The sequence below is a fragment of the Harpia harpyja genome, chromosome 10, assembly GCF_026419915.1.
Source record: "Harpia harpyja isolate bHarHar1 chromosome 10, bHarHar1 primary haplotype, whole genome shotgun sequence".
Taxonomy (NCBI): domain Eukaryota; kingdom Metazoa; phylum Chordata; class Aves; order Accipitriformes; family Accipitridae; genus Harpia; species Harpia harpyja.
The window spans coordinates 23,996,358-24,278,775 of NC_068949.1; the positions used below are offsets into that span (position 1 = coordinate 23,996,358).

At 47.8% G+C, this 282,418-nt stretch overlaps 6 protein-coding genes across 20 annotated transcripts; 4 read left to right on the plus strand and 2 right to left on the minus strand.

Annotated features, from left to right (window-relative positions):
- The first annotated feature begins 4,508 nt into the window (after window positions 1–4,508).
- Window positions 4,509–115,229, plus strand: GBF1 (golgi brefeldin A resistant guanine nucleotide exchange factor 1). Its single transcript, XM_052798612.1, is given in 44 exon segments — window positions 4,509–4,742; window positions 10,561–10,666; window positions 11,940–12,006; window positions 67,504–67,635; window positions 72,786–72,904; window positions 73,533–73,641; window positions 74,009–74,069; window positions 75,824–75,878; window positions 77,336–77,434; window positions 83,790–83,925; window positions 86,249–86,478; window positions 87,429–87,597; window positions 87,781–87,992; window positions 88,636–88,734; window positions 89,155–89,349; window positions 89,710–89,896; window positions 90,375–90,515; window positions 91,054–91,142; window positions 94,316–94,518; window positions 94,975–95,098; window positions 95,405–95,530; window positions 96,132–96,214; window positions 98,398–98,634; window positions 99,576–99,669; window positions 102,554–102,730; window positions 103,234–103,298; window positions 103,400–103,523; window positions 104,115–104,186; window positions 105,566–105,660; window positions 106,112–106,265; window positions 106,482–106,704; window positions 108,366–108,529; window positions 108,837–109,083; window positions 109,480–109,679; window positions 110,652–110,802; window positions 111,168–111,298; window positions 111,653–111,709; window positions 111,711–111,755; window positions 112,339–112,452; window positions 112,686–112,863; window positions 113,071–113,129; window positions 113,131–113,209; window positions 113,559–113,647; window positions 113,649–115,229. Coding segments are annotated over 44 exon segments (5,703 nt in total). The 5' UTR covers window positions 4,509–4,734; the 3' UTR covers window positions 113,847–115,229.
- A 3,962-nt stretch (window positions 115,230–119,191) lies between these two features.
- On the plus strand, window positions 119,192–129,151 carry TMEM150A (transmembrane protein 150A). Of its 4 annotated transcripts, none has more exons than XM_052798638.1 (7): window positions 119,192–119,382; window positions 121,630–121,677; window positions 124,001–124,072; window positions 124,210–124,277; window positions 124,362–124,489; window positions 125,420–125,597; window positions 127,398–129,151. In XM_052798638.1, exons 1-7 carry the CDS (start codon window positions 119,303–119,305, stop codon window positions 127,640–127,642), a joined length of 819 nt encoding a protein of 272 aa, XP_052654598.1. In that variant the 5' UTR covers window positions 119,192–119,302; the 3' UTR covers window positions 127,643–129,151. The 4 variants fall into 4 exon arrangements, with proteins under 4 accessions (XP_052654598.1, XP_052654599.1, XP_052654600.1 ...); XM_052798639.1 differs by lacking the exon at window positions 124,210–124,277 and adding an exon at window positions 121,124–121,507 and having other exon boundaries at window positions 119,320–119,382; XM_052798640.1 differs by lacking the exon at window positions 119,192–119,382 and adding an exon at window positions 121,124–121,507.
- A 275-nt stretch (window positions 129,152–129,426) lies between these two features.
- On the plus strand, window positions 129,427–141,546 carry NFKB2 (nuclear factor kappa B subunit 2). Of its 2 annotated transcripts, none has more exons than XM_052798620.1 (24): window positions 129,427–129,518; window positions 132,729–132,924; window positions 133,983–134,027; window positions 134,561–134,639; window positions 135,115–135,155; window positions 135,258–135,356; window positions 135,601–135,752; window positions 136,382–136,488; window positions 136,639–136,797; window positions 136,904–137,008; window positions 137,153–137,238; window positions 137,364–137,502; window positions 137,582–137,701; window positions 137,808–137,990; window positions 138,160–138,301; window positions 138,438–138,552; window positions 138,749–138,956; window positions 139,047–139,216; window positions 139,380–139,482; window positions 139,620–139,849; window positions 140,046–140,115; window positions 140,219–140,391; window positions 140,468–140,579; window positions 140,663–141,546. In XM_052798620.1, exons 2-24 carry the CDS (start codon window positions 132,880–132,882, stop codon window positions 140,782–140,784), a joined length of 2,805 nt encoding a protein of 934 aa, XP_052654580.1. In that variant the 5' UTR covers window positions 129,427–129,518; window positions 132,729–132,879; the 3' UTR covers window positions 140,785–141,546. The 2 variants fall into 2 exon arrangements, with proteins under 2 accessions (XP_052654580.1, XP_052654579.1); XM_052798619.1 differs by lacking the exon at window positions 129,427–129,518 and adding an exon at window positions 130,070–131,746.
- Window positions 141,547–142,691: 1,145 nt separating this feature from the next.
- PSD (pleckstrin and Sec7 domain containing) lies at window positions 142,692–191,020 on the minus strand. 5 transcript variants are annotated; one of them, XM_052798615.1, is made up of 18 exons: window positions 190,980–191,020; window positions 188,206–188,327; window positions 177,344–178,253; window positions 177,162–177,264; window positions 176,164–176,698; window positions 170,004–170,450; window positions 160,247–160,447; window positions 159,655–159,735; window positions 159,002–159,114; window positions 158,145–158,203; window positions 157,518–157,607; window positions 147,665–147,708; window positions 146,198–146,376; window positions 145,268–145,338; window positions 144,585–144,742; window positions 144,096–144,240; window positions 143,311–143,454; window positions 142,692–143,048 (listed from the first exon to the last, which is right to left on the minus strand). In XM_052798615.1, the coding sequence occupies exons 3-18, from the start codon at window positions 178,124–178,126 to the stop codon at window positions 142,809–142,811; spliced, it is 3,393 nt and encodes a 1,130-aa protein (XP_052654575.1). In that variant the 5' UTR covers window positions 178,127–178,253; window positions 188,206–188,327; window positions 190,980–191,020; the 3' UTR covers window positions 142,692–142,808. The 5 variants fall into 5 exon arrangements, with proteins under 5 accessions (XP_052654575.1, XP_052654578.1, XP_052654577.1 ...); XM_052798618.1 differs by lacking the exons at window positions 188,206–188,327; window positions 190,980–191,020 and adding an exon at window positions 181,252–181,316 and having other exon boundaries at window positions 160,253–160,447; window positions 176,164–176,632; XM_052798617.1 differs by lacking the exons at window positions 188,206–188,327; window positions 190,980–191,020 and adding an exon at window positions 181,252–181,316 and having other exon boundaries at window positions 176,164–176,632.
- Window positions 191,021–191,094: 74 nt separating this feature from the next.
- Window positions 191,095–195,057, plus strand: FBXL15 (F-box and leucine rich repeat protein 15). Of its 4 annotated transcripts, none has more exons than XM_052798632.1 (4): window positions 191,095–191,262; window positions 192,450–192,700; window positions 193,452–193,954; window positions 194,326–195,057. In XM_052798632.1, exons 2-4 carry the CDS (start codon window positions 192,518–192,520, stop codon window positions 194,513–194,515), a joined length of 876 nt encoding a protein of 291 aa, XP_052654592.1. In that variant the 5' UTR covers window positions 191,095–191,262; window positions 192,450–192,517; the 3' UTR covers window positions 194,516–195,057. The 4 variants fall into 4 exon arrangements, with proteins under 4 accessions (XP_052654592.1, XP_052654591.1, XP_052654589.1 ...); XM_052798631.1 differs by lacking the exon at window positions 191,095–191,262 and adding an exon at window positions 191,590–191,675; XM_052798629.1 differs by lacking the exon at window positions 191,095–191,262 and adding an exon at window positions 191,614–191,675 and having other exon boundaries at window positions 192,541–192,700.
- A 653-nt stretch (window positions 195,058–195,710) lies between these two features.
- Window positions 195,711–210,125, minus strand: CUEDC2 (CUE domain containing 2). 4 transcript variants are annotated; one of them, XM_052798636.1, is made up of 11 exons: window positions 210,011–210,124; window positions 208,755–208,883; window positions 205,908–206,048; window positions 202,975–203,068; window positions 201,983–202,126; window positions 201,598–201,659; window positions 200,019–200,152; window positions 198,745–198,915; window positions 198,336–198,397; window positions 196,628–196,688; window positions 195,711–196,237 (listed from the first exon to the last, which is right to left on the minus strand). In XM_052798636.1, the coding sequence occupies exons 4-11, from the start codon at window positions 203,046–203,048 to the stop codon at window positions 196,091–196,093; spliced, it is 855 nt and encodes a 284-aa protein (XP_052654596.1). In that variant the 5' UTR covers window positions 203,049–203,068; window positions 205,908–206,048; window positions 208,755–208,883; window positions 210,011–210,124; the 3' UTR covers window positions 195,711–196,090. The 4 variants fall into 4 exon arrangements, with proteins under 4 accessions (XP_052654596.1, XP_052654594.1, XP_052654595.1 ...); XM_052798634.1 differs by lacking the exon at window positions 205,908–206,048; XM_052798635.1 differs by lacking the exons at window positions 205,908–206,048; window positions 210,011–210,124 and adding an exon at window positions 209,678–209,843.
- Between the last annotated feature and the right edge of the window lie 72,293 nt (window positions 210,126–282,418).

Sequence of the window (282,418 nt, forward strand, 5' to 3'; positions counted from 1 at the left end):
GGGAAGAGACCAAGAACTTCACCTGGGTTCAGGAGGAGACAGATGTTACTGTTTTATATAACATAAAAAAGAAAAGAGAAAAAAAAAAAAGCACAATCAAACTCAACCCAAAGTGAACCTGACTCACGCCTTGGCAGAGAGGTGGGATATGCAAAAGGAGGGAATTACTCAGCATCTTAGACATACTTCATTTTCACCAGCCGAGAAGAGCTTGTCCTCAGAGAAAACCCCATCTCTGTCACAGGCAAACCCGGTCCTCATTCTGGATGGGTCCACTGCTCTTGGAGAGTAGTGAAGTTGTTGATTGTTGATCATGGTTTCCATCTTTGTGTCTTAAATGACCTTTTAGCCACGCTGGGTCCATGCCATCAAATGCCTTGAAGATCAGGACTTGAATTTGGCTTAGCTTCCGAGCCAAAAGGTGGCCTAGGGAGCAGAGGGTAGGTTTGATGCGTTTGTGGTAGCCAGGGCTCCCACTGCAGCATGCTCTTCTGGTTGGCATTTGCCAACTGCTGTGGGCTTCATGCCCAGGTGTATCACATAGCTGTAGTCTAGCCAAGAGGTGACGAAGATATGACTAACTGAGCCCGGGTTGCTCCTGCCAAAAAGGCGTGGCTTGCCTCGGCCAAGAAGAGACAATGGAAAACACTACATTGCGATGTTCGTCGGGAGAGTTTCATGTCACTGGGAAGTGCAGGAGTGTTCCTGAGACATGGGCTAAGTAGAACAGCTGGCAGGGTATTTTAGCCTGAGGAGGCTGCTCTGCAGCTTCGATATTGTACTTTGTGTAGTTTCCAGAGAAGGGTTTTAATATTTTTGAGTGTCTCAACTGTCGCTTCAGTTGTAGCTCCTGGCCTGAGTGCAGGTTGCACCAGATGCAGCACATCAGTTCTCCTTTGGAGAGCCTTCAGCTGGCTTTGGGCTAGCCTTTACCTGAGCTTGCTCTGGAAAGGAGCAGCTGCTTAGAGCCACTGTGTTCAGCATTCAGCAGCATTTTGGGAATGCTCAGCTTTGGGGAGAGTAGCTGCAAGTAGTTTCTAGCCGTGACAACTGCTTGTACCTTCTAGGTCAAGTACCTCTTCCTGCCCTTTTTCTGGAGACCTTACTAAGCCTCTGGGAAACAGCAAAAGCCTCCAAGAGGAGGGGATGGAAGTTCAACCTCTCTCAGACTATTTAACCTGCTGGAAAATTTCTGTGTTGCATGTGCCCATGGGTCTGATATCTGGGCTCTGCGGATGACCGTGAACTGGCAGGGGCTGAGCAAGAGTAATGGACCGTGAAAAGTCAGTCCTGTCCATCGGTGCAGATTGCAGAGGCGGAGGTGGTTGGCAATGCGGATTTGTGACAGTCTCATCAAAGGCTTGTGGGGAGTCCACTGGCAGTCTGGACCCAAATGAAGGCAGTTGGTGTGCCCTGTGGAGACACTGCTCTTTGCAAGGAGTTGGCTGCTCAGGTGTCTCAGATGAAAGCAGGTGAGCTGACCAGGTAGCCGGGCAAGGCCTGGGGGATGATTGTCAGTGAGTATGCAGCTCCTCCATATGCTTTTTGTCAGCTGAGGAGGAATACTCACGACAGAAACTCCGCTGAAAAGCTGCATCTTTGCAGTGAGGATAAAGCCCAGCTTTCCTGTCCAGACAGCAGGAACCTGAGGGATTTGCAGAGACTGTGCTTGTCTGATCTTTGGTTTCATTGTGCCTCGCTGTGTGTAAGAACTAGTGCATTATCTTGGGAATAAAGCGACAAGGGACTGTCCTGTGTCCTGGTCCTACACCTGGATCCTTTGGTGCAAACAGAGTGTTCCAACTTGCCCACACGTGATCCGTACACAGCTGTGCACTGCTGCTGGATCAGGCAGTCCACGCAACCCAGGTTTCCCTGCTGCTGCGGAGCTGGGGGCGTTGGTGCCGCACTGTCACATCAGCAGGATTTTCTGTGCAGCCAGGGCGGTGCTGGGCTGTCTGAGGGCTGACTAACGCAGTGCCGTAGTGCGTGCAAGTAAACTCTCTTCTCCCCAGGCAGCGCGGGGCCGTACCGTATTGTTTTTCTCTCCAGACAATGCAGTGCTGGATTGTAAGTAAAAATGCAAAGCACATTGCAATGTTTGCTCTTTATTAATGCACTAAGATGCATTCGGGTGAAGCAGAAGGCTCCTGGCTGGCTCGGTTTCAAGCTCCGTGACAAGCTTCCATAAATAACACCTTAGCTGGGTCCGATTCACCAGATTGGACTGGGTGGGAGCCTGAGCTGCGCAGCTGCCACTGGAAGGGGCAAGAAGGCATAGAGAGGGCTCTAGCCCCTTCCCTGGGAGGGCAGGCAGGCTTGGCTGACCTGGACTGAGCTGTGTTGTGTGCAACGGCCAAGCCAGCACCTGAAACCCCCTTCCCTGAGCAAGGAGCAGATGGACAGAGTGGCAAGGACAAACTCCTGTGAATTTCCAAATGCCTGGCAGATACCCCAGGGGCTTTAGCGGCTGTTGGAGCAGGGCAGAAGGAAAGGAGAAAGCACTAGCAACTAATCTGCTTGTTCTGCAAACCTTCACTCATTGCTTAGGTGGCTTTTGCAGTCTCTGTGTGCTGGGTGAGTATTTGACCGCCTGTTTTATAGCTGAGGAACTCAAGCTAAAAACTGCATGTACCATGGCTGCAGCAGAGGCTGGGGTGATACGTTTTAGCTTCCAAGCCCATGGTTAGGCCACTGCAACATGCTGTTTCTTGTTCCACTTTTGGGAAATCAATGCAATTACAGCTTAAACTTCCAACTCCAAAGAGTTCCTACATATTATCGGGTAAAGCCCAGCTGAAGCAGGTCCCCTGGCCTCCAGCTGTCAGAGGTGGGAGATAACAGCAGTTTCAGAAGAAGATACATTGATTCTTGATCAGGCAATATTCGGGCAGCTATTCATGTGGAGAGGGAAGGATATGGTGACCACCATTTCTAGAGTGCCCCATCCCACAACACCCTCTCTGGAGGTTGTGCCCTCAAGAGAGGGACATGATGATATCTGGCCATCTTTTAGGGTGGTGTTGGAGGCAGCCTCAGATTTCGGTTTGGGTGGCCAGGGAAGAGGCCTGTTGCCCATTCCCTTGGGCCTTTGTCTGAGAACTTTCCTCCTTCAGCCATGCTGCAGCAGATGAAGTTGTGATTAGGACAGTGAATGAATACTTTTTGACCCCTTCACCTTTCCTTCACCTTCAGTTTGATTTGTGTTTGCCCTACAGACAGAGTGTAAGATTTTGGGGTAGCTGCTGCTTTGACCACTCTAACGCCTGCCACAACAGATCCCCAGGCTGACCTGGCTGCAGATGCTAGTGCTATGAACTGTTAGGTAACTGCAAGGACCTTCTGTCCTCTGCCCCAAGTTCAATGGGCAGAGGCTTGAACAAGCAGAGCGACCCCTGCAACTTACTGCTATTAAAGTACACTGCTTCAACACTGGGGCATAGACACAGAAGGTGGCTGAGAAGGTTGGACCAGCGCCAAGAATTCATTGTGCTAGGTGCTGCACGGTTGCAAAGCTGTGATTGCTCTTGCCACAAAGAGTTGGCCAATAAACCGGTTTCGAAGAGCAGTTAAACCAAATTGTGGTTTCTGGCTGCCAGGCTAGCTGGGAGAATGAACTGAGGCTGTAGCACACGGCTTGTAGCCCAACTTGAGCAAAGCATCAGTTGTGTTCAGGTTTGAGGAAAGTTACCAGGCGAGCAGGACTGCAGAGGAAGAAAAAGCAACATGTGCCCCTCTGGGCGCTGTTGTGTCTACTCTCCTAAGAGCTGCATGCCGTGTTTCATCCATTTGAATTTTCCTGGGGAGGTGTCCAGGAGGAAACAAGCTGCTTACTGGGCACGACCTGCCAACTGGCTCCAGAGAAGGTGGTGGGAGGGGCTGTAGGGGCAAGTTGGGAAATACTTGCAAAGCACGGAGGAGGGCCACTGCTCCACCTTGCCAACAAGGGGCGGCTGGTCCAAGCATTGCTTTACAGGCCCTGGGTCCCTGGCGACCCTTCGCTCGCTGTGTTTCTCCCCCAGAAGACCCACCGGCACGCGCCCGAAGGGCCCTTTCGCGCTCAGCCGCCCCGCCCAGGTGTCCAGGCGGGCTGGCGAGGAGCCGCAGCCCCAGGCACTCGGCGGCCAGGCCCGGGGGCGGCCCGGCGCGGGCCCCGGGGGGCGGCGCGGGCAGGCGGCCCGGCCCATAATGCTTTGCGAGGGCAGCCCTTCCTCCGGCTTCCGCTCAACCACCCTTGCTGCGCCCGCTCAGGCGAGGCCGCGCCCCGCGGCGGCAGGGCTCCTTCGCGATTGGCCAGTGGTTCCGCTAGTTCTACCCTCTCTCCTCCCATTGGCTCTCTTCCTCTTGTCACTGGAGGGTCCGCCTCCTCCGGTTGCAGACCGCGACTCCATTGGGCACCTTAGGGAGCTGCCCGCCGCGTCGCGCGCGGGTTGGCTCTCCGGGCTGTCCGTCGGCGCAGTAACCAGGCAGCGGGTTAGGGTGCGCCTGTTTCCACGTCAGTGAGAGCGGTGCGGAGCCGGTTTCGCTTGCCCGTGCCCGGGAGGACCCCGCGCTCGGCGGCCTCGCCGGGACTGCCGCCGCCTCCCCCCGCCGCCGCCGGGAGGGAGGGAGGGAGGGAGGGAGGGGCGGACAGGGGGAGGGCCGAGCCCTCCCGCTCGCGGCGTCGCCCGCCTGACCGATATGTGAAGCGGCCGTCGCCGCCGCCGCCGCGGGGAGCAGGCGCCGCCATTTTGGATGCGGGGGTCAGTGCCGGGCGGCGAGTGCCTGTCGCGATACTGTCGCGACGCGGGGGCGGGCAGGAGGGAGGCTGCGGCAGGGGAACCGTGCGGTGCCGACGGGGGGCGTGGACGGAGTCGAGGCAGCCCCGGGGGCGGGCAGGGGGCCGGGAGAAGGCTGCTGCGGGGGGTGCAGCGGCCCAGGGCGGGGGCACGGGGGACGAGGGACCGCGGCGGGGGTTGGCAGCCGCCCCCTCCGCCCCCGGGCCGTGACGTGACGGGCGCGACGTCCTGCCCAGGGTGCCGCACGGGGCGGGGGGCGGCCGGGCAGGGCCAGGGGGGTTGGGGGGGGGGGGCGGCTGCCCGGCTCTGGGCAACCACCGGCCGCGGGCCGGAGGCGTAAGAGAAGAGCCCGGTCAGGGCTCGGAGCCGCACCGGGGTGGCCGAGCGGGGCCGGGGAGGGAGGTGCCGGCTGTGCCCGCGCCTGCACGGGCACCCGCTGGCCGTGCGCGAAGTTGGCTGGCTTAAAAATCGGTGGAAACAGAGACTTCTCCCAGCGTATGGCCAGCTTCTTAGCTGTTGCAGGAGGAAGGCTCAGAGCGAACTTAGGGCGTACATTGTGAGTTCAGCTGGTGCCATGTTTCTTAGTTTCAACAGTATGAAGTAATTGGAAGAAAGAAAATACCCCTATCCATATTTACCTTAGGTTTCATTTTTACTCTGCAGTTTTGACAGGTAAACGTGAGTTGCCTTATCATCTTGATTCCCAGGTGCCTTCCACCTTCCCTTCTGATGTGCCACCACTGTCACATTACTGCTGCTTATCTTTTAAAGGGTGTTCTTAATTACCCAGAATTTTGGCATCACTGGACTGCACAGTTCCTTGCCATAGTTATAAATTAATACTCTTCTATTATTTTTGTCCAGACATTAGGAGCTAGCCTTTGGAGATACATCCTGACTTCTCTGAACTTTTACTGTCTGTGATGTTTATTGCAGAGTAGTTACCACGTGAAAAACCCAAGCAAGTTAAATTTACTGATGGAGATCCATGTACCTTCCGTGTGTAGTTTAGAAGGAAGGAAAGGAGCTTTTTCATTGTCAGCTGGGCTTCTGGGTAACCTAGCTATCTCTGAGTTAGGCAGGAATTGTTTGTGATTCAGGGACTGAAGGGTGTTGTGTGTTCTGTTTTGGTAGAAGTGTATTGTATCAGGACTGAAGTGGCCAAATCTAGGTCAGAGACTACATAGATTATTCATGCATTATCATAAACACTGCAAATTTAGGTCAGGGGAGCTTACTTTGAAATACTACTTTTCTTGCATATGTAGTGATTATGTTGTTGTTTATTTTGCTATTTATTGGAGTAGTTTCACTGGGTTTGAGTTGGTTGCCATAGCTGAAGGCTCAAGTTTGTGCTAGCAAGAAGTGACTTGATGGAAATCTGCCAGACTTCATCCCTTCTGATGCTAACTCTTGCTTGTTTCCAGAAGAGTTGCAGACATTTCTCTGCAGGGGAGGGAGCGTTTCCTAAAAGTGTACCTGAGACTTCTTGTGGTATTACCCAGGAAAAGTTCGTGTTCCTATGCACTGGGATGTTTTGGGGTAGTGTGTTCCAAGGTTGAGCAGTGGAGTGTTCGGTGCACGTGTGAGATAACATCTGCAGATGTAAATCTTGTCAGTGTTTTTATATGAAGATTTCATGTCTGATACTATTTCAAGAGCCTCAGAATAGTGATAATTACTGCTTACAGAACATTGCTGAAGGCTTTGAGAAGCATGTGAATGTTAGATTTTGTTCTTTTATGACATGGTCAGGCATCTACCTTTTTCCACTCACAGTGTTCCTAACCTTGTTAGCAGTGAGGCTGTGAATGCTAACAGCTTCCCGGTTTCTCACGGTGGGCTGGGCAGCTGTGTTGCCTTCGTTTGGAGATGTCATTTTCACTGTGCTGCCTGTTGAAGTTCTGCACAGGAGTGAAATCTGAGGACTGGTCTGCAGATTTTAAGCAGATGTATGAACCTATCATGAGAAAGAAACAGGAGTTTATGTAGGATTAACTGAAGACATAAGGAGCTAAAAAAGCATTTGGAATTTAATAGGTACCTTTCCTGTTTTTTCTGCATAACTCAAGACCACGGAACTTAATCCATGTGTTTCTCTACTGAGTCCACTATCTTGTGTTTGATTAAAGATTGCTTTCAAGAAAGGTATGCAGTCTTGATCTGAAGACAGCAAGAGATGTCGGAACCATGGCTTTGCTAGGGAGGTTGTTTCAACGTTTTTTAATGATCTTCAGCATTACTAGTTCTGTTAACCTGTCCAACCAACAGTTATACAATATCCCACTCTTCAGACCATACTTTTGTAACATTAAGCCTGAATTCGTGTTAGCAATTTTTTTTTGTATGTTGAACAAACATTTAATGGTTTTGCTTGACTACTACCATGCTCTTGTAAACCCAACTGATCATTCAGTGCTGGTCTGGTAAATCTTGTAACTGTTTCTCTGCAGCTTCAGAGCATTAATTTCAATCTTAAAACTTCTTTTGATATAATACATCTATACTGAGCTCTAAAGTGTGAGCAGTTGTTGTTTGTGATGAGGTTATACTTGAAGGAATGCATACTGAAATTATCTGATAGTTTAAAAGGGGTAGGCTTTGGGAAGTGCAGAGTTTAGAGAAGCTATTTCCATTGCTTGAAATAAACTTTTAAACTTTTACAGGGATGGATGGTGCTTTTGGTGGGTTTAGCTTACAAGGTACATCTCTCTGAAAATAGTTGTCTGGCTTTCTCCCCCCCCCCCCGTAATTGTTTTCTCTTTCCTTCTCCAGCACACAGTAGCAAAGGTTCTTTGCATGAATGAAGATAGTTGGCTGTGGTTTACTTTGGAATGTGTGTGTGCTATTGCTTGGTTAACTGCAAGCTTAAATATAAAGCAGGATTTTCCCCCATCTTTACCCAGTGTTTGTGGCGAAGTGGGCTGTATGGGTGATGTTCAGAGATCTGAGAGTGAATTTGTGTCTCCAGCATGACAGGTTATTTCAGTTGCATTGGGCCAGTAAGGTTTTTGGCATGTGTAAAGTGAATTTTTGTACTTTTGAATAAAGTTACATTTAATGGAATCTGCAGTGAGGAAAGGAGTGCATTCTTATCAAGTCTTCTCAAATAGCTAGCAATGAAACGATATAATTGCAAAAAAAACCCCGTAAGTTTTGCGGGATTTTAATATGTCAGGAGAGCCCTGCCAAGCAACAGGGATTTTTTTGCACCCTTGCTTGAAAGGATCAGCACATTCAGTTTCCCGGCAGGTTGAGAGGAAGAGGTATGTGTTGGAGGTTTGTGTCTATCTTCTCTTCATGTTTTGCTGCTTGGAGATAGCACCAGGTTTAGGAACAGCTGAGCATTCTAAGTCTCCTACATTCACGAAGGACTGAGTTTAACAAACTTTTCCATCTTGATTCTTTTAGGTTAGAAGTAGAGGAGAAGAAATAGGAAGAGTCCTACAGGCAGATTCAGTAGTATGCAGAATAGCATTTAAGCTTTAGCATCACTTAAATATTGGCAGAACTATTAAGTATCTGTGTATGTGCAAGGCACGTGATACATATGTCTGGTATTTCTTTATATGGTTTTCCAAATCAGGTTGGGGGAGCCTTTGTTTCCATGTCAGTTTGCTAAACGCCTAGCATGGCACTACAAAGTTTACGGGCTCAATGTTGTTTTGTAACAGTGAAGACAGGAAAAACTTGAATTTTGACAAATTTGAATGTATAAAGTATTTCCCCAAAAGTATTTCTGGTCTGTGGACCAGAGTTTTGATCCGTGAAACTGCCTATGTAGAAATATGGAAAATATTGGAATTACTGAAAGAAGAAATAAATAAGCGAGGAATTTTACGTGGAGGAGAAAGTCTCCTGTTAGTGCCTTGTACTAAAACAAAGACAACATACTGAAGTAAAAAAAATTGAGATCAAGGATATTTTTATACAATATTTTAATGCAGTCATATAAATAATATGTGGAATAAGTTACTATTGAGGATGGGAACATCTCTCGAGCATTAGACACATGAATAGGAAGAATATCTGTGGTTCTGTTATATACAGCTGTGGAGGGAGGATATGAACCTTCGTTCTTTAGGGCACAAGCAAACTACTTGGCAGAACTATTTGGTTGTTTTTTTTTTGAATCATCTAGTAGTGAATGAGATAAACTATTGATCTGGTCTGTCACAGCAGCGCCTATATTATAAAATACTTTTGTCTTTGCCCCTCATTTATTGTGTAACACTTAGGAATACCATTATGTATAATTAATCTAATGAAGTAAGAAACAGTTTTGCCATTAGATTGTTCATCCTATTGCAAACGTATAAAAAAAATAAGAAACAACAAATCTGATGTTCTCCCTTGATAAGGTATCTTTTTATAATATTTTGCTTTCTTTCTATTATTTATAGAGTCCTGAAGCAAATTAGTCTCTTTCACTCAGAGAGTATTTGTATACTTGAAGTGTTGTTGATAATTCAAACATGTTAGTTAATGTGAAGCCTGACAGATCCAGGATGTATGTTCTGAAATTTCTGTGGTAGTGTTTCTGACCTCTGGAGTAATACGCCAAAACTGCTCGCTTCCAGCTTTGCTTTTGCTACATGGGTAAAAATCATTCTCATATTCTCTGTGTTTTATTACCCCCCACCATCCCTCCCCAATTGAGTCCTTTAAATGAGCCTGTCTGATTTGAAGTGTTATGATCAATGTTTCATCTGTTTTCAGTCTTTTGCTGCCCTGTGGATGGCCTGTTGTGATTTCAAGCTGGATTCCTCATTTTCCTTTCATATCTTCTGAAAAAATCTCATTATTTGGCTACTATTTCACTAAATCCTTCTCATTTGCAGACATGGTATCATCTGACTCTGGCCGCTTTATAAGTCCTGTTTATTCTTTATAAACAGTTGTGTCTGTTCTTTCCCCTCCATTCTTATTTCTTTATGCTTGGCTGTATCTGGGCTACAGCTAGTATAGAGAGAACAATCCTGTAGTAATCCACTCTTTGTTGCTTTTTCTCAGACTGTTAAAAATATTTCTTGCTTGTAAAATTTTTTCCCCTCTTCTGTCTTTCTGGGTACATCAGTTTAAGTTTTTCCCTCTAAGACCTCATGCTACATGAGAGTAAGTGTCTGCCTGTAGCTTTCTCACTTTTCTTCCTGTTTTCCATCCAATTTTGTCTCTAGTTTTGCTCATTTCTTTGTGGGGTCTTACCCATGACTTTTTTACTTGACCGCTTTCTTGAAAGCTTTTTTCAAGAAGCAAGTGTGAAATCAACATCTGTTATAAATTACTTCATTTTGTCAAAGTTTAAAATCCCGTACAGTTTTGCTCCAGCCAGCTTATTCAAGTCACTGATGCTTATTTAACAGAGTACAAGATTGGCTTTGTGTTCTGTGTAGAGCTGCGGGACTTTGCATAAAGTGCTGGAGATGCATGTGTTATTGTGTTGTCATGGATGTCTGTCCTGGTACCCTAACACTTCATCTTTTGGTGAACTTACATAGACTGGAAAAAAAACAAGGAATATGCCTTGGCAAAGTTGTCTCTTGCTTCACAGATGCCCTGTTATAACTGTCTGCTCTCATGGTCTTGAAAATGCACTCTGTGGAAAAGCATCTTCCTTTTGACAAAGTAACTGTATTTGTCTGCATGCACAAAACAAAGATCTGAAAGAGTTTCTTGCATCTCTGCAGGCCTCCTGCTTGACTAGGGCCAACATGATGTTTCATCTGAGGACGAGAATAATTCTGAGGGGCTGGGGATTAATTTGAATTACCTTTATTTTCAGGATTGTCAGGATGGTGGATAAGAACATTTACATTGTACAAGGTGAAATCAACGCGGTGGTGGGAGCCATAAAGCGTAATGCCCGATGGAGCACTCACACACATCTGGTAAGTTACCTTGAATTGTTACTACCTGTTCATGCTATGGCAGAAACTACCTGGTTTTAGAAAAGTACCTCCATTTTTTTTTTAGCACTCGTTATAGTACTTCTGTAAGTAAAGTTGGAGTAACTTTCTACATTGTTTCATGCTTAGCAGTTTTGGCTTCTTGTGTGCCAGCGACTGTAAGAGGTACAAAGCTGGAAATCTTCTACCTATATACCCTGTAAACAAACAAAAAATCCCACATTGTATTCCACATGGGAGTCATCTCCCTTAGACTTTTATCACCTGGTATGTCAGGGATTTTGAATATATGGTATTATTTTATTTAGCACAACATTTTTGTATATTTTTTGTGCCCTCTTAGAGAAGACAGTCTTCATCATGAAAGCCATGAAATGAAGATTGGGGAAGTCATTATGTATAGGGTATTTTTAAATTTTTCATAGGCATAGTATCTTTTAGCTCTGTTTTGTGACTGCTAGCTGTATTCCTGACTGAAACCTGTTAATAGCTTCAAACCTGTTTTGTTAAAAGTCATTAATACAATGTTTCCAAGACTAATGATGCATTGGTCAGTTTACGGCTTCCACAGTGTAAATGTGTGCATGTGTCCTACTGTATCTGTGGTGTGCTTCAGAATGTCACATGAATAGCAGATGGCTGTCATCCAGCACAAGGGGTTTCAGTTTGTCAAAGGGCAGGGCCCTTTTTCTTTCTAACAGGCATTTCTTCATTGCAGGTCACTACCACCCAGTAAAGGGTGTGGCTGCAGATGTACACAGCTTGGAGAAACTGCTGTTCCTCCTTATTTTAATACTGTAAAGATAGACTAAGGCTAAAGGATGCGGCTATTCATATAAATTTTGCACTGTGATTCTTTCTTCAGTTATTTTAATGGCACCAAATGTCATTGTATTTCTGTGCCCATTACAATCTGCATAGATTAACATTATAGCAAATCCAGATGATCTATTTCAATATGGTATGAGGTAGACTTGCTCTGAAATTTATTGAACAGCGGAAGGCTGTTCAGAAATACTTCTGAGGACAATGAAACCAAACCAGAATGCTCAGTCTTGAACCTATGCTTTGACATTTGAGCTGTATTACATTGGGGAGCACTGGCAGGAAAATAAAAATGCTTCTCAAGATTTTAATGGAGTAAATGCGCTGAAAGTGATAAACTCAACCCACAGTACTTCTGTGAATTATTAAGATTTGTCTTCAGGAATATGTCTGCCTCATTATTGACTTCCTTCTTATATATAACCTATAGGATGAAGAAAGGGATCCCCTGCTGCATAGCTTTAGCCTCTTAAAAGAAGTGCTGAATAATATAACAGGTAAGCTTATACAGAAATAAGCAGGTATGTGTACCTGCTAGGGTATATGCAAATAAATGTGCAGGTGTACTTGTTTGTCTTATTTACTATCCAGAGGTCATATGTTGAGTAAGAAGAAAAGAGCAAATATGTATATACTTTTAGACAAATAATACCAATGTAAACTATTACACAAATGCCACTGCTGCCACTGTCTGGAGAGATATATATATGTGTGTGTATATATTTTTTTGTGTGTGTGTATACACACACACACACATTTTTATATATAAATATGCATGTTTCTTCAGTATACCAAAGCTGTAGTAATATGTGAAATCTGGTATATTATTACACATAGTCTTTCTGTGCTTTGTTTATGCTTTCTGATCTGTGAATGATGGGAAAAATCTGCTTAGAAAGTAGCCTCCCATTACCTGTTTTCTCCTCACATTCTTCGATTTGTTGGTTTTCATCATCTCTTACCAGTAATAAGTAAAGCACAGACCTCACTTTCCCTTTGGGTCTCTTGAATATTGAAGTGAAAGGCTTACTTTGTGACCAGTTGCACTGAAAGGAACTGGAAGTCTATATTGATGACAGAAGTAGAACACAAGGCTGTGATGTGCATTCTGAGCATGTTTTTTCTCCCAGCCCATCTTTCTCTCCTTTCCCCCACATTTTCTCTTTTTGTAGTTTCAAGGAGTGATTGTTTAAGTGTAACCTAAGTATGTGTTGAGAGCCTGGAAGTGAGGCTGATCCTGAGCTGCGTGTGGCATTCTGCTGGTTCTTCCCGGGATTTGTCTTACTGATTGCAATATTTGAAAGTAAGGTTTATTTCTGGTCCCTTTATTACAGTGAGTATTCAGAACCTAAGTTTGAGATGGACTTTTTGCATTTCTAATTGTGAAGCATGCCTATTATTGTGTCAGCGCTGAGCCTGGAATCCCATAAAAAGTATGTTCCCTAGAAGTACAGTCGTGCCACTTCCAGGTGCTGATGAGAGGTGCTGAGGACACGTGCCAGTTCTAAGCCCTTATTCCTTCCTTTTTTGTGGCTGCCTGTAAGTGTAATGCTTTACTTTTCTTTCCCAGGTGAACTTTCCTTGGCTGTGAGCAGGATTCTTCTGTCAGATCATGACATCTTAGGGTACTCCTGCACAGCTTGCATTTCTGGGTAGTATTTTTGTTCTGGATGTTATGCTTGTACCCAGACTACATGATAGTCTGGATTTGTGGGTTTTTTGGTAAGCTCACTCATCTTCTGTAGGACATGCATACCGTCACCAAAAGTGTTTTGGGAGGAAATTTTCCTTCTCTCCCTTCTATGAGATAAAAATTTCTTTAAAATAAGACTCCTGAAGTTCTTTGCCATTATTGCAAATATCTCTTCTCGTCAACAAGAGCAGGGAATGTCAGGATGCTCAAATAAATGCAGTATGAGTAAATGTCAGGGACTGGCCATTTATCTAGAGTAGCTAGATACAATGTGCTGTTGACTTGTTGGGGAAAAAATGCAAGCCAACTATCTGCTTGTGTTAGAGAAAGCAAAGTTTAATGTACTGAGAGATTCAGAGACTCCCTGGGAGTATTAGTCATCATGCAAGTGTGGTTCATGCTGAGATAATAATTGCTTATATATGGTGATGATAGTGTGTTGGTTTGACTACATGGGGTTCTTTTAAACCGGTAATTTCAGCTTCAGTGACTGCTATTTGCCAACTAGTGTCTTGAGATAGGACATCATTGCGATGCTCCATTTTTTTTTTTTTTCAGTTTTAGGCATGGACCAGTTCCCAAGCAATACCTTCAACAATATAGAGTCTCCTGCCTCATCTTCCAGGCAATGAAAAGTCCAAGCTTAGGGGGTTTTTTGGGTGGGTTTGTGTTTTGGTTTTTTTTTTTTTTTTTTTGCCTAGACCTTCCTTTCATGTCTCTTTCATTAGCTCATGGAAACACATTGCTTTTATATTTAAATTTATTCAAGCTGTAATCTTTGACATTTGAGTTAGCTTTTAGTACAATTTTGCATTTATAGTAATATATATTATGTATTTTCTCAATCCCCCAAGAACCCATTTTAATCTGTTCCGGATGCAAATTTCAGGCTGCCTTGTCCCATCTCCCCTCTCGCTCTCGCCCTCCCTTCCCCTCCCCCATGGAGCATGTTTGATCAGGTGTGGCAGGAATATCCACTGTCAAGCTGCGCCCTTTATATTAGTCAATATTATCCTTCCTTCCCTCCCACTCCCTTCATTCTCCTCTGGGCTTTACCAGTTGATTTATAATTTTGGAATTCTCATCGGAGTCTGTAATACAGTTTGTTCATTATTTAACCAAAACCTGTTTAATGAGCAAAGAGAGGCAATGTAAATGTTAGGCATGTTGCAGTGGAGTACCTTTTGTTCTCCTCTGAGCTAGTGGGTATTAACTCTGTCATGACTGTGGTGCTGAAATACCCTGGTCAAGGGTATAAAGATGCACCATATGCCTCCAGCAGCTAAAGATTCCCATTTCAAAGCTTGCCTGCAACTAAATAGTGGTATCCCATCCCATTGTAATGTCTAAATGGGCTCTTGAAAGAAGCATCTAGAGAAGATGCTGTTGCTCAGCACAAACAATCCCATGATTATGGTAAGAGTAACTTCACTTCTACAGTTCAGCATACCTAGCTAAGGGCCTTGGACCTGAATTATGTTGCTCTTTAAAATTCTGACAGAGAAACTTAATTTCTGTGGCCATTTTATGTAGATTTATAAAAACAGTTTAATAATTTGAAAATTAACCGCATGGCTGCTCTGATCCACTATCATTTGGTTTATTGTATGCGATTTTTACACTTTTATGGGCTGCATATATTTTAATTGCTATTGATACTAGTTGCCTGAAAAACAGAAAGGAAAAATAGGCGTTCTGTCATCTTGGGTGATGCATAAGTTACTCCAAGATAAATTTAATAGTTGAATGCTTGTTGTACTAAGATAAGCACCATAAGCCTAAGTTTGATGTGGCATCTCATATTTCCAGTGCTTAGAAAAAGCAAAAATCTGTGTCCTGAGTTATGATCATATGGAAGCAGTGACTATCAAGCTTTGTCCATGCATGCAAAATTAAAGTACAACTACATCTTCAAAGGTTATTTTAAAACTGATGGAAGCCTTAGTATTGATACAAGTTTGGATCTAGGGTCACTGTCACCACAACTTCCATTTGACTGCTTTTTAAAGTAAGCTGACTATCTAGAAAATGTGTCTGAATGTTGAAATATTTGTTCATTTCATCAGTTTTGTTATGGATTTAGGTCAACAAAAGGAAGTTTCTTTTTGACATCCAGTGATAACTGAGCATCTTCTCTTTCATGAGTGTTTCCAACTTAGGATGCTCTTGAGCTCACTAGGGAGAGGTTTTATAACCACAAATGGCTGGAAATACGAATTAATTATAAGCTTGCTTTTCCATGATCAGATGAGGATTGGGTTTCCTTAAATCTTGCCATGGCTGTTGAAGTCTTCAGACCATTCCAGTATGATGTAGAGGTAAGAGCAGGTACTTCTGTAGTCATTTTCCTCATTGCAGAATTTTGTTTTGCTCTGACTGGGGGGATGAGTCAGTAACCAGGATTTTCGTGACTGAAGTACAGCTTACTGGTGTGTAGGATGGCTTTAGGACAGAAAATGACTGAATGCAACTGCCTTGTACAAGTCAGCACTGCAGTGGGAGAAGCAGGTGTTTGTGGAAAGTGTGTGCATCGAGAGTCTATTTAAATAAGGTTTAAACTAGGTAAACACACCTGTGAAGAGGTGCTTGTGTATATTTTAGGTCCATGAGTGCCAGACTGGAAGGTTTGAGTCCTTTTATCCTCTGGTGGTTCAGAGTTAGTGCATTTAAACAGAAGCTGCAAAGTAAGCTGTTAGAAGCACTCTGATTTCATGCACATTCATGACATTTTAAATGAATGCTTGTACAGTGGGTTCAGAAGAATCTTTTCATGGCTTATTTCAGACAAGAAGCTGCTGCAAATCTCCATCTTTAGAGGGTTGGCTGGGGCATTAAGAGCTGGCTAAAGGTCAAATGACTGTAACCGTAAGAGAACCTTTGCCCAGTGTACTGACTTAATATACTTGTTACTGTAGCCATCAGTTTTCTGGTACATTGATTTGATTGCACATTCGTTGTCTCATGTCCAAGCTCTGGAAACTCAGTTTTTAGGGAAAATCTGACGTTTGTATAAAACAATACAGGAATTTTATCCCGATTTGGGATTAACGTCTGAACTTTTTCTGAAAGATCTAGTTTTAAGAAGTGGTAAATCGGTAGTAAATATAAATGTGTGGCCTATTCTCAATGCTATTGTGGTGCTACTGAATAGAATCTGAGATATTCACTATGGTCTAGTCAAGTTAAGAAATCAGAAAAAAATAATGTTTTTTTTTTAAAGAAGTGTAGGAAGTAGATAATGTGGATGTGTGATATGTATAGTGCGTCAATGCTTGTTACTTTGCTCTTTGCAGGTAAGAGCAATGCCATATTATATCTTGAGTTTCTTCAGGAAGTGCCTGGACTTACTAGCAAATAACAAATACTGTTGAACTGTAAGCTGTGATACTTCTCCGTTCATTTGCATTGAAGGATTGCAATGTTATCTAGAGCAGACACTAAAAAAAAGCCCACAACAACCTAAGCTTTTTTCGGTTGTATATCAGCTTCATATAAACAATCTACAAGACTCACTGGTCTCCTAGATTATGCCTGTTCCTGTGATAACTTCTAAAAAAATTTTTTTTTAAATAACAGGTATCCATACATGTTAACTTGGTATTTTGGAAGACCAAGCAACTCAGGCTAACATTTAGCTTTTGTGGAATTCTGTATAAAATTTTTAAGAAGAGTGGAAAGGGTGTAATAAAGGTTAGGAAACTGATAGAGTAAGTTTTCTTCCATAACTTTAACTCAGCCTCACTCTAATTAGTGGATGGCAATACACTTTTAGTCCATATCAAATGACCTGACACAGTGTACAGAAGTGGTAATTAATTTATCTTAATATTTTCTGTTCACCTTCTCACTATAAGAAATATGAAGGTGACAGCCCTAATTGGATGCTTTGCTTGCAGGCTGAATCCAGACTTGATTTTTGCTAATTGTGTTCAGACAATGCAGTAAAAGTTGTCATTTTAAAAGCAAGTTCCTGGTCTTCATGAATGAAAGTGTCCTTCCAAGTGCACAGACAATGTAAACCAATGCAGTATTTTTGCTTTGAAGCTGCAGGTAGTTACAAATACTCTCTTTGAGAGAGATTAATCTTCTTTTTAATCTCATTGTAGCATCAAATGAATCAAATGACTGTCTTATGGCTGAGGTCTTTGAATTTCCCTCAGATAATAGGTTTCTATTGATGTTTTTGGCGTAGATTTTCTTGGTGTTACTGGAGAAATACTAAATCAGACTTTTCCCAGGTGGTTGCTAATTTTTTGCTTTACTTTCTAAGCCATTTTCCTGGAGTGACACTACTGTGCCCTAAGAATGGTAGCTGCACTGGGAGACCTGGGATGTGAACTCAAGCCCAAAACTAACACCAAAATTGTTATAATTTCACTTAAGATTTAGTTTATTTTCTGTATAAAGGAAGAAAGAGGAGGAATATGCTTGATGAAGAATAACTTAGTATTTGTGAAGCTTATAGATGCACTGAGGCAAGCACCATAACCTTTTCCAAGGCTTTTCTGTTGTGTGCGCGACAGCACTTATACAGAGTGTGTGAGGAGTCAGGTATGGGTGGGGTCACTCTGAACTCTAATTGATTCTGTTTATTTGTTCACTGAGCCTTTCAGCATAGGTTACTGAATGAAATGGGGACTCCTGAGAAGGTGAAGCTTATAACTGAGAGATTGTATAACTAAGACTGAACAGGCAGAAAGGGCTAAACTGTGCTTGTGTAGCATCCTTAAATTGATAACTTTTTAGCTCTTGTGTTCATCTTCTATTTTGTGTTTCTGAGTAGTAAGACACTGAATAAAATCAAAAGAAGTGGAGTGACTCTGGGAATATCTAGAGCAGAAAACCCCAACCAACCCAGTAAGATGGTCTTCACACAAGGTACTTCTGCATTTCTCTTAAAGTCAGGACATCTGAACTGTCTCTTCTGCAGTCCTGCACCACCACCCTTGTGATACCACCTAAGCATCCTTTTAATACAGCTCTTTGGGTGCAATTTAAGACTGGAGTTTGGAGCTTAATGGTATTCCATCTGTGCATGGCTAATGACTGGCAGGTACAGGCAGGGGGTGGTGCTATTGGAAGGAATTGTTTCCTGACCCCTAATCCTTAAGGAACCAAGGATTTAGATGGACAAGCACTCCTGGCTGTTGCTTGGCAGAGTTCCCACAGTGGGCTTGTTCTATAACACCAGCCTTCTGTTACCACTGCAGGGCTGGGCTCTGAAGAGCTGCCACATGTGCACGGTGCGCAACTGACTCTCTCTTGTTCCACGCTTGTTGAGCAATTACTTTCCCACTTGTTGGGCACTCCATTATTTCCTTCAGTTACTGCTTCTGTGTGAAGTGGAGCCATAAAGGAAATGGCCTAATGTACATACATTAGAGGCAGTAATTGCAGTTTGATTTGGTAGAAAGGCAGTACCAGATGCTCTGTTGAAGTTAAGGTTCCTCTTAAGTCATCCATGGAGGTTTTATTCCAGTTATTTTTGATGATGATGCCTTTGTTTTGGTCAAGGCTAGTTAAAAGGAATTGTGGCCAATTAAGAGATGTTAAGGCATTATAGTAAAAACCCTCTGGAAGTAGGAGTGTACATGAAATTGCTGAATTCCAGTAGAAGTTTATTAAGTATATAGCTCTTCTGTTCTGTCACCTTTTCTTCTTTTGACTGTCTTCTCACTAAACTTCTGCCATCTAACCTGTTAAAAATGTCTCAAAGGTGATTTACTTAAAAGAAGGAATAACTTGTGTCAGAAAGAGCCTGCACATATTTATATAGTTGCATAATATGTAATAGGACTGCCAAGAAGCATTGGGCATACATACACAACAAGCATACTGAAGCATTCCTCACCTCTAAGAGTTTGTAGCTTAAGAGGGTAGGAGCAGAGAGGAGTCATTAAGTATACAAAGTTGTCAAACACTTTGAGGGTTTTTCTTAATGACTACCTCCATTTGTCCTTCAAAGACACCATCGTTGGCTGATCCCTATATGGTTTATAGCAAGATATGAGTTTGAAGGAGAGGTTTGAAAGAAGATTCAATTGGGCAAAATGCCATTTTTTCAGGAATAGTGCAGGGATGTGTGACAAAGTGCTTCTCAATAATTAGTGTGGAAGAGAAAAGCCAGCAAGAAGAGAAGTAGAACGGGAGGGATTTAAAGGTAAATATAAAAGTAGCAGAGTAATGGAGAACACTGTTATTAAAATAGCAAGTTGATAGGTTAGGGAATGTTAATAGTGAGGGATGTGCAGTTGGTGGCTTGCCCGTTTGAGGTAAACTTGCAAGAGCTTTTTTCTTTTTAAGGTAACTGTACCTAGCTTGTCTTCTATCTGAGTGTTGTGTAATAAAGTATTGCTGAAGGTTTTCGTTTTTGGTTTTTTTTTTCTTTTGCAATCAGGAAAAAAAAAATCTTCCAACATGTTATGGACCTCCTCATTGTAAGTTCTTAAAAAAAAATTTCAGATGTATAGTCAAGATCTTGCTTTTGTAACTTGCCTTTAGAAAATGATACAAGACAGCAAATTTGTCCAGGAAAGAGCTATAAAACTTACAGCTGCATGCAGTCCTATGAAAACTCCTATCATCTTTTAGATGACATAATTTTAACTTGCTTTACAGCACCTCTAAAAGCTACAAAGAAAAGAAATTTTGGTATATATTGCCTATAATAGAATGGCTTAAAGGTAGGGTGTGAGGTCTTGTTATATGATGTTTTCTAAGGTGAAAGAGATGGAAATGTCATATCATGGATGAGTTTTGGAAGTGCATTCATTCCAGTGTTGGTGGCATCAACAGATACTTTCTGGGGAAGAACATTGGGAGTGAATGGAAACCTGTGAATTCATTGAGTGAGGAAGGCTAAACCGTGAGTGAGTTAAATATATGTAAATCTTCTAGGGACAGTGAATCAATACATGTCATCACAAAATTGTAGGAAATAAAGCCCATCTTGAGAAGGAACAAGTAGTCATATCAAGTAGTCATAGTTACTGTGGAAAATTGATAGATCTACATTAGTAGTGTGTGATGTACTGTATCCATGTGACTTGGACATGCCATTGGAAGTGCTAAAGCAGCCTGCTCTTGCTTTGAACTCCTAATTATATTTGGACATTCCTTGCTTAGTTTAAGGGCATGGATAGACATAGACCCCTCATCACTTGAACTTCATGAAATGAATGTGTCCGTGCTCTTTGCATGGTGCAATTGTGAAGTTAAAACTTGTCAGTTCAAACTACTTTTGTATTCAAGCACATTGTGAAAGAAATAGGAGGTGTGTAGTTATGTGACGATTGAGGAACAGGGCGAGACATTATGACCAAAAAAAAGACAATGTGAGTTGGATAGAAATGTAAAAGTAAAACATGTTATATGAGAGCTTGCACATATATGCAATGTAAGTAAAGTTTGGGGTGATACTGGCTTTAGCTATCCCGTTAAAATGAATAGATTGATAAACTGTTTCCATGACAGCTTATGCTAGTGTATTTTGCACTGTAATCACAATTACACAATTGTAATACTCAAGGGGTGCACTTGATTAATGCTTGTTAGCTGAATATATTAAATTCTTCAGTGATGGTGGTACTTTGATTGTTTGATCCTCTATCTATACCCTAATATAAGCACTTCAGAAGTTCTGATTTCCAGTTCTGTCCTTGCAGCAGTAAGCTGAAACTTATTCCTAGGCATATTAAAACAGTAAGTTATAAACAGAGTAGTCTTTCAGAAAGTGTATGCTGCCCCTGCTTGGTGCAGGAGTCTGAATGCTTGCATGACTCTAAATAATTCTTGACGTGTGTGCTACTTAAATGAGATGAGAGGCTTCAAAACAATGCTGTTCACTTTTGATCATGTTTAACTTAATCCTTGGAGGAAGTTTTTTATTAAAATGTGTCTTTGCGCCTCATTACTTTTCAGGAAATTGTAATTTTTCTTGATACGGTGATGAAGTCTGCCAAGTGGCTGTTGAATTAGATTCCATTTACCTCTTGATTAACTGCTTAAATAATTTAGATAGCAAATTGTAAATATGAGGTATTGTTGAAATAAATCAAGATGCGATTGTTATCTTGATGATGGTATATTGAAGGAGGTCTATTAGATCTGGATATAGCCTAGGGGAGGGGCTTTATTCTAAAAATAAAATGAGTGGCAGTGGTAAAATATGGTTGCTTATGTAAGCATCTTTAGTAACTGCACTTAGGAACCTGGATGTTCTTCAAAGCGGGATTAGACCGTTTATAGTGGCCTGTAATAGTTCTGTAATAACTAAGATGGCTGTCACGGCAGCATGGGAGGAGACATCATTAGCTGGTTTTCACTTCAGTCTGAGTTTTTCACATTTGTCGTTCAGAAATACTATGGGTTTTTTTGTGTACTCAGCTCTCAGTTAAAACATTTGTTTTTTCAGTGTCTGAAGTGCAAATATATTCAGACAGACTTAAGATCTAACAAGCACTATCAAATTTTACTTCTGTGCTTCCCCTCTCTCAAATACAGTCTGCCTCAGTATGAAATTAGCACTTCAGATGTGAAGTGATCAGGCTGGTACAGGGAGTGGGGAGAACGCAGTCCTGGGAATATTTACTTTGGTGGCATTGTTGATGATGAACACAAAGATGTAGGAAATATGTTTGCTCAATTATTTTCCAGTCTGTTAAAATACAGTCATCAGGAAGAGGCTTTTTCAGTTGAAACAGGAATACTGTAATATTGTAGGAAAACTAGATTTTGGTTTGGCAAAGAGATAAGTTCTAAACAACAAGCTTTTCTGAAAGTGTATGACTTCTTTGCATGATACAGGAGTCTGAACACTTTCATTATGCAGGCTTCTGCTTCATTAAGAACATAAGGGAAGAAATATCCATGTTTGGCAAATAAAAAAGTAACATTTTCTTGGGGAAAAGGCTTTGCCAAGAGTGTTGGAAACATAGGAGAGGAAGAAATTAAAAGATTCAGACATTGTAGAAAGCAATAGAGCAACTCTAACAGAGTAGCTGAATGGTAGTTCAGTAATTGAAAAAAAATAATGTTTTCTTCAGAGAAAAAGAAGTTGCTGAAGAAATATATTATTAAATAATGGGGGGGTGGGGGGGGGAGATAATTATAGGCATCCTGGAATGCTTAATTTAATGGTTGTTTGGTAACTGACTATTAAAGCTTTGTGTCAGAGGCAACATCAACTTAAATTTTGCAAACTATTTTCTCCCTTCCACTTTTACTAACAATCCATTAAAAATTTGAAATTGAAGTTCATTCTCATTCAGCTGCCTTTAAATTGTAGTTTCTTTTTGGATGGCAGTTCTTAATGCTATTGAGTTTCGCAGCCCATACTGGTACTTGTTCACATGCACAAGACCCATGTGCTGCAGCGGAAGGTCACACACTCCCTTTCACTCTGCAGGAACAGCAGGTGATGGTACCAGCTGTTCACATCCCCGTATTAGATGCCTGAATTTGAGCAGCTGTATGAGGCTGCTAATAAACTTGAACATGTAATGCAGTTCATATTTTGCCCACATTTCACTTGATCCTGCTCAGCACTGGCCAGTATTTTTTTTAACGTCTTTCAATGCCACCCATAAGATGCCCATTTTCTTTCTCGTTGTGCTGGTTTCCACTCCTCTCGTGTGATGCACTAGTTGGATGCCGAAAAGTGTTCCAGTGTTACAGCTTTGAAAAGGAAAGGGTACCAGAAAATGTGCAAATGTACAGGATTTAAGGAAGCGGGAATAGTCTCCTAGCAAAAACATTTTACAATTTTGAAGTTTTAATGCTGTAGTGAAAATAATCTAGACTGTTCTAAAGGATGTACTTGTTCTTAAGCAATACTAGTTTTGGATACAAACCTAGGTGGTTTTTTTGTTTGTTTTAGAAGAATGGGTCAAAAGTGCTTTTGTTCTGAGGAACCTCTACCTGCATTCAGCTAGCCGAAGAGGTCGTCTTGTGTGAATCTGCTATTAAAAGAAGGCTGCAGTGGTTTTTAATTCCACCTCGAGTAATAAAATTGGCCTGGCCATGAGTTTTGATATATCCAGAGTTGATTGCAACTTGTGCTTTTTATTTAAAAAGCTTATTTGTGACCTGTTAGGACCCTCTGTTAAGCCAGTTAAATAAATAGTGGAAAGGTTGAAACTGCCTGCCTGCGCTTTCCAGAAAAGGGGAGGAGGGAGCCAAAGGAAGGATATTTACAATTTTAAACCCCTTTAGCTTTTTTGTTCATGTCTTCCTCTTGCATCACTGCTTTAGCTCCCATCTCCTTCTCTGGAAGACTCGTACCTAGAACTGAGAAATACCTTGGTTCCGCTGACTGGCCAGCAATGCGATGACAAAGTCTTTGTGCTAATAAGATCCTGAGAGATGACTTTGGTGTTTTCTGTTTTTTGAGGTGGTTTTTTTTTTCCCATTGCTGTAGTCTCAAAAAATACACTTTGGAATCGAAGCCATATTGAGGTATGAGCTGTGAAGAGCATCTTTTAAAAATATGGAGGCGGGGAAGAGAGTTTGTTTGGCCTTTTGCTCAAAGGATCTCAGGAAACTTAGAAATTCAGCAAGAGCCAAGATAATTTTCAGAAGTCAGGTGTTAAGTATTTTATAAAATTATGAAAATAAAAGAACCTAGCTGTGCAGTTAGGGTTGGAAGAGATAGCATGAGGTCAGGAGTATATGGTAGAATATGGGAAGAATATAACTGTTAAAATAGTAAAGTGGCTTAGCTCAGAAGAAATAAAGCTAGCTTTTCATTAGATCCTATTCTTATTGCTCCACAACTCAACTCGTTTTAGCTGGTCTGCATTCTTAAATTGAACTATCTGAAATCTAGAACTGATTTTTGTTGCTTGATATGTTGATATGTGTTGCTTTTCTCCAGTGAAGATGGCACCTTTTTTTTTTTTTTTTTTTTTTTTTGGTGGGTGAGGAATTGGCTCTCCCATGGCTGGTTAGAGCTGTAAGCTCCTTGTTTAGCATCTAGCCTTTTTTCAGACAGCCTTACGATTTCTTTCTAGACACCCAGTATTAATTGGTTGAAACAGCCAGTTATTTTTAACTGCATGTTTCAGATTTTTAACTTTTTTTACTGTTCAGGTGTCTCTGTCAGCCATAAAGCAAGCACTTGAAGTAAATAGCTGTATCAAATGAAGTACCTCTTGTCCCCACAACTGCTTCCAAAATAAACCGAGAATAATGCTTTACACATTTTGTCTCCTTTAACACTAAAGGCAAGCAAGAGAGGAAGCATGGATTAACATGTAGTGATTTCTAGGAGCTGTTTGTTCTCTGCTCAGATTCCTCTGTGCTTGGGCTGACTGACAGGGACATGTGGCTCAAGTGCATCTGGAAATATATCACTGGCAAAATTTGGTTGGGTAAATATAGCAGGACCGGGTTGTCAGGGCAGGAGACAGATTGTTCTGGGAAAGGAAGTGCTGTCTGTCTGTTGTCTGAATAACAATTTCCTATATTTCTGACTTACCTATTTCTTTCATTGTAGTTAAGGTACCAGCAGGCTCTGACATATTTGCTGTGTTCTGTTGTCGTATGTTCTTACGGTGAGAGTGTTACCAGAAATGGTAAAATCAGTAGGAGTAGCTATAGAGAACTGATACCAATATATCCTGTGGTGTTAAATAGTAGTGGCGCACACTTTGTTCTAGTTTAAGCTCTTTTTGAAAATAGGGACATAAAACGTGAAAAGTAACTCCCAGAGTTTCAGGACATGGTAATACTGAAGAATCTCGACTTTTGCTTAGGTGCAAAATTGTTTGTAGCCCACATGGCTTCAGAAAACAAACAAACAAAAAACCACCAAAGCCCCCTTGAAAATGGGCTAAAAGCCCATATTCTAATGTTCTTTTGTTGTCAGTTGATGTGTAGAAGATGAGCAGGGATAGAAAAAGCCAATTACAAGGCTTTCCTCCAGCAAAAGCTGATTGGCAAAGGCATGAAGTTTCTTGAACCATTGTGATATTGATTCAGGTCTCAACACAAATTATACTGTTCATGGAAAAAATTGAACCAAGGGCGTTAGAGAGTGGCCTACAGAAATCCAAGCATAGGAGGGTGTAGGCTATGCTTTAAACACAAAGGCATAATCATGGGCAATGACAATTAAAATCTTAACAGATGCAAGCAGTAGAAAATAGAACAGTAAATTACAGACTTTCTGACATATATCAAGGAAAGTTGGACATGACTACAGATTGCAGAGAAAAAAACCAAACAAACCCTACTTAAACATCAGCAATAGCTGACGATGCTTTCTCCCTCTCCATAAAGCACTGAATAACTTCATCTATACAATTTGCAGCATATTCTTGATTCAGTGAGCTGGTTTTTTCATCTGCTTGCTCAAGAATTTATGGAAGGTGGAACCCTTGACAATTTTGTTCGTGGTAGCTGCCTGTGGTTAGTTACTGACTCTGTAGCTTGTCCTGAGAGGTTGCACACTGCTTCACACCGTAGTGAGCTCTCAGTCTGCTGCCCTGTGATGTGGCTGTGTCTGGGGTGGGGTTAGCAACCAACAGGTGCACAGCATACCACACGAATGTGGAGGCAGAGAATTTGTGTCCAAGGGCATTGGGGGTAAATAACTGTAGTTGTAAAAAGTGTTACATGAATGCTAACATTTTCACTGAGCAATGAGTCTGTTCTAAAATCTGTCCCACAAATTTCAATATAATAAGCTTCAATTTTTATCCTTTGAAGTCTGAAGAGCTAAACTGATGTTGGAATTTTCTTTGGCATATAGGAAAAAATCAGTAGTTTGCTGGAGGATGCAAATGATTCAGACTAGAGGCTGTCCAAAAACTTTCTGTAGTTACAAGCAGTAGGGTAAGATATGGGATTCTGTGCTTTTTGAGTAAAACCTGCATGACTAAGTAGAGAAAACTGTTTTGTCAATGTACAATGTTCTTCAAAAATATTTGTAAGCCCTCAGGATTACTTCATTATTTCTTCTTATTGCACCAGCTGCAAATACTGTGTTGCTTGTCATGACTTACACAGGGATAAAACCTCACAATTTCTCGTTTGCAGGGCCGACTGAAGACTTGTTACTCCCTTTACTAGCTGTGTTACATAGCACACCTGACTTGCGTAGGCCTTTTGCAATGTAAACCTCAGCAGAAGGGACAGTACATTAAAAAAAAAAAGTCTGTGTTCATCTTATTGTTGCACTGTTGCCAGCATACATGCCTCTTATCCCAGGTGTTCCAGCTTCTAGCAATTGAGATTTGAAGTCTACCCCTTACAAGTGTCTGTTTCTCTTCAGACTGCCCAGATGCTGTTCCTTGAAGCCCTTTTAATCTAGTTCTTTATCCATTTTGTTTTTCCTTTGCCTGGCTCACCCTGGAATAAAACTGAAAGGGCTGAACTTCATGTTGCAGGTGAAATTTCACATCAAAGGACACCTGTGTTGTCTGATCATCTGGTACTGGTAAACTGTTGTTTGTTTTTCTGTCTATCAACTGTCAGTATGTATGGCAACTACTTTTTAATCAGGTACCTAGCAACAGAAATTAAATCAAGCATAATGTATAGTCAGAATATATTATCTTTGCTTATGTGTATACTAGCATTTTAGTAAAAGGATGTTGTTCCTTTCCCCAACATTTTTATTTTGTTTTAAAATGGCAGAGTTCTGCTGCGAACTAAAGGCAAGAAGCTGAGATGGTCTACAGTGCATTAAAAGTGTATTAAAAGAATCAGACTGTGATATTAAAAAGAATTGTAGTTACTTAAATTTGAAAGAAATCTAGGACCAAAGCACAAGGAGATTATTTGTAAAGGGCTTTGAAATTGTAAAGTATTATGTGCAATGAAATATGGAGTAGTATTGGGAAGCATACAAGAGGGGTGTTAGTTTGAATAAGCATAAGAAATGGGGTGTCAGCGTATTAGCAGAGTTTAAATTTCCCACAAACACTTAATGTTTCTGAACATGAAGAGATGTGAACAGAAAGCCCAAGTATTTGTAGTCCATGAAAAGTAATCTGTCTTCTTTGACTTGTTAATGAGCAAGATGACTAAATGTCTTTAAAGCAGTAGAAAATGTACAGATTTCTGTTGCTTATTTTTAGTCATTACCTACCTCTTGCATGGAGTGCTCTGCAACATTGTAAGAGAACCACATGTGGATTAGAAGTGCTAGATTAAGTTGGAAGGAAAGGAAAGAGAAAGATTTGGTAATAAGTGAAAACCAGAAAAATGCTCAAGAGACTGCAAGTTTTTGGACCTGCTGCTGTGAGGAAAATGACTAGAATAGTTAAAACTTACAAGAGCTTTTTCTGCAGGGTTTTCTTCTGGGACCACTGTTCCACAATAAGAATGGCTTTGCTCTGGATGTGTCTGCATGGTGATTTATTCAGGATGGCTGTAGAATTTCATGTAACTCTGATCTGGCTGTGTTGATAGGTGTTGTCATGTAAATAGGAAGCATTTAATCTCTGTAAGTGTAACTATTTTGCATTCTACAACTGTCACTTGCAACTGTCTAGGTAATACTGAAAGCTTATGGTATTTAAACGTTATTTACTGGCAGTAAATGCTGAATTGTTGACCTGTTCTGATAATCTCAGCTGTTTAATTGTATGAAGAAGATAGTTGTTTCATGTGAAACCTTTAAACTGTTTTAACTACTAATTCTGGTACAAGAATGCACATGATAAGGTGATGAAAGGAGCAAACAGGGACACATAAGTATATAGAATCTAAGTGGCAGCAGAGTTACTTTGTTCTTGACCTCCTCTTGAACACCTTCTAGGTGGTAAGCTGTATGGGAATGGAGATGATCATTGCCTTTGTGAGATACCTTAGTGCCTGGTATTTTCTGAGCTGAAGTTCTACTCTGTGAAAACCACCCGAAGTATTGGCTTAATTTAATCTTTCAGTCTGAGCCCACAAACTTAAACTGCACAGAACTTTATTAGCTACAACAGGCTGTTGTAAAATATTTATGCTGCAACCTTATTTTTGGTTTTGAGAGAAGAATCACTTATGCTTAGAGATAGAAAAAGCAGTGAAAGCAAGGCAAAACTTGGGACCAGGACATAGACCTTTCAAGCGTACCCTGTGCAAGCACGGCTGAAGCTTTATATGTGCAAAAGCTGCCTGAGTTTCTTGTAGTGCACAAACAGCACTTAGGGCCAAATGTAAATGCCACAGAAGCTGCTTTGCAAAAAGAGCATGCTTTTCCAAAATTTTTTTAGTTTTGTCTTCCATAACTTGTGTTTCCTCTTTCTCTTCTGTTACTTTCTGTTTATGCTTTTTTTGCTGTCTGTTCCCATGTAAGCCCATTAAGACTCTAATCTTTTTGTGTCAAACTTAGAACTAATGTAACTTTTCAATAGGAAAATCCTGGTATTTTTCTGACACAGTTCTTCTCACTTCCCGTTCTTTACGTCCCTTTGCACAGTCAGCACTGAGTTTTTGTCGGGCTTAATATAAAGGGGCTTAGGAAGGCAGGTGCTTCTGGATTTGAATTTATGAGAGTTCCAGACATGGAGTGTCATATGTGCTTCTTCCCCCCCTGCCCCGGTCTTCTTCTGTAATGCTCTGTAGTCTGTAATAGGTTGAGTTGTAACATTCATTAAACCATTCCTCACATTCCCTGCTTTGAAAGCTTATCAGGACTGCTTTGATTTAGTTATCTGGAACAAAAAAAGCCATTTGTGAAGGTTGGAATGAAGCTCTGGAGCAATAATATATTGGAGATCAGATTCAGGTCCCAGTTGTATTATTCCTAGGGATTTGTTTGCCTGTGTACACACAGGAGCAGAGTGGTGTGTATGGAAGGCTTGCAGGAATGCAAATTGGACACATTTTGTTGGGACCTGTAGGGGATTTTCACTGCTTCATAATTTTTCAAAGGTTTGTTATACATCAGGCAGCCACTGCCTCTTCTTTAAATCTTTAAATCCCCCCTCTTTTTCCTGTTCTAAAGGTCAGATTTTTTGACAACTGTGTGCAGGAACAAGATTTGTTAAATCCCTTCATTTTTATTCATACAAATATCGGCGTTTAGCAAGCAAGAGTCACCCCAGGATTCAGAGGCACATAAAGCTCTGTGCAAGCCTTCTGAACCTAAATTTAATTCAGAGATGCATCTCTTCAGGACTGAACCCGCCATCTGAATATTAACCCTTGGTACTGCATAGGGAATGCATGGTAGAAATTGCATCTCTTTTTGTCTTTGAGTGGGCTGGCTTTGCAGGGTGGCTAGTGTCCTCATAGCTGCAGAGCCATGTCCTGAATCTTGTCCTGTGTGCTTCCTTAGGCGTAGGGCTCAAGGCTGAAGAGCTGTCATATCTGGACATACCACATTTATTCATCTAGCACTAGTCCTTTCTGGTGAGACAGCGAAATACTTCATTTTGAGCCTTTCCTGTTCTGATCCAGTCAATGAAGTTACAGAGTCCCCAGTATTAAATCCTCTTGAAGCTATTTTAGTTTGGTTTTATACAGTTATATGCAACTCTGCTTTGAAAAAGCTATGTGATGTGCTGCTGATCTTTGCAATGTGAATGAAGACTAGGTATCCCAATTCTTTAGGGATGACTGACAGTGATTTGCTCCCCGGAGAGCTAGTCATAGGCATCGTTCAGTAGCTGTGAACATCCTTGCCTTTCTTCAACGTGGGTGAAGGGAAAAGGTTTAGGAGAGGGAAGTTCCTTTTCTTACTCAGAATAGCTTCTGTTGACTAAGGCAGTTGATAGATGAGATCTGGCAAGTGATACTGTGGTGTTTTATACAATATTGTAAACCATTCCATTGAGCAAAATGCTATGCTGGCAGGGTGGAGTTTTTGTTGTGTAATTATCAGAAAAAAATTTGTGTCAACATAGGTATAATGGTCAGGGGTTGTGCCTTTTTATCATCTGCTGGACTTCATACTGAGGTGGCTGTGGAGTGGCCATATGTTTCCTTTGTTTAAGTCTTATGTAGGGGTTATAATTTTGGAGGGAGGTGCAGCAGACAGCTGCAAAGGCTGTGCTGGGCAGAATCTTGAGTGCTTATTTCATCACAGCAGGATTCTGCAGAGCTAGTCTATCTACTCCTCAAGCTTACCTGTGCTGTTTACGTCTGTCAGCCCATCTGTGCTAGTTATGAATAAGAACTGTGTTCCCTAACCACTGTCACTGTGTTTATATAAATTTATGATACGGATTGTTAGATGTGCAGAAGTCATTCTGCTCACATAGCATGTTTTGTGTAGAGTTATGTACAAAGCAGTTTTGTTAACTTTCATCATGCTAAATTTTGCCAGTATAATACACATCCTCAGACAGTGCAGATATGCCATATATTCAGAACCTGGATCTTACAGTTCCTTTCCATCACAGCTAGTAACACAGTGTAGATAACTTGAAGGATGCTTTTCCTGTGGGCTTTTCGTGTATTGATGCAAAAGTATGGGGCAGGGAGGAGGGCTGTCGGAGCCGTTTTCATGACTTGGCATGTTTACTGGATTTAACACACCTGAGATACCAGAAATGGTTAGGCTGTGATCTGGTGTTAGGAAAAATAAAGAAAAATGTTAAATATTTTAGCACAGATCACTGTCAGCTTGCTTTAATATTAATGTCTTATTTATTTATTTTTTAGCTATTGCAAAGATGCTTCTCTGGGGATGTTCTGCAGCTAGCCAAGAGTTTCTGCACTGCTTTAGATGTAAATTGGCTAAGTAGGTACAGACAGCTGGTTGCTTCTTGCAAAGTTCTTAGCCTCATGATGAGTGGCGAACAGTTGTTCTGGAGCCCTAGGGACTGACCTCTGAGGCTGTGCCTACTCGTTCCTGTTTAGAAAAAGGTCTTGGTTCTGACTGGCCTCAATGCTGGAATAGTATTTCATTCTTGAGCTTGGTGTTCTGAAGCAGAAAGGTGATGGTCCAAAGTATTTTACTACGCTGTCTCCTAGCCAAGTGAGGTCCCCTTAAAGGTTGGCTAATGAAGAACTATTGTGGCAACCACTTACAATAACGTGTTAACTCATCACCTCTCCTATGCCAATGGCTTTTGGCTGCTAAGTGAAAAAATGTGGTGGGCCAGTATGACTTGAGCTTGACACCAGCAAAAAGAAGCCTGCTTGTCACTGTGCTTAGTGACTGTACTGCTGTGTTTATTATACCCCTCATTCTTGGAGTGAGTAAAGCCTGTGTTGGGTTCCATATTGTCCAGGATGAGAAGCCTTGGGTATGGGGGCTGAAGAAAAGGACATAGTTTGCTTTCTCAAAATGAGACAGCTAACACCACCTTGGAAAAAGACCTGTTCTGTGGAGGAAGAGTGTTCAAACAATGTTGCTAGAATAGCTGAATGGACTGTAATGGAATCTGTTGAAGATTGACCTTGGTGCTTTATAGATGAACCAGGCCTTCAGAAGGGTTTGACCCAAGTAGCAATTTTAAACATAAGGTTGTGGTTAATCAGAACGAGAGGGAAGGGAAGTGCATAAAGCTTGTCCTTTTTGGTGTTTGCATTAAGAGACTTTGGTATCTCAGAGGTTTTTCTTTTTTTCTTTTCAATGATCAATTTAAATGTGTTCCATGCAACTTTCTGGAGCCTCAGCAAACTGGTGGGGAAGGCCATTTGGGGGCATTAAGTAACAGCTAACTAAAAAGGCGTGAATAAAATTAAAACAAAACAAGAGGTAATTGCCTTTTGTGTAGATAACCTGGCCTGCAGGGTCTTGATTGTGCTGATAATATAGGCCAGATGTGACTTGAAATAAGCCATGAGAGAGAAAGAGATTTCTACATGGATAATGAGCTCTCTGGAAGCATAAAGGATTAATCTGTTAATCTGTTAGAAAGTGGGATGCAATTTATTTCAATGAGGTGCGTATTTAATTTATCTCTTTTGAGTAACTTTTTCCTGTTGTCTTTGTTGGAAAAGGTTTGGATGACACCCCCACCCATTGCCCCTTGAAAGACTGGTGGGAAGGTTTCCTTGGTGTTCAAGTAGTGAAGGAGGCTGATTGCAGCCGCCTGACCTGACTCATCTCCAGCTTCATCCTGGTCACTTCTCTTACCTGTTTGCAGGTGACTTGTGCCTGTTGAAGGTGTTTGAAGGACATCTTGTAATTTTCTCTTCCTTTTTGAAATGTCAATCAACATTGATGGATCCTTTCTATTCTTAGTAATACATGTCTGTAAAGAAGCATGTAGTGTGCGGTTACTGTGTAAATTGCTGCTTAAAGGATGATGTTCCAGGATTCATGGACCGGTAAATGACCAGGTGTAGAAAGGATAGTAGTGAATTTTCTTTTAAGCCACCCATGTAACACTGAAGGTCATATTTTTAAAGGTTTGGGGTTTGGTTTGTGGTTTGTTGTTTTTGGTTGGGTTGGTTGGTTTGTTTGTTTGTTAGTTTAGGCTGTTAAATATCTGAAAATTTGATTTCTATACATAAATTATTGGAATGATAGCATAATTCCTGCTGCTGCTCATGTTATCAGAAACAGAGACAAATGTGCAATTCTGTTGCCTGCGTGGACTTTGAAGTGACTTGTGGCTGAGAGCAGAGAGGTAGTCTTTTGGGATGAAATGTTGTTATCTGTGTAGCCTGGACTGGAAGGAGCAAAAGACTGCAAGTGTCCACGTGATGTGGGACAGATTGTAGTGATTAATAGAAGTCATTACAACGAGCTGCCTTGGAGTAGCTGGTTAGGAGCTGTAAATCTGGCCAGTTAATGGCACTTTAAACAGGAAATGACAAGTTTGGCTTGTGCCTGGTGTGAAGGAGGGTGCAACTTGTCCTGCTTCAACAGCTTTCAGCAATATGCTGGGTGGATGGACGGTTCCACACAAATGTAATTAATCGGGTTTGGGGTCTCTGAAGTGTTGACAGAAGCATTGTGTAGGATACAAAACCAGCTTCTGAACTGCAGCCACTGTATTGCTAGATTAACTTTGACCAGTAAGGTTTGCAAGAGGCTGAATGGCAATGCTTGGCAATTGGTTTGCTGCATGGGTTTTTGGTGGTAGTATAAATTAGAATGGTAGTAATTCTGATTGTGGCTGATGAAGCAGTGGTGAAACAGTGTGTCTGTTCTTCTGTAGCACATTTTAACCTTAGCTGGCTACTTCCCTGTATTAGAAAGTAGATGTGGCTGTTTGCTGTGTTGTGCATCCCCTGATTCTGGATGGCGCTTGCATTTCTTCTGCTGTTAGTTATAGCAAACAAAAATTCCAGCATGCGCGGAGGCTAATAATTTCTAGAGTAAGCAAATCTGGCTTCATAATTTTTTGTCTTTGTTCATGTTGAGAGTCTTGTCTCACAATTTTTAGTTTAATCCCTTTGTTTTAGAATGGTTGGTGGTATCTGTTTGAGCAGTCAGTATTTGGAATAGCAAGCATGGAATTTCTCAGGCAGATTACTTGGTGATGAGTTTTGTGTTTTACCTTGATATGATGGAGTTAGACCTGGTGGTAAGGAGAAGCACTCAAACAGCTACCTGGAAAATTACCTTTTTTACAGAACAGGGGCAGTTTCCTGTTTAAAATTTGGCATTTGCTTATGTATGAACCGCCTTGGGGAGGGGGGGAGTGAGGGGAGGGACTTTCCTTATAGGAAAATCCGGTTTAAAGACTGAAGTATGGGACCAGTTTGTGTCAGAAAAGTACTTATTTTACTACCTTACCATTGCAAGTAAAAATTTGTCTGATATACTATTGCTGCCTTCCCCTTTAACCCCAAATAATTATAGCATGTCAGCTTTGTCTGGATAAATACTAGCTTTGGTTTCCTACTTAAGACGAAGTTTTAAACAGAAGGCTAGGATTTAGTTGGTTTCCTCTGTGACAAGAAATTCAGAATGTCCTCTGTGAATGTGTAGGGTATCGAGTATAGGGTGGATTTCTGAGAATTTGTTAGTAAGCTTCTTTACACTGAAAATAATTAAAAATGGAGATGTAGGGGTTTTGTCTTGAGCTGAGTGGGGTTTTAGTGGAAGATGACTTTTTCAAACTTGGGAATAGGGAATCTAGCTAGCCTAGGCACAAATGGCAAATGTAGCTTTTAATAAAGAAATTGTCCTTTAGTGTCCTGAAACTTCTGCAGCCTGAGATGTGGACAGTTACAACAGTGGAGGTAACCTGTTACAACACTGGAAGTAAGCGTCGCTCTTCCTGTGCAGCTGACTTCTATGCAGAAGTTTCAAGTTGGTGTAAAGGACTTTGGATATACCCACCAACAAGATACTTAGCTGAATTGATATTTAGATGAATGGGAACTAGAAAAATCAGCTTGGCAGTCTGCATCTTAAATTTCACATTTGAGAAAATTAGGCTAAAGACACCAACATGTAACACATTGAGAGATACAAAGTTGAAAAATACAGTATTTTTGTGTAACTGGTTGTAACTCATACTTAGTTCTGAGATTTTTTTTTTTTTGTGAACAGTAAAAATTTCCCTAATATTGCAATATAGCAAATTGTTCTGCTCTTGGCTCTGCCTCTAATTAACCTTTTCTAATCCAGGAAATTATCATAGTATACAAAAGTTGATTAAACTAACCTTCAGGAACTGCCAATAATGCAGTCATGTGATGTGGTGAATGGAATGTGGCAAATAGCTGATGGGCTGCTGTGAGGGGCATTGGATATGGGCCCTGTGCCTCCAAAAATTAGACAGCCCTATTAAAACAGTCATGCGTTAAATAACACATCACCAGGTCCCTTTGTGTATCTTTATTCTCATCAGGTGTCGGAAACCATTAGGATCAAAGTTTTCCTTTTCAGTTAGATAATAGGCATTATGAAGTGGAGGAGAGAATGGAGAGGCTGAGGCCAGCAGTCCTGGTACTGATTAAGGGTACCTTCCTAATTTCTTTTTTTTTTTTTTTTTTTTTTTCCTAGACAGAATCGGTGGTTTGCCTATGTGCAGCCTGCAGGCAGTAGAATTAAGTTTTCATTCTAGTCTTGTAGTGTCCATAAGTTGTTTTCTAGCACTGAACATGTATCGGTAGGCAAACTAAGTAAATGAAGGGTAAAGTGTGAGATGAAGGACAATATGTAAAAGTAAAGATGAGTATGTACTTTTGCCCCCAAATTAGAATTCTACAGGTGTTTTTTCCACTCTTCCTTGAGTTTTTAAAGATTATTGTTAAATTAGATGTTCAGATGCAAGTCATGCAGAGGGTACTACAATAATATGTTTATTTATGCATGAAAATACTCAGTTTTCTGTTATCTTTGCACTATTGTTGTATTGTGTGCAAGTAATTCCTCCCACCCTGAACCCCTTCTGTAAGCAATCACTTTACTCCCTGGTAAAAATTTATCTATACTTTAAATGTTAATTTGTTTTAAGGGAGAAGGTGAATTTAAAGCACAACAGCTTTTCTGCATAATACCATGTATAGATTACCTTTCTCCTGTTTGTCATAGTCCATTTTGAAAGTTAGTATTGAATAATAATGTGTAAACAAAACCCTAATGAATGTCTCATTCTTATTCATTAGGTTGCATCGCTTCCTCTCCCTTAGAGAAGAGGTGATGCAGTAGGTATTGGTGGGTCATCAAATTGTACGTTAATGCTTTCCTCTGACGTCTACTTTGTTTGCGAAAAGGACTGAATGCCTCCTCTTCTTGAATATGTAGAGGGATTTAACTAGAACTGGGAAATGGATATTCTTCTACTTCTTCCCCACACATCCAAGCAGTAGTTCTTCTGTATCATGAAGTATTATTGCTCTGATGTTTAGGACTAGTTATTGCTCATACCATGGTTCAGCTGCAGATTTTCCTGGGCTAATGGGAGCAGAGTAATTGGGGACCAATTTGACAGTCCCTATTTTCTGTTACTGGGGGATGTACTTGGATAAAAGTAATGCATATGGAGTAGATAGGGGATTTTTTTTTTTTTGCTAGCTTTTATGTTTTAAGTAATTACTTAAACTATGAAGCACTTGTTTTCCTTATGAAAACAGTTATTCCTCTGTATATGCTCTTGGAGGGAGTGACTACACAGCAAAGGAGTTAATCTCCTGGGAAAAAGTCCTCATATCCCACTCAAGTTATGGAGTTGTGATCAGTCTCCAATATAGTGGAGTCCGTTTGTTCTCAAACTGTTGATTATAGCACATTGGGAGTCTGCAAAGCCACAGTTACTGGTTTGCAATGGATGCAGAATGGTATTCAACACTGATTTCAATGAAAATAGTTCACAGGAATCTGGTGACTAATTGAACTCTACTGATTAAATCAGAGTGTGAGCTGCTGCTTTAATGTATTTATTTTAATAATATTATTTGTACTTTGGTAGTTCTCAGAAGCTTCAAGTATGGTTAGGCCAGTTGTTTTTAAGTGTTGAGCATGCATAAATGTTTCAGTTAAAAGTGGCACAGAGCAGGAGAGAGGAAGCATTGCTGCCACTTCACAGATGGGGAATTGAAGCACAGAATTAACCTTCTCGGGTTCCTTAGGAACTCTGTTGTACACATCCTGAGGAATTATACCCGTGTTGCTTGTGGATCTAATCAGGTGTCAAACTGCAAAGCTAGCTTTTTGTGTGTGGCATGTTGAAGGAAATTGAAATGAGAAGGGATTTCTTTACTGGCAGTTTTTGCTTTTCACTTTCATTTTATGCTTTAACTTAGACAAATAAAGAGCTAAGAATGGGAGATTAAAATGAAATTCAGACATATGTGCTTCTCCACTCCCCTCTTTCCCTCAGATTGTAATTTGTTCCTTGTAGAGAAAGGAACTGGAAGACAGTTGTGGGCAGAGGAATTTAGTACCTTTTTTTGGAATATTGGCTAGAAAGCTTTTAATAATCTTATTACTCCCAGTGGCATCAAGTCTTGATGGCAGTGTGGATTTGCAGTCAGTCACTTCTATCCTAAAATATTTCTGTTGTAAGGAATGGTTTTTATTCTGTATTATATTGTATATGTACTGAATTTTTCTGAGCCTTTTGGACTGGTGAACATGATTTGTTGGTACAGCTCTGTGACTGCATGATGCTAGAGCAGCAAGCCTCTAAGGACTTGAGCTCCTAAGCAGATGGATAGTGAAATAACAGTTCTTTCATAGACTTTATATGCCTTTGAAGTGGTGATGTGAATGGTGGAAATTTCTTTATTATTAGCAGGTTTGGGGTACCATCCTTTTTTAGTCATTGGCCATGTTGATCAAAGAAGGAAATGAAGTAGTTCTCATGGCTGGAAGATGAAGACTGGACTCTGCAACAGCTGTGGCTTCTGGAGTCATTTCCTGCTCTCTGGCTCGTGCTCTGTATTAGAAGATGACAGCACTGGGCAAACTTGACTCATGAGCTAAAAAAAATCTAAGGTCATCCTGGCATAGGCTTTTTGCACTTGTGGTGGGAAGAAAAGTTTTGTGGAGCTTTGACATTATTAGTGATAAACTTAGTACTGGAATGGCTGGACTTGTTTTATTGGGGCCATGTTGCTTGTTTTGAAGTGATTGGTGTGAGCTAGAAATAGCACAGTGTAATACTTCCTTGCCTGCATTTGCTCAGTGCTGCCTTGGGGCTGCGGACTTACTGAAGGAACAGTGTCTTGATAAGATGGCTGTGTTTTCTTCCCACTAGATGAGCATGCTAGATGACTTGTATGGAGTCCTACCTGGCAAAGAAAAAACCAGTACACAGCACAAGATGCTGGAAGCATCTAAAATTCTAAATGACTTTTCATTCATTGATTCATATGCAGCCAACACCAGGGAAGAGTTGACTTAAAAAAAAAAATAATAAAATAAAAAAAATGCATATGCAAGATTTAAATTTCAGGTCTACCTTCTGAACCTCCAAAAACATAGGTATAAATTAAAATTCTTTCTCAGCTACTCAGTAGCCTCTATAAGGTGAAGGATACCATTTTGTTTCTACTATCATTTTTCAGTTGGTATATTGCACTTGGTGTAAAAATTTAAGTGCATTTGGAGAGAGACCAGTCTTATTTCAAGAATGACTCCTTTCTTCATCTCTGGATTTAGACCTTGTAGTGGGAATTCAGGCTCAAGCTGGTCATTCTTTCCTTGTTTTTTTTACTTCCTCTGTGAGTCTGCAGAGGACTTTGGATCCTTGGACTGGTTGTTTAGCTTTTTCTACTTTAATCACCTACATATAGAAAAGGAGGAGGGGGTTGTTTTTTGCAGCTATTGCTGTTCTCACTGGCCTTTTCTTACCAAGTGTTTGCAATGGTAGCAGCTTTGTCATAAACAGTAAAGCTGCCTTCTGCTAACGTGGGCATGCATTTGTTAGGCTTTGGAGACTGAGGTGTAGCTTGGACTCTAATCATATCTGGTTGTCAAGAGAAAGCTCTGTCTGATTTCTGCGCCTGATCAGTCACTGACTGATATGACAGCCCATGTGTCTGAAGTGTTGAGCAGCAGGTAAGTGCTGACACTTTGATTGGACAGGCCACAGTTTGGGGATTGACAGCAATGTCTGCAATGACGTTGGAAGAGCAGCCAAGAATTTACTTTCAGTGGACGAATGGGATTAGTTACTATGTTTAGCTGACATTAAGCTGTAAATTATCTGAAAGGTGGAAAGAGATTCCACTCAGAGTTTATGTAGAATTTCCATTTATTAATCTGGTTGCACTGGGTCTGAATGTTTACAAGGTGTCTTCCTGTACCATGTTGTGTGTGTGTGTGTTTGATGGATGTTCTTAGTACTTAATTTGTTACACCATTCAAAGAACCCAGTTAGAAATTAGGCTTGGTCATGTCAGGTGCTGTGTAAAGCCATACATTCAAGCCCTGAGGAACTTACGTTATATTACCTTTGTTCTGAAAGCAGTTGGGTATTTGCTTAAAATTAGGCTGATGAGTATTTGTGTTGAGGGTGGTGGAGTTTCCATTTATTGATAATTTAATGTTTAATCACCATCTCATCTAATTCTTCTGTCTTCAAGGTACTTGCACCCACACATTTATTACAGTAATTCTTCAGTTCTTTTCAGAAGTGGAAAACAGTCTGCCTTGCTCAACTCTGTTGAGAAGATGGGTGGCCATTGGCGCTGTGTAGGCCTCTCTGGTGTTAGATACCTGCTTGTAAGAAATTCTCAGCACTGAGTCACTCTTTATCTATTAGTACAATTACCAGCTTCAGCAGTCCTCAGCTCGAGTTTTAGGGTTTTTTATACCTAATACTCAGCCTCCTTCCTCAGCAAAAGTAATTAATTATCTATTCTTTTAAGATAAAGTATGTAAAGCAAGTATAGCAGAGCTAACACCTTGTAGGTTTCACAAGAGCTAGCCTTCAGGGAGATGTTTATCACAATCCCTAGATGGCAACAACTTTCTTTTTCAGGTCATAAATAGACTTTCACCTCTTAATTCACCTTTATGCAGTTCACAAGTGTAGGGTTTTTTTTTTTTTCTTGTCTAATAGGTTATATTTTATTCTTTTTAGTGACCTCAGTCAATGAAGTTTGCTGGTATTGCTTTTTAAATTTTGTTTATTTGTCCATAACTAGCTCTGATAGAAAACAGAGGGAAGATACTCCAGTCTCTGAAGAATAAGCAGTAAATATAAAATAACTGTTAGCTTTAATAAAAAAGGTGTTTTGTTAATTCATTTCTACCTATTGCTGTTTGTGGCAGGAAGCTGCCAAGTGGTTTGGTGCATTAAAATGTCATACAAATTTTGCTTTAAGCTGTTGTGTATTGCTACTTTGTCAATTGTCTAGTAGTTGTGCAGCCACAATTCCTGTTTGAAGTGAACCTTAGGAGAAGGAATTCAATGTACTGCTCTATAAGCTTTGCTGGCTGGCCTTTTCTGTTGCAAATGTTTTGCAGCTCAACAGGGACAAGTTTCAATGGTCGCTGTCTTACAGCTACCAACTACTTTGCACTTATGATGTTTTTGGGGTGGTTGGACAGCTGGTTTTCTCTTATAGTGTTCTCTTTTGCTGCAACTTTATTGCACTTTTTCTTACTGTTTGTCATACAGATTTAATTTTGTGTGTGCATTATGAAGGATGCCCCTTGGTTTGAGTGAGCATCCTTGAGGAGAATTCTCATGGAACAACTGAGCAGGAGAGAAAGGAAAAGAGGCTGTGCACAGGTGGCACTTCCATGCTGTATGCTTTTTGATGTATCTGTACGTGTAGTGCTGGTGAAAATTTATTTCAGGAAGAGTCTGATAATGAACTAATTTAAAAATTGGCATGTTTCAGGGTGCAACAATTGTAATTCTGGTGTTGGTGTACCAAATTTTGTAGAGATTTTTGATACATTTTCTGACTAACTGTTGAGAAAGACTGGAATTTTTCATTTAGTTCTTTTCAGTTATTGGTTACCTAAACCTTTAGTTATTCAGGCAGACTTGAAATTAGAAATGACCAGCATGTATATTCCCTTTATATTTTTCCTGTGCAGAACCTAGTGATTCCATCTACAGAGAGGTAAAACCTCACATCCCAGAGCTTGGCTTTATGCTAGACTAATTGTTCACGCTCTAGAGTTAGTTGCACGCAGATGTTAGCTGTATCAAGGGTATTCAATACTTTGACTCGGTCACTTCCTGATTTCTTGAAGTGGGCTTCCTTTTCCATATGACAAGCTTTGAATTACTATTTTTCTTAGTTCCACATGTAACTTGCCATCTATCATAAAGGGTGCTAACAATATACTGCAGTCCGTTAGCTGTTTGAGTTTTGTATCTATGTTCCTTTTCCGGTTGGTGATGTCTTCTGTTTCTTTTGAGAGAAGTTGATATTGTTAATTTATTTTGCAAAAACAGGAGCGAGAACCCTTCTCTATGAGGTAATGTTTCAGCAGGGAGGTGAAACAGACTACATCTTAATTTGTATTCTTTTTTAAGCTCTAGCGCTCGAGCGATACTGCATAAGAATAATCATTTATGCAAATGCAGTCATTTCATGCATGACCATTTAAAAGGCTTCTGAAATTTAGACAATTGCAGGTGTAAGAGGCAAGTATTTTCACTGAGTCAGCTTTTCTCTGAAAACATTTTTCACTTATCAGCTCGAGGCAGTAGATGAGACTTAATGTGGAAGTGGTAAATTAATGTTCCCTTTTGTCCCTCTCCTTAGGGATCACTTGATCTTTTTTTTTTTTTTTTAAATGGATGAAGGCTTCCCCGTGCACTTCCAGTTTCACCCACTACCTCCTGTTGGCAGTAAATAGCCTGCAAAAAATGTCATTTGCTGGGGGATTGTTTTTCTGTTTATTGGAGGTGACATGAGCAGTGGGGCAGTGGCAAAGAGGCCATGTTGCCATTGCTAAATATACATCCCTGACAGTCTGATAATAGGTTCCAGGAAGTTCAGTGGAAAATTAAAACAAAGCAACATTTATAGCTGATTGAACTTGAAAAGCAGTTTTCATGTTGAATGGCAAATATGTGGACTTCAGCATTCCAGGAGACTGATGCAGCTCCACTGGATGGGCCTGACCTTGTGTGCAGAATGGACTGTGGACACAGCAGCAGGCAGAATGGCTTCATCTATAGAGGACTTCATGGGGAGGAAAAATTTGCTATCGTGCACAGAAATAGTTCTCACATACGCCTATATTTATACAGTGTCCACAGGTCTGAATAGCATCTTTCGTATGAGGGTTTTGCAGCCTGTTAGCACTACAAGAATGTCTGGTACTGGGACTGTCTTTGTCCTTGCCAAAGGGCTAAAAATACCCTGCCATCTACCCCCCCCTTTCTGAAGCTGTAAGCAGAATTTGCTTTTATTGGTTTTATAAAATAAGGTGAAAGTTACAGATTGTGCTCTTGGCAGGGGTAGGGGAATTAGAGGGCTCTATTTTCAATGTCTTGCTTTCTGCATTTAAAAGACACACTGCCACCCCCCACCCCCAAAACCCTAAAAACACAGAAAACAAACAACTTAGAAGGTGTTTAATGTGTAATAGTATTTTGGTATTTTTGGTTTACAAAGACCAAACACTTCTAGAAATGAAACTTAGTAGCTGGAAGAAAACTAGTTTCTTGCTTACAACATTGTGTCAGCTAGTTTACCAGAGTTACAGCTTTTCACAGCTCAAAAAGTAAACTGCAAGCTGGATGGCTATCTTTCACTGAAACCTGTCTTTTAAAAGTAGATTTCATGAAGACTGCCTTGTTTAAGAGAACCCAGAAATAGAATTAAGTGAGCTACTACAGTTTTTGAGTATGTATTTCAGATTGGACTAAAGTAAATGTGAAAAGACAACTAATGACTAATGACTCCCATTTGGTCACAAGTGTATAAGGTTTACTACTTTGTTTATTTTGGCTGGTACTCTGCCTTAGAGTCTGCACATTAAATATTAAGGGCGTGCATAGATGAAAACAGGTGAAGTGCTCTAGCCTCTTGCGGTCCTAGAATTTTGGCGGGTGTTACTTTGCTGTTGGACTAACCATAATGGTGTTTGAGGATAGCTTAATATGAACTTAAAACCTTCAAACCTGGGGGCAGATATTTAATATTTCTGAGACTTTTTTGCCTTTTTTAAAATAATAATAATTTTGAATCATGAGATTGAGAGTTCAGTTTTGCGGGGTTTTAAGTATCAAACTCAATATATGTAAGTTTTTAAGTCAGCCATTCTATAGTAAAAACCATTAAACATTTACGTGGCTATATTGGCTATCTGGTTACTTGTCCTGAAAAATATATTCAAGAGTCTGTCTATATCTGAATGTGTGTTTGGAATGCAAAATGTTCCATCTGTTCCAAAATAGCATGGCCCTACACAAAATCCTTCCTCGAGCATCTGAAGTGGTTTTAGCTGCATGGCCCATAGCATACCTTTGCCTTTTAAAAGGTGCATTGGGACTTGAGTTCTTTGATCGCTGAGGACTAATGGAGTATAAAACCTGTGCACATTGCATCTTGTTGAATCTTGAATTTTCCTCCTTCATCCTTTCCTCAAACAAACAACTCGCAAAACCAAACAAGGCAAACAGGTGTAAGAGTGTGAGCTGTGCACTTCCTTGCTGCCAGGTATTTCTCATGTGAAAGAACAGCAGATTGTTTACAAATACAGAAAATGTCAACTTCATTTCTGCTCCATTCTGCCTCTGGAAGGGTTGTGCAGTGCACTTAATGGATCCCTTCCAATCTGCTCCGCTGCATGTGATGCAGTTCCACTTTAAGTCTGTTTGCTGGCATTTAGTTTATAAACTTGGATAAACTGGCACCATTCCCTCACATCACTTACATGTTAGTGTAACACAAGTTCAAGACTTTGTCATATTTAATGCAGTGGTCCTTTCCTGTTCCGTCAGTTGTGAGCCACTTGCTTCCAAGCGGGTGTACTGTGTTCAGCTCTGCCCTGTATCTACACTGAGTTTTTGAGGCTGTTGTTGCGCCTGGAGGACCTGCTGAGCTGTTAATAGCTTGTGACGGGTCTATACTCCAGTTTAACCTGATCTCTGACTTTTTTTTGAGGGTCTAGAGTTTTTCAGTGAAGGCAGAGAATATTGCTGACTCAACTCCCCCTTTTCCATCTGATGTTTTTTCCAGCTAGTCTCCAGGATGCAGCTGTTTGACTCTTGTAGCTTCTGTGGCACTCTGAATTAACTGTGAGCTCCTTTCTCAGCACTCAACTACATCTAAATTTGCAGTAGACCAAGACTGACTTCTGGAATTTTTGAGCTAATGATTATGGTTGATATTCTTATATGTCAGTGAAGGTGAGGCCAGACCCTCACTTTGGGATCTTTGCCAGTGCTGTGATGAAATGCAGCACTCTATCAGAAAATCGGTTTGTTTAGTTGTATCAGTCCATTTTTATGTTTTAGTTTAACACAAACACTGTAGAAAGGGCTTTCTCTCTGTTTTTAAGAATTCCTTCTGCTTGTAATAATCATTCTTGCCAAGAATAAAGCAAGTCAGATCTGTTGGAGTCTGACATCCTTTTTAACCTCAGTGCAATGAGTTACCCTTTCAGATTTCCCTGCTGCTCTCATCCTCTCTGAACACAGCTCATTTTAGCTGTTAGTTTCACAAACTCATTTAAAATGAGTAATTTATTATGAGTAATGAGGTGTGTGCTTTTACGTGGAAAAAACCCCCAACAAGTCGGCCGCTGTGCAAGCCTTTCAAATTCCTGAGTGTGCTTGGAGGTGTGGGTTACAGGAGAAGCAGATAGCGAGTGAAAACAACTACGCCAGGCTCAGCTGCTCAAAGTATTTGTGGTGGTGTGTATTTATGAGCCTGTCTTTGCTGGGGATTCGCTGCCCTGTATCCTGGTAGAGAAGACTCACAGGCAGAATGAGGAAGCCCTCATTAATCTTCATGCTCTTGTTTAGAATTTCTTGCGCTGTCTGCTTTGGCTCCTATTGGAGCACGGACTGGCCTCTCGCAGTGAATTGAAATGGCTAAGATTAATATTAATCCCTTTAATACTGCAGCTCATGATATAGTCATTAGGTGACTTGGAACTAATCCTGCCCACCTAACTAGTGTGATTTATTAAATACACATGGAGGATTTAGTGTGAATACAGCTTGGTGGAATAGGCATCAAATAAATACCGCTGTGTATCTGTGTTAATGCTGGCAGATTGGGACACAATTGCAGGACAGGCTAGGAAGAAACAGGAGTGCAAGGGATACTTATCATACAGCTCAATGGAGTTTACCTTTTTCGGATTAGTAGTAATGATTTTTCTAGCTGGACACAGTATGTGCCAAGAGGTAACCGCAACCTAAATGAGGCTTAAAAAATAGAATTAAGAAACTGGGGGAAGCATGGATACATCTATACGCTGCACTCAACAGCAGAAATTGCTTGGCTTCCTTGCTGTACTGTGAAGAGACAGCAGATCCTATTCGTTGTCTACTCTGATCCTCCCAATGCAGTGTGCCAATTAACATCGTATCTGCAAACATTCAAGGTATAGAATAGGAAGACAGTTAATTAGTACTAAGCTAATGAGCATTAACCTGCTATTTCAAAATAACAGAGGCTCCTGTTACAACAGTTTGGGAAAATAGCTGGCTTTTTTCCTTATGTGCATTTCCTTATGTGCAATTCTCTGTGGAATTGTTTTTGATGGGTTATTTACTGGTTTTGATGAAGCAAGGGTTGTTTAAACTGAACAGAAAACAGTGGTCTGGGCAAGGAGTGTCTGTGTATATAGCTTTGAAGAGATGACTTCCTGGCCACAGCCCTGCTGACATGCCCATTTTGACATGGTAGGGAAGAGAGATCAAAGATAAAGTTGATCAGTTTCTAGATGTTGGAGGTAGAAGATTGTGAGAGTTTAGGAAATGATCTAAGTTCAATCTGATCAGTGCCTGTTAGAGCTGACAGCAAGATGCTGCATTGTGACCAGTACAGGTTTTCGTGCTTATCCTAGAAGAAACCTTAGTGTGAGCTGAAGAGGCCATGCAAAAACTGGCAAGGAAAGATTAAGATCTGTATGCAAAGATTTTAAGCTCTTTATGCCCATCATTTGCTTTTTGCACTTTAAATCTTTTTCATTAAAAACATGACATGTGAAGCTTTTCTTGAGACTGCTTCTTCTGAGATGCTTTCAGTAGCTCAGTCACGGAGAAAGGGTGAAAATACGGACCCAACATGACTGGACCAGTAGTGTTTGACAGGGTGGGAAGTAAACTGGGTTGTGGCCAGATTAATCCTTCCCAGAGTGTGGTGCAAAGGGGCAGATTGTTAAATCAGAGCTGCAGGCTGAAGATGCAGAGCCAGGTGTGAGGGACAGAGCTTGCTGAGCTGTACCTGACACAAATTCAGATATGATTTATTAGTAGATTTTATTTTTCACTTACATTTTCAGAAAAAGAAATGGAGTCCTATATCTAAAGAGTACTTGAACTGAAGAGGGATTATCTCTGTGGAAGGAGGACTTGCAGTTTGTCCTACTGACTTCTTTAATATTAATAAGAACAGGAAGTTGCATTTCAAGTTGAAATGCTTACCTAAGCAGAGATTTGAAAGACGTCTGTTTAGTATCGCACTAGTATTTAACAAACTAGTCTTTCTGTGCAATGGGACGGATATTATTGACCACTTGGTAACTGTGGGCCAGTCTGTTGCTCAAAGTATCAGTCTGATACATCAGTCATGTTAACCATAAGTTCTTCGAACAATTTTTTTTTTCCATTCCTGCTGCTCCAGAGCTTTATTAACCATACTTTTTCTAACCAGCTGTTCTGCTTCCACAACTCCTATATCTTCTTACCTTTCTTTTGTTTTTTAATTTCTATACCTGACATTTCTTCCCAACTTCAAAGACTTTTGGTTTTGGACTGAATCTTCTTTGAGACCTAACCCAATTGTGACCATACTAAGATCTGTGTTGCTAGGACGTTAGCCTTTAAAAGGGGATGGATGAGACCTCATGGTATTTTTCTTGCCTTTTGTCACTTGGGATCAGATTATGAAGTTGTCTGGCACTTTATGTGATCTGTTTTGTTTTGAACCATGTAATAGAAAGACAGAAATGCTTAATTGTGATGGCAGCAAATAATTTTTCAGTGAGATGAGTTAAAATGTCTGGCCTGTTTCAAAGAGGGGATGGGACTCTGCTTGCCTGTTCAGTTGTCTTTATCAGTCAATGTGGGAATACAGCTGTGACTTCTCATAAGAGATGCAAGGTCATGCACTAGTTCTTCAGAGACCATATACAATTTCTGATAGAATAAATCTGGTTGTAGCTAAGGAAATCCAAAGTATGCTAAATATGAAGCTTGCTGAAATGTATGTTTTGGTCTTGTACATTGGGGTTTTTTTGTTGTATATTGTCATTTTTTCTGAAATAAGATTGCCCAATACAAAATTATAAGATTGTCAAAATAATTGCTGTGCTGTTAATGATTATCAAATCAGTTTATGTTGTTTTATTTTATCTAGATTTTGGATTTTACTGAGTAATAGTAATAGATCCCTGACATTCCTGTTTTTTCCTCTTTGACTTTGAGGTACCTTCTCCCCAGCCTCACCCCAAGCTCCCTCCCTAGCGCTGCTACTGCTCTTCAGTGGCTAATAGGACAGTGCAAAAGATTTGTTTGGAAGACAGTGAAATTCCAGTATGTATAGGAGGATCCATGTATCCTCTGAAGTCTCGTGTCTTCTGGATTGCTGAGTTGATTGTTACTCTGAAAACATACTAGAAAGCTAAGAAGCTGCTAGGACTTATTCCAGGAAATTAAAATTTTAATGTAGAGCAGGGTAAGATACATCATTGTTGCTTCTAAAAAGCCTAATAATGAGGAGAGGGAGGGTTTTTTGCTAGTGTCCTGGTTTCAGCTAGCTTACCTGGTAGCTGTTCATGTGTTAGTCAAATTATTTCTGATAATTGCTTAACTGAGAAAAATGTATTAAATTATTAAAGCTGCAGTTGTGGTTTCTGTTAGTCTGTGAAAAGTGCTTTGTTTTGTCCTAGTTGCTTGCTGTCCAAATAGTGCACATGTTTGTTCAGTGGTTGCAGGAACTATTTAGAATACAGTGAAGCAGAAGTTTGGTTTGGGTTGTTTTTGGTTTTTTGTGTGTATGAAATGCAGCATTGACTATGCAATAGGTAACAGCATAGCTTAGTGACTGATGATCCCCTATTATTACAGTTAGGGCAGATATAAGTCTCAGCTGAATTCTGTTAGAATGTCATCATACATTAATTTGTATAGTAACAAGTAAAAGGTAAGGGTCTGATATTTCTTAAATGCTCCCCACCAATGACTTTATAAAGTAAATAAATGCCTGTAAATTCAGTTAATAAATGATATATAACATTTTGAATAAAAGGATTTAGAATTGAGCAAAGTCTAAAAATACAAATTTTTGGTTTGTTTTAATAGTCTGAAGAACTTGACTTCTTTGTAAGCAAGGCAGCTGCTTACACTTTCAAGGAGAACTACAAAATATAAAGGACTGCTTCCCACAAGATAATAGTTATTGAAGGAGGAAAATGTTAAGGTGGTACAAAAGCTAATTTCAAAGTTAAGATAACTTCCATCTTCTCCTTTCTAAGAGTTATCTTTAGTGCCTGAAATTCCTGAAATTAAAAGAACCACACCCCAAATCAAACACACTTTAGGAGCTTTCCCAGATGGCATAGTTAATAATAAATATTGATATCTTGAATTATAGGTCAGTTTCTAATCTCTTCTGAAGTCTGTCTTGCTAAGCAGCCACGCCAATCATCATTCATGCATGTAAGTGAAAGAATAAAGACTGTGGAGTCTGATAGGCTATTAAGTAATTTGCCCCCTCCCCTTTGCATGTTATATGAGGTACCTTAAAAAGAACACCTGAATAAGCTCTCCAGTCTTTTTCTGGTTTTGATGGCCTCAAGCATTGGAAGCCATGAGTAAAACCTTTAAGTCATGAGATCTTTGATAATTAATTTTAGAGTTATTTAAAATAGTTTGAGCTTCACATTGTTGAGGTTTCATTTTTTTCAAGTGGCCCTCTGTAAAACTAAAAGTTAGAAATCCTTAGCAGAAAACTAAGCCCCTGGTAATCACAGGATTCTCTTTGGAGCTGAGCCCTTAGGAAACATTTTCAGTAGCATAGCTGTCAAGGTAGAATTGTAAGAATTGCAGAATGGCTGAGGTTGTAAGGGACCTCTGCAGGTCATCTGGTCCAACTCCCCTGCTTAAGCAGGGCCACCCAGAGCTGGTTGCTCAGCACCATGTCCAGGCAGCTTTTTAGTATCTCCAGGGATGGGGACTGCACAACAACATACTTTGAATTATTGGAAGTTACCGACCCACACCCCTGAATCTGAACTACTATTGTGTCCTGGTTATAATAGTTATAATCAAGTTTGTGACTGGCACTTAGTGATCTTTTAAGGGGTTTAGTTTTCATGGTGTGTGCAAACGATTTTATTTTGTTTTTAAGAAATCTTTTTATCAGTTTCTTAACCAATATCTAACAACATCCAATACAGAACAATGCCAGATTCAAGGTGGCCCTTCTCTCTAAGCCAGAGAGGAATGTCTCATTAGGGTCTGTAGCTAACTACAGTTCTGTAATCTTTGAAATTCAAAGATTAGGTGCAAGTATATATTGCTTGTGTGAGCACTGTGGTAGATAGTTGGGACACGAAGTACAAGTCACTGTCAGTATATGTAAAAGAATATAAATGAACACTTGACTGCAATTCAGCTAAAGAAAATAAACTCACAAAGTACTTTTATTTTCATGTGATATGACTTAAGGATGAATCATGTCTGTTTTACTTGGAGTCTGTTAGTTTTGTTGGAAGAGGACACTGGGGAAAGAGGGATGTTGTTTGGAGATTTTTTTGTTGTTTGGTTTTTGGTTGGTTTGTTTGTTTGTTTTAAGTTGGTGTGTCCATTCATGAAGACAATTTGGAGTGTAAAAGTAGGCACTTAAGGTCAGCTAGGGAGTCCATTAAGTAGCCATGGTGAGAGCAAGACCTTTCTATCAGGGTCTTTTGTAACACTTTAAGTTTGTTTATGTAGTGAAATGGATAGTGAAAACTGAAGCAGTGATTTGCTCTAATCTGCTCACCCTGCATTTACTAGTTCCTGTCCAGGAGGCAGGGGTAGAAAACGGTCCTTAAGTACTTGAACAGAACTTTGTGGGCATTTGGGAAATAGAGGGAATAAAACAGATAAAGACTGGTATAGTTAATCAAGGTATTCCCCACCTGCATTCTTTTTAAATATGGACACATAATAATCCCCTTTTGAAAAAGGCAGAGCAGAAGTTTCCTGTTGCTACCTGACACAGTTTTGGGCATCCTGGAGAAAACAGTAATCATACGTATACTTCTACTTTAGATATTTTGTCTGCCAGCTTCTGCTTCTCCCTGTGTAGTTGGTGAAAAATGCTTTGAGGAAAACAAAGTATTATTGTATATTTAATCTACTGTTATTTACTGATTATCTAGGGAAGATAAGTATAAGTGGTAGCCTCTCTGTGCCTGTCTTTTGGCATTGATAACTTCTCTCGAGATCTCTCCTTTGAATGAAGATACATCTTTTATTTTTTCCTTTTTCCTTTTTTAAACACTTTTCTGCCATTCTGTGACAGAACAGTCTTCAGTTAGAATAAAAACTGCTATTACATGTACATATATTGTTGATTTTGTCCATGCAGTCTGACAGACTTTCTCCAGACATTGAAGTATTCACTAAAACACTGATCTGGCTCTCGAGTAGAATAGTTCTCAATTTCCTAATCTTCATAGCAATGTGGATGAAAACAGTATGCCATTTCCCCCCCCCCCATCTTTCTTTATGAACAAGCAAAATAGATCATAATCTATCATTTCTAAAGCTTAAAAAGTGGTTTTCTAACTGTAGTGTGCTTAACCAATTAAAACTTCTGTGAGAATCATCCACATCATGAAATACTGTATTCTTTCCACTGTTGACTCCAGAGGATCGCAGTCTGCTTTGCTTGTTCCTTTTGCAGTCCACTGCTTTCAAACACTTTCTTTATCGCACAGCCCCATAGCTGTAGTCTAAAAATATGTAGGTTTATTTAGTCTGGAAAAGACTGAGGGGGACCTAACTGCAGTCTTCCTAAAGGAAGACAGAGCCACTTCTTCTGAGAGAGGCCAAGAGATCCATAGTCACGAATTTTTAACAGGAGAAATTCCAGTTGGGCATAGGGGCAAATTCTTTCTGGAGAGGGTTAAATACTGGGACATCGGAAGAGAGAGTTGAATCTCCATCCATGGAGAGTTTTAAAGTTTGATTGAACAAGGCCTTGAGCAACCTGATACAACTCCAGGACAGTCCTTTGCGTGAGCAGGAGGTTAGAGTAGGTGACCGCCAGAGACTTCTTCCCATCCAAACCTTTCTGTGGTTCTGTGCTGGTTGATCTTGGTAATTGTTAGTCTCCACTGTGTAGTTACCTCTGACCAGCTAAGTGCTGCCTGTTTGTTTAACACATAATCAGCTGATCTTTAAAATCTCTGTGTGTGCGCGTGCGTGCACACATTCTTCCCTGTTCATTTTGTACAATTTCTCTTTTTATGTACTCATATAGGACAGATGTCTTCAGTGTCAGCTCAGGTGACTTCTGTGCTGACACGTCCAGTCTGAAACAGTGGAATCAACTCTGCCAGACCATAGGCTTGGCTTTCCAGTATGTTCCAAAAAAAAATGTGGGAGCAGGGAAGGACTACTTCCTTCCACCGCCCCCACCCCGCCTTTGGCACCTCATCTCTGCTTGAAATGTGAAGTGAATCTGAAGGATTCTGCTGTTCCCTAGAGCATGTCATTATCCATTTGAAGGAACCTAGCAGGTGAAGCTAATATATAAGGAGCATTTCTTTTTCTCCTGCTCTCTGAAATGCACACAGTTGTGGATGTTTGTACTCAACAGAACCAGTGTGAAATTTAGTCACAGCCACAGCATGTGTTCCAATTTTCCAGGGAAACTTTCTCCCAGCTGTGGGTTAACCCTTTCTCTACTCTTCTTTCTGCCCCTTCAGCATTTTAGGATATTTCAGTGAGCAGTTTCTGTGAACAAGGAAGCCTTGAGAGCTGGAGGAAGAATTAGCTCTCAATGGTCATATTGGGGAAGAGAATAAGATTAAGTAAGGTTGGGTGTTGATGGAATGTAGGTAGGAGGGTTTTTTTTTAGTTTCTGTAAAACAGTTGAGACACTTGTATTTTTGAAAATTTGTTATACAATCCTTGCACACCTCCATTTTTGCCCTATGCTAGTGAGAAATCCAAACTGAAGTTAAACTGCTGCCAGTAGTTGTAGGTGCAGCTTACCTACTGTGAGCGCTGCCATACTGTACAAGCAGACTGTTGTGCGAAGAGTGAGGGTTTCTTTCCTGTTTGTGGAAGGAATCTGCTTGTAGGTATATTCTTGTTTCAGTTTTGCAATCACTTGTTAAGACACCTATTATAATGAGGAATAAATGTGTTTGACTTTATTTCTCTGCATGAGAAAAGCATGTCTTGAATTATATTTTTGAGTTAGCAGTGTGTCCTGATGTAAAAGAAGGAAGCTTCCCAGCAGCATGCTGGTATAAAATGAACCTGCTGACTTTTCTCTCAAGAAGGAATGTGTTTTCTCTTTCTAGAATTAAAATCCTAATGTTACTGTGGTAAACAACCCTAGTCTATAATGTCTAGTAATAAAGTGATTCCAAATCACACAACAGTGTTGAGTCATATTTTACGCCATTCTTTGAAAGAGCTTTGTCACAAATGTGGAAAATAATGCATACTTAGCACTGCCTGTAGTAATCATCATGAGGCACAGGGTGAATAAGAGAGTTGTAGAGGGGACATGGTACTTCGTAGCACACAGTCTTCAGCTGCTCTTTCTCTTTGGCCATATTAAGTTATGTTGTGGCTTCCTTTGCCTGCTGCTGCTCTTTTCACTCATTTCTCTATTTGGATTCTTTTTGTACTGTGATTCAGTCCTTCACAGAGCAGAAAAATGACATCTTCAGACTGCCTGCTGCCAGATCGTAGCAGTTTCAATTGGAAACTTAAAAGCCGAAGCAGGTGCTGGAAATTCTGTTCTCCCTTTGGTCCGATTCATTGAGTGCCAGCCTTCAGCTGAGGAATGGGGAGGGGAGGAGAATTGATTTTGTGACTAAAATCTTGGACTGATTAATATTTGCAGTGCTTCGAACAGTAGTGTGAAGGCTCCATAAATTAACTCTGAACTTAGTGGAGCTTGAGGTGGTTGCATTGTGACTGGGGGAGTTGTTCTAGATCTGAAGTTGTGACTGAGGACCAAGGTGCTGTTTGATGACCTTAATATCTGCAGCCAATGCCATATCTTTTTAAGAGAAGACAGGAGCAACATGCTCTATTTCTGCTAGTTTTCTGGAAGTCCCCAAATTTGGAGAACTGTTTTTTTCGGGGGTGGGGGGTTGGGAGGGTGTGTGTTCAGTTCAGTCACAGCCTGAGTCTGCAGCTTCTGTTTAGAAGACTGATTTAGAAAATCAGGAATGTTTTCTAGGGATAGTTCTGGAATGAGCTCCTGCTTTGTATTTAATTATTGCTGCTACTGACCAGTAGGAGATCTGGGAAAGGAAACTCTTCACTCAGTGAATGTTAGAATGCCTACATTCGTAATGTACAATGTCAGGGGTTTTTTTGCTTCTGGTAAGCACAAGTCAGAATTGGAATAATTTAGGTAGGAAGAGACCTCTGGAGGTCATCTGCTCCAATCCCCTGCTGAAAGCAGGACCAGCTTGGAAGTGAGATTGTGTTCAGGGTTAGAGCTAGCCGAATTCTGAGTATCTCCAGGGATAGAGCTCCCACAACTTCTCTGAGCAAACTGTTCTGGTGTTTGACCACCCTTCTTTAGAAAATGTCTTTCACAATATCGAATTGGCATTTCCCTTGTCACAGCTTGTGCCCACCACATCTCAACTCTTCTGCATTCTTCCATTGCTTTCTTCCTGTTAGAGAAGACTCTTTTCCTGAAAGTGTAAGGTAATAGGAGAAAGAAGAGACATTCTGGCATGTTTGGACTAGATTAGAGACTTTTTCATGTGCTATTTGGGAAAAAAGGCACAATGAGTGCTTCTGCTGTGGGTTTTTTCAAGGGCTAGTGTTGATTCAAATATGGTCCTGTAAGCTCTGGGATTTCTTGACCTGTAGGGTGTAATAACAATAACAGTTGTGGTATAACAGCACGCACTGAGTCTTGAATAAGATTCAGTTGAATTTGGATGTTTAGTTCCAAACCTTGATCTAGAAATTGCAGTAGTCTTTGAAGGCAGGGCATTTACTTCTCTGGTTTATCATTCAGCATTGACAGGTGGAAGCAGTGCTAGGAGGAGAAGACCCCACAGCTGATTAAGGGGTGTCTGAGGAATGACTTTTGTAATGCTGAATGGGCGTGAGAGATTAAAGTATTTTGAAAGGTTTATCTTCAGACAGTGCTTAGTTATTAGCCTTAGCTTTTTGGAAACCTAACGGAGACATTACGGTCCAAAACCTTTTTGTAGAAGCCTTATATTCTCATGTCTCAATAGTCTGGACCAGGACTTACATGTAAGTGTTTTCAGAGCAAATAATAGCTCATGCATCATTTCCACTTGTTACTGGAGAGCAGTGAAAGAGTTAAAGTGAAACATCAGTTGGATTTTTTTAACCACCCTTAACAGGAATAACTTTTGCTTCTACTCATCACTGATCCTCTTGTCTGTTGCTTTTTTTTTTTTCTTTTTGTTAAAAACATTCTTTTTAATTCACTGTGATAAAACATCCGTTATTTGTAAGTTGATTGAGCATAAAGTATTTCATTATAAAATGGTCATCCATCACTGGAGGCTGGAGGCTGCAAAAAACATTAACTGTGCACTTTTGGCTGGAATGCAGCTTCTCCAGAATAATGCAGCTTCTGTGTAAAGTATGCAGCATAAAAAAAATCGACTGTTCAGGAAAACAGGTGCTTGCCTTGCTCTCCCAGAGCTTTGGGATTTCATCCCAAGTTTTTGGAAGGGCCCTCGAAGTCCTTCTGTTACCTAGAGTCACTTTCTGGTTTTAAGCACCGGCCTCAAAGCTGAACAAAATGCTGCTCTGTGTCAAGTGGTTTCATTCTGACAAGGCCGTGAGAATTTACTAGCTGTTTAACTGCTGCTTTTTAGAAAATGATGTACGTTTTCTTCCTCTCATTCATTAGCTCCTCTGAAAGTTAGGTTGCTTTTTTTTTTTTTTTTTTTTTTTTTTTTTTTTTTTTTTTTTAAGTTTTTCTTAACACTGACATCCCAAAAGTGAGTGGCCAAGCACTGCCAAGTTGTTTCTGGACGTGACTCCAGTATGTCCCTGTTCACTTTGTAAAGTATCAACAAAATTAACTACTGGTTTTCTGTGTGATAGATTATAAAGATTATTTTGATCTTAACTTGTGTTATACAGTGCTTGTCATATTTCCCTAACTTAAATATGAGCTTGAAAAATAGCTTCCTTCACCAAGAGTCTTAGTTAACTTTTGGTTTTGGGGAGACATGGGATGGTAGGGCAGGAAGCCTTTATTGGATTGCTGTTACTGTGAGCTGCTTTTTTGAGATTATTGCCAGGTAATCTAATGGCACAGCGCTTAAAAAGGTCAAATATGTCCCCTTTTCATATGACGAATTGAAGCAGAGATGAAGTGACTTGCTGTCGTGGTTTAACCCCAGCCAGCAACTAAGCACCATGCAGCCGCTTGCTCACTCCCCCCACCCAGTGGGATGGGGGAGAGAATCGGGGAAAAAAAAGTAAAACTTCTGGGTTGAGTTAAAAACAGTTTAATAGGACAGAAAGATGATGATGATAATAATAATAATAGAACTGGAATATACAAAACAAGTGATGCACAATGCAGTGGCTCACCATTCGCTGACCAATGCCCAGTTAGTTCCTAGGCATTGATCTGCACCCCCCAGGCCAACTCCCCCCAGTTTATATACTGGGCATGACATCACATGGTATGGAATATCCCTTTGGCCAGTTTGGGTCAGCTGTCCTGGCTGTGTCCCCTCCCAACATCTTGCGCCCCCCCAGCCTTCTTTCTGGCTGGGCATGAGAAGCTGAAAAATCCTTCACTTGTTGCTACACAGTGTTTATACTAACTGAAAACACCAGTGTGTTGTCAACATTCTTCTCATACTAAATCCAAAACATAACACTATACCAGCTACTAGAAAGAAAATTAACTCTATCCCAGCCAAGGCCAGGACACTTGCCCAAGAGCACGAAGGGGAGATGGGTGGCAGAGGCTGAGAGTAGACTGATTTACCTATCTGTGATCAAGGACCTTGCTACTGTCTGATGCTCACTTTATTTGCATATGTGCTTATATCGTGTCAGAGCAAATTCTATAGGTCAAAAGGAAATTCTTCTGTGTTTGCCTTTTTACCCAGTCTTGGGAACAAATGCTGTTGAAGTATAATGGTTCCATGCCAGAGGTCATAGTAGTAGAAATGTTAGGGGTGAGAGGTTAAAGCAGAGTTGTGTCCACTGACCTGTTCAGTGTGTGTTGTGTATGTCGGAGAGCCAGGCTGCGTTGTGCCCTAAGGGAAGGAGAGAGGGATTGAAGAAGCCTACATAAGTGTGTGAACCGGGGGCTGGCTTGAACAAACAGCCCTGTTTATCTGTGTGAGTTGAAGTTTTGTGCTGTGCTGTGCTGTTGCTTTTAAATCACTCTTGCTGGACAGCATGCAGTCAGTGATGGCCTTTATAAAGTTAGGACAGGATCTCTCAGTTGAGCTTCTGAAGCACTCTAGTGGTTTCTTCTGTCATGGGCATGTACTAGATCAAAAACATCAGCAATAGACTAAAATAGATTTATTTGTCGCTTTCTTAGAGACTGTAACCAGTGTTCTCTTTCTAAGGTATAGTGCTAGTGGCCTGTATACCACAAGTTACTCATACTCCTTATGCAAGCCTGCTGCTCAGGATACCAGTTATCTGTCATCTGTTAAATGACTGCTTCAGAGAAGCTGATGCAATAGGGAGCAAGACCATGGGGTTGCTAATGTCAAGCCATACTGTACCTGAGTCTTTATTTGCAGTCTTCCCAGGAGAGATATGAGCTGTCAGTATACACATGGACTCTTTCTGCCCTGAAAAACTTTGTCTAAATTGGGAATGTTAAGGACGTGAACAGAAAAATTTTGTCCTGGATTGCAACTGATCATTGGCCAAAGGTGTTGCAGAGGGAACTTCAACTCAGTCTGGTGCTTCAGAGTATCATGTTGCCTCATGGAAATAGTTGCATTCATAGGCTACCTGTACTTGTGTGCATTCTCAAATAGTAGCATAGGAAGGGTTTGTAGCATTGCTTAGACCTCTTGATAGAAATCACGTCAAAATCCTGGATAAGTTCATAGAACTGGGTAGAGTACAATGTGAAATCTGAAAATCCTAAAATTCTTTAATTTCTGTCACATCAGCTTCTTCAGACAGTGCAAGCGGAACAAAGTCAATAGTATTTAAACTTACAGGCTGTAAGGAAAAAAAAGCATTCTTGGCAAGTTTTCTTGACCAAAGCAATCCTAGCTTTGGTTTAAGCATGCCAGTTAGGGATCTCGCCAACAAAGATCATCTCCTGCCAGCGGAACAGCTAGTTCAGGTTGAACCCCAAATGGCACCAAAGTCTTGCTGCTTGGAAGAGGAATAATTCCAAAGTACCTGTACTTTTTTTCTGCTGAAGGCAAATAATTTCTATTTAACTAAGTATATAGATCCTCTGAGTCTGGAGGCGCAGGCAGAATAAGAATCAAAAAGTACTTTTCTACCTCTCACCTGTTAATGAACTTTGCTCTTTCCTTTGGTATGGTTCTTTGACCCTAGTAATTAATGGGGTTTGTTAATGGAGGCTGAATTACTGTCTTCATGTTCAGATACGGTGAAGTATAATGTTTAGCCTCCCAGCTCGCAGAGAAAGTAACTGCTTGTGTATTCCTCTGTCCAGGCTGCAATAAGGGCAACTAACTTTTTATGAATGTGTGGAATCCCTTCATTTCTTCATATAGATTTTTAGATCATTTTGATTCTTCATGGACATTTTATTGTTTTACAGCTGATGCATGATTCCAGTACATGGGAAAAAATGTATTTAATGGAGTTGAGGACTGATGTAATGTTTTTTCCAGAATGCCCATCTTAAAATACATCCTATTTGGTCGTCACACTGAAGTTGAATTGCATTCACAGATCTCTTCAGTTGCAAAAAATGTAAATTAGAGTTAAATCTCAGGCTTTTGCTTCCCTTCATGTACCATCAGCACTTTGTGTCAGTAGATCGCTCTAGCACATAGCAGTATGCAGAAGTTAATTTCTTTCTCCAGTCCATTCTCAAGAACATAATATTCACTTGTTTTCATCATTCTAGGAATCGAGCTGCCTTTTAATAGAGGCAGTCTGAATTTCTGCTTGTGTGTGTGTGTGTGTGTGTACACGGATTACTGATTGCTTCAATTATTGCTGTGGGGAAAAAAAAAAAGTTGCTTAATGTTTGTACTGTTGCAATGTCTTAAGGCAACAGTTGGATTGACTGCTACCAGGCCAGTTTCTTCTCCCTTTTCCTTCTGTTTTCTTTCCACTCCTGTAGGTTTGAAACTAATATTCCCATGATGTTTTGCACCCTGCTCTCCCTGAGGTTCCCATTTTGCATCTGTGGTAACTTAGTGTGTTGGTTCTTGAGCTCTGGGCAATTGTGTTTTGCCATTGGCACTTGGGAATTTTACTTTCTGGCAATAATGTGGTAAAACACAATGTCTCCTAGATTAGTTCAGGCTGGATAGAAGAATTTGTGTAAATCATAACAGCAAGGTACATTAAACCTTTGAGAGATTTTTGTCATTAAAAGATTCTCTTTCCTCTTGGGCCATCAGGCTTTTCTTCATTTCATTCTTTGTATTTTGTCTGTCTCACTGATGCTTTTTAGATTCTCTGGCAACACAAGAAATGTCTTGGCTTGTTTGGGATTTGTTGTTCTTCAGTTTCCTTTTAATTTTTCCCCTTGGCACTCATGGGCTTCCCTTGAGGAAGGGGTAAACAGAACAGGGTAACATCCAGACAGCTAATTGATGATAAAACTGTAATCTTTTTCTCCAGCCTCTTAGAAGTAGTGAAGCTTTCCTTTCACAACATGGTGAATTTGCAATGAGAGCACATTCATAGCGTGGTAGACACACAAAGCTGTGGAGAATTACTGTGCTTTAAAATACCGGGGAAGAAGTTTTAATTTCTCCTGGGCTTTTAAATTGCCTACTTAGTTTGGGCCTGGTACCGTGCAAGACTTGTAAAGTATCATAGTGAAGCAAGTCCAGTGACTGAATAGAGTTTTGTAGAGTGTCACAACCTAATTGCTCTTCCTTCGACATGTGCCAATTTCTTTTAGAGAGGAAAAGGAGTGCTTAAACTTGACATACATCAAACTTGTGCTGTCAGTAAGACGGACGGATCAGTCCATCCTCTGGACTTGGCAGTGTGCAATGCAATTCCCCATAGGTTTCATTTAGCCTAGTTGGCCTTGTTAGAGTGGCCATGCTCTCTTTCTCATATTAGGAGGGAACCTTGGGAAACCTGGCCCTAATTCACAACAGCAGCAAGATCAATAACTATCAGTGTTTGGTCAAGGGCAGATGAATTTTTCACGGGATGACTGCTTTCTGTTTTGGTTTAGTTTGGTTTAGTAATTTCATTTAGAGTTGAATGTCATTGGATCAGAGGAGTGCCCATGGGTTCTGAAGTTCAGAGCTGGTGCAGGTTCATCACAAGAACTGGCTGTTGTCATCTGCGTGGTGATTTTCTGTAAGAAATCTTTCGAAACAATTTCAGCTGGTTCTAAACAGAGACAAAAGGTGAAGCTGCATTTCGCTCACCCTGTTGTTATGGGATTTTTTTTTTTTTTTAAAAAGAATAGATGTTAAACTTCTAACTACCTGTGAAACTCATTGCAATTTAGCTTACTGAAGGACTTTTTCCTTGTAGGTGTATGGGAAGGTTGATTTCCCTGGAAGTTGTTCAGAGCCTCATGTTAAGTAACTTCCACCCATGGAGAAAAAAAACCTTCAGAAAGGGATAGGATCTCAAATCAGTTTTTGTAGAGCTATTGAGCAGTTCAGTTTTCTGGCATAGGATTAAGTGCCATTACAATTGGCACTTACAGTTTAGAGCTTGCATCTGTCTGAAAAAGCCACAAAAGTAGTTGTATATTCCAGAACCTATCAGAGGCTCAGGTCAGCTGTATTCCCCCATCTCCTTTCCCTGAGAGCAATCAGCCTCTCTGTAACAGAGATAAGAATTTATTTAAGTAATTCTGAATTTGCATATGTGGCTTTACAAACCATGGGTCTTGATCTAATCTTTCTCTGCAATGTGCTAGTGTAATCAGGTGTTGGTCTAGTGCTTATCCTCTTGTATGACGTAGGAGGAAGGGTTCCTAGAAAACAAGGATGGATTAGCATTGAAATTACACTTAAAGGTAGATGGATATTACTGTTCACACTGGCAATGAACACACTCATGGGAGACCAGTCTGGAAACAGTAGGCTTTTACTATGTAGAGTTAATTGATTTGTTGCCTTTCATCAGAATAGTCATGTCCTTTCAGAGGTATTCAGGTCACAGGGTGGGAAGAAATACTCTAGCATTCGTAGCAAGATCTTCTCCTGGTGACCTTCAACCTTGCTATGCCAAATTACCCCTCAGCTCACTTTAAGAGCTATTCTTGTTTTGAAGCAGAGCCTTTTGAATATAACCTCTGACTAATATGTGTCAACCATAGCTCAGAAAAAAGTTCGTTGAGGTGCAATTATTCCCATCTCTGCTGTCTCCTCAGTGCTAAGAAATAAGGGCAGAATTAAACAACTTTAACTTTTGAAATAAGCTGCTATCCCAACAACTTTTTTTTTTTTCTGCACTCAGCAATCTCTATGACTGGCATTAAAATTTCAAGGCGTGAGTAGTCGTGTCTGTAGTTTAAGTCCATCTGGATAGAAACCATGAAAGCTTGCACTTTGTGTAGCTCCATACTTCCTGTTGATAGCATTTGTTTTCCTTGTGGATGAAGTGAGTATCTTCTACTTCTCATAACATCATTCCCTCTGGAACAGAATAGTACGGCTGGGTGAAAAGTGCTTGGAATAACAGTGGAGACGCAGCTGGAGTTTTCAGTGTGATTTTGGCTGAAGATACACTAGCAAGTACCTGCTTATGAAAAAATGCCCAGGGTTTTTTAATGGGCAGTCAGAACAGCTGAATTTGAAGAATGGCATCAGATGAAACCCCTGATAACTAATGGCTAACACTGGTGGGACTGTCAGTGCTCCTGCTTTGCTGGTAGATGTAAATAATTCCTATAGCATACAATATTTCAGTTGAGTTTGTGCCGCCCTGATCAGAGGATATCAAGAATCAAATGCTCAGTATGCATTCTGTCATCCCTCTCCAAAATAGAAATCTCAATTCTGAGGGGCGCTTGAGATCTTGGCACTATGGAACAATCATTTGTTAAAGTCATGTTTAATGAAAGGGAGATAAACACATGAAGCTGGAGTGTGACAAACGAAAGCATTTGTGCCATTGTAATGAAATTAGGCAAACAGAACAGGCTTGACAGCTCTGGGTTCCCCCTGTCAAAATGCATTTGTAGTTCTAGCCTTCCATTCATGTGCGGCTGTGAATGGCACTGTTTCCCTCTTGATATGGTGGGCCTGGGCCCCTGAATGACCACTTTAATTGACAGGGAATTAGCTTTGAAGAGTATATTTTACAGGCATACTGAAAAGGATCGCAGTTAATTCTCATTTCTCCTTCATTGGCTTGAATACCCTTAATTTTGGGCCTATGTTTACTTCTATCATATATAAAGCTTTTGGTAACACTTACTATAGTGAAGTATTGATTTCAGAGATACATAAAGCTTGCTTCCACACATCCCCACAGCGAGCTTGTATGCTGTCTTGTACAATCCCAGCAGCCTTTTAAAACAGCTTGCAGGATTTATGCGTTCTGGCAACTAGGATGTAGGCTCCTGGCTCCTCAGCTTCTCCTTAGCTGTCAGAATCCAGTTCTCTTCATCTATTAAGAGCTTAGATTGGGATAAGACAAGTGATATTTTGAGGAACCTGTAAGGAATGTCAGGTGGCTACTCTTTTTGATGACCTCTTACTTATCAAGTTTAGTGGACATTGCCATCATTATTTTCAGGAAGTAGGACTAGAGATTTCTCTGATTACATTAGCTGCTAGGTCAGACTATGTAAGTAGCAATCTGTTCTCATTTCAGATAAGAAAATCTCCAGAAATGTGCTACACATTGCACCATGCTGCAAGGGCTGGTCTAGAACTTGCAAGAAAAACAAGACCAAAACAACAGCAAAAAAACCCCTTGAGGGGAGAGACGGCAGAGGATTCTTTTCACTTGAAACTTTGACTGTACCAGGACTGTGCGGAGGGGAACATACATTCAGGAAAAAATGAATGTGGATCATCTAGCGTAGCTTTTTTACACTTGTTACCCTATATTAATTGGCTGTTAGTGAACGGGAGTTAAATGTTGGACTAAGCTTCCTAGCTAGAAGAAGTCGGGGCGTGTCTTTCATTCCAGCTGCAGGGTGGCATGTGTTCCAGTCAGTCTGGAGAATTTGTTTTTGGAGTGGTGAAACATGCGCCTCCTCAGCTCATCACCTGTAGAGCTGCTGAAATTGTAGTTTTGCCAAGGGACCTAGAACCAATACGCATATACTGTTCTGTGGCTGTTACCTAACTGAGTCTATGTAAAGCAAATTCAAGCTCTGCAAATTTTTAGAGGAACAGGTTACTGTAGTTGATTTGCTAGATTTGTTAATCTCTAAATTAACCAACAAATAATTACAGGACTAACTCAAAAGGAGTTTCTCCTTTCCCTGTGATTCTGCATTTTGATCTGGGTGAGATTAAGCCAGTACTTATTCCAGTAGTTAAGAATTCAGAAATGTTTTTGAAAATCTGAAGAGTATGGCTACTCAATACTTTTAGATAGTTTTAAAAGGCAAGTACAATTTTGTCTTTTTTCCTTGTAACTTTTCTTTTCTCTAACTTGCTGAGAGAGACTGCAGGGACTTCTCACCCTTGGATAGAAAGACGAAATGTTTTGGTGTTTGGAGGGTGAACTGAGAATAAAGTGCATATAAAGTCACGTAGGCCAGAAAGGCAGTGTTTGCAGACAGTGTTTTTGAGGGTGAACCAGGAAGCACTTGCTGGTACCTCAATTTTCTGTGGCATAAACTCATTGAGCTCCTAGGCAGGAGTCCTGAAGAGATGGATTTCTGCTCTGTTACAGTGTTATCTTTGTCTCTTTCTCACCTTAAGAAGATAAGAGAATGCCTGTTTGTTGTACAGTTTGTTACGTAAGCAGAGAACGTAATAGCACATGCTTGAAGCATTGCTCTTGTCTGAGCTCATCTGCATTGGAGAGGTGCGTGGGATACAACTGAGACAGCCTTTCTGAAGGCTGGGCGTCAAAGGCCAACAGCTGCTGCATAAGAGGAGTCCAGGTCATGTGGTTTGGGTTGCAGTTGCCTGTCCTGGGGACAAATGATGTTGAAATAACTTGTCATAAACAATTTTTTCTCGTTCATTTACTCTGATTCGGAACGCATAGCCGATCCTGATAAGAGTCATTCAGGAGTGAAGAGTTGAACTGCCAGAGAAAGCAGCTTATGTGAGCATTTTAGATCAGGAATGTGCCAACAGCGTGCTAACAATAAGAAACCTCTTCCAAGGGGGACCTACTCCTGTACTTCAGGAGAAAGGGACGCCGGATGTCTGATGCAGCTTGTTTGCTGAGGTGCCAGAATGGCTGGATAGGATTGCTGAAATGAGAGTTAGGTGCTTAAACATGAATTAGTTGTTTAAACATCTTTATAGACATGTGTGTCTAAGCGCAAATAATCCATAGGATGAATGAAGGAAAGCACTGTGGTCTCAAAGGAATTCCATCCTCATATTAAAATTGCCAGCCTGAAGAGTTGGCTTTCTGATACACTAAAGATATTTTTTCCCTTCTTCTCAATCTCCATGCACTGCTTTGAGCTAGCTGAGCAGTTTTGGATGTAGTCTGGTGCTGGTCTCTGTTTGCTTCCCTGAAATTTCATTGAAGGGACCTGCGTGAAAAGAATGGTAAGTGCTTTCCAGCTGGTCCCCAAAGCAGCCCAGGCTTTTCATGTAAGACAGTATCATGTTTTAGTATAATTTTCCCTAGCTTTGAGTAGATTGAAAAGGAAGGCTGCTTGTAGGAATCCCCAGTGAAGTTTTGATCTCCTTGTGGACACTTACTCAGTTTTTCTTGTAATACCCTAGGCTGAGGTCATGCTTGCAGGGCTGGTGGGTTTTGGGGTGGGTTTTTTGTTTGTTTTTTCCCCAGAGTTGAAAGTAGTTATCTAAGCACAGAACCATCCCTTGTTTTCTAGTTCAAACACTGAGAATTGTCTCTTGCTAGGAAATATGCTTGGAGAAGCATCTCTCAGCAATTCTCAAGTCTCTTACTGGTTATGGTTTCCTCACTTGTAGTGCCTGAACCTGAATCTGGCAGAGCAAGAACCAGAGTGTTGAAAAATCAGAGCCGCTTTTTTGGGAAACCTTTATAAAAGCTCAAGTATCTACTTCCAAACGTTCAGTATTTACTTTATATAGCCTTTATTTTGGCAAAGGAATTATTAAAGTTATAATTGATTTTACTACCCTTTCTGAGGTTCTTGGATATTTTCAGGAGAGCTTAGCATTGCTTTTACAGTTAGGTGCCAAAAAAGATCAAGACTTTATGTAGTGTCTCTTTCATGATGTTTTAACTCGCTGGGCAGAACAATTTCCTTTAAAGACTATGGTCCTACCTTACCAAAGTATTGTGAAAAGAGTGTTATTCAGTTCCTACTCTTCTGTGCTCTGGATTAAACTTGAGCTCTGATAGTAGAAGCTAGCACAGAGTGCACCTTGCAGTTGTAGTTACTGATCTGAAGTGGCTGGCAGGTTGGTTCTGGACACTGCCATGTTCACTATATAAGGCTATGAAAACCTTTCGGGGGGGGAGCTTCTGAACTAACTTCACTGAGCTCAACAGGATGGAGTTAAAAGAATAGGATTGATCTTTGACTTAGTGACTTGTTTGCAAAAGTTTTATGTGGTTAAAAACTTCCAAGTAGCTTTAGTGCCACTTTCAGGTGCTGAACTGATACTTCAGCCAACGAGGATAATCTTCTTCAAGACAGAATATAGCAAGAATAGCTACAGCATGAGTGTTTTTCTGTGCTCCCAGTCTTCCTATTGAAGCAAGCACTGGTGCTGAGATTGAGTTCTGCTTTGAAAAGGGAGCTTGTGACCCCTGTAAGTCCTCAATGCCTGCAAATGCTGCTGGTAAGAAGAGCTCATTGTCATAATCAAGTGAATACTCCTCAGATGCAAATAATTAGCCATGTGATTGGTGTTTCACTGAAATTTAGATCTTTCAGACAGTAGTCCTTTAGTGGGTAAGTCTTGCACTAAAAATACTCTCTTCTTGTTTAGTATATTTTTAAAAATTTTTTCAATAACACAGCACCAACTATCCAGTCTAAAACAGTTTTAGAGTGTACACAGTCACTTTCAGAGAGCTTAATGTAAAATGCTGTGTTACCATAAAAGCTAGAGTCTCTGAATATCAGGGAAGCTGGCCAGAGTTGCTGTGTAATCAACAGTATGTTCCTAAGCTAAATCCTAATTATGAAAAGCCATTTTGTGATATTCATGTAAGTTGGGAATTTCAGTTAGACTGTAGGGGAATCTACTCTTTAACTACATCAAGATTCACAACTTTAATTGAAAGAAAAAAATGAAACTCCCCCCACTCTTGTAAAGAAAAAGTCTATTTGTTGTCCCAAAAATGGATTAATGGAGAGTGTGGTAACCTATGTATCCTCTGCTAGCAAGTTTGTCTTCGTCATCTCATTCCACCTGTGCAGCTATGTATGTCTGCTGAAGTCCCATTTTTCTTACTAATCAAGGTGCAGCTTTTCCATCCTGGGACCCACTGGATTGAAGGAGGCTGGATGAACTCACAGGATTATGTTGGTGTTGACCATTCTATAGAAAGGATCAGTTTTGGGGAATAAGAGTTTGGGTGTTGATCCCTAGTAGTCTTACTATATTTATGTCGTCCAAGTGCTTGTAACCAGACAAGTGTTCTATAAAGCACACTTAAATAAACATTGATGAAAGCATGTCTTATGATCCTCTGCATTTCCATGAGCTATTGAGAGGTGACACAATTGTAATGTCACGCCATCTGACAAATGGGGGGAGTTGTTCTTAAGCCAAAAAGATTGAATCATCACGTTCCTTTTAACCTCTCACAAGTTAGTTGTGTTGGCCTGATTTGAACTGGTGGCTGAAAGGTAAGAGACTGCATAATGATTCCCAAAGTTCTTTTTTTTTAATTGCAGTTTTGCTTTAGTTAACAGCAAAACTATTGCACTTTAATGTTGTTCTCCATGTTGTTAACTATTTAAAACAAAAACCCCTGCATTATTCTTCCTCCTTTGCTTCCTCACCATAATTTATCACAGTATGTTAACATGCTTTCTGATAGGCTTTTTACTTTGATACTTAAGGTTTTTCAATAGGAACTATGATAAAATGGAATTTCACTTATCTTAGAATCAGGATGGTTTGGATTTGGTAGATAGAAAAGCAGCAGCTTGTCTAAGGATTCAGGAATTATGGGCTTTTTTTCTCCCCTGCCTCAAAGAAGCTCATATGACAGATAAGTGCAATATTGGATCATCAAGAATATAAATGCCAGTGTTCCTGTGATGTTATTAGCCATTAGACTTGTTAACTTTTATTAGGAATAAAATGTAGGTTTCAGCAAGTTGAGCCAAGGGTTTGTACTTAAGTATTTCTGGTCTCAGGATTATCTAAGTTACTTTTAATACACTCTTCTTTGCAGCACTGGCTGTATTATGGTAGCCTTCACCTGCTTTTTAATGCTTTTTCTCCTAAATCCTCGTCAGAACTCCTCTCATCTTGATTCCTTGTGGTTTTTGTTTGGTTGGTTTTGGTTTTTGGTTTGGTTGGGTGGGGGTGTGTCGCTTTCCCTAGTTCTGGCTATTCTTTTCTGTATTTTTTTTTTTAATTCCTAAAGCTTCCATTGATCATCTTGAAAAGTTTAGGAAGCTCGTTAGTTGTTCTTTCTCCAGCTCAACAGCTCAGTGCATCTGCCTTCTTGTATTGCAGCTTTAGAGAGGATACTTGCTGTCCAAAGCAGCAAGTAGAGAAAAGTGTCCTTTTTTTCTGCTTTGTTTGAGAGGCTTGTACAGGTATTCTGAGAACAAGATAGAAGAGTTGTTAAGTATGTTTATCTTGTGGGTTTTTCCTGTCTTTGCCAAGCAAACTTCTAGGGTTGCAGAAATGCAATTTGTATTCGGGCAAAGAGCTGCAAGAGATCCAGCTAACCTGGTTGTACATTTGTACATGCATATGATTAGCATGAAGCTATATATGTAGTAGGATGTTAACAGAAGTGGTGGAAGGTGGGGCAGGGTCTATATAGTTCATGTGATCACACAATTCCAGGAGTATTAGGAAAATGCAACTGTATCTGCCAATTAATTAAGGTATGAATGTAGGCAGCAGTGGCTCTGTGGTGTTTACAGAATGTTCTTAAATTAGGCTTTGTTTTAGAAGGTTCCAGCGAGCTGTTTTGAAGATCATAAGAAAGTGAGCTTCACAAACGATTGCTTTTAAAAATATATACCTATACGCGCACGCGTATTTAAAAGCAACCCTGACCTTCCCGCTAGCCTTCTGAAACTAAGCTATTGCAGATCTCTTTCCTCTACGATTAAGTAGATTGCTGTAGATTCTTAAAGAGAAAATGAATCCTAATGAATCAAGTCTAATTTAATGTCTCTCAAATTATTTTTATTTTAACAGAGCTATCTGAAATTGAACCCAATGTCTTTCTTCGGCCTTTCCTGGAAGTAATCCGTTCTGAAGACACTACAGGTCCCATAACTGGATTGGCCCTCACCTCTGTGAATAAGTTCCTCTCATATGCACTAATAGGTATGTCTTGTGGCTTCCTGGGATTTACCAAAATGCCAGCCAAATGCATCTCCTTGAGACATGTCTTTGGCCATGCTTGCAGGATGCATGCTTGCAGTCTTAATGAGGAGATTGGGGAAATAAGAAAATTGTCATTAACGCTGTGGAAACAGGCATCTGCAGTTTCTTAATATCATACCTGCTGGTCTTTCATGGCACTACAGCAATGGCTGGAAACGGAGCCAAAGCTTCTAGTCTGCCCTGACTGCTGCATGTGCTTATGGCCTGCTACTGGACCGCAGTGGTCACCAACTGCTTTTTAATGGAATCTGAGCAAAAGGGCCAGGGATGGGAGAATACTAGCTTGGATTACATTGTTGTAACATACAGAAACACAGTAGGATTATTTAGTTTTGTGGACTAATATTTCTGCTCTAGAGTGAGAATGTTTTTTTTGCTTTGTCCCAGACCCTGTCCAGTGGTGTGCCAGTACTCTTCACTTGTCAGAATTGTCATGGCATAGACAGTTTTGCCGTTGCCCGGACTTTCAAATGTGCTCATTCTCCTTTATATTTGTGAAAGACTAATAATGTGCATGTGGTCAGTTCCCATGGCTCAGCTGGCTTGTAGTAACTCATTAGCTGGCTTTCTGTCTCCCTTCAATGTGTCATCCTGTTGTTAGTGGTGCTTGATTTTTCTGTGTAAATTCTGGTAATACTTTCTGGTCATACCTGTGCGAATTACAAAACTTGTTACTCATGTTTGTTTATAAGTAGTCTCACTTGGAGAAAATTATTTTACCTGTCTTCCTCTGCCCCAAGTTCAGCTTTCTCAGTTCTTTTCCTCCCTTACATTTTAAGTGAACACTGTTGAATTTTTGGCACTGTTGTTTTAAATATTTTGTGCTTCGGAGTTAGCATGAGGGAAGTTAGAGAAAGAAAGGGCTTGATGTAGATGCAGACCACTTTTGTGGGAAAGACCCAAAATTAAAATGAGCAAAAATGGGGAATTGCAGGAAATTTTTTTAAGACTTTGATGGTAATTTAGTCTATCAAGACATCAATTAGTGGGCAGTATTGGGTATAATTCAGTGGTACAAAATAACTAAAATGATGCAATATTGATGTTGCTTCATAGGACAATGAAGAAATCTTAATAAATAAGACACTAAAACATGTCCCTCTGAAGGACTAAGCAATAATGCAAAATACGTTAGTTTCAACATAAAATGAGGGATGGACTCTTCTGGGCTTTTATGGTCTGGGTGGGATCAGAACATCAGGCTGGTACCACATGTCCAGGCAAATGTCTGCACAGGCAACTGACTACAAATACTTGATTTGAGGCAGAAACAGGAAAAAAACGTGGTTAAGAATTTATAGTCTTTCTCTAGCTACTTGTTATTTAGAATATTAATTAGGTCACTCTAGCAAGGGCACATCCCTGTAACTGTTGGTGAGCATGTGTCTTTGTAGTAGACAGTGGAAAAGACTGTCTGCCTGGCTTTTGTTGTGGAGCAGAACCTGTAATCTAAGACCTCCGTTGCTGCTTCAGGTGACATTCACAGCAGCCTTGTCCTTTGTGCTGCTCCAGATACCAGTGAGGCTGGGATTAGTGGTGGTGACTAAACACCTGGCTAGGGTTGTGTTGTTAAATTAAAGCTTTTTGGTCATATATTTCTCTTTGTAATGTAAGACTAAAGGTAGTCTAAAGACTGTTTGCCTAAAGATAGGAAAAGCTTAAAACCATCCTTAATATATGAATCTGTTTCAAACTGTACGGAACAAGGAAGGAAGGACTCCGGCATAACCATAGTGGGGAAATTTCAGTGTGGCTGATACTTGTGGTGCACTTCGGGGCTGTGTAATTGACAGGTGAAACCAGCACTTTTTTCAAAGTATCATTAGCTTGTCTGTTCTGTGAGTGGATGGCTTTTGGTGTACACACTGGGTTGAAAACTAGTGGGCCATGAAAGAGCCAAACTCCTCTCATAATTATTTATTTCCAAAGCATTTCATTACTAATCCTTGTGCCATCTCACTGTTTTTCGTATTCTGTCACATGTCAGCAAGTGGTTATCTGTCTCCTTTTCAGGCCAGTATTGCTGAGGGATATGTTTTAAAACCAGTTAGAAAAAAATAATTCTTGAGTAACCTTTGAGACTTCTGATCTCTAGTAGTCTGAATTACAAAGATCTGTTCCAGGATTGTTGGATGCAGCAGTTCACTAATGGTATAGTGTGCAATCACAGCTCAGTTAGATAAAATTACTTGATATCCACCATGCGTTTGTTTTAGTAGGAATAGTTAGCCTTACAGAGACTATCCTCTGCTCTGAAATAAGTACTACTGTTTCAAGAGTTACAGTCGATAAATTACATAATAATTTTTAAAGTACAAGAAAACTGTGCGACAATACTAAAGTCCCATTGATTTTATCCCTCAGATTAGTTATTTCCTTACTCAGCAGTTTTGCACTAACTAGCTAGCTGTCAGCCTTTTTGATGAGCTCAAACCTTAGCTATAGGAAGACTAGTGGCTGAATTTCGGAATTGTAGTTTTTGTATTTTCCTCAGAAAAGGTATGTACTCTTTTTATTATCACAGTGTGTCCACAGCAGCTTCTGGCTCCATTTCTAAAGTTAACTTTCCCTGGTGTTCCTGAAAACTACATATCTGTAAGTGAGTAGCTGTTGCTCGGCTTCCAGCAAGAGGACTTGCTGTTTGGGGAGTTCAAAACTTGTTCTCCCCTCTACCTTCTCTGTCTCCTTAGTGATTTATTTTAGTTCCATTAAAGGTGTTACTGAGCAGGCTTCTGGCTTTCCTGGATTTCCCTGATGGTTGAGAGCCTGGATTGTCTGCTTTCTTCTTGTTCTTTTGCTCACCTGTTGTGAGAGTACACCTGATATGAAGTGTGTATGTCTAGATGGGGTCTTCAGATTTTTGCATTGTAGGTGGCAATTTTCAAACTGATACTTTGCTTCACACAAACTTATTTTTGTTAGTGATTCTGAGCAGGCATTGACACATCTTTCTGCACTGTTTTCTCACAAGGGAACAAAGAAGCGGGTTGATCTTTTCTGTATCTTGTTTCTGCAAAGTAGAAGTATCTGTGCTTTTAATTGAACTCAAGAGGCTCTATAAATTGACCTGAATTTGTAGAGCTGTTCCAGGGAGCCAGGACTGAAGTAGTCAGGCGTGATATGTGTTGGGAGAGAGGTGTGTTTATTAGTGTTGAAGGTAGGGGCTAGGACAGCAAAGCAGTAGCCGTAGATCTGTTAAAGAAGCATATGCACAACTTGCTTGCATTTCCTTTTCACACAGACCGTTTATCCGTAACTATGACTAAATGTATCCCTAAGCCTAGAGCAACTCACACCTACTGGAAGAGGTGACAGTGAAGTGAATCTGAGTGTTCTGACTATGGGAGCCTTTTCTGCAGCAAGTGGCTTTTTCCTCTTGATGCCCGCTTAGCTGCTTTCCACTGTAGTTGTTGAGGTTGGTTAACAACAATGCTAACGTAAGTACTGGAACTGTAACACCACTGGTCTTTGCCTGATTTAATTGAGGCAATTTAGAATGATCCTACATCACCATTGGTGGTTTAAGCTATTATTTCGATTTGTGAATAAGAGTGCATGGGACACCAATATATGGCTGATGTTATTGCCTCTGGTAGAAGAGTGGTAGCTTCTAACTTGATTATAAGCCGTCATTGAAGGTACACAGGGAACTGCCTTTGACAGCCAGCCTCTTATTTGATGCTTCCCAGTATCAGAGTTTGGTATCCTGTTGAGTGCTGCTGCTGAAGCAGGTAAAAAATGACCGATTGGTCTTAAAATAGTCTCCTTGATAGCTCAGTGAGGTTTGACTAGGAAACCAGGAGAGGAACTAGCTCTCAGCTATGCAATTTTTTTTTTGTGTGTGTGTGTGTGTGTTTGTGAGAGAGCGAGCTATGTCAAAAGTAGGCAAGCTCTGCTCTTAATAGGGATGTGTAAGGGACAGCAAAGGTGAAGTGCTGTTCCTATGCACATTTATGGGATTCTGAAGCACACTGATGCCGTTTCAGTTTTGTGCAACTATGACAAGTTTCTTATCCTGCAGCCCCTCAGAACCCCCACAGTGTGGTGGAGCCGCTCTGTTTGGACCACAATAAGGGCAGCTTTCTTTAATGCATAGGGCTTAGCTCCTCCTAGGTGTGAACACAACTGAAGTCAAAGAGGGAGTCTGCAAAGCTGCTCTGTGAAGTATACAAGGTCTTGCTTGGTTCTTCTGTCGGCTTCATTCTTGCTGGAGTTCAAGAGGCCCCACTGCCAATTAATGAGGTATTAACTAGTGTTTAGGTTGTCTTCTTTCTTTCCTAATGACTGTTTAGGTAGGAAGGTAACAAGATTCTTGCCCAGTGCTGTATTGTTTAAGTGAGAATGAAATCAAAGCTGGAGGCAGCTTTTCTGAAGCCACTGTAATGTGGCACAAGATACGGTTACTAGCAACAATCTCTTCCTAAACATTCTCTCAACTGCACCATTGTTTGTAGCTACAAAAGACTGAAACGGGGAGAAGGAGCCTTGATGAATGATTGAAGCGGGAGGCCTGCAACTCTGATATCTAAACTGTGATTGTGTCTGTCTGCTGTTTTCTCTGGGGAAAGCTACTGGTCCATTCCTTCCCCAGCTCCTATTCCTTGGGAGGGATGTAGAACAAGAGATAATTTTTCCTTCTCAATCTAGTGGAACCTGTTTGGCATTTTCTCCTCCTGGGAGTAAATTTGAGGTTCCCTAGGTTTAAGAGCTGTTTTCTCTTCATTCCCAAGGAGGAACTGAATGCATTTAACTGCTGATTGTGCTATATTGTAGGGAACAGGACAGAGTCTTACAAATTAACATCTAAAAACATAGTGCCAGTAACAATTGAATTGTAATTCTTTTCTTTGTTAGGTTACATCTTTTTGCAAATGTAAATAGACTCTTGATAAAGTCTTTCTGAAACCTCCCAGTTTTAAAAACTCTTTCTGTTTCTGGGAGGTGAGTTTGCTCTCATAGGGTCACTCAGTCGAGTCACACAAATTAAGGAAGCAGATGGCAACAAAGTATCTCTGTGTAGATGTCTCCCCACAGAGGTGGTAGGCTGTAGGTAGCCTTTCCGTGTCATGTACTTTTATTCTGTTAATCAGATCCCAGCCATGAGGGCACAGCGGAGGGGATGGAGAACATGGCAGATGCTGTCACTCATGCCCGATTTGTGGGCACGGATCATGCGAGCGATGAGGTTGTCTTGATGAAAATCCTACAGGTAAGTGGAGAGAAATGGTAATTACAATAATGGTTGCTGCCTGTTGTGGAACATATCCTGTTACATGGAGATGAAGAGGAGGGAGCAATGTTTTGACTCTGTAGGAGCTTAGTGACAGACTTTATTTTTAAACAGATGGCTCATATATACTCGTGGTAAAAGCTTTTCCAAATGAAAATAATTAAAAGCTTAAATGAAATAATTTTTAAATTAAGGGCTTGATAATGTGGTAGTGTTGATAATCCTACCTTGTGCATGGTCTGTGTTAGTGAGGGGTAAATTAAGCATATGGAGCTCTCAAACTTATTTTTGAGAAAAATTCTTTGTAGAGACAGACCTATGAACTACACACTTCCTCAGTCTATGTACCTTTGAGCAGATAGCTAGTTACTGAACTTAAATATTGGGTAGCGTGAAGCTTATCAGGCCTCTTTTAGAAGTTGGGCAGGAGATCATTCTTGTCTCCTAATCTGTCTGTTTCTTGAGCGTAGCGTTCAGTTTGAAATGACTCCTGGAAAACCCTTAGGTTTTCTGCTCATGGCAGTTCTTGAGGAAGCCAATGTTAACCTCTTGGAAATGCATGCGAGTGTCATTGTACTATGAGACATACATGTACTGTTCTTTGCAGGTTTTGAGGACCTTGCTGCTTACTCCAGTGGGAGCCCACCTTACCAATGAATCTGTGTGTGAGATCATGCAGTCCTGTTTCCGCATATGCTTTGAAATGAGACTCAGTGGTACGCTTGTTCATACTTAATACTGTTCAGTTAAGAAATGATGGGGTTTCCTCAGCATTAACTAGTTCTATTGTAGAACATGCAGCTGTGGAAAGCTGCTGAGCTTTATATTACTGTGTCTTTCTACAACTTCATGGAAAATGCGTTAGGAGTTCACTGTACAACTTTTGACTGCTCTTTTTCCCCAGTTTTGTGGCGCCATCTTGTGATTATATGCCCATTTGCAGTAATGCGGTGTTGGAGCTGGTTTTAATAAATTTGCCGTAATCTCTGTAAACAAGGCTCAGAGGGGAGTCTGCTTGAAGAAGCCTCTTGATAATATCACACTGAGTAATGACACCTGTGTTATTTGTTTTTGTCTTCACAGAGTTATTGAGAAAATCTGCAGAGCACACTCTGGTCGACATGGTGCAGCTGCTCTTCACAAGGTAAACCTGCTTGTGTTTGCCTCAGCATTGCTGAGATGGCCCTCTAAGGACAGAAAGATTCCAGACTTCCACTTAAGGGCCCTCAGAAAAATCATCCAAAATGGTCATTATTTAGAGGTGGAAGGGGATGAAGGATTTGGCACTTTTCTCTTGGGCTGACCCTGTCAGACTGCAGGGAGACAGAGGTAGGGAAGGTTGCCTGGTTTAAGGTGTCCTTGGAGGAAAGATGGACAGCCAAGTAATGAAGAGCTTTAGGACAGGAAACCAGTTTGAGGACAGAAAATGCAAACTTCACTCCAAAAAAAAAAAAAAAAAAAAAAAAAAAAAAGAAAAAGAAAAAAAAAAGAAAAGTGCTCTGAAAAATATAGCTCTCTTCAGGAGAGAGAATAGAAAGGGTGTTGAATAGCCACATGTTGATTTCAAGCTGAGAGCTTTGACCTCACATATCAAAGAGAATTTTAGACTCTTGAGATCATATGTCTTGGACAAATGTTCTGCCCTTTTCAGCACCCTTCAGGTAATTAAGATTACTTCTTTTAAACTCAAGTAAGTTATTTAACTTCAAAACTGTTTCTCCAGATAGTGAAGTAATCATAGACTTTCTCTGGTTATTGTAAAAAGGAAATATGCAGATATAGAAACACTTTTAGTAGGAAAAGATTGTAGTAAAACTGACAGCTTGTGAAACACAGCTCTCATAATATTTTTTTTTTTTCCCTGTTGTCACATTCAATTCCAGTGGGATCTCAGTTGGGTTTGTTTTTTTTTTTTCCTCTGTGCACTCTGCGTCATACAGTGCACTGGATAAATGTGGGGCAGAGTCGGATTCAATCTCTCTGAAGAGGAGAGACTGCATTACTTTTTCTCCAAATACATATGTGAATTTTACTAAGTGCTTATTCATTACTTATTGTGTATCCTCTCCTCTGTCCACCTTGATAAGGCTTGGAGACACCACCACCATCTGTGCCTGTGGACATGGGGATAGAGAAGCAAGGCAAAGACAGCAACTGCAGGGGTGGTTTGGCCATCTTGCTCTCCAGAAAAAGAAACAGCTGAAGCTGTGCTGCATGGCTTTTATCCTTTCAACAAGCAAAGATAGAACTGTAGTAAAGGAACAGAAGGGAGAGCAGGGCGTGTGGAGTTGTAGAGCTGTACACATTTGTCATTTGTTAGCACAGGTGATAGAGTCCACCTCCTTTTCTTCCGAGACAGGGACTGCTTAGCTTAAAGCATTCAGCTTAAACTTAGATCCACTGTGCACCATAATTGTGTTTATATGATGCAGAATAGAGGAAAACTACTGGGGTTTCTACAAAGTTAATGAAAAGGGTTGCCATGACTAGTAATAACATGTACACTGCAAGAGTCCTGGTGTGGATGATGCTCTGGCTCAGCAGCTGTTTTTAGCAGCATCAGAGAAACCTGTTTTGAACGAATCTAATTAGTCCACTGCTGAAAACATACACTGAAGGAAAAGAAGCTGTACTTACATGAGCATTAACGATGAAAATCAATATAGCAAAACTGCCATTAGCAGTAATAGCATGCAAAGCACCTCTCATCTATACTTGTTTTTTTCCCCTTAGCAGATTTTGACAGGAAAAGAAACTAAGAGCATCTGTTTTTGTGGAGAAAACCTGATTTTCATTTTCTAGTATCTGCAGCATGACTGGAAAGACCAGTCTATTTTTTTTCCTCTTCTTGTTAACCCAAGAAAGCTTATGTATTTTGGCTTGTTCTTTGTCTTTCAGATTGCCTCAGTTTAAAGAGGAGCCTAAAAGCTACATGGGAACGAACATGAAGAAGGTAAGACTCAGCACTATGTTGGCTGTTATGCTCTTGTCTCGGGCTTGTACTCGTCTCAATATTGTTTGTTTTCACACTTGTGTTCTTCATTCCTGCAAGTCCCTAGTTCACTGAAAGAGCATGTTTAACCGCATAAATGGACATAGCTTCATTAATTCTCTGGGATTAAGCCCCCATAGTCCAGTAGTGAATCTTGTTAATGATACCACTGCCTAAGTGAGTCAGTCTGGATTCTGGGAACAGCCATCAGCTGCTGTGGGCTAGAAAACCCCAGCAAGTTATGGGACCTGGTGGTGGTGATGTCTGATCATTTACTGTCTTCTGCTCTCTCTCCAGCCTCTTTCTCATCTTTCTTCATTCACTACAGGTCTAATACTCAGCTCTGAGGATGTATTTGTCCAGTTCTCCCTATGTAGACGGGAAACTTTTTGAGGCTGGTTAAACAGTATGAAAGCATCATGAAATTGGGCTATTGTAGAAAAGCTTTGGTGGCTTCTAGAAGGGGCAGCATTCTGTAGCAAAAACCTTAGTTCAAATGGGCAATGCCATCTCTATTAGCAGCCAAATCAAAGCAGACTGTTTGTTTTCTCCCTTTCCCTAAATGCACAATTTTCTGACGGGGGAAGCTCTGGGTTTTTTCAACACCACCATCTCCCTCTGTACAGCGAGGTTTTTAGCAGCTGGATTCAGTACGGCAAATATCAAAAATGTAACCTTACATGGTTATTAATGTAATAATTTCTCAGGTGGAGGGAGGTCCACTTGATGAACTCCATATATACTTCTATATGTATATATTATTTATACTCCATATAAAGAATATCAGTAAAGATACAGGATTCTACTGTTAAGAGCAACAGGATGGGAAGAAGAGTGCTAGAGAAGAAATAACCACCTTTGAACTTATGCTGAATATACTATTTATAACACTATAACTTCCAGTCTGTTTTTATTTTTAATGAGTTGAAAAAAGTGGCAACATTGGGTAAATGTATATTTCAGAGCCAGTATAGCAGTGTTTTGAGAAACTGAATGCTTACTTGTAGGAATCTGAAACTAGCTTGGGGCCTTACTTGTGTAGTAACCTAATGACTGCTTGTTTCCCTTGCTGTGGGAAAAAAGTGGCAAGATTTGTGATGATGGTAGGCTGGCCTAAAGAAAGCTAAAAGAGGTCAGGCTAATGTACTGCAGGTATTGGAATTTGTCATGGTCTGTGTAGAGAAGGTGTAATGTGAAGGTGAATTTGAATTCAGGATGGCTACCCTTATCAAGCGATGGCTGCTCCCAGCTCGGTTAAGTGATGCTCTGTCTTGTGTCTAATCTGTGCAGTTACCTTGTACTGTGTCTTCACTATGCATGCCAGGAGTCTGCCCTGCAGCCTTGCACTCTGCCAGGTTATTCTTCTCTTTGGGTTTATTTTGCTTTGTTTAAACCATGCATTTGCCTATCTTTCACAGATCTCTTCATGTCTCCTCAACAAACTGGAGCTAAGTAGTGGGGAACAGCCCAAAGCCCTGAACCAATTAGAGAGGGTATTGCTCTTTAAGAACCTGAAGGTCTCTCTCTCCCTTCTCCCTTCTTACCTTACTCCCCTCTTCCTTCTCTTGTAAACACCACTTGAGAGATAGTTACATTGTGTGCAGCAAATCTCCCTCCACTCATTTGACACAGCATGGCTTTTGGGGACAATGCATGCAGTGGTTGCTTTGCAGTGTTGTGGCTGCAGCTGGGGCAGGCTTGGGAGGGAGAGACCCTTGTTTTACTGCAGCATTCAGTGTCTTGGTGAGTGTCACCTAAGACACCATCACGGCATCCTCTGAAAGAAGGGAGTGGGAGGGCATGGGCAGGATTTGAGTCCTCTATGACAGTGAAAAGCTGAAGAAAGGAAACATAAAAAAATGTAGATTGCTCTCTGAAGGCTCAAGTGTTGTGTGTCTTAGCTGTTGATCTTGTTTATAGACGTAGCAGCATACCTGAGGAGTCTCTTGACCCAGCATGCCTTAAACAGTTTTACTCAAGGCGAATCTCTGAGCTTTGTTACTTGGTACAGGGCTACAGAGTTCAATGCTCTCTAAAGCTTTTTTGAAGGAGACTGCTGTACATTTTCAACATCCTTGGCTGTGTTTCCACTGAAATTATATATGGTTCCCAGCACAGTATTTGCTAATGGAGGATGAGTGGGGCTGGACTGAATTATGAAATGTGTTAGTCCCTGTTGCTTCCCCTAGAAAATACTTATAAAGAAATATTGTAGGCCTGCAGATTGTTGGTTTTGGAATGATCATAGAAACCCTGAGAAGCTAGCTTAGATGGGACCCTTCTCAGTTTTCCATGTTGGTTCATAAACTTAATGTACCTTCGGTTCTTGTCTGCCATTAATACTATTTGGTCCAAAAGGAGCTGAACAGAACATTTAGAGATGCGCCTGCCATTCTTTTGTCCTGTGTCTGTGGTCAGGATAGTTTGGAAAGACAGCGGCTGGAGACTCGCAGATTTATGCAGAGTTACACAGAAGAAAAGACTAAGAAATGTTTCCCTTTGCAGTAGAAAATGTTGTAGCTAAATATTGGGTTCTGCAGTGGGAGTCAGGAGGAACCTAAATCTGAGTTTTCACAGATTTTGGGGGTGGATTATGTTCATAGTTGCCTAAGATGCATAAATACATTTCACCAGATAAACTTCATTAGTTCTTGCAGTACAGGAAGGTAGGTAAGTGAGATGACTGGACTGCATCGGTGTCTCCAGGACTTGGATCATGGACTGCGTTCTCTCTGCATGCTTTTGTGTCTTGAACGCTACTTGGTGTGCTGACCAGTTCCATGCTGCATCTACAGTGAGCTCATGTTTTAGTATAATCACTTTAGTTACTAATCATTGGCCCCTGCCCTTTTCTCTTGAGGCTTACAGTATCTTATGGAAAAACAAACGAGTGCAGGTAAGGTGGCTTGTAGAAAAATGAGATCTCATGGACCCTTGAAAAAGAATCTTGTAGTGTTACATTTTTCTTCACCTTCATAGACCTTAGCTGGAGTTTTATTGTTAAAACCTCATCTATCAAAGGAAGCATTTGGAGTCTTGTGATTTTTTTTTTTTTTTTCCTTCTACAATTTTGTGTACACGTTTCTTTATGCAAAGGTAACTCATATAAATGTAATGGAATCTGTACTGAGTTCCAAGATGAACAAATAGTAGCTCTGAGCTCCCTCTCTACTCCGATTTCTAAAGAATGGTTTTTAAATACTAACTTGAGATGTATTTACTGTGGAAGTGCAAGCTTAATCTAATCTGAAGGACATTGATAATTAGAAAACTAATGCAACTATAATATCACTGAGCATTGGAGAGGGAAGGAGCCTTTTAGATGATGTTTAAAATTCAGGATGTTTTAATGATATATTAAATGCCATTTACCTGCAGCATTTAGTCAAGAAGGCAACCTTATGTTTAAAATCTCAGCCTGGTAAAATGCAACCAAGCTTTCTAGCGAAATCAGGAAATGCCTTGGTATTGAAGGCAATGGCAACAACCATTATAAATAGTTCCTTTAGTCAAAGACAAATTGCGCAAGTTTTTTTTACGTTTTTATACTAACATAAAAAGCAAGAAGTCATGGGATTGTTACCTTTTAATTCAATACAAAATGAAAGAGATCACTTTGCTGTCCTTTGATACATGTATTGTTATAGAATTCCCAAACTCAGAGTTTGTTTGTTAAAACAACATATAGCCCCTTGACAGTGGTGAAACATTTCTATTAAGCATTTCTGTTTGCTTCTGCAATTTAATTTTTTTTTAAGCTATGCAACGGTCGTTGTCGTTTGCTATCTCTTATTTATACGAGATAGAAAAAGAAAAAAAAAGGGGGGGTGGAGGGGTGGAAACTATATGGGAGGTAGTCGTAGGTAATCCTAGTAGGTAATTCTAATAAAAAGATACCTGTTTGTGTAGAATGTGGAATACTGGATGGTATGAGATGGAAAAGACCTACTGGGTAATCTTGCCTGCCTGTTAAATTGTCAACACCCCCACCCACTGCCCAAAACCCAAAAGACCCCACCAACCTTCTCTTCCCTCATGCTTCCTCCCCACCCCCCCAAAAAAACCCCAAACCCAAAAAAACCCACCACCAAATAAACTTAGATTCTTGTCTGAATGCTTTATACTTTGTTTAAATGTTTGGGATTCTTTAAAAATCAACTGAGTATTTTTGCTTGCCTGACTAAATGGTTTCCGATCCATGTGAAGCTGTTGTGACTTAGTCTGTGGAAGATGGCACAGGTTTATCAAAATGATGACAGATGGGCATATGTCTTAGAAACCTCAAGAGGTGGAATCTTGGAGGTAATACAAAGCACAGGACAATCACTAAAAATGGGTATTATGTCTGAGGAAGAGTGCTTTTTTGAAAGGGCTGCTGTTGAACTGAGATGGTATTTGGTGTTGTGTGAAAGGGGAGATCAGAAACAGTAATTAAATTGTCACCTTGAACCTTCTGATAGGATGGTTCAAAAGTTACCTATTTCTCAGGAGCATAACTGAGGGTAAAAGGAGTGGAAACAACATGGTTAGCTCATAGCAATATCTTGGCTCCATTTTGCTGATGCAATTCTGTGCTCCGCCGCCCACCCCGCCCCTCAATTTTTATTAGCAAGTAACTTTTTACCTGGCAAATAATGGCAACAGGACATAGTAGCTAGAAGCAAAGTCTGTTACTTTGAAACTATGTGAAACAGACTTTCTTGGGTTTAACACATAATGCTTCCAGGTTTCCTTCCTACTTTAAGTATTTTTATAGAATGAACCTGCATTGGGTTTGTGTGGCAAGGTTGGGGGGGGGAGGGCGGGCGGGACGACAGGGGTGGCTTCTGTGAGAAGCTGCCAGAAGCTTCCCCCATGTCCGACAGAGCCAATGCCAGCCGGCTCCAAGATGGACCTGCTGCTGGCTGAGGCCGAGCCCATCAGTGACAGTGGTAGCGCCTCTAGGATAACAGATTTAAGAAGGGGGAAAAGAAAACTGCTGCGCAACTGCAGCTGAAGAGAGGAGTGAGAATATGTGAAAGAAACAACTCTGCAGACCCCCAGGTCAGTGAAGGAGGGGGAGGAGGTGCTCCAGGCGCTGGAGCAGCCTGTGGTGAAGACCATGGTGAGGCAGGCTGTCCCCCTGCAGCCCGTGGAGGTCCATGGTGGAGCAGATATCCACCTGCAGCTTGTGGAGGACCCCACACCAGAGCAGGTGGATGCCCGAAGGAGGCTGTGACCCCATGGGAAGCCCGCACTGGAGCAGGCTCCTGGCAGGACCTGTGGACCCGTGGAGAGAGGAGCCCACGCTGGAGCAGGTTTGCTGGCAGGACTTGTGACCCCGAAGGGGACCCACACTGGAGCAGTCTGTTCCTGAAGGACTGCACCCTGTGGAAGGGACCCACGCTGGAGCAGTTCATGAAGAACTGCAGCCTGTGGGAAGGACTTACGTTGGACAAGTTCATGGAGAACTGTCTCCCGTGGGAGGGACCCCATGCTGGAGCAGGGGAAGAGTGTGAGGAGTCCTCCCCCTGAGGAGGAAGGAGCAGCAGAAACAATGTGTGATGAACTGACTGTAACCCCCATTTCCCCATCCCCCTGTGCCACTGGCAGGGAGGAGGTAAAGAACTCAGGAGTAAAGTTAAGCCTGGGAAGGACGGAGGGGTGGGGGGAAGGTGTTTTAAGATTTAGTTTGTATTTTCTCATTATCCTACTCTGATTTGGTGGGTAATAAATTAAACTAATTTCCACAGGTTGAGTCTGTTTTGGCCATGATGGTAACTGCTGAGTGATCTCTCCCTGTCCTTATCTCAACCCACCAGCCTTTTGTTACATTTTCTCTCTCCTGTCCAGTTGGGGAGGGTGAGTGATAAAGCAGCTTTGGTGGGCACCTGGCATCCAGCCAGAGTCAACCCACCACAGCACCATAAGTCTTCAAATTTTATTTTATAAGTTACTGAAAAGGGAGAAAAAATAAATATGGCTATTTCTAGAATATTTGGTAAGTAAAGTAAAACTACATGGTCTAATTAGCAGCTTAATCCTTTAATGAATGAAACTATTGGTAATATTTAAGGCTCAGAGAGATTTTTAAATGGAAAGGGAAACTAATAGAGGTGAAACATTAGGAACTGGCAAGAATGAAAGATAACACATATTTTATATAGCCCTATGAAGTAGTGTGTAAGAAAGATGAGAGAGCTGACAATTTTTACATGAAAGGATTGTGATCCATAAGCATTTTAAAACATTTTGAAATCTACAAAATTTTATTTTTAGCTGTGCTCTTGTCACATAAGTGTTTGTCAGAGGCTGTCATTTAGAAGGAGATTCTTGCTACAAAATTTGGAAGAAATAACAAGGAGCAAAGTAATTCTGAATCTGTTGTTAATTAACAAGCACGAGGAAACTGTAGCATAGCTAAAACTTGGGGATTAGTCATCAAACAAATAGAATTTGTGGTGCAAAGTAAAGTTACACAAATGGTTTACTGCACTGGGATATAACATTTTCACAAGATTTGTTTAAATGAGAAAAATTACAGGCAGTGTACAGTGAGTTAGAATTCTAGCTGGACAAGGGAAAGAGATGGAAAACCAGTAGCGGAACCTAGAAGGTTTATTGACATTTAAGAAGAGTAGTAGCTGGAAGGAGGCAAGTTGCAGAAAAAGAAAGACTGAAGAGTATGGCTGTCTTCTAGAGAATTTAAATCTGATGCTAGGGATATAAGAAAGAAGGAATACTGTAGCCTAAAATATAACTTAATTGTGATAAATTTACAAAGGAGAATACAAAGTAGGGACTGGTACAGAGACTTGCTGAATGGTTTCCAGTACATACAAGGTACCTGTTCAGTGGTTAAATTTTCACCCCAAATTGAAGAGGTCTGACAGCATCAGAAAAGCTGACTGCAGCTGTGCAATCCTGCACTTAGAGGAACTTACTTTAGAAGGAAGCTGTTTCAGGTCTGCTGTTGCCATTGTCCATGTGACTGAATATTGTATTGTTTTTAGGAAGATCTGGAGCATCTGTGCGTGCCTGCAATAACAGCACACTGCAGCAAGTGACACACAGTCTGCATTGCTCCTGCTGTGGTTCTTGTTTGCCCTATCAAAGATCTGTATAAGAACTAGAAGTAGGATCCTGGTCAAGAAGGATGTCAAGGGTTAGATGAGATTTAGATCTGAAGAGGAATAATGATAGAAGGCAGGTGAAAGCAGAATATGGTTTGTTTCTAAACCACTAGGGTGGTATTTGCAATGTGTTGTGCACCAGGAGTGAGTGAAGTGTTAGAGAAACACTTGTTAATAGTGAAAGATACCTGGAGGGAAGTGAACATGGCATTGTTACAAAGATGAAGAGTGAATTGAGGCAAGAGGTAAGTGACAGAACTGCAGACTGCAGCGTGGGACTGGGTGCTCAGGCTTCATCCTCAGCCTTCATGTATAGATGGTGAAATTCTAATTCAATGTCAAACCTAACTAGTACTTGCTTATATACTTTAATTGATGCCCTTTAGAAGTCTGGAAACATTGGCAAAAGTGAAGAGGTTTGAGATGTGCCTGTAGGTCTAAGAGAATTCTTTTATCCTAATGCAAATCTAGGAGTTATTGATAGGGAAGAGGGAGTGCTGTGATAATTGATATATTATAGCAGAGTAACTGCAGTAAATTGTCCCTTGATTCAGGTGTGGAGTATTGGCTAATATGTGGATAGTGGGGAGTCAGGGGCTGGTTTGCATGACTTTGAGGTGCTGATTAATTTGTGTGATACATTTAAGTGCTGTTGCCTGACTTTGAGGGTTTTGAGACAGCCTTTGTGGGTTGGCTTGTGTAATCCATTGTGCTATGTGGTTTTGCTATACTGATATTCTTAATGATTATTGGTTTTCAGTTGAAAATGAGAGCTGGAGGAATGAGTGAATCATCAAAATGGAAAAAGCAGAAGAGATCACCAAGGCCTCCTCGCCACGTAACTAAGGTCTCTCCTGGGACAGAACAACCAGCAGCCAATGCTAGTAACACCACAGGTAAGTTGAAATCTGTTTCCAGAGACCAGACAGCATCTGTTCTAGAGTTGTTTTGGAATCTGTTTTCATTTCATTTCTCTTAACATGTTGTTTTGCATTAGATTTTTTTTTTTCCTTGTATTAGTTCTCAGTGACTATAGCAACAAAGCATATCATAGCTTTTCAGGTCCAGGAGAAAGAGTTTGAAGGAGATGGAATACATATTGATGGAGGAAAGCATGGTCCTGTGGCTAACTTGACAGCATTTCTCTGGCTTCAGCGTGCCTTACAGGAGTAGTTTGTACAAAAGGGAATGGGGATCTGGAGAGGTGGCTGAGGTTACGGGCAGCCATGTGATGCAGAGGAGTTGGAGGGCACAGCAAGTACATGGAAGAGATAGAGAACAAGAACACTGGCAAGAGAGCGAAGGGGAACGGAGCTGGGGAGAAGGTTTCCTGCAGTGGAAGATTGCTGACTTAAGTGACATATTCTTTCCTATGTTCCTGAAGGGTGTGGGTGTGGTGGTAATGAGGGAAGAGCAAAGTGTGACTGGGGAGAATATATAGAACTGAGGGATGTGCAGAAACCTAGGTATCAAGGAGGGATGAATGAACAGATCTCTTACTACAAATGTAAAGACTGAAAGTGTGCATGCACAGTCCATGAAATTTGAATAAAAGGCTATACTCATTAAGGGACAGGGAAATACGGGGTGCACTTACAACTGTTATGGGAAGAACAGAGGTCTTGATATGGTAAGAAGGCATGAAGAGTTATGTAGGGAAAAAAGTAGAGGGAACAAAAGCAAAAGTACCTGAAAGGGGATTGTGCACGGGAAACTAATGGGTATACACATGAATCCTTTTTCACGTGCTTTGATTCAACGTGCAGAAGTGACACAGTATGTGACTTGAGCTGCAAGCTCAAGAATATAATGTTGGGGGGCTTCCATACGCTATTGTTGTACAGGAGTAGACTAAATAGTTACAACTGGTTTTAACTTCTTCTTTGGATAAATGAGTCCCTCTGGCTGCAAAGTACTCTATTTCTTGTGCACTGTAAATTTTGATGGCTCAGACATAAACATTAACAGTGAAAGGAAGCAGACAGGAAAATAGAAACGATAGCTGTGTAAAATACCTGGTTCTGACACTTATTCTGTCACAGGAAACTATTCAGTGTAGTGTGAATGATCCCAAGTGTGTTTCTACACAACAGCATGATTGGTGAAAACTAAGGAAATATTAAATGTGATGGAATTGCATATAACTCAGAACATCCTTCGAGATGAGAACTTATCTCTATACAAATCATGATTATATTCAAGTTTTCAAATAGGTATTAAATTCTGTGAAACAGCATTATAACTCCTGTATAAAACTTACCATTTTAGAGAGAAAGTTGAATTGTGTTACAAAGCATGTCATTAACTCTGACCTTGAAGTGCTAGGTAATGTATTAATGTGCTTTTTAGGCCAGAATCCTGGCTTAGCAGGTAAAGAAGAAAAGATTGCAAAATTGATCATGTATTCTGTTACACTTCTTAAAAATCAAGTAACGTCCTGCTACTTATTTAAGACATTTCCAAAAATCAAGTCAGCAATAAAACACCACTGTGCAAAACCATACACATTTCACATGTAAGTTCATAACATAACTCTGCTTTGTGCCTTTATTGCTGTGCCCTGCAGTATATCTGCTCTTTTTTAAATATTTGTTTTATGTTTTTCAAGTTCTCCTCAGAACCATGAGAGCTGCAAATAAGTGAGTTTCTTCTGAAGGAAAAATTAGATTCTTGGAGCATTGTCTCATATTTAGACATAGTAAAAATCCTTCACTGCTCCATTTCAGACCCATTTGAATTCTATTGCAATTCTGTTTGTTTAGGGAGAATTAAAGAAATAGGTCTTGCCTTCCAATTAAGTTAAAATTCTCACTTTGAAGGAATGACTAATTCTTGATGCAAGTCTTTGAAGTGGTTGTGTCATTGTATCAAAAAGTAAAGTACACCTTTTGGACTATTTTCGGATTCCTTCTTAATTACAGAAACCCTCTGCACCTTTTATCTAACTATGTGAATTACCTTATTTGTTGAGTCTGTTAGATTCCAACTATTGTGTTTTAATTTGGAGAACTGCTAGTATCTCACCTGTTCATCTATTTAATTCATTAATACCTAGCAAAAAAGAGCTTAGTCTGTCTACGTTCTCTATGTTAATGTGATCTGAGATTACTTGTAGTGTGAAGCAGTGATCACAGTAATTCTCTGTTGCTGTATTCAGTGTATGGATTTGTGGTTGAGGGACAGAATAATACTGATCTTTTTGCTTCTGTTTCTCATCAGCAAGTGGAGTTACTTTCATAGATGCTCCTTCTCCCAGCTCCTCTGGGAGCTCAGAAAACATTTCATCTGCAGTCAGCCCTGCTACGGACAGTGGTTTGGAGTTGTCCTCACAGACTACCTCCAAGGAAGACCTGACAGACTTGGACCAAGTTGCTTCTTTGGGTCTTAATGCAGGAATCCCTTCAAGTGAGGCCAAAGTCACTGAAAATCAAAATCAGCCGGAACTCCAGGTATATGGATATAACTTACAAAGAAAAGTTCCAACTCCCAGCATAATCAGTTGTGGGTTTAGCACACTTACTCTCTTTCTGTCTCTCTTTTTGGTCACAAGGTATATATTCTATTTCAAAGCTTAGGGTCAGAATAAAACATTCTTTGCTATAAGTGACTTGTAAATTCACAAACATTCATTCTTTGTTTTTGCTTGAGACCTTCCCCATTGGCTCAAAAATGATAACTGCAGCCCAACAATGCAGCTATGTAGCTAGTTGTACTCCTGCCAATACCATTAACCTTAATTAAAGGAGAAACTGTTAGAGGGAAACACAGTGGAAATCTGCACAACTCATTTTATTATCTTCAGTGAACTATTTTACTTGAGTTTGTAGAAATTCAGCTGTTGATATTTGTGCATGTGCGTTGCTGTTGCTGTGAAATATAACAAACCTGAACAAAGGCCTTTGTCAAATAAATTTTCCTCAGTGTTGTCTGTGCTTCCCCTGCAACAGTAATACGGTTGAGAGGATGGATTAGAGCTGCAGGGAACCTTTCAGAGCTGCAAGATATTTTGGATGGTAGAAATGCTAGGAAGGCATAGATAGAAATAGTGTGCTGAAATTATGTAATGTTTAAAACTAAAAAATGAGCCAAATCCTAACCTCAGGGGCAGTAAGAACTGATAGGTTATAGGATTATCTTCAAAGTCTTCAGTCTTGCAACCTAGAGTTATGTAAAATAGATAAGAACTAGTTGGAAGTGAAAGGGCAGAGAGGGCTGCAGATTATCTATAGGCGCTCTTTTATCTTAAATTGTGTTTTCCTGCTCCTCTTCCATTAGTGACCTGTGTAGTTTTAATAGTTCTGAATTAACCGTGAACAAGTAAGCCTTTCTTTTAGCTTGTCTAGTGCTTGTTAACTCTTGTTTTGCTTCTTTCATTCTCAAATGACTGATACCAATGAAGAACGAAAGTCTGAGGGAGGGGAAGATCCAGTCAGCTTCTGTTGAGTCTATCCCTGAGGTCCTAGAGGAGTGCACATCTGTAGCAGAACATTCTGACTCTGCCTCAGTTCATGACATGGACTATGTAAATCCCCGAGGTGTACGTTTTACTCAGTCTTCCCAAAAAGAAGGTGAGAGGTGGGAAATGTTGCTAAAGTCCTTTCTCCTTTCCACTATTCTGTTTCACTTTCTGCTAAGAGTGTGATAAATCCTGTTCCTCAGTGGGTCTGTAACAATTTTATTTGTAACACTTGTTAGGCACCTGCAAAAAGCAAAAGCAAAGTTAAGAATGCTAATCTCTCTTTTTCCTTTAGGAGCAGCACTGGTCCCATATGGGCTACCATGTATTAGAGAACTGTTCCGCTTTCTTATCTCACTCACCAACCCTCATGACCGACACAACTCTGAGGTGATGATCCACATGGGGCTGCAGCTGCTAACTGTTGCCCTGGAGTCAGCACCCATTGCAAACTGCCAGTCCCTCTTGGGACTTGTGAAGGAGGAGTTGTGCCGGCATCTATTTCAAGTGAGTCTGGCTTATGCTAGCGTAGTATATGGCACTGGGGAGTCAGATATTAATTTACATCAAAGAGTCTGTTGGAATTTAGTATTCTGAGGTTTGGCAGGTCTCAGTCTTCAAATAAGCTCTCTGCTGCATTGCAATGAGAGCTCTGAATTGCAGCAGTGAAACAGCCATGTGCTATTTTCTTCAGACCAGGGCCAAGAAGGATGAAGGTGATTTGAATGAACTATTACTGTGGGATAACAGGGTGTTTCGATATAATTGGTTTTGAGGTAATTGTGGATGCAAGTTACCAGCTTAGTCGTAGGCAGAACCTTCAGAGTACCAAGCTATTAATTGCATGAGGGCCATCTCAGGCAGGTCTTCTCCCAAATTCCTTCTCCCCTAAGAGGATATGTGGACTTGGCAAAAGAACAAAGGTGTAGTAGGAAAAGTGTTACAAGCAGAAGGCAATTAAGTATTTTCATCCTCGCTAGCAAAAAGCAAGACCAGGAGGTTGTTTTTTGAAATACCTGTGCTATGGGAGACAATATGTGTATCTCAAGGGTGTTGCAGGTGATGCCTGCAGTGCCACAGTACTGCTACTTACAGCACATAATGACTAGCCTTTGTAATTCTTAAAAGTTTTTTTTTGTCTCTTGTTTAGCTGCTGAGTGTTGAACGGCTCAATCTGTATGCAACCTCCCTCAGGGTGTGCTTTCTTCTCTTTGAGAGCATGAGAGAGCACCTGAAATTCCAGCTGGAGGTGAGTTTTTTTGAGTATCACTGGGTGCCTAGTAATAGTTTATTGGGCTTCAGTTAAATGCATATAGCTAGGCAGTAAGATATAGTCTAAATATTAATTTACCTTTGTATAAATGACTCAGTGCGTTATGGGTAGGCTTTGTAGGCCTTTTCTTGTTGGATAATAAAATGTCTTTGAGACTGGTGTACTGCGCTGCTTGCCTTCATACTCTTTCTTTAGAATGGTAAATCCAGGTGCACTGAATGGTAGAACTATTTGAAACCTTTTTACAACCTCCTTCAGAATGAGCCATCAATTAAGATGGAGTGTCATGTGGGAAGATGAAGCTTTTAAATCTATTTCTGTAGTCCTCAAAGCTATTCACTGTCCTGCTTTTTTTTTTTTCTTTCCTTAAACTGAGCTGCCCTGTGTTTCTGCCAGATGTATGTCAAGAAGCTGATGGAAATAATCACTGTGGAAAACCCAAAGATGCCCTATGAAATGAAGGAGATGGCTTTGGAAGCCATTGTTCAGCTGTGGAGGATTCCCAGTTTCGTGACAGAGCTCTACATTAACTATGACTGTGACTACTACTGCGCCAACCTCTTCGAGGAGCTCACCAAGCTGCTCTCCAAGGTGCTGAAACGCGGGCCGGGGACTGCCGGCCTCAGCGGGCTGGAGGGAGGGAGCAGCGGGGTGCCGAAGGGGAAGCCAGTAACTCAGAACAAGGGTTAGTGCAGATGCAGAACTTAATAATGGGAGTGGTCTGTAGAGATGAAGGTGGCCATTTAACATTTGGAAGCAGAAGAAAAAAGAATAGCCATGATGCTTTAATAATGTCAGAGCAGACAAACCATTAAGTATATGCTTTGTGTGAAAAGTTTAGGGTCTTCTGTTGTATGCTTCAGGCTTCCTCAAGTTGTGGGGGAAACTGCCTTCCCCCATCACAGCGAAAGAGGCATGAAAGTTGACTAATACTTATGTTTTATTTCCCAGAATGCCTTCCCGGTTTCTGGACAGCTGTATACTGTCCATCTGCTGTCTCTGGAAGCGTTGCTGACAGTGATAGATAGCACTGAGGCACATTGCCAGGCCAAAGTGCTGAGTAACATACATCAACAAGAGAAGGAAGTTGTCAAATCCAGCCCAGAAACCATGAACAGCACCAAAGAAACAAGCAATAGTAAGACCCCTTTCTTTGATTTTTTGATATTAAGCTTAGTCTTGTGCTAAACTTGCAGATCTCGTTTTGGTAGCTGACGTAGTAAGCTCCTTAAATATATGTTTTCAGTCTTCATGTTGTATGTTTTATAACTACACACTTATGTTAATAACCTTGATATTTGTAAAATTTACAGATATTAAAATGTGCCCCTCATGTGAAGCTTTATATAAAGGCCATGTCAAGACTGGCAGTCACAACAGAAGGAGGGTATGCCATGGAATTCATATAGACAAAATACTGAGGATACTGAGGAATCACAGTTACTGGGGGGAACTCCTTTGAATAAGCACATGTTGAGTTTAGAGTGATCAGTTCATTATTTCTCTGTTGCTAGCTCTTTCCTTGGCTTATGGGTTTGTTTATGTGTGGGTTGTTTGTTTTTTGTTTTTTTTTTGTTGTTTGTTTTTTTGTTTTATTTTTTTTTTAACTTATACAGATAATGAGAGGGTACTCAGTGAGGGAAAATCTTCCAGTGCAGTTTCAGAGCCAGCTGGGGCATGTCCTCCCACCAGTGGGTGCCTTATGGCTGACCAGATGAAGGAGGGCTGCATGGAATTGGAAGGAGGAAGTGAGGCAGGTAATAGTCACCGTGGTACCCTGACACTCTGTGTATCTACTGAGAATGGTCCTGACATTCGCTGACTGGTCTTGCTATACTGTAGACCACTGTAGCTATTGTGTGTTCAAAACTAGGAAGAGTATGTGGTGGATATTTGTTTATTATATGTGTGCTATATATGCCTACTAACTGTTGCATTTCTTCTGGGAGGGAGTTAGATCTGGTGGGTCACTTTGGGGCAAAAGTGAGTTAAATTCATACCAGCGCTTAGTATTTTTAAGGTAGTCAAGGGCTGTCCAGGGGATCAGTGATTCCAGCCAGAAAATTAAATCTTGTGGATGTGTGAAATTGTCTAGGACAAGAAGCTACTATGCAATTATGCTGAGAAAATGTGGGCGGGAGGAATGTAGTAACTGAATAGTAGGAGTGTGACTGCCATTTGCAGGGCAGCACATTGGAGCAAAACTCCATGACTGAAAGTTACGATGGGACACTACAGTGGGCTGAGTGCCACTCTGAGGATAAGTTTGACTGTAATGACGCTTTGTCCTTCTAGCTGAGAAGAGTATCCCCAGGAAGCCTACTCGATTTTCTTGTATCCTTCCAAGCCCTCAAGAACTTATGCAGATTAAGAAAAAAAAGAAGGTATGATTTGGAATATACTACAAATGGATCTTTGAGTGTTCTCCTTGTTTTCCATCCCATGTGGGCTTTGCATGACTGGTCATATCTCAGAAATTTTGAGTTCTAGTCTCTGCTGATAAGCATTAAATAGTCACTGAAGATCCTGCTACACTGCAGAGACAGCAGTGATTATTATCTGTTCTGGTTTAGTTGTGCTAAAAGTTGCAAGAGGTGTTGGGGAAACTTTGTGGCACAATTTGTAAGCTAGATCCATCTGATTCTGGGTGGGAAAGTTGCTGGATCTAGTTACATTATATGGACTTTGATCAAAAGGACAAGTTCCCTACTCTTGCCAAAGCTGTAAATGGGGAGCATACCGAGAGGCCTGTGGTAGAAATTAACAGTCTAGCCTGCTATTCCGATTTGTTTATTCCCATGTTTGTTTATCATAAGGATGACTGAAAAGATTGTCCTGTGTGGACAAAGCGCCATGGACAATGGACAAAAAGCCATTCTTTGCCTATAGGTCTGTTTCTTTGAACCTCATTAGTCCATGTAACAGTCTGAACTTTGTACAGCTTTTCCATTCCCTGAGTGGTTCCAGCCTATGTCTAGTGTTGACAAAAGTGCTCCATGCTGATGGCTTTGTACTTATCTCCTGTCCTGTGTCAAACATCAAGTACTGTTCTGCTTGTTCACCTCCAGAGACAGTGGATGAATATGATATCTAAAGTCCCTATGGGTTACGTGGGACTGGGTTTTTTTGGTTGGGTTGTTGTTGGTTTTTTTCATTCACAGATGTTCTTTGTACTGATTTTGTTCTCTTTGCACAACATATACATGAGGTAGGTAGGTTATTTAGGAAGTGAGAGATTACTAAATTTCAATATGAAAATGGCACATATTCTGGATGAAACATGAGTGGCCATAGTAGTTGTGGGGAAAGGAGCCAGATGATATATTGGAAAAAGAAATTAATGTCTTTGAACAATTAATTGGTGGTAAAGAGAAAGGTTTTTGATTTCTACCTGACTAAAAAGCTTCTGACCTCTCTCTGCAGCATAGGTGGTTTTATTTTACATTATTATACGGGAGTGGTGGTCATATTTGTTTAAACTTATTTAAACAGAAATACTGAAGAAAGTAAAACAGATCTCTTTTTACTGCCATACTAATCTGTGCTTTGTGATCTGTTCTGGCAGTCTCTGGATCTGAATGTAATTTAAAGCATTGGTTTCTCTCTAGGAAGTCTGCTGCAGTACTTAGGAACTTGGTTCTTTACCTACAACACAGTGCTGCAGTGGGATAATGCTAACTGGCTTCCCGAGCCACAAGGACAGTGGGCGGAAGTGATTGTCTGCACAGTCTTCAAAGGAACCACCAAGTTCTGGCATTAGCTAATGTCTAAGAAATGAATATTGATTTAGTTAATATTTCATTTGTAACCCTTTGCTTTGCATTAAATCTAGCTTTCATGGCAGCTTTGCTGATGGACTTTGTGTGAAAGTCCATTGTTGAGAAGGGAGCTTGCATAGTGCTTCTACTGTTCTAACAGAAAACCTCTGATAATACTTCAGCTTTACTGTGCTGGAAAACAAGGTTAGAAGAAATGAAGAGCATTGTGAGTGGCTGAGAGTTCCTTAAAGTTCCAGGTAGTCCTAGAAAAAGGGCAGTGCCTCACACTACAGCAGAGGGCAGAAAGGTGTTCATAAATCTGTTAGTTTGCCCAGGGAAAATCCTTTCCTCACCTTAACTCTGCTAATGGTTTCATCCTGAGCATGTAAACAGGGCACACAAAACATTCAGCTTAAGTGATGTTGATGCTGACATGGCACCAGCACGTTCTGTTTCATTTAACCTCTGAAGTACTAAACATTACCACAGCTGGAAGGAGGAAAAAAGCTAAATAAAAGCAGAAAACAAGTTATGCATCAAATGGAAAGTTTTCTTTGATGTTTCCAAAGGCAATGTGAACAGAAGCTCAGAAGCATAGGACTGACATGATTATAAATGCAGTGCAAGCTGCCAGCAGTCTCATCTCCTTTCAGGTGGTCTTAAGAAGTATAACCAGTCCATAGAATACCCTAGGGCTTGGGTTACAGGATTTACAGCTGAACAGAAATGCTGTTAGTGTCATACAGTCCCTTCAGGCCAGGGCAGCACTTGGTTATTATTTTGTTATGCCCTCACAGGGTCCTTGTGCACTCCATGCTATTTCAGGGTCTGTGTTTCACTGCAATTTGAGGATGTTCACACAGGTAGGGGAAGCAGAGCAGAGGGCTGGTGGCTTCTGAGGCACTGAGAAACCCAGGGGAGCTAGTAATCATGATGGTCACGAATTTAGTTCACTAGGTCATCGCTAGCAGTTTGATCGTGATAGGAGCTAACAGGGAACTGACATTTATTCTGGTGCCTTAGTAAAGTTCATACAGTTGTTTGTGCTTTTGGTTTTTCTGAACACCACCAAGAACATTCAGTTAACCCTTTCTTAGTCAGGTGTTTTATTACACCGTGACTGTGGTATAGTCTAGCTCCCTAAAATGAGAATCAAGCAGGGCAGAGTAGTTGACTTCCCTTCAAAACCAAAAACGTACCTGCTCTTACCAGCCTACAGATACACTTGTCATGCTGAAATACCGAATGTTCCTGGGACTATGTCTCACTAGCAGAATGTTTTCTGGTTCTTAGTTTAAGCTTTTGCAGCACTTCTTCCTTGCACCTGCTGAATAAGTGCCAAGGGTTCTTGCTGCATGTCTCCTGGCACTGAGGTAGCATACGAGAGCCTGGAGCCAAAGGGGACAGAAGAGGGCATGGAGCAGTGCTGCTGTTGTAACTGGGTAGAGTTGATCCTGCCACATGTCTGGAGTTCATCAGAGACCTTCCTCTGCTCTGTTTACATACTAGAGCAGGTGAGGCATTTGAGTTAGCAGTGCTAATGGCTTGGTGAAATGTCAAAGCTTTTCAAAGACAGCAGCTCATGCTTTCTCTATCCAGTATTATTTGATGGTGAATCCTTGTGATGAAATGCAGGTTTTCTGGCCTTGGTTAGCCTTCTTGATGGATTATACAGTACAATAAACTTGATCATGCTGAGGTTGATCTATTTTCTACTTTTGCTTTTGGTTCAAATGCCAAGAACAATCTAAAGTAAGAAATGCACTTCAAGCTTGTAATTATCAGAATGTCTCCTTCAGCTCCTGATAACCGGCACAGAGCAGTTCAACCAAAAGCCAAAGAAAGGTATACAGTTTCTGCAGGAGAAGAACCTTCTTGCCACCCCCATCGACAACAAGGAGGTGGCCAGGTGGCTACGGGAAAATCCTCGCCTGGACAAAAAGATGATTGGGGAGTTTGTGAGTGACCGTAAGAACATAGACTTGCTGGAAAGCTTTGTTGGGTGAGTATCTTTCTGTATCTCTTAATTCAGAAAGGGGTGAAAGTTAAAAAAGAGTTCAGTGATGAAAAAAGCAGTAGAACAGTAGTTCCCAGAGGCATTGGATTTGTATTGCTTGGTTCTCTGTGTACCACTGTACCTTGATTCTATGCACCTCTTGCATATGGTAACACCTTAGATACCTGTAATAGTATGATACTCGAGCTCCTTTCAGTAGGGCCAGTATCTGTGAAGACTGGAGAGATGATTACATACATAATCACCTGTAGGACTGTTGACTCTCTTTTATTGGTTTTTGCATGTTAATGATATATTTCTTCTCTCCTCACCCTCCCCTCTTTACTGTCTGTTCTCTCTGAAATCTAGTATTCTGATGCTGAAACAAGATTGTAGTCAGTAAGTTTATCCTACCTTTCCCATCCTGTTTCATTTCCTCACTGCGTTTCATTCTTCTTGCAGGACTTTCAGCTTCCAAGGTTTAAGGCTGGATGAAGCTTTACGGCTTTATCTAGAGGCCTTCAGATTACCAGGAGAGGCACCGGTAATCCAGAGACTGTTGGAAGCCTTCACAGAACATTGGAGGGTGTGTACTTGGTGGGCAGAAAGCTCAAAACTGCATTCTTTCTTGTGCATCTGCTTGCCATGATGGACATGTCAGATCAAATTGCCTATGATAAGCTTACTGTGCCCTGCAGGTGGCAGCTTTTGTTTTGTAGGAGATGGCAGTGGCACATAGATTTCCAGGGTGCTTTTTGGAAGCTGGAGCCAGAGCCTGGGATTTTTGTTTGTCCCAGAGATGATTCGGTACCATGGGTAGGAAAATGGCTGTCTTGGGTTACTGATATCACTGTTCCTGTAGGACTAATCTGTGCACACATTTGCCTTTCAGAAATCAAATGGATCCCCATTTGCTAATAGTGATGCCTGCTTTGCCCTGGCCTATGCAGTTATTATGCTGAACACTGACCAGCACAACCATAATGTCCGCAAGCAGAATGTCCCAATGACTCTGGAGGTGGGTGTTAACAGTGTAGGCACCTGTCTTCTCTGGTTTTGACAGCAATGTAGTACCTGTTTTTTTCTCAGTGGCATTCTCTTTTTTCCCTGGCATTCATCACTCATGCACACAATAAGCTGGTGTGCAGCACTGAAGTTGAGTACAGTTGGAGAGAGGAGCTGTGGACAAGGGGCAGTCTGAAGAATTAACGAGCTTAGCAGACAACTTGCCAAGTTTGTCAAGAGGCTTGTGTCTGTGTGAGCAAACTGTATCCTAAGACATAGTAAGAATGAGAAGGTTATTGAACCACTGTGGGCTTCTAGAGAGTTCAAGTCCTGTGAGTGTCAATGTAGTGGTACAGACCTGTCATTCCATGATGTCCAGCCTCAGCTAAGGATGTGTATGTTGTGTCTCTGTTCTTTCCTTGTGAGCAGAGACAGGGATTGCTGCATGCTACTGCCATAAAGAATAACATTTAGTCTTTGAACTTTGAGGCTGCATGTTGAAGAACACAGGAAAATCTCCTTCTGGTCCCATGAAAAACAAGCTGAGTACTGATCCTAGCCAGGCAGTTAAAGCTGGAGATACTAGGAATTAACGTTGGTGTAACTTTTTTCAGGAGTTTCGGAAGAACCTGAAAGGTGTGAATGGAGGCAAAGACTTTGAACAGGACATATTGGAAGACATGTACCATGCCATCAAGTAAGAATCAACCTGTCAACTGCTCGTATGCAGAGAGCAAACTAGAATTGTTTGGTCTGTGAGACCTCTGGAGAGTACGGAGAGACTCACCGATCATGTGTCTGTTTGCCTGTGGGGCTGTGGTAACAAGCCTGTCACAGTGATTGCACTGGATTTGTATCTTTGGATTCTTGCCATGGTATTTTAATCCACAGAGCTTAAGCTAAAATTAAAAAACACATTACTTCCATCAACATGTAAAAAAAATAGCTAAGCAAGACCGGCACATGTGAAATGCTGCATCTAAGGCGGCTCTGTTCTCCAGACCAGGCCTTTAGACTTCTTCAGAACTTTTTATGTATTGCTAGAGATAGTATCTTGTCCCCAGGACAGCACTGGTGCCCTGACATAACATATCCAGGTCTCAGTTTCTTATGTTCTGCTTTTGAGCTCTTCATATGAGGTTGCTGTCTGCACCAATCTCTTCTGCCACCCTTGAAGCTCTTGGCACACTGACTGGTATTTGGGGAGAATTCCTGGTGGCTGAGGCCCTTTTGTGCACAGACTAGCTCTGGGCAGGGAGCTTTAATAATAGCTCAGAAATCTAGCCTATCAGTAAATCCAGGCCCAGCCAATTTGAAGCTGAGAGGATTATATCTCTGAGGAGACAATCTGTGGCAGGCAGTGGCTCGGGCTGGAAGCAGGGCAGTGTGATAAGGCTGACCCTCCCTCCCTTTTGAGCCTTCTCTGGGAAGGTGGGGATGCTGCCTGTACTGAACATCTAGAAATTCTTCAAGAGGTAGCTCTGGCTTTCAAGTAGAGCTCTAGTTTTGATTGGCCTCTTTCCCCTGAGGGTGTTCTTAATGTGTTGAGTAGTACCCTGAGAATATCCTCATATCTCTCAGTTATGCAGTGCCTCTGTCCCAATGTATTCCCCTTTATTCTCCCTTCATCAGATACTTCAGCTTTTTCGTATGTTCTATGGCTAAAACAATTGGTATCATTTCAGTATTGCTCCATCTTGGATAGATTGCCCCAGCGTCATAGATGAGATTGACGAACTGTTTGTTTTATTTGTATTATTAGGGGGAAGAAAAAAAATCAGACTGTAATCTGTACAGAGCATTGCATGATCTCTTCAGGATCTCAGCATTTAACTTTTGAGCACAGTTTAATTTCCTGAGACTTTTCAAGTAAACCCATTCACTTTCTTCTGTCTAATCAAATAATGGGTTCTTAGAAAAAATACACTATTGAGTGCAAACATATTTTCCTGTATAATCTCAGTAATGACTGCTCTTGTCAAAATATGCAGGCACCTGAAACTGAGAAGAGCTTATTTCTTATGCAGAAATCAAGAGGGTTTTTTTATAGTTGTTTTTAGCACACGAAAATCGCTCGTTTGGCAACTGAAGCACGTTATTTTTTGATTGTTGCAGAAAGACCTCTACTTTTCAGATTGGCTGCAATCTACTATTCTTAGTAGATTTGAGACTCTTATTCAATTAGTTGGTCATTTGCAGAGGGTTGTCTCTTATGCAATGTTACCCAAGTCTAGAGAGTATGTATTTAGGCTTGATATATTTTAATCTGGGATTGCAAGTACTACTCAGCCTTAATCATAATTATTTTATTATTGTATAGCTTTAATCAAGTTAGAGTAAGGAGCTGTGGTACCCTGGTTATGAATCATCCATCATACATTTGGTTTCTTGATTTATCTTTAATTTTGCGCTACTTGGCTTTCTGATATTTGACTTTGGCATAGTACTCATGCCTACTGTTGACTGCAGTGGTACAACAATTTAATTTTTTTTTTATCTGGGAATAATGAGATATGCAGAGCACTCTAACAGGATGAGAGTTGGGATGGGGGAGTGAAGTTATGCCAGTGTGCTGTCCAAAATTTCCCATCATTTAACTGCAGTATGTATTGCATTTTGTACTTGTAGTGTTAGGTAGTTGCTTCTTCAATACTACCCTTACACGGTTGATGCTGGGACACACCAGACATGATATCCATGATATCAAAGAGGGGCAGCAGAAGCAGGCAGGTCTAGGAAAATAGAATGTTTCTGGAGCTGGCAAAATCACTCCAGAGTAGGTATTGCTTAGCTTTGGGACCATGTAATGAAAGGCACTGTGTAAATGTTAGGTTTGGCTCAGAAAGAAAAATTCAACCTTTCTGCCTTCCTCCCTTGTAGAAATGATGAGATAGTGATGCCAGAAGAACAGACGGGCCTGGTGAAGGAAAACTATATCTGGAATGTCCTGCTACATCGCGGTGCCACTGATGAGGGAATATTTCTCCATGTGCCTCCTGGAAGCTATGACCATGATCTGTTCACCATGACGTGGGGGCCAACGATTGCAGCACTTTCTTACGTTTTTGACAAGAGCTTAGAAGAAACAATCATCCAGAAGGCTATCTCTGGTTTCAGGTAACTCTTGCATTCATGAAGACCCAGAAGACTTAAAGTGTGGCCATTGTCTCCTGTTTATCTGCTAGAGACATTACAGTGAATATCAACTGTTACTTTTCCTAGCAGTTGAAGAACATTTTATTGTGACCTACAGTCCTCTAGTTTTGTTCTGTCATTTGTATTGATTCATCCCATCTTGGCCTCTCTTCGTTGCTGCTCACTGTTTGGCTTGACTGCTGTGTTGTAATAAATCAAACTGCCTGGGGTATGTATTTTTAAACTCCAGCCTGGTTACATTTAAAAGACCTGCTGACATAACTGTGCTGCTTAGAAGTGAGGGGAAAAAGTCACTCTTAACTTGCCCAGTGATGCTGGCAAAATCCCTGTATATGAACAAAACCTCTCGTGTATGAGGCCATAGCTGTGGCTGAATGGGATGGGGGACTTTTTTTTTTTTTTTCTTTTTTCTTTCCCAGATGACCAGTATTCAATAAAAACTTGCTATCTGTGAGAAACTGTATTGGAACGATCTTTGGTCATTCTTGGATCCAGACAAAATGATGCCTTAAGCATAGTTTTAAAGCTCTGTTAATATACTGCTCTAGCCATGATCTCTTGGAAACTAGGCCTTCAACACTACCGCCAATCTCAGCAGCTCTCTCTTTTACGTCAAGACAGGAGATTATTTATATTGGCTCAGGTGCAAGTGGTCTGTCTGTTTAGACTCACTTCTTGAAAGTGATACTTGCATCAGCACAGACAAATATCAGAATCTATGGATGAGGATTGAGATTATTTGAGGGATAATAGTAGAATTCTATACATCAGCATTCATTATGAATGGGTGGAGAGGAAGGTCTAAAATGTCAACAGAGAGGCTCTCTGATTTGCTGTCCTGTAGACAGACTTGTCTGTGCTGACTTATTACATTGTTTTCTGGTTTTTTTTTCTTTCCCCAGAAAATGTGCAATGATTTCTGCTCACTATGGCCTTAGCGATGTGTTTGACAATCTCATAATTTCTCTCTGCAAGTTTACAGCCCTCAGCAGTGAGGTAAGTTTGCAAGGAGGGGAAAGAAGCATGGCTGTTAGCATATCAGAGCTCTCTTCCTCTGTTAAGCAGTAATACTTGCTTATTTTAGTTATCACAGTAACTGTAGATATCTATCAGCCCCTGCCCAGAGTTTTCTGGAGGAGGCAATGAAAAGTGTGTAGTGAGGTAGGACTTCCACAGGACAAGTTCAAATATGCAAATTTCTTTCTACTCACTCACAAGTGGCAGTTTGTGCAGAGCAGAATGCTATGATGTAGAAGTGTTTATTCCACCTACTTTATCTGAGGAGACTTAGATCCCTCTGTGATCAAGACAGTGATCATCCACGATCCCAAGCAAGTTTATGCATTTCAGCTATTGAATATTTAGTTATGGAGCATATATGGTGCCAAGAGGGACTGTTTTGTGAGCCGTTCTTCCAAAGTGTAGGGGCTGTGCATCCACCCAGCATAAAGGGGTTACAAAAACAAATGCTTTAAATTGTTGGTTGGTGTGTGAAGTCTGGTAATAAGATCAGCTGTTAGCCCCACTTTTGGCAAGCCCTAAAGATTGTTTCTGTGGATTGTACTGTGAGAATAAATTCAAGGTGCAGTGGTTGGTGTAAGCTTTTTTTGCCCAAATCTGTTCGTGTTACAGCATCAGCCTGTTTTTCCCAAGGTGTTTGATAAGACAGTGTGTGGCAGACCATGCTTTGTGCTAAGGAGAAGATGACAGCAAATCCTTTAAAGGGTCAGAATTCACAAAGAATCTCACGGCATTGCTCTGAGAACCAGTGCAAGACCCACAGTGAGCAGAATAGAATTGCCACACATACAAAAAAGGGAAAAAAGATCATTCAAGGCTGAAAGCATGGGAGTAAAAAGGCCAAGACAGGTGATTTTTTTTTTTTAAATCCCTTGAAGGGATAGCAGAAAGGGAACGGTCCTGCAAATTAATCCAGTTAATGGAATTAGGCGCAGGTAAATGGAATTGTTTGGACTGGGTGTTTTGTATCACTTCAATTTCTGGCACTGGTAGCAGCATAAAGGTACCAGGTTGACTATTAAAAGACAAAGAAATCCCAAGCTTTAGATTCCCTCTTCCTCTACAGCGTACAACAGTAAAGATTAAATACTTGATCTTCTTCAGGCATACCAGACCTTGAGACAACCAATAGATAACACAAGCAGAGGAATGTCTGCCATGAAACAACTATTTGACACAGATTTACATAGTAGAAGCAACTAGAGTAAGCCCTCAGAGGCACCAGCTGTTGCCAGCTGCATCCCATCTAGTTGTGAGACTGGAATCTGGAGCAGTCCAAGGTCTGTGTAAATTAAGCAAGCATGTCTTTTGGTGATGACATAGAATCAGGGACTTCTGGATTTGAAGAAAGCTGTGAGTTCTTGTCTTTGGCTAGATACCAAGTACACCAATTACTTTCTGCTGTCCTAAATTCCTGTAAGGCTTGGAGACAGTAGTGGAATATGACAACTGAACAAATATTTGAGAGACCGTCTGGTGGAAGGAGAGAAGGAGGGGCTGTCTTCAGGGGCAGAGGAGACAAAACCAAAGAGCAACTGTTAAAAAGCAAGGGAAGAACATCAAAGTGTCACTTAGCAGCTAGTGACTTCCCAGGTCAGATCGTCCTGGTGATCAGGCATCCTCTTCAAGCACTGCAATTGCTTGGCCACTTTGGTTGAAAGAAGAGGAATGGAAAGGAACGTGGAGGGGGATTAAGTGATTTAAGAAGAGTGAGTGCCAGACTTCTTGATCCACAATTAAGACACATACTGACTCAGTGTATAAGTAGTAGCAAAACCCCTGTGTGTTTTAATTCAGTGGTTGTGGCTGGCTTACTGCCACAGTGCAAAACCGGGCGTATTGTTGTTTGCACTCTGAGACTTCAGTGATGTATGTATTCATGTGGTTTCCCCCTAGTGACAACAGAAAAAACAAATTGGTTGTCACACTTCTGCCAGACTTCCAGATTGGCACTTCTGATGGAGAACACCTCTAGATCAAAGACCCATTTTGATAATAGTTTTGCCAGCAGTCTGGCTGAAGCAAAAGCTAGTTTTTCTGAACTTCAGGTCTGAGATTCGAAGAGCCACATTTTCAATCCATCCTATCTCCTGTCTTCTCTGTCCTTTCTTGATGAGGAATAAACATGGCTTTTGTCCACATAAGCAAGAGAACGGCAAAGCCCATCCCTTGTCAAAAGGAACATTGCAGTGAGCTTAAGTAACTGCAGAAACATGGAGCATGTTACAGTATCTGATACTAGCTCATGTGGTTGCTAGTTTTTTTCTTGTTTTGGCAGCATATACTTGATTGGTTTAAATGACTTAGCACACTTTCTGTATTTTGAAAAGCTGTGAGTGTGTTGAACAGATTATGAGGAATTGTGATCCAGCAATTATTGGCAGAGACTGCATGTCAGGGTTTGTCACTCTTACTTTGAATCTTGCTGGTAAGTAGTGGTAGGAGTAGCTTTGCAAGTCAGTAATGCTTCTGGCCATAGTTTCCTTCTCTAACAGTAAAGCAGAGTAATTGCTGCTTCCAGAGGAGATGTACTTTTTGTAGAAGGCTTTGATCCTGGAATGAGTTCCCATAGCAGAATAAATTAGTATTAGTGAGTTTTCAGCAAGCACTTTCAAAATGTTCTGTATTGTTGTCATTCTTGGAGAGCTTATGTCTAGGTGGTTCAGTGATTCAGCTTGTATCAGGTAAAGCATCTTGTCCTTGGTTTTGTGCAAAGTGAATATGAGCTGAGGAGTTATCCAAGCATTGTACACAGAATTGTTGTCTTTCCCGTAACCAGTTCTGAACAGCCTGCCCTAATTTGTGTTGAAAAGAAAACATCTCTTGCTGACTGATTGCCACCCCCTCTTCTTTCCTGCAGTCTATTGAGAACCTGCCCACTGTTTTTGGAAGTAATCCCAAGGCCCATATTGCAGCAAAGACTGTGTTTCACTTGGCCCATCGCCACGGTGACATTCTGCGGGAGGGCTGGAAAAACATCATGGAGGCCATGCTACAGCTTTTCCGAGCAGAGCTGCTGCCCAAGGCCATGGTGGAGGTAATAATAGCCGGCCCATGGGTAATTGAAGAGTAGGGGAGTGAGAAGCCAGCTTTTCACAGAAACAGTTCAAAGAGGAGGAGAGCTCTCTTGCAAAGGCATGGCTTTGGTAAAGTGTGTACAGAGCTAGAAAGCCTGCAAAGGGTGTAGTGTTTGAGTTATGTGCAGGCTCCAGCTTCTTTCTTACGGTTTCATTTTTTTTCCTCATTTTACTTTTTGTTGGATTTGAGAAATTCCAGCATTCATTTTACTTGAACGGATTTTGAGCATTGTGCAGAAGAGGGACATGCTTACACGTGAAGTATTAGAGCATAGCATTGGTATTGCTAGGTGGGGGTGACGCTTTACTGAAGGGGTGAGGGGGTGAAGAGCTGGGGTTGACTGCCTACACATGGGTGGTTGGGTGTAGTGTTTCATCACTAAGTGAAACATTATGGGCTTGGGGGGGAAGGCTACAAAGAAGTAGACAATTGATCATATACATGTTCTGGTCTGTCTTCCAGGTTGAAGACTTTGTGGATCCTAATGGCAAAATCTATCTGCAACGTGAGGAGACACCATCTAACCGGTGAGTGGTGTAGATGGCCCAGGCAGTCCTTTTTCTACCAAAGCTGGAGAATAATATGATTTCTTGTTTTCTCACTGATGCTGGTGTCTTCTGATTTTCAGTGGTGAATCTACAGTGCTGAGTTTTGTTAGTTGGCTCACCCTCAGTGGGACGGAGCAATCTGGTCTGAGAGGGCCATCTACAGAGACACAGGAGGCAAAGCGAACGGCTCTGGAATGCATAAAGGTAAGATACAGGCTGTAAAAGAACCTGTTTTTGTTTGTGGTGACAGTACTATGTGGATAACAGGCAACAGAAGCATAAGTACGCATGCTTCTAGGCAGTATTGCAGGTTCTAGAGGACTTGGGAATTGTAAGAAACTACAGAGGAGCATGTCTGCATTGACAGCTAAAGGGTCTTATGTGCTTTTATGCACAAATATAGTAACACATGAAAACAGGAATGATTCCCCACAAGAGACAGGGATATGCCCTTGGCATCCCAGTCCTATAACTGAAGACAAATTAATAAATTCTCAGATGACTAATCTTTTCCAAGACAGTGTTAAGGCATATGGTGCCAACAAAATCTGAACCTGGGGTTTGAGCAGTGTGTGGACAGAGGATTTATCTGTTAAAATCTGTCTAGCACAGATCAGGTCTGTTAAAGGTAATTGATGTTAAAGGAGTGAACTAGCTGGCAGAAGTTTTCCTCGAGGTAGTTGTCTTAAAGCCACTATCTGTATATTTCCTGGGAACAAGCTGTGTTTCCGGAGGATCTGTTTGTATACCTTCCCCATCCCCCAGATGCACAGTCCTCTTTTCTGTCTTTTGCAGCAATGTGATCCTGAGAAGTTGATCACAGAAAGCAAATTCCTCCAACTTGAATCCCTCCAGGAGCTCATGAAGGTGAGAATGATATTGGGCAAGGGACTGGACTGGTGATGGAACAAGTATGCTATGCATGATCGTGGATATGTGCTGTGTACTTGCCTAGCTCCTCTGTCCCCAAAGGAGGTCTTGGACCTATTTGCAAAATGAAAGCAGTCATTAGTTCAGCTGTTACATGTAACTTCTGTGCTGGCAGCCACAATTGCTTTAGTAGTAGAGGAAGACATTAAATTGTGGAATGCATTCTAAAAGCCTTGAGGAGGTCATGGCAAGTGTTTAAAAATATGTGTAGCTGTGTAGGAACTTAAGGTTATGCTTTTTCATCTTTTCTGGTGTGCTGTGTGCCTAATGAGAACATTCTAAAAGGCCACGTTAGAGGCAAGAGCTGTATAGAAATATTTGACTGTGTGCCTCTAGGTAGTGTGGTACCTGGCTGCTGTGGGAGTCGTAATAAGGCTGGACTCACTAGCCTTTGGGCTAGAGAAGCTCATCTTCCTGGGGAACGGTAGTTACTTACCTGGTTCTGGTAGTGGCTTCTCAAGCTAGTGTGGAGTTTGAGACCACTCCAGGGTGTGGAACAAATCTGGCTGCTGCTCACCATTTTCAAAAGCAAATAGTGCAGTGCAACCCTTGCAGGGATGCTGTGTGGGCTGGCAGTGTGTGTTGCCTAATTCTATGGCTCCTTAAAGTGCAAGTGCCTTTCCCTTCAGGCTGCTGTAATTGCAATTCACTGGCTTCGTTAATAGGGCACATGACACTATTGAGACTTGTGGTAAAACAAAGGAAAGGTTTATTTATCAAGGCTTGCTGCAGAGGTTCAGAAGAATAGGTATTGTGTTTCAAATAAAGATAAGTGAGCAAATCCCAAAGAACAATACTTAAAACAGCCAAAGCAGAACTTGCTGTTCGGATCACACAAAGACTGCTATGTTGCTGGCCCATGTGGAGAAGTGGTGACTCAGTTTTTGTGTGCCATCTCAGTTCTGGGGGAACATTTTGCTCTTACCTCTATTAATGTCAGGAATTCTCCCTTCATATGCAAGCTGGTGGCTTGAGTGGAATAGTTCCAGTATTTGTAGTCATTCCTAGGTATGTCTGCCTTTTCTGTCCTTCACTTAGCAAGAAGCTGCTGGCTTTCAGAACTCCTCTCCATCTGAGAGACTTTGTCAGAGTTTAACATCTTTTAAGTTCATATTGCTTCTTGCATAATAAAAAAATTAGAATTTTCCATATATTTAGCTTGACCACTATCCAATGCATTTTTGATAGGCTATGCATGACCTCACCAGACAGTGGAGTGTAGTTTTGCCCAGATTCAAAGCATTCTGTTGGTCCTCACTTGTTGGTCCCTCAGTTTTGGGGGCTTGTGATTCACAAACAATTCCTGACTTTTCTAGGCTCTAATCTCTGTGACTCCTGATGAGGAGACATATGATGAAGAGGATGCTGCCTTCTGCTTGGAGATGCTTCTGAGGATTGTGCTAGAGAATAGGTATGACCTTGAAATACATGCAGATTCATTGTAAATGTCCCTGCTTTACTGCAGCTGCTGCCTGGGTCCAGGGAATGAGTTCCTCATGTGCTTGATTTGCCAGCTGAAGCAGCATGTGGCTGTAATTTCAGGGCTTAGCAATTCCACTCTAGCATGTGCAAACAGGGGGGCTATTCACCCATGAATTACTGCTTGATAACCTGAGATTTGGAGAACATAAACTAAACTCTGGAGGGAGAATTCTCCCACCCGATAGCTTTGCAAGTAATGAAGTAAATAAGAAATTTGACGGCTTTGTTGTTTCTGTGTCTCTGTTCTTATATCTCCCGGCTGGAGTTTTTCATTGAAATGAAAAAATACTGGGTTATCTGGAGTTCTGGGAGAGGTAGGTGGATTCCTCTTGTCTCATCTCCTTTCATCCTACCCTTTCCCTCCTCCTTGTTGTGGCTAGGGACCGTGTGACCTGTGTCTGGCAAACTGTCCGAGACCACCTCTATCATCTCTGTGTCCATGCGGTGGAGTTCTGCTTCTTGGTGGAGAGGGCAGTGGTGGGGCTGCTGAGACTGGCAATTCGGCTCCTTCGTCGGGAAGAAATCAGCGCACAGGTAAGGGATTTTTGAAAGTCAGTTACTGGGATTTTGTGGCTACACCTGGCAACACAGGAAACCCATTGCTGTTGGATGGACCACATTTAACCTGTCTGTGCTGCAGGTAACAACAAACAGCAGTTGTAAGTAGCTCTAAATAAGTGAAAGGGGACTTTGCTGGAGAATGGAGTGCACATAATAGGCTCTGTTATTCTTGTCTCCTTCTCTGGCCAGGTTCTCCTCTCGTTACGTATCCTGCTCATGATGAAGCCAAATGTGCTGTCCAGAGTTAGCCATGAGGTTGCCTATGGCCTCCATGAACTCCTGAAGACCAATGCTGCTAACATTCACTCTGGAGATGACTGGTACACGCTCTTCACCCTCCTGGAGTGTATTGGGTCTGGGGTGAAGCCGCCTGCAGCCCTGCAGGTTACAGCAAGGGCAGATAATGACACAGGTAAGACAGGCCAGCTTGTGCTAGGAAATCTGATGCCTGCCTGCCAGATAAGCAGCTGCTTCCTCAAGCTTTCCAATTAGCAAAGGGGACTGCAAGAAAACAAAGCTGATATTAAACTACATTAGCAAGATTAAAGACCAGCACCTGCTGTTCACTCCTACCCCATGGTCTGTCCCTGTCTCTACTCTGCCATCTTTTCCTACTCTGTGAGCAGCAGTCCAGGTGCTAGTCCCTGGGGGAGCAGTGGGAGGAAAACTGATATCAGTTGTAGCAGCTGTAGAAGGCCTTTGCTCTACCCAAGGAGCATTTTCTGCTGGTTGTGGTCTGGTGCCTTGAGTAATGTAGCCTTAATCTCTCATCTAGGTGTGTAATGTAAACCCAGCTGTTGTTCCTGTCATACTTGCTTCTTTTGTGGGACTGACTCCTTTCTGTCCCCATTTTAAGGATCTTGTAAAGGGAGTTGTTCTTTAAAATTCTATTTCCAAATCCATTTGTGTTCAGAGTGCCTGAACCATTCCCACAAGACCAACCCACTATTTCCCACTTCTCTTGACTGTGTTAGAAAGACAGTCTTTTCAGCAAACTGTTCCTGTTTCATTCTAGCCAGCTGGCAATGTATTTGAGGCTGGCAGCTTCAGACTTTTAAAGCAAACAGCAAGAAAAGACTTTTCCAGAAGCCCTCATTTTCCTTTTTGCTTTTGTAGAACTTTCTTGCTAGGTCCTGATGTTTTGTGCTAGACAGATGGGAGAAACCTGATATTGCAAAACCCCTATGGCCTTTGCCTTCTGGCCTTCTGGGCTAATGCTGGGCTGTCTTCTCCCTCTTTTTTTTTTTTTTTTTTTTTTTACTGCTTCTGTCTTTGCTGATTGGGTAAACTACTTGCCTGTGGCACATCGCACACATCAGAACATTAGTTCTCTTTACCTCCTTCTGAAAATGTTTGCTGCACTGTGTTCACAGCAAGTCTGTCTCTGCTGGTGAGTTTCTAGATAATGTTGAAAGATGGAGAGAATGAATTTTTGCTTCTAAATAACATTATATCAGCAGCTTAAATTTGGCCCTTGCAAAGATTTCTGTGCTTGGGATATGAAATTTGAGGTTCTTGGGGAAGGTAGATCTGACAGGTGTGGACCATGCTAATGTAGATTGCTGTTCATGAGAGAGACTTTACCAGTATTAGTGTGGAGCTGAGTGACCCCAGAAGCCCTACATGAGTCATGTCATTCCGTGTTATGCTTTTGGAGTTGTCCTGGCTGAACCTAGCACCTCCAGTAGTTCTTAAAGTGTGTGGTACATCTGATTCTTCCCCCAGCGTCAAAGCATTAGACTTCCTGCCCTTTTTAAATCCACAGTTAGGCTGACAAGTAACATAGCAGAGGATGAAAAGCCCCTTTCCTCTGAAGGGGAAAGCCAAACATACCTACAGGGGAGAAACAGTGTCAAAGATTTGTGTTTCCTGCTGTCTCCTGTGCATGCTTCTGTCATAGTTGTTCTTCCTCTCACAGGAGGAGAGGCCTGGCCCAGTTTCTTCCAGGGCCTACTGGTGGTTCCTAGCTGATGCTGATCTGACTAATCTGGATTGCTTCTCCATTATCCACAGCTACTCATTCCAAGTTCTTGATTTGGCTTTGATCTAAACCCCATGCCTTTTGTTTTGAAGGTGCTCAGTCAGACAGCGAGGTCTCCTCCTCCTGTCATCCAAGTGACATGAGCCTGGACCGAGGCTACACCTCTGATTCAGAGGTGTACGCAGACCACGGGAAGCCAGGCAAGATGCATCGCTCAGTGACAGATGTGGATGTCATGAACAGTGGCTGGCTAGTGGTGAGTAGCCAATGGGCTTCTGGTGCCTGAAGACGACTACTCCTAGCATGGTTGTGGGCAGAGGGTGTGGTAGGGAGAGAAAGAATAAGGCAGTAGAAAAGAGCGCTAAGATGAGCTGACAATGTAAAGGGAGGATGGGGAGGAGATGCAGATGGAGAAAGCTTGGAGGCAAATAAGGAAGGAAGGGAAATGGATCCTACGGAAACATTACCTATTGGCTTCAGAAGAGAAAGGCCCTTTCAGCGTGTGCATGAGGTGCTGCTTGTTATGCTACCCTCTCCTGCTACCCTCTTGCTGTGCCCTGCAGGTGGGGAAAGATGACATTGACACCTCCAGATCCACTGCTGGGCTCAGCAGGCTGGGGCCATCTCCTCTTGTCAACCAGTACAGCCTGACTGTGGGGCTGGATTTGGGCCCACATGACACAAAGTCTCTCATGAAGTGCGTAGAGTCCCTGTCCTTCATCGTGCGAGATGCTGCCCACGTTACACCTGAGAACTTCGAGCTCTGTGTCAAAACCATCCGCATCTTTGTGGAGGCGAGCTTGAATGGGGGTAAGATGGCCCTTGGTTTGACAATCAGGATTGGGCTTGGGGTGGCCAGTCAGCAAGAAGTGTGAAGTATACTGTCAGAAAATGAGTCCTCAACCCCCCAGAAAATGGTCTGCTGTGAGAAAAGTGTCCTGGCTCCTGCTTGTAGCAGGGACTTAATTCTTATCCTTCTCTCTGGGGTGGAGGGGAGGTCTGGAGCTGATACGGAGGTAGCAGTATCGGCTGTTGCTGAAGGCTGTTCCTGAGGCATGCTGGGTACCTCTTTAAGAAGGTAGTTGTCGTTTCACAGGACAGGGCCCTCCGCTGGGGATGTCAAAAGGTGGCTGCTGTGTGTGTTGAAAGACAGAAAATTTTGTGGTGGAGAGTGTATATGGTATGTTGCTGCCTTTCACTTTCTAGGCTACAAGTCCCAGGAGAAGAGGGGGAAGAGTCACAGGTATGACAGTAAGTCTGGTCGGTTAAAAAAAAAGCCAAAGGAGAACTCCACACGGCGATCACGGGTCTTGAGCCAGCACCAGGCACACACACACAGTGATGAGGATGAGGATGAGAGCATCCCTGCCAGCTACCACACTGTGTCTTTACAGGTTAGTCAGGACGTAAGTATAGCAAGGATTTCCTCCTCTCCTTTCCCATACTCAGGGCCTTGCTAGGGAGTCACTGGGATTCTTCACGGGGTGAGGGGGGGGCTGCATCCTGGGTTAGTGGGTGCTGAATAGCAGAGGGTGGCCCTTGTGGCCGTGTGTGGTTCTGCAGTGAAAGAGGAAGACTGCAGTTTGGACAGGCAAAAGCAGAATAGCAGTGGAGAGAGAAGTCCTCTGAAAAGCAAGGAGGATGGGGTCTGGAGCTGTGAGTCACTATAGTAGGTAAGATGGATGTGGATCAAGGGCATCTGGAGGCATGAGGTTCGTGTAGGATTAGTGGGGAGTCTGATAGGGCATCTGAGCTTGAGGAGAGGGGAAAGCCCTGTGGGCTGAGGCACTGGGGTTTCAAGTACAGAGGACTGGGATGAGGGTGTCATCTCTCTCTCCAGCTGGTGCTTCAAAGGCGTGAAGGCACAGGCCTGCTGACTGCCAGGCTGTTGGGTCTCTGTTCAGTAGTAAAGTGACTAGAATGTCATTTGCCCATATAGAGCTGTTCTGAGGGAGCTTTGCATGTGCTTCATGCTTTTTTTGGTTTAAAAAAAAAAAAAAAGTTGCAGAGTTGTCCCTGGACAGCACAGCTGAATTACTGGGTTTCTCCCTCTGCCTGGGAGAGTCAATGCTCTGTGCTAGGAAAGGCTCCATTATTTCTTCTGGCAGGATTGGGATGCTGTTCCTCGGAAGATGGAATTGACATGGCTACTGAACTGACACAAATCTTGCTGAAGATGCCTGGCACTTGACCCGTTAGGGAAAGCACAGACAGCAGGGCCCTACACTATCTTCATAGTGATACATGGTTATGTACATACAGGAAGCAGGCTTGAGAAGCTGTGAGCCTTTTAGCGTTGGTTTGGGGAAGAGCAGAGACCAGGGTTGCTTCAAAAATTTAAGTCCTGTGTGTTGCTTAATGTGATGCTTGACTTGCAGCTCCTGGACCTCATGCACACCTTGCACACGCGAGCAGCCACCATCTACAGCTCCTGGGCAGAGGAGCAACGCCATCTAGAGACAGCAGGAAGGAAAATCGAAGCAGATTCCCGAACACTGTGGTCCAGCTGCTGGTGCCCTTTGCTACAGGGTAAAGCCATCCCCTTGTGATAAGAGTGAGACGCTTCCAAAATAATGGCAGCACTTAGGAGGAGCCAAGAACTAACTGCAGAAAGCAGGCAGAGGTTGTTTTTAGGGTCTGCTGTAATTGAAAAGTAACTTGGATCAGATCTGGAAAGGTATCTTTAGCATGAGTTAGCTGCCAGCTTGCTTCTGGACCTGACAGTAGATTCCCAGTCTGTGGCCTGGAACAAGTATAATCCTTTTTCTTCCCCCCCCCCCCCCCCCCCCCCCCCCCGGGAGTGTTTGATCTTTATTAGACTTTTCACCCTAGACTATGGAAGTAGGGACGTGACACTTTCCCTGTGGGCTTTGCCCTGAATCCCTCTCTTGCAGGTATTGCCTGGCTATGCTGTGATGCCCGACGGCAGGTACGGATGCAGGCACTCACTTACTTGCAGCGGGCTCTCCTGGTACATGACCTGCAGGCCCTGGATGCCCTGGAATGGGAGTCCTGCTTCAACAAGGTAACCTCCTGGCTGGGCTGGGCATGTAGGCAGGACAGCATTGTCATGAAAAGCAAAGTTGTATGCGGGAGTGGCAGAATGGTGTCCTATTTCAGCACCATCTTCTTGAGCAGCTTGTTCACCACCACAACAAGGCATTCCCTACTCTGATCCTGTGAAAAGTTCCTCTCTGTTTAGGCTTCTGACAGAACCTAATTGAAATGAATTCACTCATTTCTACTTCCTATTGCTTCTCCCATGCTCTCTGCTTAGAAGCCACCAGTCCCAAAAGCCAGCTCCTTCCTGCAAGGCTGTCTGTGCAAAACTCATCAGTCATTTTTCAGCTCTGAAATATCAGTGTGTCTGATCCAACAGGTGCTGTTTCCTCTACTAACCAAGCTACTTGAGAACATCAGCCCAGCTGACGTTGGTAGGGATGGAAGAAACTAGGATGAGAGCCTCAACACTACTCTCCAAGGTAAGCATGCTTCTGCTGCCTGAAAGCTCAGGGGAAACCATGTGCCTCAAGAAAACCAACTGTTTGCTGTATTAGCTTCTCAGCATCTCTGATCTGGATAGGTGTCAGTTTGCTAGTTTGACTGTCTTTAGTGCTGGGCTTCTCCACCACCTTCTGCTGTTGGCACATGCGTTCTTTCCAGAACTGCCTCCATGATCCCGGCCTTCAGAAAAGTTGTCTGGAAGGACTTCGTGACTTTTGAAGGATGGAGAGAGAAGTGTTTCACCTGACATTAGTTGAAGACAGTCTGTTCTAATGGTGAAATGATGCATGTCACAAGCTGATAGTACTGACCTACAGGCAGAGAGTGTGGAAGGGCTGGAAGACATGGTGATGCAGACTGCCGTGGCCTAATGCAAAGGAGACAAGATCCACTCCTCTACATGTGCAGCTCAGGAGGCTTCTGGTGTCCTCAGGCTGGGCCTGTGCATGCCCCTAGCCTGCCACAAGGAGGGGGAATTCCAGATTTGCAAGACTGGCTTGTCAAGCTATGAGTATCAGCCCTGATACTACATGTTGACAGTAGTTGTGGTTTTTTTCCTAGGTGTTCCTACAGCATCTCTCCCCGCAGCTCTCACTGACCACTTTTGCTGCCCTGTGGCTGACAATCCTGGACTTTATGGACAAATATATGCATGCTGGCTCCAGTGACTTACTGGTAAGGTGCTGAAAGTGATGCTGCAGTGCTTTGAACTATCATTCATTGGTTTTAACCTTCTAAACTTGAAGGTGGTTTGGTTTTGGTTTTTTTTAACCTTTTAATCATTCCAAAACCATTTCGTTCCATGGTCTCTCCCCTTGGCCTGTTTCTAAGGCAGCCCGTCAGTTGTGAGCTTTTGTTCATTGCTGTATGTCCATTCTCTGTGTCCTGAGGAGTATCTCTGATTACAGCTGGAGGCCATCCCAGAGTCTCTGAAGAACATGCTGCTTGTAATGGATACGGCTGGGATATTCCACAGTGCTGACTCACGGACAGGATACTCAGATCTCTGGGAGATCACCTGGGAGCGGATTGACTGTTTCTTACCTAGACTGCGGGATGAGCTCTTCAAACAGACCATCATCCAAGGTACGAGGGGCTGAGAAACCTTAAAAAAACAGATCTTGGACCCAGTGCTTGCACCTTGTCCAGTACCCAGCTGCCACAGTGCCTGGATGCTGATGAAATGATAGGGCAGGAGGCTGTGGGAGCTTGGCACAAGAAGGGCAAACTGAAGGTGGGCAAAAGGATTGAGCAAACTGGTGTGTGGGCTCACTGCTTGTTTTGTTTTCCTAGATCCTGTTCCCAGCATACCAATGGAGCAGCATCATCAGAAATCAATAGTGTCTGCTCTGCCCCCCTTCCTCTGTGGGGGATGTGAGACCAGCCACGCACCTGGCTCCTTTGGAGAAGCCTTGTGAACTGGGTGCCAGTGGTGAGTCCTGTTTTCTTCTTTCTGGAATCATCTTCCCAGCACAGTGGTGTGGATCTGCTTTTCCTTGGTTTAGTGTGATCTACAGTGACCAGGCCTCTGGTGTTGTGGAATCGTTGTGCTTCCAGATGGATAGGTTGTGGCCTTCTTGCTAAGGTTATTGGGGTGGGCAGAGGTTGGGGGAGAATGCCTGTGATTGGCACCTGCTCCTCAGGGCCTTGTATGAAGGTCTGTGGAAGGGGCAAGTCTGAAAAGGGCCCTGAGTTGATCTTCAGCCCTGCTTAGCTTTGAGCTGAAAGGTGACTTTGTAAGAGCCTGTATAAGGATCTATTTTTTCTCTTGCTTTTTGCAGAGTCTGAGAGAGCCACTGCACCTGCCTCACCCACCATCAGCACCTCTGCCTCTCCTTCTTTCCCAGCATCAGCTCCAACAAAGACAAGCCCCCGTTACAGACATACCTCCTACGACAGCACAGCCACCACTCATCCTGCAGCCTCTTGCATCTCCCCTGCAGGTTGGGGTGCCACCTATGACTCTGCCAATCATTCTCAACCCAGCCCTGATTGAAGCCACCTCTCCTGTTCCCCTCTTAGCTACTCCACGGCCCACTGACCCCATGACAACCTCTGAAGTCAATTAGTTTGAGGGTGTCTGAGAACTGTCTGCTGAGGAAGTTCTGTGGGTGGAGGATGCTGGCCAAATGTTCTCTGGTAGTGGGCATGTTTGTTTTAGAAGATGATGCTAACCTGAGCAGAAGGGCTGCTGCCACAATTCCCTTGGAGCACATCACGTTCTGCTCCCTTCTTGTGGCAACCACCTAGAAATCTGCCTAGAAATCCCTGTCGTCTTGGAGGGGTGCCTGGTTCCACTGACCAGTCTCCTTCCTGCCTTCACAGTCTCGGGGCCAGGCAATGTCCACACCCAGCAGCCTGGGACCAAGCTACCACCAGTTCATCTGGTGAAGAGGGAAAACTCAGAAGTCACACCAGAGAGGGGCTGCAGTACAGGACTGCCTCTCAGATTATTCAGTTCCAGTCCCTGGACAATTCCCCAGCCATTCCCTAGCTTTTCCTGCCCATGCTTCTGGTCGCACTGCTTTGTTTGGGCTCTGGGCATGCCTGGGATCAGCAGGTTGAGAATTTTGTGTAGAAATGTGGATTGCTTACAGTGCAGCTCCCAGCTTGCTATGTAGGGCTTCTTGTCTGCTGTAGCCACGTGCTTTCCTTCTGCAACATGGATCACAGCAATCCCCATGCCAGATGGGGAGCGTGGTAGGGGCAGCACTGCTTTCTTTCCTCCTCCTGTAAATGTAATCAGGCTTTCTGGTTGGAGGGAGCAAATTCAGAAGGCTCTGCCTAGTTGAGCAGATAAGAAGGAAATGCAGAGTCCCATGAGCTGAGAGCAGAGCACCATGGCCATCTCTCAAACAGTGCTTGGGGAGCCACTCCCCCAGGGTGCACAGCAGTGCTGTGTTGTCCACCACTCGCTACATTGGCCTTTTTGTGTCCAGCCCCATTCCTTAGGAGAACATCCTCTTCAGCTAGAGAAGATGTGGGGATCTGTGGCACCTGCTGACAGACGCCCAGCAAGTCTGCTGTGCTTTCTCTTGGAAGCTCTGCAGAGATTGCACCCTTCTGCATCTTCTAGTTGTGGGAGCCCACCTCCTTCTCCACCTAGAACGCCCCTGCAGCTGAGGCCCTGGTAGTCATTCTTGTGCTTCTGCCTTGCAGCGAGGATGTCCCGCTCTTCCACCCCCTCATGCCCAGAACAGAGCTGGCTGCCTGGCAAGTGCTGCATCTCCGTTCTTCCTCCTCTCTCAATTAGTTGGCTAAATTCTCAGTAATATCAATCTTGGAAATCCCACTGGTGACTGGGAGGGACATGTGTGGGACTCCAACCCAGTGTATACTGTACTGAGAGGAACCTACAGTTAGGGTCGGAGTACAACCAGTGTACATACAGAGTAAATGGCTACAAATCCAATGGACTTTTTACAGTGTAATAAATACATCCTGTAAATTAATGCTCCAGTGTTGCATCCTTTTCTGTTGCAGTTCTGTGGCTCAGAGCTTTGGGAAGAGAAAAGTTTAGTTGTCAAGGTGCTGTGCCTGGCTGCCAGCCCCCTGGCTCTATATACCAGGATCTTCCAACAGTATGCTCTGTCTGTGGGGACCACGGAGGGACTTGCCCTAACAAGTGGTCAGCTTGTAGGGGGGCTGCAGTGGAGGTTGGCCATCAAGGTGCTAAGCAGAAATGGTTCCCATCATGGGCAGAGTGGAGCAGTAACAGCTAGATTGCTCTTGCTTCTGGCAACAGTTTAGTGTTGGCTGTAAAATGTCTGATGTTATGTTGGTGTGTGCTCATGCACCACTAGGATTGAGGGCAGAGACTAGGGGCTGAGGAGCAGGTGCCCTGTGGCATCTCAGCACGCAGCCAGAACAGACCTCGGTCACAAACTGGCTGACTTTGGAGAAAGGAGCATTTTCTGTCTGATGAGGAACAAATCCTCGTTTCCACTGACATGACTTGGACTTGGAGAGGGCATGAGAGATCCTGGGCTCTTCCAGGGCTAATGCTTATCACGGATAAGGATAACTGCACATACTTCCCTCCTGATATTTTCTACTTTGTCTTGCGGCAAGATCCACGCAGTGCCACAGTGTCCTTAGAGCTGCATGAGGTACCAATGCCTTCCCTATCACAAGGATTCCAAGAGACTCCTGCAGGCTTGATAAGGGGTTGAGCAAAGGTCTAAATATTGCGTAATGGAAGAGTAATGTACATACTAGGAAAGTCCCGCTAATGAATCCTGGTTCCCTTACCCCATTTCCACCATTCCTGGAATATTTTCACTGCTGCAGCCTTTTCCTGACCCTCCACTGCTTCCAGATTGTGTCCTTCCAGCCCTTGGATGTTTTCATTCACATATTTGAATCCTTGTGCTGCCCATGGCCCTTGTGTATCCAGCCTGCCTCTCTGTCTTGTATTTCTGAGCCTTCACTTCTACTTACAGCTCTGTTTTTCTGAGCTGTTTCCAAAATGCTCACTGAAACCTTTAGATGATTAACTCTTTGTAAACCATTGCTCAATTGTCAAGTGCCTTGATGTCAGCACTACTGCCCTCTGATCCCTGGACAGTCCTTTGACTTCCTGGAGTGGTGTCAGCTAATGGCAAAGCCCAGTTTTTCCTGCTGCCTTCAGATAGCTGTTTGGGGGATGCTGTATTTTAAAGTGGGTTTGCAACTCAGTTTCTACTGAGTATTACATCTTAATTCAGACAATTGCGGTGCAAAGCAAAAGCCACCCCAGGAAACTGCAGGAAGCAGGACTGGAATGGAAAGAATGTCAGCTGGAAAGACAGAATGGCACTTTAAACAGTTTTCACTAGACTGTAAATAGGAATGGACTAGAAAACCAGAAAAAATGTCTTTGAATGTTGTTTGGATTTTGCAATAATGAGGTTTCATGTGTTACAGAGAAAAAATAACAGGGGAAGTGTTTGAACCGAAAGGAGATCAGAATCAACTGACAGGTAGCATGTGCTGCAATACATATTTTTATCGATAAGTCTCTTGAACTCTATTTGTAACTTAAATTACATAAGACAGTCATGCTACCAGCAGCTGTTGGTGAGGAGTGGTGTTCACAACACTAGCCTTCAGGTTTGTCCCAGCATATACTTTTTCTAGTCTTGGACTTCTTTCTCATTTTTACAGGTCTGACTCACTGTTTTCCAGAGAAGGCTGGACAGACATCACCGTAGTTTGGATTTACATACCTCTCCTGTTCACATTTACATCAGGAACTTCCACTGCTGAAACAGAATAGAAATAAGTATTGGGGTTTAGCATGTGTCAGTAGGACGTGTTACTGTGGAGCTGGTGTTTTCCTTATTGGTGTGAAGCTTCCTAGTGGGAGAAAGGCCTATGGAAAGATAAGCCCTGGCTGTAAAACATAAATTTGGCACTGAAACTTGTGAAACTGATGCAATGATGCTTTTAGATTCAATTTTTAAATTGAATATGAGCATACTCAGAAGACGTGGTCTGTAGGAAAGATTTCCACGAAGTATCTTCCACTAGTGAGCTGGCTTTTTTAGAAGTTACCCTCGCTCCTAGAAATGCTAGCCGTTGAACTCCTCTGGAAAAATCTGTGCCTGTTACGGAGCCTGAAGTAGCCTGAAACCACAGTGCCCCTTTCCTTCGCTTCACCTGCGCGGAAGGCAGCCCGGCAGGGTTTGTACCGCTCGCCCCGTGGCCTGGGAGCAATCTGAGCCCTGCCAAGGCTGCTGGAGGCGGCAGCAGCTGCGCCCTGGCCCGGTGCCCACCGCACTGGCCTGCATTGTTCCCACCGCCGTCTGCCGTCCCTGTGGCCGAGGAGGCTGCCGGGAGAGGGGGGGCCAGGCCCGTTGTCCGCCGGCAGACAGAAATGTAGAAGACAGCTTTGGGAGCGCAACCTGCTCAGGAGCAAAGTTCTGGAGTGCAACTCCTGCAGCAAAAGGTCAGGGAACTGATGTGCTGGACAGCAAGGAGAGACCCTGGGCCTGCGAGGAGGCTGCCTGGAGTGCGAGTCAACGTGTAGGAAGATGAGATCCCCCGAGACTACAAGTCCCAGTATGCAATACTCCTCCTCCACTTGCATAACCTGCACCCTGGCCCCGGGTGAGGTAGTGGGCAGCTGGAGCTCCTCTCCCACGCAGGCCAGGGCAGGTGCTGTTCCTGGGCCGCTCCGCTCTGCAGAAGGCAGCAGGAAGGTGCAGGCTTCACAAGCACCAGTCGCTCTGGCGCCAAGGGCTGCGTGCACCCTTTGGCTACATCGGATGTTTTGGGACTTGCAAACACATGCCTGCAAGCAGCCGTGCAGTGGGAGGGTGGGTTACTGCTGAGTTACCGATAGGGAAATGGGGTTGCCGTGGCCTTGCTGTAGCCCGGCTGCTCTGCCAGGGGAAGTTACGCTTCCTCTTCTCAAGTTTTCCACATAAGAAAATTGAAAGCTACTCTGGGTAGTAGGGTTGGTGGGTGGCCGCTAAACTTAATCCCTAGTTGAGCTATTTGTAGAAAGTGTCTGGGAAAGGAGAGGTCAGGCTAACCAGGTCAGAACGGGGTGTGTGGGCAGTGGCTTGCAGGGTGTGAGGCAGCCAAGGTCTTGCCATTTAGTGAGAGCGCAAGATCAGTCGACACGGGCAGGAACCGAGCCTTGTCCTCAGGAGGGAAGGCTGAGCCCATGTTAACCCTCTTCGCCCGAGGAAGAAGAGGGGACGGAGCAAGGTCTTCTGTGCCTGGCTGTTACGTGGCGCTGTACCTCCTGCCTCACCCCTGCGCTGAGACAGTGCCCTTTGGGCCACGCTCGCTGGAGGAGCCCACCGCCTCATGGTGGGATGGTGTTTGGGGCAGAGAGAGGATCATCTGGGGCTGGAGGGGGGGTGGTGAGTCCCCAGCGCCCTGCGGCTCAGCCGCTGCTGTCTGACTCGGCCTTGGCAAAGGCTGCTCCAGGCTGCAGCTCCAGGGCGGGGGTGTTTGGTGCTGGGCAGCGCCCCGCCGCCCCTCCGCGCTGCGTCTGCCGAGCGGGAGCCCGTCCCTCCGCCCCGGCTGTCTCCCGCGGAGGAGAAGGCACGGCAGCCCGCGCTCGCGAGGCCGGTCGGGCTGCCGGCCCCGCGGGACCCGAGCGCTAGCGGCTCCCTGCGCTCCCCGCCGCCGGCTGCCTTCCCCAGCTCTGCCCGGCCGGGGGTGCCGGCGCGTCCCGCCGGGGCCGGCAGCGCGGCCGCCACGTGGCGCGCGGCGCCGCGCCGGGCCCTCGCCGCTCCCCGCGCCCCGCTCCCCGCCGGACGGGGCGGGCCCTGCCCGCCGAGCGGGACCCGCGCTGCCCGCGGGGCGGGGCCGGCCTGGGCTGTCCCGGCTCGGCTCGGCTCCGCAGGGCCGGACCTCGCTCCGCCCGGCCCCGGCCCCGGCCCCGGCCCCGGCCCCGGCCCCGGCCCCGGCCCCGGCCCCGGCCCCGGCCCCGGCCGCCCATGGGCAGCGCGGCCCGGCGGCCGCCCGGCAGCAGGAGGCAGTGGGGAGGCTCCCCCGGCGGCCCCGCTCGCCCGTAGCCCGGCGGGGCATGCCCGGCCCCAGGATGCCGGCCTGGGGGATCCTGCCCGTCACGCTGCCTGCCTTCACCATCACCGGCATGTGGATCGTGTGAGTGCCGCGGGACGGTCCGGAGCCGCCGTCAGCCCCCCACCCCTCCGGCGGCGGGGACGGGGTCGCCCGGGCTGCGGGGGGGGACACGACATTGCGGGGCGGGATGCTGAAGGATGCTGCGGGGCAGGGGGCTGGAGGATGCTACGGGATGCTGCGGGGCGGGGGGGTGCGGGGCACCGCCGGGCCCGTGTCATGTCGGGGCACTTCTGCACGCTCAGTTGCTCCCACGCTCTCCGTCCCCTCGCAGCCACCCTGCGTGGTCACTGCGTCCCCCGCAGCAGCACTGGCATGTGCCTCCCTGGCCTCGCGCCCCTGACACCCCATGGGATCGGGTGCCCTGGTCCAGGCGTGAGTGCGGCTGATGCTTAGGCGGCACGGGAATGGCCTCGGGAGCGATGCCACCAGCCCGGGTTGCACAGCCCCAGGGCTGTAACCAGCACATGGGCACCCATCCCATGTGGTGGTTGGATGGGAGGGCTGTGGGACTTTTGTCCCTTGTGCAGGGGGCAGAGGCCGCATCACCTGGGTGAACAGCACTGGCCCACCCTGCTGGCCCCTTCCCTGGGTCTCAGCCCTGGGATCTCAGCTGGTCGCACAGGGCTGTCCTGCCCTGGTCCATCAGGCCCCCTGTGCCACTACCACAGGGGTGGTGGGCACTGGGTGAGGGACTTTTCCCAAAAGTACAGGGAGCCCCAGCGTAGGTGATGGGACTTTCTGGGGTGTGGGATGGAACAAACGCACCCCATACCTTGCAGGTCCTTCCGGGAGCTTCACCCCTGTGGTATCCCCCGTCCTCCTTCATGACAAAGCCAAATGCTGGCCCTGGTGCAGGGAACTCATGCTCCAAGTTTTTCCTCTGGACACCTTGTAAAGCCCTGGCTGTCTCCCATGGGTCGCCCTGGAGGGCAGATGCCCCTCCAGCCCAGAGCAGCTTGGGTGGGAGGTGCTGCTTATGGTCCTCACGGCCAGAGCTGCCCTGGGAGGGGAGGTCTCAGGCCCTTTTTCTGGCCCCAAATATGTCCTGCGGCCGCCTGGGGGACACTGTGTCCCTCATCAGTGCAGTGGCAGGGTGAGGTCGAGCAGTTGCATGTGGGAGCACCTGGCCCATGTGGGGCCATGCCTGGGATGCAGAGCTGTGAGGGGGGACAAGGCGGGTGTGGGGGGCCACATTCTGCTGGGGGAGGGCAGTGCCGTTTGTGCCTCTCTTGGCATATTGCCCCTCCCAGGAGGGCATGGAGGGCTGGGATGGGGACTGGGTGCTTGGGGGAGACCTGTGCTGGGAAGTGGCTGGGTGAGGGGTCTGCAGAGGCTGATGCTCTTGGTGGGCGGCCCTTGGGGTAGGCAGCACTGCCCCTTGGTTCCCCCGCAGCTGTCCCGCTCTTTGCCCCAGCGACTCTCTACTGGGATCATCCTTTTTGCAGCCCGGCTGTTAGGTGGCCAGCTCGGGCAGGAGAGGGGTTTTCTTACCGGTGTCGGGCCTATTTTTAACCTGAGCTGTTTATGGCCACTGGCGGCGGCGATTGAACAGCGCGGTGCCGCCCGCTGCAGTAGCTGCCAGGCAGGAGGGCTCCTCGCTGGCCGGGGGGCCACGGGGCTGAGACCCCTCTGGAGCTGAGTGGGCTGCATGTCATGAACCCCTTGTTACGCTGACCGAGGTGCAGGGGTGACTCCACAGTGAAATGCTCGATGGAGCTGATCTGCCCAAAATGCCCTGCCAACACACCGGCCGCTTTTCCAGACTTCTTTTAGCTCCGGGTGTTGGCCAGCCAGGGGCCAGGGGAAGCACGGCAGAGCCCGGCGGCCATCAGGTGACACCCTGCATAGCTGCGGGCTGGTGGAGAGCCCCAACGCCAGGGTGGGGGGCTCTGTGGTAGAGCAGCCCCCCAGAGCCCGGGGAGTACAACAGCGTGACAGGGAAGAGGCCCCGCAGGAGCAGCCGCAGCTGCACTGAACTGGAACAGGAGGCAGCTCTCGGCAGGGATGGGGGTACCGGGCAGGGGGACTTGGTCCCAGCAGCAGGAGCTCCCTGGAGCATGGACTGGGCTCATGCACTTGCTTTTCTTTTTGCTGCTTTGTAAAGCTGGGAGGTGCCACAGGGTGAGCACTGGCCCCTGGCAGGCAGGTAGGGCTTGTATCCCCCCATTCCCACGGCTGGTCCCTGGGGCTGGCCCCAGGTGCAGGCCAGGAGCGGGGATGCAGGGAGGCGGGTGGCTGCAGTAACCCCTGTTGTTTTCTCTCCCCCAGGTACGCCATGGCGCTTTCCAACAACCACATCTGCCCCGTCCACAACTGGTAAGGTCTGGGGAGGGGTGGCAGGGGCCCTTCCCCACGGACCGGCTCGGTTAAAGACCCCGTAACGCCAGGTCCCTCTCCAGGCCTGTCCCACTTGAACCGTGCCATGCTGTGCCGGACTACTGGGTGGCCTGAGCCCACCTCTGCGCCATCACCATGCTGAAGGGGGGGTCGGGGCCAGGCTGGCCCTGGGAGGGGGCTGGGGATGACGGGAGAGGTGGGAGCATTAAAGGGGGCACAGAGCCACCTTCTTCCCTGGCAGACACGGTGGTGAGAGTGACACGGCGCAGTCACCCCAGAGTGTGTGTCTCCTGTCGGGTCTGCGAGTGTCTTCTGGGAGCAGAGCCGCTTGGGGACTAGCTGCTGGCAAGGCTGGGCCCCGCGTTCATGAAGCGGTGAGAATGCCAGGGCCGAGCAGGGCTATCGAAAGCCGCCTGCCTTCCCCCGCCCAGGCCTGCCTGTGGTTACGGCTGCTCCGGTGAACGGTCCAGCCCTGCTGTGAACCAGGCGGGGAGAAGGAGGCTATTGAAAGAACACAGCATGGAGAAAGTATGAAAATAAGTGGTCAGGGAATTACAGAGGGCCGTGTGTCTCCATGGAAAAGGTTGAGGCTTGCTTGCTTGAGGCTAAATCTGGCAGTGCCAGGGGGACAGGACGGCCCCGCGCTGCCCAGCCACCCCACGGGCAGAGCTGCCTGCAGCACCCCGGGATGGGGGACGAGGCGCGGGAAAGGCGAGGGCTCTCTTGCCAACTTCTGCAGGGTTTTTGGCTTGTTGCGTCTCCTTAAAAATCTGCCCAGAAAAATCCATGTTAGTTTAATTCTTGCTGGAGTGTTTGAAGGAGAAGGGGAAGAAAAAAAACCCGCTGCCATTTCCTGCCTGATGGCTGATTCTGCCCTGGGAAGAATGTGTGTGTCGGGTTGTCTCCAACGCACAGCCTGCCCTTAATGATGAATAATGCTTCCCGGCCTCAGGCTGCTCGCTTTAAACAAAATAATAATAAAACAGTCCCTCCCAAACCAAACACGGCCCCAAGACCAGCCCTTGAGGAGGCTGTGGGGCTCCACGCCTTGGGGTATCGTGGTTGGAAAACAAAGCCACCAGTAAAGGAGGAAACTGAAAAAATACCAGAGCCCAGCCCAGCCCTTTCCAAAAAGGCAAAAAGGCCTTTTTAACCATCCACTTGCTGAGCGGCTGGAGGCAGCTGATGGTCAGCCTGGGCCAGGGGCAGGGTGGCGTCGGCCTCCCCACAGCTCCCGTCCCTACCGTGGGGCTGTGTCTGAGGGGGCCCTTCAGGGCACAGGGCTTTGGGGTCCCTGCCTGCAGGGTGGGGAGGGAGTCCTGCTCAGCTGTGCCAGGCAGAGGTGCTGGGTGCCTGGGTGATGCTGCAGGAAAGGGGCACCCAAAAACCCACTGCAAGTGTGTGCCAGCTCCTAGGAGGGCGAGAGGGCACTTACCCCCACGGCGGGGGGGGGGAGGAATTTGATTTTGGTTGCAGGCAGCAGCTGTGGTACAGGAAAGTGCCTCGGGCCGATAAGAGCTCTGGGTCCCGGAGCCCCGGGGCTCAGGGGGTCTGTGGCTGCAGGAGGCACTTCCAGGGCTCTGCAGTGGTTGCGGGCAGCAGAGCCCTGCCCCAGCCCAGCGGTGCTGGGGACTGCTAACAGGCCCCCGGGGGGATGCCCTGCGGGTGTGCCGGGCTCCCCAGGGCAGCCGGCGGCTTGCTCCTGTCCTGTCCCACCTGAGGCAGCTCCTCCCAGCTCCTCATGCAGCTCCGTCCCTCCCAGGCAGGGTGGCACGGCCCTGGGGTGCTTGTGGCTGTGGGGGCCGTTTCCCGCTCAGCTTGGCATTCCCACCCATCCCATGCAAGCCCGGAGCTGTCAGTAGCTGCGTGCCCAGTTCCACCTGTGCTCCCGCCCCGGGGATGTGTGTGACAGGGCTGGCAGGCGGGTGATCCCGCTCCTGGCTGGGGTGTGGGGCTGCAAGAACCCCCTGAGCCCAGCACCCCGGCCCATGCACCCAGGGAGTGCGTGCAGCCCCCCGCCCCGCCACGGCCTCTCCCTCGCAGGCGGGGAGTCCGGGTGGGCAGCAGAGCCAGCAGGCAGGGGACAGGCTGTGGAAACCCAGGCGTGATGCTCCCGGAAGACCCTGTTGGGTGGTGGGTCGCTCCCTGGAGGGGCTTGTCCCCAGGGTGGGGGCGCATCCCTGGGGTCGGGCTGTGCTCGCTGGGGAGCAACTCTGCTACCGTTGCAGGGCCTGCGGGCAGGAGGCAGGAGGGTCCCGGGCAGCAGCTCGGCTCTCCTAGCCTGTCCCTTTGCTCCCGGCAGGAATTACAACCAGTCGTGTGGCGGGGACGGCCCCGGCTCCTGCTGCACGCTGGACCACATCCCCCTTGTCAGGTGAGCAGCCTTGGGGTGGGAGCCGTTCCGAGAGCCCCCCTGGGGCAACTCAGGAGCGTGTCCTGGGGAGGGTGGCAAGCACCGCACCCCAGTCGCCCCCGGCTGAGGGCTCCCTGGGCCTTGTCTTGTCCCCGCAGCAAGTGTGGCACCCTGCCTCCCGAGAGCTGCTTCTTCAGCCTCATCTGCAGCCTGGGCTCCTTCATGGGTAAGTGCCCGGGGCCGGGAGCGAGGCTGGGGGGGGGGGGGCGCAGGCATCGGCGTACGACAGGCCTGCGTTTCTCTCCTGCAGTCATCCTGGTGGGGCTGCTGCGCTACGCCCACCTCCTGGAGCGTCTCGGGCCGTCTCTCCTCAACACCTTGGGGCTGGCCACCGGCTGGGTCTGCGCCGCCGGCCTCACCATGGTTGGCAACTTCCAGGTAAGGCATCTCCTCAGGGGGTCCCTGGGGGCGGGGGGGTGGGAGGGGGCCCTGACTGGAGCAGGACAGTGGCAGCGCTCGGCAGTGTAGGATTTGGGGTGGTTGTTTTGGTCCAGCCCCCCGATCCATGCACCCCTTTGCTTCCGCCAGGCACCATGCTTCCCCAGGTGCTGGGACTCCTCTTTGCTCGTGCACTCATAGTTTCAGGTCCAGATTAAGCCGCTGGGTTTGGTTTAGCCCTTATCTGACACCCTCTGTACAGTCTGTCCCCTCCGTGGACGTGTGACCCCGCGGGGCAGGGACGTGCCAGACGGGCAGAGGAGACCCGGCCAAGCTGCCGATGCTGCTGCTGCCCGGCTGTCCCGCCGCGGATGTTTGCTGCTCGGGGGGCGATGCCAGGAAACTGTCTGGGCAGAGCCTGCGCTAGCAGGGTCCGGAGCAGTCCAGGGCTTGGTGGCAGATGACGGCGCTCAGCCCCACGCTTGCACTGCCAGGCACCGGCCTCCCGGCAGCTGCCTGCCCTCTGCCTGCGGCGGCCGGTCCCTTCCACTTGGCAGGAGGCTGCTGCCGGCACCACCACCCCAGGAGAAGTTTCGCTGCCCCGATCTCCCTTGTGTCCCAGCTGTGGCTCAGCAGCTCTGCTGAAGGCAGGGCTGTGACCCTCAGGAGGGGATGCAGGCAGCCCCAGATGCTGCTCAGGGCAGAGGGCAGCCCCTGCTGCCACCCCATGGGTGAAAGAAACAGAAACGCTTTGAGATCCCAGCAGCAGACAACGGGTCCAGATCTGCTCTTCAGCCAGGAGTTGGGCATAGGGCAAGCTGCCTAGACCCGCTCCTGGCATCGCCTACACCCCTGCCTGGGCACGTGCCCACCCCCTGGAGCAGAGCCGTGCATCCTGGGGTGCCGGCACTGCTGGTCTCTCCCCTGCAGGTGGATCACGCCAAGGTGCTGCACTACATTGGGGCAGGGGTGGCCTTTCCCACCAGCATGCTGTTCCTGCTCCTGCAGTCCATCCTCACCTACCGCATGGCCAAAACCCGTGGGCAGTACTGGACCGGCCACTTACGTAGCATCCTCACCACTGTGGCCTTCCTCACCCTCGTCTTCAGTATCCTTCTGAAGGGTGTGGGGAGGAGATCTGGGATGGGCTGATGAAAGGCGGTCCTCGCAGGGGGTATGCGCCCCACATCCTACATCCTTTGGTCTGGCAGTGAGGCACGGTGCCAGGAGAGTGGCTGGGCAGGGGGCTGAGGGCAGGCAGCTCGCTGCCCTTGTAGGCTGGAGGAGCAGCAGTATTGGGGCTGAGCAGGGGAAGGGATGCTGGTGGGCATATCTTGAGGTGCTGGGATGCCCCAAACCAGCCCTGCCCTGGCTGCTACAGCCCAGCCACCGCTGCAGGCTCCAGCCCCACGCCTTGCAGAGTGGAAGGTTAATTGTTGTTTTTTTAATGAGACAAAGGTATGTTGAGCCCTTGGCAATGCAAAATCCGTCTGAGTTACCTATATGGCCGAAGCTGAGTACAAAAGCGCTCTGTGCGGCTGCCAGGTGGACGCATGGCAGCACCTCTGCCAGCCGGGGCTCACCAGCACCCGCCGGCCAACCTGCCCGTGGGACAAGGGAGGGCTCGGTGAGCAGGCGCTGGGCTCTGCAAACACCGCACCAGGGAGGGAGGGCACGGCAGCAGGCAGAGTGGGGCTGGAAGAATGGTCCCGAGTGTGTGGCCAGGGAGCCAAGGGTTTATTTGGGACTGAGGTTAGGGATAAATTGGGAAACAAGGTAGTGGTTATTGGGCAGGAAGGGGAAAAAGCATGTGGTGTCCACAGGTCCCAGAGAGGCTGGCTGGGGTCTGGCTGGGGCAAGCAGTGCAGGAGGAGCCTGGGCGGTGCTGGCGGACCTGGGATGTGCCAGAGGGTCCTGCTCTGTCACCGCAGCAGGCAGGCATTCCCTGCCGGGAAGCAGGCAGGGAGCTGGGAAGGGCAGGAGTGCCGCGGTGCCACGCCAGCTGGGAGGGACAGGCAGGGCATGTATGGACAAGGGAATCTGCCGTGGCCATGCTGCTCTGTAAGCACTGGGGACTGGAAGTGGGAAAGCAGCGAGCCGTGGTGAGGATGGTGTGGGGAAAGGGCTGGGACCTCTCCTGGTGGGATGGGGGGAGTGAGCAGAGGGCTCTACCCTGTGCAGGTCAGGTCCCTGCCCCTCTAGCTCTCCCAGATCTTAGTCTCGCTGGCAGAAGGCAGGGTACTGCCGGAGGCTTCACCTGGAGGCCTGGGGGATGTACCTGCCTCCTCCCCTCACCCGTGGTGGCTCTGGCAGTAGGTTTCCCTAGAGATCCCCAGTGGGCCTAAGAGAAGCATAAAGAAGCTCTGGCAGTGGTAGGACCTGGAGGAGAGGGAGCAGGCCACCTCTCTGGGGTGAGCCAGATGGCAGCGCAGGGGGACAGGAGGTGCTGTGGGGCTGGGATGCAGTGGCCCAAACGCCCTTACCGAGGGGATGGAGGGCTGATGAGTTTTATCAACTGTGACTGCATCCTGTGGGAGGATGGGGAGCATCAGCATGGTTGAGGAAGAGGTGAGGGGTGTGGGCAGGGTGAGGCATCTGGGCACCTGGCTTGCCCTGAGGGCTGCAGCCTGAGTTCCCCCTGCCCTGGCCTCTTCAGAAAATCTGCGCCTGGCATCAGTCCCATGATTTACTGAGGCTGGTTTGGGCATGCGTGCCACCGCCTCACCCGTGCCAGGGCCCTCCTGGTGCTGGGAGAAGCATGTGGGGTTTCTTGGTTTTAGGGGTGGTGGTGTGTTTCCTGCGGAAGGTGTCTGCTCATGGCCGCCCCAGTGTGCAGTGGCAGTGGGATGTGGTTCTCCATGGGGTGGTTGGTGTCCAGCTGTGCTTTCCTTGATGGGGATGCCCTCAGGTGGTGTGTTCTTCATCCAGGAGAGCTTCGTGCTGCAGCATGTGGCCGCCCTGTGCGAGTGGATGTTCATTATTGATGTCCTGGTCTTCTACGGCACCTTCACCTTTGAGTTTGGGGCCATCTCCACAGACACCTTCCTGGTCCTGCTGAAAGCCAGCCGGGCTCCCAAAAGTTACAAAGGCGAGAGCGGCGTGTCCAGCACGGCCCACATCCACAGCCACGCGGAGGGCCTGGCTATGGCCTGACCCCCACGGGAGGCAGGGTCACAGTGGAGACCCCTAAATAGGGTTCTGCCGGTGACTCCTCCGCCTTGAACGTCTCCGAGACCCCGGCTGCCTCGGGGTGCGTGTGTGCGCATGTGTGGGTGTGCGGTGCCCTCCCCTCCTGGTGGGAGCTGTGGCCGGTGCTCCTCTGGCAGCCGGTGTCCCCTGCAGGAGCTGCCCCCTCCCTGCCCGCAGGGTTTGGGGTCACTGCTGTGGTGCCAGCCCAGCGCTGCTATCGGCAGAGCCAGGATCTGCCCCTGCGCCTCTGGGGTTGCCCCGTCTGAGTCGGGGGCTGTCAGAGGCAATCATACAGAGGCCCCCTTCTGTAACGAATGTGGGGGAACAGGGAGCTCACCCTCCCCTCACCACGCAAGCCTGGTGTGCTGGGGAGGGGGGGATCACCATTCCTCCCTCCTCCACGGCCACTGGGGTAGGGTTCAGCAGACCAAGCCTTCCAGCCGGCCGCTGTGACTGTCAGAGGAGCCAAAACCCCAGAGTGCCTTTTCCCTTCCTCGGGAGGTGATGGCAGTGTCAGTCTGTCTGCACCCCTGGTGAGGATGGCAGGGGGGGTTGTCTCTCCCTGCCTGCCTGCCTGCCTGGGTGGGGGTAGTGCCTTGATGACACCAGCAGCCCCAGTTGGACCGCACTGGCCTTCCCAGCCAGGGCTCTTGCTGCTTGGGGCCTTCCATGCCTCCAGCCGATGACTTTCCCACATTTTTTCAGCTTGGAGGAGAATTGCTGAGGCAGGTTTCACCTCCTGGGCCATGGCATTCCCGTGCTCCCTTGCAGTCAGCTAGGTTAGGAAATGGGTCTCCTCATTTACTGTCACACCGGGGATGTCCTGCAAGCACAGTGCTTGCAGAGCAGTGGATTTCCCCTCCATAGCGCAGCCAACCTAAGCTGTCGTGCCGGGAAGCCGACACACCCCAGCCCCTGTCTCCCAGTGCAGGGGTGGGCTGCTGCCAGCCCTCCCACCCAGGGAGCGCAGGCACAGAAAGGGGAAGCACTTCTGTAGGAACAGAGGAAGGTTGCACCCCGTTCTGCTGGGACTCCGAAATCCGTCCTCTGGTGCCCTCCCCAGCGCTCAGCCTGGCCAGCGCCTGCCTGGTGAGAGCCTGTCCTGCTCGGCCCCAGCCTGGGGCGTCCTGGGCAGCGGGCTAGGGTGGAGGGGTGAGGTGTAGAGGGAGATGAATGCGTGTGTGTGTGTATATATAGCTCTACATATATATATACACACACACACACACACACACATATAGATATTAAAATTTTCCCTTGTCCCTGGAGAGGGGCATTTGCTGCTGCTGTGTGCATTGATCAGGTCGGGCTTCCTGATTCACCCACCTTTTCAAAATTGGCCTATAAATCCACCAGTATCTGTAGTACAAAGAGGAGCATTTCTGACTTTTATATCTAATATATGTTTAAATATATATATATATCTCAAGAGAGAACAGTGAATTTACAATAATAAAAGTGAAAATCAGCCAAGGGCGAGGCAGACCGTCCTTCCCCACCGTGCAGGACTAGGGTAGCGACCAGCTTTGGGGCGAGGGTCCAAAGGGACGGCGGATGAAGGGTGCTGCGGCTCTCGGGGGACAGCCGTGAGCCCGGGCTCGGTTCCCTGTGCCGGGGTGTCAGGCAGGTGGAAGACAAGCGGTTTCACCCGGGGTGCAGCGGCCTGGAGTCGCACGTCCCGTCCCGTCGGGGGGTCCCCCGGCCCCCCTTACCGCTGTCCCCGCCGGGGCGGAGCCGGGCCCGGGAAGCCCCGGGAGGCGGAGCCGGGCCGGGACTTTCCCGGGGCCGCGGCCGGGGCGAGGCGGCCGCGCTGGGGCTGGGGCTGGGGCTGGGGCTGAAGGTAAGCGGCCGGGGCGGCGCGGGCCGGGCCGGGCCGGGCCGCCGCAGGGCAGGCGGGGGCGAGGGGGGCGGCGCGGGGTGGGGGCCGCTGCCCGGGGGTGCCGGTCCCCCCGGGCCGGGGTGAGAGCGGCTGAGCCGTGTGCCTGCCGGGCAGCGGGCAGGGCTGCTTGCATCAGCGGGGAGAGCATCTCGGCCGAAAGCACCCGTGCGCCCGCCCGGGCCCGGGGTGGGGATGCGCCCGGGGGGGTGCTGGGCCTCGGTGCTGAGCCCGGCTGTCCGTCGTGCGGAGCAGCCTCCCGCGCTCTGCCCCGGCTCGGCCCCTCAGCTCTCGCGATGGGCGCGCTGGGGCGACGGGGGCGGGGGTACCCGGCTTCCCAGTGGAAAGGGAGCTGAACTGGTCGAGAGGTTTGAAGTTTCGGTGCCAGGGCTGCCCATCCCGGCTGAGGGGTCTGGGGCGGCCAGCCGCCGGGAGCTCCTGGCCTCCCACTCGCCGCGGCAGCCGCGCCGGTCCCCGGCTGGCTCTCGGCTGGCTCTCGACTGGCTCCGGGGCTAGCTGGGAGAGGAGATATTGGGAGGATACAGGCTGGAGAGACATCTGCTCTCTTGGCGTGGGGAGGAGAAAGCCGAGTCCCGGCGCTGGTGCTGACACCCGTTTCCCTGCCAGTGGGGAAGCTGCTTATTTTCCTGTTTCCGTGTTGCCGGTGAATACGGCCCCATCCTGCGGCTCTCCCTCCGCACGCTGATCCCTGCCTGCGCAGCGAGCAGGGCTGGCTTGCTGCCTGCCCCCAGGAGAAGAAATCCGCGCCCGCAGGCTCGCCCAGCTCTACCCCTAAAGGAGCCGTGAACACCAACACAGTAGTGATACCGCAGGCAGAGTAGAAACCAGGGAGAGTGAGAGACGGCAAAGGCCCGGGTGGCGCTGAGAGGGTTTTTCTGAGAGCGCGCAGATAGACAACCGGAGCCGATGGTTCATAACACAACAGCAAAGCGGCTGATGTACAGGCCCGAGAGGAGGAAACCAGAAGATCAGTGGGTGGCTGGGGTTTGCCAAAACCAACTTGATAGCCACGATGGGAGTAAAGGCATTTTCTGCAGAGAGACACAAATGGCTTGAGGTGCTTGAGGGCAGGCTGTCGGGGAGAGGGAGGCTTGGACAACTTTCAGGGAGAGGGGATTTCTCTCTGCCACGCTTGCAGGTCAAGGACTCCGTTTCCAGGAAGGGTCTCAGAACAAAGTCCCTGTGAACGCTGTGCGAGAGGGACTCGGCAGCCTCTCGCCAGACCCTTGACAGCAGCTGTTGGGACTCCTGGGATGGAGCAGAGCACAGGATTTGTGTAGAAAGCAAGGTCAGGTATTTAGGGCCATCATTTGCAGGCATTAGCAGGCCTCAGGGGAAACAAAATGCACAGGGAATAGTATGTAGAGGAGCAGCCAGCTGGGTGGCTGGAACATGTCAGCTGTACACCAGGGCGGTTTGGAGCAGAGCCGCACTCGTGCCGCCTCCTGCGCTTCTGGAGTGCCCTTTCCCATGGCTGCTAAACGCTCCCACTGCAGACAGACAGACAGACGTTTCCCCCCTGCCTGCAGGGCATCAGCTCTGCAAGTCAGCCGGCTGTCACGGGAGGAAAGAAAATAGCACCTGCATTACTAGGTCACGTTCAAGGAGCTGCAGGCATGGAAGAATGGCTTTAACTCACGCTGCTTGCCGGCGGCTGGCTCTTAATTGAAGCAGTCTGGCTGGCACGGGGAGACTGCACCATCCAGCAAGGGTGCCGTGGCAGTGCTGTGCTCCAGGGCAGGGAGCTGGTGCTGCTCCAGGCAGTGAGTCGCAGTGGGGTTGCTGCTCTTTTCCCTCATTCCCAGCAATGCCCAGAGAATCCTTCCTGAGCCCTAGGAAGGTCTGAAGATAGGGAGGAATTTAGCCCAGCAAAGGGGGGCTGCAGTGTGTGTGCAAGCCTAGGGTCCAGGCCAGATGCACTGGGTACCACGGAGCAGGAGATGCTACTGATGGCAGGAGGGGGAGATGGGTCCCCTTCTGGGATGTGTGAGGAATAAAAGCCGAGTGTGCTACACTCCTAGGGGAAACCCGAGGTCCTGGGGGCCTAAAGGGCACGGCTGCTCGGCACAGGAGGCAGGACTTACCTTGAGAGCAGGTCTGAGTTGCCTGAGGTTGCTCTTCCAGGAACAAGGAAGTGGGCGACGACGCTCCAGCTCTGCTCAACAAGCAAGGTGGGCTTCCTCTAATGCACGCTGTGCAAGTGTGCAGGCATACGGCCAGCAACCTCCCAAGTGAGCCAGAGCTGCGCGGGCTGGGGAGACACAGGCGTGACCCCATGACGTTCCTTAGTCATGTTGCTTGGTGCAACAAGTGGCTGTGTCCAGGGCAGCGATGAGTGAGCTGTGAAAACCCCTCTAGAGGGGATGGGGCTGATGGCACTGGAGAAGGGGAGCTGTTCCGTTCAAGGAGCACAGTCTGTTCTTCTCCAGCATCTTCGTGCCTGGGCTCCCCCAGCCAGGCTCCACGGGTAGGGTTCGAGCTGGCTGTTCCCAGCACACTGAGGAAGGATGTTTGTCCCCTCCTTCACCTCTCTGGGAAATCTGTGCCAGCAGATGAGTGGCTGGCTGGTGGTGGCAGGCTGAGTCTGCCCAGGTGGGTTGTCCGGTGGGATCCCGACAGCAGGCAGCGCGTGCTGCTTCCCACAGGCCAGCGGGGGGTTGTGTCCGTGCTCCCAGGCTTTCGAAGCCCCTGCAGAACAGCAGGAGGAAGGTTCCACCTCATTTCACAGTGCTGGATCTCCACCTTCACCCTACTTGCGCCCCCCGCTGCACCTGCAGGTCCCTCGGACCCCATGTCTCGGGCTGCACCCGCTGTCTGGGCTGCATCCTGCAGGTAGGCTGGGCAGCGGCTGCTGGAGCTCAGCTGGGCTCAGGTGGCAAGCCCGCCGGGAAGAACCTCAGGCCTGGGGCCACAGGGCAGCCCCTTTGGAGGACTTGAGTGGCTGGAAAATCTCCTTGAAAAGGCTCTTTTCAGCTTCTGAAGAATATGAGTCACGCACGGGTTGAACAATCCCCTTCCTTCCCCTCTTCTCCCACACACCCAAAATCCCCTGAGCGGGACCCGCAGCAACCACTGATTCAGAAATTCAGGGTATGAGGGCACTGCGGAGTCAGATACAGGGTTTTTTTTCTTTTTTTTCTTTCCATTGCTTAGCGAGGAGAAGAAATGTGGAGCAAGAGAGTGTGCCCGGAGGCTCTGCTCTGATCCTGCTCCTTTGCTAGAAGTCTCTGGTGGTTTCCCGCGGTCAGGCAGACCTTGAATCCAGTGGGACCCCCGTCTGTGGTAGCCGGCAGTCCCCGCAGCGATGCTGGGGCTGGACGGGTTGCTGAGACCAGCCTCTTCCTCTCCGGTGAGTAGGAGGGTGCGAGCGCTGTGGGTGGCAGGGAAGGGGCCCTGCTGCTGGCAGTGCCTTGCTGGGGTTGGTGGGGAGCATGCAGTGCTGGGTGCCAGGACGGCGGGAGATGCTCCCGCGGGGGTCTCTGGGGCTGCCGCTCCCGCTTTGAAACCAGATGCTTTCTAGCGGGAAAGAGGCAATGGGAACACAGATGACAAATACCTCTCTCAGACCACCTCCGTGGGAAGGATGCAGGGCCTGCCGTGTAAGTGGAAACTGGGGGAGTGGGAAAGCACCCCTTTGGGTGCCTGGCAGGGGGCTGCCGCGTGCTGACTTTGGTCTGCAGCGTCCTGGAGAGCTTCCCCCGGCCAGGGGGGAGACAGCGGGCTTTGGGGCAGCTGCTCCTGTTTGGGTCCAGGGGGGCTTGGAGGAGACATCCCTGTGCGGGAGGTGCCTCACCAAGGTGAGAAGATGGGGGCTGGGGACCTGGGAGGCCCCAGGGGCCGCTGCTGGGTTTTGTGGCCCGGTCCAGCTGCAGGTCTGGCTGGGAAAGGGCTCGACGGCTGGTCAACGGGGACTGGCGCCCGAAGCAGGGCGGGCGGCCGGGGACGGCGGGGGGCAAACCCCTCCGTGCTCCCGGGGGGGAAACTCGGGACCTTCGGGCGCTCCGGAGGTGCCAGGCAGCGCCTAAGCGAGAGCGGCCGGGGCGGGGGGGAGGCGGGCGGCCGCCGGGATTTCCAGTCCGCCCGAAGCCCAAAACTCCCAGGCGGCGGGAAGCCGGCCCGTCCCACCGCCCCCGGGCCGGGGCAGCCGGCGGCGGGCGCAGGAGCGGCCGTACCCCGGGCCGTGCCGAGCGGAGCCCCGGTCCGAGCCGAGCCGAGCCGAGCCGAGCCGGGCCGGGCCCCGGGCCCCGGGCCGCGCCGTGCCGAGCCCCGGGCCGCGGCGGGGCGGGGCGGGGCGGTGACGCGCGGTCCCGTCATTTCCCGGCTCGGCGGGGTTTCTAGGGACTTTCCGGAGCGGCGGTGCCTTCCTGCCGCCGCCGGTCCCCGCTTACCCCCGCGCTCTCCCCGCAGGCCGGCGGCCGGCCCCGCGCAGACATGGACGAGCAGTTCCAGCCCGTGAGTGCCGCACGGGGCGGCTCGGCCCCGCGGGAGGGGGGAGCCTCTGCCTGGACCCGGCCCCGGCCCCGGCCCCGGCGCTGGGCTGGGAGCAGTGCCTGCCCCCACGGGTGGGGTGGGAGGTGGGGGTCTGCGGGTGCCCCCGGGGTAGGCAGTGGGGGGGTCTGCAGGTGCCACTGGGGTGGGAGGTGGGTGGTCTGCGTCTGCCCCCAGGGTGGGAGATGGGGGGGGGTCCTGTGCCTGCCTCCAGGGCGGGAGATGGGGGGTCTTTGTCTGCCCACAGGGTGGGCAAAGGGGGTCTGCTGGTGCCCCCAGGGGTGGGCAATGAGGGGTTTGCACCTGGCCACCCCTCTTCCCTGGGAGGGGCGGGAGATCTGTGCCTGCCCCTTGCCCCCCCCCCGGCCAAGGTGGGCAGTGGGGGTCTGTGCCAGACTGGCCGTACCCCCAGGGTGGGAGATGTGGGTCTGTGCCTGCCCCCCAGGGCGGTTGGGGGTTCCAGCCCCAACGCACTCATCACACTCATCTTCCCTCAGTGCCTGGATGGGATTGACTACGACGACTTCAATTTCGGCTCCCACATGATGGAGCAGAAGGAGCCCCTGATGGAGACAGGTAAAGGCCCCTCTGGCTGTGCCCTCCCGGGGTCCCCGGCTGCAGCGGGGTTTCCCAGCAAGCTGACTCACACCTCGTAGTTCCCAGCAGCGCCGCGGGCCATGTCCCCACTGGCCCCTCTGTGGGCTGGCTGGGAATCCCTGCCCCATGCCACTGGGACGGGGACTGTTCGGTCTCGCCCCACTGCTCTGTCTACCAGGGACTTGAGGTTGGGCTGCGACGGGTCCCCAGGAGCTCCCCACTCCCCAAGTGCCAAAGCATCCTCTGGCCCTTCCCTCCTCTCCCTGCCGCTCTGACCGCTGCTGCCCGGCTGGGCTCTGACAGCACAGGGGCCAGGGGCCCTGAGGACCCCCATGGGACAGACAGGGGTCACTTCACCTTCAGCACCGTCCCCGTACCTCCAGCATCCTTACTGGGAACACGCACTTTGGTTATCCTGTGTTTCTCACCGGTGCCTCTCCTCTCTGTCCTCCAGTGGAAGGTCCCTACCTTCTCATCATCGAGCAGCCAAAGCAGGTAAGGATGTCACCCAGGTAAGGGCAGGTGTAGCAGTCACCCCCTGCTCTCATGGCGTCAGGTTTGGGCCACCCTTGGCTGACCCACTCTTTGCCTCCGCAGCGGGGGTTCCGTTTTCGGTACGGCTGCGAGGGCCCTTCACACGGGGGGCTTCCGGGGGCATCCAGTGAGAAGGGACGCAAGACCTATCCCACTGTCAAGGTGAGCGCTGCCCTGGGGAGGGGACGGGGCAGCGTCTTCAGCCGGTGTGCATGGGCACCGGGAGGGTGCCTTGAAGGAAGGATGGGAAATGTATATTCGGCTGTGTGTGTTTCGTGGTGCTGGAGGGATGGGAGGACTGCAGCAGGAGGGGTGGTGACCATGGGGAGGGATAGCAGGGGTTTGCAGAGAGTCCTGCAGCCTCCCAGGGTATTGTACCTGACTCCCATCTCCTTTCTCCCTGCAGATCTGCAACTACACGGGGATGGCCCGGATCGAGGTGGACCTGGTGACGCACAGCGACCCTCCCCGCGTGCATGCCCACAGCCTGGTGGGCAAGCAGTGCAACGAGGCTGGCAACTGCATCGCGATCGTGGGACCCAAGGACATGACAGCTCAGTATGTGTGAGGGAGACCCAGAGCGGTCTGTTGCCTACATGGGGTGGCTGGGGGACTGGCTGCAGCTTACAGGCTGGGGAGGAGAGGGGGGTTAGTGTATCCAGGAGCTGGGTTCACTGGATGGAGCCAGGAGTCAGTTTAGACAAGGTCATCAGTACAGCTCTGTCCCTTGAGCATTTTGCCCAGCTCTGGGTCCAGCACGTGCAGCTTGTTTTGGGCTTCTGTCCTCAGGGTTGCCGCTCCCCAGCTTTGCAGATGACATCTGTAGCCAGCCTGAGTCACGGGATTATTCGGCAACTGCTGCAGTTGCTCTTACAAATCCAGCCTTGGCTGCTGGCTCAGCCTGGTCCCATTTGCATCCCTCTGGCCTCCAGCCCTCCCAGGCCTCCCCTTTGGACTTGTCACCTGTGGAAGCCTGGAGTTTCCCAGCCACCTCTTTTCTGGGCTCCTTTCCTCTCCTCTGTGGTTACTGTTACGCCCCGTACATGCTGACCCCCCCGCTGCCTGAGCAGCACCACTCTGTGCTTTGTTCAGCTCCTTCCCGGCTGTGGGAGCCCATGTGCCCCCCAGGCTGGCTGCTCCCAGCCCTGGTGCTCCCAGATCCCAGCGGGATCCCTCTTCTCCTCCAGGTTCAGCAACCTGGGTGTGCTCCATGTCACCAAGAAGAATATGATGGAGATCATGAAGGAAAAGCTGAAGCAGCAGAAGATGCGTAACAGGAGCCATCTCCTGACAGGTGAGGGCAGCCTGGGGGCTCAGTGGGACTCGGCGCCCGAGGGTGAACCACTGTGGGGCTGGGGTTAGCGTGGGGCTGGGGGGATGGCCAGGGGGACCTGGAGCCCCATCCCCTCGCCTAGCCTGACAGTATCTCCCCCTGCCTTGGCAGAAGCGGAGCTGCGTGAGATCGAGCTGGAGGCAAAGGAGCTGAAGAAGGTGATGGACCTGAGCATTGTGCGGTTGCGCTTCACCGCCTACCTCCGCGACAGCAGCGGGAACTTCACGCTGGCCCTCCAGCCCGTCATCTCGGACCCCATCCATGACAGCAGTGAGCATGGGACCAGGCCATGGAGGGGATGGAGCAGGATGGGGTAAGGAGGTGAGGGATGCTCTGTCTGCCACAGCAGCTCCCAATGCCTACTCTTGCTCCGCAGAGTCCCCAGGAGCTTCCAACCTGAAGATCTCACGGATGGATAAGACGGCAGGCTCTGTGCGGGGAGGGGATGAAGTCTACTTGCTGTGTGATAAAGTTCAGAAAGGTAAAAGCCGTTCCCTCCAGCCGAAACCTTCCTGAGGGGCTGTGGCAGGAGAGGTCTGGGGCCCCTGGGCGGCCAGAGGTCCGTGCCCCCGGAGCCTGGCCGGGGCAGGGAGACGGGCAGTGCCGGCATCCCTTCTCTCCCCAGATGACATCGAGGTGCGTTTCTACGAGGATGATGAGAACGGCTGGCAGGCCTTCGGGGACTTCTCCCCCACTGACGTGCACAAGCAGGTATGGGGGAGGCAGGGGGGTGTCCTGCCGTGCCCCAAGGCAGGCGGGTGCCCTGTGGGGTGGGGTAGCCCCGTCCCTGGCTCTGGGGAGGAGCGGGACCCCACGTCCGTCTGTCCTGCCCACAGTACGCCATTGTCTTCCGCACACCCCCCTACCACAAGCCCAAGATCGACCGTCCCGTCACCGTCTTCCTGCAGCTGAAGCGGAAGCGGGGGGGCGACGTGAGCGACTCCAAGCAGTTCACCTATTACCCCGTGGTGGAAGGTGAGCCACCCCCCGGGCAGGCCGGCGTGCCCCCGCCGCCAGGGCTGCCCCTCACCCCGCTGCCCCTCTCTCCCCGCAGATAAGGAAGAAGTGGAGAGGAAGCGCAAGAAAGTCCTGCCTCAATTTCCCCAGCACTTTGGTGGGGGCTCACACATGGGGGGTGCCGGCGGGGGGGCCGGGGGCTTCAGCTCTGGAGGAGGTGAGTGGGGATGCCTCTTCTCCCTCCCAGCTTGGGCGGCCGCGGCCTGGCCCTGGGGGCTCCTGGCTCCTCTCCGGCCTCACCCGTCCTCCCCCTTGCTCCGCAGGCGGGAACCTCAGCTTCCCCTACTCCACCGGGCTGGCCTACAACAGCATCTACTCGCCCGGCCCCCACCCTGTGGGGGGCTACCAGGGGGGTGTGCAGATGAAGGGCCCCGAGGCGGAGGGGCCCGGGAGCGACAGGCAGGTGCCTGCAGAAAGCACGTACTGCAAGGAGCTGCAGAAGCACGGTAGGAGGGGGCTGGGCTGGAGTGAGGGCTGGGGGACATCGCTCGGGAGAGGTGGCATGGGTCAGGGACCTTTTGGGGCCAGGTGCCGCTCTCCTCCATGCCTGAGGGGGATGCAGGAGGGTGGATGGGGCTGCTGCTCCTGGCAGTGATATCCTGCTTTGCCCCCCAGCCCAGCTCTGCCAGCTGTGGATGCTGGCACTGGCCCGCCGCAATGCCCATGCCCTGCTCGACTACTCAGTCACCGCCGACCCCCGCATGCTGCTGGCAGTCCAGAGGCACCTGGCTGCGTCACAGGATGAGAACGGAGACACGTGAGTACACGAGGGGTTTGGGGAGAGAGCGTGGGAGCACTGTTGGCCATCAGAGCCATTTGGGGGGCTGTTGGGGGTGGAAGACGGCAGGGAGAAGCATGGAGCTGAGTCAGGGGCCACCCCACTCTCTCTGCAGGCCTTTGCACCTCGCTATTATCCATGAGCAGACGGCTGTAATCAAGCAGCTGATCGAGGTCATTGTTAGCATCCCCAGCCAGCAGATCATCAACATCTCCAATAACCTGCAGCAGGTACATGTTACCCAGAGCAGCCGGTTCTTCTCTACCTGGGGCTCGTTCCTGCTTCCCGACCCTGGGGGTTCCCATTGCTGCTTCCACTGAGGGGAGGCTGCAGGGCTGAGCACGGTGCAGCCATGCTGGCAAGGATGATGGTGCAGGACTTGGCTCCTCTTGTGAGCGCTGCTGACAAGGTGCTGCTGTCCTGCAGACGCCGTTGCATCTGGCAGTCATCACCAAGCAGCCCCAAGTGGTCCAGCTCCTGCTGCAAGCCCGTGCTGACCCCACCTTGCTGGACCGCTACGGCAATTCCCTGCTGCACCTGGCACTCCAGGCTGGCGATGAAGAGATGCTGAGGACGCTGCTGGCCCACCTGGGCTCAGCTGCCCCTTACCTGCTCCGTCTGCCCAATTTTCATGGTGAGTGGGGCTGGGAGATGAGGGGCAGGAACCCGGCAGTGCCGTCGTGGGCTCAGCCGGAGGGCTGCTGAGCCTCCCCCCCTGTTGCAGGCCTCCTGCCTGTGCACTTGGCCGTAAAGGCAAAGAGTTTGGCCTGCCTGGACCTGCTGGTAAGGAAGGGAGCGGATGTGAACGCGGTGGAGAGGCAGGGCGGGAGGACCCCACTGCACCTGGCCGTGGAGATGGAGAACCTGAACATGGCCACCCACCTCGTGAAGAAGGTATGGGGGGGGCTGGTGGGTTGGTGGCTGTGGGACAAGGGTGGGGTGCAGCATCCTACAGGACCCTGGCAGAAGTGGAGGGTCTCCGGTGGTCTTGGGGTGGGGGTGGGGGGGCGCAGCCCCCAGGCAGCCCATACTCACAGCCTTGCACCTTTCTCCATAGCTGGGAGCAGATGTCAATAGCAGGACTTTCGCCGGGAACAGCCCCCTGCACCTGGCTGCTGGTCTGGGCTCCCCCACTCTCACCAAACTGCTCCTCAAAGCTGGTAAGGCACTGCCCTCCTTCCTCTCCCTTCCCCTCCCCGCAGCCTCAGCTGCCTGTGCCGGGGGAGGGCCCAGGCACAGGGCAGACCCCTGGGCCGACCTTCCCTTTTTGGGGGCTCAGTCCACCCTTCCCTGACAGGGGCAGACGTGCTGTGTGAGAACGACGAGCCTGTGAGCCCGTCCTCGTCAGAGGCCAGCAGTGACACGGATGCTGACCCTGAGGAGCAGGAGCTGGCCATGGAGCTGGGGGAGCCGGCCCCAGCCATGGAGCACAGCACCAACCGGGCCCCCCCCGTGCAGGAGCATGGGCAGGCAGGGCACAGGCAGCGCCGCTGCCACACGCCCCTGGACCTGACTCGGAGCCAGAAGGTGCGTGGCATGGCAGGACAAATCCCCTGGGAGCGTTTCCGTGGGGGCCATAGCACGGATGGGGAAGAGCCTCAGGAGATGCTCCTGCAAGGATGCCTGTGCCCCTCCACGTCCCAGGAGAGCCATGGCGTGGGGAGGCAAGGAGCGGGTTGGCTGGTGCTTTGAGGGATGCTGACATCCATGCATCTGTCTGCAGGTGCGGGAAATCTTGCTGCAGGCCTCCCAGCAGGGCCCCGAGGCAGAGCTGCCCGCTGCCCCCCGGCCAGGTGAGCAGCCCCTCTCCCCCAAAAAGCACTGTGCCTGGACAGGGCAGCACCCTCCCAGCAGTGAGGACGGGCAGCGTGTGATGGAGGTACCTCTCCCACGCAGGGAAGGTCTTGTCACTGGACAGTGAGGCGCTGCAGGGGCTGGAGCAGCTGCTGAACCAGGACTGCAGTGGGTCGGATTGGATCGAACTAGCCAAGCGCCTGGGGCTCTGCAGCCTGGTGGAGACCTACAAGGACACCCCCTCACCCAGCATCAGCCTCCTGCGCAGTTACGAGGTCAGTGCCTGGCCGGGGTGCCCCTGTCCCCCCTGCCCGTCTGGCCACCGGCCCGCTCAGTGCCCTCTCTCCGCAGCTGGCAGGGGGAAGCCTGGGGGGGCTGCTGGAAGCGCTGGACTCCATGGGGCTCCGCAAGGCCGTGAGGATGCTCCACAAAACCGAGGCGCTGGAGAAGCTGCAAAGCACAGGTATGGGGAGCGAGGGCCTGGGGGGATGTCCCTGCTGTCCCCCTGACCCCCATCACTGACAGCAGCCGGGGCTTGCTTTGCAGAGCTGAAGGAAGACAGTGCCTACGGCAGCGAGTCAGTGGAGGAAGAGCAGGCGCCTGCACTGGCCCTGAAGCCGGGGCCGGGGGGTGAGCTGCCCCACAGCCAGCAGCCGCAGGTGCACTGAGGGGCTGGCAGCCCCCGCACAACCCTGGGGGGCCGCATTGCCCCCCACCCTGCCCTGCCCATGCAAGTGCCTTCTGGACTTGGGGTCCGGCTGCCTGGACTCAGGGGGACAGGACACAGCTGGCTCCTGCCCCTCTCTGCTCTTATTTAATGGTCCCTCTTCTGAATAAAGGGACACAGTTTCCATTAGCCTTTGCCCTCCCTCTCTCCAGCTCTGGCCCTGAGCCGGCAGGCACTAACCCCCCTGAGCCCTGCATAGGGCTGGGAGTCCAGCAGCAAGGAGGCAACTGCTGGCCCCTCCTCAGCTTCCCTCCATGCCAGCGCTGTCCCCAACTGTGGGGGAGAAACCACAGCGCACACAAGAAGTGAAGAGCAAGTTTTACTTCAGTAACCGAGAGAAGAAGCTGTACAAAGGTTTTTCTCTCCCCGAGCCGCCTGGGGCAAGGGTGGATTTTTTTTTCTTTTTTTTTTTTTTTTTTTTTTTTTGCAATAGACTCAAAAGAGCAGAATAAAAAGTTTGACACATTCGCAAAGTCAGTGCTGAAACCAGCCGGGTCCCGGGCAGCCAAGAACAGCGTGTGTGCCAGCCCCCTGCTTACAGCCCTTCTGCTGTCCCTGGACCCCTCCCTGTGCACCCTGGGCACTCCTGCGGCCACGCTCCACCACCAGCACCTCGCTCCAGACGAGCATCCTCCAGCGCACCCCGGGGTGGTGGGGGCTGCCCCAGCCTGCCCCTCACCTTGGCAAGGAGGGAGCCCATGGCCGAGGAAGGAGGGGCTGGAGTATGAGGACCTCGCAGTGCTACGGACTGGGCTTTGCTGGCAGCCTCTGAGGCCCCAGCTGCGCGTTGGAGAAGCAGCACGGGAACGAAAGCTGGCTCCGGCTCTTGCCAGCCCCATAGGGCAGTGGGGAGCTCCAGGTCAACCCTGACTTCAGGGGTCACCTCCCCACTGTGAGTACTTACACACTGCTGCCCAACATGCCCTGGGTACGATGCTGCAGTGCAAATGGCGCTGGTCCAGGCTGTCAGGGGGTGATCAAGAAGCACCAGCGCATCAGCCCCTCATGCAGCCACAAGTGCAGCAATGGGTGCTGCTATCCCAAGGCTGCTTCCTTGATGCCGGCGGCCGCAGGGCTGTCTCTCTCCGAAGGGTTGCTGGTGCCAGAGCGGGGCAGGGGAACAGGTAGCAGCACACGCAGGAGCCCATGCTCAGCTTGCTGCAGGGGCGGGGGAGCTGGGTCTCCCCCTGAGTCCGTGTAAAAATCTCCTCCCCCCAGAGTGCAGTGCCTACAGGACACGGCTGGGTTTGTGGTTTTGTTTGTTTTTTTTAAACAGTTCCCGAAAAGCATCAAAAGTAGCCCCAAAAAACCCTCCCTGGTGGTCAGCTCGATCTGGTACTAAAAAGTGCAAAACTGTATCACAAAAACCATTCAAAAGTTGTAAGAAAGCGCGGAGGGTGCAGAAGTGGCTGGGGTGGCAGCAAGGAGGCCAGGTGCCATCGCCCTGGCTCCCCTGGCCACCAGCCCCAGGAGAGGGGACAGGCTAGGGCTGTCCCCCTTGTCTGCCCCCCATGGCACAACAGAGCTGGAGGAAAAGCAGCCGCTGGCTTTTGCTGCATTTTTGTCTTTTTTTTTTTTTTTAAACCACTGAAGAATTGAGCCCAGTGGGTGGGTTTAAGTTGTTCCCCCTCGCTGGGACAGGGGGACTGGGTCCTGCAGCCAAGCACAGGACAAGGAGGGGCAGGAATGAGTGTGATGGGGCCAACAGTGTGGGCAGCTCCCACGGGCAAGGACCAGGGACCGTCCTGCTCTGCCACCGTCTCCGGCGGAGGGGCCACAGCCCTGCATGGCTGGTGATGGTGGCCGGGGAAGGGCTGTCACACACCCCCCCCCCCCCCCCCCCCCCCCCCAGCTCATGCTGCAGCCGGATGGACTCATGCAGGGTCTCGGCGGGCACGTGGCCTCCACCCTGGCACCGGGGGGGGCTGGAACAGAGCTGCAGCAAGGGTGGCTGATGCCCCTCACTTATGACTTCTGGGGGTGGCCAGGGGGCTGGCGGCCAGCACGCTCCGAGACATTGCGCTTCACCTTGGTGGCCGTGCCAGAGGGCTCCACGTTGAGCGAGGGGCTGGAGCGGGATTTTTTCAGGCCATCATCCTCCCCACCCGCTGCATCAAAGAGGGTAGACTCGAATGCTGCCAGGTCCTCAGAGCCAGCCTTCAGCTTGGCCCGCAGCAGCATGGCATAGGTGCCATAGCGGGATTTCTGGGGAGCACAGTGCACCAGAAAGAGGTGTCAGTGAGCTGGGCACTGCCTCTCAGACAGCATCCTGGGGTGGAGGGGGATACTCGTGGTCCCTCCACCCCAGCCAGCATCCCAGGGTGGGGGGGAATGCTCATGGTCCTGGAGCATGGCAGTGGCACAGTGCAATTCAGCTGATGGGGACAGGGGGGGTCCCATCACTCAGGATAGCCAAGAGGGCAGGGGCAGAGGGGCTGGGGGTGGGGGGGAATGTCTCCCAGCTCACCTCAAACTCCAGGTACTCTTCCTTCTGCTTCAGCTCCTCATACTCCTTGCCTTTCACCTTCTTCTCAGGCAGCGAGGAGCGATGCTCTAGCAGCTCTGCTGACATTGTCTTGAACTTGGTCTCATGGCTCTTCACCTGCTCCTCCTGGGGAAGGGTGGCACCATGTCAGTGCCCCACTCTGCCCTCTGCTCTGCTCTCCCCCCCCCCAGCAGTGTGAGCTGGCTGGGGCCAGAAGAGGTTTCTCCCCTCCTAGAGCAGCCAGGATCTCAGCTTCTGCTCCTGGGTTTGCCTTTTTTTTTTTTTTCTAAATGGCAGGCAAAAGCACAGGCCCTTGGGGGCAATCTGCTCCTGCCTCACAGGGGGCTGGCTGCAGTCTTAAAGCAGAATAATTTAATCCCCTCTAAAACTAGGCTGGTGGTGTTTTTTAATCCTTTCTGCTCTATGAATAACTGCCCTGGCATGCGTGAGCGCCAGCTAATCCCCCCGGCCGGTCACCTTTCAAGGTCCTGGCCCTGGCAGGACCCTGCAAGCCGTGGTGTGGGACCACGTTCTCCTCCATCGCCTGTCTCCCACCCCTGCTGCCAGGAACAAGATCTCGCTGTCTGTCCCCCAGTCTCAGCACCCCCTTGCTCTGTGTCTCCCTAGCCATGCTCCTTTGGCCCTGCACCCCTCTGGGAGGCAGCTGGGCATTGGCACCACGTAGGTCCCTCCGCAAGAAGACAGTGCCACCAGCAGACTCAGGGTGTCTGTCCCATGCTCCCGGCTTCCCCCACACCATGACCCACCTGGGACAGCCTGGTGCAGGAGCTGGGCAGCAGCGGGCGGCTAAACTTCTTCTGGGAGCCGATGGCTGCGGGGAAGGGGGGCGCGGAGAACATGGCTGCCACCACATTGATGCGCGTGATCCACGAGTGCATCTGTTCGGGGTTCCTGGGGAGAAAGGCCAAACCACAGATGGGCTCTAAGTGGCACTATCTGTGTCGCAGGCAGAGGGACCTGCCCTGCAGACAACATCTGGGTCCCCCAGGCCTGGCCCTGGCCAACCACAGCACCTGGGGCTCTGCCCCCAGTGACTCAGGCCATCATGAGCCCCTTGGGCTGGGAAGAAGAGGAGCTGGGCAAAGCACAGTACTGACACTGGGTCCCATCCCTTCCAGAAAGAGCTAGGACAGGAGAGAGCAATGTGGTCCTAAGACCCATCCCACCCTCCGCCCCAGTCAGGTGAGCCCCTGTGCCCCAGCGTGGGGCCCAGACGGTGATCCTGGGGGACTCACTGTGCTTGGAAGAGGAAGACCCTCCAGTCAGCTGTCCTGAGGTAGAAGACGTTGGGTCGCTTGCTGTAGTCAGACGCCCGTGTGGCAAGCGAATGGTGGATGCTAATAGCGTTCTTCAGCTCCTCTTCCACCAGCGCCTTCCCTGGCTTATATTCCTCCTGCGAATCACGGGGTGTTTCAGAGCCAGCTTAGGGATGCACCCCACCATGAGTCAGCTCTACAAGGCCATGGAAACTGCAGACTAGTGCTGGCAGTGGTGGGGCTTGGAGATCACTTTCCACCACGCTGCTGCAGGCTCTGCCTCCAGCTCATGCTATACGCACGGGGAGAGGCTGCACAGCCTGGGTGCACGGGCTTGGCAAGCACAGTGGCTCTTCCCCACTGCGCTGCAGCTGGGCAGCATGTGTTCCTGCAGGAAACTGGATGTGCAGCCCAACACGCCTCGGTCCGGCAGCCGCTTTCGCTGCCCAGGCTTGAGCCTGAGCTCCCCGGGGAACAGGGATGCCACCAGGGCCCCAAGCAACGGCTCAAGCAGGCATGGTGCTGAGTCTGCTTAGGCCAGGCTTTGCAATGCTGTGCGGTGGAGCCCCTCTCACTGCTCTAGGGACTGCCATGATCTTCCCCCCGCTTTGGGAATGATCCTTCTCCCTGGCGCGGACATGGGCGGCCCCGCTGCTGCCTACCTTCTGCAGGTAGAGAATCATCCCCTTCAGGATGGCATGGAAGGGCTTCCAGCCGCGCTTCCCTCGGGGCGCTGCCGGGGAGGAGAGAGAGCAGCCCAGGTATCAGCCCCAGCACCGAGCAGGGGGAAGGCATCCATCACCCCCCCATCCTCCTCCAGCCAGCCCTGCAACGATGCACATCACCCCACCCCGGGGACGGGCGGCAGGCCAGGACTGTCCCCGCGCACCTGAGCCCGTGCCGGCCGCGTGGCTGGCAGATGGTGCTGCTGGCAGGGGGGCTGCCTGCTGCCTCCTGGGGCCAGCGCCGCTGCGCTCCCCGCCTCGCCCCCCACCTCGCCGCCCGCGCTCGGCTTCGCCGCTGCCTCCCCGCTCGGGGACGGGGACGAGGTGGTGCTGGCCACCAGGTATTGCTGGCTTTGGAGGGCGGCTGCATCTAATCAGATCAAGGCGGCATTAGATGGCCAGGGCTTAGAGGAGATTTTACAGTGGAAATGGTGAACGTGCCTGGCAGCGCCCAACCAGCGGCAGTCCGCTGTGCGGCTTGTTTGCTGCACCACAGGACACCTTCCTTCATCCCCGCCATCCTGGGGCAGGGCTGCATCCCGCGGGGAGCCCATCCCACCTCCCTGCCTGCCCCCTTCCCAGCACCGCGGGCAGGGGCTGCGTTGCTCGCTGCCATCTCGGCCTCTGCCCAGCCCTGATGGTGGGGGCGGACGGGCAGGGAGAGGCTTTCAGGCTCCCCAGCCTGGGGGCTGAATTATGCCCGGCACAGCCAGCCAGACAGGGCACAGGGGGCTGATGCTGGAGGCTGGCATGATGCTACAGTCAGGTGTCACGTAGTGACTCCTGCTCTGCTCCCCCGTTGGGTTTCTGGAGCTCACTGGTGCCCTCTCGCCCCGAGTCCCTCCCGTGGGCTCCCCAGTCACGTACTTTTCTTGCAGTCTGGATCAGCGTGGATCTTGCGCACTAACAGTCCATGCTTGTAGGTGGCGATGCTGGAATCTTGGGAAAAGTCCAGAAAGGGGTTACTGCAGCTGCTGATGCGCTTGATGGACTTCGGGTTGGGATCTGCCAGCTCCGAAAGGGACTTTCTCAGCTCCTCCTCATCTCTGCCAGGCACAGATTTGGGTGAGGAAAGAGTTTGTTACCTTGCTGGGGACACCAAAAACCCCACTTGCTGGTGCCGCTTTCAGGCCTGACTTCTGAAAGGGAGACCAGGAGCAGCAGATGGGAGCCTGAGCAGCCTCCCATCACCACTGGTGAGCATCCCAAACCCAGCCCTGCCCCTCTAGGCAGCTGTGGTGCTGCCTGGCCCCTTGAAAGACAAGGCATGGGGGTGTCTGCTGCCGGTTCACGGTGCGGCCCCTGCCTGCCCCAGGGAGCGAGGAACCTTTTTGGACAGAGCTGGGACTGATGCCAGCCAGGCTGATGAGCCAGGGGCCATGGAGGAGCAGCACCCCGGGGCTTGGCACTACCACAGCCCCCCAGCCCGTGGTGTACGGGCTAGCAGGTCCCCAGCTGGCAGGAGAGAGGGTCTAGAAGGGAAACCCCCCCAAAGAAAGACCCAGGCTATGGTCCCCACACCTTCAGGGCAGCAGTCGGACTATGGGGCTCAGAGCCACCAGCAAAGGGGTGTTGGGAGCCTGCAGGCAGCACCAGCCCGGGGCAGGAGCAGGTGTGGGCAGGACGTAGGCAGCCCCTGCAGCAGGAGGTGGCAGGCCCCTGCTCGCACTCTGCCTCCAGGTCACGGGCCCTTGCGCCGCGGGCAGGCTGCCGTGGGCAGACCGCATCGGTGCCGCTCCCCCCGCCCGGCAGGAAGATGTGGGAGCCCAGAGCTGCTGCCTCCCCCCTCCCTCAGACCCGCTCGCTGCTAATTAAACCCCTCAGCATCTGCCGGCGTCTCCATGGCAGCAGCCCGAGCGCATTGGCTCAGCGCTGGCGGTACCGCCGGGCTGATTAATCCCCGCAGCGCGGGCGCTGCCGCTCCTGCTGCTGGAGATGGCAGCTGTGGGCGAGGGTGCGGGCACCTTGTGGGGCCCCAGCACAGCTACGGTCCCCCCAGAGCCTGCCCGCTCCCACCCCAGGCACGGCCGCCAAGGCATGAAGCAACACCAAAGCTGCGGGGAACTGGCCTCAGGCAGCCTTCCCCCAGCATGCCGGGGCAGGGTCCCCATGGAGGTGCTGTTGCCTGCACCCCCAGCTCAGCCCAGCCCGAGCTCCCTCTCCCTCCCACATCCCCACAGGAGCACCTGCCCTGCAGCATCACGGCTGGTGCTGCCTCTGGGGCAGGGTGATGCTCTGGCGAGGAGGGCGGCAGGGGCGAGGAAGCCTCCCGCACCAGCAGCGTGGCCCCACTGCCTGCCCAGCGTCAGTATTCCCCTGGGGGGAGTTACTCACATGGCCCACTGCAGCTTCTCATTCTTGATGGAGCCGTACAGCGCCTGCAGAGAGAAGAGTGGGGGTGTCAGCAGGAGAGTGGTGCCGGGCCAGGGGGCTGCTCTGGGGGATGGAGGGGGCACACTAGGCTGACTCAGCGGCACTAGAGGTTAAGGCAACCCCAGGTCAGTTCATCCTGGTCCAGCCCTATCCTGGCTGGGCCTGCCGGCTGACCTTGTTTCAGGCCTACAGACACCTTCTTCTGGGCACCTGCAACCCCACGCACACACCAGGCACGGTGCTGGGGACGGCCCTGGCTGTCTCCCCTCTCCTCCCCTCCCTCTCTACCTGCCTGTGACAGTGGCACAGCATTAGCAGCACGATGGCAAGGTGCACTGAACATTTCCAAGTCCTTGGGAGAGCTGCTTCTCCCTGCTCCAAGGTGACCTATGCTGGCCAAAGGGATAGCCTTCAGGAGGCCTGGGCCCCAGAAGAGCAAGCCTTTGGGCCAGACTTCGATGGTGCATGTCTGCACCCTGCTCGGTGAGACCTCAGCCTGCTCCAGGGCATCCAGCAGGCTCCGTGCCGCAACATGCCACAGCCAGCAACCTCCCTGCCATCGGCCACCTGCCCTGGGCTGGCAGAGGTCAGTTCGTGGCGGCACCCAGCGCTCTGTAGCGATGTGATCCTCCTGTGGGAGCACACTTAGACTTCCAGAGAGACTTCAGCACAGCACTGGCAGAGACACCAGCACACTGTCATTCATGAGACCCTCAGAGAACCTCGTGGCTGGTCGAGGCAGGATGGGTGTTTGCCTACTGCTGGGCTGCTGCTGCTTGGGATGGCTGTGGCCTGTCCCTACCCCCTCCCCAGCAAGCCCGAAGCACCCTGCCCTCCCTGGGGACCCAAACACCACTGAGTTGAGCAAGGCAGGACCTGCTGCCTGCATCTCAGCCCAGGAACAAGCTAAGCTTGCCTGCAGCGGGATGCTCCAGATCCCCACTCCCAAGTGTTTGTCCGGTCTGAGCTGGGCATAAGCCAGAAGCGCTCAGCATGGCTCTGCAGCCGGAGAGGCTCCAGTGAGGGTTTCAACACAGTGCTCACAGAGGGCTTTGGACCAAGATCTGGAAGGCATCATCCTCAGAGGAAAATAATCAAGTCTTGCACAGGCTGTTCAGGCAGCTGTCAACATCCATCACTGGGCCGGAGACTGCTGCTGAGACATCTTGCTGGTGGCTGAGAAAGTACAACTGGAGGCGTGCAGGGGCCCAGGAAAGCCAGCCAGCAGACAGGGCCCAGCAGTGTCTGGGGAAGGGACATCCATCACTCCCCCGAGAGGAGCAGCGGCCAGGACGAAGTGGGGACCCAGCTTCTCCCGCACTTTCCCGTCGGGGAAATGCTGGCATAGCACCAGCTTGTTTCTCAGAGGAATTGCCCCAATCTAGTAGGCAGAAAGCAGGGTTCAGTTTTCTCCCGGGAAGACAGGGGGCTCACAGAGGGGGTATGGCCTCACACCTGAGAGGCAATTAGACCCCAGCCCCATTTATGCAGACCCAGTGCCAGAGGAGCAGGATGCTGAGGTGTGAGCAGGGGGTACCCACCAGCAGGCTGGCAGCAAGGTGGCCAGAGGACCACAGGTTGCAAAGAGACCTAGAGAAGAGCCTGCGGGAAAAAAAACCAATCCAAAGTCCTGCAGAACATAACTTGGGAGCAGAGCAGGGGGAGAAGCAGGCATTTCAGAGCAATGTAGATGATAAGGAGTCACCACGGGAAACAGAAGGGAAGGGATCTTACTCACTGCTGGGGATGCAGCGGAAAGATGCTGAGAACCAACAGACACAAAAAGGAGACTGAAAAAATGGCACAGAGAAATGGGGACTGGAAACTGCAGAAAAGCTCCTCGAAAGAGCGGGCAGAATGGGACGCATGGCTTGGCTTCCACCCGGCTCAGTGGCAATACAGAGAGGGGTCAGTCAGCTCCCTGTCCACAAGGAAGAGAGACGTGAGCCAGCTGAGTGGGGATTTTGCAAGGCAGGGTGAGGCACCGTACCAGAGGGGACTGTGGCCCCCAGGTCCCCAGCCCCATGCAGGGCTTGTGGGAGGATTGCTGCTAAACGCCAAGTAAATGAACTGATGTCAGAAGATGCTCGAGGAGTAATTCTGGATGGCACAGTGCCAGAGAACAGCCTGGCAGAGCACTGCACTACAAAAACCTGAGTACTGGGACTGTCGGTGAACACTTCAAAGGCTGAACTGCCTTGTGGCTTCAAAAGGTTCCAGCCGACTTGCTACAAGTCCTGGCAGCATCTCACAAGCCCGTTGTGGGCAGAAGCTGCCAAGTACCCCCACCTCAGAGAGAGGGAGCAGGGGCTGCTCAGCACTCCTGTGGGGGGGGACAGTGAGAGACAAACAGGGTGACTGGGGGGATTGAGAAGGCAATGCAAAGCTTTATGTCTACACTTAAATCCTGCCAAGACTCTGCTTGGCTAAATGCCACCACCAGCCGACACCGGTCTCGGGAACAAAGCTGGTGGACTCAGCCCAAGTCCTAGCTAAGAAGATGCACTCCAGCCACAAAGCCCATCCTGCTTTTCTGGTCCCATGACAGTACCACTGCCTGTCAGTCCACTAAACTCTGGGCTTTTTGGTGCACAGACCATTTCTGCTGGGGAAGCACAGGTGGCACAGGCTCCTGAAGCCTAACTCACAACGTCAGCAGAGACCGGAGACACCAGTGTCATTGCTCAGCAGGTCCCTCTCTCCAGGCTGTCTGCTCCGTGGATTCATTCCCCCTGGGCCAAAAGGACGGCACCTCTTGGCACCTCTGAACTTGCAAGCACTGCCCAAGAGAAAGCAGGGCCCTGGCCCCATGCCACCATGGCCGACCCGAAGTGTGATCGGGGTTCTTTGTCATCGCCGGGTTATGAGCTCACTGCTGCAGCATGCCAGGCCAGCCAGCCAGCTCTGCCCTAGACATGCGCAACACCGTAGAGACCTAGGAATATACTGTCCCAGCGGGATTTCCAACTGAATCAACAACATCTTTCTTTGGTGCGCTCCCTCCCAAAAGTGGGCTTAGGGGACGTCCCCGAGTCCTGCTCTAGCGAACGTCTCCAGGAGGGGTGGGGGGCTGCACTGGGCAAGAGGCAGGTGGCTCTGATGCTCCAGCCCAGCCTTAGCACCGGCCCTGCTGGGGACAGCGCTATGCAAGCAGGGCAGGGAGAAGACGTCCCCCTTCAGCTCCTCAGCTTAGAGGAGACCAGAGGGGAGTGCTGGTTTGGGGAGCCGGGCAGCAAGCTGGCCTGGACATAGCTTTGGCACAGATGGGACTGTACCGAGGGTTGTAGCCCAGCACTCAAGTAACAGAGGAGGGTTAAGGCAGGAATTTAGGCATCTGGTAGAAGGTTTTAACCATTTCTGAGGTGCCTGTTTTATGGATCATAACTCTTACAGACATGTCCCCTTTCCAGTCTGCTGGTTCCTGTGCTAAGCGACACAGTGCTCAGCTCTCAGTGCTGCAAGATGCCCTGTGCAGGTCAAGGCTCCCCTTCGTCCTGCCGGCCCTGTGACCAGCCACGGCTGTGTGACATTCCGCGAGACAGACTTCACAGCCACCAAGCACCCTCCCTGCAGTCATTCTCCCTCTCTCTGTGCCTGGCAGCATTTCAATACGAGAGCTCAGTTGCTGGCTTTCCCCAACTTTTCCTTCGCAAAATATCTTTCTCTACACCCAGCCACAAAGCTCTGTCAGGTCCCCCAGGCACCCAGACCCACCAGCTGCGCAGATACAAACAGCACAGTCAGATCAGGGCTGTGTGTCAGATGGAACCGTACCTATGTCAGGTCCCTAATTCACCTTTGCGGGTCCCCCCCACACCTCTGCTGCCTGCCCAGCATGTACAACCCATGCTCAAGAACAACTCATCACCTGGCACGCACCAACCCTGCTGCGCACACCCCATGTCCCCCCCTCCCCTCCACTGCAGAGGGACTCCTGTGTGCACAGAGAGCAGAGTGACTTGGGGACAGACTTTTTTCCCTGTAGGATGGGCTGCCACGGGTACAGTGTCCTGTGCGTCACCTTCCACCCTGCTGCAGGCACCAGCAGCAGGCACCAGGGGGACAGCTACCCATCCCTGCCCCACACTTTTGACTCAGCAACATCATCAGCTGCACCAACCTCTTTTAAAACATTCCTTGTTCAGCCAACTACCACCCCCAGGACGGGAGACCCCTCTATCCCTCCCAGTGCAGCCCCACCGCACGTGAAGCAGTGACCGAGCATCTCCCTTCCAACTGCATGTTTCCATCTGAGTGAGTGCGTCACAACTTAATGCTGCCCCCAGACCGTACTGCGCTATGACAGCATCGCTGCTTGGCACGGCCCTGATGTCCCCACCGGGCTGGTTTTGACCACGGGGGCAGCCCAGGCGGCTCTGGGGTACCCCTGCCTGCTTTGCCCCAGCCTGCCTGCAACGCAGGGGCCGGTGAGGACTCTTCTCTCGCTGCTACGCCGGAGGCAGGCACCCGACCGAGGTAGGACGTGCCCAGAGACACCCTGTTCGCTTCTCCCCACCTAGGACCGATGCACACCAGCGTAGCACCTCCTGATCGGATGCCGGCTCACAGCGAGCAAGCTCTTGGCGGTAAAAAGCCCTTTTGTGTCCAGGCAGCCGCTCCTTCCCCTCCAGCTCCGCTCGGCTGGGAGCCGGGGCTGCGGCGCTGCCCCTCCGCGCTGCCTTGCGGGCTCTCCCCGCCACCCCAGCCGGGTGCCAGTCTGCCGTGGCCGGGCTGGCACGGCTCAGCGCAGCCCTTGGCGGGGAGCCCGCAGAGCTTGTCACTTATGCTAAGCTGGAGGGCTGGTCCCAGCGGTACGGCTCTGTCCTGGATTCTTCTCGCAGCGATGTTTTCGAGCAAGCGTTGCTGTCAAACCACCGTAAGCGGCGCAATGTCACCCAGGTCTTGCCGTGCTCCCGCTACCCCCGTGCTCGGGGTGGGATGGGGGGAGGATGGCAGGGTCGGAGAGGGGGACCCTCGGGCGGAGGGGGTCTGATGGGCACCCGGCTCCGCAGAAAGCAGGCAGGGGAGGGAGATGGGGCTGGCTGCTCGCTACATCCACGCCAGGGCTGAGGCTCTCGCAGCGGGCGGGCGGGCCGGCCGGCGGCTGTCCGGGTGTGCCCGTCCGTCCGCCCGCCCGCCCGCCCGTGTCCCCGCCGGGGCGCAGGGCGCTGCGCACCCCCCCGCGGCGCCCCCCGCTCCGCCGGCCCCGCCGCTTACCGGCTTCTTCTTGCGGCGGCTCTGGAGGCGGCTGACCACCAGGTCGGTGTAGAGCACCGGCTTGAGGGTGCGGGAGCGCTGGGGCCAGCCGTAGCAGAAGGTCTCCACGCCGCGGTAATTGCGCCCGTAGCGCACCGAGCACATGGAGCGGGACCGCATGCGCCCCGCGCTGCTGTTGATGCTGTTGACGCCGATCATCCTGCCGGCGGCGGCGGGGGCGGCGGCGGGGTGCCCGGCGGCCCTGCCCGGCCCTGCCCGGCCCTGCCTGCCCTGCCTGCCGCGGCCCGCTCCGCCGCCGCCGCCTGTTGAAGCCGGGCCGGGCCGGGCAGGGCTCGGCGGCTGCTGCCCGACAGAGGCGGGGCCCCGCCCCGCCCCGCCCGCCGCAGCCAATGGCGACCCGCGGCGCCCGGCCGGGCCGAGCCGAGCCGAGCGGGGCCGAGCGGAGCCGAGCCGAGCCGGGCCGGGCCGGGCCGGGCCGGGCCGGGCCGAGCGGTGGAGCCGGGCCCGCGGAGGCAGCGGCCAGCACCCCGCGCCGGTGGGAAACCGTCCCCGGCGCTGATGCCCCCGGAGCTGCCCCCGGGGCACCAGCTGGCCGTCCCTGCCTCCTTTCCGTCCCAGCAGGGAGAGCGGGAGCAGGTGGCTGGACCCTCCTGGGCTCACGGGGCTGGGGGGCAGCGGCGGAGGTGCCACCTCCTGGCTCCAGCGGCCAGGCGGCACCTCCACTCTGTGCCAGCTGGGCAGGCTCCAAAGCTGCTGCGGCAGCCCAGCCCGCACCAGGGACCTCCAAGGGGCTGAGCTGGCAGGAGATGGGCCCAGCGGAGATGTGCTCAGATCTTCCATCTTCAGTGCCTACCCCACGCTTAACCCTCCTGCCCGTCCTTTCGAGGTCAGGCCACAAAAAGCAGTAGCTGGAGCCACCCAGCTGGTTAAGGGCAGGACATAGGTGCTCCAGGCAGCTGTTCCCGTGAAGAGGGCTGGGCATCCTTGCAGAAGGCGGGAGGATCCATGCGTAATTTAGTTAGGCTTGACTGAGTAGGAGATGTGGCCAGTGGAGAAGCGGAAATTTTCCACTCTGTCCTAACTGCTTGGCATAGCGATCGCTGGGCAAAACTTTCGAGGGAGGGGGCATGGGTGCCTGCCACATCAGACGTGCTGTGCCACCCCTGAGGCCGGGGGCAGCCACGGGAGACAGGGGCAGGGCAGTGCATTGCTCCCAGGGGAAACAGACAAAAAAAAAAAAAATAGCCCGGGGGATTAGACTGAGCAAGCGTTCCTGTGATTACAGCTCAGAGGTGGGAGCCGGGGCTTTCTTCCCACATTGCTAATCACTTACCCAGCACTCTGAGCATCTGAGCTTTGCCGTTGTGCCTCCAAGCTGGAAGGTGGGGGCCCATCCTACCTTCCTCCCCCGGGGACCCGGCTGCATTGTCAAGCTTAATTCATTAAAATCTGTGAAGTGCTCTGGGCTCCTAGGCTGGAAGGCAGCACAGATCTGGCTCACTCCTGTAATCGCTAAGCAGCACTGAGGAGAAATGAGGTCTGATTTGGCCATACTGTGTTGCTGCCAGCCAGCAAAGCACAAGGTTAAGCTAAAAGAGTAAGGAAGGTGGGGAAGAACTAAGGCTCCACAAAGTGATCAATCATGTAAAGGTCAAATCCACATCTGAAATATAACAGACAACCAGCAACAGTGAGTGAAATCCCAGGGGGCCTGGGCTAAAATCACATCAACAAGAGAAGAGCAACATCTCAAGAGCTAACCGAAATACCACCAGCTCCAGGATGTCCTGCTTCGCCTCCTTCCTTGCTGTGTGGACAGGTGCCTTCATTTGGCCACAGGAGTTCAGGTCCAAGCCTGCAGACATGGGCACACTCAGGCATGCCATTATATGGGTTCTTATACCCCCAGCATGGCTCCCTGCCCCGGTGGGGAGGACACCTGAAATGGAGAGCTGGGCAGCCCTGCCTGCCAAGTACAATTCTCCAGAGGAGCTTTCAGAGCCAGAGAAAAGGGTTTCCAGCAGCAGTGCCGGTAAGGCATCGCTGCCTTAGCTCTACCAGCAGTGCCGTGCAGGGCACAGCAAGGCACTGCCAGTGAGGGGGACGCGGTGCTCAGCTGTGAAAGCACAGGCCTTAAAGTGTTTTCGTTTCTTCTGCATAAAACTGGGATTGTTTACATGTATTATCTAGTAGCAGATAAAGTTCTTGTTCTAAAGTTCTAGCTGCCACCCGCTCTCAGGCATCATGCTGCATTTATCTTGGGACTCCCTTCAGCCAGAGACAAGGGGAGTGCCCAGGCTCCCCACGGGTCTGTTCCCGATGCTGCTCCCAGAGTCACAGGGGATGGTGGCCTTGTGTCCCCTGCAGCCACCTAGGTCCTGCCCTGCTGTCCCCATTCCCTGGTGGCGAGTGCTGTGGGTGAGGGCCACTCCCAGCCCTCCAGCTCTGAAGCCTGTGGGGTAGCAGCCTGCGCTATCTCCCCAGGCAGGCTTGGAAGAGCCCCCAGGACCCTTCTTCTGCGCTGCTGGAGCTGCCCAAGACCCAGCCCTGAGCTTTGGGAAGCTCCTGTGAAGCCTGCCAGTCCTTCCCCTCCCCTGCTGCCCTTAGGAAATGCGTGTGCTCCTGGAGCGCTAAAATTAGCCAGCCAGCTGTGCGGCACGCTTGCACAGGAGCCTCAGTCCCCAGGCACGGCCCCCCCAGCCAAGTCCGCTGAGGAAGCAGCATCCTACACCCGGGGTAACAGGGCTAGCACAGGCTGACACAGGGAGGGCAGCGGGAGAGCCTTTCCCCATTTTGCTGCCCCCTGAGCCTGTGCGGGGACCAAAGCAGCAAGCGGCCAAAAGCAGTGGGCAGAAGGGAGAGGGTGTCTTCTCTGGCTGAGCCTGGCAAAGGCTGCCCAGGAGAGGCACAGCCCCTTCAGGTGCCACTCCTTGCCAGCCCCCTCCCCAGCAGAGGCCGACAGCACTTTTCCCATCTCACCCACCCCAGGACCCCGCTCCCCCTTGCAGGGGCAGGGGCTCCCTGAAGCAGAGCGGTGCTTCAGGCGAGGAGCTGCAGCCTGCCCTGCATGCGGTTCCTCATGCTGCCTTTCGCTTCCCCCTCCCCAGCACGGCTCCTGTACAGAGGCGGCTGAAAAGCAGCGGTGGGAAGCACTGCAGCTGCAGAGGGAACAGGCCATTTTTAGCAGAGCAGCCTCCCCGCTGCTGGGCTGTGGGCAGAGCTGTGCAGGGTTGTGCTGCAGCCTCCCCCTGCTCCCTTACACCCAGCAAAGGTCTTGGCCCCTACCCATGAGAGAAAGGCTGTAGCTTCGTGGCACTTCCTCTCTGCCCTATTTCCCACTGGCTGGGATCTGATGGGATAACTTGATCTCACGTGTTTAAACTGCTAGTACTTTTTGGGGTGAAGTTTAACAGGGATGGGGCAGTGCCTGAAGTGCGATTACCCAACTGTGGGGTGCCAGGAGCTGCAAAGGGGGCACGCCAAGGAGCCTGCAGAACTCAGATGCTCCAGGGTGCAGCAGCACTGGAGGGCTGGGGTTCAGGGTCCTCATTTTGGATGCTTCTATTCCATGTCGGGTGCTTAAAGCCTTTTCTGGAGCTGGGTTTAAAATTAGAGGAGAATTTTTCCTGAGTAACTCCTTTTCGTGGCGAAGCGTGGGCTGAGAGGGAGGACAGCCCTATTGAGAGCTGCTGGTAACCCCTTAATGATGGGGTGAGCGACACAGCCAGGAATAGACCCACAGAGGCTGAAAAGGGAGCTCAGCTTTTCACCCTCTGTTGCCTTTTTTCATCGACTATCTCCCCTCATCGTGGCTCCAGCACCCTGTGGGAACCCATCTTCCACATCACGAGTATTTACCAATCGTAGCACTTCACCGACAGCAATGGTTGCTGCCCATGGGAGCTAAGCTTATTCCCAGGGCCCGAGACGGGGAGACAGCAGCTCAGAAAACCCTCCCAAGAACAGGCGATGCCAGAGAAGCGCAGCAGTCCAAGGCCAGAGGTGCTCACTGAACACTGCCTGTCCTGGCCAAGCCCTGCTGGGAACTGGTTCAGGCAGGGAGAAGGCAGGAGTCCCCCAGTCAAACCAGTGCGGTAAGTTCCATCTCTGGGGCTTTAACCACCAGCCCACCCTCCGCATCGCCATGCCTTGCCCATGTCACTGGAAATGTTCCCTCTGCCACCGGAGATGGCTCCAGTCCCAGGGCCTGGCCACAGCTTTGGGGTCCAGTGCTCCAGGGAGCCAGGAAGGGCCAAGTACCATGGGGCTGACACCACAAAGCCTCTGGCTGCAGCTGGGCAAACCAACCCTAGTAAGCTGCCCCCACATGTGCCCCCTTGCCTGCGATGCAGGCACAGCAAGAGCAGCAAGGGAATCAGGACCCCAGCCGGAGCTCCAGCATCCTCCTGGGGGAATGGGGCAGCCCACATTCCCCTCAGTAAGGCAGGAGGAAAACTGTGAGCCAAGGGACCAACACCATTCCTCCATAAGAATGGACACATTCATTGCATCCCACGTAGCCATCCATGTGATCCTGCCCAAAGCTCTCACTCTTGTTCCTGCTGCTTGGCTGGCCAGGAAGAGTGACCAAATTTACCTTGAGCAGCTCCTTGGGGAAGTCAGTGCCTCCATTGAGTCCCTCCAAGTTGCCAATGAAGTCGGAGCAGGACATTCTCTTCCCAATGTTCTGGGGGAGCCAGGGGGAGAGAAACGTGGGGGTTACCTTTGGGCCAGGGACTGATGCTGGCTGGAGTAGGTCCCAGAGCCCAGGAACAGACTCCCCACCTCTGCAGCGGGGTGAGAGACCAGCCAGATCTCAGGGAGGCTGCTTGCAGGTGCTTGCTGCTGGCTTTGCCTAGACTCCAGGAGTTTTAAATAGCCTCCTTTTTCTAAGTTGGTGCTACCCGCTTCTGATGGCAGCTGGTTTTGGAGTCTCACTCCCACCTTCTCTCCCTGTCCACTTTTCTGTCCTCATCCCATCTCCACATCTTCCAGCTCAGCACACCTCCTCCAAAGCCCCACTCTCTCCTTCACCAGCCCAGCCTCTCATTCAGCCTTTCTCCTCCCTCCTCCCCAGACATGTTAGGGGTGACCAGGGTCCCATGCCTCCTGCTCACGTGGCTCTGTCCTTGCAAGTCCTCACTCTTCCCCCAGCACCTATGGTTCAGGGCAGCAGGGGCAGACAGTGCAGAGAGAGAAGGGGCCGATGGCAGTGGGAACTTACGTGTCCATGCAGATCTGTGTTTAGTAGCATCAGAGCACAGGTGAGAGTGTGGGCTCCATCTGCAGCACAAGCACAAGACAGGAATTAGAGCCCCCAGCTCAGCCCCACAGCTGGCGCTCCAGCCCCTCAGCATCTCAGGCAGGGCATGGGGGCTCCGAGCCCCCCCGAGCCTGCTCCTCCCACCCCAGGCACACAGGGCACACAGCAGTCAGCGCGGCACTGGCAGCACGTGGGTGAGTAGGTAGGAGGCCACTGAATTAAAGCTGGTCCCAAACCTGAGCGTACAAACTCCCTTCCAAGCCTGCAGCTCCTTCAGCCAGGCAGCGATGCTGCGGCTAATCCTGCAGAGCTCCTAGCATGGCAAGGTGGGACCGGCACAGCCCTCTGCCAGCCAGGCAGCATGAACCTCACTTGCCCCAGAGCCAGCCCAGAGCAGACCCAGCACGTGAATGCACACAGGAGAGGCGCAGAGACGTGAAACGGTACAAAGTGGGTGTCTGTGCTTCCCCGAGTGCCGGGCACCCAAGTTTTCTCACCTGGCTATTCCCTGAGCCGAGGGTCTGAGGGCTGTGGTCTATTTGGTGAGGAGGGCCTTCTTTCGCCTCTTGTGCTAATCTGCTCAAGGTCAGAATTAAGGATGGGTTGAGCCCTAATTATGCATGATCCAACCGGAGCAGTTTTTTAAAAAAAAAAAAATCTAACACATCTGTCATTTGAGGGAAATAACTGGGGCTGTCTCCTAAGGCGTCAGTACAGGCTCTCAGCATGCTCTCTGGTTTCAGTTTGAGCACCTTCACCAAGATGACGAACGCATGGACTCGCTTGAAACACACACACAGACACGCACAGTTTCTTACCCTCCGAAGAGATGGCATTGGGATTACACTCATAATAGCGCTGGGAAAAATGAGCCAGCACTCGCTCTCGCTCTTGCGTCTCTCCCATCAAGGCCAGCTCCTTTAGAAAGAACCTGAAGAAGCAGCAGCAGCGTTGGTCACATATGAAGCTCACCAGCAGCTTCTCCAACCCACCCTGCACAGGAGTGGAGCTGTGCTTTCTGGTTTGGAGACCCCCCTGTGTGCTGGATGAAGGCCTGCCATTGCACATCCCTCCCAACCTGCTGCAGGACTCCCCTCCAAGCCTACAGCACCATACCCCCCAGCACATTGCAGAGACCTACAGCCAGCCCCAGGAACTACACTGGGAAAGGAGGTGGGGGGTAACATCAGCAGGGTCTGGGCTCAAGGCCTGGAATTCCAGTCCTAGGTGAACCTGACTGTCACCTGACTGCACTGACCATTGAGTTAAGACCACTTTCTTGGTTGTGTGGCTGAGAGACCACTCTGGGAATCACCCTCCCCTATTTAAGAGGTAAGAGGATCCCCAGGTGGGAATCACAGGGTCTCCCTGCTCCTGCAGATCTCTGTGTGACTGCGGAGGGCACAGTCTGCTGGGACCCCACTGGGGTGGCCACCACACATGCACACATGTACACGCACTCAGCTCTGACCTGAGAGCCTGGTCCAGGCTCATCCCCGTGAATACGAAGAACTTCAGATACTCCCCTGCCACCATCCTGCTGAACTCGTTGCTGAAATAGAAAAGGGGGGGGGGGGGTGAGGGGGGTGGCGAGAGTGGGATCAACCAGACCATGGGCACACAGGGGTGGGGTGGATTCTAGGAGGCTTGGAGCTCCCCAGGGGTGTGGGAAGCATGCCAAGGACAGAGACACCCCACACTCCCATGAAACTCAGAGGAGTCATGCACAGATCCAATGGGAATACTGGGCATGTAAGAGAAACCGGAGAAGCTAGAGCTGGAAGGGCCCGCAAGAGGTCAGCTAGCCGTCCCCCTGCCCCAACACCTTACTGAAGCATCCAAGATGCAGTCATGGTAGGAAGGTACCAAAACCTGGACGTCTCCTAGGTTTTAAGACCTTTAGAGGGAACACCTGGTACAGATATACCAGTCACAGGGAGTGGGCTTTGGGGTCCTGCCAGCTATGCCCTGCCAGCCTGGTGCCCCACAAGGCAGCAGCTGTGGGTGCACCTCACATGCAGGTGGGCCCCTTGCAGAACAGAACGTTCCTTGCGAATACCCACACGTACTTCTTCCCCAAGTGGCGGGCCACATCTGCTTTTTTAAAGCCATCCAGGTTGTAGAGCCTCTTGGCCAGGCGTTTGGCGGCCTCCAGGTCAGCCTTGTGCCCATTGGAGAGGGTGTCCGTGCTACCCAGGGCCAGCTGCTCCACGCTGTCCATCTCTGAGTCCGAGTCTGAAACCAACTGGCCCAGGGGGTGGTCACTGCAATGGGAAGGGACACTTCACGTTAGCCTGCCTACAGATCCTCTCCTTGTTCAGCTTCTCGGGAAATGCAGGTTCCTCACCCTGCTTCAGAGACCAGCTACTCACTGCTGGGACCCAGGATGAACAACACTGGTTAGAGACAGTCCGAGGTCAGGTCTGGGAGCTAAGGAAAGGTTTGGGGATGCAGCTGGAGGAGAGGTGGGGTGACAGGACAGCTCCAGTGACTGATGACTGGACCAGGGCACCCAAACCCATGTCCAAACTGGATGTGGAGAGGCAGGACTACTGCTCCAAAGTCCCCCACCCTGAGCCTGTGAAACTGCATGTGTGGGCTCAGGCTTTGCCAAGCTCAGCTGTAGCAGAGACTTGGAGCAGAAACATACGCACATCACATGCTGTCCTACAGATCCGCACTAATTTTTTAACCTGGACAAACTCCTTGTGCTGCTCTCGAACGTAGTTTCTGCCCAAGACAAAACGACTAGAATTTCTTCACTCACTTTTTCCCACCCACTGACTTCAAAGCACTTCACATAAGGGAAAATTGAGGCAGAGAGGGTGAAGACGAATGAACTGCCCCCCCAGCCTCCCAGCTCACAATGGGGTGTACTGTCTTCTTCAGGCTGCCCATCAGCTCTCAGCCCACCATGCCTTAAATGGCCACATTAGGAGACACTCTTGGCTTAGCCCCTGAAGCAGTCTGACTCAGCGGTACAGAAGTTATCCCAACCAAAAAGCTGGTTGAATCTAATCAACAACGAACGTTAAGCAACTCTGACCTCTCCCAAATTTTCTGGCAGCCCTCGCAATGTTCCAGTCTGATTTATTTTTAAAAGTCTCTAATTGACTTTGAAGAGGCCTGCTCTCCTGAGCCAATTACCCAGGCCAATCTCCTTGAGGCTCTGCTTCTTCCACGAAGGGCAAGCCTCCTTGCTGCTCAGCGCTGCCCATCCCAGGGGAGCCCTGTGCAGCACTGATAGGCTGTCCCATGCCTCAGGGGGGCTCGTGGGTGCCTTCCTCCCACCCTCCCAGCACCTCCAGCCAGTGTGCAGTGGGGGAAGCTGCTCTGTGCTCAAACCTGTGGGCCAGACACTTCCCTGGTGAAAGTGGCTCTGACACCCTGCAAGTCCCTGGGGAGATGCACTTGGCTCACTCCACCACTGAGCTTGGCAGTGCCGGGCAGTGATTGTCATAAGACCTGGATGGGTGGCCCAGGGCAGATCCATGCCCATTTGGCACCAGCCCTCCCCAGGGAGCCTGTCCGTCACCCCATGCCACCCTGGTGGGAGCAGCCACAAAAGGGGGCACAAGGTCACTAGGAGCTCACCAGCTCTGAGTCTGCGTGCTCTGGGGAGCTGCATTGGGCAGGAGGCTTCCAGCACCACCGTCTGCATCACCAGCACACCCCAGCACACCCCATCCCCTGGGAATCCCTCCCACCTGCCTAAAACATCTTCTCCTCCCAAAATAGGGTGGCTGCATCCAAAGGTGCTGCTGGCATGGGCCCTGGTGCCCACTGCTCTCCAGCTGTGCCAGCTGTGCCTGTACTGTCTGGCAGGGCCAAAGCTGCCCTGGGGAGCGCCCGACAGCAGGACAGGCTGGGTGCTGCTGGGCCAGTGCTGGGCACACACCTCAGCCTCGCTTCAGCTCCTTGTGCAGCTCCAGCCACTGTGCCCTCAGCCAAGGACAGTGCTCACAGGCTCTTTGCTTCCCAGCAGCAGAGGAGATGAATTCATCCCAGCAACTGGCACCTGCCAGTCATGGGTTGTGGTGACTGTATTTTTTGCTAAAACTCTATCTGCTATCACAGGGTACAGGCATTGTTCCCTTCCCAGCCCAGTGGCTCCAAGGCTGCTTTTCCAGCCACAGGCTGAGCTACAAAACTCAAAGCCACCCCTCCACCACTCCCTATGCTCCAACTGCACCTCCAGAGCAAGGGGCTGCTGAGTCACCCTCTGAAGACCTTTTCATTCTCAACCACCGCCACTAAAAACTCCCAATACCCTTCTGGACCTTGCCTGTCCTGCCTGAGAGGTTGTCCTCCCTCACATGGCCAGTTCCTGGAGCCTCCAGGGGCAAACCTAGAGCTCTGAGTCTCCTCCTGTGACCTCTCTTCCCAGTCTGTGGTCCTCAGCCTACCTAGTGCTGAGCATCCAGGCATGGGGCCATTTACAAAACCTCTCTTGCCCTTCAACATCTGCAGGCTCCCAACCTGTGGCTGCAATTCTTGCCATGCTTCTTGCAATGGGCAGGCAGGGATCACAGCCGGGGTCTCAAAGCAGCTCTACGAGGGGGATCTACTGTCCCCTCCCTCACCAAGTCTCCATACTGAGTTGGGGTTTTACACCAGTAAAGCATAACCTTGCTCTCAGGATGAGGCACTACCCAGCCATGCCATGAAATGTGTTTTCTTCCAATACTCAAGTCACTCTCATGCTGTTAAATATGGACCATCAGCCTTGATAGGCTGGGAGGGCCCCATTCGTGGCACCCATCTGTCACCACTCAAAGCCCCAGCTGACCTGGAGAATGTGCAGCTTAAAGAGAGAAAACCAAGACCCAATCCTCAAGCAAATGGAGAACAGCGCAAAGAGCTGTGTCCATGTCTGAGGCAACTGAGGTGATGCTAATTTTCTTGCCAATGAGCTAATGTCTCAGGGTAGTTTTTTTTAGTGAACTTTCTAAAGTGACATTTCAGTTTGGCTTGAAGAAACACTGAGATAATATTTTTTACATTAGTTACATTTTCAACCCAAGAGCTGGCCCACACTTGAGGAATAAAGATTAAAGTTGGTATTGTGCAAGTAGCCTCAGCATGCCTGAAATGAGTCATCCCCACTGCCCACCTAGGACAGCCACTGCTGCCCCCAATGTCACTGGGAGCACAGGTCCCCATGTCACCTCAGAGGTGTTCGCCAGAGAGCCCAGGTCCCCAGCACCTCTGTCAGCAGCAGCGAGGCACTTCTGGGGGTCTCTGCAAGGAAGGCATGTGATCGAGCTCAGGGCTTGCCCTGGGACAGAGGGTCTTCACCAACCACCTCCCACTCCAGCTCAGCATGAGGACCGCATTGTGCTCCCAGCCCTGGGGAGCTGCTGCAGGACCACAGCCCTACTCGGGGCCACCACACCACAGACACTCCTTCTCCAGGGCCAGATGCTTCTCCAGAGCCCAAATGTTCCTTCTAGGAGCTAAACACTCCTTTCCTGGAGCTGGATCCTTGTCTCATCCCAATATTCCTCCTCTGGCTGACTGCCTGGAGCCCAGCAGGACAGACCGCAGCAACTTCCCTGGCTGCAGTGCAGTGTGTCACTGCAGGGGCCCTGACACCCTCTTCCCTACCTTGCCACCACAAAGCAGGTTCACTTTGCACCATGTTCTCTCCATGAACCAGGAGCAAATCTTCTCTCCTGGATGTGGGTTAGCAATAAGGTACTAGCTCAGCAAAGCCTGTCCCAGAGGGCTGACCTCCAGCTCCTGGCTGCCAGCAGGGATGTATCTGCATAGAGGGACCCTTCCCACACTGCCTCTGCATGGTGGGACCCTTACTGCACCAATGCCCTGCTCCCCAGGAGCGGGGAAGGAGAGACATCCCTGGGGACAGGCTGGGCTGGGTGGTCATTGGTTTCAGCTGGGGGTGCTCAGCTGAGCTCCTGGGTTGTCCAGGGCCTGCCTGACACATTTCCAGGTGAGACACCTGCTGTAGGAAACTCAAAACCTCCAACCACAATCCAAGCACCACTTGGTCCCCATGGGAGGCTGGTTTGCATCCTGCATCATGACAGGACAGCCAGGGAGCCTGGTCCAAGTCTGTGAGGGACACGTGCATAGAGCAGAGCAGCACTCTGCCCTCGATTCCCGATGCCCCGCATGCATGGCTAGATGCCCAATGCCTCCGCCAAGCGAGCCCAGCCTGCCTAATATTGCTGCTAAGAATGTACCAGACCGGATCTTTAGATGAGCTAAATAAACGCAGCTCCCTCCATCGGTCTCAGCGGAGTGACTTTGATTCATGACAGCCAAGATCTGTGCTGGTTCATTCCTCACAGAATTGAAGTTAGGGCTGGGAGGACACTTGAAGGTCAGCCAGGCCAGCCTCCAACCACAGGCGGGGCTGGTCCTACTTTCTGGCAGCTCTGGAGTCCAACCTGGTCCTCAAATCACCCAGCCACAGCAGCACCCACCAGCGTTACTGCTACCAGATCCAGGTAGAACTGAACTTTGGGCAGCTGTGCCCCTCAGTCTTGTTTATCTGCAGACTTCCAGAGCCTCCCCTGCAGCACCAGCCCTCTCCAGAGATGCCTGCCTGTCCTCCATCACCCCATCCCCCCAGCCCCTCTTGTGGGGCGCATAATCGCTCCTGCAGAGGACAGGGGCCAACTCTGCAATCCCACCAAAAAATTTCTGGAGCCAGCTGAGAGCCTTAAAATCCAGTTACTCACCTGCTGGATGGAGGGTTTTCTTCTCCTTCAGAGACACAGATGCCATGGGGTCAGCACAGGGAAACCTCGATCTCTTGGACCCTTGGGCAAAGCCCAGCCTAGGGGCTCTGGGTCAGACCTGGGGGCTGGAATTAACACCTGACACAAGGGGCTGCATCCCACAGGGATGTGCCGTTGCCTGTGCCTTGGTGGGCAGCCCTGCCAGCCCTGGGACCCTGTCTGCTGCCCCCATCCTCCATGCCATGGAGGGCTGATGTGTCCTGTGTCCCAGCTCCTGCTGCCCTTCATAGCTCAACACGGAAATACTTGGGGGAAAATCCCCCCCCCCCCCCCCCCCCAGCTTGTGCCCTATTTCTTGCTGTGCCAATGTTTGTGGCGCGACGTCTTCATCCTGCGCCCTAGCCTTGTCCCCCTCCTGTGCTCCCACCCCATCCTTTCCTCCTTGCTCTCCTCTCCTTCCTCTGCTCAGCCCTCACCCCCAACCTCCCACATCACACCCCAAATCCACCCCGCGGGGCCCAAAACTGGGCACAGCCCTCAGGGCATCATCTCACCAGTTTGCCCAGTGCCAACTGGGAGCTCAGGCCAGCTGAGAGACCTGCGCTGGCCTCGGGAAAGGGAGGGGCACCGGCTCACCGACTGCTGCAGTAACAAAAGGGACCTTATAAAGAAACACAGCGGAGCTTATTGGCAGGGCCCCGGCGCTCCAGCACACGCTAGCAGCCGCGATCTGGCAGGGAAGAAGGTTCGACTCCCCTGGGGCGGCTGCCAGCCCTACGGGCTCCCCGGTCCTCCCACGCAGCCGCAGCTCCAGGGCTGAGCTCTCCCTCTAGCGAGGCTCCGGGCGTGCTGCCCCTCACCGTGGTATCTGGCCCTTTTCACCAGGCGGTTTGCAGCCCCCCCCACCCCCCGCGGCCTTTGCTGCTGCTGCTTTTCCTGCCCGCCCTTCTTTCTGTCCCACCTCGGGCGATCCGGCCGGTTCGGGTCCCGGCAGAGCCTGCCTCGCTCGCCCCTTGCGAGGGCGGCGAGTCACGTCCCCTCCCTCCGCGGGCACTCCTCAGGGACCGGCACGGCTGTGCCCGGGGCCGAGGCTGGCTCCGGAGGAGTGGGACGGGCAAGGGGAATTGGGCGGCTGGATTTCAGGGGGCTTGCACCCCCAGGGAGGTGCAATTTGCCCATTTACATCCCCCTGGGGCTGACGCCCCGCAACCCGCAGCGCCTGCCTGCGGGGCCGGCAGCCCCGGGCTGCCGGTGTATGGGACTGCGGCAAGCGGGGCGGCGTTCCGGGCGCCCGCTCGCACCCGACAGCGTGGCAAAGCCCGGCGATTCGGACCTGCAGTTGCCAAAGTCTGGCTGCCACCGCAGGAGCCGACCTCCCTGCAGTCCCCAGGGCTGCCCCGGCTCCCACCTCGCCATCTCGCCAGCACCACGTCTGCCCCCGGCCAGCCCCGCCAGCCCCGGAGGGACACCCCCAGCCCTGGAGGGCTCTGCCCACACACACGCTCTGCGGGTCACCATCACAGCCGCGGGGACGGACTGCTTTAACTGCAGCCCTCTGCCCAGCAAGAGCAGGCGACCTGCACACCTTCACTTCCCACCCAGATGGGGCGATAACCTACTCACCAAGCCTCTGCCCCACACTGGGGCTGCCACCATGGGGTGTCCCGCTGTGGAGAGGCAGGGAGGGGGTCCCACACTTGGACCCTTGCTGTTCAGCCACTGCTGCCTCCCTTTCAACCAAGGCCACCAGAGAAGGCTCAGGCATCCCAGCGCCCGCCCGGGGAGGCCTTGCTGGGTCTGCACTTAGGCACACTCCCCACGTACAATGTCAAGATAAAAGTCTCACACTATCGCGTGCCAAGGGACACCAGAGCCTTGGTGTGAGCTGCAAGGCTGCATGAACCAAGGCCACTGGCCGTGGGGGACACCGCATCTCCCCAGCAACGGAGGTGACATCACCAGCTTGGCCATCCCTGCCACCGACAGAGATGGAAAGTCACAGGCTGCAGGGCCATGCCCAGCCCAGACCCTGACCCCAACCATTGCAACAATAAACGCCAAAGGTTTTGGTGGCACAAGGGGGATGGCTGCAGGGCAGCACACACAGCCCTAGACCTGCTGGCATTTGTCACCAGTCACCCCTCACGCCAAAGCCCTGCAGCCTGACGTCACCTCTGCCAATCTTGAGACTGACAGCCAGTGTAAAGCACAGCCTCCACCACAGAGCCCCCCCTGCCCGGGGTCCCCAGTCCAACTGAGCTGGTGGCAGTCTGTCTGGATTGCTTGTGACTGTGGGCAGTGCTGAATGCCCCACTCTGGCCCCACTGGCACAGGTGATGTTGTACTACAATGGCTGCAGAGGTTCCTTAGCTCCTTTCCCCAGCAATTTCCGTTAAATACCCCTTAGTGGGAGCGTCACAAGTATACTCCCTGCTTGAGCAGATCAGCCCTGCCAGGTACCAGGAGACACTGGTTCCAGCTCATGGGAACCTTTGCGGAATCAGCCCAGCTACTTCTTCCTCAAACTACTTGGGAAGCTTCAGCTTCATGGTCTAGAAGCTTCATGGCCTTCAGCTTCATGGTCCACTCAGAATCTAGAAAGTTGGTAGCACTAGGCATGGGGAAAGAGGAAACTTCTTGCCACTCTCCCTTGCCGGAAAGCCCTGCCTCCTGAAGACTGACCTTGCAGATGATGGGCTGTCTCAGCCCCTGGTACCCCATGCCTTCCCTGCTTCCCAGTCTAGTTCCTGCTCCCAGTCCCAATCTCCACTCCTCTCCACTGCACAAGACAGCAGATCTCAACCACACCTGCCTCCCTGTCTGCCACTGCCCACGGGGGCGGTGAGGGGAAGCTTGCTCCATGCCAGGGAGCAGAGAGCCGGACTGCTGCCTGCCGGGAGCCTGCAGCAGGGCCCTGCTCCCCCATGCCTCTTTTCTCACCATCTTTTCTGCAGCCTCCACTTCAGGTCACTGCTGGAGCCAGGGCACCTGCTCACCTGCTGTGGGGTAGCATGGCGGGTCTGAATGTCAGATGCAGCCCAGGAGATGGGCAAGAAACAGGGCCTGAATGGGACTAAGAGAAGAGCTGTGCAGGGACCTACTGATAATTAAGGGAATCGTTTCTAAATGGGGAAAGATAGTTGCTTGGGACTCCGTCTGCGTGTTAACAGAAGGCAAGGCTGGTGCTTATGGTGCTATGGAAAGCCCACGCCTCAGGGTCCCCAGGCCAGGGAGTGCAGTGAGGACTGCAGCTGGGTTTCCCACCACAAAAGCAGAGGTACTCCTGCTTGCGAGGGCTGGAAGAGGAGAAGAGAAGACAAGAGGCTCAGCAAAGGTGGGCTCAGCAATGATCCAGGGCAGTTTGGGGAGGGACACAACGCTCCTCCATGGCCTGTGCCACAGCCCAGTGCTGCTCTGAAACCTGAGCTAGGAGGGGAGCACCGTGCCGCAGCATCCTTGGCACTGCCGGCACGCTCTGCGCTCCACTGACTATAAACCGGTGAGGAAAAACCTCTATTAAGCCACCTCATTGCTGCTGCCAGCTGCACCCTCACACCTCCATGTGCCCCTGTGGTGGTGTTGCTGTGGTACAATGGCACCCTGTGGTCGATAAGTCAGACACTGTCCTCTCGTTTTCTCCAGGGTGCTCTGTTTCAGTCCCTTGCCTTCGCAGAGGAATAGGAAGCCAATTCTTTCTGCAGAGAGCACTGATCATGGCTGGATACTGCCACCCTTTGCTGCCTTGTGCCTCTCAGACATCATCAGTTTTACTGCACAAACCTTGCCTGGCCTCTGTGGCCTCTGTGCCATGGTGGCACAGAGCCATGTCCCTGGCTTCAGTGTCCCAAAGAAAGGGAAGGCCTAACCTGGCATCTCTCTGTCCCAAAATGCCCTTGGAGTGATCCAGGGACCACAGAGCAGATGTGATACTCCACTCTCCTCTCTGGACTGCAGACACCAAAGAGGACACAGAGGTCAGATCCCCACCTGGCCATCCCAAGCTGAGCCTACAAGGATGGCACAGGTTGCAACCAGAAGTGACATAGGTTTGGTCTGGAAAAGACCAAACCCCCAAAATTTTCGTGTGGAAAAGACCAAAGCCTAGAAAGTGGATGAGGGATTCAGGAAGCTCTGGCATTGCACAGAAGGGCAGAGAGACCTTGCAGGGAGGCAATGCAAACAGGAAGGTCAGTGCTGGCATGACCGAGATACCAAGTTCTCCAAGAGCCGCCAGCTCTGCTGCTGAACCACTAGACCAACCTGACATCCAGACCAGACCTGACCACACTCCAGATGAATGTACCCTGGTAAAGGGAAAAGACGCTGCCTGCCCACCTGCCACGTCACAAGTGCCTCAGTCCAAGACCTTTCTGGAAAGGGGAGGAGTGCAGGAAGGTAGTGTTTCAGCCTGGACGTGGTCTCACATAGGGACAGGTTAGAAGTGGTGGGGCTGAGCTCCCCCAGCCCTCTCCACCAGAGATCTTCCAAGGCATGGGGCAGCCATCCTGAGCCTGGATGCAGGCAGGCACGGAGCAATGTACAGGAAGCCTCTGGTGGGCTGTGCTCATCTCTGCCCTCCATCTCCCAACATGCACAAGGCTGAGGAGGTTCAGGAGGCCAGGACAATAGGTACAAGACCATGGGACTCTTGCCGTCAAGAAACAGGAGGCTGCTACTTGGATGGTAAGGGATGCAGCAGTATCAGGAAGTCTTGGCCTCCAGGAGGGAGGGTACTCATATTTCTACTGGTATTCGACTTCTGACTGGCCTCTGTCCACAGCCACCATGGATGCTGGACTGCTCTGCAACAGGAGCCACCATGGGATTGAAGTCCTGGGACTCCCTGCTTGCTAGGCTGGAGGAAACCTCACAGCCCTCCAACATCAACAAAGCTGACAAAGATGAAAAAGGAGAAGTGCTCCCACTACATGCCCACCACAACACCATTGTGATCACTGGCCTCATCGGTCACTTCACAGAAAATCCAGCACACCCAGTCCTGACCCTTCCCCTCTTCCCCAGAAACACAGGTTAGGCTCTGGCTGCAAAACACACCACACACTGTTAGACTCCACACTGAGCTTTGGTGGCCCAAGCAACTTTGGTCACTCACCTCATGTTGGAGGAGGCCAAGGGAGTACCAAAGCTGTCCTCTGAGTGGCAAGGGCTGTGCCGAGCACCCTTCCTTCGTCTCCCCCGCTCCTCCTCCCTCTCAGTCCAGGGGGCATCTGTGGCTGAACTGGTCCCAGAGTCTGGCTCCAAGTGAGCCAGAGGAGCAAAGTTCTCCTCGATCAGCTTGGCGCTGTCTCGGATCTGTCCCTGTATTTCTGGGGTGAGGGTTGGGAGGTCAAAAGTGAAAACGGTCCCATGGGTGCGGGCTGGGGAGGAGAGGACGTCAATGGAGTCCAGGCTGGTGTAAGATGTGCCTTTGGCTCGATGGGACTCCATGATGCTCTCAAAATGCTTGCTGAAAGAGTCCATGCCATCCTTGGAGAGGCTGTGCCCAAGGAGGAAGGGCACTGGAGACTTGAGCATACCCTGCATGTCTCGGTCCATGATCCTAGAGGGAAAGAGAGAAGAACTGGTCACTGAGGAGCAAGGGATCAAAGCCCTGAAACAAAAGCCCATGCGCTGCTTCAGAAGGAAACTGGGGAGGGCAGAAATCTCCTCTGAACATCTGTAGACCTCCAAGGAAATGCCTTGCCTCCCCAGGACATCATGGGAAGAGGGACTGGGCTGGCCTCACTCCAGACATATGCTTCTCCTTTAATGCACCACAGACTTTTGTTCCTTTAGTGGCTCATCCTCATAAGAAGCTTATGAGATGGCTACTGCTCCCAGTCACTCGACTTGAGTTTAGATCCAATAAAGGGCTCAAGAACCAGAAGCAGGATGTGGTTCAGCTCCATTTCCAACCAAATCTGGAAGTGGCTGAATTTTCCATGAGCCTTCAGAGCTCCCGGCACCCAGAAGGCTCCTCCTGAAGCTGCTCAGGACAGCACAACACCTTCCTCCATGAATGCAGCACCATGGTCGCTGAGCACCACACTCAGAGCATGACCAATACCCACCTGCAAGGTCTGCTGGCTGGTCCCAGGAGATGTCTGGGACCCGGCACAAGGCAATGCTGAGTCCCAGGAGACATTTGGAACCAAGCACAAGGCAGTGCTGAGCCCCAGGTTTCCCCAGGCAGTACGGAGGGAGCCTCACACCCAGCTCTGGGCTCAGGGACCTGAGCTGGCCCATGTCCTACAGGCCAGGCTTGGTCCTGGCTCATCACCTTGTCAGGGATCAGCCCCATAGGAAGGCCCAGCCTGTCTCCAATGCAGGTCTGGGTCCAGTCCAACACAGGAGTTTCTAAACCCTAAAGCCCTGAGTGTTTTGTCCTGTAAATGAGGTGAAGTGCAGCCTGCCCATCCGTCTGAGCACGTGACAACAAGCACACTTCCAACCCAGGGAACATCAATGCTTCAGCTGTACAAACATGAACACAGCCCTAAAAGCCTACTTTACTCATAAGCTGCTATCATTTTATTAAAGCAGCAGAAAAGAACTTGTTATGCCACTCTCTCCTCTGATTAAAGGAAAGGAACTGCTCCAGCTTGTCATAACATTTGTTATGAACAAACAGCTTCGTACAAAGGGCTCAGAAGATGCGTTGCTGTTACAACCGCCAAATGATTTTCATTCATTAGCCTTCACATACCACTCAAAAATCTCACCCTGATTACTTCAGCAGGCCAAGTGCTGGCAGCTTGACTCCCCCAGAGTGCCGGCTGGCTTCAAGGGGAGCGCAGCAAAGCCAGATGCAGGTAAGCAAGGCAGGGTGGAGGCTGCTCTCGCCCATCCACCAGCATTTCCCTGGCTGTGCAGCACCGCTCGATGCTCTTACCATTCCCATAGGAGCCCAAGGAGCAGGCACCTCTGGGGTGGCTTTCTGGTGAGGGCAAGGCAAAATAGACCTCTTTAACATCTTGCAGATGAGCTTTATAGATGTTAACATGCATTCACTGTCCTCACCACCCAGTTGTGTGCTACTAAACCAAGCTAACGCCGCTGACTTTGTTTTGCGCCTCGAATCCATAAGGAGGGTGATGGGTTGTGCTGGGGATGACAATGCCACCAGATGGAAGGGACCTTGTTCCCAGGAGAGGGAGCTGGGGTCATTCTTGTGACCAAGTGTATTGCCACCAAGCCACAGAAGAAAACACAGCTGGTTTTGTCCACACCATCCAAGCTCTGGAAGTAATCTCTCCACCCCAAAATATCAAGCGCAAAGCCGTTCAGCTCCAGAAGGATCCAGTTGCAGCAGCATGGGCACAATGCTGCCTGCACACACCACTCCTGCTTGGACCTAGATGCTTCATCAGCCGCCGCTGTGCTGCCCAGCCCCCCGTGCCTGCTCCGGTCCCCCAGGAAGGGTCACTGCACTGTCACCAAGCCAGACAAACACAGCTGGGAAGAGCAGAGGAGGGAGGAGACACAGAGGCTGTAATCGAACATCTGCGCAAGGGTGACAGAAGGGTGACAGGCAATGGGGAAGCAAACAGGTTTCCAGCCTTGAGCTGGGGTGGGAGAGGCAGTGAGCCTTCCTTGAGAGAGGTGGGTATGGAGGAGAAGCGGATCCTGGGAGCCAATGGCCACGCTGCATTGCATGTTAGTGGCAAAGCCAGCAGCACTTCAGGCGAAGGTCTGCCCACAGGGACCACGGGGGTCTGGGCAACTGGGCTTCAGCAGCTGCATCTGATGGCTGATGGAGGGGAAGGGGCCTACCCCATTCTCCCTGCCTGGTGCTGCAGAGCTGTGCTGTCCCCAACGGGGGCGAGAAGAGGGGAAAATCTCTCTCCTTAGGCCCTCAACAGTTTTGTCTCTCTGCCCAATGTTTCTGTGACCCTCCACACTCCTGACTGCCCCAGCCATGCCCCACTCCTCCTGCCTGCACAGGCACGGCAGGCATTGTGCAGGGGTCCCAGGTCAGCCCGAAGAAGGTGAGGCCGTACAGCACCACCCAGCAGCACCTCACTTTACTCCTCTCTGAACAAAGCTCTTGTACAGACCAGCCCCAGCATCTCCTTGCACTCCCTCCAGGTCCCTTCACACATCTCCTCCAGCCTGGCAGCTGCCTGCTCTTAGGGCTCAGTGCCCTAACTCCAACCCATGCTCAGCCACAGGTACTGACCACAGGCGCTGCAGTCTCCCCTCCCAGCTGCCCACACTCCCCTGCCACATCCACGCCATCACGCTGGGGGTCACGCTGTTGCCAGTCCTCCCCCACAAGCTGCAGGCGCCTTCCCCAGCTCATTGGCAGGTGCCTGCCGGCGTCACCCCGAGAATCCCCTCTCCAGCCCGAGCCTGCGGGATACAGGAGCATCACCCCAAGCTGCGGCTCTGTGGCCACATTGGGCTCTGGGACAGAGGCTCAGCCTCAGCACAACACATCAGAAGCTCGTGGCTACTGAGGCAGGTTAAGCACATGCTTAAGCGTTTGATGAAATCAGGGCCATAACCATTTTTTTAATCCCCAACAAGACTTGCCCTGCAGCTATTTTCTCGCCACCAAGCAGCAAGCACAAAGCCTCTGGAAAGGCTCCCCGGGTAGCAGATCCAAGGGATTTTCCAGGCAAGACCGCTCTGCTTGCAGGGAGAAAAGGCGTCTCTGCCTCCCGCCAGCCCTCCATGCTCTCGGGGGAGTGGGGCAACCCCCAGCAAAGCCTCTTCTCTCTTATCAGCCCAAGGCACCCATGCTGCGGGCCAAGCTGGGCCCTGCCTCCAGCTTAGCCAGCACGTCTGCTGATGCTCGAGGAGGAAGGGAATTGAGCCTGCTCTCACTGACAGGTCTCGGCTCTCCAGGACTAACGGGAATAAAGACAGTAAATGCTTAGACTAGTCATTACAGTCAGTAGATCTGACTCTAAATATATTCAGGGAGCGGATTTGCTGGAAGAAGACACCGTTTCTTCTGTTGCTTTCCATGTCTCATTTGATTTGGTGTTGGATTTTTTTAGCTGTTAGCACGGTCTTATTTGGGGAGGGTAAATCACCAAAGAAGATGCCCTTTGGCCAGAATATGAAGGACAACAAGATAGTATCAAGCCAAAATCTCCCTCGCAGAGGGCGCTAAATCCTTAAGGCTAGATTTTCAAAGGGATTTACATATCTAAATGCTGCAAATCAGCATCCAAAGGTGCTTCAGTAATTTTGTAGGGCTGGTCCTTCCCAGCTACCGGGACAGGCCTGGGGTACAGCAGCTCCTGCAGCAGCAGAATGGTGCTGGCTTTAGGGAGCCCGGGGGGCTTCTTAATCACCCCAGCATCACCCTCCTGTGAGCAGGCAAAGCAGAAAGCTTGAAGTAGAAAACATCAATACTAGCGACTGATAAACAGGGAGGAGGACTGCAGCTGCAGAGCACAGAAACAGTGCGTAAGCAAAAAACCAGGGCCGTAATGCAGGGACTAAGCAAGCTCACGGTTTGAGCTTCGGGATTTTCAAGATGCTGCCTGCAGGGTCTGCACCTACCTGGGGAATATTCAGGGGCCCACAAAGCAAAAAAACCCACTGGCCCACAAAGAAGCCACGTAAAATGAACATGACGCCCCTATATACACATTGGTAATTATACTGGGAGCACTGCCTTTAGGGGCAGCAATGCATTTAAGGACGCATCCAAGCTTTCAGAGCTGTCTGGGGAGCTACAGTAAGGTGTCTCAGAGGGCAAAAAGCAGGTCTAGGCTTACAGCTCAGACGACTTGTAGTGGCCTAGTACATATTTGGAAATAAAATATCACTGTGCAAGATAATTGTTACAGTAACTTGAAGAACTTGCTTGCAGTGATAATAATTTTATATCTTACTCAAAACTTCCATCACTATTAATTTGGAAAAAAAATATTAAAAATGACTTATTTTCAACTTTTCTCTAGAACCCAAAGTTTTTGAGGACAGACAGGGTGGCAGGGAGAGATGTATCCATCCCCTCCACTAGAGATGCGACGGCTCCCCTCGAGACGCACAACTTCCCTCCTCATCAGCCCAGCACCTTTGTGCTTTTCCTTCCCAGTGCAGGGGTACCACTGGGGGTTATATTTTCATTACCTTTTCCCACCGCCAACATCAAACCTCCCTTTTCCTTTTCTTCCACTTAAATGCTCCCTGCCTGCCTTTTGCACAGCTAGGTGAGTGCATGCTGCAACGCAGCATCCCAGGCATCGCCCTGGCTTTGCGATTCCCAGGCGAGACCTCTCCCCACTCCTGTGGAGCACTTGCTGATGGTGCTGAGCCCCCTCATCTCACCCAAGACTCTTTGCCAATACACATCAGGAATTGCCCTTGGCTGCTGCTGCTGCCTGCACAGGCATCTCCCGCTCCCTGCCAGGGCCTTTCCTCTCCAGGCGGCTGTCCCACACAGTGCTCTGGAGCTCCGTCCCCTCCTGATGCCTCCTGGGGTAGGTGGATGATGCCTGTCACTTCTCATGGTCAAACCACCACTCCAGAGGACACTCCATGGGCAGAGGCTCGTGCCACCAGGCCAAAATGCCATCTCCCATAGGTCCTAATTGCCAGTGCCTGACACAGGGCAGATGGCAGCTCGGATGGCCTTTAGCTGCCCACGGGTGGGCAACTGAACGATAACCATGGTGCCACCCGTTCCGTCAGCCTCCCAGCACAGGGTGTTTTGCCACACAAGTGAAAAATGACACAAAAGGCAACAAAAGGCTTTTTCCAGCCCAACACATCCCCCACTCTTTCCCAAACACGGCAAATACCTACTGAGGCCAAGCAAAAGGGACCGCTCCCGGCGCCAAAGCAGAGCCGTCTGCAGAGGGGAGGGCAGCCCGGCAGCGCCTGCCAGCACACAGCAGCTCCAGGGCACGGCCTGGGCTCAGGTGCCCTGACACCATCACCCCAACACCCAGCAGCACCAGGGCAGGATGTAATTAACCCAGCGGGACTCGCGCCGGGAGGCCTCTGCTCAGCCGAGCGACCTGAGCTGCAGGGCTCACCCCGGGGGAGTGAGGCCCACAGTGCAGCGCCCAAGGCTGCATCACCTGTGCTGCCGTCCTCTTTCCGTAGGGCGGTGAGGGCCCCCTCCCAGTCTCAGACCCAGTCCCAATCCCAGCGGGGCGATCCAGGACTCCGTCTGACCCCCACTCACAGCACGCAGGGAGCCACTGGGATTTTTGGCTCAGACACTCTTTCGGCAGAGCCTGTTTTGCCATGCAGGGGACAATAAGAAGGGCGAGAGGAGCTTTTTGCCCCCATGCACAGAGCCTCACCTTTCCCTGTTCTCCTTCCTCGTAGCCTCAAACACCTCATCGTCGTCATCCATGTCCCCATCCCGCAGCCCATCCTTCGGGAAGCTGGTGCCCAGGGCGGGGGCCTCCTCCGGTGTGCTGTTCCTCCTGCCCGGTGTGCCCCCGAAGCTTGGATTGCTCTCACTGTCCTTCTGGCTCTCAATCGCCGAATCCACCTCCTCCTTCTCAGCCAGTATGTCGTCGATGTTGGTTTCGCGATAGCACCTCAGCGGCACGGTGTCCAGGTCAGTCTCAGAGTACTTCACTGTCCTTCTTATAATCCCAGTCTCGCAGGAGCCAGGCTTCTGGCTGCCCGGAGGAGACATCTCTATCTCCACCTCCACGTGGCTCAGGCTGTGCTCGGGCACCAACCCTGGCGGCTCCGTGGGCAGCAGGCGGACAGGCTTCTGGGGGGGCTTGGCCAGGGGAGCGGAGTCAGGGGCAGAGGAGCCTGCAAGGGAGCCCCGAGCACTCAGAGCCGTGGGGAGCTGCGCCAGGGAGCGCTGGGGAGACGCTCCTGCAGCATCACACACACACACACCCCCACACCCACACCAAGAGTGGGGTCACACGTGTGACGGGCACAGGGGAACAGAGAGGGGGAGCCAGAAGGAAAAAGGGTGAGAGAGGCAGAGACAGGGTGCTGTCAGTGCTAGTGCACCCGCAGCCATCCCTGAGCCCCCATCCGAACACCAAAGCCCTTCTGCAGAGGCAGCCGGGGGCTGCCAGGGGTCAGGGCTCTACATCACCCACTTGGCACAAGGCTTTGCACAGCCACAGGGGACTCTGTGGGGAGGTTGATGCGTGCAGCATCTGGCCCCAGGTGGACATAAACTGGCCAGTCTTGGGGGGAGGATCTCGGCTGTCCGGTGGGCACCAAATCCCAAGTGATGGGCAGCCCCAGAGGGAGTCCCAGCAGAGATTCAGACTTGCAAAGGAGAGGTCAGTCCAGCCGAGGGCACCCCCCCGCAAATTCTTACCTGTCTTTGGGGTGTCCGAGGAGCCGTAGAAGAATTCCCATTTGGCCCTGGCAATGCGCTGGGCATGGGCTGAGCTCTGCCGGGGGTATGGCCAGGCGCTGCCCTGCAGAGGGGAGAGTGGTGAGTGGGCAACGGACTCTGGGGCAGAGCCCATGCCCGGTGTGGGACACCCCGGCACATACCTGGGGTCGGGGTTCTGGCTTCAGGGGGCTTCTGGTGAAGGCAGGGAAGTCCTCTGGCAGCCCATTGATGAGGGAGCGGCAGAGGCAGTCGGCATCAAGGGCACAGGGATCCTTCCCGCAGGGACATGTCCCTCCCGGGGTCCTGCCACTGGCCAGGAGCGGGTCGGACACGGAGGCCTCCAGCTTCAGCGTGCGCAGGAGCCGCTCCTGGGGCAGGGGCAGGGGCTGGGGCTGGGGGGACCCCGCATCCCCACCAAGCTCCAGGCTGCGGCTGAGGCTGCGGGGGCCATTCTCCCAGCAGGGTTGGGGGGGTGGCAGGCTGCCCAGGGTCTGCACGCTGGCCTTCTCGATGAAGCGGAAGGTGACGACAGAGCTGTGTCCCTCCGGGGCCGCTGCCACCAGCGGGCTACGGCTGCCCAGGGAGGAGAGCACCGGGCTGGGCCGACCCCGCCGTGGGGTGCTGGGGGCCGTCAGGCGCCCCGCGCCCGGGCAGCTCCCGTTGCCGAAGGGAGCCACCTCCACCGGCTTGCGGGCCAAGGAGCCGGTGCTGTTGTAGAGGCCGAGGGGGCAACGGCGGGCATCGGGGGCCAGGCCCTTGCGCAGGAGGTGGAGGCGGCCGGCATTGAGGTTGGGGGTGAGGCAGCGCGGGGGGCTGTGCCTCCCGGCTTCAGGGCTCCCCCCTGCCAGCCAGGGCCTCCGGTCCACCCCGTGGGTAAATGGTGGGGGTGAGGCAGCACAGCCCTCCTTGGGGTGGAAGCGGACGGGTCCCCCTGCCTGGGCCATCCTGCCAGAGGAGGGCACGGAGGCGTCAGGTCCGGAGCCCGGCAGGGTGGCACGGGGACGGTGAGGCGGGTTCCCGGCACCCCCAAGATGATGGCCGGGTCGAGGTGCGACACATCCTCAGGCAGCCCTGAAACAAGGGCGAGGAGAGCTGGTTAGGGGAGGGAGGACACACGAAGGAGTCCAGGACCGCGGGGAGGAAGGGAAAAGGTGCCCTGTCCTCACAGCAGAAGAAAGAGATGCTCCAGGTGCGATAGCCCTCTTCAAACCTCCTCCTGCTGCAAGAAGCAGGCGAGGTTCGTTGTGGGCATCACACCGCAGGGATGCTGGCAGCCGTGGCAGCCCTTTGCTCGGTCCCCAGGCACCCAGAGTGTTTGCTTTCTTCCCAGGGTGCCAGGATGCTCAGGCACTTCACCCACAGACCAGCACCCCAGACATGGCGAGAGAGCGCACTATGCGCTTTAAAATGGGTTTCATTCATCCTGCTTCAGGTTGAATGTATTTACTACCCACAGCCTACTAAAATCACTTCAATAAGGGGGAAAGAAAATGATACACTGGATCACTGAGACATCCTCCAATTACACTTGCTCAAGGAGTTTAACAGGAGCAGCACGGGCAAGGAGCCTCTCTCTTTGGAGGTCAGCCTGGGTTTAAAGTGTGTCACACCAGCACATGCTGCAGCCGCTATTGGTGGCACAGACAGAGCTGTCAACACCCACAGATCCAAAAAGCGGTGGTTATGACAATCCCACCCTGGGGGAATGGAGCATGCCCGCCCTGCACACAGCTCGCCTGCCTGTCTGCCTCTGCCCAGAGACTGTGTATCCAGAGGTGAGACCAGCCGCCCCACAGTAGCGGGCAGGCAGCTGCAGGGGAAGGCAGGACCTGGAGCCCCATCAGAGCCACTAGCAGGGCTGCTGACATTTTTCTTTCTTCCAGTGGAGCTACAACTTGTACTCATCCTTCCCTGAGTTTCTCCGAATTCCTGGCGTGCAGAGGAGACTCTGCCTTGGCTGCTTTCGCCTTCGGACAGATGCCGAGATACTAAGTCCCTCACTTAGAACTCATCATTTGAAAGTGAGAAACCCAATGCCCATTGCAAACATAGGAAAGCATGATTTCTGCCCCGAGTACAAACCAGACAGGATTAAATTCCTGAAGGATGTGGGGCTGGATTCTCAACGGTGTTTAGGCTCCAGAGATGCAGAGACATAACTCTTAATAAAATAGCCCAAATCACCCCCGTGGGGCAGGCACCCATCTATCTGCACTATCACACTGCTAAAAAATCTGGCTCCTCCTGAGCAGCAGCAATCTGTAATTCACTCACCGCAAAAATATACTCTGCTGTTTCATATATCAGTTACCATTTTTACAGTCTTTTTCTCCTGTTATGGTTGTGTTCACATTCAAGGTTGCTGAAATTAACTGATAAATAATAAAGATGCGGGGTTTATATATTTCAAATTAAATTCCACTTTTTATCTCAACGCAGATTGACACACATGCCAAGGAAAAAAGTTATCACTAGGAATAGCTGGCATTCGCTGTAACATAACAAATCTACAAAAAACAGCCTATCTCAATACATGTGAGTTATTTCTAAAATAAATGGGATAAGCACAGCATGTCCTCCTGGTTATCAAAGGAGAATTATCAAATTCAGAGCAAAGGCCATGCCCGCCTGCGAGCCACCGAAGCTAGATGGCTACACCATCCAGCGGAGTGAGCTTTTCTTTAATAATGAAAGGTAAAAAGCACAAATGCAACAGAGATAAAAAATCAATGATGGAGCTAAGGCTTCCTGCTTGCTGATTTAAATGATTAATCAAATTGATGCTCTTTAAATCACTGTGATGAATGGGTTGGGCTGTAAGGCACCGGTGGGCTGGAAGGAGCCTTGCTGGTCCCACTGCCTGAAGGCAGGAGAAGTCCTGTAAAGGAAAGCTTACAGGGAGGCTGCCCGGGCAGCCCAGAGCACACGTTCAAAGAGAAAAACTCAGGACCTTCAGTGTGATAGCTGGGAGCTGCACATCAGTGGGGGATTTCATTTGTTCAATAAAACATCTCATACATACAAGAAACTTGCTCTTCCTGGCTGTCCCTTCTTAGCGGCCAAAGGGACGTCCAGGGATTTTTCCTGGCCCTGTCTTTGAGCTGTACCCGATGCAACAGGGCATGGTTACTCCCCGTGCAGGCGCTTGTCCGGCTGAGCAGGGCGATGCGGGGTGAAGGCAGCAGACAGCAGGAACTGCTTACGCTGCGGGGAAAGAGCACACCCACGCCAGGGGTGTGTGGGGACAACGCGCAGGAGCCGGGGGAGGATGCAAGGGGAACGGGCAAAGAACGGGACAGGGAGGGGAGGGGAGGAGGAGGTGTGGGTCTGGGGGCTGAATTCGCACGACGGGCTGTGTTTGTGTGCCGGACATGGTACCGCTCTCGGCAGTGGTGGCAGGGAACGGGGGGGGAAACGAGGCTGTGGGTGCCGAGCCGTCTGACAGAGCTGGGGCAGGATGGCCCCAGGAGGTGCCTCTGCACTCTGGAGGGACACGGAGCAGTTTCGGGGGATGCCGTGGTGACCGAGGAGGGGTGCCCGGCGGCCCTGGGGCTGTGGGACAAACAGGGAACCCCTTCCTGAGGGGCTGTCGAGGCAGGGGACGTGTGTCGTCCCCCCCCCCCGCGCAAGCTGGGGCTGAGCCTGCCCTTCGCTCCCCGGCCCCCCCTGCCCGACCTCCCTCGCCCGGCACCTCCCGTCTTGGCGGGATCAGCCCTGAGTGGATGTGACATCCATCCGGATGAGGAGGGAGCCCCCCCCGGACGGGGAGGCCGGAGGAGCCGCCCGCCGCGCCCCGGCCGCGCTCTCCCTGCCCGGGCAGGGGCCCCGCGCCCCTCCCGCCGCACCGGCACACCGGGGCCGCTCCGCGGCAGGCGGATCTCAGCCCCCTCCCCCCGGGCATCCACCGGTGCTACCGCAGCCCGGTGCCGCCGCCCGCCGGTCACCGCTGCCGGGCGGGCGCAGAGGCGCCCCGGCCCCCGCAACAACTGCTGCAACTTTCCCCGGTCCCCCGCCGCCCCGCTCCGGCCTCCGGCCCCCGCCGCGCCCCGCTCCGCTCCCCGCGCCTTACCGGCAGCGCCGCCGCCGCATCCTCCGCGCCGCTGCTCCGCTCTGCCGCCGGCACGGCACGGCCCGTCGGGCGCGGCGCGGCGCGGTGCCGTGCGGTGCGATGCGGTGCGGTGCGGCGCGGTACGGCACGGTACGGTGTGGTGTGGTGCGGTGCGGTGCGGTACGGTACGGTACGGTACGGTACGGTACGGTACGGTGCCACCGGCCCCAGCCCGCCGCTCCCCGCCGCGCTAATCCCGGCCCAGGTCTGTCACTCCGCCCCGCTGACAGCCCCAGCAGCCAATGGGAAACCCCCGCCGGGCGCCGCGCCCCGCCCCACCCGGGGGCACCGGCACAGGCGGAACGAGGAGCAGCCGGACCCCCACCGGCCCTGGGGTGTATGTCCCCGTGTGCGGGCGGGCGCGTCCCGGTGTAGCACCGTGCACGTCCCGGTATAGCACATCCTTGCATGCCGGCGTAACACCGTGCGGGTGTGCACATCCCCACGTGGCAGCATGAACCTGGCCTTGTGCACCGGCAGGCGTGACCCCGTATGCCGGTGTGCGTGTCCCAGTGTAACACCGCACACGTCCCCGTGTCCTGGTGCGCACATCCCCGTTCATCAGCGCGCACACCACCACGCGTAGCGCGTCCCTGCTCAGCAGCCTGCAAGTTCCTGTGCGACTGCGGGGACGTGTCCTCATGCATGAGCATGCACAGCCCTGTGTGTTGTGGCCTGTGCCGCAGGGTACAGGCTGCCCCCACGCCCCACCACTGCTTGGGAACCACGAGACGAGAAGACAAAAGGTGCTGTGTGGCCTGGGCCATTGGCCACCCCCAGCAGGCCACTGGCCCTTGCCCTAGGGCACAGGCCCCATGCTGCGGCTCACCTCTCCACCGGTCCTCACCCTAAGCGCACTGTGGCCACAGGTGCCAAGGAGTCCCAGGCCATGAGGGACTTGACATCACTGTGTCACCAGCCACCCCAAGGATAGAAGATGCCACCCCAGGCTCAGGAAACCACTTCATGCTACAAGGGGAAAAAATGCATCCTTTGTGTCCTGCCCAGGCACAGGGGCTCTGCTGGCACCAGAGGCACGTGTGAGCAGAGCTCGCGTGGGGCAGCTGGATGCCAAGGCGAGGGGTGCTGTGGCAGGGCCCCCGGCCACCACGCTGGGTCCGCACACGGCAGCCGCTGGGGCTGGCAGCCAGCGCTCCCTGCCTGCCCAGGCTGCCAGATCGATGCGCTATTAAACAGCATTTTATTACCCAGCCCAGTAATCGTTCTTAAATGTGTGTGAGAAGAGAGGCCCAGGGGAGCTGGGGCCTCACGTGCACACCATGTCTACAAGAGGAATTTGGGGAGAGCCGCCCCTCCTTGCTGCTTTCCTTGACTGCAGCAAGCCCAGCACTGTGCCAGCCTGCCCTCACTGTCACCCAGAAAGCGTGTCTCCTTCTCCCCTCCCAGGCACAGGGACGTGGGGAGAAAGCAGCAGGCTGGGCAGGCTCTCCTCATATTTAATGCATTGAAGCACTGCCATTTTCTCCCTCCTTCTCCAGGCTCCTGCCTGCACAGAGTCCCTCTCCCCCACACTGGGGACCGTGGGTCCCTGAGCTGCCTCGCACACAGCCGGCTTCCCCGGCAGAGAAGCTGGGCTAATTAGGGGCCTAGCTGCTGTGGGATCAACGACCTGATTCCTTCAGCAGCTTCTTGATGGCAGGAGGGCGGCGAGGGGGGAGGCTTTTCTCTAAGCTGCAGCCGGAGTGACAAATTTAACCGAATGGAAGAGCTCAGAGCTTTCCCAGTGTGTCCGTACCAGGACAAGGCATGCCTGCACCTTCCTAGCACCTGCAGGCAGCCCTGCTGAGAGCTGCAAAGGGTAAGGGAGAGGTCCTCTCATGCCACCCTGGCTGGAGATCCAGGCCATCCACAGAAAACACATTTCTTTCCACTCCATGCGTACTTAGCCCACAGTAGCTGTTGCTCTCCCTACTGCACTCTGCTCCGTATCCCCCTCACCTTCCCACAGCCCTAGGACTCCTAAAGAATGTGCCCACATACACGGGTCTGGCCAGCACTGACATAAGCCCCACTGGATCAGGATTTAGCCCTGGCTCCTCAGGTCCCTCCTGCTGTGAATCTCTCCCCAGGTGATGCGGGGCAGGAGGGGGTAGGGAACCCCTCCGGCAGATGACAGAAGGGGACAAGGAGAGTCCCCCATGCTCCACCCCACAGCCCCAACCCAGTAGGCTTAGCTAGGGAGCAAGGAGCGCAGTGCACTGGGAACCCTCTTTACTGTCACTTGGGCACTTCAGCACCTCAGGTCCTTGCCTGCAGGTACCACATCCTTCCTGCATGAGGGTCCACCTGGCTCCATGTCAACCCTTTCAGCCTCCTGGGCTCTGCCAGTTCCTCAAGCTCAGGCATAGGCAGCTTCCAGGAGTTTTCTATTGCCAGCATTGCCCTTGCTCATCTTCACAAGCCTGCAACGCAGCTCTTCCTCCCGAGGCCAGAAGAGTGTGGGTGTCATCAGGGCAGCACAATGATGAACTTCTTGCTTGGAAGAGACCAGCCTGGGATATCAGTGTCCCAGGAACTGTACAGGTCTAGATGATATATTTGGGTGGGGAGGGGGTAGACAAGAACTCCTTCCCGCAGCTGGCTCCAGGGGGGGCTGATGCTCAGCCTGTCCTGAGGCACATAGATCAGTCTCTAGAAAGGCACGCCTCCTGCAGCTGCAGCTCCACTTGGAATAAACACCCTGATGCACCTCAGGGCTGCTCCCCTGAGTGTATGGGGGCTGTCAGAGCCATTTCCTTTGGCACAGCTTGAGCTTAAGGCACTGCAAAGGGCATAAGGGCCATATTCTGCCTCACTGTTGCCAGAGTCGGTGGGGCTGTGCTTTGGCCTCAGGGTACAGTGTAGTCCTGCAAGTGGGGACAGTCACTCTGTCAGCAGATGGCTGCTCCTCACCCACGTCACTGGAAGCACCCTGGAAATAGCTACTCCAGCCCCACAGGAGATGGGTCCCAGTGAGGGCAAGGGAAGCTGAACTCCCCTTGTCTCTGCATTGAGGGCTCCAGGGCAACCAGTTAGGTTGCATGTGTTCCCTCAGGGCCTAGACTTAACTACATGACTCTAATTAATGCCTTCTGCCTCCGGTGCCAACACCCAACCACATCCTACCTGTATATTAAAAGAGCCACTGCAGTATAAGCCAAGTCTTTAATGGGCTGGTGCACTTATCTGTTATTCCACCACGCTGGTGGTTAAGGACAAATGGTGAAAATACCTTTCCTTGACAGTCTGTTATACAAATGCTGCTTTACAGATTAAGCAGGGCAAAAAGGCAGTGCTGGAGATCCTGCCTGCCCCCCCCGCCCAAACCTCAGGCTTCTGGATCAAGGGAGAACACGCCTGCATCATCCTATGACTCTTGCAGCTCCCTTGCATGGGGCAGGCACACGGGACCACGGCGGGATTTTTCAGGGTGAAAGGCACTCTGTAAGAGGATACAGACTGCAAAATGTCTTACCAGAGAAAAGAGCCAGTGCAGACTACAGTGTATGTGAGGGATAGCTGCTGCCTGCCCAACTGCCAGTGCCCTCCCCAGTGTCCCGGCTCCCTATCTGGGGCTGCCCCCTCCCGTAAGAGAGACACAGGCTTGGAAGAGCAGAGGCGTAGAGAGGAGGTAGTGAAAGCTGTGTGCTGGGCCTCAGAGTGAGCTGTAACAAAATATTTCTGTAACGCCCCAGGAACACCTGCTGTTACAGAAATCCCCTCAGACTGTCCCAGCTCCGGGCAGCACCCGCACAGCGTGGGGCAGAGGGGCTTCCCCCTGCACCGGCGTTGCTCAGTCAAGATGAAGGCAGAAATGCCAGAGTGGTAAAGCCTGTCCTGGGGATGTGGGAGGTGGGGCCTCAGCACAGCTTGAGCCATAAATAATCCCCTCCGCAGCAGTTAGGGGAACAATTGTGTGGGAGTATCTCTTGGTAAAAAGATGCTCGGGGAAAAGATGGTCCTGAAGGAAAGCAGGAGATTTCTGGCTGGTGGGCTGCGCTCTCTACTGAGGACGAAGCTTCCCGGGTGCCAGCAGGTCACTCATCAGACCCACCTCACTGGGGTGAGTCACTGCACTGAAGAGACAAATTTAGTCTGAAACAACCCAAACCAGCAGTTCTCTGGAGTAGCCTCCCAGGACACGGCTTGTGCTGCAGTGCAAATCTTGAGCCGCTCTCCAGCTAATCTCTGTAACAGTAAGATGTGATCCCTTCCCCCCACCTTCAGCCTCAAGATTCACATGGGGAAAGGTGAAAGGGTGTAAGGGGGAGTAAAAGCAATGAATACAGGGAATATCTTATACAGAAGAGAGACAGCAAGCCCCAGGCACACAGCCTGACCCAGCACAGGGAGAATGTGGTCACATACAGAGTTGTATAAAAGGTGTGGAAACCCTAAAAGGTCAGTTAAGGAAGAGTAATTACAAGCATAGGGAGGAAACTGAGCAAAACCTGCCACCATGGAGATGTGTGGAGACACGTGCAAAGGATGTGCTGAAAGCTTGGAAGCAGTGCATTCATGAGGGGGATGCTGCAGAGCAGCCCTGCATTGGTGTGTAGCTAGGAGCTCCTCATGCATGTTCCTCTTCCAAACCTGACCTTTTTTTTTTATTATTATTATTATTATTTTTTTAGCCCTGACTGCATAGTCAGATTCTCTTCTCAACAAGAGAAAGGGGAAGGTGGAATGTACAGGAAAGAGCTGAACAGAAGGCATCATGGGTTCCTGTTTCACCAGCTTAAAAGTGGCTCCTGGGGGCACTGTGCAATCTCAGCACTCGCTGAGAGCAGAGTTTGCCCTGTGAGCTCAACTCCTTCTCCCATGCAACCAAGAAGTCTAGCTGTGGTCCACTCCACACCTGAGAGTGATGGAGGGCATCAGACTTATCCTGCAGCCAGAGATAATATGGAGGCAGATCCTCTGAAACAACCTGGTGATATTCCAGGGAAAAACAGTGTTGAGAGGCTTTGCTCAACTTCTGGGGTGCTGCATGCTCCCAGCTCTTACATCTTAAGGAATGAATATTGCAGAGCTACTGGTGTCCTTGAAAAGGCCTGGTCTCTTGCCCCACTTGAGACTAGCAGAAAACTGTAAAGGAAATGCCCCTAAAGTCTTTGCAAGGCTAAAGTTGTTTAGCCAGCAAGGTGCCAAGCCATCATACGAAGTGATAGATCTTAGGACAGCAGGTTAGTGCTGGCTTGGCACCATACCAATCTCCTAAAAATAAGTTGTACCCTCCCACAGCACCAGCCTCTGGGGACCCCAGCTGGCCAGAGGAAACCCATCCAACCTCTTAATACACCTTTGACATGCAAATAACTGCATTTTCAGTGCAAGGGAAAAGTCAAGGGGCATGGGTGGGGAAGACTTGCCCAAGATCAGCCAGCAAATCAGGAGTACCTCTGGGAACAAAAGCCTGGGATTCCTGACTTGAGGTCAGCTCTTCTAACCACAAGACTCCCCTCCCTTCTGGCCCCAATTCCCTAAAGGTCACACCCACTTCCCAAAGGATGGGTTCAAGACCAAAACACTCCTCTAGACTCTTCAAAAGTACAGTTAGGCACCAGCACTGCTTGGCAGCAGTAGAGCTGGCTGAAGTCTGTGTTCACTTCATGGGGATGTTCATGAGGATGAAGATTCCAGCAGGATCAGACCCGAGGCCATGCCCTGGCTCCAAAAGCAGCCAGCACCATATGTTTGCAAGGAAGATATAAGAAAGCTGCAGCAGCAGTTGTTGTGAGCTAATCTGCTTCCTCCCCCCAGCGCTCAGCTTGGTCTCTCGTCACTACAGGTCAGCTCAAGGCCTGACACAGGAGCCCTGCTTTCCCTCGCAGAACATCAGTGGTCACTTGGATAACAGGAGAGCCACGGGACTGACCAGTGTCCCCTGCTTGAAGGTACCTGTGCAATACACTTCCCCAGCTGCCCTGCAAGCACTGCGGGTGTCACAGCCCAGCACTGCTTCTGGGAACAGGCAGCTAAAGACACACTTTGTCCAAAACAATGTCTTACAAGGGACAAAACAGAAGTGATGGGCATGTGCCTGGTGAGTCACAACAGTTCCCCCTTGAAAGCGAAGCACCTCTAAGCTCACCTCATTGATCTTGCAAGGGGGACCCTCTTTAAAGCAGGAGCTGGGGCTGCCTGAATGAAACCAGGCATGCACTGTGCCATGGAACTAACAGGAAATATGCTAAAGCCGTGCCAGCTGGGTTAACTTAAGTGCTTGCCAGCTCTACTTCCCCATCTTTCATGTCCTGTCTCCACCAGGCTTATCACTGAACTCACAGCATTTACAGACACCAGTAGACTTGAACATGAACAGGACCACAGCCCTTTTTATTCCTTTTTAGAAGATAAATTAAGATAATTTGTTGGTCTTACGGGAGCAGTTGTGACAATATTTCCCACATCCTCTTTAAAATCTAGAAGCTGGCAGTTATCCAGGCTTATAGCAGAAAGTTTTTAGCCCAAGCTCTGCCCTCATCCTACTGCTTGACTAGCAAAGTGAATTCCCCTGATCTTCAGGGATCTCCCTGACATCAGGGCCAACACAGGAAGCTGTTTGGCAGACCAGTTTGCAGTTATTAGGGCTCAACTAGAAATGTGCATCTAGCTGAAGCTTAAAATGGAGATTTACAGACACCTCTCAAGACAAATGCTGACCCACCTTAGGCAAAGCATATGCCACCAGAGAGGCAGAAGCTTGCTGCAACTCTTGACTGAGCAGAGCAGAACAAAGCTCTGGTCCTTCAAGCTTGGTTGCTTTGAGTTGTCCCTTTGCTGGTAAGCTACAATAGAGAACACCACCCAAGCCCTATACTACAGTGCTGGACAGCCCTACCACAGCCACTCTGCATATAGGAAAACTTTACAGACATGAGCATAAAAATAGTACTGCTTTGGGATCCTTACCATTGGTGTAGTCCTAGGTTGCTAGCTCCACTGGACATCTTGATGATGTAAAGCTGTGACTCAGCATAAACCCCTATGGTGCAGTAACAGGCTCTGATGCTCCTTCTGCATTTGCAATCAACCTGTGCAGAAGAAAAAGAACAATCTGAGCATTTCACAGCTGGAAACTGTCCATGATGCCTACTACCTAGCACATACATCTCAGTAGCCATAGCCTCAAACAAGTCTACCTACCAACTCCACCACAGACCAACAGTTGTCAGGGCTCTGGGGGTACTAATAAACCTTAGTGGCCCCAGTCAGCCTCACCTGGAGCCTCCGCCACTCCTGCCCATAGGCCCAGGGGATCTATTTAAGCTCAGCCTGGGGTTCTTAGTTGCTGTTAAGCAATGTTGTAGGGGTGCTGGTTTCCAGCTTAGCTTAGTGCTTAGCTAAGGTATTCTCATGCTGGGCCATGGGCACCATTGATCTGGAGCCTCCCCTGTAGGTTGACGTCCTAGGTAGACCTCAGCCCTGCCTGTTGATCATAGGGCTGTGCCTGACCCTGGTTGCCCCCACTGGGTGCTGGCCAGGTATTGAGTGGCTGGTCTCTGGCTGGGGAGGCCCCTGCCCTTTCAGGGGCAGCCACCCTTGCTATGCCCTGACGCAGCTGGCATGTTCACCCTTCTCTTCCCCATCTTGCTTGCACTCCCCTAAATGCTGAGACAGCAAACTCAGGGATACACTGGGTTCAGGGGCTAAAGAGGTTTATCAGAGCAAGCACCCCACTGCGCTTGATGTGGTGTGTGTTAGGGAACCTCTTTTCAGGCTGCAGGATCCAAGAACTGTTCATTGTTTCCCAGGGCAATGCTGACCCTGAGAGCTGCATCTGGAAAAGAGCCAGCACTGCCTGAGAGGCTGCAGTGCCCCAGCCCTGGCACAGTGACTGCTGTCCTGCAAGCAGGCTGAAGTGACCTGGACTGGGTGATTCCTGAATGGTGCCATGAGTGGCTCAGCAGAGATGGCCCTGCGCTAACCAACCCTTGAGGCTCTGCCTTGACACCAGATCTTAAAGGTAGGAGAGTCTTCACCTTCTCCATGTGCAGTGCAAGCCAGGAAAAGGTTGGGATGTAACAGGGGCCAAACAAACACAACCGTGTCTTGCTTCTGCCTCTATTATAACAGTGCCTCCCAACCTCCCTGTGGTACCCAGAACCTGTCTAGGCTGACTCTCAGCCCTCCTCTGAGCCCTGCTACCAGCAGGCTCCTGGGGAAGTGACTCAGTCAGCCCAGCTGGATCAGATGAAATGAAAAACATAAACAGAGGTTGGTGTGGGAGCAGAGCAGGTCCCATTTGCCAGCCCAGCACACATGCTGTTCAGGAAGGATAACAAGCAATCCACAACACAGCTCCTCTGAGCAAGGACTCAACACAAGCTGGGGGCTCCCAGCCAGGTCTGTTTTGGCACAGAAAGCCTTCAGTGAAGGCCAGATGTAATTGAGCGTTGCACTCCCTTGCTCACTGGTGCTCCCTCACTTCCTATCCAGACCAAGACGACTATTTCAAAAAACCTCCTTGTAGCCAACTTCAGCCACAGTCATTCACTTACAGGGGCAATATTAAGGGACTCCCTGCCAGATGCCACACTTCTGTTTCACAGCAGGAACTCAAGAATGGAGGGAGCACAAGGCTGAAACCTTCTGAAGGCAAAATGAACCCTCCTGGTCTAGAAGCAGGATCAGGACTCCCAGAGCTTTCCGTGCCCCCACCGCAGGGGAAGGAAGGGCTGTCCCAGGCCATGGCTGGGGGCATTCTCAGCTCCTTTAGAAAACTGAAAATCCTGCCTCCCTTGTCCTTCTGTAAATGAGAAAAGCACTGTGCTAACACAGGGAGCCACTGGCACCCTCCAGGGGCAGGTGCTACATGTGCTGGGGCAGGCAGGTAGCATGGGCAGCTACCCCCAGAAGACAGGCACTGGAGTAAGAAGAGCTTTCCGCAAACCAGCCTCCACACTGGGAGGGAATGAGCAGACCAGGGTGCATAGACAGGTCATTGTTTTCCAGGGAACTTGGGACCAGGGATCTGGGACCCGTTCACTATATGTGGGGCCCTGCTCTTTTGCCAGGTGGATCTTTTCACAGTGCCGGCTGCCAGCAGCGATCAGCAGTTTGATACCGCACAAGGTGGCAGGGTTCAGATCCGAGCCAGGGATGGGGTCACCCGTCCAGGGCCAGCTCTGAGGTGTGGTGTGCCGTATCGACGGGGGGTGCCTGCCCCGCAAGCCGGCAGCGGGGAGTCCGTTTCTCCCGAGTCTCCCGTCCGTTTCTGCGGGAGCCCTGCCTGGAGTCGTTATGGCAACTGCGCGGGTATAAGCCTGGGCCGCTTCTCCGCGGGGGCAAAGGGGACGGACCCCGCGCGCTCCCCGGGGCTACGGGGGCAGGTGGGGCACCGGCGGGGAAGCGAAGCGCGAGGAGCCGGGTGGCAGGGTGGGGGCATGCGGGCTGGGGGCGGCGGGCCGCGGGCGGGCAGCGCCGTCCCGTCCCAGGCCCTGGGGGCGGGGGGGCGCAGCCCGGTACCGGCGGAGGAGCGGGGCCCAGCGGCTGCCGGTCGGGCGTGCTGTGAGAACGGTGAGCCCCGGGGACCGGCATTTCCCGGAGGTCCTTCCGCCTCTGCGGGCGGGGAGGGGGCGGCAGAGCCCGCTGGGAGAGCGGCGGGGCCGGGCAGGGGGCTTGGGGGGCCGGGCCGGGGGGGGGGTCTGGGTCTGGCGGGGCCGGGGGGCGGCGCCGTCGCTCACCGGCAGCGGCGGGTCCCGGCGGGTCCCGGCTCCGCGTGGTGCTGAACGGACAGCGCCGCAGCGCTGCGCATGCGCGAGGCCGCCTGCCAGGGGCAGGGGCGTGCGCTGGGGACCGGGGAGCCGGGGCAGCCGGCGTGCGCCGGGGACCTGAACGGGTGTGCGCCGGGGACCCGGGGCAGCCGCGAGGCTGGAGCAACCGGCGTGCGCTGGGGAACTGGGACTGCGGAGAACTGGGGCAACTGCTGCGCACCGGGGAACCGGGATAACTGGGGAACCGGGACAGGTGGTGTCCACGGGGGAGCTGGGGTACCGGGGCCGCTGTGAGCGCCGCGCCGCTGGCAGCAGCCTGCGGGAGCCGCTGGGGCACCAGCGGGACCTGAGACGGCCGGGCCCCGCTGGCCCGCCCGCGGCACCGGAGTCGCTATCCTCCGCCCGGTGCCCCGGCCTAGCAGGGCCGACCACTGCCCGCCGCCCCGAGGGCCGCCGATGTCCGGGGGCTGCCGGTGCCTCCCGGCCGGGCCCCCGTAACCTGCGCGCTGCCGCCGGGGCGAGGGAAGGGGGGCGGTGCCGGGGGCGGGGCGGAGGGGCGCGCGCACTTCCGCCCGCCGGCGTGACGTCACGCCTGGACGCCGGCGTCGGGGGTGGGGCGAGGCGCGGCTGGATGGAGCGGCAGGGGGAGCCCCGGCGCGGCGGCAGGTACCGGGCCGGGGGCGGCGGGGGGAGGCTGGGGCAGGGCCGCCCCCTCGCCACGGGGATCCCCCCGTCGCCGTGGGGCCCCCACCCGGCGGGGCTGCGGCGGCGGGGCAGCCCGCGAGCCGGGCCCGGGGGCGGCTCTGGGGCCGAGCGGGGCCCCGTGGGGTGGCGGGGGAGGAACGGCCGCGGGTTCTGCGGGGGCCGAGCCTACCCGCGGCCTCCAGCCGCAGCCCGGGGGGCCTGCGGGGACCCTTCTACTCCTTCCTCGGCTCCTGCCCTTCCCCTCGCCGCCCGAGCCTCCGGCCTCCGCAGCGGCCTCACGGCCGCAGAGATGCCGTGTGCCCGCTCCTCGGAGGGAGCCCGGAGCCTTGTTGCTCCCCGCGGGAAGGAGCAGGTGCCGGCCCTCTCCCGCTCGCAGGGTGCCCGCGTGGCTGGGCGCTGGATGCAGAGGACTAGCTGCCAGGTAGAGTGATGCTTAGGCAGGGAAGCTAGGCTCAGCTGCCGTGCGGGTGGTGTGGTAACGCTGCAGCAGTCACTTGCTGCCTCTCTGAGGGACAGGGACTCCGTAAGCAGCTGGTGGAAAGTCCCACCCGAGCTCTCCTGGAGGGCAGTGCAGGCAGGTGGACTCGGATGCCTAAGCAGTGAACGTCCCAGGCTGGGGAGGAGGTGACACAGGTGGCAGGTGTGTGCCCCGCTGATGGGTAGCCAAGGGGTTTTACCCTGCGGGCTGACTGTGGGAGACATCTCTGAGTCTTTCTTTCTGGCTGTTCCTCTTAGAGGCACCCGGCAGTAGGTGTGAGATGATCTAGCCTGGCTCCCACTGTAGCCTGGCTCCCTGGCATCTGATGATGAGTTTGACCCCCTCCAGGGGATGCCTCCTGGACCTGCCCTGGGAAGACATCTTGGTTCCACATATCCTCTGTCACCTGCCATTGCAGCAGCTCCTGAGCCTGCAGAGGGTCAGCAAGTCGTTCCAGTCTCTCATCCAGCTGTACCTGGCCAACATGCGCTGCTTTGACTCAAGCCAGGTATTGGATGACTCTGAGCCTGGGGGAGACACAGATGTCCTACTTCCCTGGAGCTAGCAGGGGAGCATCTGACTATGTGGGGAGAAGAAACCCCCAGGAAGGAGGCTGGTTTCTGCTCAGGAGCTTGGGTTAATGGCTTGGGTGTCAGACTGGACAGATGGGCTCAGGGAGGAGAGGCGGTGATTCAGCGCCCAGTAATGCCAGTGTCTTTAGCAAGAGGCCTTGGGAGGAGTGAGCCTGGAAGCTCCACCCAGGCCGTTATGGGGCACCGGCTGGCAGAAACACGAGCCAGCTCCAGAGTGGCATGGCCTGTCGGTCCTTGCAGAGGTTGTGCAATAGGGTGGGTCTGATGGGAGATAACTCTGTGCCTGGTCTTCAGGAAAAGCTTGTGCTGGCCCTGGGAGATGCTGCCTGGGACTTGGAATGACAGGAGCAGCTGCTGTTCTTCGAGAACACAGAGTGGTCTAGCAAAGAGTTTTTGGAGAGCAAAGGTGTGGAGCTCATCACGAGTATATAAATGCAGGGGCGATGGTGGGGGTTGGAGAAGCCAGAGCATCTTCTAGCTTGTGGCAGTAGCCTTGGCATAAGGGGAGGAGAGCCTAATGGCAGGGTTTGCCCTAGGATGAGGAGAGGGAGTGGCTTTGGTCACCACTGTCACAGTGGAAGAGAAGCGGGGAGAGAGTATCTGGTGAGGATCAGGCTGATCTGAAGTCCTGGGGGATGCCTTATTCTTCCTGGGTTCCCCACGCAGGTTGGACCTGCCATCCCTCGAGCTGCTTTTGTTAACCTGCTGAAAGACAACGAAGTACTGCAGCAGCTGGCGCTCCAGAACTGCTCCGACTGGCTGACGGACAGGGAGCTGCTCCCGGTCATCGGGCAGAACCACCACCTGCACCAGATCCAGCTAAAGGGCTGTGCTCAGCTCAGCCGCCATGCACTGGTGGCCATCTCGCTGAGCTGCCCCAACCTGCGCCGGCTCTCCCTGGCTCACTGCGAGTGGGTGGACAGCCTGTCCCTGCGCAGCCTGGCTGACCACTGCAAGGCACTGGAGGCTGTAGACCTGACGGCCTGTCGCCAGCTGAAGGACGAGGCCATCTGCTATCTGGTGCAGAAGTGCAGCAGGCTCAAGTCTCTGTCGCTGGCTGTCAATGCCAATGTGGGCGATGTGGCAGTCGAGGAGATTGCTAAGTGCTGCCCTGAGCTGGAGCACCTGGACCTCACTGGGTGTCTGCGAGTCAAGAATGACTCCATCAGGTACTGAGCAATGTGGGGAGCTGGGTTGGGGATGGCAGGTGTCTGGGGTGGGGAGCGGAAGAGAACCAGAGGCAAAAGTCAGATTTCTTCATGCTGAAAGCAATGAGAGCTCAGTCTGGGGGAGAAGCCAGTAGCAGGCCCTTCAGGAGAGGCCCTGTGTGCTACTAATAGCAAATTTCCCAGCATGTCATGGAGCGTAGCTCTAGGATCTGACCACAACCCTTGAGTTTCTCTCAGACCAGTGCTGCTCCCAAAGGATGGTGCATATGTGGCAGAGTCGTGAGCGCTGGGCTGCTAGGAGTAGAGAATAGGGTGAGTGGTGCACTTAGGAGTCCTGGCTTGCAACCTGCATGTGCTCTCTTTCCTGGCAGGGTCCTGGCTGAGTACTGTCCCAAGCTGCGCTCGCTGAAGGTGAAGCATTGCCACAATGTGGCCGAGTCCAGCCTGAGCATCCTCCGAAGCCGTGGGGTGGAGCTGGATGTGGAGCCTCCGCTGCAGAGGGCTCTCGTTCTCCTGCAGGACGTGGTTGGCTTCGCCCCTTTCATCAACCTCCAGATCTAGAACTGCTGCTGACGGGGAGGGGGGGACTGATGCAACGCTGGGATCCCGGGAGGATGCCGGAACCGGCTGCTGTCAAGGAGACGTGCAGAGGGAGAGGTCGGTCCTGTTGGTGAGGCTGGCCTGAGTGGGGCTCACTCTTTCCTCTGGGGCTGTTTAGCAGCCACTGGGTGTTTGTGAGTGGGCTTTGTTGGTGCCTCTGGGGAAAGTAACCCCCTCTGCAGTGGTGTGGAGAGAGCGAGTGACTTGCAGGAACACCATGGTGCTGAACAGGCCTTGGCCAGGCCAGCTAATAGATAGGATTTATTATTTGTTGTATTTTAAATCTCTAAGTGGCAGCTCTTCAGAGAGCAGGAGAGTGTTTGATGGGGACTGTCCTGTGGGGTGGGTGTGTAGGCCATGCCAGCAGAGCTGTGGAACAAACCAGGCCAGCTAGAGCAGAAAGGAGAAAAGCTGCCAGCCCTCCTCTTGGGAGAGGGCAGGCCCCTCTGGGCTCTAGGAGGAGGGCAGAGTGAGCCCAGCTCCAGCCCATGGCCACTGGCCAAAAGCTGCCAGCCCTCCTCTTGGGAGAGGGCAGGCTCCTCTGGGCTCTAGGAGGAGGGCAGAGTGAGCCCAGCTCCAGCCCATGGCCACTGGCCAGCCTGGCACCAAAGGGCTGGCATGGCCCTGGCGTAGGCAGTGTGTCTGTCCAGGCCTAGAGCGCTGGTTTAGGCTGATGCAAGGTGGGAGTTGTTTTCAGGGGGAATGCGCTCCTAACTGCAGTTTCATTGACAGAAAAACACCAGACCTAGCTGTGCTATAACTGGTCAGTTATAGTAGTTGGTCATTGCCATTTGTTTCTTCTAGCTTCTGACTTAACATTTCAGTAGTGCCCCGGCCTGCTACTATATCCTGCTCCGTGTTGCGTGGCTGGAGCTTTGGCACTCAACAGTAGTGAGAAATGGCAGGAGCGCTGGCCACGCTGTCAGCTGGAGTTTATTGAGTGCTGCAGGTTGTGTTGGCAGGGAGAGCCTAGCTCTGGTCTGGAGTTCAGCCTCAGCCCTTGTATCTGCTAGGTGGTTAACGAAACAGCAGCCATGTCTTGTGGTGAATGTGATGAAGAGTAATTAGGAGAAGAGAGGATGACCCTGCTCCTATCTTTGGCCCCAGGAGGGATTGGAGGCAGTGTCTGTAAAGCATGTGCATGCTCTGGCTGAACTACACACCAACTCACATCATCTTTATTAACACTGGCACTCAATTTAAAGCAACAGTGCACACAGACTTGTAAAAAGCTTGCTGCAAAAGCACAAGCCACATCTTAGATCTAAAAATGTCCCATGCAAGGAATAGCAGAGTATGCCCAGGCCCCAGAGAGCCACTGCGGTGTGCCCCTGGGGGCAGAGGGACAGCTACACAAGGAGAGAAATCTCCTCCTTGTCAGCCAGGTTAGTTGAGGAAGCTGAAAGCAGTATTCTGGCTCCCAGGTTAGTTCCAGTTAGTGGCAGGTGGAGGAGTCCCCTCATCCCTAGTGCCACGTGTCCATCCTGCCGTGCCTGGCTGGTGAGGTGGAGGCTGAAGAGCAGGAGGACCTGGCTGTCAGTGGAACTTGTACTTCCTGGCTGGTTTGATGCTGATGTAGGTTTTCTTCATCTCCTCGCTCTCAGGCTTCTTGATGTCTTTGTACCTCTCCCCCTTTGTACTCACCACCTGGTTATCAATATAGCGGATCAACTTCTTCGGAGCCTGCAAAGGAAAGACATTAACACCAAGTGGATGGACAGCCACACTGCTAGGGAAAGGGAGGGGATGAGCAGAAGCCGAGCTGTTCTCTGGGGGGTGGCCGCAGGAGGACTGGGGTGGGCTGCTTTACCCATCCTTTGAGTTTGGAATCTTGGCCAAAACTGGGAATGAAGCTGATGGGGGGGGGAGCAGGAGCCATGCTAGTCAGGAATGGTAGGAAGTGACAGACCCTGCAGCATCTCAGCTAAGCTAATCTTCCCTCTTTGCTGATTAGCAGGCTCTGTGAACAGTCCTGCCTTTGGCCTGCCCCATTGCTTTTTGGACTTGCAGTCTGATTTTTAAACCTTGTAGCCAAAGGACAAACTGCTGGTGAGCTGGGACTGCTGCTCTTACCTCTTTGGGTGGAGCTGGCCGATGTGTTTTCTGATCGTCTGCACTATCCACCATCATGTATCTGAAGCACAAGAAGCATTTAGTGAACACTGTAACATGCATTGCCTGGGGCTGTTCACAGCCTATGTCCTTTCTCCCCTGGCTGGTTTGTGGCTATGCAATGTGTCCTACTTGCCTAGATTGCAGCTAGGAGCACTTAACATTCCCCTCTGGATGAAACGGGCAAGAAGTGTCATCCTTCTGGTGAGAATCCAGCAGGATTCTCCTGGAGTAGCATCCTTGGCCGTATGTGAAGGGTACTGAAAACTCAGGCTGTTGAGAATGCTGATAGTCCCTGCAGAATTGAGAGGTGCTGAGGTCTGGTGTGCTCTGCCATTGGGGCAGCTTGGCTGCCATCACTTGGGCTGAGAAGGAGCAAAAGGAGACAGAGGTGAGACTGCAGGACCAAGCTGGCTGCTTCTGCCCTGAAGAGATGGTGTTCCTTTCACACTCCACCTACTACTTGACTACGAAACAGGTCTGTGCTGGAAGCAACTTCATAAAAGCATGACCTTATTCCCTATGTGACTGAAACATCAGGGCCCAAGCATTTGCTTGCTGTACTGCTGAGTTACTACTCTTGAGACTTTGGTGCTGGTTTAGCAGGCAGACAGCACAGCTGACCATGACTTCTCCCATAGTAGTTAGTATAGTTGCTCCTGTGTACCTGCAGCTATGATGATCTGCTCTCTGTACCTGTGCTTGAGTGATGTTTAAAGTACAGGATGTTGCCAAAATGTCATTAAAGTGAAGTTCCCAGAAATGTAACTAGCAGCTGGTGCTTTTTTGTTCCCTTGCATGTCACTCTGAAACAAGCCTGCACAGGAGACAGGCAAGGATAGGGATTGTTAATTCTGCCTGGATGCCATTCTGCCTTGCTTTATCTTCCCTAGCCCACTGACTGTTTATTCTGTCATAGGGGAGGATATAAAGTGGTGGAAAAGACATGGCTGGATAGACATGTGGAATCTGCATGCCCGCAGGAGGATGCTCATGAAAGCTGAGATCTTAAAGCAGATCGATGAAACCACACTGTGGTTCTCCTATTGAGAATTAAATGCTTTTGGAAGTGAATAAAGGTAAACCAATCTAAAGCCACTTTCATTCCCAAGAAGTCCACAGGGGGACTTCAGAGATGTTTCTTTAAATGTATTGAATTCACACCTTCAGCAACTGAGATTTAATCTTTCCAGTGCTGCTGTACCAGCAGTCTCTTAAAGATATCTTTAGCCTTGTTTGGACTGTCTCCAAGGATGGAGGTATGAATGAGTTGCTGTAGTTCTAAAAGTCACCATTTTACCTGAGCTGCAGCATGATGTCTGTGCCTTGAGCCTTTAACTGGTACCTCGGCTGACAGTACTGGGATTTACACTATACCTGTAGGAGGCTGAAACCTCACACACAGCCAGCACTGTGACCCAGCTGGTGCAGGTAACCTGTTTCTGTGCCAGAGCTCTAAAAGGAACTCAAACCTGTTTTTTTTCCCCACCTGATTGTATTTGTGCTTCGATGTGTTCAGTTATACCCATATCAGCTTCACAGCATCCTTACTAAGCATTGTACACCCCAAGTTCTTTATAGACCACGTTGTCATTCTGACCTTCCCCAAACTGCCACCTCTTCCTTTCCTGGAAGCAGAATAAGGGATTCTGTGCTGCTGGGTACTTACTTCTGTAGGATAACCTGTTTTAGTTCCTCGTGGTTGGGTGCTCTGCGGGGCCGTGCCAGTTCCTGGAAGAAGACAAGGCAGGTGTGTGAGTAGCACAACACGTGGGGCGTACAGCTACCTCCGCTGCTAGCTTGGTCAGCCCAGCTGCTAATGCAGCACTCCAGCCCCTATGGGAAGCAGGGTGTCAGCCACACCTCTACTGGGGTGCTGGCTTGGCTGGGGGTACAGCCTGTACTTGGAGAGCCGAGGAAGGGAGAGGGGCTGTTGCTCTGGGTGATCCTCCTGGCTCATTGTGCAGAAAGTTCCTGCAGTCAAAGCTGCTGCTTGCAGCAGACAGCTGGGACACATGTGTGTCCCTGAGCTCTGCCCTGCTCCTTGGCTTGCTGCCACCGAGCACAAAGTACAGTACCTTCATGCTCACACCTGCTGGGCCAATTTCCACCTTCTCCTCCACAATTAACTGCACTGCCTCCTCCAAGTTCCCCAAGGCCATGGCGAGTGCCTTCTCTGCCTGGCTCACAGTACAGGCCGGGAACATCTCCAGTAGCAGCTCTACCCCATCCTTCAAGTCATCGCCTTCCTAGTTGGAGCAAGAGACAGAGGTAAGTTGGGGATACAGTGAGGAGAGGGCTATTGAAGAGGGCCTCTCTGGTTTTGCATTGTCAGGAAATTCAGCTTGCCCTTAGCTGAAGGCTCTCCTTACAAGTGTGACTAAATCCCATTCCTGAAGCTAACAGGGGATTGTATCTTTGCAAGGACAAAGCATCACTCTTCCTTAACCTCCTCCCCCTGTATTTCAAATTTCTTTAAAGTAGGGCTGCTGCGAACTGGCTCATCTGCATGGCCGTGCTATGTGTCTCCTTAGGATTGAGCTTTCTGGACACTGGTGCAAATGCTTGAAGTTTTATGTGCTTTGATCAGAAAGGGAAGGGACTGTTAAACAGCGACCTGTGGCTACATCAGAAGGATGCACAGCAGCAGCATTTGCTAGAAGGCTATGGACACAGAATGATTGCACTGCAGAGCAGGAAGAGATCAGTACTGGAAAAACAGCAAGCAGAGTGTGGGGGGATCTGCCAGGTGTTGCAATGCTTGTAGCATGGGTCATGCTGAATGGTGCTGCAGGATCTGGACCGCTGGGCCAATGACTCAGTGCTGTACAGCCCAGTAAGTGCACAGCACAGAAGGTCATTGAGGGTGGGACCGGTGACTTCGGGACTGACACCCAGATGTGACTGCTTCCTGTGCAGATACTGCATCATAGCTGGGGAAAGAAATGGTGATCCAGCTCAAGCTGTGGAGTGAGGCTAGGGGAACAGGGTGAAGTGGGGTGGAGCCTGGCTAGTGCTGCAGAAGCATCCCCACGGTGCTGCTGTAGGATCTCTGAGGGCACTGGGACAGGCTCTCTCAGCCGTCGCTGTGGCTCATCCTTTCCAGTGGCTGGAAAGCACGAGCCACAGCAATGGCTCATACTCTTCTGTCAGCACGTAATTTTCTTCTTCCACTTACTGACACAGTCTTGCTCAGGCCATACAATGGAGAAGATCACAGATACCAGTGATGCTGTGTCACAGCCTACGCTGTGGTTCCTTCCAGAGCCAGAAAATGCCCTCAGGTGGTGCTGGTAGCCTAGTGCTGGGTGACTGTCACCAGTGCTCCTGCTCCTCTGCAGGGTGCTCATACCTGGGCCCCAGCTCCATCTGTTGGAGTGCGCAGCCTTTCCCCGTTGCAGGCTCCAGCTTCAGGCTCCTGGCCCTTGGTCAGGTCTTCAGAGGGTGCTTCACTCCCGCTTTCCACAGCCTTTTGGCCTGGTTTTTCTTAAAGACATAGTGATATCTTCTGAGGAACAGTCCCACTAAGGCTAGAGCTCCTGTTGGCATTAGATTGCTAGTGCATCATGTGCCAAAGCAAATCCCTTCTTAAGTGACAAGAGTGGGAAGCACTACTGTTCCTCCTGCCCTCACCGGGGACAGCTGCAGCTTTGCTCACACTGACCTGCAGGAAGGCAGTGATAGTGCATGCTGAAGTGCTGGAGCGCTGCATCTCCAGGACTTACCAGGCGTGGGCTGCTTGCGAATTCAATTCTACCTGTCAATTCTCAGCCCTCTAGCACTTTGGCTATGGATACTTACCGTATTTTTGTTACATTTCTAAGAATTCCCTGGTGCTTGCTCTAACTTTGAAGTAGGTGTGGTTTTAATTTTAAATTTGGGAATACACTTTGGTAGTCCCCAGGCTGTATGTGAGCCAGGACATCCTGTGATCAGGTTACTCTGATGCATCTCTCTTTACAGGCTCTTTCTGTGTCATTGTAAGAAGAATCATTTCACCTCTGTTCTGTCCTCTCTAAAACTGGTATGGTGCTGTCCTTCCACACTCTGGCTACATCAGGATCCTCAAAGGGTAGGATGCAGGGGACCAGAGCACAGCAGTAGGTTTTGTCAAGTTTAAGCAAGCAGCAAGTAAGATAAAAGACGGGGCTGCCTGTTGTACACCGTGTAGCCTTCTGGCAAGACAGCAGTGATGTTGCTAGATAAGCAAAACCCAGACTGGTGTGTCCTGAAAGGTTTGATATCCAGGCACTTCAGCTGTCTGTTCTTTCGTGGGAAATACCTTTGGGGCTGATTTAATATAGCAATCCAGCTGATCTGTGAATGCTGAGGTTAGAAAGGGCCATTGGGACAGTGTAATCTTCTGCACTCCTGTGTAGTGCAGGCCAGAGCACATCATTGCTGATTTTGTATCCATGCCAAGGTTCATGGGTGAATGGGAAGTGAGCTTTGAGGATGCTCAAAGTCTAGAAGTGATATATGTAATCAGCTGGATTCTCTATTTGATGATGTACCTGACACGGGCTGCCCAGTGGTAGTGTCACTTAGATGGCTATCCGAGGCAGGCAGAAATCCTCACTTTCAGAATTAACCTACAGTAGAATTTCAACAAGCAGCCCTGTATCTGCTATTTCTTCCTTATTACTCTGGATTTGATCTCAACAGAGGTGTTTGGAGATCTGATCAAGTGTTTTTCACCCCAGTATGACTTGGACAGTATTCCGTGTGACTCAAACCTCCCATGTGTTGATATCAAAAATCCAACTGAACATTAAAAAAAAATTGTCAATCAATTCAGGCTACCTTATGAGATCCTAACTGTGACAAACAACACTGTATTTTATCCTGTGACATTGCTCAACTCCAAACGCTAAGACTGAAACCATGTGCAGAATATACCTTCTTGTGCTGAAGTTGTCTGTGTAACTCACCTTTGTTGCGAGCTTCACCAAGACTTTCTGAGAGGGAGAACATCATTTCACAAACATCCCCACTGCAAGAGACAGAAGCTGCATAACTAGTGTGAGGAATAAAAGCAGTAGCCTATCCTAGTTGGCTACATCTTTATAGAAAGACAAGGCTGATGGGAAGCCCAATAAAATAAACTGGTATTTCAGATGGCCAAGGACCTACTTGCAAACTATACTGGGATTAGCATCTGTGTATTCAGGCAAAGACTGACTTAATCATAATGGCACAGGTTTTCTACTAATACATATTCAACTGGGTCTAACAAAAGAATTTATGGTACTGAGGGGCTTGGGTCCAGGCCCCTAGTGCATGACATGCACATACAAAGCAGTAACATTCACATACCTGTGGATTTCTGCAAAACCAGGGATATATGCCTCCATCATTTCCACAAATGTGTCCATGTCAAAAGTCTCCTCAGAGGACTCTGGTAAGCCCAGCTCTTCCAGGACACCCGTGATATAAGAGAAGAAAACATCATCCATCCCACTGGAGACAGAACACAGGACATGGCAGCAGGGTCAACAGGTCTGTTTCTCTCTCTCCCTCTCTCCATTCCCATTCCCCCTAACCTTGTGTCTTTCTAATACAGCAGCAGAAGGACCTATGTGGACTGTATCTTATCAGCAGATCCCACCGTAAAGCCAGATAGCAGATGGTCACTGGTTGAGTGGGAAGCATTTACAGATAAAATATTGCATGCCGTCCTGCTTCCTGGGCAGCACTGAATGAAAGCCCCAGCATGTGCCCAGTGGCTGTGCTCCTGTAGGTGCTTCAGCTGAGCTAACCAAAATATTCCAAGTGCTCAAACCCTGACTTTTCTATGCTGACTGGTGTTTCAGGTGAGCTCATCATATTCTGTCAAGTTGCAATTTCTATGGGATGCAGTGTTCTCTGCTTGCTGCTCTCCACACTTGTGTCACTGCTGCCACCAGTTGCAAAAACAGCTGCTGTGTTCCAGCCTCAAGGTGGCTGTATCTCTGCACACAAGCAGAGTTCAAAATAGGGAGAGCCCTGACATAGCATTATGCTGCTCAGAAAGCCCTTTGGGAGCACTGTGGAATGAAGGGAATCCCATATTCCAATGTGCATTACTGGACAGGAAATTAATCATCTCAGTCGTCAAAGAAATGACATTGCTAGATTGCAATGCTAAACGATAGTTGTTCAAGCATTCCCATCAGAGCCTGTACAAATTACCTGCACCCTGGATCTGAGTTAAGGAAAAGCAACACAAAGTACAGGAAAGCTAGAGAGTTCAGTATAACGTGTAGAGGGACAATTAATGCAGAGATCAAGCTAGAACAATGATATTGGATCTTCCAATCTCAACATACCTGAGGTCTGCTGCAGGGATGTGGGACTGGATGAAGTGTGTCAGTGTGTCGCGAATGATTCTTTCAAGCTCCATGTCTCTCTAAACCTTTTTCTCTAAAAAAGAGGAGGAAAAAGAAAACTCCATGTAATTTCAAAGGCAAGAAGTAGATCAAAATATCAAGATCAAAAGGTAGGCATGGTATAGGCAAGTGTGGTCTTCCCATCAGAACAATTCACAAACTCCTCCAATATGGCTTGTCATCCCTGGGTAACAGCAGGCAAAGATATCCACAAAACCCAGCAAAATAAGGATCCAGTGGAAATACCAGCCTGAAGCAGCCCAATATCTTGGGCCTCTCCTGCTCATGTTGATGCTGGTAGTATGCAGCTGTACTGTACATTTAAAAAGTCCTCTCCAGGAAGCAAAGCTGGAAATGCAGATGTGTCCAGCTGCTGGACCTCAGAGACACCTGAGCTGGAACGTTGTGCTGTCCGGCGAGGAAGCAGCGGGTAGTGGGTTTGCATGCTCAGTGAAGGAGGAGGTGGACCGTCCAGCTGAGAGCATTTGCAGTGATGCTTGGACTCAGGAATGAGTGGGAGGAAGGGTAATGTCTCCTAAAGAAAGGACAACCTAGAGCGTATTTTACAGGGAAATACCAAGCAGGGCACAGACAACTAGTCTGCCAGCCAAAATATCAAAGGTCTCCAGGTCAGGCACGGGCTGCCAGTGGAATCCTGCCCAAACAGGAGCCCATTGTTGTGCTTGGTAAATGAGCTATTCTGCAGTTGATGCAGCTGCAACAAGGGGCGCTTGATAACCCAAAACTCAGAGGAGTTCTAAGAATCACAGAGCTCCTACAGAAGCAATGGCAGAGGGGGGCTGCCCACAGCCCACCTTCAGCTATCAGTACTGGGCCTGGACTGAACTGGGTGGAGAAAAGCTGCTCCTCAACCATTCCTTCCCCCCGAGGGTCTACAAAGCTGCTAGGTGGACAAACTCCTGGTGTAAGCACCGAGTTCTTCCGAGGGCAGAAACTAGCCCTGCATATAGAGAAACTGATGTGGTCATCAGTCAGAGAGCTTCCAAAGGTCATCATGCTCCCACCAGTGTAGCTCCCTCATTCCAACCACACCAGGACCTGACCACGTCTGTTTGACACAGAACTTGTGGAGCAGTCATGTGGGTTGCTGAGAGACAATTCCCATGTTCCCATGGGGATCAAAAAGGTTTGGCATTTCCCGAGATGAGACTTCCAGAGCTAGCAGGATATAAACAAAACCATGCCACGGCACTCAGCACTGCTCTTGCAGGACCTAGAGAGAACCAAAGCCCAGCAGCCTGTTGGCAGGTCCATCTGCAGTCTCGGGGCCTATTCAAGCTCTGCGCTTGGCCACCATGGCAGGTGCCAAGAGCACACATGCACTCCTCTGTGGCTGGCCAGAGGAGCACACCCCAGCCAGCCAGACATGCCTCTGGCTATGGTCACACTGAGGCTCCAAGGATTTGACTCTTGATATTGAGGGAGAAAGCTGTGACACAGGCTTACGCAAAAGTGCTCTGCTGGGTATATAGCATCCCCCATTGCATATCCCTGCAGTGATGCCCCATCAAATATTCCCAGTCTGTGCTCTTCTACTCTTCAGGGCTTTGAACAAATACAGGTGTTGCTACCTGAAGGACTATCTCTTACTGAATCCCTGTGTCAGTGCCATTCCTGTGGGGCAGTAAGGAGACAAATACGGAAAGAACCTCACAGCAGCGGGACACAAACAGTGAGACATACTCATATAGAAGAACTGCCCTGATTTTCGCTGTGTTCAAAGCTAAACACAAAAGCCATCTAATCACCTAGACTTTCCTGCAGCTACTATTAATATCAACTCTCCCACTGATCTAGATCCAGTAACTAAAAAAGAAAACAAACCTTCTTTACATGTGCCTCTCACTTGGGGGAAATGAACAATGAGTTAAAAATGCCATGCCACTATATGACCAATATACATGTATTCAAACATAGCATGTGCAGAAACAGCCAGAGGAAGGGGGTTTGAGCAACCTGCTCTAGTGGAAGGTGTCCCTGGCCATGGCAGCGGGGTTGGAACTAGATGATCTTTAAGGTCCCTTCCAACCCAAACCATTCTATGATTCTATCATCATCAGAAAAGATTATTTGTTTGCTGTTTCTGCCTTAAGCTAAAAAATGTCTTTGCCTCCTGTAATTTCAATTAGAAAATTCCCATTTCACAGCATTAGAGGAAAACAGGAGTCCAAACTTTTTCAGGTAGGAGCTCTTCACACAAACACCCAAAGTGAGCTCCTGAGCTCCTGTTCTGCTTTTATTTTTCAGCCTCACAAGGATCCTTTGTTTGCATTTTTCTCACTTTTGCAGACGTCATGGCCTGCAAGTGTGGAAGCTGGCTGTTAAAACAATCACGAGTAAAAACACCTTCCCACTGGCCATTTGTTGTTTCTGTGTGTTTTGTGTGTTCTCTAGTGGTGTGACAGAACCAAGTTTATGTTTGTCATCTTTGCAATATACCCAGAAAAAAAGGTGAGCTTTTTTCTATCCTTCTCAGACATCAAAAAGCCAATTATAGGATTTTCAATCTCACTGTTGGCAAGAATACTGTTCTAAGCAGCCCATCTTCCCCCCATTTTAAGCTGAATCTGCAAATGCTGGCAACCACCAAGCCCCCTGAACTTGCAAGTACAAGAAAAGTAATTTTTTTTTAACAGAAATCAGGGGTGGGACATCAACATATACCAGTCAAAATGTTCTTACTGCAGTCACTACTATGAGGAAGAATGCTTATTTCCTTCTTACTCAGTCTTCATGACATTCTGCGAACTGGAAGTCTAAAAAAAGATTTTGTCCATTTCTATGAAACAGGCCAATGTTCTATACGAGATAACTGTATAGTAACCAATAACGCTTCCTGACAACCCAATTACCTGAACAACAGAGCACAATTCACCATGTCAAAGGCACTTTTGTGAGGTCCATAAATTAGCTGCTGGTAATTTATTCTGATCAATAGAACAGGCAAAGTCACTCATCTCCTTAATCAAAGGTACTTGCAGGCAAGTGTCAGACTGGGACAAGAGAAACACAGAAAAAAATAATTCAGCAACAGGAGTATCGTAGCTACAGCCAGTCACTAACTGGTCTTGAATCCCTTCCCCAACCTCTGACAACCACAAGAAATGCTGGTGCGAAGTGTTTGAATATTCAGGTATTTTCCTGTGGAGTTACCATGCTGTATCTGAACAAAAGCTATTTCCTTTTGTCTATGAGAGGAAAGAAGGCAGCAGGTTTTAACTATTGGGTAAAAATTCTCTCTGGCATCTCAGACAAATCCATCCACCAGCACACTCGGATTTAAGGTTTACATCCAGGGAAGGCAAGCTGCCACCTTTAGCATGCCTTTGAAGAAAGGAAACCCTTTAAATGACAAAAACACAGTCTTACACTGAAGGATAGAAAGCAGCTAGGTGATCAAGTATTTCTTCAAGGGCTAGCCATTGCCCTTTCACCTGAAGAACCCATCTCTGCTCCTATAAAACCAGAGGCACCAAGAGAGACAAATGCACTTGCATTTGATCATTTATGGCCATGGGGGAGAGATTTTATTCCCCAGTAAACAGTCCTTACAAAACTTAACGTCTGGGGGATCTGTAGTGCACAATGGTCTTGGCCGAATGAAGCTTGGGGAAGACAAGACCTGAAGGTCCTTCGGCCTTTCAGATTTGGTGGGTATTTTCTTGAAATAGAGGGAGCTGATTAAAAACCTACGTACAAACATTTTAAAATGGATTCTTCAAGGAATAAACTGATATTGCTGCATATTCCTCCTCACACAGCCAAGTTTAGAATTACATAACTCAGGACACCAAAACACCTTATGCATTATACCTTCAAATGCCATGTTTTTTCTAGTGGTGACTTGCAATAGTTAAAGGGGAGATTTACTAGAAGGGCTTATCCTATGTGCACAGTTTTGTGGAGGAGTCATTTATAATGCACAGAATGATCTAAAACCCAAACGCAGGAGAAATCAGTCTCCTGAGAGCTCAATTTTACTGAAAAGGTGTTACCATCTTTTTAAACTTCCAGCCATAATTGCAATGTGGATTTTAAGATCACTTTAGTAGTTGTCAGCTGATTCAAACATATCTATGAAAGTCCTTCTGCATTTCCTGTCATTATAATGTGGGCTCTGCTTAACATGTTGCACAGAATCTATTTTTTTAAAACATACAGTCAAGAAATGGTGTTCCTATTGGTCTGCTCTCAGCTAGAGACTCACAGTTTTGCACTGTCAGAACAAGAGACGTTCAACCCTTGGAAATCCCTGTCACTTTTCAGTCTTTAAACACCAGGGTTTATTAGCGGAGCACTGTATGTCATCTCATTAGGACAGGCTTGGTTTGAAGTATCAGGAGTGCTTACTTGATCCACATAATATTGCGTGGCATATGTATTTCCTCACCTCAGGCAGAGAAAAGTGGTATCAATTCTCAAAATGTGAATGTGAAAATCATTCATTTTCTGTACTAGATACTTTGGCCAGCAGCTCAACAGTTTGCCACCCTACCGTCTGTCCTGAGAACCTAGTAACCTCCATCACCCTTGCATTTTCCTTCCTAACATGTTAATGTCAAATTTGGGTTTTTTTGTGAAACAGCTGCAGAAATAATAGCCCCCTAAAAGTACCATTATCCTTGTGGTGTCTGAAATATCTGCTTATGCTATATTCAAGAAAAGTTGGCTTCTTTTTGTACAATTCATATGAATCTGCCTTCCTTCAAAAAAAAAAAAGGGTGAAAATCTGAAATGCTTGCATACAGCTAGGTCATTTCCAAAGGCTCTTTCAACTCAAATTTCAGTAATCATTCTCAAATGGTCAATGTGATGATTCATTGTGCCTTGGATTTTATATTAACAAGATAGACTTGAGGGGAGCAATTTAGGAAAATGTTTCTGAGCTAAGAGGAACTGCCATTCAAACGTATATCAACTTTTATGAGATCATAAATTTGCCTACCAATGACTTGAGGTTTCTGCAAGTGGAAACAGATGGGTCTTGTACGCCTTGGATATTTCTCAGAACAGGTTAGAGAGAGTTCAGGTAAATCTGATCCGGCTAAGGGATTGACTAAAACACCTTGAGAAGGTTCCTTTAGCTCAAGTTTCAGTAGTTATTCTTAAGCGAGTAAGTAATGGGACAGGGGTGGTTCACTGTGCTCCCTCTGAAAACTTATGAGAAAGCACAGAGCACGTTTCACGTAGCTTTGTGTGTGTATGCGTGCGCGTGGCTGTGCTTGTGCTTGGAGAAGTGCAGATCCCTGGGATATAATGAGCAATTAACACACAGCCTCACAGGAAAACTCTCAAAAGCCAGATCTGCAGGACAGAGAGCGAGCTGTGGCTATACTCCACTGAACTGTTTTACCTGCTGAAACTTTCCTGGCTTAAAAGAAAACTTTCCAGGCTGAATAACACTTTATAGACGAGTGCTCCCATTTTTTGTTTTGCTTACTAAAGAAGTCCCTGAAAGGACTTTCATGGTGTGGTTGCTATGGGAAAGCAGGCTGAGGTCATTGTGCCTGTTAACACAATTAACCACTTAATGCTCTGACGTTAAAATAAGGCTTTTGTTAATAACTTAGTCCCACTAAATTACAGTAATATTAGATCATAACGCCAGTGGCCAGACACCCCCCCCCCCCCCCCCCCCCCCCGAGATCTACATTGGACGGCTGCACTTGGGTGATGCTCTGCTGACACGGGGCCCTTACCTGAGCAGAAGTATCACCTGTGCAAGGACCTCGGCTCACGGCCAGTGTTTACGAAGTCACTTCAGTGCCTGCAGGAGAGCTGACGGTCCATCCTAGGACTGCTTGGCCCAAGCTATGAATGAGGGAGTCCTTTATGGGAAAGGAAAGCTGAATTAGCTAGAGCACAACAGAATCGTTCGCTGTATATTGGTGTCTTTATGCTTTATGTCACTTGTGACTGTTTCGCCTAATGCAAAGGGTACACCTTTATCCTGCGGAATAAAACGTACCATGTGAAAGGCTAACTTGGATGTGAGGACAGCGTACTTGTCAGCCTTCAAATTCACTGCCACGTTGGGATGTTTTTCAACATTTACAGTTTCTGTACCAAGGCCTGCAGTGGCCTCTGAACATCACTGACGTATTCCAAAAGCACTGGCGGCCTCATTGCCACTGTGAAGCAGAACTTGTTTCTGGTGGCTTTAACAAGACAGACCAAAAAGTGAGCGTCGGGTTTCCCTGCTCCTGCGTGCTTGCGGCACATCGCCACGGCCAGCGTGCCACAAATCCCCACGCTGGCTGAAGGGCTGGTGTTTACCTTGAGCTGTAATATCATACCTAACTACTGGCTGAGCAACTTCGGGGCGTTGTTTATTTTCACTGTGCCTGTTCCCCCACACCAGCGGGCAAGAATCACCTCGGGGGGGCTTGACAGAATTTGGCGACAGGGTGTCCCAAACAAACTGCCAGCAGACCGAGCCCCACCACCATGCAACCCCCTCCCCGCGCCCCTTACTGTGGCTGAATTTCAACGCCACTCGCAAAACGCGTTTCCCCTCGCTGCGGACGGTCCCGCGGTTACACCGCCCGCCGCTCGGCCCGCGCACGCCGCCGGTCCCCCCCGCCCCGGTCCCCCTCCCCGGGCAGCAGCCGGCTCCCCGCACCTGCCGGCGCGTCCCCGAGGCGCGGAGCCCGGAATTGAGCCAAACGCCCGCATTTCTCAGGCTCCCGCGCTCCCCCCGGCGCCGCGGGGACACCGGCCGCGGCGGTGACAGGGGGCCGCAGGCTGCCTCCTCGCGGCCCGCCGGCAGCGCTGCCCCGGAGGCCGCCGCCGCCACCCGCCGCCAGTCCCCGGGTCCCGGCCCGCCACCCGTCCGCCCCTCCGCCCGGCCTGCCGGAGTCACCCCCGCCGCGGGGGCCCCGCTCGCCCCGCACGGCCCCGCGGAGGCAGGAGTCGGGCGCGCGGCGGCGGCGGTAGGGGTGGGGGCGGGGGTCACCTGATCGCCCGCGCACCCCCGCCGCGGCCTCGCTCCCTCCCGGCGCAGGTCCCGCGCGGCGCGGTTGAAAGCGTCACGTGGCCGCGCCCGCCGCCAGTCATAGAGGCGGGCGCGGGAGGGTAGAGCGGCTTCGTGCAGGCGCGGTCCCCGCGCCGCCATCTTGGTTGTGGGCAGGAGAGGCGGGGCGGCCGTTCTCCTCGCCGCCGTGCTCGGCACCCCCGAGGCGCGGAGGCCTGAGGAGCTGGCGTGCCTCCCAAGCGCCGGTGTCCGGGCTGGGGCCCCGAGGCAAGCGGGGTACGGGGCAGCACCTGGAGCGAAGGCGGAGAGGAAAGAAAACGCGGCACAGCGTGGCAGCCCCGAGCGTGCCCGGGCCTCGGTGGTACTGAAGTGTCTTTGTGAGGCTCGGGAACGTGGCAGTGCTTTGCGGACTCACGCCGTTAGAGACTATGTGAAATTTTCTACCCCACCAAGTGCAAGAGACGTGTTCCCTGGTGAAAATAGCACGTTTTCAAGTGTTGGGGCAAAGCTGCTCTGCTCTTTGGGGTGTTTCTTGCTAGCCGAAGGTCTTGTCAGGTGGAAGCATCTGGGGGGTGTTCCCCAAGCTGCTGTCTTTGCAAAGGTTGGGAGCTGCATGCAGAGTCTCCTGGCTCCGTTTCCTCTTAGGCTGAAAAGCCTCCCTGCTCCACCCCATGCTTGACAAGCTGCTGCTTATTCCTTTATTCTGGCGATTTGGAGGACCGCTGTATGTTAGGGCAGCCTCAGGCTCTTAGAAAAGAGCTGTGCTGTGGGACAGGACTGCAGCTTTTGCCCTGCTTGCTAGCTGCAGTCACCCTTCCCCAGTCAGGTGGGCTGCTGCTTGGTATACTTGGTTCTGAAGACAGTAGGTGCTTCCTGGAGCAGCTTTAGAGAAGTAATTCTGTGATGCCAGGTGCTTCTCCTTCATAAAAATCCTAAAGCAGCAAGGTATAGTTATTCTCTGACTCATGCTCCTCAGTAATGTGTTGCTACATACCAAACAAATGAGCCTGATTCTGCCTTTGGCGGTACCAGGAAAAATCCACAGTAATGCCAGCTGGGTAGGGAACATCACACTCAATCCAGTGTCATTAAGAGCAGAGTCTGTTTCCATTGTTTATTTCCACTTAAAAGTATATGTAATCCTCCCTCGACATTGTATGAATATGCTTCATTGTAGGAGTATTCACTGTCTTTGAATTCTTCTGCTTTTGACTGTTTTTTGCTGCACTTACCCATATGTTAACTGAAACTAATCAACTATGCTGTATTACCTGTCTTCCGATCTCTGGTTTTACCTTAGTTTGGGAAATAGTTTGAAAATCCTCCAACAAGCCTGCTATTTCTAGGATGGCTTTCAACTTGTGTGACCCCACTGTATAAAGGACATGCTGAATATGCAGCTGCTTCTGGGGCAGGTACACAGTGGAAATTGGATTACATCACAGCGAAGTGGAAGGGGAATTTTTGAAGAAAATGAAGCAGTACATGTAATGCCCCTAGAAATTAACAATCTTTAAAGCTAAGAGAAACAATTGCAGTTACTTTGTCTGACCTAACTTCCCTCGTCAATTCTTGACTGAACTAGAAAAGAATTTCCTAAACTAATTTACGTTATGAGAGCATATGAGGTTCTACCAGCTTTTTCCACAGGTGGCTCATGGCACCCTATTAGTCAGCAGAATTTAAGGATTTACTTGCTTTGCCTCATCTGCTTTGTAGTTTCCTTGACTTCCTTGGAAACCTTGAGGCCCATGAGAAATTTTGAGAGTTCTCAGATGCCATTGGTTCAGACAGTTTGTAAATCCTTACAAATCCTATGATTTGTAAGTCATAGGCTTCAGAACAACAACAGACAGGACCTCTGTTTGGTTTTTTTTCTACTACAAGTACTTTGAGGTTGACCATCAACCTGGCTGATGATCAGGGCAGTCTATCCTGGGGATAATGGAGGGAGGAGAGAACCACACTGGGCTTCGAACTAGAGGTCTGATAAAATCTAAGTAAGTTAAAATGCCTCACCACATTTTAAAGTTCTCCTATAACTACTTAGACTTCTCTCTTTTAGCATACTTTGCTGCAATTTGATATTTCACCTTCTCACCTTATTCTAACCCAAAATGATGCAAGAGGGCAGTTCCTTTTTTTTTTTCTCTTATTTACACTAATGGAAGATGACCAGTATTGTAATACTGGTAATAGATACTTGAACAAATATGGCATCTAATAGCTCCCCAATTTAAAGTTAAATTCAGAGTGTTTTGACCTAAAGCTCAACAAAAACTCCACAGGGATTCCCTATACAAACACACAAAACACACCCTTCACTGAGGGTCCAGGCGGAAGGGAGAGACAGCGCAGGAAATTGTTCTTGGAGAGCCCTTCTACTTGTCAGTCACAGGCTGCTGCCAACCAGGGAGGTTTACATACCATCTAATTATTTGATGGGATTCATATTCTTTCACAAACATGATAAATAATGCAAGTGTGTTGAATCAAGCCAGAGGAAAATTGTTCCTTCTCCAGCTTATTATTAACTCCTTGCTGTAAAATGTACTTGAAATAATTCTGTGGCATTTTAATATGTGGGTGGATGATATTTGTATGTGGGTAGTTTTAACTGTTACATGTGCTTCTCTTTTATATTTGAATTGAAATCAGAGAACAAAAAAGTATCCTTTCCACCTGGTTTTGCCCCCTGCGTAATGCAGGCATGTTCCCTACAGTGGGTATTCTACAGTTTTTATCTACTCTAGCTTTGAAAGGCTCCGGCGATGGGGCTTAATCTGAAGAAAGGAGCTCATTACTGGGATGTGTTTCTTGATATTCTGGCTTTATTTCCCATTTTTTTTAGTTAATCCTATCACATGTTCATATGTGTCCTTGAGACTGTTCAAAATATTTTCTCTTCCCTGTTGTTAAGCCTAGGATACCAGTGCATACCTTTAACTTTTGTCCACTGCTTTTATTCTTACTAAACCAAACTGCATTTAAATTGTGATTTCTTTTCAGTCCTGTACAGAGACCCATTTTTATAATTTAGAATAAGTGTATTTTGAGAAGTCCTTTTTTTTTTTTTGGAACAGCAATGAGTGTTCAATCTCAGAGCTTTACAGAAATTTAAACAACTTCTGTACACCCCTTTGAAAGCGCACACCGCTCCCAGATTTTCTGCTCAAGCCAAAGGAGATTCCAACTCTCCAATTCCAATTTTGCAGGAACTTTGGAGGAATACTGCTTTTCAGGACAACGAGCAAGACTGGGGTCCTGGAGCCCTCTGCTGGGTGTGTTATAGAAGGCAGACAAATGAAAGCGTAAGCCATTTAAGCACTGAAAATGCTATTGCCATGCTCTCATATTTCTTTCGCAGTTGATTACAAATATGCTTAATTTGAAATCCAAAAGATGTTTCTTTCCGTTTCTCCTGGGAAACTCATGTTACAGTTTCAGAGTCTTACAGGTAAATTAATCTGCATCTCGAGGTTACAATTAGATTTATTAGAGACTTTCTGTCTTTACTCTTCCTTGGTAATGGAAAAGTTCCAAGTGAATATTTCCTTGGTTCTTTTCTGTCACTCTTTGCCTCCTCTTATTTACTGCTACATGTACATCTTTTCACAGTTACAAAGGTCTTGTAGTCAAATAACGGACAATTCTGAGGTTGTCTGTGACAAACGAATCTGTTTCATTCTTGTATTGTGACTTATTTAGCTTTCTAGTGTTCAGAGGTATAAAAAACTTTTTTTTGTGACAGAGAAATGAGCAATTTATCTAAAAATAAGTAGCAAAGTACATGAATAATAAGTAAATGAATAATTTGTCATCTTTCTGTCAGGGAACTTGCTGTGCTTTACATTTGTCTTATAATTTTATATACAGTAGGCTGGAGCACAGAAAGATGACATGTATTTCCAAAGTCTCAGTATGAGTCTGTGGCAGAGCCAGAAAAAGGAATTGGGAATTGTGTTCCCTGTCTCATCCTACAGTTAGAAGCGTGCTACTTAGGAGAATTTTTGAGGATGTGAAAGACCAAAATAATTGGGGAACAAAGGGTTTTTTCAGTCTCTGATTACAACATGTTAAGCAAAGCTAGTCTATAAGGGGCCCGGGTGTCTCGAGCTGCTCCTTCGATTTGGCCAACTGTAAAGGAGCAGTAAGAAGATGGTACTGAAGAGCCCTGAAGAGGCTTTTGTTCTGTAAAAGGCCCCCTTGATGCTGTTACATAAGATGGTGATGTACTTAAGCCAGTGGAAAAAGTAATGCTAAAGTTGATGGAAGTTACAGCAAAAAGAACTTCCCAGCTGACAATGTCAGATGATCCCACAGCTAGGAGGAGCTTTTAGATATGGTGTCCTGGGTGCAGATCTTGTAAGCGCTGTGTGCTCAACATTGGACAGCTTTTCTGAGCTTCTTGTAGGTAGTTGGCGTTCAGTAATAGGTATATGACTCTCACAATGTACACTTTTTTTTTTTTTTTTGGTAAGTGTGATACAGGTCTTTCTCAGTACTGTTTCTAGCCTTGGACAACAGTCTGTTACCAGTGGGTGTTGTGTTGTTCTGAAGCAACTGACATTTGCAGCATCAAGACTGTTGTGATTTCTTGCATTTTACCTGTGAATGCAGGCCCTACTGCCAGGAAGAAATTTCTGACCCTAGAATACTTCTTCTCAGCCATGTGCCAATGTAGATATTGGACAGTTTGCCAGGCCAAGGCCAAACTGTTTTAAATTTAATTTATTGGAAGCTTGTTAGTTTGTCATGTATATTATAGATAAAATATTGACAGGATCTGTTGTTCTGTTGCATTCATATGTGAAAGTCATTTTTGTCTTCTGTTTTTTGTATCAGCTAACTCAGCCAGAATTCAAGTGTGAAGGCTTTCCCTAATTTAGAGGAATTTTAAGAACTGGAAAATTATGCTACATATCTAGCTATATTTGAACATGTCTCTGAATTTACATAATAAATGCCTGACTTTTGCAGTTGGCAGAACTGAAACATGGAGAGGATCAGAACATAATTTAAGCACTGTCTTACTGCTATCTCCAATTTCTTTTGTTTGGCTGTATTTCTTTTGTTGGATGTAATGGGAAAAATCTATTTCTGTAGTGGAAAGAGCTCAGGACGCTCAGGTTCTGATCCTCGCCTCCCTCTGTCTTTAGGTATTATCCTTATTTTACAGATGGACAAAGTAAGGCAAGCAACATTTGACCTTTTTTTTCTTAAAACACTTTGAGATCTGCTATTGAAAAGTGTATTAAAAAGCTACACACTTCTTATATAATTATGTAGCTTTTCTTTAGCATATCCAACCGCTTCATCTCAGGCAGACTGAAAAGAGGAAACATACTCAGCTGCGATAATGTATCTGCCTGCAGAGCGTTCTGATTAAATTGTACACCATAAAATTATACTTGAGTAAATCATGTAATAAAAAAAATAACAAAAAAAAAAAGGATGCTGCCTTCAGGAGTTCCCTCAAGCGCTCCAGGCAATTTGTGTCTTTCGGATTCTGATGGCTGTTATTTCTGATATCTGGAAAATACTCCCTGGATGTGCATCCAGTTCCTTGTCTTCTTTTGATGCCCTGCTCTTGGAGGGTTCTGCTTTTTAGATTTGACTGGCACATAGAAGAGGAGGAAAAATGAATTTGAAAAATTAGGGTTAGGAGACAATCTGTCCTGAGCAGCAGTGAACAAAAGTTGCAGTATCTGAGAACAGGCATGGCCTTTGAAGAAATGCTTAGTACTTTCAATCAGATTTCCATAGGTACATATCAGTAAAACCACTGTAACAAGTGCACAGTGGAGGGTGAATGTTGTTAAATAGAACTTGCCATCTTCTAGTTTGGGCTGTATAGGAATTACCCTCTTCATACAGCACAGCCTGGTTAACCAGAAGGGTAAGTTTACTCCCTCTTTTATTTTACTGTACCACTGATTGCTTCCCGTGGAATCAATTAATCCTGCAGTTTATGAGAGAAGTGCACTCATGTCCTTGAGGTAGCCCAGTTATTTTGCTTGTTGTCCAAGACCGAGTCCTTCACCCTGTTTTTTGGGCAGCACGTGGGCTGATCTGTGCGAGAACCGTGACAGAGCAGAGAAACTGCTGAGGGGTGGTGATGAAGAGCAGTGCAGCAGCTGAGCACTAGATGCCACTCTGAGGCCGCAGTAGGAGCTTTGCAACTCTGCAGCATCCCGGTGGAGAAGGCGAGGAGCGTTAGCTCCCGGAAAGCCCCGCGTGGGAGGGAGACCGGCCGTGCTCCTTGCATACCCCTCCAATGACGCTAACAGAACAAACAGCGAAAAGGTGAATCAGAGGCCACCGGTCGTGGATTCAGCCCCCACGTGAGCCAGGGCCGACAGCAGGTGCTTCAGATGAGAACTAAACTCCAGAGTTGGCAAATAATCTCCCGGCTTCAATGGCTTTGTGCACAGGTGTCCTCACTTCTGACCCATTAGCCAGATGGGCTCGGAAGGAAGAGCAAGGTGAAAGGGCAGTTATAGCTCACTGAACGGGATTTCATGAGAGTTTAAGGACGATCTGAAGACCTGTGGCTCTTACAGCATTTCTGCTAGTACAGTCCCTCCGCAGGTAGGTGTATGTCTGTGATCAATAGAAATGCAGTTAACCACCCCCTCCTTCACCATTCCCATACATGTCCTAAACATTGCAGCATTGTACTGAGAACCAGACATCAAAACTGTCTATAATCTGACTAAACTAATAATGGGTATGAGTCACAACCCTCAGCACGGGTTTTGTGCAGCTCAGAAAATGCAGGAGTATCTGAAGAAAGGTTTGGCTTGTTGTCAAGATAAAGGCTGGTTGTAGAGTTTGGATTCAGATCAAGGCTGAAATGTGAACTGAAGTTTTGATGGGGCAGCATCTTTTCTGGGAAGTGAGTCTGCTTTACTGAACAATTTGAAAGTGAACACTTTTTGTGAATGACCCGGACTATACACCTTTTAAAAAATACTCTCTCTTCGTACAATGTAATGTTAGCAACATGAACTTGTTTCAAAGTACTGAAGAAGCTCCTGAATAGGGGTAGTGAAAGCAGAGAAAGATATATGTATATTTATACGTATACATCTCCTTTTATATGGAAGGATTTACCAATGCAACGTCAGAGTTTTGAGTTAACTGTGTGGCTTGTAGTCCTCAGCCTTGAAGATGAATACATGTCAATCTGGAGGAAACAGGAAGGGATAAATCCTGGTAAAAATCCAAGTCATTGATGCGTATTATTTCTCTTCAATTCCTTGGTATTCCTACATAATCAGGAATAGTGTGCAACGCATTGCTAAGTGAGTTATGTTGGTCTCAAATAGCAGGCTTATAGAGAAAATAAGATCTTCGCTGCTATTAGCTACAGGAGTTTTTTAGGCAGGAATGGTAGAACTATGTGTCTCATGGCTGAGATTTTTGGAGTGCTAACTTCCTGGGGACACTAGCATTGCTTTGGTGGCCTGTAGTCTTGTGCAACCCTCCCATGTGAACTGTGATTGGATCCAACCTTGTTATGGTAGAGGTGTGTGTAGGGAATTTGACCTTAACAGAGTTAAGTACTCAAAAAGAATTGCTCGTGGCAAAGTGTAAGTATAATGCCTTGCCTGGCTGTTTTAGTCTCTGTATCAGTTGGTCTGTACAAAGAATAAATATCTGTTACAGTAAATATCTGTTTGAGTTAGCTCAAATGGTAGAGGACTGTATTTTTGGTGCTGAAGTTCTTGTATTTGGTCCTTGCTGAGCAGTTTAAACATCTGCTGCTTGGAGGTCATAAACCTTACTAGTGAAACATAGCCAGCATGGGCTAGAAATTTTGTGACACTTCAGTAGCCTGGCAAAATGGTTTCTAGTAAAAAGTAACAGAAAGAAATACTCTGTCTTTCCTGCCACCACCTACCTTCTGTAAAAATTACCTTCTAGCAGAGTGATTGTTCAGTAATGTATAGAAAGCTTATATGTATTTTTCTGTGTATCTATGAGTATGTGAAGGTATATTGTCCTATGGTTGTCTAACCCCACTAAGTCATCCATCTGGGGTCCCCGAGGTGTGTGAACTAAAGCCTGTGTACTTAGATAAGGCAGGATGTTGCGTCAGTTTCTGTTTTCCCTAACTTGAATTTAAATGCAGAAGCGACTACTTTGAAGTAGAGCATTCTCGGGTATTAAGGAAGGAGTTTGGTCTTTCATATTTAAATTACACTGCCATTGCACACACACTCTTTTATCCATGAAGCCACCCAAGTCCAAACCTGGAATTTCAAGGTTTTCTGTTGGCAACATCCATCTTCTGTGGCCCTCCTCATATTAGCATTGATCTACAGGGGAAATAGAGAACACGGCTGTGTTATTATATACCCGGCTGCAATTTCTGTTCTAGTGATTGAGTGTACATACAGAATTTTTGAAACATGGCCATTCTAACTTATTTTGTCTTCCTGTCAATAGCATGGCACTTGTCCAAATTATGGATCGATATCAGCTGATCTTTTTATGTTAAACTGTAATGAAGTTGCCTCTCTTATTGGAGATGTGATCTTGCTTCAGGCAATGCTTTTAACTGAGAACTTTTGGAATGGAAATGGGGGAGAGGGGAAACAGAAGCAGAGGAAAGACATGGGGAGGAATAAGCAAAAGCCAGGGGGGAAAATAGCAGCAGAAAAAGAAAGAGGTAGGAAGAAGGGGACTGGGTTATGAAGACAGCTGGCTTGTTAGGACTTGTACTAGCATGGGTAAGACCTGTTAGCCTCTACTCTGTTGTTCTAAGTACTGTCAAAAAGCCAGTGGTGGACACTGGGAGTAAAAGCCTGTCTCTCTCGAAATTTCAAGCAGCGTTACCTTTAAATTCTATTTGTGGTTGCCTCACTCTTTTTCATACAGTTTTTGAAATCAAATAATTTAAAGAACAGAGGAAAAATGCAATGAGGCAAGGAGCGGGGAATGAGAGGTGCAAAAGGGCATATTAGAGCAGCTGTTCTTTCCCTTGCAGGGAAGCAGTACAGTATCATCTCTACAGTCACTTCTCCAGGTCTTTATCTAGCTCTGAAGAGTTTCAGGTATCAGTGTTGTGCGCTAGCTGTAGCACAGAGTAGGTGAATGCCTGTCATTTCGTAGTGCTGCCCCTGCTTTTACTTTAATCTTATTTCACTTTCTTGGACAAAATGTAGAGGGGAACTTTTGTAATCCCATTTCTAGGGTAAAATATTTGTGGAAGAAAGAGATGGTGTGTCAGGCTTTTAGAAGAAGAGTCTGTGGGGGACTGTATTAATTTTATTTTGTAGGGAAAAACAGTGAAGAGGGGAACTCGGTGGGTTTGGAACTGATAATCAGTGGCTGAAGTGGCTCTTTTCTAGAAGCAAAATGATGCTGATATTTTGGTGGGGTTTTTTTGTGAGCCATTTAAGAAGTTGGTTTCTTTTGTGGCCTCTCCCACAACTGTCTCTGAGCCACTCTCTGTTACATCTCAGTTTTGGTTGCTATGGATGTGTGCAAGCTGGAGAACCTAGAAGTGCTTCTGAGTCCAAGTGTGTCTCATTTGTGTCTTTGTCCCATATGGGAAGGGGGGCTGCGGCCTGAGCATACACCAGTTCCCCCTAGTTTGTCTGCGGAGACAGGCAGGCACACCAATAGGGAGGGGGCTGTGGGGGACACCAGCCTGGTCCCTGAGCTGGCTGACAAGAGGACGGGGGGAGCCTGGGGGGCATTACAGCAGGGACCGGACCCCTTGCTCAGAGTGAATGCAGCCAGTCTCATGTTCTAGCTCTTCTCTCCAGAGTATTTGGAGTTCCCTGGAGGTATTCTTCCACTGGATCTCCCGTGGCCTGTAGTCCCAACCAGCAGAGCTTTACTTCTACGTAATTGTGTGTAAGAGATTGTTAGTTTCTTATGCAGTTTCTACCTTCTCTTCCTCTTGTCTTAATCTTTTTCAATCCTACAAAGCAGGGTAGGAAAAATAGCAAAACACCAAAACACATCTATACATGTATATTGTTTTTTATCTGCAAGGATCTTCTCGAATACTTTTTGCTTTCATTATCTTACCCTCCTCAGTTAGAAGGATATTTCACTGCTGTTTTGTCTTGGCGCTTCCACAAATTGTTTGGTGAACTATATGAAAGCACTATTAGAAAAAAAAAATTCTCAACCATCTTACCCCACAGTGCATAGATGTGAACAGACTTTGCAATAAAAAGAGAAGGAATCTTTGCATGAAAGTAATTCTCAAACTGGAGTTATTCAAGAGCTCTGCTTAATTAGAGGTATTTTGTAGGAGGCCTAAACTTTTTTGCTCTTATGAGAGATTCACATTCAGCCTGTTCTTTGTTCTCTTCCTCTTTTTTCATATTATACTTTACCACCATTTTTACTCTCTGTCTCCACACACCACACCCCCCCCCCCCATCCAACTATACCAGTTTATAGCTCTTTCTGAATCAGGAAGCTGTGTATGTATGTCTTTCTAAATGTTATTATTACTTTTAGTTACTTTATGGGAGCATCTAGGATGACCCATACAAACACACAGTATTGGATTTGAGAAGCACATGACAAGATCTTCAGAAGAATTGAAAATGATTGGGTAGGGCTGATAAAAAAGCTGAGATAAGTAAGGGAAATTGAGGAACAAAGGAAATGGTTTGTTTACTGTCAGAGAACTGTAGCTGAGTTTGTAATTGAATTTATATTGCACAGTCGCATATAGATACGTTTAATCCCAAAGATATGTCTTCCCTTCTCAGAGTCTTAAGCAAAGAATACCTAAGCAAGACCTCTTCATTTCAGGATAATGCTAGGTGAACAAAGAAAAAGGTAAGACTGTGTGACTATGGTAGTCAAGATGCTTTAGAAGTTTCAGTCAGTCTCTGGTATCCAATTCAATTTTAGTCTATTACACTATTGGGTCCCTATGATTTAATTAGTGAATTTGTACACTTTTTTTTTTATCCCTAAATGCTAAATGTTGGCTAGCTATAACTTTGGGGGAAACTTTACAGTCGTTCTGTGCCTCGAAGCCTATCTAAATATCTCAAGAAACTTCCCTGGGTTTTAGGGCCTTGGTAAGTGAGGGCAGTGTTATTCCAGTTCTGCAGGTAAAGAACTGAGGCACAAAGACAATAATGATATTTGTAGAGTGGTGCAACAAAATTATGGTAAATCTGGATGGGAAACACTTTTCTTGTTCTATGGAAAAACTCTAAATTCTGAGAAATTGTTCCTTCTTGAGCAAGGATGAGAAATTAAAATTGTAAGCACATTTTATGAACTACAATGAGAGAAAATCTCAAGCATTGGTTTGGGTCTGTGGAGAGAATTTAAGATTTTGATCATCTTAAACTGTCAAATGGAAATGAAGAGCTTTTCTTTAAAAAAAAGCTTAGTACTGGGAATAATTTTGAATATGAAAACTGGAATTTTTCATAAAAGTTTAAAAATACTTTTTCATCAAATGTTTTAATTAGTGTAGTTTGTCAAAAGTGGTTGCTTTCTGAAAAAAGTTTTGCTGTGCTGAATTTATGTTTTCAGCCTGAAAAGCATGTCCAAAAATCCAAGTAGCTACAGTTCCTGGCAAAGAAGGTATAGGGAAGCCACAGCTTTTGTGGCTAGGTACTTTGCAACCTGTATTACTGCTTTAATCACTTTAGTAATGTAGGGGGAAAAAAAATAAGACTTGTACCTAGCTTTTCAAAGAGTTTGATAATCTGTTGGTGTAAATCAGCATAGCTGCACTTTGGTCAGTGAGGTCTGGCTGACAATCTCCTCCTAACTGTGCCACCAAGCTACATTTTTTTCTAAAACAGGAAAAGCACAGAAATTATGTATAAGTTAATACGTTGTACTGACAGGATATGGTATTTTCCTGGAACCTGGGAAGGAAGGTGGAAGAGGCAAGAAGATGAAGAGGGGAAAAAAAACCCAAACAGCCAAAAAACCCAAACCACAAAACCCCACCCCAAACCCAACAAAGAAGTAACTTGCTCTCGCCACTAAAATCTTGTTTTAGGAGACCCAACATCAGTCAGAAAGCAGATGCTGGCAATGCTTCTGCTCAGCAGGACACTATAAACATATGTCCCAAGTCCCACACTTTATGTGACTATTTACACAAGCACAATGTAAATGGAAGTGGTTATCCCTATTAACTGATACTCATTGGTACACAGGCTCCACTTGCTTTACTTCGGTCTCAGGGGCAGCAGGGTAGGAGTGAGCAAAGCTTAGAAAATTCAGCCCAAGGAAAACCAGGTGGATTATTGGATGTTGAAGTAGGATATTTCCAATAACTGATTGCAGCACCAAAAAAGTGGGGGATATGGAGCAAGTGGGAGGATAATTCCTTTAACAAGCATTTTTTTTCATTCATTCAAGTCTGAAACAAGCATTTTTTTCCTTAGGCCCAAAATGTTTACATTTAGTGTGGTTGCTTTTTTTTATTTAAAAAAAAAAAGTAAAATTGAACTAAATTTTAAGAAAGCATTACCGATTTGAGTTTAAAGGGGTATACATTTCATATTCAGCATATCAAACTGAATGATTTGGATTTTCAGAAAATTAATTTGTCGAGGCTGAAATAGATAGACAATTCTGAAAGAAATTTGCAGTCGATGTAAACCTGCATTTTAAGTGCTTGCTCAGTCTTCTGCATCTTCTATGTTCTTATTTCTGAACTGTTTCATATACAGAATACTTGTCAGCTTGGACTATTATGCACAGACTGTTGAATAAATACAGAATGTGAAACTGGAAAGGGGTAAATTCAGTTGTAGTCTAACTTTACTGATAGTAAGAGAATTACACCACCAATGAATTTGCCCCACTACTTTGGAAATTAGAAGTCAGATTTGATAACGGGTATAAAAAGAAAAGGGGCAGTCATGACTGTGGAAACATTATGTGGGAGAATTGTGTGCATTACAAGGGAATAAAAAATGATAGAATTGTAGTTCAGGGCCTTGTCTGTCTTCTATGAGCAAACAGGTTACCATAACTGGTTTAAAGCCATTCCTGGCAAAATTCAGTTGATTTCAGTGGATTTACACCAGGGAATAATTTAATCTTCAGTCTTCATAGTTTTCAAGCCCAGAAGGACTATTAGCTTGTATACTGTGGCCTGCTGCATACCACAGGCTGCAGAATCTCACCCAGCTATTCAGGATCAAACCTAGTAACTGGTATGTTTTGAAAAAAGGCATCTTTCTGTGGTGAAGGGTCTCAAGAAATGGAGAAGCTGTTGGAAGTTTGCTGGAGTGATCAATTGTTCTTTTTCTTGAACAAGGCTGAGACTTTGGTTCTGTTCCTAATTCTGTGGCATTCAAACTTCTTCTCTGTGCCTTAATTTCCCTGCCTATAACTTGGAGATAGGCTATTTAATCTCATCTGAAAATAAACTTAAAATCCACAGCAGATGACTGATAAATGCGAGTAAAATATCACTCTGTGATTGTAGTCAGCTCTCCTCTGTCCTTTTTGTTCCTCTGCATTTCTCATTTTGCTTTTCCTATCCATAGATCTCTGATATTTTCACTGAATGCAGTGAATGATGTGCTGACCTTCAACTGTCTTCTCATTGTATCTACTAAAATTTTATCTACATTTTCTTAAAGAAAAATAAAAATTAAAACGATTTTGGAGAAAATTGCATGCATTCAAATAGAGAAAAGACCAAGTTAGCTTTTCGTTTGTTCATAATACAGCACTTCAAGAACATGTTTTGGTGCTGTTATTTACATAGCTGTGTAATAAGATGGGAGGTTCACAAGGGTTTTTGTTCCATGTTAGATTTCAGCTTTCTTTTAGTAATTACTGTAGAAAATCTGTCTGCTGAGGATCTCATAGCTGTGTCATTTCAACTTTTGGGATAATCATGGCAATGCTGAAGTTGGCATTCAGATTTTGTGTCTCAAAACACATGGTTTCAAGTGCCCAGAGACAGCGGTATATAGGGCTTGCATTATGTTTCTACCCAGGAGAGACTGTGGCCTGCAACCCAGGGACTTGGTTCTGGATTGTCTCCTGTTTCAAATTGAAGCTCTCGGTGCCAGTATAAAAGAGAACTGACTGATGTTTTCCTTGTTGATAAGTTTTAGGGACAGGGACTGACAGCTGGAGGCTGTGTAAAGAAAGGACCCGTAACCAAATGGACCCATGGGATATAGGCACTTCATTAGAGTTCAATATTATAGTGACAGGTACCTTAGAAGTGAGATCTAAAGATTAGATTATGCGGCAAAAGGAAGCCCCAGTTTCCAAGTGTGATTTGCTGTCAGTAATGGTGTCATGGGCATGAATGTCTTGAGCGACATATACATCACTGACAGGAAAAGCTTGGGAAGAGGGTGCAACCTCTCCGTTTCTTATCTTGGGTTTGGTGTTTTATTAGATGCTAGGATCAGTTTAGTCCCTATTGTTTCCACAAACGATATAAGGCTCTTGCCTGCAGACTGCTTTACGAAGCATTGGCCCCTCTCAAGCCCTACAAACAAGGGCTCTGTAGTTGCTCCCCTGTTATTTGCCAACTGAGAGGTACCACACGATCATTGTCGTCTTTGCCTCTGTAGGTCTTGGATATTGGTAATGGTTGCTATTTTCCCCATACCTTCTTGGTGCTTTTCCTGTTCCCTCTTCAGTTGATACTCCTAGATCCCCCTTTCCTGTTCCTGATGGTTTGGAAGGCTTGGTCCTGGGGGCTTGTCCTGCCTCTCCAGCGTTTGCCTTGCCTGGTGCAGCATTCAAGTGACACCTTAATAAAAAGCTTTCCTCCCTTATCTCCTCTCTGCTGCTGTGCTACTGGGCTGGGGATCGGGTTCCCATCCCTTTCACACGCACACCTGGTCATAAAACACTGGGTTTGTTTTTAACCTCAAACCAGGGAGCTTTAATTAAAGAGACAGTGACCTCTTTTATGAGTTTGCTCGCATAGGGTTTCAGGGCTATTGTCACATAGAGCTCACATAACAGAGCACCATTGCACAAAGCTCCATTTACACATCCTTCCCTGGCTTTTTTCCTCTCCTCTTTTTGTTTTCCAAACGCAGAAGGAGGTTGTTTTCTTGTTTACCCCTAGGCAAAGTTGTCTCTCATGTTAGTAGTCTATGGCTAACAGTCTCTTTGAAGAGAACCTACCTTTCTTACTAACAACATGTAGATGTCATTAGACTTGGAGAAATGTTATTCTTTAATCTAGGCAGGAAATCATCTTCCTCTCCCTGAATTTGCTGGATATGAATGACTAGCTAAAATGGATCTCATCCTCTGCTCCATTCTCCTTAGCTAATTCTCATACCTGTGTAATGGAATTTCTGTATTTCTTACGAAAAATACTTCTCAGTATTCACTGTTGTATTTACCTGTATTCATTAATTTTCAGGTGCAGTAAGGAGTCAACAGCAATAAATAGAATTTTTAATATATACTCAAGAATGATATGCACAGTGACAGGCAGCAAAAGTTGTCCACAGTTTTACACAGAATAGTTTACATGTAATTTACAGAAAAATTTTCACAAATAGAGAAACATGTATTCCCATGCATATATATTCAAGGATACACAAACAGAAAGACACATAGAAGCACATATGCAGACCAGAACTTATGTGAGGTATGCAGACTTCTGAAAAAGGCACTCATGCACAGAAGAGACACAGCTGGGACACAAACAACCACATAATTGGTGGAATACAGGAGCATATGCAGAGGATATGCACACAGAAGAAAAAAAAAATACATGTGGAAGAGTGTAGGTGCCCCTAGAGAACGCCCTGTACATAGACTTTCAGAAGCAGGTACAAGGATAAGTCTGCAGGTAAACATATATGTAGAAATTTACATATGCCCAGTAACTCTGTAAGTCATATATAAGTTACTGTGAACACATACAGCATGTTCAGGTGCCGGAACTTTCACTGAATTGTGCAAGGTCTTTGCTTTCAATGGCATTGCTTTCAGTAAAAGCACACTAATATGAAAAAAAAGTACGTGGTTTAGCTGCAAAAACTGTAGATATGAGAACATATGCCTTTATATATACAGACATGTAGATCTACAGTGATGCAAATACAGATATATATATTTTTTCTTAATATATTAATACAGATTTGCCTAGACACAAATATACCACACACACAGACCCTTAGACACACACAGATATACCCACGTCTATGCTCATTGAGAGAGACTCACTCAATATCTGTGTATGTGTGTGTTGGGAGAGGGTCATAACCTCCTCCATTCTTCTCCTGAAGGGGTTTGGATAATGAAGGGAAAAGAAATGAGGCCTGGGGCTAATTTGTAGTGGCATTTCCTGGCCTCTCTTCTGCCAATGAAGCTCCGTTTCATCTTTAGCCTTATCAATTCTGCAGTCATGTGGCTTTCCGCTTGGACGCCTCTGTCTCTTCACCCTCCTCCCCAATCTCCGATGCTAATGGAAACTTCGTTAATGCCATTAATCTGCTGACCGGGACAAGTCAAAAACATATCCACACAATCCGAGCCAGGGCTGCAAGTGTCCTGGGGCTGCCAAACAGAGGCACCCCATGTGTTCGTTGCATTCCTGAAAGAACTTCATATTGATTGATTTATTTCTTTCCTTCTCTGCTTTCTTCCTTGACAACATTGCATCCTTCAGAACAGGCACCAAGTAGATGGCCTTTTTTTCCTGATGCCTCATAATGATATTTCTGCAAGAGTCCTTTCCCAACCCTTTCCCTAGTTGCAGTGCTAGTGCCTTCTTTCAGTGCCCCCTCATGGCGGCCTTTTTTTTCTTATGCTGTCTTTGGTGACAGACTTGCTACTGGTATTTTTTCCTCTTGCCTAGTAGAATTTCATAACTAACCAAATGTTGTAAGAACCTGCCTGAATTGGACTAAAATAAAAAGCATTCCACTCGACCTTGATATTAGCCAATACGATACAGGAAAGTGTTTCATTATGCAACTGTTGTTTATTGGTTGTACAGTTGCCACCAGTTCTGTACTTGGAGACCTGTGCCGTTGGGATGCTCTGTCCTTTGAAATGTTCTGAGCTCCCCTAAATCACTTTTGGGGGGTGAAGATATATCATTGCTTTGCATTTTACTAGTATGCTGGGTTTTGTAATGCTTCACCATTGCCTTCTATCACAACTGAGTATCATTTACGGTAGTGTACCATTCTCTTAGCTGTGACTTCAACTTTCCCTGCCAGTGCAGCACACCTGCAGAATCTTGCAGCTCTGAGCGATGACTCACTGTCTCCTTATGCCATAATATTGTCCAGTGGCTGAGCATGTGGAAGTTCCACATGTCAGGGTTACGCTGGCTGAGGTCTCACTGAGAAAATAGACTCTGTTTGCTACTTGTTTTAGGAGAAATTTTCTGTGATAATCAGAGTTCATAGCCAGCTCTTGAGAATGTCAGGATGTTGAGTGATCTGTATTTGATCTAGGAATCTTTGTATACATAAATGAAATAGTGACAGTGGAGGAGGAAAAGACAGCTAGGAAAGGCATGCCATCAGAGTTGTGACATATGGATATGTTTAGAAAAAAAGCATCAAATTGATGAAAACAAGGAGAGAAGTTGGCAGTTCAGCATGAGCTTTGATGATGTCAGGCTAAATCTGGAATGATATGGGCCATGACAGAAGGCTGAGCCTTAGTTGCCACCTTCACACAGACTTCACAGTAAAAAGGGATTGTTTTACAAGGAGAGAAAACAAAGAAGTTTCAAGTTCTTCAGTCCTGGCAGGGGTTGAAGTCAAAAGTTCATTCTCATGTAGTTTTGGGTACAGAGAATGCATGTCACTTCCCACCAGCCAGGAGATGCTCCACTGAACAGAGCATCTTCCTCCTCCAGCCAGTTTTGGGATGAAACATACTTTTTCATCTTCAGGGAAGATGAATGCATTGCACTGTCTGATATAGAAGGATTCACGCTGAGCAAGTGTTGGTATCATGCTTGTTTTTTGGGCATCACTGAACGAGAGGGGAGGGGAAAAAAAGGAAGAGAGTGTGTTACATCTTGGTGTAAAAGAAAAAAGGCAGCTGGGATACTCAGTGCCCCAAAATTCCTAGTTAGATGAGTGGGACGGTAACTGTAAACCTAAGACTAGCACCTGCTGGGGCACTTTCAGAGCCCCAGTGAAAGCAGAGAACTAGAAAGAATCAAATACTTGCAGCCTTGGCAAGTGTCAGGGCAGTTAACAGCTCATACAAGAACACTCATTTTGGTTTAGCCGTTAAGTTTGCCTTCCCTTCTTCATATCCTGTGACTGGGGATTTGACATGGAAAAGGGTGGGCGTGGGGGGGAGCAAAATAAAGTGCTCATAGTGAAGAGAAGTCTAGTGTCCTGGTAGATGCTAGTAGGAGATTTTCAGTGTCTTTTTACTGAGCATGCCTTAAAGAAGCTACCAGTATCTAAGTGAATTTCTTATCTGGCATAGCACAGCAATAACACACAGCTTGTGATGCCACAGTAGTTATCATGCACTAACCGTGGAGTCTGTGCCACGTGCATGGAGGGAATGATTGTGCCACATCGTCCTGTAGTAGATCCGTTACTAGGAAAAAGATCTTCAAGGGAGTGAGTAGTTTGTGTGCGCCCAGCTGCTCCATTCCAGGGGGCACCTTAATATAGAAGCAGAAGCACCAGGCAGATAAGCCCTATCCTAGATATAACATCGTCCTGTCCAGTAACCTTGGCAAGTCATTTCATCTCTTTTTTTGTCTAGACTTCTCCTGTTTAGTCCACTCACATCACAAACTTCTTGAGTAAGAAGTATTTCTTCCTATGTGTGTGTCCAGCAAGGGAGATGGTCCTCATCTTGGCTAAAGTCTCTCAGTACTACAGTAATGTAACAACCTGTGCCTCCATATGGCGGGAATTGTGCATTAGACTAAGAAGTAAGAGGTGCTTCTGACTGGTGCCAAGAAACAAATCAATTCAGCAAAGCCTGCATTAGCTACCTTGCGTACTAGGAGCATCCCAGCTGTAGCAGCATAGAGCCTATCGAGGTTAAATTTGGATCATGTCATGATGCAGCCTTCATGCTGGGAAAGAAGTTTAAAATGTCAGTGCTGTATGTCTTTGGCCAGTCCCTATTTGAATGCCACTGCTATGCGCAAAACTTCTGCTGCCCACTGGTTGGTATGCTCTGACCCATCTTTTGCTCAGTCTTTTCTAACTGCTAGCCTCATAGGAGCTGTCATACTGCTATGCAGATTCTGCCCAGCTTCCATTTTGCCATGGAAAATGTTCCAAAAGAGGTGGTGAATGCAGTTTTTCAGTGAAACAGTATTTTGTTGCAGTCATGACACTCTAAAGATATGGAGTAGATAAAGTTTGTAGGTTGAAATAATGTCAGTATATCCATTGGTCTAAAAAACAGGCTTTTTCCGACCTTGTCCTGTTTTCTTTATTACAAGATTTTTTTTTAAATTAATTCTGTGGGGTGGTAGTCAGGCAATGTAGCTTTTGTTTCTGGTTCTGTTACAAGTGTGCATTTTGATAGTGGGAAGACATACTGGGTCTTTGCATTACCCAAATGTAAAGTGAGGAAGACAACAATTCCTTCTCGCATTCTTTTCTGTCTTGTCTAACGTAGACTTGCACAGCGCAGTGTCGCGCAGTGTCCCTTTCTAGTCAGTGAGCTGAAGCCTGGGTTGATGAGCTGCTCTTGTTTCGGTTAGGCTTTTTTGTGCAGGCTGTGTGGGTTTCTGGGTTTAGATCCAAAGGCTGGAAACCCACCCATATTCAAACATCTCTTTAGCTTATCTTTTAACCACATATGCGTAGTACTTGGTGCGTTGTGATGTTGATATGCTTCTGTATCTCTCAGTGATAAAGAAAACATAGTATTGTAGCACTCTCTCCTTTCTGTCTACCTTTATAGTACTACTGTCTTTGCTTTCCTCTTATTATAAATTTGATTTCATTCTACTGGTAAGTGTCTTGTGAGTAATCCTTAAGCTTTCCTGGAGGGAAAAACCAATGTTTTTATGAGTACGGCTGTTTCTGGTGGTAACTACAGCAAAGAGCTGAAGGCTTTATTGCTCTAAATTCAGCAATAATCTAACAAAATCTGGGGAGTGGCCTTGCCTGGAAACATTTGGGCCTACCAGTTCATGGCAAGTGAAAACTGATGTGACTTATCACAAAATGTAGTACACTTTTTGATGCAGAGGGCAGAGAATTAGAAATTCTCACAAACACAAATGAATCTATGTTTTAAAATCCTTGCAGTCAGCAAGGGAAGAAACTTCTTTGCTTTAATGAAAGCACAGTAAAAAGTAATACTTGCAGAGTTTATTTAATTCAAAGATGCCAGGCTCATTAGACAACCGATGATAGAACAGGATTCCGCCTCTGATTAGTATGTAAGAATCATGTTTACTACTTTTGAAATACAGTCACTTCTAGGATGGGATGTTGGAGATGTTTAACTTTGATTTAAAAATCCCCACAAACCATGGGAGGCAAATTAGGACAGGAAAAATAGAAGAGAGGGGATACAGCAGAGGGAAAGAGTCATCATCCTTAGAACCCTTGCCAAAAAGAACAGCCTTGTAAAGTCTTGCAACAAAAATGTTGCAAGAACCTCTGGTTTACAGTTCTCGTGGAAAGTCTTTTAAGTCCTGCAGCATGGTGCCTCCTACCACCAACTGGAGATACCAGCTCACTGCTCTAGCAGCACTGCTGTACACATCACAGCTCTTCGGAGGACTACGAAGCAGTGAGCCAACCAGTCATACTTCGCTTATGAGAACTGACAGGATTGCAGCACAAATAACTCCAAACCACTCTGCTTGGCCTGTAGGTGTTTAAATGGGGGCAAAATCCTACCTCCTGTTTCCCCAGAAAGGTAATAGATGAATGCCATTGACTTTAAAGGGAACAGGTTTATGCTCTGTTTTTGCAGTAGGTGCAAGGGAGTGGTAGTCCTTGTTTCTAAGAACTTGAAAAAGCTGTTTAGTTTCATGTAAGAAAGCTGACCAAACTGAGTGCTGAGTGCTTAAAACAGCAGTAGAAATCTTCAGTTCTTCTGAAGTGGGGTCATGAGGCAGGGTTTGTCCTATTGCTGCTCTTATTTTATGACCTGTTTAAAGGACAGAGGAGCATCAGGACTTGGGATAAAGTCCTAAGACTGACCTCGATGTCTGGAGCTCCAGCCTGACCTTAAATCCACACAGAGAACAGTTACCAGACACTTTGTGATGTGAATCTGGGCTCCACTGTTCATCTGACAGAGCAGCGGTTTAGGAATCAGCACTGTGTTTGCCCTACTTACCCTGGTACTAGCTTCTAACACAGGAAAGCTGTTGGCACAGGCACCAGACTGTCACTTTTGTGCCCGAGGGAGGAAAGAGAGGAGTCCTCACCCCATCTTCCTTTTCAGTCAGTCTCCAGGAGTTTTGGAAGGAGCTTTTTACAAGCCCTCTTCTATTGTTGGCCAGCAGACAAAGGACGGAGGAGCTGGATTTAAGCATAATGACGTGAGCTCCTCCATGCAGAAAAACCCAGCTGAGAGACCCCCCCTGCTCCACACACACACAAAAAAAGGAAGAAAGGGGGAGAAAATCTTTGAAAATAACTAATTAAAGTTGTTTTAGCCTCTCTCTCTCCCCTCCAAGGGCGCCTAATCTCACAGGGGGCAGAGGGGGAGAGGGGCAAGAGGAACAATGAGAACCATCCCCCCCTTCTCTACACCCCATCTCCTGGTCTCTGAGGTTTTAAAACAAGAGGCCACTTTAAGTTAATGAGCTATCAGCTGACTGGGAGAAGTCTCTAATGAAGCCTGATGTTCACACATTCCCTGGCTTGCTGAATAGGCCTCTGCCAACCCCATAACTGTCAGAAAGTTTCATTCATAAAATCCACATGCTGGGGGTGGTGGTGATGGGGGCAGGGAGGGAGCTGGGTGGAGATGGAAGTGGGGGAGTGTGGGCTGGAGGTCTCCACATGGAGCAGTCAGCCCCAGGGGCCAAACAGGAACATGCATGGCTGGGACTGGCAGGCCGGAGGATCCCAGGGACCTGACTCCACTCTCCATTGTCTGGCTAGTAATTAGGAAGATCCTCCAAATGGTTCTGGAGGACATTGAAGTCTGTGGGGATAATTAGTGAAGATTTGGGGGATGTTCCAGCTGTTATGTCACCAGCTTTGCTAGGGACACAGGGGCAGGTGGTGGCAGGATGAAGCCTAGGAGTCATTCTGGGGCGTTTCTGTGTGGGCCATGCTTTGCTAAGCCTCATATTTCCTGGCAGGACTTTAGGAGCTGTGTTTGTGGGGGTCATTGGGGGAAGAACAGCAGGAACACAAGGAAAATTCTGGAGGAAAAGGTATAACACTCAGGAGGAAGGAAAAGTCATGTTTACTTTAACATAAATAAACTTAGTGGTGGTGGTGTACACTGGAGCTAATTCTCCTTGGATAGTGCACATGCTTTTGGCAAGAGTAAAGAGGAAATATGCAGATACACGGTCAAAAACTATTTTCCTCCAAGGGCTGGGCTATGGTTTGAGCAGTGAATCAGCACTGTAATCAACAGTAATCAAAGACCACTGTATTTTTGTGGCCTGCAGGTTTTGACATAAGACACTTCCAGGTCTTTCCTGAAGTTCTGAACAGCAATGTCAAGCCTAGATTTCTTTGGGGAGTTTTTGGATCTAATGGCCTGAGCACAGGAATAAGATCTTAGAGCACTGGACCTCTCTCTCTCTTTGAAACTTGCTTCTCTGGTGTATTTGTTTAATCAGTTACAAAAAAATAAGGCTATACAACTCAAGGCAGGAAATGTACTGAAGATGATGGGCCCCCTTTTGGTCCCTTCCCAATCCCCAAGTCGGTATGCTGCAGCAGGACCAGGGCACAATTGTGAAGTGTCACTTAAATTTCAGTTGTGCCAAAAGACACAGTTAAATGAGAGACAGTCTCTGCCTTGGGGAGCTTACAGTGTAAATACATGATTCAGATTGTGTAGAAAAAAACACTTAAGAGTCTCACTCAAAAAACACTGAAATAATAGTAGGATGTCTGTTAACTCTGACAAGCTTTGAAACGTGATCATCTGCCTGTTATTACACAGGGTCTCTGAATCCAGGGCTCTGAAGTCAAATCCTATACAGGATATAACTACAAGGTCAATTTTGTTCATATGTTTCTTGTATGTACTATAAAGAGAAAGGGATGGGATTTTGTAAATTGCAGTGAGAAATTAGGGGTGAATATTCTTGACGTACAGGACAGCATGTTCGGGGGGCATAGGTGGCATTAAGAGCATTGGATTCTATGAAAAGATGAAAATGTTGGGAAAGCAGCTGCCTTTAGAGGTTTCTATGGACTAGAGTACTAAAATGAGTCATGAGTCAATGCCATAATATTTCATTCAATAAAACCTCTGGCTTCCCATCAATTTTGTCCTATCGTTGAAATTTCACTAGAGTAGTGTGGGGAACTGTGTGGCTCTTTGCATATGGCAGAGGCAGTGCTGGAGAGGAGATAACTGGGATTTGACAGTAAACTGCAAAGGCTGTGGTGTGGTTGAAGAATCAGGAAATATCTTTCCTCTAACTACTTTTATAGGGATTTTAATTTTCCCTTCCTTAAACTTGGTAGCTCAATTACTGAGTATCATTGCATTATAACAGTACCTGAACACTTCACCATCTTTATTTGCTGCTATTCCCATTTCAGAGATGGGGAAATGAAACACAAAGTTTAGGGGCAGAATCCACAAAAGAGCCTTAGACCTTGCACTGCTTGGTTTCCAGGCAGCTTGTTTGCAGTGAAATTTAGTCATCTGAGTTAAATATGGGAACATGTAGATGAAAGGAGGCAGTACATGGGAATGGGGAGCTGTGGAAGCTAGTGGGTGAGAAGTGCTGAGGAGCAGGGTGGGATGTGTGGTCTGGCAGCTAGGCACTTGCCTCTCGCTTGGAGAGAGATACCTGTCTTTACGTGAGGTGTGAATATCTCCTTGTTTAGGTCTGCTCTCCCTGTATGAATACAGGACTCAAAACTGGATGAAGGCCATAAATGCCAAGCTGTTGAATTTTTCCATGGCGAGGCTTCTTAAGTTGCTTCTAGTGAAGATCTTCCATTTTTTTATAAATAATCAAATATGCTGGACGAAAAAGCAGTAGATTTGCGCTGTAGGCCAAAGGCTATAGAAGTTGCTGGGCTGAAGGGAGGGCAAACTCACAGAAGAGGAGAAATCTCTGAGGAATAGCTAGCTATTTACACACTATACAGCAGGTAACAGACTCTCTGTTTGGCCATCTCGCCTCTTCCACGTGCTGAGCAAGGAGCATCTAGGGAATGAAGGCATGTTCAGTTCTACCCGTATCTCACTGAACACCAGTTCACATGCATTTTGAGTTGGGCCTGAAGCTGTCTATTTTTGTTGTGGTGGTGCCATTCATTGGATTAGATGCTGACTAGTTCTACAGTTTGGCTTTTCTCCTGCTCTGGCTTTTCTTGCTCTGGTTCAGGAATGCAGCACTAAGCAGATCTACCTCAGGTGAAGTCTGGGTAGTCTCTACTTGTGTTGGCTTTGATTATTTTATTTGGTTTTTAGCTCTCTGTCACTATTTCCTATCATCATTATTTCTTTGGTGGCTGGCATACAAATTGCTGATAAAGAAGAGGCAAATTGAATATTATCAGATCTCTGCTCATGCCAGCTTTTGCCCCTTCAGCACTGGCTTGCCTCTTGGTAGTACCATTGCTCACCCCCGGCATTCCCTTGCCCTTTATTAGTAGTCTCTTACCGCCTTAGCACTACATTGGTCTTGCTGATACTAAGTTCTTCTGGCTAATTCCATAACAATTTTGTGGAGTGCTGGTTTTCTGTCACTGCTGCTTATATTTATTTAGCAGCTGGAGGATGGCTGGGCTTTCTGTGGTTGAAGGGCCCTCCTGCATGCTTTAGACTCACTTGGATGCTCTCAGCCTGATCTAAGGGCTCTCCAACAAGGAGCCACCAACATGCCTCTCAGGAAGTTAGGGAAACATCTGCTGAAGGGTTTGTTCCAATCAGGTCAGAGACTTGCTCACAAATTGGTAAAGGAGAAGGGGACCAAACAGACAGTGAACAGGTCCAGATACAGGATAAGCTCCGGATCTTGTGCTGCATCATAGGTTGTGTTTCCTCTGCACATGAGCCAAGAGGGACTGCTTGCTTTACCAGCCTCTCACGTGAGTACTCAACCGACACAAGAGGCTCTGCTCCTTTCCCCTTGGGGAGACGTTAGAGGCAAGAGCTCTCAAGGGCTAAAGAAAACAAAACAATGTTTGCTTAGCTGGAGAGCAGAGTGTGCCCTGCGTAAATTGTACCAGGGCCTGAAAGTGCTTCAGAAATGAAGTGCCTCTGAAATTGGCTCCACAAGATAAATATAAGGCAGGATGATGCCATTTCCCCAGCTGATGGGGTGTCCCATTGACTCATTTAAGGGTCAGATTTTGGCTACTCTGGGCCTCAGCTTCAGGAAAAATGACATGAAGGACAGTTTTCCCAAGGAAGAAGACTTTCTCCCATAGTTCTGCCAGTCCTGCACCTTGTGGACAGCCAACGAAAGGTTAACCTGTGAGTCCTACTCGCAGGACAAGGGCTCTACTTGTGGGAAGGAGAAAAAGGAAAAGGGTGTTCTGAGAGCTGTCCATTGGCACGATACAGCAACCCAGGGATGAGGGAGGGGGTCAGATACATTCTTTGTTCCCAACGGCCAAATCCAAAGGTTTGGGGGAGTGAAAGGTACTTGCCAAATCCTGGGATGTGTTTCAGATGGGACAGAGAATAATCCATGTTTCTGTGGCCTCTCAGTGTGTCACAGATTTTTTTTTTTTTTTTTTTTTTTTTTCCTGTGTGGACTTGACCCATGAAGAATACAGGTCTTATTTCTAATTCTAGGTATCCTTGGTTCAGTCACAGGTGTGCAGGCCAAGCTGGCATATTTCCAGTACAGTTATTGAAGATGTACTACCCAGCCTTGCATGTATTTTGGACTCTGCAGAAACAGAATGATGAAAATACAACATCCCTAGTACAGTAGGATCAAAAGACTGCTTCTTGCCACATACGGACCTCCTGTAGCTTTTATTTCTGTGACTGGATGACTGATGGCAATTTGTCATCGATGTACACAGAAGTGTCTTATCATGCACGGGTGGATTTCACTTCCAGCATACAGGTCATTGCAGCAGTCAGTTCCCAGACCTCTTTCCCTTCTATAGGCATCTTGGTGATGCTTTGGATTTCTAGGAGTACCTTATTTCTCATATTTATGTTTTTTCAGGTGAACTTGAAATGTATCCATGCTGGCTGTTGATTATTGGCATCCTGAGTTATTAGCAATCCTTACAGAAATGGGGATATCAGACTAAGCAGTTCTCTGTTCGTGGTCTCCTTCCTCCGTGATAGTAGGCCTGATACTACAGTACTGTCATGTAGGAAAGCATGTTATCACACCTCAGTGTTAAATCAATCATCTGATGTTTCCAGCAATGCAATTTGCTGGGCGGGGGATGTCATAAAAATTATTAGACTGAAAAAAACCCAAACTTCTTTTCTATCCAAATCTCTTTTTTTGTGTATTTTTGAAGCCTGCAGTGGATTTTTTTGGACTCATGACATGAGTTTTTATTATGTGGTGCATTAGAGCCCCTGTGAAAAATAAAACATGTGATGTGGAAAGTCTGTAGTAAAGAGTGACTCAGGAAAAGGAAAACAAAACCCTTCAGTCTAACGAAAGAACAGTCTGTGTGAAAGTAGCTTGGTATTTAATTGGAAATTGCAGTCAGTCTGCAGATGAACAGCCTTGCTGGCATCTGCAGGTGGGTGTTTTGCTTATGCTTTACAGTTCTCCTTCCTGCTTGTGCTTGTGAATGTGTTCTGCCTGTCAGCTCAGAGATGCAGAGATGGCTGCGATTTGTGGCTGTTCTTATTCCAGAAGTATCAGCAGTTCCCAATATCACATAAATGAGTGTTGTAAAAGTGTGTTGGTAAGAAACAGACCCTGCAAAAATAGCTTACAGTCCAAATGGGTGTGACAGCCCTTGTTTTAGAGATGAAGAAAGCCTTTAGAGGTCGTTAGAGATCAAGTGATGTGACCAAGATCATGCAGGGCCTTTTGCACTCTAAATTATATCTGGGACTTCTACTTCTCAGGTTCAGAGCTCATGAGGGCATTTTAATAGAGAATTTTTAGGACACGCACTGACATACATTCATTCAAGGTAAACGTGATCTGCCATCTTGGGCCCAACCCCAGATTTGCTTTCATCAAGTCTAATTATGATAATGGTTCATTTAACCTCTCTGCCTCCCCCTAACTTCCGCTTTAAAGCAAAGGCACTGGCTGAGAAACCTTGGACTGCACGGTTCCATTTTTAGCTCTGACTCGTTTAATGATTTGGTCAGGTTAGTTTGTCCTTGACTCAGTTTCCCCACTGTCAAAATGGGACTAATAACACTGTCCTGCTTTTTGAGGAAGGGTTATGAAGATAAATTAGTTTTGGCCGGAGAAGAGTCCTGCAGGGCTAGCAGAATTAGGAGACAAGCGCGCTCTCTGTTGCAAGTATTATCTATCACTTATGTTTCCCACAGCCCTCCTTGACTTTTACTGACTATGTATTCTTTCTCCTCTTGCAAATCACCGACGTGTCTATTGATCAGCAATATCCCTTGCGCGGACTACAGGGCCATCTCTCCATCAACTGCTTTGCCCTCTCAGAGGCAGATGGTTTTACAGTTGTGAGAGTCAAATCCTGGCCCCACCAATGTCAACAAAGCCAGGATCTCAACCCTGGTTTTCCACCACATGAGTGCTTTCTCTTCTGTACAAGGGCTGGCTATGGGGTGGCTACCGCTGTCTTTTTCCAGGGCTCCTCTAAGGAAGAACAATCCCCTCCGAAAAATGCCGAGATGGTTTCAGGGCAAACTGATGAGGAGTGAAGGGATGGTTGGAGAGGGAAAAGCCAGCCCCGCAACAATCTGACTTCTTCTAGAGAGGGTTAAGTACTAAATGCCTCTTACTGGGTCACTTAATGATGGATGGTAGTTAGTGGGGGTGGGGTAAAGCTGACTTCCAGCCCTGCATCACTAAACCGTTCATTAGGAAAAACACACACAATGGAAAATGGCAGAGGGGCTCAAGTGTCCAATTTCTCTCTTGAACTCTCTGAACAGGAGGCTCCAGTCAGGGGAATCCCTGCCACCCTTTCTCCCCCTCCTTCTCTGGCAGTTTCTTTATTAATTAACGGAGTTGGCTGGGGACGGAAACGGAGGACAATAATCAACATAGATGGGTCTGCAGACCTATTTTTAATAATGTGCTTTGCATCTGTCCTAATTGGTATGGAAACAGTGACCTGATTGGAACGACCGGGAGCCTCTTGGGGCCTTTCTTTCTTCCTTTCTCTCCCTCTGTTTTCTTTTTTGTTTGGTTGAAGTTTGACTTGGTGGGAGTGGAGGGGCCAGCGGGTAAGAAATATAAAACCTAACCTTAGGGGCTGTTCACAGGCCGGGGAGTGGAGAGGGGTGACGTACTGGGGAGCGCACGGGATGTGGGGGCAGGGAGGCCTGGAGGCCTGGATTGGAAAGTCAGGCATAAATGCCTCCAGGGCACAGAATCTGGCTGCCCGGAGGAGCTGAGGCCAAGTATGGGAAGGAAGGGGCAGCAGCTCTCCTGGTTTGGTTTGATGATGAGGAATATGGTGGCCTTTCTGGGTGAGCCAAGGAAAGCTCAGGGACAAGAGAAGCACCCCAAGAGCCAGCTGATGGCCAGTCCCTACCCTGCTGTGTAACAAACGTGCATGCAGTGAGAGACAGCTCCTGTCTGCAGGAGACTTTAACCTGAAATAGGCAGTGGGGGAAAATGGACATTGTGAGGTCGGAAGGTGGCTTAGGAACAAAGGGTGGCTCAGAACCCTGGCTCCCCCAGTGCTGCGTGAGCTACCTACCAGACCATGGATGCAGCTGCTGTAATGGCTTAGGCACTGCACTGGCGAACCCAGAGCAAATGCTGTGTGCTAACACACACACAGGGACTGTGCCTGTATGGGGAGAGGGGAGAAAACCTTGAATATAATTGTGATATTTCCTGTAATGCTGTAATGTTTACCTGTTGCAGCTGGGGATGTTCTTAGCATTTGCATGTTCATGCAGGGTGCCTGATGGGCTTGGGATCACAGAGGCCAAGCACTACTGAGCATAAGTGGCAATGTGTCCACATGTCCTCTCAGTATAGTCGGTCTTGTGGCTGCCCAGGAAAGTAGTTGAAGGACCACTTTCTTCTTTCTCCCGCCATTTAAATAGCTAGTGCTGTAGGCTCTTGCAGGCTGTGCTGTGTTTGCCCAGGCTGCCTTCCAGTGTCTTCGCATTCTTTGGAAAGTTGCTCCTGAGCCTTGAGTGTTTGGAAGAACAACCTTTCTCCATACAGCCGTAGTCTCCAGCAGAGCAGTATTGCACGAGAACTGGGAACTCGTCATCATGGGGAGGACTGAACTTGTGTGCCCAGGCTGAGGAACTTGTCACCCAGGCAGGGACCATGTTGGGTGTTTTTGTATCACAGTCTCAGTGCCAAATTGCTGCCTTGCGGCTTCTCTTTCTGTCAAAAGCTTGCGTGTACACACACCATCAGACAACGAGGAGAAAAAACAAGCCCCAAACCTGAAATTAGGATGAAATAAAAGTGATTTTTGTATAGGCTAGGAAAGAAACTGGACATTATTTAAAAAAAAGCAAAACACTTGGGTGGATGGATGGACAGAAGGATTGGCTCAAACAGCTATTTTCTTATCTGCCCCAGAATTGGCTCAACATTTCCAAGTCTGGCTGTTTTATTTTGAGTACCACAGCAATTATTTTCTTCCTGTAAGCCCCAGCTCCTAGAATGAAGCATTATATATAAGAATCTTAGCTTCCTTTTGAGGAAGCTTGCTGTTCTTGCTGTGTAAAACTTGAGGAAATGGTCTCGTTGCCCTCAAAAGTATCAGAAATGGAGGCTGAAAACGAGATCTCCTGAATGTATTGTGTTTGATGATGATAATAATAAATCTCTGGTGCTTTTCTCCAATCTCTGTTTTCTGGGGCCTCGCCCATTAATTTGGGCTACTTCAGCAGCCACGGAGACGTTGCTGGATTCAGGCTGTGTTTATGGATGGCAAGTCTGGGCATCTGTGGTGTATATATAACCCCGCTTAGAAAGAAGAAGGAAATGAAGAATGGAAATGTAGAGAGAGCAGGCAGTGAGCTCCTGCCACTGTGATGTGTGAGAAGTTGGCGAGGTCCCATGTAAATCAAGGACAAAGTTGACTAATTTCCTGGGTCGGTCATGGTGAAAATATCACATTTCATGGTTTGTTGCCGATTCATAGAAAAATCCTATTAAAACTGGGCAGATTACTTATACAATTTAAACAAATGATGATCAAAGATTATAACATGTTCTGTGAAGAATGAAAAGGAATAGAAATGAATGTGCATCTGGTGAAATGGGGCCAGGTGGGTTTTTGCACGCAAACTTGCTCTTTCAGCGCCGCGAGGATGGGGGGCGGGGGGGAGGAGAATGCAGACGATTTGGGGGACCCTGGCCCTTTCTGACTGGGCCTTCTCGGCGGAGGGGATCGATCTCTCCTTGGCAGCCAGGGGAGGGGGAGAGCGGAGCTGGGCTCCGGGAGCGGGAGCGCGGCCGGGGCCGGGGGCGGAGGGCTGGGGGGCCGAGGCTCCGCGGGCAGCAGGGGGCGCCGCAGGCTGCGTTTTGCGGCGGGAGGCGGGGGCGGGGGGCCGGGGGGGCTCGGCTGGCCCGCTGCCGGGGAGAGGCTGCGAGGGGCTGCGGGCGGGGGCTGCGCTTCCCTCCCTGCCAGGCTGCGGCGGCGGGGATGAAGGCTCGGCGTGCGGCCGTGCGCGGCCGGTCCGCCCGAAAGAAGGCGGCCCGCGGCCAGGAGGGTGGCTTCCCCTGCACGGACAGGTGTGGTGAGCGTGGCGCCGTCCCAGCTGGAGGAGCTCTCTGCTCGGACCCTGAGCCCAGGCTGACTTGTAATCCCCTGTTACGTACGACGTCACGTCCAAGTTGCTCAGGAAGAAACGCCTAGCCCCAAACCCAACAAAGCTTAGGATGCGAGATAAAAATGAGATATATGTCTCAACAAGACAACGAGGTCTAAACTAGCGGTAAGCCAGACTGCTATTGATCCCCGCATAGATCTGTCCTCTAATGCCTCATCACGGTGAAATGTGTGAAACCTTCACAAGACCTTCACAAAGTGTGAAATGCAACAACTGTACACTGAAGAAGAGAATACAGAGGCACGAACGTATGTTTTTGTTGTAAAGAGAAGTGGGTTTGTGATTGCTAAGGTGGAGATGAAATGGGTAAACAGAAATGCATCTCCAAAGAAAATCGTAGAAATTTTGGCAAATACGACAAAATGACTGGCAAGAGCTCCATATTTACACCAGGGCAAGGCAGGACAAGGCAGGTTTTGTAGTTTGTTCTTTTTTTTTTTTAAGGCAGGTTTCCGTATTTCACTGCAAAATTGCCTCAGCAGATGAGGCAGAATTTACTAATTTCCTGTGCACTGCTGAGCATCCTATCCCAAATAGTATTCCCCATGAACCCTACTGTAGTGTTTTCGTAGCCCACGTGGCTTGGAAATTAAGCTTAGATAGTCAAATCTGCTGATATCACCACTCATTTTTACTTTTTCAGGCTAAACGTACTGAAGCCGTACACCACTGGACCTCCTGTCACAAGGCTTGCTTTGCACACATGCCTGTCCAAAGTCCTCTGCTGAAGCTTTCCCAAACACTGGTGTCTGACAGAGCAGGCAGGACTCAATGATCTTAAAGGTCTTTTCCAACCTAAATGATTCTATGATAGCGTGGGAATTCTGTTGCGTCTCAAATTTAGGGATGAGGTGTATGAATTTACTGATACTGGCTCTCCTCTTTTATCTATGGATCTAGGAAAATGTAGCAATAAACCCATCTGCATGGCCTTCAAATCCAGATCCAAACCCTAATGCCTTCTCTAATACTAGGGTTGTTCAGAGCCTAGGTATCCATGGCTTCCTAATAACTCAGCATAACATATTTAAACATTCTGGCAGCTGCCCTTGATTTTTCTTCAAGGACCAGACAAAACAAAGCACCAAAACCTCCCATTGTGAATCCTGAGACCAAGCCAAGCCATAACCTTACTGATCATTGTAACACAGGGATGTAGTGCTGCCCAGAAATTAATCACAAAGTGTTTGAGACTGTCAGCCTTTTATCTTATCACTGAGGGCCTGGGAGAGTTCTGCAATGGAGATACGATGCTGCAGAGCCTCCTGTCCCAAGCCCTAAACGTGAGCTGCTTGCAGCATTGTTTATGGCTAAAGAACCTGTTGATCTCTGAACATTAACTATGAAAAATTCAAATCACTGGGGCAGACTGCAATCCTACTACAGGCTAGACAGAATTCATCAGTAAACCTGACTGCATAGAACTGTATGCTAAATCTTAGTTTTAGTCCTCTCTTTATTCCTGGCACGGGTGATGGCCTAGAAATTCAGTTATGTCCAAAAGTTAATCGGAAGATGTTTAAATATGCTGATACTGATTTTGCCACTTATCTTACCTCAAGCAATGATGCCATTCCGGCTCCAGCGTTGATCATGGCTCAGTAACCCCATTCTGTCTGACAATTAAAAATGATACATTTTAATCTACTTATCCCTGAGCAGGTTTGGCAGAATTGAGCAACAAAAATTGTTTAGCAGAGTCTCATTTCTGGAATGCTAAGCTAGAGCCTAATTGTAATCCTAACCCTGCCTTGACCTCTGCCCAGACACTTGCCATCAGTGGAAAATTAAGAATAAATATTTGACTGTAGCGACACCAACTTTCATCCAATTTTGTGAGTCTTAAAGATTTAGACAATTAATTTTCCCCTCTAATCTCTCTTGTTCCAGAGTCTATCCCCAGCTCTAATCCTACTTTTGACCACAGCTTAGAAACCCAGAATCTGGCATTCTCATCTAGTGGTATCAGACCTTGGCTTTCCTCTACAGGTCTGACAGAGGTCAATAATAAATTTGGCTCTTCAGATCCTGCTGTCCCTAATTTTAACTCAAATCCCAAACACCCTAGCATTATACACTATACTCTCATTGCCACCAGACAATGTGAATCTACTTGGGCTAGCCTTATCTTGCACAATTCAGGAAATATCCAGCTCTCTGTCCACATGTCTTTAATCCTGTTCCTAACAAAAACACCAGCCTTTACTACAGACCAAACATTTTTCCCTTGCTTCAAAATTAGGAAAAAGACATTTGAGTCTACTGACACCAGAGTGCTGTGTTTGCATGGTCAGTGGAGAGCCTTGCACCTGAGATATGACCCTACTTAACCGGAGCTGTCTGAGTGACTCTGGTACAGATAATCTGTGTATTCAGTGATTTGGCTACAGAGAAGTGAAAATTCGGTTTTCCAAAAATAAGTGATCTCAGCCCTTGAGTGGTGAATATATAATGTAATTTCTTTGTATTCAACGGGAGCGATGCTGATTTATGCCAGCTGATAGATATGGTCTGGTGCATATAGATCTTTGCGACAGAAAGTGCATAATGGTGCTTTTCTGTGAGGGCTAAAGGATCCTTGTGCTTTTATACCAGAGTGTGTGTAGAGCCTTGCTGAGTAAAAATCGAGACTGATCTATAAACAATATGTGCTGTTGGCTATATCCCTGTGCCTCTGCTAGGCTTGTATATGCTTTATTCTGGCCAGAGGGTGTGAGCTAGCATGTGGGAAAAGCATCTGGAGAATGTGGTGGGAGTCATGGTGCTTGGAGGAGTTGAGGAATGGCTGCAAGTCTCTCTATTTATAATTCAGTATCAAATATAGTGGCACTGGCACGTCTGATCATGACCTGTTTCAGTGCTGCTAATTACATTTGTGACATGAATGGCCATAGCAAGGAACTTGGGACACTGGAGTAAGATTTTACAGAGGGCTCCTACTGTCAATTTTTGTGATTAAATGTCATTTTTCTTGACAAAATGCCACCTGATGTACCTGAAATTTGTAATCATCTTGTTTGGAGCAAAATGGTGAACTAAGAAACTGAACTGGACATTAATTTGCTTGTTCACTTTTGGGGAGTGAAATGCCTTCAGCTTTGTTTTCAAGTAGGCAGTCAGGCTTGAGTGGAGGGATGCAGTTGGTCACCAACGTGTTCTGGATAGGGCAACCTTGTGAGCAGCTGGTGTTACTGGAAGGTAAAATAAAGGGTAATGCAGGTTAAATTGGAGAGCAAGTGAAAGCCACAGAAAGCTCTTTTCCTGCCTGATATTATGAATAAGCATCTTCCACCAGCGATGCCTTAGTGTAACAAAGCAGTCTTCAAAGGCTTGTGTGTATGCAGTACTTGGAGAACATGATAAGGACCTCTCACTTGGTATAGCCAACTCGCCACCATGGCTGTTTCGATCCAACATTTTGTAGTCTTAGTATTGCGTTCATTTCACGTTAATGGTGAGTAAAGCTGATTAGCTGCTGTTTTAACCGCAGGTAACTTGTCGTTATTGGCAGGAAACATGTTTCATCTGCATAACAGTTTCATGTGAGCAGTGGGGAACATTTTCTATTAGCGTTTGTTGATGTGAAACGTGTTTCTTAGTGGAATTATGTTTGGGACTGGAAGAGAACTTGATTTTCATCCTTAACTCCAACTAGAAAAACTGAATCACGAAAAGGAACTTTTTGATTCTTTCCCAGCAATGGTATTTTTGATATTACTTCTAATGTATCCAAGATCAGTCTCTATCCTTCTATTTGCTATACACATATAGATACAGAAGCTAGAATCAACCTTCTTAATGCTGCCCAAAATATATAAATGTCAACTGCATACACAGGCTGGGGTGAGGGAAGACAAGGACTAGTTCCAGAGAGGACATGTTATACAGTGGTCCCTGACTGCCGTGTTCAGGTGGGAGCTTGAGCTCTGTAGGGCCGCAGTGGGGAGCTGAGGCAGGTACAGGTAAGCAGTGTGTGTCCTTTTCTAATCCTGGCAGTGTAACATTCCTCATCTTCTCCTATACACCAAGTGGTTCCCTTCATACTTTTTTTTTTTTTTTTTTTTTTTTAAATTACCATAATGACACCTACCAAAGCTCTATGCAGCCAGGAGCATGAGTTTTGAAAGTGATAGAATAGTTACCACTTGCTTTATTAAGAAATGTTTGGCTTCCTTTCTTTGTTCATGCTTTGCAGATAGTGAAGCCTTGTACAGGGCTGGGTATGTTTTATAAGAAGCTATGCTTGGGTCAGTATCTTTCCGAAATGCCGTTTGTCGTATAATAACTGATTACATTACCATTGTAGTGCCTGTACTTCTGAAGCATCTCAAAGCACACAGTCATCCTGAGTTATGAGAACAAATGCAGTTGTATGACTGTGTCATCAGTAAATACTGAGAGACTCTTAAGAAATGTAGCCTCTGCTGGCCTAGAAGGTGGAAGTTGCTTAAGCGTTTGCATCAGAATTACACAAACATTTTAGTGAGCAAGCAGAGTATAGTTCCCTATTTGTTATAAATCAGAAAAGGAATTTAGGAAGATAGTTGCCTTGCAACTTAGTCATTCTAAAGAAAAAGTCTTTGCTCACCCCAAGCTATAAAAATTATGTAAGGGCATGGCTTTATTACTTATTTGACAGAAGTGGCCTCTTGATCCTTGGCAATCCAGAAGCTGAACTGTTTCCAAGTATTCATTTATACCGGGGAACCTCCTTGTGCTTAAGGGCCTTGCAGTCACAAAACAGTTCCGGAGAGCTTTGAGTCCAAGTGTGACTTGGGGACAAATAACCTATTTCTGATTTTGCTGACTTAAATCAGGGAAACCACCCACCACACTCACTGCTGCAAGCCTCACTTACTAGTATTTATTATTTGTATTGCTGGAATGCCAAGGATCTGTATTACCTACGAAAGCATCACTGTGCTATGCAACATATAAATGCAGAACAAACAAAAGATGATTCCTTGCTTCAAAGCTCTAGTAGTCTAAGACAGAAGATTATGACCTGATCAGATGATTATAATTGACACCAGAGAAGCCAGTGCTTTTGCTTCTGTTTAACTTGATTAAAAAACAAAACAAAAAAACAAGGCCAAAGCACTATTCCACTTGACTTATCTGGAGAGAGGGAAGAATAAAAGAACAAAAGCACATGGAAAAATCTAAAATCATCTTCTCTTCAAATAGTCCCAAGTGTATGGTGGGGAAAGAGGAGAGGAGAGGCAAAACAAAGCAAAGAGAATCTGAAGCTCGGACTGCCTTGTTTTTCAGTCATTTTCGCAAGATATGTTGGAGATTCTTTTATGCATTAGCACAGTGTTTGGGAATGAATATTTGTTCAGTGAGATATGACTCTTCCATGGCAGAGCAGTGAAATATAGGATATTTTGCTTGTTGGCAGCAGATTTCTGGCTGTCTACGTTTTTATTAGTGCAGGTTTTTCTATATGAGTATAGCTATTTATCTAGCAAGCAGGGCCAGCAGATAGAAAGTTGAAGAGAGAGCCAGCACAGTCCTAAGCTATGTCAGTAGATAAAAACGCTTAAGGCGAAATATCTACAGGATTGGGCCATGTGCCTGAATTAGGGGAAATGCTGTTACATTTTCCCAGTCATTTCAATATCCTGCAGTTCTTGCACTTCCACAAACACAATTTAATGCAGCTGATATAATGCCATACTGAGGACGTATTGTCAGCTGCCAGTGTTCAGTCTTGGATCTTTTAATTCATGAGCTAGAAGATGGAGCTTTTTAGTAGAGGTTGTAACAGGCTGATGACCTTTAGTGTTTTGCCAAGTTACCACCAGAAATGGTCAGTTACTCCAAGGGGCTTTGAATTACACCAGCATCTGGAGTTTGCTGGTCTGGTCTGACTGCATGGTGACAATGGAGGTATAAGAATCCAAATAGGCAGCCTGATTCTCTGGAGTAATAATTTGGGTGTGATTGTTGGGATTAAATCACACACTAGGGTGTTCTCTGATGATAGTGGGAATTTTGCTTGAGTATAAACTGTCAGACCTGTGGGACCTGATCTTTAATTCATAATACTTTGCATGTGTGGCAAATGCTTTTGAGGTAAGCGGAGCCTTTGCCAGAGAGGCAAGCAAAGACAAAGGTTATGAAGTGAAACAGCAGTCAGAAACCAACTGTAGGACCCTTATTTCCAAGTTCATTCCCTAAACTCTTGATGTTTTGCTTGAATAGCTGCTGAAAATGGAGAAGAAAAGGCAGTCTTTGCTCGAGAGATTCAGAAAGAAACTGTAAGATAAAAGGCAACTGGTGATGAGAATAAGACATGGCTTGGGGAATGTATGGAGATTGTGTGAAGTAGCCTTAGCAGCATAACCAAATGGGACTAAGTTTTTTGAAAATGTCATTATAAAGAACCTTACAGGTGGGCTTTTGATGGAGACCAGTGAAACAACCTAGGGGCATTTATAAGGAGCTCTGTTCCTTCATAAAGGGCAACCCAGGAGGAGGCACAAGGGCACTGATTTGGAGATCCAGCAATTAACAGTGGGTGTGGGAGTAGAGGAGGTAAGAGGTGGGGCACTCTTTTCTTGCCCAAAATAAGAGGTGTTAAGAGTATAGGTAGCTGTGAAGGTCCTTGAGAGGGAAGACAAGTAGCTTCTGATTGCTGTGTTAAAGAAAGAAGCAGCAGTGGAGAGGTTATGAAGAGAGGGAAGCTGTGCTAACAGGTAGGCTAGGAAGGTCAACTGTGCAGTAACATAGCAGAAGGGCACAGCAAGTTTCCAGGCCAGGGAGATGATGGCTATAAAGCTTAGTAGTTATGTGGACTGCTTAGTTATATCTATGTCTTGGATCATCTAGAGGCTCTGCCTTTATACTCTGTTTTTAACTCCTCTTATAGTTTGGTATGACCTGATCTCCACAGTCAAGAGCTTGAAATTGCAGCCAAACTACTATTAAAGTCAACTAAGTAGGGTCAAAATGATTTTAAAAGGCCCTTCCATAGAAGCAGGTCGTCAAACTATTTAGTTGGGGGTAAAAGCATACTAGTAAGCAAGTAAACATGCAGCATCTTGGGATCCACTATGTTTTAATATACTGCAGTTTTCAAGCAGGTTCTAGCATGTTCAGATGATAACCTCTGGCTAGGCTATAGAGTGTAAGGGAAGCATCGCTGTTATGCCTAGCTTGGGGAGATACTGGTTTCTGATCAAGCTCACTGGGGCTACCATCACATGCAGCAATAGCAGAACAATAATTTGCAGAGCAGTTTGGGATCCTCTGACAGAAACAGTGCAGTACTACGATTGTACATCTGTATTGCTTTAATTAATGTTTTACACTTATTATCAGCCTTGATCTCATTTTACAAACATTATACAGCATTCTCCTTAATGCTGGCACAAATACACAGCCGTTCTTACTAGTCCAGACCCACTCCCATGCAGCATGCCCTGTGACTAAAAGTAAGGCTGTTTTGAAGCATGCAGAATTTCAGAAAGAAACAGAAATACCAGCATTTGTATTGTCAGAATGAGATAAAATAAATACATGTATATAGGAGTCAAATATATAGCTATATTTCTGTAGTTAGGTGATTTAAAGTATCCTTGTGTTTTATAATAGTGCAATCTGTGCGGTTCACTCCACATGATATTAAATAGCAAATAAATAGGCTTTTAGCACCTGAAGGTGGTTTATCTTGTATTTTGGTACAGTTCTGTTTTCTTTATATTCCCTATTTTAAGGTTTATTTTTGGAACAAGATTTGTATTGTTTAGAAACTCAGACTTGGATTCTTGAAGAAACAGACCTTTTCTGAAACATCAGGTCCCTGGAATATATTTATTGGCTCCAATCCTGAAAAGATTTTTTTTTTTTAATGTGTTTAGTTTGATTTCAGAATAATAGCCTAGATGTATAAAACAAAATGCAGAAATAAATCCGTGCAGATCCAGAGCCCTTACTAATCAATATAACTGTTCTTTTGGACTTGTTTTCTTCATATCTATTTTCAGAGTTGTAAATATAGACTATTTTGGTTTGAATATCCTATGTGAATTCTGCAGTAAAAGGATTTCTCTTACGAGATTAAAGTTGCAGCAATAATGGCAATTACAGTATTAATGGACAATTTTTTAAATGACAGCTTTCATTCACATCTAAAACACTTCTGACATCACCTGATCATTGAAATTCACCTTTCTTTGTGTAGAATGAAACAGCTATATACCAGTGCACACCAATACAGAAACAACACAGAAATTTAACAGCAGGCAGTAAAAAATACCAAAGCTAGTGAATCATTCAGAGCTACTTAAGTGGCTGGCTAATGTGGTTTGTGCTGGAGTGTGAAGAATCCAATGCTCCAACATCACGATCCTTGTGCAGTGTCCGAGGTCCGTAAAGCCCACAGATGGTCAAGTTTGCCATTGCAGATCAGAGCCCACAAGTTTTGTCATGGTTATGTGGAATTGAGGCTTGTGTAGAAAGGGGGCTGGTTTTGTGCTGAAGTCACTCGAAAAGGACTCAGAAGGACTGTTCTGTGACCTGGACAAAAATGTATTTATCTCATGGTCATTTCATAATATGGGAGAATTATACTGCCTTCTGTCACAGGGGGCTTATGCAGGGAATCGTGGACTTGATTCTCATTGAAGTTAGCTTGCTATTAATGTTAAGCATATGTATAAGCTCTTTTTGAACAGAAATGAGAATAGGCATGGGCTTATATGACTTTTCTGACTCAGAAAAAGGGTGCATAGCAGATGTATGTGTGATGGTAATTTCATTGCTGTTGCTGAAGAGACTCTTGAACAGAAACTGCTAGTGAGACACCATGTCCAATCCAATACAGAAATCTGTGGAAGGATTCCCACTGACAGCCCAGGATGTCCAAGCCAGTGCTCCTTTGTTATCATTTGCATTCTTGTTCTTGAACTCCTGTTGGTTTTGTTTGTTTGTTTGTTTTTTGTCTTTATGCAAGATCTTTTCCTAACTGCTTCTGCCCTGTTTTTCTCCATTCTTATTCTAGCAGCTTTTAGTAGTCTTGGTAGCCTGTTTCTTGATTTCTCCTGTAGATGTCTGATTCGGGCCACAGACTTTGTGCATTGCAGCAGGACTGGTGGCAAGTTTCCTGCTTTCTAGTTTAAGCTTAGAACGAGAACCTTTGGTGGAGGGGAAGAACCATAGCATTGGAAGGTAATTTCATGTCAGAAGGAAGTGAGGATTCTGCTCTCAGCAACCCTAGCATCTAGTAAAGTAAGAGGAATTGCTCTTCATTTATGTAGAGGTCAGAGCCTGAGCCTTTTACAGTAAGATTTGCCTAGGAAACAGTCTTTAACTTCAGCTGAGTATCTGAAATAGGAATTTTGTTCTACTTGAAGCAATTTTAATTGAAGGGATGTGAGTGCCTTTGTGGGAATTCTCATCTGGGTGTACCAGTGACTGTGCAGGCACACTACTGACTGCTGAGTCTGTGAAAAAATATACATCAATGTGAGACTACAATCTGTGAGCTGTGTGTAGCTGAGTGTGAGAATGCAGTGGTGAGAGTATGTGTACCTGCCTGTGTGACACTGAGGACTATGCGTACCCATGTGGGGGCTTGTCGACATGACTGTGTGTGGTGTGCAATGTGCAAATGTTAGGCCTGTCTGTGTATCTATGTCAGCACACAAGCATGCGTGCGCAAACATGTAAGTGAGCACGTATGTGAATGTGTATGTTGCCAAGGATGCCATGAATGCATATGTGAGCATGACTGTAAGTATTAGCGTATCTGTAAGTGCAGAACGTGAATAAATGAATGTGAATGAATGTGTATGTTACCAGGTGGTCTTGGAGGGAGAGATCCTGTTCCAGACATGGCCTCTGCTCTGTCCTGTCCATTTCTGTACATGTATTAGTTTTAAAGATGAAAAGCGCCCCAGCTTGTCTTTAGCCTGGGCATCACCCCTGAGTGCACAGTTGCTATGCCAGCTCAGTGTGTTTGTGTGCTCTTGTGAGAGAGTTGGTAATTGTGAGTGCTCCCTAAGAGAATCTCTGGGGCCAGGGGATACAATAGGCAAGGGTCTAGGGTCTGAAACTGTAGACTTTAATAAAGCCACTGACAGCAAATAAGAGCCTGACATGTGAGTCACATTACTGACAACAAGGGCTGCTTTGTAGTCCCATCTGCACCCCGATCGGGTCCCGTACAGTAACTGAAAGGACAGAACAAACTGCTGCTGCCTTCAATAAATACAACAGTGCCACAAAGGCAGCCGAACAGACCAACTTTGTGTGGCTTTGCTGCAGCTGAGCTACTCTCCTAGCTCTCTTGCTCGCCTCCCCCACCAGTGGAAATGACTGACGTTACCCTGTAAGGGTTGCTCGAAAGCCCTGGCTATGTGGTTGGCCCCATGGCAGTCATTACATGCAGCCCTGGAACATCTCTCTTCCCTGCCACCCCCGTGCTCCCCTCCTTCACAGCCTTTCCCCTTCTCTGACCCCAAGGACTGGGAGAGCCCCAGAGCCTCTGTCTCATGAGCCATGTTCCTTGGACCTCCTGCCATCGCCTGGGCTAGCCAGCACTGGGAGCTTAGCAAAGGCTTACATCAGGCTATGAGCACCACTACTTGAAATGTCTGTGATCAGGCTCCCACTGGAGTGGTCATGATGAAAATGTTGGACTTTCCAGCACAGTAACTTAGAGGCCTTTCAGACCCCTTACTGGTTGGTTGCCTCCCTAGCCCAGGTAGCATCAGGGGATGACAGTGTTTGCTATTTATCCAGATGTCGCCTAGCAGAGTAAGAAGCATTTTTCCCTGGCTGCCCTCAGGGCCTCTTGCTCTTCCCTCCCTCAGGGCCTCTCCTCTTTGGCTGGAGACTTTCCTGGTGAAGCACTTTCACATGGGGAAAAAAAGCCTTGCAGATCGATCCCACTTTAACAGGAATTTGTGCCACTGTTGTGTCTTTCTGAGTGCTTTTCTGACCGCTCTTTCTTAGTTTGTCCCAATAGCCCTAGAGAAAGGGTCCTTGCTGTACCTGACAGCATGTTCTGTCAGGTATTGAAAGAGCGGTATAAGCCCTGGGAAAGATCACTGGGTTATAAATCAAAATATAAGCCTGTGGTTGCCAAAGGGATGATATTAAGTATCAGGATAATGTTGTCTATGACAGTGCAGGTGCCTGTGTTGTCTATCCTAGCATGTAGCATGTCAGCCCACCTAGCAAAAGTCTGAATTCTTGTCTGCCTAAAAAAACCCATCAGACTCAACAGTTTATGCCCAGCAGAAACTTCTGCTTCCTTCTGTGTCATGTAGTGCACACAGAGCTGAGTTCCCTGGAGGTTAGGGCACATCCCATGTGGGACCTGTACCATTTGCCCTGTGCTTTTATGGCGTGCAATAGAGCCTGTAGCCTGCCCTGTCAGTGTACATGTACACAGTCTAATTGACACTGTTTTCAGCCAAGAAGATCTCAGCCATGCTGATTTGTTCCTATGGTATAAGCCTTACCTACCTTAAAGTCAGATTTTCATCTGGCAACTAGTATATTGCAGCTTATAGGAACAGAACGTGCTAGAGGTGAGATGCAGCAGATCTTTCCTTGGAAAGGAGATCAGACTTCAGGGAGCAGATGAATCCAGTTTCTGAGCATCTTTAGGAAATCCTACAAGACAGTCTTCTGTGAAAAAATCTCCCTGTGACTTTATATCCCCCTCTGTTCAAGCAGCCACTCCAGATGACATTAAGCAAAGGAAAGTACAGACCAGCATAAAACAAATCAGCTAAAACAAATCAGCAAGTAATAAGAAGCAATACATCATATAGAGATGTATGCAGAAGAGACAGAAGGATTTCACTGGTGTCACATAGAAAATGCCCAGATCCTATAGTGCTGGGCATTGATAGGTGATATTTACAGGAGCAACTTGTGATGATGTTTTCCATAACATTGTGATATTTCTGATAGTTTAATGTGTGGACCTTCTGCTAGAAATTCCTATTCTCTCTGTGTCAATAATACATAAAGGATTAAACACCACTGTTTTGAAATACTCTACATAGCTGAGAAGCAGCACCAGAAACCTTAAGTTCTGTCACAAATGTGGTCTGTGCTTTTCAGGGAAATGTCTGGAATTTTCAAACAGAAATTTAGAGCATCTTATGTCACTGTTAAAAGGGAATGCAGATTCTCCAAATCCTAGTCTAGTGCTTTGATCACATAACAAGCTTCCCTTTTGCTTTGGCGTCTAGGCTAAGACCTGGACAGGGCAAGGCTAATGAACATGCAGTCATTTTATCTGATGGTGGATGTCAGTCCCCTCAGTTCTTATCTGTGCTGACCGTAGAGGCTTCAGCAGAGGTGGCACAGCTGGCTAAAGTGGGAAATAACTCTCAAGCATGGAGTCTACTGCAACAGTGCCTGTGCCTTCCTATAGACCACTTCCATCTCTTGAACAAGCAGGACCTTGGGGATCCCACTTCTAGTAGCTTGATACCTCAAGACAAGAAGTGTTTCCTAGAGGGAGATGGAAGGATGGAACCTTGGAGAAAAGGAATATCCTGTTGTCATGTGGTAGAAAGAGAGGAAAGGGTTCTGTGTGCAGGTCTGGCACAGCTTTAACCTGCTTTCATGTTTTCTTGTATTTGCATTGTTTCTGTTTAAAAAGATGCTGTCAAAACTGGGAGGAAATGACATAGTTGCAATGCTGTGTACGAAGCTGGACAAAGCAATTGCCTGAGGGTACCTTATGAGAGTGGATACTCTACCTTACAATCCTAGAATGCAAAACCTTTGTATTTATGGAAAGAAGCTGTTTTAAAAGTCTTTATCAGACAATACAGATAGTTTGTGGAGTGCATGTTATGGTACGCCTGTTAAAGCACAGATATCACACAAATGAGGAAGCAGCAAGTGAGAGCAACTGATGAGAACAGCAGTGGCTAGGCAGAAGTGCCTGGTGGGGACAGTGGCTAACAAGACTGGCTAGGGAAGGAGGAAATGGGTGGGGGAAATGGGCTGGGGTGGCTGTGTGGCAACATGTCCTATAGGTCACCTGCAACCTGGTGCCACCTTACTACCTGGGAGAGCAGAGGACAGAGTCCTGAGACATGGCACAGGCATGCTGGATTGTGTGTTACTGCAGGTAGTAGGAAGCAGCTTGGTGCTGCAGCTGTTCCTGCACCAGGAAATCAGAGAGGAGAGCTTTAAATTCTTCTTGCTGGTCTTTGAGAAAGGTGCAGTTGGTAATTATTTGAACTCATGTTTTTCTTTCCATTTCTCTTTCTTTTCTCCCTTCATTGAAGAACTGGTTGGTTAGGTCATTTGAGTCATCATTTGTGGAGAAGCATAGCTCATTGAGCGCCCAAGTAGTTTCGTTTAATTTTCCCAGGTTTCTGAGTGGGTTCTCAAAGTGGTCTTTACTAATGACCCCTAAAAATTGAACCTGGTTCTATATGTTGTTAAGCAAAGCCTGGCAGAAGGGCTATAATAAAATGCAATGAAAAGCCAAGTGCAGATGGGAGGGAAAAAAAAAAAATCTTAAGGCCAACAAAACTTTGGAAAATAAAAGGCTATGGAAGGCATTGGAAATTACTTTTACACTTTCCTCTGATAAAGCTGAAGCCTTGTTCAGTTCTCCCAGCTAGAATATCTTGAATGCAGAAAAGAGCTGGGGACTGCATTTGTATCCTGTGAAGCATGTGACATCTTAGCCTGTATAGCCTCACCTAGCATACCAGGAAGTGGAGGAAAAGACAGGATAGTCAGATTCAGGCTACCAACTTAAAGATGAGCATACCAGTCTCATCACCCCCTTTTTTTCTTTTTTTTTTTTTTCCCCCACCAGCAAATGCTCATTTGCACACTAAAGACTCTTCATAAATAACTGGTGCCACAGACAGCTGAGGCTGAAAGTGGTCTGAGTGGAATTTCATGTCCAGCCTCCACTGAATTCTAGAAGGTAGAGACCAACTCCTGCAGGCCTTCTTGAAAGTCGCAGCCTAGGCTCTCATGCTGAAGCTCTGGAGCATGCATTAAAGTCAAGAACTTCCTGTTAGCACTTGTCAGCTCTTCTGTTGTTCTTGCTCTGTGATCTTAGATTTTGCAGGCTCTAGCCAAATCTTGGAGATTTGAGAGGTAAAAGAAACTGGGCTCCAGAAAATCTCAGGTCCTTAGCAGTTCTGACCAAATAAAGTTGTTCCTTATAGTTGAGGTCTGGTCCTTTTCAAGAGAGCTTATTTAGGTCTAAGAGACTTTGGAAATGAGGAAAAGTGGTAACCTTCTGGGAAAGAGAGTTTGGTCCTAAACAGTCAGCCATTAAAATACAAGAGACTTTTGCCAGCTGAACAGGAGAAGCTACTTCCAATAAAGCCAATCAAAAGCAATTTCCCTGCTGAAAGGTGGCCTACCTGAGACAGAGCAGTCCGCACCAGCTGCACGCCACTGCTGTCAGACTTGGACGGGTCTGTCAATTAAGGGAACACAGAGCAATCTGTGAGCGCTGAAAGGGATCCCTTCAGAGCCCTCCGTGGCTGAGAGACAGGCCCATTGTCTGTATGCATGTCTCACATAGTTTCAGAGTCCTGATAAGCAGGCATGCCATGAAAAACTGCATTATATGGTGAGCTCGGGAATACTTTGGCTGGGGGTAGATGAGGTGGGGGCGTGGGAGAAGAGGTAACACTGCACCTTTGCATTGTGGGAGGTGGGGCAATGAAAGACGTCGCGTTTGGTGGTCCCCCAATATAACCTTCTTTCTCACAAACTCTTGTTGAATGATGAAGTCGTCATTTCCTCTGCTTCCCCTCCTCCCCTCCATCCTTGTCCTTTCTTCTGGAGTTCAGAAATCAGATGGGAAATTACTGCAGCACTAAGACAACAAACAGCTTAACCACCTTCAACTGCTGCCTTGCCACATGTTGAAAGTCCTTTTTCCTGGGAATCTGGGACTACTATCTATAGATCTGTGGTTAGGGAAGAAGAAAGACTTCAGATTTACACACACATGTTGTAGAGACCATAGAATAGGAAGGTAGACAGAGCACCTAGGGGAAGAAATGAGTGGGATTCTCTCACCAGCTGCTTACCAACATTTGCTTTCATCTTCCTCACGTTATATCCTTGTGCCTGGATCCCTTGGTACGTATAGGCCCTGCATGCTTCCTAGCTACAGGGCCAGAAGGGCTTGTGCTCTCAGATGGGCACATCCTAGTCTAGAGCAGGATGTTCTCTTAGACTGCACTGCCTGAGTTGGGAGTACATGAATGTGTTAGTACGTGCTAAAATGTCAACACTACAAAGCAAATAAAACCAAACTTTATGTTGCTTTTATGTTACCTTTCTAGGCCATTTTGCATAGAAAGAGAAGGTTCTAGCAGAACTCTCTCTTTGAAATAAAATATCCACTATGTAAGGTTAGCTTTCCATATGCTTGGAGGATATAGAAGCTGTACACCGTGTGATAGGAAGTAAGGATATGTATACATGGGAGCAAGGAAGTCTGTTACTAATGCTGTAGCATATAGCTGTGAAGAAACAATGTCATGGTAATAGGGCAACAAATGCCACCACCCAGAACATGAAGGATGGGTTGCAAGTGACCTTTCCCAACACTTCCTTTCTCCTTCTGGCTGGGGACTATTTTCTGCACTCACTGCAAGCTGATAATCTTCACGTTTAATTTTAGTGAAAAACACTCTATATGATCTCCATTCAGGGTTTGAGCCGAAGCTTGTTGTAGACCATGCCCACTTTTGACTATCAGACATGTTGGACCAAAGCCATTTCTGATAAGTCAGTTAAATTCTATGAACCTACCAAGAGACAAGTCTGGCCCATACACTTCAGCTTTCACATCCATTTTTCTGTAGTGCAGTGGGCTGCCAAAATGAGGATTGTATTTCTGATCACCTGGTCCTTAGTCTTCAGTAGATACACCCTTGTCAGGCTTTAGTGATTGTCTGCAGCTCACTCAGTGTACAGTGACATTCCAGGAGATGGCAGCTCCTAGTTTTTCCCAGTTGGGGGATATGTCTTGGCTCAGCACATTTGATAAGGAAAATTAATGAATTCGTTATTGGATGGAAGCTCCTCTTTCATCTCTGACTTGCTGAGGCCCATAGAAACCCATCTTTATTTTTATGTTAAATAAAGCTCCCATCATGGATGCCAAATTCTACTGTCTATTCTCACACTCTTCACTGCACTCTCTTCACCATGTTTGCCAGTCCTGGGTAAGGTTGTAGTGCTGACATAATATTTGACTTATTTTCAAAGATTTATTCTTCTTGTATTTAACCTTTATCCTTTATTTTTTTTCCTTCTGTTTAGGTATACATGCTTAAATTGACCATAGAGACTAGCTTTGCTTTGTTCTCTGTTCTTCAATTCTCCAAGCCAGCGACCTCACTAACGTTCATATTAGTCTCCTAAAACTGTATGTTTCCCCCTGCATCCTCACTTAAGTGCAATTCGTGACCTTTCTCACACCCAAATGCAGATAGGCCCTTCTCTGAAGCACACCAGAAGCCTACAGCATTCACTCACACTGTGGGCTCCGGAGGGCACCTTGAAGAACCTTGTAGTTTTCTTTTGCTTGTCTGTCTTGGTGTCTTTTTGGGCCTGTTGAATCTGAGTCATTCTTGATGAGGGAAAGATAAGTTGAGGCATCCCCCAAAACTGCCAGCTTTCTTTTCAACAAAATGAACTGTCTCTTTGAGCAGCTTATATAAAGATAGTCCTAGCACAATCTTCACATTGCATTCTTACTTGCTTCAAGGAACAGCGAACTAATTAAGTGAAGATATTTAGCAGATTGTCATCAGGAGGCAAGTGAGCCACTCAGGGAGATGAATGGGGCAGTCTGTGCTTCTCGGAACTGTTGTTTCAATATCTTGTCAGACTCGAGCAGATACTGATGGCTTCAGGAAGGGTACACATTCAATTTTTCCTATATGCTAAGGGTAGAGGTGAGCTGCTTCATTGTAAAATGGAAGTTGAAATTGAAGAGCAGGAGGGGTGGTGTTACAATGATTCCTGGTGTATCCTGCTGTCATTTGGGTCTTGCTTTTCAAGGTACAGAAGTAAACTGCTCATTCTTGCCCAGCTGTTTTTACCCCATTTATAAGCCAGTGCTCCATATTGGAGCTGTGTATGACTAGCTCTGTGTAACAGTCCTCTTCTGCTCTCCTCAGTTTCTGCTGTGCCTCCCTACAGGCAGGTACGAGTGACTGGGTGGTTTTGTATCTCTCAGATATGTACCTGGGGTATTTAAGGGGAATGTTTTCCCTTCTGCCACATATTGCAGAGAGTGCACAGTCCTGCATGTGTGTGTCTAGCAGAAAGTGAACTGCTAGATATCTGCTTCTTGGGGCCTCTGGGACCTCTGCGGTTTGGTAAGGGGAGGCCTTTGATCTGTGGTTTGTGTGGGAGAGGTAGACGATACTGTGGTTTGCAAACAGCTGATGGTTCTCCCTTTCCTTCAAAGAAAAAAATAGTGCTGATCTGTGATAATCCAGGACATCACATGAGCAACTGAGAGTGGGCAGGATGATGCGGTTTGCTCTGCAAGTTGCAGTTCACTTGTGTCATGGTATATGCTTAAGAAAAAGTGACAGCCTTGGTTGTGTCTTTAAGCCGCAAGCCTTCTTTAGAGGCAGCAGAGAATGGCCCAAAACCAGCAATGAAATCCCATGTGCTGAAAATTTCCTTCTGCATCTCTCCAGGGTGTGTAGCAGTTGTTCACCCCCAGCAAAATGCTCCCCCTTCTTATATCAACTTGTCTGTAGAAGGGATATTTGTCTGTGGGTATCTACCCCATCAAGAGTCCTGTGACACTGCCCAGTGCAATTTTAGAGTTCAAAGGAGCGTGACTGCCATTATCCCTCATGACCCTGGAGGTTATGTTCAGCAGTTTGAGTGAGGACTGCTGAGAAAATGTTGAGTTTGAGCAGAAACTGCTGTGTGACTGTTTGTGTCCATTTGGGGAGGGTGGCACTCAGAGTAAGTAGCTCCGAAGGAAAAGAGTGGGTCTGTGCTTGTGCCTCTGCAAATTTGGGAGAACTCTGGTGTGCAAGAGTCCAGTGCTCGGAATATAAAATCTGGTGCACTGGACCAAACCAAAGATCCATCTTCCATGGGATCCTGTCTCCCTACAAAGTGAATATTTAAGGAAGGGAATAAGAACAGGATGGGTATATAGTGATCTCTCTGATATATAGCATCTAGCAATCAGAGTTGAGAGATTTCTTGAAATGGAGAATATATTGGGCTTGTTATGACTGGTAGTCACCACTGGATTAATATCAGTCCCTCTGGCTCCCATGACACGATTGCTTGGGCAGCAGGTCTGGCAGCATTTAAAGGGCTAGGAGGGAGAAGCTGTATGTTGGCAGAGGAGGGACTAGTGCTGAGACCTGTAACGGTGTGAGTGCTGCCAGGCAGGCAAGCTGGAAGATCTCTAGCTGGGAAGGAATAAGAAGTGGAAGCATGTAAATCAACTACATTCAAGACACTGTAAATACATCGGAGCAAAGCCACACAATTGTGGTACTGCAGGTGGGTGATTTGTTGGCTATGGAGCAAGTTTTCCTTACAGGTGCCATTTTGGGTTTTGCCTAAATGCTTAAGAACCTGATCTATTTGCCTCTGACCTTTTCTATCCTGTGGGCTCGTGGTGCCAGCCTCACTCATGGCAGCTTGGAATGGCTCTGGGCAATATTGTGCCGCTTGTCAATAGTGGGCTATTGAACAGTGCTGCTATAGCCCTTTCAGCAGTAGCCCGTTCCCAACATGCTCCAGCACGTACCTGGTATGATCATCTGACATCCATTGTAGATATACAGGACGCATGGTCCTGCGTGTGCCCCAGGAACCAGACAATTCAGCAGCCTGCTAGAGCTGACTGCTACAGCTCACCTGTAGCTTGTGTGGGAGAGGCCTGTCTTTTGTGTTTTAGTGCCTAAATTTGATCCCTCCTAGAGACATTGCCACAGTTTATGAGGAATGGGATTCTTAAAAGAACTTAGTACCACTTTCATTCTTCTTCTTTTCAGATCAATGGTGTGCTGTAAAATCCCACCCTTGGGGCTTATGCATGTTAGCGGGAGTGAAGCCCTAAAATTTTTGAATGTGTTTTTTGTGAAATCCTTAATAGCTAGGTGACTCCTACTTATCACTTCTTCTTCATAGCTGCTGACATTTCCAAGGAACACTAGCAGGTCAGAAAGTCAGCTTGGAGAAGCTGAGCTGCTTCTTTACCACATTACACTCACCTAGCCTGGTGCTTTATAACTCTGTCTTTAATGATTTTCTCAGCTATTTTTCCCGGTACTGGCGTAAGGCTCACTGAGGTCTATAATTCCCATGATTGCCCTTAGCACCTCTTTTAAAAGAAGCGCAGAGTGTTGGCTCCCCTCCAGCCTGGTGGGAGAGTGGCTGTTTTTAATGATAAATGGAATATTTTTGTTAGTAACTTTATACTTTGATTTCTTTAGAGTGTTTGCATAAATGCCACCTGGTTCTGGGGGTTTCTTACTATTTAAATTTTTAGGTTATTCTAGCATGTCTTTTTTCTTCCTTTTGAGTTTCTATTTCTCTGTTTTCAATATATCTGGCTTTGTCTGTCCTCTACTACTATTATTGCTATTTGTGGTTACAGGGTTAGTGTAATGTGGTCAAAGTGCCCAGACCTCAAACTGGAGACCCCTTGTGCTAAATATTTTACATATATCCAAACCAAAACCAGTTCTTACCTCGGGGAGCTCGTGGCCAGGCTTTTTAAGACAAATTGAACCTTTATCTAATTTTCTCCCATGGGGCAAATGGGAAAAGTTTACTTGGATCAGCTAGGCCAAGAATAACCTTGTGCAAATGTGCCTGGGTTCAAGAACGTTGCTCGCTGGTGGCAGCCCAGAGCAGAGGCCACAAGCCTAGGTTTCCACAGCTTTGACATTCTCATATTGTAGTCCTGTACTTTAATTGCAGTGTCACATTTCCCAGACTCATCCTGTTTTCTGTACAGTTTGAAAATCCCTATTCTCAGTGACTCATGGTAGAACATCCCTGTAAAGGTATATCCCCTTCACAGTCTGCTATTTCTGACTGTGTCGGAGCAATAAGGTATCCAGAAATTCATCAGCCAATTCACATTGTTTAACAACCCACTGTTATTACTTGGGATAAACTCTGCAGTCTTTCCCCTTACATAGGTCCTGCCCCTTCTCCTCACCTCACTCCTGCTGTCAGCATCTTTCTGAATGGAGTTTACTAAAAGAGAATGAGCCCTACCCTTTTCCCCTCCCTTCCCACTCCCGGCAGGCAGGCAATATGGCACAGTGCGGTCTCCAATGTCCCTTTAGTCACTTCTCCGCTGTCGGTGTCATAGGGCTAGTGTTTAAGCATTTTCACGCTGGATTTGAAATGAGATTATAGACTGGTCCACTCAATTGACTTAATGGATTTTAAGAGACTAGATCCTATTAATGCAGTCAGTGCCCCAGGGTGCCTCTCCTACTGCAGACAAGATAATCTGCCATGCAAATTAAATCCTGCCTCAAGATGCAGGGCCTGCTTAATGTGATCCATTACACAGTTTACTTGTTTATATCTAATATTGTAACAGGAATAGGCTTACGAGCAGCAGGGCTCAACTGAATAGAAGAGTAAATTACCAGGAAAATGAGGTTTTAGAGCCTCTCTCTCTTCCTTTCTCTCAATCTCTCCTATTTTCTTCTCTCTCTCTTTCACTTGTGAAAACACATTCCTCTTCTGCTTTTTGCATGTAGGGAACAATCAAGGAAAATAATATGGCTGTGAGTGATGGATTCTGCTTTTGTTTACAGAGGTGTAAATTGGGAATTTATCCTGGAGAAGGAGCTCAAGAGGTTCAACAAGACCTTTATGGAGAAGTGAACATTTCTTTAGCTCTTGTTGTCCAGTCTGCATGGCGTTTTGGAATGAGGTATTCTGACTACCCCCTTTTACTGCAGAAACTCACAGGTGAGATTTCTTCTCTCTCCAGTAAAGCCACAAGAACAGGCATATGTGGCAATGGTGGACGGGAATACAGGGATTAGTCTAATTGGAAAACCAGGTTTGAATTCAGGAAAGAAAAATCAGGGATATCCAGTTTCGATGATTTAGAGGGGAAGAGGTCAGAGTCCAAGGAGAAGTGGTTCAGCAAGGTCACAGGCTTCCAACAGAAGTGACTTGGGTCCACGTAGGAATACATGTCAAGGAAGATGCTTGTATAAGTGACCCTTTTAAGGGCAGGAAGATGGATTATCTGATCTCTCACTTTTCTGATACTGTAGCTTATGTTAAGGATCTTGAGATAGGGATCCACACATTTAGGAACCCTGACGTTACATTGGAAGAGATACCTTTTCGTACACGACAAAATCAATGGCTTGTCCTGGAGTTCCTGGGATGAGGATGTGGAGGATCAAAGTGATGGGCCAGGATCCGTGGCATGAATAGCAAAGAGGAAATGGATGGAAAGGGCTGCTCGACTCTTTCAAGTTGTAGGTGACTGGTATTAGGAATAGATGAGGTTCTGGTTCCCCTTTGGTTTTGTCCAGGTGCAAGCAAAGTCTCAACTTGCCTCTATAACTAAAGCAATTTCCTCGTAGCGGAATGAAGATACACTGCACCAGCAGACTGCTCTGAGCAGATACAGACTTGTATATCTTTGTACCAACACAGTGACAGTGCCGTGCACACAGTGCAGCTGTGCTGCTTTAGCTGCACTGAGGGCTGTAAGCATAGTGATGAGATGGCCCTTCTTCACGCTACTGAATGAAATGACTAGCTGTGATGTAGGTATGTAGTCGTGCTGTGATTTCCACAATGCCTGTGTTGGATCCTGAGATCTACGGGGATTTCTGAGTGAAGGGAGAGTCAGAGGCAGGGGCATATGTGGAGTGATTCCTTAGGACTTGATGTAGTCTCTAGCTGTAGAGGGGTCACTGTGTCTACAAAGACACTCTGTGGCCAGACCCAGAGCCTGTCCATTGCAAAGGAAGGAGGTAGGAACATCAGGCTACTTCACTTTCACGATATCTTATTGGATCCATCTTTATTTCGACAGTGATAGGAGGCATCTCTGACAGGATTCAAACAGTAATCTGCAATTTCTGTCATTCACACACACTGATTTATCTCAAGTAAACCAGTTATTTCACCAAGCCTCAGTTCTCGGTCTGTAGCAGTGTCATCTTTTCAGTCTTGTCTGTGCACATAGAGCCCCAGCATGGGGACTGTGCCTTTGGTAATAACCAGAACTATGTATATTACAGCAGTAATGCTATGTATATTACAGCTGGGGCCCTGCACACCCAAGTGGTCACTGGCAGGGGGTTTATTCCCACTGATGGCACAAAGAGATAGATGAGCCCCAGCAGTGGTACCTGGTGTTGGATGGACCAGGCCTCGTAACTGGTGCTGACTTCAAAAAAGGTCTCTGTGCCAGGGAACAACGCTACCTTGAACCAACACTTTCACCATCTCTGCTGATGACACCTCATGCAGGAAGAGAAGCAGGGGGAGGAGGGAAGGGAACTGTTTTTTTAACTTAATTTAAAGCTTTTTATGAGATTTTCACAGCTGTGATCTTATCAGGGTTTGGCTATAGAAATTAAAGCTGCAATTATATTTTCCCCTTCCTGGAATGTAAAATAAAGTCTAGTGCAAAATGCATTAAAAACTGGAATGTAAAAGTGTAATTAATGTGGAGCAAAAAGCACATTGCGTCATTAACTTTTTTATTAATATTCTCACGCAGTGCAATTTCAAAGCTCAGTGCCACTCCATTTCCCCCAGTGAAATATCTCCCACTCTTTCATTGCTGCTACCTTTAACCTCATCTTTAATGGGATGACAGCAGCTTTCCTCTGGAATTACATCTCTGCTCATCCATCTGTCCCACTAGATCCTTTCTCTTTCCGCATAGGGTTCCTACCATGCTAGGATGCAATTCTGTTCCTACTGGAAGGAGAGAGGGACAAACACATGAGGCATTCATTTGGCATCTGGAGAGCAACAATGGAGATGCTTCCTTATCTGGAGGAAAGCAAAGGGGTAGGATTCTTCTGCTGAGCTGGAAGAGCAAGGCTTCATATTTGAAAGGCATTGCAAGATGTCTTACTTGCAACTCGTATCTCTAGACTTTGTGTATGTAAGCAACGCTCATTCTAGATCTGTTTACTCTTGCTGCGTTAAGGCCTAATCCTGTAAGTAGTAGTTGCTAGGCACCATCTGGGTACTGACTTAATTTCCCTTATTTTGTTGTCTCTGCATGCAGCAAGTATTTTTCAGTTGCTGCTGTGTAAACAGAGGACCCCTGCTTTCTGTGAGATGTCAACCCAGGCTCTTTGCGCTTTGCACCCTGTAGCATTGATGGGAAGGCTAATATATAGTCCTTTCCAGCATGGTTCATTTTTCCAATGTCAGCCAGTGCCACAGAAGGAAGAATAGGGCCAGAATCAATTCTTGCTGAAATCAGGGGTGGTTTGAGTGACAGAACTGTAGTCAAATATGCAGAAAGCAGACCAAAAGGTATACTGCAGTGAAATCAAATGCTCAGCAGCCTTGGCATGGTATGTGCCCTGCATCATTTTACAAGAGAGGCCAAGGAGTAAAAAGGATCTAGATTCACTACTCAATTCTTTCTAATTTCCAAGAGAGTAAATTTTTCTGGACTCCATTCAGCTCTGGAATGGGCAGGCACCACTCAAACTTGTTTTATGAAGACCTCTAACAGCTTGTCTGTCACAGAGTGGCAGGTGATTTGTTCCCTGGTTCCTAAGCTTAGCTCCTAGCCTCTTCTCATTTCATTTTAATTTGATGCCAAATTACAATTCAGGATCTGAGTTTTAGTCCCTACAATTATTGCTAAGCTTTAAGTAGAAGCAAGACTTTGAGAGCTACCAGCTATTTGCTTAGTTTTGAAATGGCTGTAAGAGCCTAGCCCAGGGTATCCATCCACTGCATGTGCCAGGTGTATGTATTCACAGATGGTCCACAGTATCAGATCCAAAGGATTCTGCCTGAATTTCCTGGTAAAGGTGGGATGTAAGCAAAACCTAGACTGTATTGGGAAGGATGGGACATTTACTGTATCTGATGATTCTATCAGATCCCTGATGAATATTGTAGATAGGGATTATCTGCTCACCCATCCATCTGTGTAGAATACCAGAGCTCACAAGTTGTTTAGATCTTACCCTGGTCTTAGGAGGTGGTTGACAGTTTGCTTGCATCTCACCCAAAGTATTTACACGATTGTGGCACTTTGATAGGTCATAACCTGTATAAGTGGAGGTATATGAGTCACCTCACATCAGGAAGAAGAGAAGAAATTTAGAGAAAGGAATTTGGGACTCTACAAATCAACAGGAGTAATTTGGATGCTGTGTAGAGAAGAGGGGGCTTCAGTGAGTCTTCAAAACCATTCTCACTTATGCTGCCGTGAAAGGCTAATTGACTCGTAGAGTCTTGGTCATGGATACCCTAGCACCAGTAACATACAGAAGCAAAATAAAAGATAGCCTTGTCCTAGAGAGCTTATAGTTGAAGTGCTCTGTCTGGGGAAAATTCCCTTTAAGTATGTGAGCAATTCTTTACTGTTAACTGGGCTTTCTCCAAAGATCTGAAGTAGCTAATAATGAAGAGAAGTTGTCCTTATTTGCCTGCCTAGGGTAGAATCCTAAAATACTCCATGAGTATGAGCTGGTATTTGTCGTGATCTGCTGTTTGTCTGAAGAAGACATCTGATAGTGTCAATCAAACTTCCCATTTATTGATTTTTCAACTGCTTGCTTAACAAAACCAATGCATTTCACAATGTGTTGCCAATACTATCAGCATTTTTGTGGGAGCTGTTGTTCACATTTTAACTGAAATTACTATTGCAATTGCTTTGAAATTATAAAAATTTTCATTTAATGAAAACCATCTCCCTGGAAATCATACTGGGTTTCAGATTAATTATAGATGTATTTCACACATCTGTGATTCTGAGGTCCTGTAGTATCAATTTCATCATTCTTTTTCTTAAGGCTTTCTTCTGCATAAAATGTCAGGAGGTAAAATGAGAGTGTTTACCAGCGCTATCCAGTAACAAAGTGAAGTTAAATACAGGCTGTTGTCTGGCTCTTCATTCTTTTTCAATAGGTACTTGATTAGCTTGATGTTGTTTTCCAGCATCCTGGGATTTGACTGGACTTGAGGAGGACGATGCATTGTGTAACTTGCCTGGTACTTTACTGCATAGTGCTTGAATTCTTGTAATCCCTTCTCAGTGAGTGCCAGCTACCTGTCAGATGTTACTATGTCGGGTACACCAGGATTAGAAAAATTACTTACGACATGCGCGTTTAGCTTTAGTACATCCTCATAAAACTAAGCTGGGGAAGTGGAAATGTTTGGCTTCAAATGCATAATACTTTTTCAAGATGGTTATGTTATTCCGTATCATCCACATGAGCTCTTCTGCTTGTCATAGCATTTTTTTTTTCCCCCCCCTGGAATTTTGCTTACCTGTCGCCGGCATAAAATAATTCAGAGATGCCTTTAAGATTTCTCAACTCCCAAATGACCAATACAATCCTGACATTGTAAAGACAGCATAGCATCTTGGGAATCACCATTTTTAGAGAATCCCCTCTAGTGCTAGAAGCGTTCTACCTTAAACTGTGCTAGTGGTTGGAAGCATGCTTTCCCAAACTCTGTGTTAATCATCTCAGTCAAAAAGCAGCCTTTCCTCCTGGAAATCATTGTCCAAAATTTGAGACAAAGTTATTCATTTTAGAATGAGACTGATATGCTCACAATTAAGCTTTGGACTTCTGTTAAATGCCCTGGAGATGGGGTCAGTGGCCAGCAGAACTCTCCACTGCTTTCATTTGGAAGTATGTCTTTATTTTTAAAGGCTTGTCTAGGCAATGACAAAGTGGAATTATTGGTTACTTCAGAGAACACACAGTTATATTAAAAAAGAAAAAAAAAAGGGGGGGGGGCAAAAGTGCACCCTGTCCCATTGTCTCCCTGTTGCATCCATCTAGTTTTTGTTAGTGCCAGAGGCATATGCTCCTCCTTTTGATATTTAATGTTATGCTGTAAAATTACGATGTCACTACCCTCTTTGAAATGTCCACTGACAGATTAATGCTGTGTTTACTGTCCTAATGCCTACAGGGGCATTTCCTTTAGCTCTTTCAATTTCTCACAGTTTTTATTGAGATTTTCATCCTATGTTCTGTGGACAGTTCTGAAGAGTGGTGCTGTAGGGTCACTGGTTAAGACAGCTAGTTTGGGCATGTATTCCTTGCACAGTTTACCCTTTCAAGGTATGTTGGTACCCCTTTGTATGTTGAAGGATGGATATTGATGGTGATTTCAACTTTATCATGATCTACCTGCGTGCTTTTCTGCTTTTGCTGGAGGGTATGTTCTCTCTCTTAAATGGGATTTACATATTTCATGCCCATTCAGCCCAGCAGCTTTTGCTCTCTTCACAATCGCCTTGAGCCTTTGATCATTTTCTTCTGCTGTTTTACCCCAGCTTAAAATGCCATCTGTATCCATACCATCAACAGTTTGTTGTTCTAGTAACAACCCAAATGGCAGTCTGCAGAAACAGCATTTCTCTAAAGGAGTGTGCAGTCTGCACAAATGAGCACTGTTTTTTGAATCCTGCTGATGTATCCACTGTAAAAAAAGATTTGGCAATCTTTCTCCAATATTTTTCTTCTTATAGACAATAAAATATGTTCCTTTTTACGTTGTTAGTTACCTTTTAGCTCTGTACATTAGTAAAAGACTCTTCATCCTTTTCCCATAGTAGTCAAGGAGTTTCCTCATTTTGATGATTCTTCTGTTTACATTATGATTCCCAGTTTATTTTAGCTTTTGATTTAGCAGTCGTAGAATCTGAGACAGCTTGGCTTTTCCACTTGTATTTCTTACTGTGTTCATTCTGACTCCTTGTAATACATCTTCAACTCTTCTTTGGTAGTTTTGGCCTCCTGGCTCTCCAATAAATACATTTGTTTGATGATACCCAGGACAGAACATACTTTTTTGTCCAGCATTGGGTGCTCTTTTCCCCGATATTGTTACAATCAGTATGGAAAATTGTATCCCTTCCAATTTGTGGTTTTTCTGTATAATCCTGCCTTCACTTTTTTTCCCCTCTCTTATTCTGGCTTTAAAAAGGAGTTATTTATGGTGGTTTTGACAACATATTGGCTTAAGCCCAGATATCCAGCTGAAGACTATTAAATGTCTCAATTGTTCTCAAGCTGGTAATACATTCATCTTAAATGTCATGGTGTCCATACCACCTTGGAGGAATTTGTTGCTCTGGTGGTGCTCCCTTCTCCCTGGCTGTTGCTGCTGGCTGCTTTCTCTGCTGCAAGGATTGATCCAGAGCCACATAATGGTTCTGCGCTACTGGAGGGAGCCTGAAATATAACCAACTGTCCTGGTTAGTGTGGGCTTTGGGTAGGAGGCTGGGCATCACTTGCAGGAAAGCAGGGCTGATAGAGCTCATCGCAGCAGCAGATTCATCACACTTGTCTGACACAGCATAACAAATCTCTTGCTTCTTGTACTGGGAAGCAGTGGTGACCAGCTACTCTGCCATTCACTCTTCTCTCTCCTTCTAACCCTCATTGGAAATCAAACTTTTGGGCAGAGAGCAGTGTAGCTGCCTGCATTAGCTGACTACTACACCTCCGCTGGCAGCCGTACCTAGCAGAGACAAAAGCTGTAAGAAGGGGCCCATCTGATGAGGGCAGTAGTTGGGGATGTGCTGGCAGAGAGGTGGCCTCTTAGAAAAAAGTAATCAAATGCTTATTAGGTTAAAATGACTACCTTCAGATGCACTTGGGAGCAGATGGGAAGCTGGTACAGTACCCAGAGGACAGGTGGGCTGTACTTATGCCAGCTTGCTCTTCTGAGCAGGTGAATTGCTGTCTCTGGACTAGCTGAGGCTCTGAGGGGTCTCTGAGGTGTTCCACTGTTTCTTTGCTAGCAGGAAGGAAATACAGCCATGCACACGCAGTGCAAAGCTGCATTTACAGCTAGGCAGACAGCTGCCTGTGTTCAGCCTAGAGCTGGCCTGAACATATCAGTATACTGTGCTTCCAGCAGAGCAGCTGGGCATAGAGGACTTGATGCTGCCAAGTGCCGAGAACCTCCTTGGTAGTGCTATGTATCTCTACTTCCTCAGTTGAGAGGTAAGACAAGACCAGCAACGGCCTTGGAAAGGAAGGAGCTCCTGTTTATTAGCACGGGCTTACTGGATAATTATTTGCAAACTGACAGCATTTAGGGCCTTGTCCAAAATCCACTAGAACTGTAGGAATCTCTTGAGCACTTTAAAGTAGGTTTTTAGTTTTTCCTGTGCATGTGAAGTTTCCCTGGAGAGAAGCAGCAGTGGCTTTCCATGTTCCAGTGTGGCTGCAGAGCTGACCTTTGCTATATGCCAGGGTAGCGCCAGTATACAGTGGTCAGATGGCCTGGAGGTGTTAAATATAACATTGACAGTGGTGAATGCTACCAAGATAAAGGGATACCTCATGGCCAAATCACTTTGTAGCTAAACCTACCCACTGCCTAGGAAATAAATAAACTTTTGAGGCCAAGTGCTGGCTTCTGAGCAAAACCTGTGCTCCAGATGCTTGAAAAATGTCTGGCCACTGTTTTTCATTAGTAATGGAGGCATAATCCCTTTCCATTTACACCATGCTGAGAGACATATGCTCAGTTCAGTAGCCCTGTGAATAAGGATGGGAGACTCAGAGGGTAAGAGAGACTTGTATTTTCCTCTTCTAACACTTCTCCCCCAAAGAACCCTCAAACTGATTGAAATTCTGTGAGGGAGAAAGAGGGATTCACAGAGAAGGAGCTGGCTTTCTTTACAGGCTGTATGGTGGGCTGGGTTTTGTTCTGGAAGGAGGAAAGCTAGATGTCCCCACCTACCTGTCACGTTCAGAACTACAGGGACAATTACTGACATGCGATTTCCCCCAAAGACTAAGGACATCTGGAAAGGAAGGACACCCCGTTAAATCAGTTCATAAAAAAGGTAGCACTAAAGTTCTTTAAAACCATTAGCCAGACACACTGGTAAGTGATTGAAGATATTTTCCTTGCTTGGCTGCCAATACCCTTTTAAACTCACGAGGTAGCCCTTGAGAACCGACCTGATGTGTTGATCTATTGTTGGCCCAGGCATAGTTACTGCCCTGTCTTCTCAGTGGTCATCATGAAGGCCCAGTGCATCATCTGCATGACCAGTGGTATGGATGAAGGAAACTTGGGTTCAAAAAGCAGTGCAAATGGTGGAATTCTCTTTCCAAGCACTTGAGAGAAACTATCATGCTGGATCTTGTCTGTTCTGGCTGAATTGGTAGAGCCAGTAGCTTCTCCTCTTTTGAAAGAAAGAGTTAAACTTTGCCTACGTATAATCTCTTTGATATCTGTCACTAGTTTCCTCAGAACAACCTTAAAACTGAGGTATAAATTCAGTCCACAGGATTGGGAGCTTCTTATGGTTTCATCCTGTGCTACGCTTGCGAAGCATTTGCTAGAGAAGTAAGTAGGAACTTTAATCAGTGCATTCACATTCGTACAGAGAGCAGGATGGCTAAGGGGTCACCAGGTCAGTCTGCAGTCTGTCACAGCCACCACATCTACCTAACCTTGAAATAGACTGTGATCCACTTGGAGACACAGGAAAAAGTAAAATGAAGCAGAGAGAAAGCTCTGCTGAGCAAAGAACTGGCATAGTCTGTTCTTCTCTTGCCCCTCCTCTGTCCCAGCTGAGGCCCAACAGATAACACCCATCTGCTGACCACCACTTGTTCCCCCATCTCTTTGTTTCCTTCCCACTCTTCTGGTCCAATACTTTCTTAATTTTCTTGTATAGAAATGAACTTGGACAGAGTCTGAAGGCAAGAGAGCACACCTCACTCTCTAAGGTAACCTCCTTGATTATTGTGGGGTGGTTTCCTTTAAATCTGTGCTGGAGTGCAGTGGAAGATCTGTCTATGGCCAGACTCCAAGACCAAGTCCCTGGTGAATGCAGACAGACAGAGAGAATGGAAGGACAGAATAAGAGAGAGAGGAAAGCAGGAAAAGGGAGGCACTGTGACCCCTGCACTGAAGCCTTGTGAGCATGGCAGAGACTTCTGTGTGTTTGTGTGGAACGGGGGCTGTTTAGATAAACAGATGGCAACAAATGGCATAAAATTATATACCCATAATGTCAGTTCATAACATTTTGTTCGACATACTTGATTTAATCGCTTAGCTGACGATTTTGCTTTTGGGCCCATATGGTGGCAAATGGCAAATGAACCCTCTTTACACAGCAACTCCAATCTGGCACTTTTATCACCGAGACTTAGGGAAGAATCCGGGAGGAGAGAGATGCAGATGGAAAATGAATGAGCAAGCAGGGTGGGGTGCATGTGTGGGAAGAGGAGGTTTTGAAGGTGCGGCCAGGGGAGTGTTCTTGGGAGATGAAATTGGGGGGGGGGGTGAAATGAGGAAGGGAGGGCTGGGACAAAAGGAATCAGGATATGCTATTTTTGTGAGCATCTAAGAGATGAAACAGGGAATTTCTTAGAAGGGAGAATTTGAGAGAAAAACCGTGGAGATAAAATACATAAAAAATAAGGGGAATGGTGCTAAGGGGAAGGGAGAGAAGGGATGCCACCAGTAGGCAAGGTGGAGATAGTAGCAGAGAACACATTGACTGGATTCCTCAAAGGCCCCGGAACAAAGTCATGGGAAATGTACCAGATGAAACTGGGTTCTCCTATGCTGTTACCAGTGCAGTACTCCTGAGAAAAGGGGTATCTTGAGAAGGACAACATGAAGATGATGACCAAGTTCCCATGGCAGATGACTTTATTGTCACCAAAATTGTGGTAGCAGCTGGTGGGACCTTCTGGCTGTGAAACTGCTTTCTACAACCTAGCTTTTCCTAAAGCTGGGAGGAGGCTGGACCTCCACTTCGGATGTTTTTTCAGCTAGGGCGTGATCTTGCGAAATGTTGAAGGACCCTAAGTTTGCCTGGCAGTCAGTGAGCAGGGCAACTCCCCCAGGCACATCCAGTGTACCTCCATGGACTAACTCTGTGGTGGGGATCTTCCTTTGCTTGTGCCAAGGGGAGCACAGAAGAGGCAGCATCCAGAGGATGCTGCCTCAGTGACTTGGACATGGTCCTCAACAGGATGGAGGTGACGTGATATGGTAGTGCCAAGCTGAGGCCATATCTAAGCCTGGCAAGACTGAGAAGTTGGAAGGAGCTGAAAATGTACTTTTTGTCAAGACATTTCTCCTAACACAACATCAGCATCCTCATCGCTTATAGTTCGGGAAAAAACCCCCACTCACTTGAGTCCAAAGAATTGGTCAGTGAGGCTGGGGAAATGTATTTCCTGTGATTCTGAGAAGTATGCAGCTCATGAAATTTCATCATGACAAGACACACTGTCTCAGCGTAATGATACTAAGCAGAAGCCAGAACATCACAAAGAAATTTGTCATAATTTAGGCAAGCTTTCTCCAACACCTCTTCCCCTTCAGGCTCTACTTTTTTTGTATTCTTTTCTCTGCACTGTTCAGTAGGGGAATGCCAGGCTGGTTCCTCTCATCTCACTGTGTTGATCAATCCAGCAGCTGATGTGAATCCAATTTGCACCATACTCAGGATGGTGAAGATTGCCATGAAGAGTGGTAGCTGCTGGGGAGTTTATAGCTCTTTTATGGGCAAGCTGGATCCCTCTAACCTGGATCCCTCTAACCCACTGTTGTATATCCCTAATTACTGGAAGGTTCAGCTGTAGAAACTGAACTAGGTCCAAGTTTCCTCTAGGATGTCCTAAGCATGTCTGTGGGCATACTGAGCCCTCATTTTCACGGTGTTCCTCCCGAATATTACTGCATGCAGCTGTGGCTGGGACCTCCCCACTGTGCAGCTAGTGAGTTTGTGACCAGTACTGCTTAAAGACTGCTTGTTTGTTAAGGCTTATTGTAATTAAGTCTAGATGTGGCTCTGGTCTATCAAAAGTTTGGGGTGACTCCAATATTTGTGGTACCTACAAACAGTCCCTTTCTGACAAAAATTACTGCTGCCCCTTCTTCCCAGCTTTCCTTCTTTCTTCTCCTGAACAATTGAAGCTGCCTCCCAAATAATGCAGCCCAGCAGGCAACCACGTTGGTAACAGTTGACTGCGGACTGTGCTGTTCCCAGCCTTATGATCCCACTGACTGATGGGGAGGGGTGCTAGGTACATCCCAAGTTTGCTGCCAGAATCCACACTGGAGGCTTATGGGCTTCCAGGGTAAACCTTGGGGGTTGGTCCCCCCACCCTCCCTCCCTATCCGTAGGTCTTATGGGTTCAATTTCAAAGTCTCTGCTTCATGAAACTAGTTTGACACAGCTCCCTCCTCCTTCTCCTCCCCCCGCACTGTTCACACCCCCCAGGCTCTTTACAACTAAACAGTTTGTCCTTTTCCCGATGTTTGGGAGAATCTGGGAACGTAAGTGCTCCAATAACTCATGTCTGAGCTCTCATTTACCCCCTGCTGGCATGGGGATGCTGCGCACCAGCCTCTCGGAATGCCAAATGAGTCGTGGCTGCCGCCTTGTCCCCCGCGCTTCCCGAGGCCAGCGAGCGGGACCCTCGGTCTCGGCTGGGGCTGCTCAGAGGGAGCCAGCTGGGCATCCTCACCTGCTTCTGAGTGTGACAGCTCTGGCAAGCCACTGGAACTGGGAGGTGCTGTGTGCAGGACAGGTGGCTCCCCTGTTTCAGCTTTTTGGATATGGTGAGGGGAGGGAGAAGGTTAGGTCCCAGAGCTTAAGGAAGAAGAGTTTTGTAGCTTGGATCACAAGGGGTGGCTTCATGCAGGGAAATCCACCTTTTAACTTTGGCTCTGCCACCAATGTGTCACATTGTCTTGGCTCAGTCACTTAGCTTCTGCCTGTCTCAGTTTCTCGTGTTGTCTGAAGGACAGAAAGGCATTTTCCCACCATCCCCACACAGCTGCAAGGTTCACACTAAGAACTGGTGGAAAATGTTTTGAGATCCTTAGTTTGAGCAGAGCAGATTGTGATGAAAACCAGGGTGGGAAAAGGGATCATCAATTCCAGCCTTTGGAAAAGTAGAGATGCTTCTCAAGCTCTGGGCTTTGCAGTTGATGGGCTGGATATCTCCCAAACATCCTTTGAAAACAGCTGGGCATGATTTAGGGTTCAACTCCAGTTATGGTGAGGCCTGTTTCTAAGCTGCAGGAAAAGTTTGGAAAGTTGTGGTGGGTTTTCCCTAACGCCCTCTCTCTCCTCTGGCTCTGACTACATTGGCTCCTTTTCATTTGCTTTCATTTGCTGTCCGTTATCTTTGATTCTCTTCTGCAGTGTAGTTATCTCCACCGTTCTCTGAGGACTCTGGTGTCCTCCCAAAGGTTTTTTTCAGTATAACTGGCACAGGTTTCACTACCCACCCAGCTCACGAGGCTCTGTATGTCTGCGTAAGGGGTACTATTCCCATTTTGCAGAAGGGAGCACAGCACAAAGTGGTCTGGGGCCATCGGTGTTCTCTGGTCCCAGCCCAGAGAAGAGGTGGTTTGATACACCATTCTCACTCTGGTGAAGCTGGAAGCTCGTTGTGGTGTTACCAGCACTGGCAGGTGGGTTATCAGCTGTATGGCTCCTGGACGCCAGGCCGTTTTCCTCTGTCGTCCTGTTTGGGCAGGCTGCTTGCCTAGGTTGGCCACTGAAGCCCGACCTGCGATGCAAGGGGATCGCGCAGGCAGTAAGCGCTGACTCTTTAGTTCGCTTTTTGTATTGCCATGAGGAGGCGGCTCCCCATCCGTCCCTGCCAGGCTGCGCGTCTCGCAGCCCCCTCCCTGCGGGGCTGGAGCGGCGGCTGCCCGCGGCCCTGGAAGCGCTGGCTGGGATGTTCCGGGGGGGCAGCGTGAGGGGCAGGAGGGGGGTCTCCCCGGAGGTTTGGGGTAGAGCGGGTCAAAGGCGTCTCCCCCGGGAGCCCTCGCTCGCGCTCCTCCCCGCCCTGCTTCCAGGATTACTTCGGAGCGCGGAGGTGCCCAGCAAAGAGGGCATCAGCCCCGCTTTGGAGCGCTGCGGCCCTCGGCCCCGGGAGCCTCCCCGCAGGCTCCGCCGCCGTGCCGCTCCCCATCCTTCCCTCTTTCCCGCTCCCTGCCTGTGGCCCGGGCAGGCGGCGGGAAGTGCCGAGGATGAGTGCCGAGGTCCCTGGTGTCTCCTTTAGCTGCCATTGCAGTTAAATTAGAACAGAGACCTGCAAATAAAGCACCCCCTCCCCTGGCCCCCCTCCCCGCTGCCAGAAGCTCTGCATTTCACTCAAGTGCCCACCGGGGAATTTGCCCATTTACTCTTGTTATTTGCATGATAAAGGCTGTTCTGCTGCCTTTTCTGCAGCCTGCCTTAAAAAGGCAGGGAAGTTGGAGCGGCGGGCGGGCAGGGGAGCCAGAGGGGTCATGGCATCCGGCACGGAGCCCTCCTCCCCGGGGCCGAGCCGCCGAGGGTGCCGGTGCCGGTGCCGGTGCCGCGCCAGCCGCCCCGCCGCTCGGCTCCCGGCGCGGAGGGAGGAAGGCTCTCCCCAGCCCGGGGTTTCGCTTTCCAGTTTTGTTCTCATTAGCGGCTCTGTGCATTCCCTTCGCTCCTCACAAAGAGGCATATTCTGGCACGGAAATGTGCCCTCTGGGATTTACTGAGAGAGAAAGAGAAAGGGAGGGGAAAGAGGGAGAGACATGGAAAGAGAACAGGCGCTGATCCTGGGCTGCATCCAAGCTGCCTTAGCTGAAACTCGGGATGGGAGTGCAAAGACCTTTCTGGTTGCAGCCTGCGACCCCGATCCTGGATTAATCACCTGGAGCAGCCTCGGGGTTTCTCTGGCTTTGGCCTGGCTTCCTCTGCCTAGAGCTAGTTTGGGCAATTTTGATCCAATGTAATTTCCTTGAAATAAACTGAAGTGCAAATATTCTGCAGCGATATGCCACTTTCAGTGCAGCTTTCACCCTGGTTCTGATTTAGATTAAGAGCCCCACGTACCCTCTGACTAAGGAAAATTTACCTAAACGATAACATCGCTTTTTTTTCAGTGACAACTGGATGTTTCCAATGGCGGCGAAGCCCCAAAAGTCACATTCAAAAGGGTTTGTTTTCATTCCTGTGCAGAAGAAACACAAATTTTGAGACCTAGAAAGCAGTCAGGAAACTATTCTTTGTCTAACTTGCTTTATTGTCCCCAAGTGGTACTTTGCCAGGCAAGGGTGGCTGGTGCTCCCCAGTGCCGTGTTCATGTGTTTCCTGGCCTGGTGAGGCTCCTTGTGCCATCGATGAGGAATAGGTGACCACACAGGAGCTGCAGTAGTGACGCTTTATTTCCCAGGGTGTTCACGTTTGCCATGGGAATCCTCCATTTGCCTGCTAAGCTGGCATTGCATGTACTTTGCAGCTGTGGAGCTATCTGTAGCCAGGCCCAGGTTATGTACCACAGTGTAGCTGCATCCGTAATAGTCTTTGTCTCCCTCAAATATCTCGTTACAGCTAACGTGTATACTTACCTCCCTGTCAGCAAGCACAACCAAAGCTCCAGCACTCCAACCTCTGAAACACTCCAGCTGTGTTGGCTACAGCTGCTCTCAGCCTGCTCCCACAGGCTGCAGAGTTTGGGGGCTCAGCCTTTGTGAGCAACAGCAGGAAACTATAAAAGGGAAAGATGGCCAGAGAGAGGAAGTGCTCTCTCCTGTCTGGGATGTTGAGCTGTGTCAGGTGGCCTTTCCCCACCCCCTCCCTCTTTTTTTAAGTGGCTTTGCTGTGTACTGTGCGTAGAGTAGTGTGCTGGTGGATGTTTAAGTAGGCACAAGCAGCAGTGGTGGGTACTGTATCAGTGCCCCAGCTGTGGTTTCATGAAGAGCTGGTGACAAGACCTTGGAAGTTATCCCCATTAGTTGTGCTTCCTAGGCCTCGATGGAGTATTACTTGATGGGGAGAGCGTATGGGATGCCATGTAGGACCTGTTATGACTGGTGTTGGACTGACAGGGTGTGCAGGAGAAGAGAGAATATTTGGAGTCCTGACACACAGATGCAGTAAGATCTCTGCAAAGATACTAAGCAGTAAATTTTTGTTTCTGTTGTACTATCTTTTCCTTTTGTCCTTCCTTTCTCATGATACTCCTTTTTCCCAGTGCACGTATCTGAGAGAAACTGACTGCCCCAGAGTGACGGGCCACAACCCTCTGAGGACTTCTGATCTGTGTACAGGCTCTTTTTTATAGACTTACACCTCATTTGGACTCTAAAGCCTATTGAAGAGGCCCCAAGGGCTGGCCAGCTGGGTACATCCCAGACCAGTGCTGTCTGCTGTTCTTTTCTCTTCTTCAAGCAGATTTAAAGAGGCAGATGCAGATATGTATGTGTGGATCTGCCCTCTAGACCTCAGATGGAGCTCTCCGCTGAAGAAAGAGTCACTGGATCTCTAGGTTTTGCACTTTAATTTTACCAATAGGAAGGTTGGTGAAAAAAAATTGCACTGCTGTGCGTTGTAGCCTCCTAAAAATTCTTGGAAATGTCTGGAGATGGGTTCCAAAATAATGTTTTTATTGAATGTGGACGTCCTTGGTAGATCTGGAGGGATTTACTGATACAGAACTTCACGAGCAGAATTTGATCAGTGTTTCTACATTTCCTAACAGGCTGCACACTGACTGCATCCACAGTGGGCTCGAGAACCAGGATGCTGCTGGTGTGTGGTCATGCTAGAACATGGAGTGAGACAACACTATTACAGAGCCTGGCCCTGTTGCAGTTCCTGGCTGCTGCTCAGGATGGGTTCCAGAAACAAAACTCGACAAGCTTGCATTAAATTAGGGAAGCAGGTTTCTGCAAGCATGTGGCAGGCTGCACAGCCAGGATTCTGGCATCCTAAGTGGGTTCTGGAGCCAGCAGTCTTGGAGCTCGTGGCAGCTCCTGGCTAGCGCTTGGGAAGGGTTCCAGAATGAGGACTTAGTGGGATCCTACTTTTTTCAGACTCCTGATCAACAAGTTCAGAAGGTCTGTTCTCATATCTGAACTTCTCTGTCTCTGAGAGACCTTTTGTGTTTTCAGCATGGGTAATGATACCAACCCCATCCTCCCTCCTTGTCTGCAATGAATCGGATCTGCAGCCCTGCCTGTTGTCTGAGCTGCTGCTGCCCAGCTGCAGAGCTATGAATCTCCTGTCATTCTGGAAACTTCTGTGTTCATTGTCATTAGTAGTATCTCTGGTCCTCGGGTTTGGTTTTCTGGTATGTTGATGCTAGTTCTGCATTTGAGAATAAACATTCCTTCTGAGGTTTGTAACTTTCTTTTTGATGGTATTTGCTGCACTGTTGACCTAATGGAGGCATTCAGTTTAACAAGCAGCTCTTGACTAGTGGGCTTCTGGGAGTCCTGTCAGTCTCTTCTGATGGCTTTCATCTTGTACTATTTGTAGATTAAAATTCATTTGAGATGGCTAAGCAGGGGCTTTACTCACTCTGAAATGGCATGATTTACTTATTTGCCTCCCTTGGCATCAAGAATGAAGAAGACTGGACATACAGAGAGCTCGGCTGTGACTGCTTGCTGCACCTGAAAGGCACTCTGGTAAAGATGGCAGAGGGATGTGGTGGGCATGTTCAGTAATACTTCTGGACGGTCTCGAGTAGTCTGGCTGAGGAAGGCACTGCTGAGAGTATTGGGCAGGTCTGTCTGGCTAGTGACATCCAGAAAGATGGAACCAGAATGCAGGGACTAAAACTGCGTAACTCCTGGCACCTCCCACTGTGTGCTGGCATCAGCGGCAGGTTAGCTGTGGCCAGGATGCTGTCTTCAGATAAGAAGAAGCAATTCTTCACTTGAGCATAGACTTCCTACATGATTCTGAGAAAACCACTTAAGGCAGGGTTTGTCTCACCTTGCTTTAGATGCCTGGGAGTCATCTCATTCTAGGACACTTACCAACAATAGATACAGAAGTTACCATCTGGATGTGTTTATGCTCTCTCCATCATCTATAGAGGGGGCCTATAGAGATGAGACTATGGCTAGTTTTTATGTGGCAGAAGCCTGGTGAGATGAGTCCCTCTGAGCCTCAGTTCTTCATATGTAAAGTGGAAATGGCAGCATTGCATAGCGAGATGATTGCAGGGTTATACAGTGAAGGGCATAATGTGCCAAGATTCTGCATTGGTGGAAGAGGCAGGAGAGGAGCAGAGGGAGGTGTCTATGGAATAGTTTACCTGCCAGTGTGCTGAGCTCTTCCGGCATTTGGCCTACTCAAGTGTAAAGGTGTTTGGATTATTCCGATAAGCTTCACAAAGTCTTTTCAATGTTATTTTCTTACAAAGCCAAGTTTATTTTGTGTAAGTTACATTATCCTCAGCTATCTGATGGCTTTTCCTGAATGATGGACAGACAAGAATAAAGTATTTCCACCATCTCCTTGAGAAACAGCATGATAGATAGCTCAGCTGCTGTTTTATTAGAGGCCTCTGGACTATTCTTTCACTTTTTCAGGTCTCCTTCTGAAGTTTTCACTGCCCAGATGTAACCATTCTGGGCCGCTGTTCGCTGTTTTTACCTGTTCAGATGGGAAACGTAAGAAAAGTAGAATGAAACAAGAATTATAGCACTTCTAAGAGTCTCTTCCTCGCTGCATTACGAGGCCGAAGGTTATGCAAGGGGAGTTCAGGCTGAAGAGATTCTTTGCAAGCCCTCTGAAGCAAGTGTTCTGCTTTTTATTACTGGTTTGAATTAAGATTGATTTTCCTGGGATTCCTGGTCTCCCCCTTGGGACCAGCTCCAAAAACCCCAAGGCTCAAATGAAAATGGAAGGTGCTAATTAAAAGCACCATTTATCTCTCTTTGAAAATAGACCCCAAGAGTACGTGGGGATTGGTCAGGGGTGCTCCTGGAAATAAGCTGCTCTCCTGCTTGATGTTGCAGGTGTTCAATGCCAACAGGGCTGTTAAGAGCTGTATCTCAGTGGCAGAGATATGTAAAATATTATCTGTGAGCTCTAGTTCTGTCCCAGCTCAGCGAGACATTTAGGGCCTGAAGCACATATGACCTTCAGCCTCTATTGAGCAGGAATTGCAGGTACTGTGTATGTATCCAGGAGACGAGTGCATGTTATGTGTTCCCCGCTGTACCTGATGTATAGAGCGTCGGAGTTGAACTGGGTGCTTTTAGCCCTGAAGGTCTTGAGTTCATTTTCTAGGGTATTGGCCAAACGGGGCTGTCACACTCTGACACCTTAGGACTGAGACCGCCCTCTGGCTCTCTGCCTTGTTCTCCCTTTCTATCCCCCACCCCAACAAACCTTGGAATAAGTTGGGTTGGCACGCAGTGAGAAGAGGAGGTGGAGCAGCCAGGGACTGATAATGGGGAAATGATCCAAAAACTTCCCCTCCTTTGAACTCAACTGAGTGCAGCCAAAATGGTCAGTTCACTTATTCCCCCATCAAATAGGCCTGATCCAAACCACTGATCAGGATTATGCTTCTATCACTGCACAAAGAACACAGCTCCAGGGCTGTATTAACTCCTCATTAGTAACAGGACTGGCAAGTCTGCTATGTACTGTAGAAGATGTGTGGGAAATCAATACAAATAGGATCAAGAAGCCAATTTTACATTTATTTTGCTTACTGTAATTCACATTCTAGATACTTAATATTAAAAGGTAAGGGGTTAGTTAGAAGGGTTAAAGCAAGAAGGTCTATTTGTAGCCATTTAATGGGATATTAAAAGTGGACCCTGAAAGTTCGATACGAGAATCCCCCAGGAATCCAAATGGGATCTGCATGCCTACATACCTTTGGCTTCATGGATATTCCCAGTCTGACCACAGACTTCTGGAGTTGTTTGGATGAGGTTCTTCTGTCTCATGGTTATTCTCCAGGCTGTTATCCCTACCATGCCACTTCCAACAGGCAGGCTATCCTCATAGTGCTGAGTTTGTTCTTCGTGCAGTCTCTTTGCTCCCATTATATGTCACCCAGAAAAGATTTGGATCATTTTTTGCAGCCAGAACTTAAAAATTCTGTCCTTGTGAGGTTCTCCACCCATTTAAAAGGGTTCAGAGAAGATATTATACATTAAAGGAGAAATATCATTCCTGATCTCCTGTTATCTGCTTCTTACTGTGGGTAGCTAAATGCCTTCTGAAACTGGTGATGGGATAGAGAATCTTTTGTTTCTTGTCACTGCAAGATAATGCCAGTGAACAAAAGTTCCCAATTTCTGCAGCCTAATTGGTGAAATGCAAGAAATAAAGAGCTGGAAGCTGAGTGTAGTTTTTGACCTGTAAACATGATGAAACTAACACTTTTACTGATAGCTATAGAGGACAGACTAAGATATGGATGAGCCAGTGAGACTGAGGGTCACTGTTGCTTTCCAGATCTGGGAAGGACTATATTCTCTGTTCTTAAACTGCAAACTGTTGGTGACCAAAAAAACTCCATGATGGGTGGCTTCCCTGCCTTTCCACTATCTGTTGTTGGTGATAGGGAGAGAGTGGCAGCAGTTTGGTTTTCATGGTGTCTCAGCAGCGAAAAGAAAATGGCATCCTTTTGCCATTGCAAGGAAAAGCTTTGTTCTAGAAACTTGGAAACCTGGTCAGAGGGGAAGTGATACAAAGTACCTATCACAGGATTAATGTTGGTAGTCTCTCAAATACAAATGGCACCCTGCAAGTGAAACCGTGATGCCGTATGACTGCTGTTGATTTCTGAGCTATAGCCACCACTCTGGAATGCTGGTGCCTGTGTTTTCCAGGTCTCTGCTGGCAGTGTCTGTGGTGTACCCTTGTCCTGGTTTCGGCTGGGATAGAGTTAATTTTCTTTCCAGTAGCTGGTGTAATGTTGTGGTTTGGATTTAGTAGGAGAAGAATGTTGATAACACACTGATGTTTTCAGTTGTTGCTAAGTAGTGTTTATACCAAGTCAAGGATTTTTCAGCTTCTCGTGCCCACCCAGCAAGAAGGCCGGAGGGGCACAAGAAGTTGGGAGGGGACACAGCCAGGGCAGCTGACCCAAACTGGCCAAAGGGATATTCCATACCCTGTGATGTCGTGCCCAGTATATAAACAGGGGGGGACGGGTGGCAGCGGGCAGATTGCTGTTTGGGAACTAACTGGGCATCAGTTGGCGAGTGGTGAGCAATTGCATTGTGCATCACTTGTTTTGTATATTCCAATTCTATTAGTAGTAGTAGTAGTAGCAGCGTCATTTTATTATTGTTATTATTATAATTATTGTTTTCTTCCTTTCTGTCCCTTTAAACTGTTCTTATCTCAACCCACAA

Bases quoted from the DNA above. Each gene is read 5' to 3' on its own strand.
- TMEM150A (XM_052798638.1), top strand. From the start codon at position 119,303: ATGCCCGGCCCCAGGATGCCGGCCTGGGGGATCCTGCCCGTCACGCTG. The intron at 124,073-124,209 runs GTGAGCAGCCTT...TTGTCCCCGCAG, and splicing joins GACCACATCCCCCTTGTCAG to CAAGTGTGGCACCCTGCCTC. The intron at 124,490-125,419 runs GTAAGGCATCTC...TCTCCCCTGCAG, and splicing joins CCATGGTTGGCAACTTCCAG to GTGGATCACGCCAAGGTGCT.
- NFKB2 (XM_052798620.1), top strand. From the start codon at position 132,880: ATGCTGGGGCTGGACGGGTTGCTGAGACCAGCCTCTTCCTCTCCG. The intron at 135,156-135,257 runs GTAAGGATGTCA...TTGCCTCCGCAG, and splicing joins TCATCGAGCAGCCAAAGCAG to CGGGGGTTCCGTTTTCGGTA. The intron at 140,116-140,218 runs GTGAGCAGCCCC...TCTCCCACGCAG, and splicing joins GCCCGCTGCCCCCCGGCCAG to GGAAGGTCTTGTCACTGGAC.
- PSD (XM_052798615.1), bottom strand. From the start codon at position 178,126: ATGGCCCAGGCAGGGGGACCCGTCCGCTTCCACCCCAAGGAGGGCTGT. The intron at 177,265-177,343 runs GTATGTGCCGGG...TCCCCTCTGCAG, and splicing joins AGCCAGAACCCCGACCCCAG to GGCAGCGCCTGGCCATACCC. The intron at 144,241-144,584 runs GTGAGTCCCCCA...CTTTCTCCCCAG, and splicing joins GTCTTCCTCTTCCAAGCACA to GAACCCCGAACAGATGCACT.
- FBXL15 (XM_052798629.1), top strand. From the start codon at position 191,641: ATGGAGCGGCAGGGGGAGCCCCGGCGCGGCGGCAG. The intron at 191,676-192,540 runs GTACCGGGCCGG...GACCCCCTCCAG, and splicing joins GAGCCCCGGCGCGGCGGCAG to GGGATGCCTCCTGGACCTGC. The intron at 192,701-193,451 runs GTATTGGATGAC...TTCCCCACGCAG, and splicing joins GCTGCTTTGACTCAAGCCAG to GTTGGACCTGCCATCCCTCG.
- CUEDC2 (XM_052798634.1), bottom strand. From the start codon at position 203,048: ATGGAGCTTGAAAGAATCATTCGCGACACACTGACACACTTCATCCAG. The intron at 201,660-201,982 runs GTATGTGAATGT...TGTCTCTTGCAG, and splicing joins GGTTTTGCAGAAATCCACAG to TGGGGATGTTTGTGAAATGA. The intron at 196,689-198,335 runs GTAAGTACCCAG...CTTGTGCTTCAG, and splicing joins AAACAGGTTATCCTACAGAA to ATACATGATGGTGGATAGTG.